The sequence below is a fragment of the Tympanuchus pallidicinctus genome, unplaced genomic scaffold (assembly GCF_026119805.1).
Source record: "Tympanuchus pallidicinctus isolate F22 unplaced genomic scaffold, pur_lepc_1.0 scaffold33, whole genome shotgun sequence".
Taxonomy (NCBI): domain Eukaryota; kingdom Metazoa; phylum Chordata; class Aves; order Galliformes; family Phasianidae; genus Tympanuchus; species Tympanuchus pallidicinctus.
In genome coordinates, this window is record NW_026294751.1 from 478,123 (window position 1) to 739,779 (window position 261,657).

The following is a 261,657-nucleotide window of genomic DNA, read 5'->3' on the forward strand; positions in this document are numbered from 1 at the left end:
TCTTCATCACCAGAGCTCCCACCACGGCCCCATGCTCTGCTCTGCAGTGTTCTGCCCTCACCCCACACTACTCTGCTCCCACCTGCATTTCTATGAGTCGCCATCCCACTCCGTGCCCCCCTGAGGACCACCCAAAGCTCCCCATCTCCAGGTCTCCTTGCAGCCCTCTCCCACTGGCGCTGGGCTGTGTGAGCTCGCTGATCCCGGACAGCACAGAAACATCTCCAGCCCTGAGTGGGGCACAGGACCCGTCCCCATCCCAGTGCCCACCCCACAGCACAGCGCAGCCATGGAGCAGCACTGAGCGCCAGATGCTGCTCGCTGCTGGCCAGGACGTGAGTCCATCATTACTGCCCTGGTACTGCTGCAAGGAAGGTTGGATTCAGAGCTTACAGGAGAGCCTTTTCCCTCTGCTGACTGCACTGACACACACTTTATTTTGCAGGTATTAAAAGACCGAAAGCACAGCCCCTGCCCGTGGCCCCACGTACACTCTGGCTGTGGGGAGGGGGCTGGTGTGGCAGTGTCTGCATGCTGGGGGGTGCTGGGGTGGCCGCGAGCAACCGTGGTTCATCCCTTTGGCCGCGTCCCTGTGCCCATCAGAGGAGCAGCAGTGGCTCTGCCATGCTGCCCCGCACTCCTGGTGCTCTCCCCATGGGGACATGGAGGTGGGGATGGCAGGGACGAGTGGTGGTGGCAGGAGGGGGCTGTGGGGACCGTGGGGGGGCTCAGAGCTGCCCGGCACCGCTGGGGTCACACTGCAGCAGGCGCACGATGGACGGATCGCTCTTGGCACCTTTGATGAACTCCTCCAGGGACAGTTTGCCTGCAGGGAGACACGGCTCAGTGCAGCAGCCACCACCCCACCCAGGCACACGGGGGCACCTGGGGACACCCCCCACCCACCGGCTGCCCCCCATGTGTGATCAGCACCCCGAGCCCCTCACTGCCAGAGCTCCCCCCTACCGTGCAGCATTTAATCAGTGAGCACACAGCTCCCTCTAAGACCCCCGGATTTAACCATGAGACCTTTCCCTTAATCCTCTCCTTCCCCTCTCATTTACCATCGTTATTAGTATCCATCTGTCGGAAGATTTTTTCCGTTCTTTTCTCCGGAGTCGATTCATCTTCAGGCATATTCATGACGGAGGAGACCATTTTGTAGATGGCCTGAGAAAGGGATGCGGGGATGGGGACAACGCCGATGGGGACAGTGCCCACTGCCACCGACCCGAGGATGGGGACAGAGGGCTCCCCACACCAGGGCCGGGTCCCAGATCGTGCAGGGATTCAGCTCCCAGCAGAGCCGGGGCAGACGGTGGGCAGCAGCCGTCTCGCAGGAGATGGATGGGAGCTGCTCCCGCAGCGCCCAGTGAGGTGCCACCAAATCAGCCTCAGCGCTTCCCCTCGGACCCTGCAGCCACCGGGCTGCGTCTGGGCAAGGGGCGTGCGTGGGGGTGGCCACCCGGCCCCCAGGACCACCGCGGGCACCGCGTACCTGCACGATCTCCAGCATCTCCTCCCGGCTGATGTAGCCGTTGCCATCCAGGTCGTACATGCTGAAGGCCCACATGAGCTTCTGCTCCAGCTTCCCGCGGGAGGTGACGCTCAGCGCAATGATGAACTCTCGGAAGTCGATGGTGCCGTCGCCGTTGGTGTCGAAGGTGCGGAAGACGTGCTCAGCAAACTTGGAGGCGTCGCCGTAGGGGAAGAAGTTGGCGTAGATCTTCTTGAACTCCTCCACGTTGAGGATGCCCGAGGGACAGTCCTTCAGGAAGCCCTTGTACCAGCCCTGCAGCTCCAGGTCGGAGAACTCGGTGTTTTCCCGCAGGTCCTGGAGCATCTCGGGGCGCAGTTTGCTGTTCTGCTTCCCCATGCTGCTGGGCACGCCGACCCCAAGGGAGGAGCGCCTGGCCCTGCGCGGGTCCCTGAGAGCTACAGGAGGGGAGAGGGATGGGGCAGCGCTCCCCGGCAGCCCCCGGGCACCCGCACGGAGATGTGCACCGATGCTGATCCCTCCATGCCGCCGTCCCCCTCTGAGCTGCTGGTGGCAGCCCCAGGGACAACGCAGCGCGGCGCCAGCCCCCCCCCCTTTGGGTAATACGCCCTGATGGGTCATTTGCATAATATACTGGGTGATATATGGGTGGCATCAGGAAGGCACAGCAATGCGGAGGAGGGGATTCGGCCCCGGCGGAGGGCTCTGGGTGCAGATCTGAATGGATCTGGGTCAGCTCCCTCAGGGGGGGTTATTTTTGGTGCCTCCGACCTCTCCGTTTGTGCTTGGTGCCTCTGGACGGCTCCAGAGCTCCGGGGAGAGCCGGGAGACACAGTGTCCCCTTTCAGCCACGGCCCCCTCCCTGCACCTGGGTGCCCAGTGGGGACGCCAGTGAGGGGTGGGAGGGGTGGGGGTGTCTGCGGTGCCCAGAGTACCACTGCCCCAACCCCCCAGACCCCAACCCCCCTTCCTTTGAGATAAAGGTGCACAGGATTCCCCATGACAAAGAACCCCATAGGGACTCCCTCCAGAGACTGTGGGACCCACAACCGCTCTCCATCTCCCTCACTGTGGAGCGTTGCAGCTCAGCGTCAGGGCTTTGTGCAGTCTCTGAAAATGGGCACAGCTGGGGGGGGGGGAGGAAGGACGGAGGGGACCCCCAGGGAAGATGCATCTGGGGCAGGAGGGATCCACAGGGAAACCCCCCCAGGGAGGGGGCTGCAGGGACCCCCCGTCCAAGGGCTGGTGCCCCCGCGGTGGGAGGCATCGGGGGACCTCCGCAGGAAGGTGCTGCGGGGTACGGGCGGACCGGGAAGCCCCCGGGGCGGGGGCTCTGCAGCCACCGGCAAAGAGGGACGCACCCGCAAGGCTGAGCCTGATGCTGTCCCCGTTCCCCCCATCTCCCCCCGGTTCCCCCCGGTCCCGCCGCCCCCTACCTGCCCGGGAAGAGCCTCCAACGCCGCCGCTGTGCGCCAACGGGGAGCGCCCTCCGGCTGTGCCCGCCGCAGCGCGGGGCTACGGGGCGGCACCGGCACCGGGGGGGCACGGGGGGGCACGGCGGGCACCGGCTGCAGTCAGCCCCCGCCCGCCCCGGGCTGCCCCACCCGCCGCGAAGCCCCGCACCCCCCCCTCGGGCACTGCCGAACCCACAGCTTCGGGCTGCTCTTGCGAGGGCTGCCACAGCGCTGGACCGGTACTGGGAGCGCTGGGACTCCTGCGAGCCCATCGGTGGCTCAGGTGCCTGCAGCCCCAGGCGGGCGCTTTCATGTGGCCCTGGAGAGGTTTTCAAGGGCACTTTTGTAAAAATCACTCGGCTGTCGCACAGGGTGCGATTCTGCTCCGTGGTGGATGGGATGGGGCTGCAGCAAGAGCACAAACAGCCTCTGTGCACGGCCCTCTCCTTGGGGCACCGCTCTCTCCACCACCCCTCCCAGCTCATCCGCCAACCCCCCCATCCCCTCAGAAGGAGCCGCAGCCCCAGAACCCCACAGCGATGGAGGAATTGGAGGCCATGGGCAGCTCCTATTGTGCATCGCCAGCTCCTGGGCACGGGCTTCTCCATCACCGCCCTGCTGGCCCAAGTGGTGCCCAGCCAGGTGCTTTGGAGTAGAAAGGGGACATTTGGGGTGGGATCCGGGAGGTGGGCACATCTCAGGGGTCACCGCTCAGGCGATGGAGCAAAGCAGCTGCCCCTGCACCAGGAAAAGGCGCCCGCAGAGCCAACTGCTGCCCAGACGGAGCGACATCCCCACGGGTTTTCCTGCCTTTCTGCACCTCTCCATCAATTGGCAAAGCCTGGGATTGTTCCGAAACACCGCGGGGAGCAGATGGTAAGGGCAGATGGGAGGAAGAGGCACTCTTCTCCGAATTCCACAAATAAATATGCATAAAGTGATTAAATCCACAGCCCTGGCTCCGTTTTGGGAGTTTGAGAAGGGTCCAGGCAGGGAGCTGGGGCTCCATTTCCCTGGATCTGTGAGGGACAGCCCAACCCGTGGCTGGGGACACCTCTACCACCACATGGGGACCTTGCAGGAAGAAGCAATTGCTGATGTTAAAAGCAAGATTGGTTTCTTAGTGCTCTTCTCTCCTTTTAAACAGCCGTGAGCACTGAGCTCAAGGGTGCTGTGGGATGGGTCTGGGCTGGTAACACAGAAATGGTGATGAAAGCAGGAGGACATTCAGGAAAGGTGAAAGGAAAGGGCTAAAGGATTGCAAATGGGGCTTTGGTGTGAGCAGCAAGGTGAGGAAGAGGAGGAAATAGTGCTGTGGGGCACAAAGGCTCCCTGTGTGCTGGGTGCTGCTGGCAGCTCCCTGCAGGTGGGGGTGCCTTTTCCCCTCCAATAATCTTCATATCTATTTTAATCCCCCTCTGTATGAGTGACAGAGGGCACAACTGACGCAGGATGATTTGAAAGCATCCCATTTAACTCAAACCAGGCCCTAAAACCACCTAATCCCCCACACTGAAATGGATCACAGGAGGGAGAGGATAATGCGGGGCGCGGGCAGGACCACGCTGTACCATCAAACCCCCTGCAGTGTACCAGGTCCCTGGCTGGGGGTCAATGGCCCATCCCCTGCCCTCTGTACCCCATTCCTCCATCCCCAGCACTCCCTGCTTTTGCCCTGCAGCTCTCAGGCACTGTGGGATGCCGCAGGGAAGAGGAGCAGAGACGACCACGGGCTGTGCTGCGATGCCGGCCCCTCGCTGGGCAGAGACGTTATGGGATCCCCTTCATCTGCTCCTCCTTCCCTGCCTTGTCCCATTCCCCACGGCCCCTTGCCCTTGGCTCTGCTGACCCCACAGCTCGTCTGTATCCCCTCGCCCCGCTCAGCCCTGGAGGACGCGGTGAAGGTGAGCAGAGCGCAGGGCCGGGGCTGCAGGGATAGCTGAGGATTAAATGCAAATGCCCAGATAATGAGGATCTTTGGTAAAAAGCCCATTTGTATAATTTAAATCTCTAATAGGCTTCCTGGAATACAAAGCCCTTTGTGATGCCCGATCTCATCTGGATCAGGAGCCGCTCGCTCACTAAATCTTGACTTAGAGCCATGGGGATGCAGGGATGTTTCATAACCGAGTGGCTTCATCCCATGTCCCCACGTCCCCACCCCCATGTCCTGGTACTGTCCCAGGGCACTCACCTTGCTGAGGTGAGTGGGGCTCCCAGGGCCGTGTGCCAGTTCCCAAGGGGCACACGTGTGATGGCAGTGGGACACGTGCTCAGGTGTGCTGGGACACAGGGCAGGGCCGTGTTTTGGGGCACCTGGGCACAAGCAGTCCCCCAGATCCCAGTGACAGCAGGGCAGGAATGCATGAGCTCCGGGTTCTTGGCGCTTGGTTTTCCAAGCAGGGGCTGCAGGAGCAGCGGGGGCTCCCGGCTCCACTCTGCCCCCGTTTCTCCACGCCTCGGGGCTCAGTGTTGCAGGCGGTTGGGCTGCACTCAGCGCCAGCTCTGGGGCTGCAGCACACGCCATGGCAGGGCCAGAGGGCTGGGAGGTGCCACTGCCATCCCAGCAGTGTGCAGGGACAGGGGAGGAGGGCGGCGGGGTGAGGGAGACACCGAGAGGGCGGTGGGCTTGGATTCGTCCTTCAATCCCACAGCCCCTAAAGGCCAGAGGTGTTCAACATCGCCACCAGTGCCACCAGTACCACCAGTATCACCAGCGCCACCAGCGCCGCCTCCACGCGTCCCTCGGGCTCCCTCTGGCGGCGCCTCGCCCCGCTATGGGCGCCTCGGGAGCTCCGGGTCCTGCGTGGCACCGCCGCAGGGGTTCGGGTGCGGATTTCACGCCCCGCAGCTCCCCTCCAGCTCCAGCCGGCGCCCCCCTCGCTGCCCCGCTCCCCCCCCCGTGAGTAGCAACCGGCGGTCACGTGTGGGCGCGGGGCGGGCCCGGTACGGGTGCCGGCAGGTGGCAGCAGCGGCCCGTGGCGGTGCGCGGCGTGGCCCGGGGGCGCCGCTCCGTCCCTCCGCGATGCGCAGAGCTCTTTACCGGGCAGCATCTCCAGGAGCCGAAGGCTGTCCCGTGCTCGGTATCCCCCGGGACGCGGCACTCCCAGGTGCGCTCACGCCAGACCTGCAGCATCCTGACTGCAGCGCCCCTGCAGCTCCTGCGGTCCCGAGCTGGAGCAGAACAGGGATGGCCGTGGCCTCCCTGGTGTCCGTCTGGGGATGGAGATGGAAGACGAGTGCGTCGTGTGCTTAAATGCTTAATTAGAGCTGCGACTTAATTGCTGCACTGAAGACATGATGAGCGTTGCGTGATTTGAATATTGCAGTGCTGGGACTGGGGGGGCTGAGGAGGCTCCGTGGAAACAGAGCTACAGGCAGCAGAGCCGGAGCACCCCAAAAGCCTCCCCAGGGGTGGGGGAGGAAAGGGGACAAAGGGATGGAAGCAGCGCAGTGGAACCCACCAGTGGAGGCAGATGTTGGAAAGAACAAACGTTGTTCTTGTATTTGGAAAGGGAGGGAAGGAAAAAGCAGGGAAAAACAGGGAAAAAACAGGCAACCATGCAGTCTTTATCTTCTGGAAAAATACCAGAACACATCACAGCCTTCCTGCAGGAGCCTCCTGGTGCTGGGTGAGGGGGAACAGCTGGGGCTCATTGCTGGTGTGGGACGGCTCCAGCCCCGGTGGCTCCTTCCTTTGGGGATTGCAGGGAGTCCCTCAGCTGTATTACAGGCAGAGAGTTTGAGTTCAATTGAATGGGTGAAGCAGGGCTGGGAGCAGTGTGTGCCCCTGTGTGCCCCCGGTTGGACTGAGGAGAAGCGCTCCCACCTCCCCCAGCTGTGCCTCACTGCTCCCTGCTGCAGCGGCTCTGTCTGGATCAGCCTCTGCTGGGAGATGTGGGCAACAATCCCTGCACCACGCAGCTGTTGGGGATTTGGGAGTCCCTGCAGAGAAATGAAGGCAGATAAATGCCGGTGCTGGGAGCTGCGATCACCACTTCGTGTCTCAGCAGGCAGCCGGACTCAGCTGCACGTGGTGCTGCTTCTGCTCAGCCTCGTGCCTGGCAATGGAGCAATGGAGGCGTTGCTGTGGGGAGCAGGCAGTTGTGGTGGGGAAGATGGGCCCAGTCCCACGCCGGGAGATGAGGAGGGGAAAGCAGAGCAAACCATGTGCAGAGCAGGGACACAGTGCTGCTCGATTTCAGTCTGTCAGGACTGTGCTTGGTGTAACCACGAGCGCCATGCAGATGCTCCTGGGAGCCCACCGGCCACGCTGCACTCACAGCAGTGCAGGAGAGATATCAGAGATAGCAGAGCAGATCCTGGGGGATGCTGCCCGACACACGGCGGGGTCAGACACATTTACGGCTGCATCTGAGAGCACACAGGGCTCAGTGAGGCCCAATCGCTGCCGTGCAGCACGGTGGCTGAGCCGATTCCTCCAGCAGATCACCATAAGCCAGAGCGCTGACAGTTTAATTAACCTAAAGGCACAGCTAATTCAAACAGCTCATCTAGCGCTCATTACCTCTGAATTCAGAGCCCGGTGACACGCAGGGGCTGCGCGAAGCCCTGATGGTGAGATGTCACCGCTGCCATGCACCCGCGGGGGGTCTCACGGGGACGGGCCCCGTCTGCTCCTTCCAGCGGTGGGGAGCGGCCCGGGGGCGGTTCGGGCCGAGGGCTCCCGGATCCGCCGGGGGGAAACTGAGGCAGACGGCGCGGCCGGGCGGGGCGGGGGCCGAGCCGCCCCCGGGCCGGGGGAGGGACCGGAGCGGGGCTGCCCAGCGCTGCAGCGGGCGGAGCCGGGGCTCGGCGGGGCCGCCTCCCGGCCGAGCCGAGCCGAACCGAGCCGCGCTGCCGAGGGCCGCCGAGCCCCGCCGCCGCCCCCGGCCGAACCGGGCGGCCCCGCCGGCACCGGGCCCCGGAGCTCTCCGCGGTGCTGAACGGCGCCGCCGCGCCCGCGGGACGCCGGCCCGGAGCGGCTCGGCCCGGCGCGGCGCGGCGGCCGCGGGGGATGGAGCCCTTCCTGGGCTGCACCGGCGCCGCGCTCCTGCTTTGCTTCAGCTACGCCGGTCTGCGGCCGGTGGAGGCAGGTAACGGCCGCCGGGACCCGGGGAGCGGCGGGGGAAGCGCGGTCGTGGGGGGAGTCGGGCGCCGGGACACCGCCGGTTACCGGGTGCGGAGCGGCCCTGCGGCTGCGGCTCACGGAGCGGAGCGGAGCGGCGGGCGGAGCGGCGGCGCGGTGCCCACGCGTGTCGGCAGCGGAGAGCTCCTGTGAGCTGTCCTGTGGGGCACGGAGCGTCCCGGCCTCGTGACGGTTCCAGGCGATCGGCTCCTCCAAGGGGAGGATGGAGCTCCCCGGGGGTTTGTCCTGTTTTTGACACAAGCAAGAGACACTCGGGTCCTGCTCCAGCCAAGCTGTACCTTCGCCTCAGTGCCCAGCAGGTGCCACGTCTCAGCAGCGCTGCTGGGAGCTGCCCGTGAGCCCTCGGCCCCGGCCCCGGCCCTGCCGGCTCTGTCTGCTCGGCACGGAGGCTGCGGAGTCTGATGGAGCAGCTGCTTTGATTTGCAGAACGCCCGGATAGCTCGCATTCCCGGAGGCTGTGGGTAACTGTCAGCACGCACGGCTCCAGGGAGTGGAAATTCCTGTGCTCTGTGGCCCTGTTAGCTGTGGGGTTACAGCCACCCACAGCCCACCCACACTGGAGCTCCAGGATCCCCTCGGGACGCTGCTGGGTTTGACACACACATCCTTGGCCAGACGTCAGTGTGCTGAAGGGACAGACGGGGAGATGAACAAAACATTCCTAAAAGGAGAGAATGATGGAGAAAAGAACGCATCTGCAATTGGCCTTCCTGATTTCCTGCAAACTGGGACACTTCCCCTGCTCTTCCTTATCCTTGAATCACCTCAGCCAGTGATGGAGAGTAAACACAGCGCTGTGTCTCTGCCCATCACAGCCTCTGCCTGCGTCTCCCCAGCAGTGGCTGTGGCCATTGGGTCCCTGTGAGGTTTTGGGCAGCGCAGCCCTGCTGGCAGCTGTGCTGTGCAGCGGGGATGTGACCCCAAAGGTTCCGGGTGTGTGAAGCTGCGTGACCTTGGGCTGCTCCTCCCAGCTCTGTATGGGCCAGGAGTTGAGGGTACAGGTAGGGACAAAAGGGACGTGGGCATGGCGTGGTCATCCCAAGGTCACACGGAGGTGGAGGCAGTGTGAGCACGTGGCCATGAGGCCGTTGAGCAGAGAAGCATCAGGGAGACTCACAGAGGGGCACCCAGCCCCAGCGGGGTTCAGCTCTCCCCCCCTTGCACCCAGAGCTCCCACAGGCAGCTGTCAAAGAATGCACCGTTAAGGCCAAAAGCTGCCATCCCTGCAATGACCCATAGGAAATGGTGTAAATTCCCCTTCTGGCACTGTGGGGCTGGCAAAAGGCAGAGCTGTGGAGTGGAGGGAAAGAAACCAGAAAGAAACCAGAGCAGGAGAGGCTTCAGCCCCAGCGCAGCTCCAGCCCAGAGCCCACGGTGCGGCCAGACCACGTGCAGGACCCACACAGCAGCTCTGCACAGCAGCAGTTCCAGCACTTCTTTGCAGCCCCTTCCCAGCTCCTGAGGGCCACAGAGATTCCTGGCCAGCTGACGAGTGGCGTAAGCACCGTATTGATTTCTGCTTTCAGTGTAGGAGAGATTTAATTGCGGTGTGGAGGTTTCTGACCCAAGTGTCAGATTCCCAGCAGAGATGGTGCTGTGCTGTCTTGTTCTGAGTGCTGTCTCCTGCTGGGAACGTGCAGAGGGAGGACAGAGAGGGCTGCTGCAGGGCACTTTGCTCGCACACACACCGTGCACAGCACCACGGCAGGACTCAGACCGTCATGGGGCTGTGCCTGTGTGCTGGTGCTGTGTGTGGCCTCATTTGGCATTGATTGTTTAATAAACCCCTCCTGTCTTATAAAGCACCCAGAAGCCAAATTAAGATCTGACTCAAGCATAATTCAGTTAAAAGCATAAATGCATGGAGCAGCGAAACACGCAGATCTTTATGCATGCAGTAAAAACCCAGGTGTTGGGCATGGGAGCAGCCAGAGCTCTGGGTACAAAGCCTGGGGTGCTCAGCCACCCCCCGGCCAGCACTGCTCTGATGTCACCAACGCTGCTGGGATGTTTGGTTCCCAGATAAAACACCACAATGACCCAGCACTGAGTAGGGATACAGACAGAGGTTGGGCAGCACCAACATTCACCGGGGCAGCGATGGCCACAAGGCAGATGTGCCCCATTCCTCCCACCCAGAACAACACCCGAGGCCGAGCACAGCGAGCATCACCACCAGGCACAGAGCTGGGGCTGCCTGCTAACGTGCTGCCTGCAGGAGTGGGCGAGCAGCAGGAAATAATTCCCTTTGTCCCAAAGGGAGGCACCAGGGGCTGCTCTTTGTGTTCTCCAAGGCTGCAGTGCTCCCACACAGCCCCACTCAATGGGCACAGAGCTGCGCCGTGCCCCACTCCCTCCCGCTGCCCCCCAGGCTCTCCTCATTAAAGCACTCAGGGAAGCTGAACGGCGCGCCAGCCTGCCTACATACCCCATAAAGCTGACAAGCCATTACATCCAGTGAAGGGAGCCATGCTGGGAGAGCAGAGAGCGGCTCCAAACGCAGTAAAAGCAGGGCTTTGTGCTCACACCCGATGGGCAGGCAGCGGTGCTTTGCAGAGCATCACACCAGAGCGTAGCGATGCTTCTTCCCCTCGCAGGTTGCCCCCCTCCATCCCTCTGTCTGCAGGAGAGGCCGCACTGCAGGAGCACAGAGCTGCCAGGGTTGGATGCTCCGATGCGACCCCCTGTGCACAACAGGAGCTGCGTGGGGAAGGGGGGCTCAGTGAACCAACACACATCGTGTCATTGCCTTAGCCCTGCCCACCTTGGAAGCTTTTGACTCCAGGCACTTCCAAGCTCACAAGCAGCAGATGTGGCAGCGGCGGGATGGGGACAGACGTGTCCCACGCAGCTCTGCAGCAGTCACCATGAGGGCAGGTGTTCCTGCACAGCTGGCTGGTTTGCTGTTCCTCGTGTTGCACCAACAGCAAAAAGCGAGGGAGGAATCAACCCAAAGCTCTGAAGTAGTTGCGTTAGATTTTTTCCCCCTCTCTCCCAAATGAAAGTCCATTAACAATCAGCAGAGCGTTTAATGAGAGGCCAGAAGGAATTCCCAGCACTAAGAAAGGATTAAGGGTAATCTTTGCCTCTCACAACTCCTCACTGCACAGAGATGGTCCCAACCCACACCTGCTGAAAGGGCCTCACAGAGGTTCCTTGAGGATGGGAAACAAGGCAGAGGCAAAGCACGATTGGTTGTGGAGCAGCCATTCCTCACCAAAACCCACCTCGTTTTCATTCAGTCACGGCCCCATCACAACAGGGGGATGCTGACATGAAACTGAGAGCATTGCCTCAGCCAAGCACGCAGCTCCAGCTCCAAATGGGCCACGCTCTGACTTTTGGCAATACATGATTTGCTCCAGAAGGCGCTGCAGGCCCCGAGCCGTGGTGGAGCCGCACTGCTAACCAGAAATCTTGCACCATGAGTTCTGTATGGAGCAGGCAGGGAAGGGGCACTCAGTAAACACACAGGAGGAAGGTTTGATGCACAGCGTGCTCCATGCTGCCAGGAATCACCTGTAGGGCTGCCCAGCCCACTGCCCCCACACAGCAGCAGCTCCCAGGAGTCACAGCCAGGCACAAAGGAACCTTGGGATCCAGCAGCCCACGGCCCTGCGGGAGGCGCTGAGCCCCTGATCCAGCGAGGAAGCAGAAACCACAGCGCTCAGCTCCGTGGGCGCAGCTGGAGCCTCACCAGCAGAGCATCTCAGAGCACTGAGCAGATCTGGGGAAGCCGTGATCCCATCACAAACCTCCTGGGAGCGGGAGAAGAGCGTCCTCACGGATTGGGATTTTGGTCGCCAATGCTTCATTCAGCCCTGGGAGCGGGGAACTCATCTTCCTGGCTTTGTACTTCTGACAAACGCTGTGCTGCATTCTCATATCACTGCCGTACTGATTTGGCACCTCTGATTTATGTGTAGCCGCTGCTGCTCTGTAGTAGTGAAGGAGAGACGCTCAGATCTGGATATTGCTGTTATCTCCCAGCTGTAGCTGCTGCCCGCGCTCCGTTCTGCTCCGCAGGCTCCAGGCATCGGCTGCAGCTCTGCCAACTGCTTCCCACCTCCCCAAGGCTCCTCTTTCACCTTGCTTCGCATTCCCACCTCCCCCACGCTCTGTGTCAGCAGGACAGAAACTTTGGCGTTCTTTGTGCTGTGCCCCCCTCCCCCCCAAGGTCACACATCTCAGTGGGGACGCAGCGCTGCACCGCGTTCCCTTTTCCCCATGAGAAGCTTCTTCTGCTCCCTGCTCCCCACAAGGTTAATTCCTCTCTCTCCAAAGCCTTCCTCAATCCACACTGGGCGACTCCTCCTAAAAATACCTCGGCAAGGCGACCCTGCTGGGATTTAGCAGCACAGCTGCGCTGGGAGCGGGGCGAGGTGCCCGGCTGCAGCCCCACTGCTTTGTCTGTCACCTTCCAGCCCCACCGCGCCCCCCGTGTGTTCCAGCACATTCATCAGCCATGACTCACAGCCCTTCCCTGTGCATTCCGTCTGCTGACTGCTAAAATTAGATGGTCCTCTGGTCAGCACGTGGGGATGGGGATGGCGAGGAGCCGCCTTGGGAGGGGAGCAGCGTCGGGCTGAGCCTTGGGGTCCCATTGCACAGCGGATGAGAGAGCAGTGCTGACCTTCACTGAGGTGTCCTGCGCTCCCTTATTCTCTCCCTTCCCAAGGAAATGCTCACCAGGAGCGAGGCCAGCTGCCAGTTGGCACTGAGGCTCCGGCCGGAGCATTTTCAGCCACATTCAGGCATCCGGGGCTGACTATAAACCCAACAGGTGTCACTGGAGATGTGCACACGTCTCCTTCTGATGGGGTTGACCTCAAGCTCAGAAGGGCAGCAACCTGCAATGGTTAAAAAGAGAAGTGTTACTCTTTGATGCAAGGAAATGTGGCCCATTCTCACCATACCGACCTCCTGGCGCTGTGAGCAATCCGGGCAGCATTTACCACCTTTGGTTCATGGCTTGGCCCTTCCACATCACAGCAGTCCATCAAGGGCTGCTGCAGTGTGTGCTGTTCTGGCAGCAGTGAGTGGATAGAGGGGAAGGTGGGGAAAATCCTCTGACCATCTGAGAGAGCCCATCAGCTGTGTGCAAAATACAAAAACGTGTACAAAAAAATTCTGACAAGCTCACGAGGACAAGCAAAAAGAACGTCCCTGTTTACTACCTCTGAATTTCCACCCTCCAGAGCTCTCCATTCTGCTTTCATGCCTCCCAGACAGATTCTGCATTTCCTCCCAGCTGTCGCTGTCAGACTGTAATGGGACACAGCAGAGAAAACACGGCACGTGGCTGAGAGACAGGAGATGTGTGAGCTCATCAGTGCTCAGACATCCTCAGATTGTTTTGGGGGGTGTGTGCAGATATTCCGTGTGCCCAACGCCACTCACCCTCAGCAGAGAGCTCCAGAGCCTTGCTGGTAATTGAGATGTAGATCTGCCATTTCCAGGTCTCACGCTCAGAGCTGCTGGCAGGAAGGCCATGTGCAGCTCAGTTTCTCATGCCTCAGACCACGGCCAGACCTCACGTTTCCTTCTGCTCCCCCGGTCCCTCCCCGCTCCTTGCCCTCACTCCATCTCCTGCTGCAGCTCTGTGTCCCTCCTTGCAGACAGCCCGTCGGCTCCGGTCAATGTCACAGTCAAACACCTGAAAGCCAACTCAGCCGTAGTGACTTGGGACGTTCTGGAGGATGAAGTTGTCATCGGATTTGCCATTTCCCAGCAGGTACGATGCCTATTGTTCCCCAGTTTTTTCCCACATTCATTTTCCCCCAGGGCCCCTCAGTTTCCAAACTCTCTCATCGCAGTGTGAGCCATTCCTTCTCGTCCTGTCCCATGGTCTCGGGGGGGAACTCGCTTCCCATCCTCCTTGCAGCAGCGCTCGCTGTGCTGCTCGCTGCAGAGGTCTCCGTGCCCATGGTGGACAGGGCAGGAAGCAGTGGTTTCAGACACCAGCAGTGCACACACGAGGTCCCTCCGCCACTCTGTGCTCTCCTCTCTCGGCTTCCAGAAGAAGGACGTGCGGATGCTGCGCTTCATCCAGGAGGTGAACACCACCACCCGCTCCTGTGCCCTCTGGGACCTAGAGGAGGACACTGAGTACATTGTGCATGTCCAGGCCATCAGCATCCAAGGCCAGAGCCCTGCCAGTGAGCCAGTCCTCTTCAAGACCCCCAGGGAAGCTGAGAAACTGGCTTCTAAAAATAAAGGCAAGTGTGGGTGAGTTCCATGTGGCCCCCAGTCAGCGCAGGGCTCTGAGGGAGGAAGGATGGACGCTGTGCACTGAGAACAGCTGGGTTAGTTGCACACAGGGTTGAGGCCCTCTGACAGCCCTGCACAGACACGTGGGAAGCTCTGAGCATTCCCAGCAGGCAATGAGACGCTGAGGTTGTGCTGCTGTCAGGGCTGAGCCCAGCATAAACAAACTCCTGCGTGAGCATCCTGATGCACTTTACACCCCAGCACTGAAAGCGACCGCACGCATCTAAGCTGAAGATGAGGTTCCTTCGCGTCAGCAAAATAGCACCAAGAGGTCAGCAGCCACTACTGCCAAAGGCTGGCTGTCCACTCCTCTATTTCAGATTTAATGGGCAAAGCAAGGAGGTTTCCAGCCTGGGAACAGAGTGCCCTGCATTCTTACAAGTCGGGAATGCCGATTTTCTTATATTTCAAAAGTTGATGCCAAATCACAGAAATGCTGAGGTTGGATGGGACCAACTGAGATCACCTGGTCCAACCTCTGCTGAAAGAGGCTGAACCAGAGCTGGAGGTCCAGGACCACATCCAGTTGGGTTTTGAGTACCTCCATGGATGAGATCGGGCGATTTCTGCCCAGCAGCTCCTTCCCTCATTTCCCTTAAGCCAAACCAGATGGGGAAAGTTTGCTCACAGGAAGAATCTCTGCTGCAGACAGGGCTGGGGAGCACAGGGATTGGGACCGCAGGGGTTACTGCTGACCCAGCGCTCAGCCTGCTGCAGGGCTGTTGGCCGCGGTTCCTGGGATGCTGCGAGTTCTTGACTCTTTCTGCCGAAATGGTTTGGTGTCTGTAAACACAGAATTACCATTCATCTGAAAGCACTAAGAGGAGCACTGCTCCCCTCCCTGGAGGCCTAAGCTGTAATCCTCTTAGTGCTTTGAAGGCGAGGAGGTGCATTACGCCCTGCAAAAAGTCTCAGCGCATCCCCAAGCCCCACAGCTCCGCTGAGAAAAACCGCGCCTGGCTCCTTGTGCCGAGCTGGGACAGAACTGCTGAAGCATGCGAGGCGTTGTGACAGGCACAGCCGGCTCCAGCAGAGAGCAGAGCGAGCCGCCGCAGAGCCAGGCAGCGCGGTCAGCCCGTCCCCATTCACTTCTCCTCCCTCTCCCCATCTCCTGCCAGCAGGGCTGAGCGCGGGGCAGCGGCGGCGCTCCTGGGGCGCTGAGCCAGGGCCACGGCTGAGCCCAAGTCTGGCGCTTCATCATCTCTTTTTCCCTCCGTGCAGATGAGGTGACAATGAAGGAGATGGCGAAGAAAAACCAACAGCTGCGCGCAGGCGAAATACTCATCATTGTGGTGGTGTTGTTTATGTGGGCAGGTCAGTTCCTTCTCTCTGTCCAAGCTCGTCGTTCCCTGCCCTGTGTGTGCGCCCCCCCTGCACACCAGGAGCTGAAATCAGGTGAATCGGTGCTCTGGGCTGGCACAGCACCACGCAGATGATAGACTTGATGAACCAGTCGTCTAATTCAGCACAGCCAATCCTGCAAGCTCCATTTTTCCAGGAAGCACTGATGCTAACGCCATCAGCCCTCACCAGGACGCCTGGAGCCCTTCAGACAGCGCAGGCCACAGTTATCTGCCTTATTATGACCTCAACTCTCATGCAAAACAGAAATTCCCTGACGAGTTCTGCCAAAGTTCAGACACCCCAGAGCCAGGAGTCCCCCCTCGATGCCAACTATTATATTTACACTAAAACTGACTGCAAAAGCAATTGAAACAAAAGAAGCACGTAAAGAACAAATGGCTCCCAACATCCAAACACTGATAAGCCCAGACCCTCTCCAAATTCTGTACTAAACATACAGAGCAGCATTTAACATGAAATAGGAGAACGTTAGCAGAAGCACATAAACCAAAAGGAAGGAAAAGTCTGTGCAAGGTTGGGATGGAGGGGAAGGAGGGTGAGCTGAAAAGTAGCACTGAAAGCAGTGCCCAGAAGGTGGTTTGGAGCAGAGCACCAAACAGATGCACTCCTCCAATACGAGGATCTCTCACTATGGCTTTTTGTAGCAAGTACAGAGATACGGCATTTCCACAGAAAACAGTTCTCCAACGAGGGTTTGGGATCACATTTCAATAGATACCAATACATTCCAGACTGTGCTCAGGACAGACCTCAATCCTATGCTTTAAGGCAGCAGGAAGGGAGAGGAAAAACGCCCCGACCCCATTGGCGCTGTGCATCACCAGCCCTTTCCATTTGGAAATCACACGCATGAGTTGATGGGGAAGAAACAGTTTGCATTTGCATGTTTGTTTTCTATTTCGAGCCGCAGCCTCCCCAGGCCGCCACTCAGCTGCTGCTGCCTCCCAGTGCCAAACATTCTCGAGGCAGAGCAGCTCCACGCTCACAGAGCGCCTGGGGGCGGCCCAGGCAACCCAAGGGAACCACCAGGCTGGGAAATGAGCACAGGGGCAAATCTGTGACCCATAAGAGACAACTGGAAAAGTCCTGAGCTGATCATGCGTGGCTGTTCACATCTGCAGGGACTGGAAGGCAATTATTGCTAGAGATGATCACCGAATTAGGCCTAAATTGAGGTTACAAAAATCCTCCAGCCCAGAGTCTTTTTGGCATTTAAGTCACCTTTTATCTCTGCACATCCCAATTTAAGAGCCCGGCCAGTAAAAACGATCACGACTAATTACACAAAGTGACAGAAGAACCGATTCATCTCCATTGTAGCACAGCCTGACACTCAGACCAGCACCTCAGTGAAGGACCCACTACCACCGCCATTCCCTTCAGACAGGAATTACACTTTTGAAGCAAAGTCAGGGGGAAAACAGGGATTTTGCAGCCTTTCCCACCTCGTCACGGCTGCCCCTGCTTTCCTCTTCCTGTGCTCATTGTGCGTGTGGGAGGAAATTTCCACTGGCAGTTTCTGCTGCCATCTCTGTCACATAGCTGCAGATGCTGCCCTGCTGCGCTGCAGCCCCAGGCTGACACTGCACTCAGGCAGGCTGGGTGCCTGCCCTGCATCTGCCAGCTCCACATCCCCCCAGAGGAAAGGGCCACAAGGAACATTCCCACCAACCAGAAATTCCAGGAGCTCCTGTGCTTGCAAAGCAAAGATCCCACCCAACCACACAGGCAGCGCTATCGCCACGCTAACATAGGTTTAAAGCACTCGTCCCACTTGCCTTAAGCTTCTCTCCTTGTAACCACCTTAGCAAGGAACTTGTGTAGGAAGCAGCCGGAGGGCTGAGGAGCTCTGTTAGAAAGGAGCAAGCATGGATGATGCTGTGATCTCCACCAGGAGGCACAGAGCTCTGCAGGCTCAGCTCCTGGGTGCTCATTAATGCTTTCTCCCCACCAGGGGTGATCGCCCTGTTCTGCAGGCAGTACGACATCATCAAAGACAACGAGCCCAACAACAGCAAGGAGAAAGCCAAGAGCGCCTCGGAAAACAGCACCCCTGAGCACCAGGGCGGGGGGCTGCTCCGCAGCAAGGTGAGTGCTGGGGGGGCAGCAGGCAGGAGCTCCCAGCAGCTCCCCACCACCAGCCGGGATGCAGGAAGGCAAGGCCCCTTCGCTTCCATGCATGCCAACGCTGCAGCACCATGAGCAGCCTGAGCATCCCCCACACTGCAGGCACCAGCACCCACTGCACTGCATTTCCTTATTACTGGAGATGGCTCATTAATGCACACACACCTACAAGCAGACACCACAAATCAAGCCAACACCTTCACAACCAACAGGGGATGGGAGCGAGCGCTTTTACACAGTAAGAACTCACACACACTGCTAGGACCCAACGTGGGTATTTTTTTCCTCCCCAGCTATTTCCATACACCTTCTCTTCCTTTGTCTCCTCTCTCCCAGTTCCCAAAAAACAAACCCTCAGTGAACATCATTGAGGCATAACAGCTGCTGCTGATGGACTCCACTTCTCACGCTCACATTCTGCCTCTGAGCCTCAAGGACCGGGAGGTGAAATAGCATCAGAGCGATTGGGAAGGGGACCCAGCAACTGTCACCTGATGGCAAACAGCTCCTTCCTTATCTCTGCAAACACCTGACCGGAAGGAAGAACCCTGCAAAAACAAAACAACCCAAACCCAACCAACCAAGATGGAAAAGCAGCAGTGAGAGCCGCTGCCTGCAGTCCTGCGTGGGACTCATGGATCACTGCAGGGCAGCGGCCTCCCATGCTCTCCACCCTCACGCTCCGTCTCCTGGAACAATTTTCTCATCTTTGGAAACGTGCAATGTTTTGTTGTAGCGCTGTCTCACCGTCACCCCATCTCGGCTGTATGGCTGTGAGCTCCAGCACTGCTCACCAGCACTGCCCCCGAGCCGGCAGGCAGGAAGGACAGCAGCTCACTGCAGACAGGCGTGCGTTGCTTTGTGCTCTCAGCTTGCTTTGTTCCGTTGCACGCCTCGTGCAATGTCTCACAGGCGGGGTTTGTAAGAAACAAAGGAAAGAGATGCACCCCAGGCTGCAGTCCCACTGCGGGGCTCCCTTGGCCGCCCCCCAGCCGGGTTCCAGCACCGCCGCCTCCCATCACACGGTGCTGCTCTTCATCTCAGACATTTGGGGCGCAGACCAAGATGACGGGGCACCAGGAGTTCTTGTTCAGCTTCCAGGATAAATCCAACCATCTTCTTCGTGGTATTGTCAGCACCTGCAGTGTGCGAGCACTCCATAAGATGTAGCCAGTCAGCAAAAAAAAAAAAAAAAAGAAAAAAGAAAGAAAAAAACTGATGATACCGGTCGCTATGCAAGGTCTCGGCGGCAACCGCCATTTGTTGCAGAAGGCTTTTGCCTAAGGGACCTTTTTCTGAGGGCTTCAGTTCTTAACGGCTTCTCGCGGGGCGCACAGGAGCGCCGGGCTGCGCTGCGCCGCCCTCCGTGCGCGGGGCCGCGGAAGGAGCCGTTCTGCTCCCCGCTGGGACGCCTGGGCGCGCACCGCGTGGAACGGATGAACTCCGGTAGCGTGCCATGGGGTATCCGCATTTACTGCTCCACAAAACCACTCCACATGCACAAGGGGATGAGGCAAGATCCTATTTGCTCCATCAGACAGGTTGGCCTGAGGAGGACGTGAATCTCTTCACACCGCGCCTGAGTTTGAGTCCCCGCACGGAACCCGGCCGGCGCCGCTCCGCCTCCGCAGCACCGACCGCAGGGGGGGACGGCAGGAATCCGCCCGGCTCTGTGGACCAGAAGGGCTTCCCTGAGCCAGCTGCAGGCCAACCCGTGGTCTCTTCCACGGATCCTTTGCCAGAACGCACTCCTCCATCACCCAGAGGGAGAGGTCAACACCTCTGACACAGACAGAGCAATAAACATTTTGTAACGTACAATAAAAGATGAAAGGTGTGTCTTGTTCGAAGTCGTAACCCCTGCATTTGTCCACTTCAAGCAGAACTCAGGGCAGAACACGGGGACTTCACACGTCGCAGGAACCGCGGGTTTCCTGGGTGTGGGACGCCAGGATGGCTCTGAGCTCTGCGGGATGAGGGCAGAAAAAAACATAAGGGCTGGAGGCATAAATAGCACTGCAGCCATAGCTGGTGAGATCCTTCAGACGTGCCTGTTATCCCCCAAGAAAGAAACACCGCTTGGAATCCATAACCCTATAAAGGGAGATTCAGGACAGATGGTGCAGCATGTGCAAAACGATAAGGGAGATGCTCCTCGTAATCCTGGAGCAGACAGCCAAGCAGGCGGCCCACAAAGGGCTGCAAGTGAGGAAATCAGCCTGCTAATTTGGCGGCTTTGGGGGAGGCAGATCATGCGCTGTTTACAAAGGTGGCTGTCCCCGGTAATTCAGCCCCAATCCCTTTCTCTGCTGCTGCTCCCACTTCCAGGTTTAAGCCACGTCTTTCCTAACAGAGATGCGCTCGCTCCTCGTTGGGTGGAAATGGGGAATTAAAATTTAAAGCATAACCGCTCGCTCAGAATTCAGAATTGGCTGCATGGTGAGGCAGGAGGCAAAAGGGTTATGGCTACGTTTCATAACTGCAGGCTTTAAAGGTAAAGTAATAACGCCATTAATGAGAAGAGACAGAAGGGGCTGGCAGCAGCTTGGCTCATCAGAGAGGGACTGCACCATTACCTCCTAATGATTCTCTTAAAGATTTGCAACAGCTCTGAATGAAAGCGATGTAGGAAGCCCACATTTTAGGAACCATCTTAGGAAATGGGGTTTCCCACATTAAGCAAAAGGAAATCCTGTTTTCTGAGATTCACGAACATCAAAGCCTTCACTGCTGTTTCCCACCGTAACTCATCGGTTTCAGACACCACGAGGGCCCTGGGCTGCGCGACTTCAATCCTAAGTTGGTGTCAGGAAAACTCACCTCGTTCTCATCAGCAGTGCCCAAAAATAATCCTGTGTGACACAGGGGTGTTTTACAGCCAAAAAAGGGAGGGGATGAAAGAGGAAAGAAATGACAGAAGCTCTCACCCTAAAGGTGACCCACACTTCCCTACACGTGTTCCCCTGACTGCAGGTTGAGGCTGGGTTGGAAGCAGGGCTGGAGAAGGGAGGCTTCACTGAATGCCAGCGGGGAGTGGGAGGGCAGGGGGGGATCCCAGGGAGCCCTGCAGGGAGGCGTTTCTCATTGAAGCAGCCCTGCTGCAGGCTGCTCATCCCAGGAACCAAGTGAGCAGAGCCCACGGGCACAGTGAAGAGCAAGAGCTGAAAACAGAATGCTTTGCCAGCGCACGCAGTGCCTGCTTGAAGCTGAGCACCATTTGCATCCAAGCACTGCAATACGGTGCCCACAAGCACAGCTCAGCCCTGCGTTCCTCCCCCGTGAGTTTGGTAGCAGTGAGTCTTGCTGTGGAGCAAACGCTGCTCAGAGCGCAACGCCGGCTCCGCTCCCATCCAACGGCAGCATCAGCATCTTCTTCACCGGCCCTTCACTGCGCCACAGAAGGAAGCTCCCATGGCACAGTGGTTGTGTGACCTCAGCTGGCAGCGGCTTTCTGGAGGAGATGTAAGCAGAGAGGAACAGGTTGCTAATGCCCCTTTTTGCCAAAGACATTCAAGGTTACATCACAACACCACACTGCACACATCGTGCCGATACAAACAGCAACTCACGGGGCAGTCAGGCAGCACCTCCAGCAAGGATGGAGATCATGTTGCACCAAATGTAATTTCCCCAGATTTGCAGAAAAATCTCCTAACTGCACAGAACAAAGCTCAGCACAACCTGACCAAACCCAGTTCTTTAAGCAGCAGAGTGATCAGCTTGCTTGTTACACCACAATATCTTCTGCTTCCTCCACAAATCTGCACAGATTCAGCCCTCTGATGACCCTACAGATTAAGGCAGTGCTGTTCCCACTTAGCACTCTCAGCCCACACGTCTCAGGGAAAGCGAGCTTCCAGCTCATGCATCAGCACCAATTTTGTGTAACTCCTTTCCAAACGAAGAGCCTTTATTATTAGCAGCAGAGTCAGGAAAGATGCAGCATGGATCTGAGATCCCAGATGGAGCCAGCAAAGCTGGCAGCCAGGAAAGCTGTCTTTTTTCTTCCAACCTGCACACAGTGGGCATGGAGTCACCAGGTGGCCATAGCAGCACAGCCCCACGGTGCCACTGGGCACTTCCCAGCACACTGCTGTCCTTTGTAACTGAGAAATCCACATTCAGTGCCACCAACTGCCGAACGCGACTTATCTGCACCAGCCAGGCCTCTTCTGCAGAGGACTTCTCCAGCTGCTGTTGGAGTGCAATACGTTAGCGAATGATATTAAGTTTTTAATTGTCAGACATTTATCACAGTGCTTACACCCAGCTTGCACAAACCTGCCTCCTCCAGGCTCACACTGCTGGGTTCCACTCCTGCAAAGACCATAAGCAGAGTTCTCAGTTGTACCCCGGCTGCAAACGCTCAGCGCGCCCCCCGTGAGCACTTCACGTGCAATACTGCTCCCTTTACAGCATCTGCAGTTTATACGAATCACAGCTGCAGCATCGAAGAATGAAATCTTCCACAACAAAGCCTCTCACAAACCTGAACCCTCTACAGAGCACAGAGCTGCTTCGAGGCAGCGCTCCTTCGCACGAAATCCACAGCCACAAAGGACAAAAAGCAATCAGGAGGACAGCTGCTGGCTGAGCCACGGCACAGGGATGCAGAGCTCGGGCAGAGCACACAGACACATCGTCCCACTGTCCAGACGTGGCACTGAGCAATGCCATTAACTCAGCATGGCTGAACTGGAGGCAGAATGCCTGCTTTAACAGAAGGCTTACATCAACATCATTGACTGCTGTGCACTGCTTCTTCACAGCCTCAAAGAGATACCTAAAAATCAAACCAGCAGGCGCAGAGCCCATGGATGCCCATCAGCAGGACCCCCAACACATCACCTCCAGCCCCAGCACATCAGCCCTCCGTTGTGTCACTCAGACCACCATCCATTGCTCCATGGCTGCAGCACAGCCCCCCAGCCCAGCACTACGTGACACCAGCAGCTGTGGCTGGGATGAGCCCTGCAGGCACTGCTGCACCCTGCTCCTTCCTTCTCATCCAGGCACAGCAGTGCATTTCTGCAGCAGTTGCTCAGCATGAACAGCAGGGGAGCAGCCAGCTCCCAAAGCAGCACAGCAAGTGGTTCATGCCAACAACTGGGGTGAGAGACCTGCCTACATCGCAGGGTGTCACAGCTGAGAAGAGCCACGTCGTGCCTGGATCACACTGCTCCCCGCAGGCCCTGCTGGGATGGGGTCACAGAGCACCAAACATCAACAGCGACTTCGAGGCTTCAGCCAAAACCATTCCAGGAGTGAAGTTTTTCTTTTTCATGCCAGATATTTAGAATTGACAATTCTTTCAAAATGAACTGAAAGCACCTCAACTGATGAAGTGCTTCTGGACAGCAGCTGTAAGAGCTACAAAGCACCTCCTCCCATAGGCACCAACCCCCACCTCGGGGCGAGGTTGGATGGGGGCTGCCCCTCCGCTCAGGGGTCCAGCACTCCGAGCCGCCAACCTGATCCATCAGAACGTGCAGCTCATTGAGAGCATCTGCAGTTCATCAAAGCATTAATGAGAGCCCAGACATCCCACAGCAGCCTGATTCCTAATGCTGTTTCTGGTCTTCAAGGCTCCCCTCCAGCCAGGCAGACTGAGTGCAATACAGAGAATTCCTGGAGAGAGGGAAGGAGTCTGTTCCGGAGAATGCACAAATCTTTCAGTTGCATCACAAAGCAGGAAAGCACCACAGCTCCAGCCTCGCTGCAGGGCGCGCTGTCCTGCTCGCTCAGAACAGGACCCACAGCTCAGGGAGAGGCAAATCCCCGGGGTGCTGCCCTTGCTGAAGCCGTTCAAGGTGCTCTCCATGCAGAGCACAGAGCGCCCTCGTCCCACTGAGACTCAAAGGTCTCTCCACGCTGCACTGCAGTCATGTGATGGATGAGAGTCACAGGGCCACATAACACACCTCCCTTCCCAGGGAACAGAGTGTTCTGAGAGCAAATCCAGGGCTCCTTCATAAGCTGCACTATCGGCTTTCATTTGCCCAAGGGAACAAAAACTTGTAGAGAAAGTTTCCGACGTGTTCTTGAAAATCCACCTTTTCTGGATGCATTGTTTAGGAAGAAATGAGGCTACGGAGACAGCTGTCAGAAGGCAAATGCAGTGTCACACAGCGCCTGCTCCTTGCAGGTCCTTAACCTTCCTGCACAGAGGTGCCCTTTGCTTTCTGTTCTGAGTCACAGCCAGAAGGGCACAGACTTGGAGGGGCTGAGTGCTGCCATCAGGTGCAGCCGCTGCGCGCCCGTACCACTGCGCGCCCGTACCATGTGGGTCGGAGCTGCAGGGCAGCAGGGGAAGAACAAATCTCGCTTTGTTTCCTACCAAGAGCAGGGACAATGAAAGACTGCACGTAAGGCTTGTCAGATCAATGCTGCCCAAGACCTCCCAGGAGCAGACAACTCCTGGAACAGTCTGCTCATCAAGCTTCCATGCCCTGACCTTATGTCCATCGTTATCCTTACACAACAGATCACCGAGGTCAGAACGCAGCCAGTGGTTCCACTCCTGAAAAAGCAACACAGGCTGGATCCTCCCTGCCAGTTCTTTGTGATCATCTCACTTCCACCTCAGGTCCTCCTTCCTCCTCTGTCCCCCTCCCGTCACTTTAAACTTAAAGTATTTTGTTTTCTAAAGGTATTCGACCTCTGTGGCTACAATAGGACAGATGGTCACAGACATCTGCGACTCTTCATGAAGTATTTCTTCCTCTTCTCTCTTTGACTCAGTCAGGTCAGGTCTATCCCAGATTGCAAGAAGTCTGATAAAATTGGGAAGCGTTACAAATCTCCATCAGACCTGGAGGTCAGACAGAGCCAGCACAGCCCGCAGGCACCACGCGTGGCTCTGAAGGCAGAGGCGCAGAGCAGCAGGTGGTGCAGCTCCATCCATAAGCACAACTGCAGTGGGAATGGCTGTGAAAGCAATTCTCCCAAAGCACCGATGTTTGGGTGCAAAAAGGGAGTAGTCTACATTCAGAGAGGGATGCTGTCAGTTTGTCCTTCCCCTGCCCTTCCAAAAATAGGCCCATCCAGCCCATGGGCTGTTGAGGACACGAGCAGCAGTGCTCACGTTCAGTGCCAGGTGCCACAGTTACAAAAGCAGCCTCAGTGCCCCTGACTGCAGACTGATACAGAACAAGCAGAATTGCTGAGGAGGATCTCATCAAGAAGGATATGATTCTATTTACTGTTGAATGAAGGGCCATAATGAAGTGCGAACGCTAACAAACGGTCAGCTGGCAGGCGTCTTTGGTGGTCAATTATCAGTTTCAGCCACCCATTTCCAAGCAGATGCTCAAATCGCATCTCATTTCTACAGCTGCTACAATGCAGCCTCAGCAGCATTCAGATTCCTTTGGGGAGCCACAAATAAATTTACCCATTCCATTTAATACCCTCTAGAAACCAGAACAGGAGGGAGAGCAACCAGAACAGGGGTCAGCACAGCTCACTGGGATCGTTCTGCATCTGCCCTGCAAACGATACAGGCAAAAGAGCGCAGGCCCAGATGCACAGGAGCACAATGAGCCAAGGTCAGCACACCCAGGTTTCTCTGAGACAACTGGGCAGCCCACACTGCGCCAGGCTGAATTCCGGGCCTGCAGCCACTCGGAACACAAGAGCTTTGCACAGATAGGAAACCAAGCCGTGTGATCACACACCGCGTTCTTCCCCAGCAAAACAGTTCTCCGTTTCACTCACCAGCTTTGTTCACTCAGAGCTTCCGCCTGATTTTCTGTGACTCAGAACATACGTCTGGCATTTTTAATTTAAAAGGAAAACAGGCCATTTCAGCTCCCCTCACAATCCCCTCTGCATTACTGATGCTGTGTCCACACGCTGGAAAGCAGCCCATGAGCAGCTGAAATGAACACAGTGGGCGCCATCTCTGTAAGCTACCAGAACACTCCTTGCCCTCCTGTCACTGCTCTCCAGCAGATATGCATCCCTGCTCTTCCCAAGCACCTTCATTTTAGCCTCTGCTGCTGACAGCTCTGAGAGTGGCAAAGCGTAGAGGGTGTTAGCAGTAGATCACTGTCCCAACACTTCAGTTCTGTAGGATCTGCAGATCCTCCCTTCTGGGCGTGCACCCATTGGGGATGCTTCTTTAGCTCCCTTCTGTGGCAAATCTGCCACTTCTGTCTTTAGAATAACAGATAGCAGCCGTTCTGGGGGCATGCCTGGCAAACCAGGATGCAGAAGAAGGCTGCAAAGTGCCAGACATTAATTTTTCATTGTATTGTTTCAGAGTCACAAAAATAAGAACAGTTCTTGAAATAGAGCTGCAAAGATAACACACAGAGGAAAGTAGAGGAGAGAACGTCAACCAAGGGAACCAGCAAGTCACAGCCGCCGTTAACACGGCAGAAACAGGCAGAGTGCAGAGGAGCAGATGTTATCGTGATGCCCAACGCCACAGAAGGAGCGGCAGCGCTCGGAGCACGGCTGCAGTGAGCGCAGGGAGCGGAGAACCGCCGGAACGCGGCGCTGCTCGGCTGCTGCCATCTGCCGGGAGCCGCACCGCAGCTCCAGTTCGGCCCTGCCCAGGACTCCCAGCCTCCTTACCCCTCATTTGGACCAGCCCTCGTGTTTTCTACCTCTCACAGTGTCTTACGGGGTAAAATCTCAAGCACTTTACTGCTTTGGAAAGCTCTCAGTTTCTGGATCCCAAAGACAGCATGAGTGTGCAGCTCCTGTGCTACCAGCAATTCAGTACAGCTTTATTAACTGACTCTTAGACCAGAAGCTGCCCTGGGGAACCCAATAGACTTCTGGTGCAGTGTAACTGGGAAGGCACTGTTACTAGCTGAGACACAGGGAGACAAGCTGAGACTCACACTGACACAGAACACCCAGCAATTTTGCAGGCTTTGGCATCTCTGACACCAGCCTGCCTCTAAATTCACAAGCTCAGATCCTGAAAGGTACTGCTGGCTGAACAGCCACAGCTGCTCCATAAGTCTAAGAACTTGGCTTAATATCCACCTTTAGTACCTGTTCAAATGAATATAAGCCGTTCTCACACAAGAAGAATTAACTAATAAACACTTACCTGTTTCCTAAGTCAACGATTCACTGCTCTAGCCATTGGGTCCCCATTACCTCTGCTCTTGAGCATTTTGGCTCTTAACAGCACACACCAACAACCAGTCCTCATCCTACAAACATTCTCTCACACACCCTGTGGCTTCACCAGCAAGACCAATGAAAGCCCCAATCATTACAACCTGTACCACCCCCTGCAAACCTGCTGTAAATCAGCCATACTCACACCTGAAGCCAATATTCATTAATTACAACCCTCACCAGCTGACATTTAAAGTGCCCAGCACTCCTTCAGCAATCCAGTCTCATGGACCCTAACTGCTCCTCATCCCTCACCTCTGCTCTCAGTAACCAACAGCCTTCTCCAGCCTAGGAAAAACCCAAACAGCGGAAGAACTGTTCTGCATGAGTCACTCAGCACTCACACAAAACGAGTCCTGTCAGGAGAGATCAGAAGATGAAAAGCTTCCTGTAAAATTCAATAGCTTAAGAACATCCACAAACAAAACCTGTTGTCCTTCCTGAGAAAGTGAATGGGAACGCAAAGCTCGGGCGCTGGGAGCCCCGTGTGGGTGGGAATCTCACAGCAGGAGAAGCTGGGCTCGGGGAAGGCATTTCCTGTCCTCTGCGACCATCAGATTGAAGGAGACACCTGTTGTCTTTCCTTTGCTTTTATTTATTATTGCTTTCTGAAGAGGAAATCACCTACTCCAGAAATAAGAAACATCGGTTTTGCCGCTCCGCCTCATCAGCCCGTCCAAACAAGAGGAATCGCTGCATCCAGAGCGACCGCACGTGAATGAAACCAGCCGAGGCCGGGCAGCCCCGAGCAGCGCAACGCGCGCAGCAGCACAGCGCGCCCTCAGGCGGCACGGCAGAACCGGAGCGAGAGCAGAGGCGGCGACGGCGGAGCTCCCGACCAGAAAGGACTTAAAGAACCAACGTCTGGTTGTCAGGACGGGAGGCGCTTCCTTCACTGCCGTACCCCAACCCCGCAGGGCCGCGTCCGCACCAGGGAAACGTTCCGTAACGGATTAACGGCTCCAGCCGCCCCGCGCCTCCACCCGCCGCCATCTTAGCGGCACGTGCAGCCGGACCCGCCCCGCCCCCTCCCGATTGGCGGAGCGCGGCCCTGCCCTCCCCGGATTGGCGGAGCGCGGCCCGCGGGCAGCTCGGCTCTCCGAGGGCGGAAGTGACGTCAGAGAGACGCCGGCAGCGCCGAGCGGGGCTGATGCAACCCGCGCGCGGTGGGCGAGGTGCGGCGGGCGGCCCGGGCTGTGCGCAGCGCTGACGCGTCCTTTCCTTCCGCCATGGAGACCGCGTCCGGCCCGCAGGAGAAGTATCAGCTCATCACCCGCAACCTGCAGGTACCGGGGGCGGGCCGGGCCCGGGCCCCGTGCTGAGGGGATGGGCCGGGCCCCGGGCACGGCGATAGGAGCGCCGCGCTCAGCCCGCGGGCCGGGCCTCGGCGCCGGGCCTCGTTTCGGGGCTCGATGCCCGCCCCAGCCCGGCCGCTCTCGGCTTTCTCTCGCAGGAGGTGCTGGGCGAGGATAAGCTGATGGGCATCCTGAAGGAGCGGGAGGTGAAGATCTACTGGGGCACCGCCACCACGGGCAAGCCGCACGTTGCCTACTTCGTGCCCATGTCCAAGATCGCAGACTTCCTGAAGGCTGGCTGTGAGGTGCGAGGCCGGCCGGCAGGGTTCCCCCTGCGCTGTGCATCTTCTGACAGGCGGTGCTGACTCTGTCCCCTCTTTACCAGGTGACAATCCTCTTTGCTGACCTCCACGCTTACCTAGACAACATGAAGGCCCCCTGGGAGCTGCTGGAGTTGCGCACTCGCTATTATGAGAATGTGATCAAAGCCATGCTGGAGAGCATTGGGGTGCCCCTGGAAAAGCTGAAGTTTGTCCGAGGCACGGACTACCAGCTCAGCAAGTGAGTTCTGAGCTGCTGGTCCTCTGTGCACGGGAGAAGCTGGTTTGGGGCTCTGCTGTCATTCCCAAGCCTGCTGCCAGGCACTGTTATTCAGGGAATAAAGTGAAGGTGTCTCCAGGCTGCTCTCAGTGGCCAGCACCAATATTTATGCGATGCAGCTTTTGCAGCTGTGCCTCTGCCTGGTGCTGACTGTGCTATTCCTTCCCATAGGGAGTACACGTTGGATGTGTACCGTCTGTCATCTGTGGTGACACAGCACGATGCGAAGAAGGCAGGAGCAGAGGTGGTGAAGCAGGTGGAGCACCCTTTGCTGAGTGGCTTGCTCTACCCTGGCCTGCAGGTGGGTGTTGAGGCTGCCTGGCAGAATGCATATGCTGAGGAGGTGCTGGGCAAAGCCAGGACTGCCAAGGCTGTTTGTGTCTTTCCTCAGGCCCTGGATGAGGAATACCTCAAGGTCGATGCTCAGTTTGGTGGAGTTGATCAAAGGAAGATATTCACCTTTGCAGAGAAGGTTAGGAATGGGGGTGTTTGGGTCCCTTGTGATTCTGGCGTGGGACTCAGAGTCTCTCTAATCCACTGGGAGAAACATGACTGTGATTTCAGTTAGAGTCACAGTGCTCTTAGCAGCTCCTGCTGCTGCTCTTGTGGCCCACAGGGCTCTGGTGTAGCAGGCAGGGCTGCCACATGTTCCGGGCTGTCAGGACTGTGTGAACCCATGATGGCTTTCTGGGTCTCATTGCCGTGCTCAAGGTTATGCGGAGCCAGGAGCAAACACGGAGCATGGGTTAAAGCTGACTTGTAGAGTAGCATTGACCATGACTTACTTCCTTGCATTTTCCCAGTACCTCCCTTCCCTGGGCTATGCCAAGCGCATCCATTTGATGAATCCAATGGTTCCCGGTCTGACAGGCAGCAAAATGAGCTCATCAGAAGAGGTTGGTTCTTGAGTGGTGGCTGGGGCTTTGCAGGGGCACGGGCTCATGGCTGGGGATGGAGAGGCTGCACCCTGAGAGATGGAAATTTCTCACTTCATGCTGAGGTCTAAGAAAAAGGTGCAGCAACACCTGTGTGAGTTATTTCTTTTGGGCCAGAAAAGGGCTATGGAAATTTCTTCCTCCAGGACTCAAAAATTGACCTTCTGGACCGCAAAGAAGATGTGAAGAAGAAGCTGAAGAAGGCTTTCTGTGAGCCAGGGAATGTGGAGAACAATGGTGTCCTCTCCTTCATTAAGCACGTCCTCTTTCCCCTCAAGTCAGGTGAAGGGCTCCCCGTGACCGGGTGTTGGGGTCACTTTTTCCTGTGGGCAAAAGGAGGGGGCAGGAATATACAATCCCTAACACTGACTGCACCCTGCACACCCTCTGTCCAGCCCTGCTGCAGCTCCCTTCGCTCTTGGCCAGAGTGGGGTGGTTTATCTGGCTGAGCAGGGGGAGCCTCCCCTGGGCTTAATTTGAGCCTTAATTGTGTCTCACAGAGTTTGTGATTCTGCGAGAAGAAAAATGGGGAGGAAACAAAACGTACACAGCCTATGAAGCTCTGGAGAAGGACTTTGCTGAGCAGGTGAGTACAGCGAGGGACTGAACGCCTCCCTTGTCCCTGAGGCTCCCACGAGCACTGTGGGCTCAGAGCAGCACTGGCAGTTGGAAATCCACACTGGGGGAGAGACGCAGGGCCCTGTCTGCTTGTCACGATACAGGTTGTGCATCCTGGAGACCTGAAGAACTCTGTGGAAGTGGCCCTGAATAAACTGCTTGACCCCATCAGAGAGAAATTCAACAGCCCGGAGCTGAAGAAGTTGACCAGCGCAGCATATCCCAACCCATCCAAAGCAAGTAAGGAGCTGCTGGGAAAAATGGGGCTCTGGCCGTGCAGGGCTGGGTAGGAGGGAGTCTCTCCAGGGCCATTCTTGGAGAGCATCTGCAGGGTGAGGAGAGGCCAGGGCCCCAGTGAGAGGGCAGAAGGCGTCTCTGAGAGGCCAGCGAAGCGGAGGAGGGGCTGCTGTGGTGTGTGCAGACAAACAGGAATTCAGGAGCCTCCAAGTCCAGCAAGTGGGGATCATTGTGTGCTCCCCAGGGCTTGGCCAGCTCCCAGCATTCAAGGTGAATGGTGCAACTGTTTCCTTTGCACTGTAGAGCCTGCAGAGAAAGGCACCAAGAACTCAGAGCCGGAGACTGTTGTCCCATCTCGGCTGGACATCCGTGTTGGCAAAGTGATCAGTGTGGAAAAGGTAAGGGCACGATGGGAAGAGGGGAGTAGCGAGAAGGGCACTCAGTGTATGGGGAAAGGTGAGGGGGAGGAGTCTGCCCTTTTGGTTGTCTTTTTTTTGTCACCCCAGTCCCCTTCTCTGCTCCTTACCTTGCTTTTACTTGTCAGCACCCAGATGCTGACAGCCTGTATGTGGAGAAGATCGATGTGGGGGAGCCTGAGCCCCGCACTGTGGTCAGCGGCCTGGTGCAGTTTGTCCCTAGGGAGCAGCTGCAGGACAGGCTCGTGGTGCTGCTCTGTAACCTCAAGCCCCAGAAGATGAGAGGCGTGGAGTCGCAGGGCATGGTGCTGTGTGCCTCCAGGTGAGAGGGGAATCAGGGCAGGCCCCTCCAGGGGTGCAGTCTGGATCCTCAGAGCCCGGCGATGCCAAGGTGGGCGCTGCCTGGGGGTGACTCTGCGTCCTCTGTACTCCTCTGCAGTGTGGGAGAGCCACGGCAGGTGGAGCCCCTGGACCCACCTGCTGGGTGCTGCGCTGGGGAGCGTGTGTACGTGGAGGGTTACGAGGACGGGGAACCTGACGACGAGCTCAAGCCAAAGAAGAAGGTGTTTGAGAAGCTACAGGTGAGGGCACAGAGCAGTCGAGCTGAGGGCTTCGGCTTCAGGCACTGAGCAGGGCAGTGCTGACGGCCGTGTGGATGCCACTGTCCCATCACTGGGTGACTGGAGGTTGTGTGCTTGCCGCCGTGTCATGGTCGGTGAACCTTCAGGCAGCACCCAATTCGGCCCCAGCCTGCGTGCATCCCAGGCCTGACCCAATTCCCCTGCTCTGCTCCCCAGGCTGATTTCCGCATCTCTGAGGACTGCATCGCTCAATGGAAGGAGAGAAACTTCCTGACCAAGCTGGGGAGCATCTCGTGTAAAAGCCTGAAGGGGGGGAGCATCAGCTAACAAGCACCAGAGCCACGGCTCACGCCTCCTGCCTGGCCCCTCCACCCCTCCATCCAGGCTCTCCTTCCCAGTCTCTGGCATCTCCTTCCCCGGCACCTTGAACAGGGGGCTTTGCCCTTTGGGACCTGGCAGCTCTGGACCTGAATTTGCAGTCTCCCATGCACTGTAACGGTGAGAGGCTGCTGGAGAGCTGGCCCAAACATCTTTGCCTTGGGTCTACTCAGCCTGCATCAGTACCTCTGCTGTGGGCCAGAGCTGGGGCCTGGCAATGGCACCACATCTAAGGGACTTGTGTTTCTTGTGCCTGTGTCCTCTGGCTCATCACTGAGGTCACTGGCTTGCTCTCCATTGTGCCATGGACTGGAAACCTGCTTGCTGGCTGCATCTCTGGGACAGCACGTGCAGGCACTGCCGTAAGGGTTGAAAGGGAAAGCTGCTTGATCAAACCTGTGTTGCTGCTACCAGGGTGGGGGACAGCTGCCTGGCAGCTGGGTCGCTCCTGTCCCCTGCTCTGCTCTGCTCCGTGCCCTCCTGGAGCAGGGGCTGCTGCTTGTGGGCCAGGAGCCCAGGGCACAGCCCTGCCCCACCAGGTCCGACCTGAGCCCGGGGCAGGCTGGGGTTGGGAGCCTTTAAACACTGACTCGGAAACCATCTGTCTGTCATAAACCCAATAAAACGTCAAGCTGACAGCACCTGGGTGTGTCCGTCCGTCCAGGGGGCGATGGCTCTGCCTGCTCCTCTGTTTTAGTGCTGCCAAGAGAAGCCAGAGATGGAGCCCAAGCTCTGTCCCTCTGTGGGGACCCACAGAGCTGCCCCAGAGCTGCACAGCACTGAGATGCAGTGATGCTGTGGTTGGCAGCAGCCGGGATCTAAAACCAGGAAGCACAGGAGGCAATGAGCTTCAGTCAGCATCTTTACCAGCCAGGTACAGAGCTCTGAGGGGCTACTTGGCGGCAGAGGGTTGTTTGGTTTTGGTTCTTTTGTTGTTTTTTTTTTTCCTTACAATCAAAGAAATCAAAATGTGACCAAAGTTTACAGAAACAGAAATCAAGGCTCCACCCCACAGCCCAGGGCGGCAGCTCACAGGGCTCCTGCCGAGCCGCGCGGCTCCCAGCCGGCCGGGCCCAGCAGCGCCGTGAGCCGCAGCCGGGGAGCGGCGCCGGCCCAGAGACCCCTCGTGCTTTTCTCCAGGGCTGCAGCGCCGCTCCGCTCCATCCGGGGCTCCGTCTCACGCTGCTGCTGCTGCCGCCCAAGTCCTCCCAGGGGCGGCCGAAGCCTTCCAGTTCTTTGTCCAAAGTGCTTTGATTCTGTACAGGCCCGGCTGGCCGGGAGCAGGTTGGATCCAGCGCTGTCCTCGCAGCCCCTCGCCCTCCTCTCTGCGCAGCTGCTCTGCTCACACGCGCAAACCACGCGGCAGCGCAGCAGGGAGGAGCGCTGGCTCTGGGCGTGGGCCTCGAGTCCAGTAAAAAAAATAATGCAAAATAAAGCTGTAGTACTTAGGAAAGTGAAACCAACACCATTTTTGCATAAATATCATCAAGGCCATGGAGGCTAAGGCTGTTTGCTTCCTGTGTTAAGTTAGTTGCCAGTTCCACACTCATCCGTTGACCTGCCCAGGTCCCTGAGAGATTTGGATTCCTGTCCGCGGGGGCACCAGTCCTGCAGCTCCGTCCTTCAGGCCGTCTCTCCCTGTCCGTCTGCAAGGCAAGAGGGAAGAGCCCATCAAGGACCCGCTCCTGCAGCTCAGCCTCCCACAGGCCTATCCCCTGCTGCGCCGCCCTGCTGTCCCACAGCAGCCCCAATGCAGCCTGTGCTGCGCTGGGTCCCCTGGCCACGAGCATCCACACTCAGCTCCATTGGCTTTGGCCAACGGCTCGGCCACCACCCCCAGCGCTGCCGTCGCTCTTGGCTAAGGAGCCCCCAGCACACACACAGGGCTCGGCCAGCACCCCCAGCCCTCCTGCTCCACATACCTTGTGCTGGCGGCTCTGCAACCGCGGCGCTTCTGCCCTCAGCCATTCCCACCGGCTCACTGCTGGTTCTGCTCTCCTCCTCCACTGCCACTGCCTTGACTTTCTCATCTGGCGCAGGGGAGCCCAGCGCCTCCGGTGCCTTTGGGCTCAGTGGTGATGGAGACGGCCCGAGGCCGAGCGAAGGCTTCTTGGCAACAGGAGGGGGCACTTTGCCAGGCTTTCGGTGCACCGGTGCCTTGCCTGGGCCCTGCTGGGCAGCAGCTGGGGCTGCCGAGCGCTGCCCGGAGAAATTCATCAGCTCGGTGACCAAATTCCTCTTCAGGTCGGCCTGTGCCTCAGGGGATGAGGGTGTCTCGATCACCAGCTTCTTGGTGCTTTTGGCAAAGATGAAGCTGGCGGTGGAGGTGGGGGATTTGTGCCTGGGGGACAGCTGCCCATCGCCGGCAGGCGCCTCCAGGCCAGGAGGAGTCGCTTTGCCGCCCAGGGGTTTTGCGGCCAGCCCAGAAGCCTCACCGGAGGACGCAGCGGAGGCCTTGAGGTGCACAGCAGCATGGAGCGGGTTTGAAGGCACCGCATCTTTGGCAGGATTGGGCTGCCGCGTGGACAGGGCCCGGCGGATGGGCTTCTGCGGCACCGCGCGCTCCTCGGCCACGGCGGGCGGCTCCACGCTGACGGAGCGCAGCCGCACCATCTGCAGCAGCGACGGCGTGACGATGGGCAGGCTGGCGTCCTCCTTGGGCACCGGGCCGCTCTTGCTGCGCGATGCTGGCTCCTTCTTGCTGTCTGCCCGGGAGCCGTTCGCCGCCTTCTTAAGGCAGATCTGGGGCGGTAAAGCAGGAGCTGATGGTGGCGGCAGAGGTGGCGGTGGGGGCACGGTGGCCGCGGGTGGTGGCGCGGTGGCTCCGGGAAGTGGCGTGGTGGGGGATGGCGGTGAGCCCTGCTGCTGGACGCTCGAGGAGACGGTGGTTGAGGAGGAGGAAGATGCGGCTGTGCTCGGCGCGTGGTTCTGCCCTGCTGCTGGGGTCAGCACGGCATCAGGCGGGGGCAGGCTGGAGAAACAGGCTTCGTCTGGAGGAGGAAAGTCTGCCATGGACAGGTCGTGCTCCTCAGGGGCCGGGGGGGGCGGTGGGGGCCAGGTAGCCTCCGCGGGGGCCTCACAGGCACTGTCGGGGCTCACCTCTGCCTTCTTGGCCGGTGGAGGAGGCGGGTGGTAGGCAGGTGGTGGTGATGGCGGTGGTGATTTGGTGCCGGGTTTGGTGGAGGGCTCCTGCCCTGCGGCACTGGGCACCGACGGGTCCAGTGAAGGGGTGAGAGGGCCGGCGGGGGCAGTAGGTGTCTGGGGCTTGGTGGGCGGAGGGGAGAAGGGAGCGGGCACCTTGGGATGCGGCGGGATGACAAACCTATCCGAACGGCTTTGAGCGCAGTGCGGTGTCTCAGAGGGCACTGGGTCTGAGGCAGAGGAGGAGATAGAGGTGAGGGAGGAGGAGACGGACAGCGCGGGGGACTGTAAGGAGCAGACCCGGTCGGGCTTCTGGGGCTGGACCCTGCCTGGGGATGCGGCCGGGGGTCCCAGCCCCTTGGTAGGCAGTGTGGGCGTCCCGCTCTGGCTGGAATATCCGCTGGAGGGTGACATGGTGCGGTCAGAGCCATCTGGGCAGCTCCACTTGGGCTGAGCTGAGGGTTCCCTCAGCACCACCGTTATTCCCCGCTCACCAGGGCTGCCCCGTGAGGTCTTGGGGGAGTTGGTCCCAGCCAAGCTCTCAGAGCGGATGCTGCTGGTCTCACTCAGTGATGAGGAGAAGACCTCATCCTCAACCGTCGGGCTGAAGGGCTCAGGGTGCGGGGACCAGGGCGCATCGCTCGCCTGCTGCGGCCGCCGGTTGGGCTTGGGGGGCAGCCCCAGCACCTTGTGCTCCCCCTCCGCCTTTTGGTACAGCGAGAATGTCCTGCGAGGGGGTGCCGGGGGCTTCTTCATCTTCCTGAGGGAGACGCTGCGTGCCGAGGAGCGCTCGCTCGCCAGGCTGCCCGTGTCCGAGCCCTCAGCCTGGCTGCTGGTGCTGAAGGCGGGGGATGTGCGGCCGCTGCTGCCCACACTGCGGGGCCCCACGGCCAGCAGCCCGTGAGCTGTGTGCACTGCAGCCACGGCAGGCTTGGAGCAGGCGCTGGCAAAGCTGGCAGAGCTGTACACGCTGATCTGATCGTTGTCGGAGCGTCGCGCGGTGTCGGCTTCGCTGCACAGCCCAGCCTCGGCCTGCCGGCGGTCAGAGCCGCCCTGCGAGGAGATGGTGGAGCTGTTGGAGACAATGGTCTCTGTGGACTGCGAGTGGCTCCAGTTGTCGCTGGAGGAGGAGGGCTCACGGCTGCGGGTGCTGTGCTCTGAGAAGCGGGCGAGAGAGCGCACCGAGGCCGGGCTGGACGACACCAGGCTGCAGCGGCTCAGCGTCCGCACGCTGCTCCTCGTCAGGGCCACCACGTCCACCATAGGCGGCAGGATGGCGTTGGGGATGATCTTGGACATGTAGGTGCCCTGGGGTGAGATGGACATGACGGGGCTCAGCAGATCCGGGGGGTTGGCGCTGGTGGTCATGCCTGGCACGGCCAGAGACTTCGGCCTCACCATGGGCGACAGCTTGGCCGACGTTTTCCTCCCCAGCAACGTGTCGTCGTAGTAAACCCGGTCAATGTGCTTCTGCAGAGCCGTGTCTGTTTCCTCCAAGGCTCCCAGGCGCACACGGGCACCCCCTGGGACGTCCAGTGGTGGCAGGTTCCCATCGATGGTGGGAATACGGATGGCCTCACCGGAGACCTGGCCGCCGTTCAGCAGGGGCTGCGGTGCCCGGCTGCCCACGTGCCCATCTGTGGGACGTTCCCTGATCTCTCGGCTGTTCCTGAGACCTGGGAGCAGGGAGAAGTGAGCCAGCTGTGATCTCAAGGCAGATGCACCTAGCTGAGGTAAACAGAGCCCCAGGGTTGGGACCGAACCCTACAACAACTCTTTGCTCATGCACTTACCCAGCTCCTTCTGGACGTGCTGGGGGATGCCCAGCACTGTTGTCCTCCGCTCCTTCCTCTTCCTGCCAGCCTTCTCTGAAGATTTGGAGAAGGAATCGTGTGGTCGGAATGTGGAACCTGTGAAAGGTGTGAGTGAGTCCAGCCGGTGTGACATGAGCCCTGGGCCATGCATCCCCGATGTCCGCAGCCCAGTGCCAGCTGCTGCTCACACATCTGGCACAGCCCAGGGAGCATCCGCAGCCAAGAAGGGAGGAGACACTGCGCGCCCATCTGTCCCCTCACGCAGCTCCATCCCAGAACCCATAGCAGCCTCTGACTCAGCCAGAGCTGCTCTTTCCTCCAAAGGCCCCCAGATCCCTGCACTGGTTTGTGGCCATGCGAGCTCTGAGCCTCAAAGCCCCAGAGATATTCCTGCCACGCTCCCCAACCCCTGGCACCCACTTGGCCCCTGGCCCCACAGCCCGGCACCTTTCCGCTGGATCATCTCGGAGCGGATGGAGAGGGCGTCCTCAGAGGCGCTGTCAGTGATGCAGGAGGCTGCCCGGCTCCGTAAGGACACACTGTCATCCTCCGACAACGCACAGGACTGTGGAGACACACAGTGGGCTCCGATGGACCCCAGGCTGCAGGGAAGGCGCAGCCCCGTCCCCTCCAGGCCCCTTCTCTGCCGCGAACTGACTCCACAGCCCAGACAAAAGCTACGCTGAGGGCCAAAGGCTGAGTCAGCCACACCGGCAGCCAGAGTCCTCCCACCAGGAGCGGGGCCGGGAGCAGCCCCAGGGACCCCACACAGTCCTGCAGACCCCAGAGAACAGGCGAGCCAGGTCCAGCAGGGCGGAGGGGTCAGCACCGCCTTGTCCCCACACCAGAGGGAAGCATCCACCTCATCAACACTAAGCCAAAAACACCCCAGGGCTGGGGCAGGCTATGGGATGGCAGTTCAAGGGGAAATATGGCATACACTGGGTTCACAGCCTCAAAATGGGCATGGCCTTCTGCGCCCACCTCACCGTTTCAAAGCATCTCCCAGAGATCAGGACAAGACACAACCCTGTGAATCTCCTCCCCAAGCCCTCACCGCCTGCTTCTAAGGGGTTAAGGTGGCCAAGAGCCAAAGGGAGGCAGCAGTTTAAGCAAATACGCGTGGGTGAGGCGCAGGGAGCGGGGTCAGAGCCCAGGGAAGCAGCAAACTCCAGCTCAGCCAAGAGAGTGGGAGTTTCTCATCCATCAGCAGCCAGGGAGGGGCCCCACCATGGGGCTGGATGTGGCCGGCAGTCCTTGTCATACCGTCCCATCTCCTTACCTCACTCAGCACTGCCAGGGGACACCGGTGGGGCAGACAGGGGGGTCAGAAGGACATAGGCATGGCAGGGGGCCATAGGCAGAGCCACATGAGGCAAGGCATGATGCATTGGTGCTGAGGACAGGGACAGAGCCTCATCATGGGACAAATGGGACGACACTGAGAGGGAGCAGCCCACTCCTGCCCCACAACCCCCCTGTCCTGGTCCTGCAGCCCCAGCCTCAACCACATCCCTGCCTCCTCTGTGCTACAGCAGTGCCCTCTGCCCTGTGCAGGGTGTAGGGGGGCTGCCTCACGCACCTTACCCCCCACAGAGCCCCAGGCATGGCCAGATGGAGCTCCCATGCTCACCTGGAGGCTGTTGGTGTCCCCTTGGTCCCAGGCACTTTTGGTCTGCTTCTGCTTCTCTGCAGAGGAAGGAAGAAGGTCAGTCCGCAGCTGCCGAGCCCAGCAGCACAGCCAGTGCCCCCCAGGGCAGTGGGGCTGTAGCAACCGGTGCCACCCCCAGTGCTGGACTCTGGTCACTCTCCGCAGCACCGCCCACACAGGCAGGACAGCCAGCTGCCCGGGGCACTGGGGACACCACCCTGCAGCCCTGGGGGCCCTCGGGGCTGGCGGTGCCCACCTTGGTGCTGCAGGGATTTGAGCCCCTCGCGGGCCTGGTTGTGCAGCTCCTCCAGGTGCGGGGGCCGCGTGCTGGGGAAGAAGACATTGTCGGGGCACTCATCGCCTGCTTTGTACTGCACGCTCAGCCGCCTGTCGTTCTCGGTCTTGGCAGCACCTGCAAAAGCAGAGCGGTGACCCCCCAGCCCCCTGCACGTGAGCAGCCCCCAGCCCTGCAGCCAGGCGGGATGCAGTCTGCCCGTGAGCTCAGAGCACGGGACCAGCCTCGTCCCTCCAGCTCTGCCTGATCGATCAGATGGAGTCAGGCTGTCTGCGCCGTGCGAGATGCAATGTTTTCCCCCCAGCAGCCAGCATTGAGCTGGGGCACAGAGCTGCCCTCCGCCCAGCACCTTCACTGGAGGGCCAACAAAGCAGCGTGCTGTGGGGCTGCGGGCTGCTCGAAGGGGTGAATACGGACAGAAGGACAGAAAGACTTTCCTTCTACAGGACTGAATCATCTCAAGGCCTTGCAAAGAACCCCGGGGAGCAGGGACTCACCCCCAAGCTTGTGCAGAATACGTAAACCATGACACAGTGCCCGGGGGGCCCTAAGGCTGCTGTCCCCCCTTTGCAGCCGCACCAGGTGGCAGAGCTGCAGGTGCCGCGCCAGCACCGGGCCCCGCACACCCATCTCACAGCCCCATCCTTCCCGGCACCCAGTGGTGCCCATGGCTGGCACCCACCCCCAGCTTTGGTCCCCAGCGCACAGGGGACATGGGCACAGCTCCATCTACCCTCAGCGGCCTGCAGAGCCTCCAGCTCTTCCTGCCTGGAAAAAAACAACTTCAGGCAGGGAGGGGAAGGGAAAGGAGACAACAGGAGGCGGCGGGGCTGGAGGGAAACACTGCTGGGATGCAGGCACGCACCGCTCGGCATCCACCACCGACCGGGACCGCCGCTGCCTCGTCACACGCAGGCCTTGTCCCCAGCACGGCTCACAGCCGGCCCCAGCCCCGCTCGGCAGCTCCGGCACACAAAGAGCCGCCCTGAACAATGGAGCCGCGCCGCCCGGCCGAGCCAGCTGCCTCCATCGGCACCCTCAGCACCCAAAGGCTCGGCCGGGCGCAGAGCACATCGGTGGGTCTTCAGGGACCCCCCATGCCGGTGCGGGGACACGAGGCAACCACAGCCCCACCGCACCGCCCTTCCCTTGAGAAATGCCCTCCCCGCCGCCGGCAGCCCCTCGCCCGATCCCCACCCGCGTGGGCTCGGCTGCGTTCTGCCGTGTGGGAGCACCGAGCCGTGCCCCGCAATCCCCACGGTGGAACGGGGCCGGCGACCTTCGCTGCCCTCCTGGGGGCGGCAGCTGCTGCAGGGACCCCCGAGGCACGCGGGGGTCGGGGCGCTCCGGGGTTGTGCAAGGACAAGCGAAGCGCTTCTCCCTCCCTCCTCCTCCGCATCTCCACTCACCCTTCTTCTTGAAGAAAGCCAGAAGCGAGGAGAGGTTCCTGCCCATGAAAACCACCATGGTGGCCAGGAGGAGGGTCTGCTCCCCGCGAGAAGGGGCTCCGCCGCCCCCAGCCGAGGCTTCGCCGCCGCCTATCGCGCCGGGGGGCGGATGCCGAGACCGCAGCTCTTTCTCCCCACGCTCGTCCGTGCCGCAGGACCGGCTGCACGAAGCCCGGCGGGAGGATGCTCGCCCGGCGGAGCGGCTGCGCGGGGAGAGGCCGGAGCCGGGGGGGGGATGCGCGGCGGCAGGAGGGGACAGCCCGGCTGCTCCCAGCGCGCTCCCGGTGCTGGGAGGAGGAGAGCAGGGCCCCTCCTCTGGCCTCACGCTCCCCCCCGGCCCTCCCCTCCTTCCTGCACGAAGCGTGCGGGGACGCACCCTGCCTGGCATGGGGCTGAGTGCAGAGAATTCCCCCCAAATTCTTGTGCTCGGGGAGGAATCCCCCTGCATCATCCACATCAATCAGGACTGGTCCCCACTGGACACAGCAGCCCTGCAAACTGGCGTGCTGGCCTTCACAGCACTGTGATCAATTGGGAGGAGCTGGGAGGCATTTCCCCCCCAGGCATCAACCTTTGGGACCTGCTGCAGCAGGGCAGGTAGGGCCGGTGCTCCCATGTCCCCACCGTGTCCCCCAGCACGGCAGTGTCACGGTCAGCCTGTGGCACTGGGGGATAACCGGGCTTCGGACCAGTCTAACCAGTAGCTCCAGCCGCTGGGGCAGGCGGGGGGGAGAGGAGAGGAATGGAGGTTGGCAGCCGCAGTGCCCACGCACGAGGGGAAAGAACTGCAGGCAGAGGGGAGGCAGGGAGCACCCACACCTCTCTGTGCACCCACTGTCGGGCTGCCCCACTGCACAGGGATTCCTCTGCACTGCCAGATGGGTGCAGCGTGCGGCCCTGCTGCAGGGAGCAGCCGGCGGCTGCCCCAGACCCCTCCTTCACCCCCCCACGTTGAAGGAAGGCCGTCCAGCCAGGCGTGAAGGGGAGCAGCACCCGGGGCACCGCGTGGGGTGGGAGGTGAGTGCTGAGCTTTGCACCAGCACAGTGCTGACCCTACCAAACAAGCACTGATGTCACTCGGGGCCCCACCAGCACCACGCATCCATCCTGCACGCTGCACCTGCAGTGGGGCAGGTGGGGCAAAGCCTTCTTCCTGTGCAGGAGCAGCTCATGTGCAACCAGCTTACTGCAGCCAAACATGGGGCTGGCTGCGGGCAGAGCAGCTACCCAAGGCACAGAGGGACTGCGCTACGGGCACGGCCCTGGCCTGGTGGTGCAGCCTCCTCTGCATCTCCTCCAGCAAACGTGCAGAGCTCCCTGCAGCTCCTGCACACCTACCCCTGCAGTCAGCAGTGCACAGCACCTTCCCCACAGCAGGACAGGATCAGCCCCACTGCCCACGCGCTCACCCAGAAGGTGCCGGCAGCCACAGGCAGCCACTCCCAGCTCTTTTCACAGCACAAATGGAAAAGGGCCAAAATGAAAGGGCTGAGGGTGCACAAAGCAGGCGGCACGTGCTGCACCAAGCGCTGCCCTCTGCTCTGCGGGCAGCGCATCGCTGTGCTGCAGGAAAGGTTCAGTATCCATGGCAGCAAAGGATGGAGCAGGATGGAGCTGCAGCCCAGCACACGGGGATCCCACAGCAGAGGCTGCAGCTGCGGCCCACACCGGCAGCAACACGCCTGCCCAGGCATCCCATCCCATCCCTCACTCACTCCTTGTGAAGCGCCCTGGATCGACCCGTCCCCTCCAGGCTCTCCTGCTCCAGCCTGGCACACACGTGCCTCATGCGCACGTGGCAGCCGCATCCTGCAGCAGGAGGACCGGTTCCTGCCCAGGACAGGTAGGACGGCCCCAAGGATGATTTCTCTGTTCAGAACCTGGTGTCCAACGGGCAAAGCGCTGCTGTTGTTATGGAGGGAGAGACCAGAGCTGAGACCCCAAAGGAGCACAGCTGGGTCCACGCAGCTGAGGATGCCGCAAGGAGGTGGTGCAGGCCCCACTGCAGGGGCTCCGTCTATGGGTGAGCCAGGGGAGAAACCCTCACTGCCTGGCTAAGGGGTGAGCGCTGGCTCCGTGCTCCACGCTGCGCCTGCACCTCCTGTGAGCAGCGGGCTGGGCCATTATCCCCAGGTGTGTGCATCCATCGCTGCCTGCACAGCACTGCCCCGACTTGCCTTTGGGTCCTGCGGCGGGGAACAGGAGCGCCCGCCCGGCACCACTGACTCATCGGGGAAAAATGGGGAGGAGGAGCAGGGGAGCTGGCATGGGGGCTGCGAGGTCCCAGAGGAGCAACGGGAGGAGATGCTGCCTTCCCTTCTGGGTGGCACTGGGGACCTTCTGCACCACGGAGCATCAAACGGTGCTCACAGGCACCAAATGGTGATGCCCAGGCGTGCAAATGTGGCCGCTGCTTGGGGACAGCACAGTCCCTGTGTGCCAAGAGGGCTGCAGGAGCTCCCCACCCTTGTTGCTGCCCCGACTCTCTGCATGGGGTCTGCACACTGGGACTGAGCCGTCTTAAGGCAGGACAAGAGCACAATAATATTGACGGTGGCTTTGGCCACAAGGCCCCGGGCTGCCCCGCAGTGCTATCTGCAGGGTTACAGCCAGCCCTGCTCCTTGCTCCAGGGCTGATCTTCCAGCCAGGAAAACATCTCCGCAAAGTAAATAAACACGACCTGAACAGCACTGCTGGTTCTGTTCTCAAAGGCAATCCCATGTAGAGACAGAAATAAAATTAATTTTAAACAGGAAAACAAACAAGAGTCTTCTTCTTCCTTTCAATTACAGTGCAGAAAACTACCGCGAGTGCCCTGGGAAAGTGAACGGCCACAGAGAATCAGGTGGGGATGGGATGGGAAACCCCACCTGGGGGAGGGCTGTGGTCCACAGCTGCTGTCAGGCAGAAGCACAGCAATGAAATGGGGACAAGCTGAGCCACAAAAGCACAGAGTCTGAGCTCCGGTCACACAACACACTGGGAAGCCGCGGTCCCTCCTGGGCTGCTCCGTCCCTCAGCCCCATACAGCTGGCAGGCAGTGCAGTGCAGCTCCCAGCCCATTGCACGGGGCCTCCTGCTGCGTCCCCACCTGCGCTCGGCCCCTCCTGAGAAGCCACCAAACAGGTTTGAAGGCAAACACTGTCTGAGCTGGGAGCCGGATCCAGGCGGGAATGGCCTACACAGAGCACGGGCAGACAGCAGGCGAGGGAGGGCTGGGGGTGAGCCCTACGCATGGCAGCCCCCGGCTGCGGGCACACCACTGTCACCTCCTCCCTCCTGCTGAGCCACGCCGAGCTGTGCCAAAGTCCAGAGCTCTGTTAGCGCTGCTCTGCCTCTGCTGAGCTCCTGTCCTCCTCCCCCCATGCACCCTTCCCAGCGCTGCACGCGCTGCTCGCCGCCCGCTCCATCCCCACCGCGTGCCATCGTGCCCGGCGCTCACAGGGACCGAAGGAGCTCTGCAAATGTCAGACATGCCTGTCACAGCAGGTCCTGTGCTGCGCATGGGAGCAGATCCAGGAAAGGATTAGAGACAAGACCCTGCAGGTTTCTTTACACACAGCAGCACTGAGGGCTCCCAGCGGCAGGACCTGCAGCTCCATTGGCCCAGCTGGTGCTCAGCACCTCGCTTCTGCTGGGCGCAGCCTGGCCGGGTGCCACGTTCCTGCACCCTGACTCAGCAGGGCCTGGCGGGGCTGTCCTGATAAGGAGCAGATAAGAGGCTTCGGTCTCCATGGTACTCAAGGACTGCCAGGGCCCTTCCCCACGCAGCTCCTGCAGAAGGGGAAGAGCAGAGGGGATGCACCCAGGGGAACATCCATCCCCTGCTCTGGCACGGGGAGAGAGACGTGGGATAAGCAGGGCTGGGCCGCTCAGGCTGAGGATGCGGCGCCCCTCAGGGAGGGAGAAGGGAGGGAGAAGGTCGTGGGCAGCTCAGCCTCCTGCCAGCCCCTTCTGGCACGGCTCCGGCTCTTTGAGATCAAAAGGCTTTGGGCAGCCACATGGCTGGGCACTGCCTGCCTGCTCCTGAACGCCCTGCAGCCGGGGCGCCGGGTCTGGAGCGGCTGGAAGAGAATGAACCTTGTGGGAGGGGAGAAACACAACACACCCCAGGACAGGGAGGTCACACAGCAGCGGCCAGCAGGTCCAGGGAGGAGTGCCTGCAAACACTCTCAGAAAGCACACGGCAGGCCAAGCAAAACTCCCGCAGAGCCGAGCAGCAGCAGGAAGTGCGCCCAGCCCCAGCCACACCAAACCCACCCCAGGAGAACCAGAGGGTGGCGATGGGGCCGAGCAGCCAGAGATGGGAACCACGGGATGCTGCTGGTCTCGCCACCAGTGATACGCAGTGATCCTCAGACCTGAAATCCAGGATCTCCGGGGCCTGGTCAGGGCAGGAGGAGTGGGCATCGCCATGGCAGGGAGCGGGGCCGGCACCCTGCCCCCAGCCCGTGATCCCAGCTGCGCCCTCCGAAACGCTGAAGCGACACAATGCAAATTCTTTGGCTTTGTGGCCGCCGCGCCGTTGCCATGGAGCGGTGGCAGAGAACAAACAGAACTTGCCCCATGTTTTCTCAGTGCCTTCCACCCCGTGCCCTTCAGCCCTCCTCACCCATCCCAGCATCTGCCTGGCGGCGCTGCACCCACTGTGCACATTTTGGGCCCATCTGCCCATGCCACCATGGTGCAGCCAACCTGAAGTCCCCAGCCTGCAACCCCAGGCCTGTGGGAACACGGGGTGCAAGTTGGGGAGCAAGGCACGGCGCTGGCAAAGCAGCCAGGCTGGCAGGAAGCTTCGTTCTGGGACAGAAATGCCCCAGCCTGGGGGATTGGATCAGCGAGACCAGGAGCTGCTCAAAGCCCCTCACGGGGCAGCACAAGACTGGCACGGAGCAGGGGACCTGTCCCCACTGGGACCAGCCCCAATGGTTTGATGGAGAGGAGACTGCAGGGTGAGGGGCCAGGAGGAGCCTGCAGGGCAGGAGGTGCTCGCTTCACTTCCCCACCAAATCTTAGGGAAAGGGATTTCCCAGCTGACTCTTTGGGACTTGTTTGCTTTGCTTAATACCCATTCGATTTCAACAGGTAATTGATGGTGTGGATAAATGGAGGCTTTGTTACAGATGTTACACACCTTTTACTCCTCAGTTATGAGGCTGAGAACGCACCGTGAGCATTCCCAGCGCCGCCCACTTTGCAAACCCCGACCTGTCCCTGTGCTCCAGGGACAAATGGGACCCGCAGAGTCACCGCAGGGCTGAGCCTTCTGGCTGCCCGCCGCGCTCTGCAGGTCAGCTCTGAGCCACACCTCGCAGTTTCACACGGCTTTCTTGCACCTTGAGCCCAGCCAGGGCGCCGAATCCAGGCTGTGACATGTTTGCCTTGCGACAAGAGGGTCACTGGGATGCCGGCAGAGTTGGCAGCAGAGCCCAAGTGCTGGCTCTGAGCAGGGCAGGATGTGGGGACAGGCACCAAAAAACACCAGAGCTGGCACACACCACAGGAAGGGGTCTCAGCACGCAGGGAGCGCAGACAAGCCACCAAACGGCCCTTAATGCCACCTCAGTCCCATCAACCACACCTGTCCAAGCCAGGAGCACAGTCAGATCCCCTCCGCACCACACACAGGGGACAGGGAAGCAGCTTAACATCAGCAGGACGGGTCAGCAGCCTCACCGCTCGCACCAAGCAGGGGGCTGGCCGGGACCCCGAGGGCCTGATAACCCCATACATGCATCCGATTCACACGGGACCCTCCCTCGGATCCCAGAGCTGAGCTCCCTCTGCTTCTCCAGTCTTCTGAACTGCACCCCCAGAGCATAAAGCTGCGATGGACCGACTGCCCGCAGCTACACAGCAAGAGCCATCTCGGTCCCCATCATCGCTCCCACTCTGCTCCCCCGGCTCCGCCACCGCCCCGTACAGCCCCCAGGGCCACGGATCCAACCGCCGACGCGTCCCCCCCCCGCTCCTACCTGCCCTCGGCTTCCCAGCCCGACCCCACGGCCAGGGGGAGCCCGCGGGGCTCCTCTTGCGGTACGCGTTGCCCATGGCTCCGATCTCAGCCTCCACCGCCTCCGGGCGGAGGATGCCGCGGCCCTACATGGCGGTGCTGAGGGGGCTGCCGGGGGGGCCCGCAGCGCAGGGCTCCCGGCCGCCCGCTCCCATCGCTGCGGGAGCCCGGCTCGCAGCCGGCTCTGCCGGAGCCAATGGCACAGGAGGAGAGGAGGGGCCTCCCGGGAGCGCCCAGCGGCCCTCCCAGCCCCGGATCGAGGTGGGTGCCGTGGGTGGGAGCGCAGGCACGGGTTTACGGCCCCGCTCTGCCCTCTGCCATTCATTCTATAGGCACGGCGGCCACGGCCGTCCCGGCTCACGAACCGGCAACGCCGAGGAGAGCCCGCACCAATTTCTGCGCGTCCTGAGCACAGCTCCGGCTCTGGGGGAGATAAGCCCGGGGTGGGGGGGTTCTGTGGGGGGGGTCCCGGGACCCGCAGCCCCAAGGGCGCGCCGCATCCCGCCCTCTCCCAGGGGCAGCAAGGCGACGGAGTTCCAAGCGTCTGCCGCCCGAAGCTGCGGCCGGAGCCCAGCCGGTGCACGAGGACATCGCCGCAGCCCCGCTCCCTCCCCGGCTGATCCCAACCCGCGGCCTCGCCACGGCTCTCCGGCCGCGCACTTCCGCGGGCAGCTGGCGGACGGGGCTGCGTGCGGGCGGCTCGAAGGGCGACTCTGCACAGACAGGCCCGAGCCGGGCGGCTGCGAAACGCGTGGGCACGGCGAGCAGCCTGCCGTGTGAAGTGCGGCTCTGCTTCTGGCTTTAATGAGAAAATGAAGCGCTCCGAGGGCAGGGAGGGGTCAGCTGGTCCGAGGGTGGGCAATTCCCACCGGCGGCGTTTATGTTCCTTTGGTGATTCAGCGAGGGCGCGGATAAATAGGAAGGATGGCTTCGTGGTGAAGGCGCAGCGCTACAACTATGGAGGCGATGTAAAAACAATTACCAGCCGGACGCCCCGTGCCGACCTCCCGAGGGGATCCACAATGAGTTCACCTCTGGACTTCAGCCTCCTTCTCTGCAGTGGAATTAACGCTGCTCGGGTTCCCACCAGCGCGTGGTGGGGCAGAGCCTGACCCCGTGGTGCTGCATCAGCGCGGCCCATCGCTGCAGCGCCCTGCTGAGGGCAGCCCTGGGACTAAACCGGGACGTGGGCACACGAGCCAGAGCCAGAGCTTCCTGCTCAGCAGCGCGGGGTGACTCCACTGCACCCCCACAACCTGGCGCTGCTGCTTCAAGGCAGGCACGCAGACCCCTGCACTGCACGCTTCCCCCCTCCGCCGTGACACAGCTTCACCAAACACTTTTTGAAGGAAAGCATTTTCACTTCTCTCCCTGCAAAAAAGAGGGGGCTGGAGCCTGCAGCACTGCCCCAGATACAGGCAGACACTTCCCTGTTGCTAGCACCCAACTCCTACTGAGCAGCCACAGTGCTCTGGGGGCTCCAGCAGGGAGCAGAGCCAAGGTCAGAGCCAGCCCTGCCAACAAGAGGGGGATGGAGGAGCAGGGAGATGGACAACGAGGTTCAGATCTCATCATTGCTGCACATCCAATCCTGGTGCGGTCCCACACTTGTTCCGCCAGGCAGACAGCCCACGTCCCGTGGGGCAGAGACTCCCCCGTGCCCCACAGGGAAGGATCAGTCCCCGCTCTGACTCCATCCCCGAGCAAACAGAGCGGGAGCCGCGCTGCCTGAATGAGAAAGGAATTCAGCCCTTGTTCCCTTAATGGGGAAGCAAAGCTCAGAGAGGCAAAGGTGACACAAAACCCCCGCTCGAGATCCCCAATCATTAACAGCAATACATAACCAGGAGGGTTTCGCGTTAGTTCCTGCTGCAGCCGGAGCCCAGGCTGTCAGCACCGCGCAGCTCCTCGCCCCGGGGCAGCGCAGCTCTCAGCGCAGGGCTCTGCTCCTCTGCTCCTTTGGCAGGTGAAGGATTTTTCGCTTCATCCCTGCTCAGCTCCTCGCCCTCCGCTGGCCTGCGTTCCCCCTGGCGCCGGAGACGAAGTCAATGATGATATTGTCTTATGAAATAAAACCTTCCTTCTAAAAGGAAACACGACCCCGGCGAAATAGTTTTATCGGCTCTTACGGAACGCTATTTGTGAGAGCAATTCCTGCAGTTGTCTCCAGGTGGAATAGCTGCGGTTGAGGACACACCTCTCTTTGTTCGGTGGCTCCGGGCCCGGCCGGCGGATTCCTGTTGTTCACATTTTCTGAAGTGTCACTCTCTGCCTTCTGCAGATTTAACGAATTCGTGACCGCGCGGATGGAGCGGGCAGCACCGCACTGCCACCTCCCCACGACTTCCTGCACTTCAGCACAGCTCAGCAGCTCGGGACCAGAACACGTTGGCACCAAATGGCGACGGCGCCGCCGCGCGACAGCGGAGATGGGGGCCGTGGGGGGCAGAGGCACCGAGCTGCTATCAGAGCAGCACACGCAGCCCCGCAGCGCTCAGCCCCGCTGTGCAGCCGCTGCGTGCGTTTAAAGCTGTGATCTTAACCCCAGCACTCAGGAAGTCTGCTGCTGCTGCATGAAGCTGGCATCAAAGGCAAGAAGCCAACGCTCACTTAGTGCTCTTAGAACATCGATTCCTTCACTTTGCTGGGGAATCGCGAGCAATGCTGTGAGGCCCATATAAAGCCAAAATCCGGGCTAACACCCCCAGCACACGGCCATGCGGGGGCCTGCTCACACCCCCCTGCTGCAGCACACAGCGCTGCTGAGAGTTAAGAGGCTGTCAGCCCCCCGTGGGTCTGCAAGCACTGCTCTCACAGGAAGAGAGAAAGCTTTCAGCTCCCTTATTCCCAACCAAAACATCTCCTGCAGACAGCGGGAAAAGCAGCTCCACGGCACTGCAGGGCAGGCTGCAGGAGCACAGGGCCCTTTGCTTCAACCCAGCATCCCGAGGGCTGACAACACCCTCAGCTCCAGAGGCACCACAATATTGGGGAAATGCACACCCTGGGCATCGAGCGGCGCTCCTCCTCTGCAGGAGGGCAGAACGACCCGTGCGAGGGCTGCAGCTCACATGCACTCCTTCAGCTCACACATTTCTCTTTCTTTTTCCATCTTCCAGCCGCCAACGCGTGTTGGAGCAGTGGAAGTGCCTGTGGCTGTCACCCAAGTGCTCACGGATGCTGCAGCCGCTCCTCCAGGCTGTGCTGGGACGGCAGCATCCAGTAGGAGGGGGTTCCGTCCTCCACAAGCGCTGCCCCTGCCTGGTGCCGTTCCTCCGCTGAGATCCACCCGTCGAGATCCATCCCAGCTCTTCCCAGCCCAGCTGAGCAGACAGAGCTGGGATTTCCCATCAGATGGACCGCAGGGCCGATCCAAAATGGAATCGCTTTCATCCTGCAGTTCCCATGGTCTCAGTGCTGAGCAATCCGGACCAGGCTGATACTGAGGCTGGGAGCAGGAACAGCCCTGACCCACAGCTGCACCTCACACCCAGCACCCACAGCCACGCAAACGGAGGGCAACAGAGCCACGGCCGCTGCAGAGCTCAGCACCACAAAGACACAGAGAGAGAAGAGCGCAGCGCCAGCAGCCAGAGCCCACAGTGACCTGCTTAAGTGCTCCTCTTCCCCATCCCACAGTTCCCAGCTCGACGTCTGGAAACACCGCCAGGTTGGGCAGAGCTCACGGCTTCACACGGCACCCGGCGCTGCCGAGCTCCGCAACCACACAGCGCAGCTCTGCGGGGCGTCACCGCACAACACGGACCAGCGTCGTCTCCCCGGCTGCTCGGGGAGCAACGCGGCGCTGCTACGCCGGGAAGGACGGCACGCAGCACCCGCCTGAGGTCAGCAGGCAGCGAGGCCGCAGCGCAGCCCCGGGTTGCGCACAGCCGGGCTGGAGGCGGTTAAGCCGGGTGGGGCCGCTGAGCGCCGGAGCCGGCAGGGTGATTCAGACCAGCACGCGCTGCCCCACATCGCACCTCCGAGCGGCTCTGCGGGAAGCGCAGCGGGGAACCCGCAGCCCATAGGGGCACAGAAACCCGCAGCGCTGCCACCCACATGGGGACACTGCACGGCCCCTCATCCTGGGTGCCGGGATGCTGAGCGTCCGGCCGGGAAGCGGGCTGGAGCCGTGACTGCTGATCAGCGGGCGAACGGTAAAACTTCGGGAAAAACTATTAGTTATAAAAAATAAAAATAAGGAAAGGGTTGACAGAGCTGGAGCGGGCGCTCCTGCAGGGAGGAATATCACATGCTTTAGCACGGCTTGCTTTTTCTGCTCAGGTTTCAGGCAGCAGCGCGCGCTCCGTGTGCTGCGCCCAGGCAGCATCTCAGGGACCCCCCGCACAGCTCGGCCCCTCGGCCCCCCCCCCCGCCTTCTCACGGCCCCTCCTTCCTTATCGCACATCTCAGTGGGCTTCTCGAAGCCGCGGTTCTGGGAACGAACCCCCCGGGGCAAACGGAGGAGGAAAATTCCAGGTGAAGGCAGCCGGGTGGCACCGCCGCGCCCTGCGGGAAGGACGGCCGTGTGACAGCCGGGATCCCTCACGGCGGGGACGGAGCCGTGCCGCCCCTCCTGTGACCGCCGCCACCGGGAGCAGCCGCGCGAGCAGAGCGTGGCACAACTCCGCACCTCCACACCTCGCACCCTGCGGGCGGCTCCGGACGGGGCGCGGATGGGACACGAGGACAGCCCAGCACGGGGCCACGGCGAGGACAGGAAGGGCCACACCTGGAGCACGGCAAACACGGGCCCAGGAGGAGGAGGAGGCTGGCGCGCCTCCAGATTTCCCTCAGCCCCAACGACCTTCTGAGTCAGCGCAGAGCCGGAGCCGAACCGGCAGCAGCCCTCGGGGCAGCGGGGAGAGCAGCGCCGGGTCCGTCCTGCCGCGACCACCGCCATCGCAGCCCCCGTTCAGCACCGAGCCCGCTTCGGCCTCTCCACCGTCGCCGACCCTCCTCCGCCGTCTCCTCGGTCCCCACGTCCCCTCCTCACACAGCCCCGCTCCGCCGCGGCCTCACATCGAGTCTTCCTCGCCCACCCCTCCGCTTCTCCTCGGCCACCTCCACGGCCGCGACCCGCAGCTCTCGTCAGCCGCCGCCACCACCGGCACAAACGGCACGACGGGCCCAGCTGTCACCCCGCCCCCCGGTCCCCGCTCCGTGCCCCCCGACCGCCGCTCCCCGCCCCGCCCCCCCTCACCCGCTCCGCGCAGATCGGGGCTCGCGGCCGCCGGGCTCCCCGCCCTCCTCTTCCTCCTCCGGCCCCGCAGCCAGCTGAAGGCCCTCCGCAGTCCGCCCGCTTTGCCGCTGCCCTTCTTCTTCCGGGGGGACACCTCGGGGGGGCCGCGCTCGGCCTCGCCGCCGTCCGCAGGTGCACGCGGGGCGGACATGACCGCGGCGGGCAGAGCCCCGCGCCGCCCGCTGCCCATAGGGCCGGGCCCGCCCCGGCTGCGGCTCCGGCTGAGGCTGCGGCTCGGCCCCGGCTCCGGGCTCCCGCCGAGCGTACGGCGCCGACGGAAAGTTTCTCCGGAGCCGGAGCCGGGGCGGAGCCTGCGGCCTCGCCGGGCTGCGGGAGGACCCGGCCCCGGCCCTCCGCTCCGCCCCTCCGCTCCGCCCGTGCGCAGGTGGGGATCGCGGCCCCGGAGCCACCTGCAGGAGGGGCTCTCCGGGTGACCTGGGCGGGCCGGCTCGGGGTCCGCCGGTCCTCCGGGCCGCGGAGGTTAGCCGGGAGAACCCGGGATGGCGCGGGCTGAAAGGGCTGCTGCGCGGAGCCGGGGGCGCGGCGGGCCTTCCGGGGAGCAGCGGCGGGTCTGGGTCTCACAGCGCGTCCGAACGCCTCCCCGAGAGCCACCGCCGGCAGACGTGAAGCTCTTGCTTTAACGGATGGATAAACTGAGAGCGACGGGGGGTCTCCTTAGGGCCATCGGTGCGTTTAAGGGTCTCCCCGGGACCATCAGGGGACCTAAGGGTCTCCCCAGCGCCCTCGGTGGATCTAATGAACAATCTCTCCGCTTGCACACGAGCACAGCCGGCAGCTCCCGCTGCTGGAGGGCGGTGGGGTGCCCCAGAGCCCCGGCTCGGTGCTGCCATCCCTGCAGGAAAGCAGGAGGTTTCTGCACGCTCATGGCACCGCTGGGCTGACGTCCCCGTGAGGATGCTCTGCTTAATGGGAAAAGCTGCAACATTGCTTTTAAAACACATCCTCTTCCCGGAGGCTCACACACCGCCTGGCTGCGTGCCCGGGGGAGTTTGCCAATGTCTGGAAATGACTGGAAGAATTTACAAAACAACGACCTGTCCCTCCTGCAGGCTTCCCAGCACGCTGCTGTCCCATGCGGGCGGTGGGACCCAGGGGTGGGTGCTGTGCAGTCCGACAGATCCCAACGTGCTCAGCGTTAACACGACGTGGCGCTGAGCCCTGCTGGCTCCTGCAGGAGCACAGGGGCTGGCGGAGCTCTCCTGTCCCTGCTTCTCATTTCCCCCCGCCACCGCTCTGACCCTTGACCCAACCCTGGTGAATGCATGAGTGTTTGGGCAGCCATTTCCCGGCACCAGCACCCAGTACTGGGACAATTCCTTCCAGCTGAGCTGCCTTTGGGTTTTTGGTGTCCCCCAACGCTCCTCTGGGGCAAAGCTAATCCCCAATCAGGGCGTTTGTGTTGACTTTCTGCAACCAGCTCCAAGTTCTGAGTCATGAGCCTCCCAAAAAGATCCTGTTTCTCACATCTCTCCTCTCCTTGGATGTCGGCAGAACCAGTTTTAAAAATATTTTTGCACACAGTTATGGAGCACTGTCCAAATAAGACAGTGAGGATCAGTCACGTTTCAGGGAGAGCTCTGAGCAGAGGGGAGCAGAGCTGGGGATGGGGCAGGTCATCTGCAGCCCCCCAGTGCCTGGTCCTGGGGAGGGGGAACGCAGGCAGGAGCACCCAGCTGGGCTGTGTATCCTCTGCTCATGTGGCAAGGACAGACAGAAGGACATCGGGCAGCTTGTTGGGCTGGAGCTCAGCTCCTGGGCAGTGAGACGGGATGGAACGGCCTGTCCCCACCAGCCACAGCGCTGTGTGCTGCAGCCCCTGGGCAGCCACCAGAGCTCGTGAGGTCAGTTCTCAGCTGTTTTGCTGCCCACATGGAGGTGGTGGGGCAGATCCGTGCCCAGAGCCAGGCACCTGCTGGCTCCACAGGTGCAGCCTCGTGACTCACTGATCCTGCAGTGCCTGTGGGCGGTGGGGAAAAGGTCCTGGCACGGCCACCGGCCTCACTGCGCCCCTGCAGTGCCGCCCCCCACCCCAATGCACTCCTGAGCCCCCACCACGGGGTTGGGAGCTGGTGCTGCTCCTTCTGGTGCTCAACCCAGGGCATGGGAAAGCCCAGCATTGGCCTTGTCTGCAGCGGTGCCCTTGTCACTGGGCCACAGAGGTGTGTGCACACACACATACATGTGCACACACACATACATGTACACACACACATACATGTGCACACACACATACATGTGCACACACACATACATGTGCACACACACATACATGTGCACACACCACAGTGGGCATTGCTGGGGCAGAGGGGACAATCCTATCCCAGCAGTGGTGCTGCCGGGCCGAGCAGCCTTGATGTGGATGTTTGAAGCCGGTATCCAGGTTGTGCCAAGAGATAACGCAGCAGCAGTGAGGTTCAGAGCTGGCAGTGTTGGGGCTGCAGCTTTGTGCCCTCACGAGGGACAGACCCACATCCCCAGCTGGGCAGGCATCCATTCTGCAGCAGCTGTGCTGGCACAGGCGCTTTCCAGGTGCCTCACCGTGGGCAGATCGGTCCTGGCACCAGATAAGCGGGAGCTGCTGGCGCCTGCAGCCCAGGGCAGGGTCTGACCCCGCTGCCATGGAGCTGCCAAGGTCCTTGCAGAGCAGCGAGGACGGCGCCTTCAGGCTGCAGCTTTCATCTCTGCCCCAGCCCCAGCTGGGTCTGTGCCCACGCTGCCCCCCTTCTCCTCCTCCTCCTCTGTCCCGCCAGTGACCTTGTGCAGACCCTGAGCATCCTTATCTGGGATTTCTGAGGTCTGAGGCAGCTGCAGCATTTCAGCAGTGGAACAGGGTCAGCCTCAGCGCCGCAATATGGCCACAGACCTCATCCCATGCTGGCTACCACTGCAGCGTCCCTCTGGTGGCAGCACCTCAGCTCTCAGCTGGGGAAACTGAGGCAGGAGCAGAGCAGAGGCCTCTGGCCGGCACCAGGACACCGCAGGGGGCACCATGTCTCACCGTGTTCCAGCAGCTGGAACGTTTCCCTGCAGATACTCTCCTGCCTTCCCTTCTCCCTGTTTGCTGGAGCAAAGTCCAGCGCAGCTCGTGCATGGATGGAGCCCTGCCTGCTCCGACACCCGAGCCGCCCGTTGCCTGGTTATGTCCACAAAACAGCCGGGCTGATCCTCTTACCGGCAACAGCTGAGCGCAGCCCCGCACCTCCTGGGCACCCCAGCAGGGTTTGCTGCACGCCTGACCCGCAGGTCCCCCCGCTTGGCAGATGCAGATGGAGATGTATATTTATCTGCACAGCTTGTGCGAATGGACGGCATTCCTCTCCCGGTGAGTCAAAAGCCTGAGTGCAAAGAGAGGCACTTTGTGGGGGGGGGAAAAAAAAAAGGTGCATTGAGCTGAAAAAAGCAACAGGGTCAAAAAAAAAGAGCAAACACCCAAATCTTCCCTTTCCTTTTAAAGCTCTGCTGCCCCGCATCGCGTGCTGGTGGGCCAGGACGCGGACACGAGCAGTTATTTTAAACCAAGCAGTGAGCAAGGTGACGGCGGCGGTGACGTGGGGACGGGGTGGCATTTGGGGATGTTGCAAGCAGTGGTGCGCGTTGCTGGGCGGTTTCAGGGCACGTAAGCTGGCGACTTCCTGAGCTGCGAGCGCTGACTTCCTGAGCGGGCACGGCCAGGGCGGAGGTAGGAGGAATTTTGCTTTAATAGAGAAATAAACTTTGCTTTAATCAATCGCTTCTGCCTTTCTCCTCCTCCAGTCCCGAGCTGGGGGATGCCAGGGCCACAACCCAGCAGCCACACTGCGCCCCTGGGCTGCTGCTGCATGGGTAGAATGTAGAGCAGGTGTAAATAGATGCTGGTAGTATTGCCCCAAAGGGGGGGTTAGGATGCTGTGGGCTGAGGGACCAGGGGTCGGCGGGCAGAGATGGAACCTCCAACCCCAGGCAGCATCACTGCTGGGTGCTGAGATGCCATCCCACCCTCAAAGGGGTGCAGACATACGGCAGCAAAGTGGGGGCTGCGCTCTGCAGGGACCGACGTGTTGGCAGCAGCCTCTGGCACACACGGAGCCCTCAGGGCGTCGGTATCCATGTCCTCCGTGTGCAGGATAAGGCCACACCAAATCACGGCCATGCGCTGTGTCCTCACCGTGCCCCTTCCATGCTCCTTCCTCGCCCCTTCCAGCCACACCCCAGCCCAGGGACTCCGGCGTCCCCATCACAGCACGTGCCCTGCCCAGCACCCGACAGGATCGGGCTGGAGGCTGCACGAAGGGGCACCATCAGCAAATCAATCCTGCATGGAAAGACCCCCGGTTGGGTGGGGGCGCTGGGGATTCTGCGGAGCTGCAGTCAGCCCCAATGTTTCACTGCCAGGGATGCAGGCATGGCCCTCCCCGCCCTCCTCCTCCTTCTCCTCCTCCTCTTCCTCCTCCTCCTCCCGGGGAGGAGGGCGGCAGTACCCGCAGCTGGCGCTGCAGCGGGTGAAGCGGCTGCCGGGGGAGTCTGATTTCCAACGCCGTGTATTAATAACCCCCACCCGCCCCATGCTAAGCCCATGTGCAGCGCAGTGCAGGGGGCACCGGGCTCCGGGAGAGCAAGGTACGAGCCGGCCCTTGGGGAGATGTGGGGGGAGAGGAGCCGGGGGGCACGGGCTCTCAGGGGGTCGTGGGTGAGGTTCAGCCCCCAGGGAGCGTCGCGGGCGCACGGATGGGGGCCGGGGGGGTGGGGGGGAGCACAACCCGTGGGCGCAGAGCGGTCGCTAAGTTTGATAAATCACTGCTGGAGGCAATGGGGGGAAGGGGGGGCACGGCAAACCCCGCACAGCCCTCTCCCCACCTTTCCCCGCACTCCTCAGCTCCGGCGGTTGAGTCCGAGGCTGCGATGTGTCAGCGCTGCAGAAAACTGCCTTATTAGGAGAGAAAGGACCGGTGAAAATCAGCGCTTTCCGTAAAGCCGCTGGGGCGAGCCGGGGGCCGCTGTGTGCCAGCCTGCACTCATTCCTTCGGGGATGACGAGACATGAGCTCAGCCCGCGGGGCCGGGAGGTGAGAGCATCCCCCCGCCCCCCACCGCAGGAAAAGCCCTCAGCAGCCCCAGGGCCGCGCGCTGCTCACTGCCCTCAAATAGCGCCTGGGGAACGTGAGACGGGAGCGCTTTGTGGCGGCAGCGCTCGGTGCCCACCCAGCAGTAACGCCCGGCTCGGATGACACGGCAAAGTGAGCGGCGCGGCGCTCTGCGGTGCTGCGCTCCGTCCCCAGGCAGCGCTGAGGCCGCTGCGCCCGGCAGCGCATTCCCATGCCGTGAGGTTATGGCACGCAGCCGGGCAGCGGGCGCGTTGTGCTGGGGATCTCACCGGGCGTGCGGGGCGAGCTGCAGTGACCCGTGCGGCAGTACAGGGAGATGGGGAACTGCCGCCGGGTTTCAGCACTTGCTCTCTTTCTGTCACTGTCACTTCAGAATGGCTTTGCTCCTTCATTCTGGCCCGTGCTGATGCCAAAAGCTTGGGTCCAAGTTGTCCTCGGGGCAGGCAGGGAGGGATGGGTCCTGTCCCACCGCCCGCTGATGTGTCCCTTCTCCTTCGCAGGGACCTGATGGCAGAGCCGGAACCGCCTCCAGAACCGCTGCCAGATGAAGCAGGAGAAGCCCCAGCCCCACACCGCAGGGCTCCGTGCACCCCAACAGACCCAGCGCCGGGCCTGGGGGCTGCTCCTGCTCTGGGGGCCTACGGGGAGCTGCAGGAAGGTGCTGGAGACACGGCCTTGAACCTCACCATGCTGGGGGCACTGCTGGGCGAGGAGATGGCTGGGACAGGGGCACCGCTGGGGGTGGATGGAGCAGAAATCCCACTGGATGCAGAAACAGATGAACAGATCCTTCTGGACGTGGATGCTGGTGGGACAGGGATCCCACTGGATATGGATGGGGCAGGAATCCCATTGGATGCAGAAGATGAAGCAGGGATCCCTCAGAATGTGGATGCCGGCGGAACAGGGGCGCTTCTGGATGCCGACGGAGCAGGACTCCCCCTGGATGTGGAAGCAGAAGGACTGGGGATCCTGCTGGATATGGATGCCGCCGTGGCAGGACTCCTGCTGGACATGGATGGGGCAGGAATCCCACTGCACGTGGATGGGGCTGAGATCCCGTCGGCCATGGACACCGACGGGGCAGGAATCCCGCCAGGCACAGCGGAGATCGGGGTCCCGCAGGACACAGACGCGGAGGGGGCGGGCACCCCACAGGCTGCAGAGGGCACAGAGCGGCCGTGCCTCAGCCTGGAGGAGCTGGGCGAGTATTTCCAGGAGTGCATCGAGGCGGTGGAGCAGCTGGAGAAGGAGCGCGACGCTCTGATCGAGGAGCTGACGCAGCTGCGCGAGCCGGCGCTGCAGGACATCCGCCATGCCCACCAGGAGATCCAGGCCGCCTGCCGGCTGCTGGCCAAGGTGGAGCTGGAGCGGGACAACCTGAGGGACGAGATCCGTCAGATCAAGCAGAAGCTCTTCAAGGTGACCAAGGAGTGCGTGGCCTGCCAGTACCAGCTGGAGAGCCGCCGCCACGACCTCTCGCAGCACGCGGCGTATCGGGACGAGCTGGAGAACCAGGCCGGGCGGCTGTCGGGAGAGCTGAGCCGCCTGCGGGAGAGCTGCGAGAAGGAGAAGGAGGCCCTGCGGCAGCGCCTGGAGGCCCCGCCGTGCCGCCAGGACCCGCAGTACCTGCAGGAGAGCCGGCGGCTGTCGGCCGAGTTCGAGAGCTTGGTGACGCGGAGCCGCCGCGGCCTGGAGGAGCACTATGAACCGCAGCTGCTGCGGCTGCTGGAGAGGCGCGAGGCGGGGACGCGGGCGCTGCAGGAGCTGCAGGGAGAGGTGCAGGGCATGAAGGAAGCCCTGCGGCCCCTGCAGGGGGAGGTGAGCCGGCTGCGGCTGCAGAACCGGAGTCTGGAGGAGCAGATCGTGCTCGTCAAGCAGAAGCGCGATGAGGAGGTCGGGCAGTACAGGGTACGTGCGTGGGGCAGGGGTGGGTTACCTACCTGCAGGTGCTGCCAGCACAGGCGGTGGGTCTGGTCTGCAGGGCTCAGGGGGAGCAGGGAGACTGGGGAGGTGACAAAGCTCTGCGGGTTCCGTCGAAGGCACTTTTCTCCCTGAGGATTCACTCCTGCCTGTGGAGGAGCCCCAGAGGCTGAAGCTCAGTGACTCAGCAGCGCTGTGCCCTGCTGGGATGCTGTGTGCAGCCCACTGTGCAGAACGAGCTTTGGGAAGGGCTCCACACCTCAGCAGGTGCTGCCTCCAGCCAGCAGCACGCAGAGGCACCGAGGAACCCCAGGGACAGAGAGGAGGCGCAGTGCTGCATCGGCCCCACAGCTCCACATCAGATGAAGCAGAGCTTAGGTGCTGGAAACAGAGCGGTGAGGCCAAGCCAGGCCTCCCAAAACATCTCGTGTAGGGAGAAAGTACAATTCAATATCCACAAGAGCCCTTTTGGCAGGGCAGCCCCGCCATCCATCTCCAGCATTCCCAGCCATCGTCACCACTGCCCACAGCCAACACCATCCCTGCAGGCACCGCTGTGCTGCAGCACTGCGATTGGGATCCTCTCTGGCTGCCATGGTGCTGCTCAGGGGGCTCAGGGCCCCACCTCACTCTGACCCATGGAGCCCCCACTGTGCCTCCCTGCTGCTTTTTCCCCACTCCCTTGTTTATCTACTTCAGCATTTTAGATTATACAGCGCTGACAGCCTTTCAAACGCACACCCAGCAGTGTGAGGGACAAACCCTGCCAGTGGGGAAGGCAAAGCACAGCTGCACGCCAGCCCTGGCTGCCGCCTTGGTAGGGCAGAGGTTTTTCTGCAGGGGTTTCTCCACTGCCACGGAGCAAAGCTTCCCACATAACCGGGTTCTGTCTTCACCCCAGGAGCAGGTGGAGGAGCTGGAGGACAGGCTGAAGGAGCTGAAGAACAGCGTCCAGCTCCAGCAGCGCAAGAACCAGGAGCTGGAGGAGCTGCGGAGCAGCCTGCACCACGAGCTGTCCATCTACAAGTCAGTGTCTGCTCCACGCACGCCTCCCGTCCAGGCTGCAGTGGAAGTGCTGTGGAAACTGCAGAGCCTTTGCCATGCAGCTGTGTCATGGAAAGTTCTGCACAGAGTAGAAACAGGGGCTGCCTTCCAAGGGACAGGCACGGCAACTTGACAAAATATACACTAATTCCTTAGGAACAGTGGGAGGGAGTTGGGTTCTCAGTTTGAGCAGCTCTGCTGCAGATGGTCTTTATCAGAGGGAACAACTTTCTTGCTTCTGAATCTGCTGCTGCTTTCACTCAGGGCTTCTCTACCACATTTTAAAGCTCCACAACACATCTGCAACACCTTCCCCCTGTAACTGCACTGAGGGAGGGCATTCCCCACCCCGGCAGATGCAGCTCTTCTCTCCACGAGCACCGCAGCCCAGGGAAGAGCCAACCTTCCCACGTTGGTGCCGTGTTTCACTGTTGCAAAGTTTATTAATGAGAGTAACTGCAGCATCTCTGCTGCGCGGGGTCCCCGTGAAGCACGGGGTGCAGAGGCTGACATGGAGCCCCAGCCGCGGCTGCAGCCTCTTAACACTGAGCTCCAAAGAGCCGCTGCTGGAAGCAACAGCGCTTCAGACCTCTTATGTGTCAGCTCTCCTCCTCGAGTTTCACTTTTGAACTGGGAGTTGGAGTGCAGCAGCCTCAGAGCTGCCTCCTCCTGTGTCTTGCAGCAGAAATCACAGCTGCCTCCTCCCATGGCTCGCAGCAGCAATCACGTTCCCTGCTGTCAGAGCTGCTGCCCGTGCCGAGGCCTGGCCGCAGTCCGTGTGCTCGGTGCCAGGCACTGAGCCACTTTTGCACTGCCTGATTGCTTTTCCTTCACACTGGGAAAAGGAGGATTTTTTTCATTAGGTTGTGTTCCATAAGTTCCATATTTAGTATCCTAAATTCTCTTTCTACCCACACAGGGGCTGCTTAGAAATCTACGGCCACCTTTGTAAATCTGAAGAAAAACCAGACCAGGAATGTTAGAGGTGAGATCTCCTCCTCGCCAGGGGCGGTGCTGGAACCTGCAGGTCGGCTCCTCGCTGCTCCTCTCGCTGCCCAAAGTCAGCAGCACCACTCTGCTCTGGATCTTCTACTGAACTGCTTTTCCACACGAGAGCAGAGAAAGCGGTACTTGCACTGAACGACGGACACGGCTGAAGAATCACACGTGTATGTTTTGCTGTGTTTGGAAAATGTACCTCGTCCTGTTCCATAGATAGAGCATATAGACCTGCACAGAAAGGAGCTGAACGCTGAGCTTTACGTACAGGTTTCCTTGTGTGCCCAGTGGTGGCTGCTGTACCGCGATCCGCTCTGCCGACGGCCACAGAAACTGAAGTCTGTGGATAAAAGGTTTCCACTTTATAGTCTCACACTGAAAATAAAGGTCAGTTTAAGGGTCTTCTTATTTCTCAAAGCTGTGTGTCAAAGAAAAATAAGCTTGTGTGTCAAACTGAGGGGCCTGAAAGGCACCCAAATATTCACGCTTTACAATATAGGGAGAAAAACCCCCAAATCACCGCCCACGTTGTTCTGTGCAAGGGCTGAAGGCAGACCCGAAATGGAGGCAGCGGCGCCCTGCGGGAGGAAGGCAGGCTCCACTGCAACCCTGACTGCTCTGAGCTACTCAGCACTCACTTCACAGAGCAAGCAGCAGAAACAAGAGGAGGCAGCCCTGAAGTACATTGCAGCACCCACACGGCACCCAGGGGCTCCTCCTCCTCCTCCCTTTCTCTCTTTCTCCAGGGACACGGTTTACCCTCATGAACAGTCAATGCAGGAGGAAAACATCCGCACAAAATCACGGCCATGCAGCACATATGTAGAAAAAATTTATTCCGCCTGAAGCACTTACACACAGGTAGTGATGAGGAACACGAGGAGCTGGTGGGAGATGGGCAGCAGGTAGCGGTCAAGGACTGACTCCCACAAAGGCAGTTTGCCCACGTCTCATTTGCTTTATTTGCACCAGCCACCACTGCTGTGCCACCTGTGGTGCATCGCTGGTTGAAACAGAACCTTCACAACTTTGTGGCCCCGAAGTTTGAAAAGCCATTTCACAGAAAGGAAAGAAATTTATGTGAAAACACAGCTCAAGAAACACACAACAGAACAAGACGCACGGAAGGTGAGTGCTGCTCTGCAGGAACAGCTCACGTATCCAAATCACTGCCACCCAGGGGATGGAAGGAAAGGGGAAGGACAGAAAGAACTGAAAAACCCAGAATTACCAGCAACGACAAAAGAAAGCATGGGAAGAAATACAATTTCAGAACCTGCAAGTCTCTCTACGTATCTGAGAGGCAGACAAAGCCACGCAGGTACAGATTAACTACAAGAATCCCAACGCTTCTGAGCTGTACTGAAGGGAGCAGACGCTCCCCGCTCATTCTGAACTACCAGTGGATTAACACTTGCACCACCTCTGCTGGCTCCAGTTCCCTCTGGCAGCTCTGATTTCATTTCTGTTTAAATTAGGCAAAAGCCCGCAGCTGCAGCAAGCTAAAGACAGAAAACAGCAACAGAAGGTTTGCTGTGCACAGGAAGGCAGCTACAACGGCTCCGTGCACAAGAGGCTGCTGTGGGAAACCTGAGGAGCTGCAGCACAGCACCAGCTGGGTTGGACTAAAAGCCCTTCCTTAGGGGAGTTCTGCCCGGGGTAAAAAGCACCGCTGATGGTTTCTACAGAAAGACGGCTGAACACAAAGTCTACGTGTGTCTCAAAACCAGTGTTAAGTCAATGTCAGGGCTGAGAGGGAAGAGAAGGAAAAGGACTAGAAACAGGAAGGACCACCATCTAAGATCCTTGACCTTCTGGATCCACGCTTCCTTCTGGGTCTTCATCATTATATATGTTCTCTGCCTGCAAGTCAAAGCAAAGGAGCTGTAGAAGCATTTCCCATCGCATTTAACAGGTGCCACAGCACTTCTACAAGTCCTGGCAGATTTCCACCTGCAGATGTGTGGCACCAATCCCCCGAGGCTTTTCATTACAGAGCTGCGACACAGACTGCCTTGCTTTCAACAGTGCTGCACATTTCAGAAGGCCTCTGTTACTGCAGCTTATGGGCATCTGACTTCCTAAAGCAGAGACCAGAGCCTGTGACAGTGAAGAGCACCGTGCACACGTTTCACAGCCCCTTCATTTGCAGCACCGCTTCCTTAAGAACCACACAGACACGTTGCCAAGACAAAGCCTCTGTGACCAGTCTATAAATAAACCAGAATTAGAAGCACGGCCTTTTCAAAGCTTATTTGAGCCGTAAGAGATGATTCTGCAGAACTTTCAGCAGCTGGGAATTAAAGCAGCACTTCTCCCCTATTCAGCACCACGCTGCCCCTCTGCAGCCACGGGGGACGTCTGTATCACACAGAGAACTCTCCCAGTATGACAGTGACCAACAGAAACCTCAACTTCATGCTTGCATTTGTTGTGGCTGCTGGTGGTGGTGGTTGGCTGGAGTTTTGCTGTTTGTTTTTGAGCTGATTTTTGTTTGGTTGGGTGGCTTTTTGTCAATTTTTTGAACTTAGTTTTCATTCAAACACAGATGGGAAAATGTCACTTCTCCATACACCAGTACTTAACTTCCCTTTTTACTACTAAATTACAGTATATAAATATATGTGAGAAATACAAAACAGCTTCTCAGGATTTGTAAGCCCTTGTTTCTACCGAATCTCAAACCTTTTTCACTGCCCATTTGAGATTTAGGCAGTGCTACAAAGCAAATCCTTCTGGGGCCTGTAAACAGAACCCGGAATGCTGACCTTCAGGCAGTTCAGCACTGGCTCTTATCTGCCACCTCCTGCACTCTCCCAAACAACTTACCATCTGCCACACTTGCATGATGTTGTCTTCTGATACAGAACAGATCACCCAGGGCTCGTTGGGATTCCAGGAGAAGTCGGAGATCTTTGCAGTGTGACCACCATGAATGAACTAGGAGTGAAGGGGAAAAAAAGGGTGGGGGGGAAACATCTCCAAACATTTCCAATCTCTGCTGCAGGGACCCAGCGATCGGTGAGGCTCAGAATCCTTACCAGCAGTTCTGGGGGACCATCCTCAGCATCCTCGGGGGATTGCTCTTCTCCGATTTTACTTCAAAAAGAAAATGGGGTTTTGTTGTTGCTGCTTGTGATGCAGCTCATCAGAATTCCATCAGCACAACCCGCCTCGTTCGGGATTTACCTCAAGTCCCAGACGTTCAGCCGGCGGTCGGTGCCACTGGAGGCCAATATGGTTTCATTGTGGGGCGACCACTGAACCTACAGACAAGAATGAATTCAGAAATGAAGTCAGTTGGAAGAACCTGAGACACGGCAGGCTTCTGCTGCACCTTACAGCACGAGAGCCTTAGGAAAACTCAAATCATTATTACCTCCCCATAATGACATCCTAAGGTAGCAAGCAGTTCTGCTGAGCCTGTGTGCTAACAAAGAATCTGAGCACCAAACAGGCCTCACGTGCAACTTCTTCTCTAGCAGAGAGCACGTGTTGCAAGTGTAAACAACCCTGCAGACCATCAGCTGCTCTCCCAGGAGAACTGCACCAATGTAAACTCTGGGTGCCTGAGATGGGAGCTGTGGTTACACACGAAAAGAAATCGCTGTAATTGAAGCCTAACTGCCCCAAAGCTCTCATTTACCACGGCTGCAGGAGATAAACCTCTCCAAAACACTCCACTTAATAGGATCACAGGATTAGAAAATAAGACAATTCTTCACACTGGCCTGACGTTTCACGGTTCTGAGCATAACTGTATTTAGAGGTAACTGGTCTTTAAAAGCAATCCTTAGACAAAAAAAACCCTTCCACATACTTTTGTTCTGACTACTGCATGAGCTGGGGATGGAAATATTGTATCTGCGAAGCACATGCCACCAGTGATGTTAACTTTCTATATTTACACCAGCAAAATTAGCAATTCTTTTTTGCCACAGGATGGTCCAGCAATCTCCTTTCATGGCTGCCACCTCAAGTCTTGCCTCAGGACCAAGCTGAGAAGATGAAAATGCTGCAGCCATTTCACTGCGCCTTGCTGCTTCAAATCTGCTGCCATGAATAATTTACACGCTCTGTGTACTGCTAGTATTTCACTCCCAGCATTGTGGGTCAAGCTCTCAGCCATTTCCTCGTTACTTTCTGCCCCCAGCTTTCTGGACACTCTTATCTGCCCTGGAATTCCCCCCCACACAGAAAGCTCCACAACAACAAACCAGGAAATTATAAGCAGGTGAGAGGGAGGAATGAGGTTTTGAAGCACAAGTCCACTTCATGAAAACACACTGAAACAGCCTGCCTTCCATTCTGCCTGCTAGCTAAGCACAACTAAGCTCAGGTGCAGGGAAGACACAGAGGTTTTGTTATACCTGAAATATTTCATCTTTATGCGATTCAAAGGAGTGCAACTTCAGCTTCAGGTTCCTCAAGTCCCACAGCGCAACAGTCTGTCAAGGAAAGGAAACATTTTGTCCTGAGGTAACAACACCACACATCCACTCCCACACGTCAGAAACCAAACCAACCCCTTGCGGAGGCAATGGAAGCACAGACCTTATCAGCTGATCCCGTAGCCAGGATGAACTCGCTGTAGGGATTGAAAGAGAGGCAGTTGACTTCAGCTGTGTGAGCATCCACGGAATGGCTGGGTTTGGAGGTGTTGTTCGACCGCGTGTCCCAGCTGGAAGGAGAAGGAATGGAATACAGACCTCAAAGGCTCACAGCCCTCACGGGAGAGCAGGGAGCAGCTGGGAAGGCAAAATGGACCGAGATGTTCAGCCTCTACAGAAAGCAGCCCGCTTACATCATGAGCTTCTGATCATCAGCAACGGATCCAAAAAGAGATTCGTGGAGCAGGTGCCAGGAGACATCTTCCACTACAGCCGTGTGCCCCGTGAAGATGGTCTTTGCATCCACCACTTTACCTTCTTTTGGAACAGCACTTATATCCCACAAGCAAATGGTCTTAAAAAAAAGAGGGAAAAATAAATAAAATAAAGATTTTATCTTTAGACAAAAATTCTCTGCGCTCCGTCACCTCCATCCCCTCCAACAGAAGAACAGTTCTGACCTTTGTCAAGGGATACAAAGTGCAGGTTGCACCCCAGCTGTACTTAAAAGCACTCACATGATCATCAGAAGCACTGAGCAAATGCCCGCTCAGGTTTGGGTTCCACGACAGCCCATAGCCTTCCTTCTGGTGCCCACGCAGACGCAGATCCGGGTTGCACTCTCCAGATGGGTCTGTAAAAAAGCAGCATAAGAGCTCCAGTGCCTGGAATCACGTCAGCACATCATGGATCAAAGTTACACCATACGCAACCCACAGAAGTTTTCAACCTCTTTTGACCCCATCAACCTTCCCTTCAGAAAAGGCTGCTTGCACACTTTTGTAGCCCTGAAGCACAAAGGTGACAAAGCTGCAGGCACCTGGCTTAGAAGGATGTTTGGTGTAATCGAAGACGAGGACGTCACTGGATGGAGTCTTTGTGGCAATGATGCAGGGGTTCTGTGGCATGTAACGTGCTCTGTTCACTTCTCCCTCATGATTTATCTTGATTTCAATCTCAATTTTTCCGCTAACAGACCCAAAGCCTCCAAACTCTGGGGAAAAAAAAATATTTAATGACTGTAAACAATTAACCATGTTCATATCAGGACACGAAGACTCAGAGTCAGTTGTTGGTAACATCAGGCATTTATTTGGGGGAGGAACAGTCACAAGAGCATGCAGACTGGATTCTTTTAGTTAGTAGTGGCACGTTGGTTTAAATCTATGTACCTTCAACATGAAATAGTAGAAAAAGTATTTATCAAACAATGTCACATTTACAAATAACTCCAAGAAGCCCAAAATCAAAATATGAACTGCGTAATCCAGGCTTCTGACAAGAAGAAAAGCTAAGATTAGATTGTTAAGAACTTTTACCACGTAGAAAGATTGATTCAACCATCACAAAATGGAGGAAAAACAGTTAAAGCCCCACCTGATTGACATCTTTGTTCCCTTACCTCCTTTCTCACTGTCGTAGTGTGAGGCATCAAACTGTGCATCATCATTAGGCAGCTGCACACTTGCTATCACGAGATGGTTTTGTTCATCTGAAGTGTGAGTCCCCAGGACCAACCGGTGAATGCTGAAATCTTTGCCCTCAGGCCTGCAAGAGGAGAAATTTAGGTGAGAAACACAGGAGTTCACACAAACATAGAGCTGAACACGGCATCCTTTGATGACAGCTCCCAACAGCAGTAACATCCTTAGCAGTTAGCACTGCTCTCCTGCTCTGACACGGGATTTTCTTCCTCCAGAGTAATCACTCCTCCCAACTCAAGATCTTAAATTAAACTTCCTGCAGCACAACAGCACCTACCTCCAAATAACTCCACCAGTTCCCTTGCCTTCCTTTAAGAGACTTTAACAGCCTCCCCAATACGTGGTTTGAGATGCATGAACGTTCTTTGGAAGCAGAATGTTGTTGTGGAAGCTTAGGATGAGAGTGCTTAAACTGAAATTATATTTAGTTCCCCTTCAGTGGGGAGGGGGGCTTTGCATTTCAAATTGGAGAATGAAGCTGGAAGAAGAAAAGCATCAAAATCAAAGCAACAGCAACGAGAAGATTCAGCATGCACCCTCACCTCGTCACATCAGGAAGCCACTGAGCAGTCAGGCTGGGCCACTCCAGAGCGTGGGTCATTACCAAGTCGTACAAGAAGGGTGTGTTCTTTTTCCATATTTTGTACTCCTCGTTGATCACACGTTCTTCGACCGCGTCATCGAAGGCTGCTGAAGTTATTCAAAAGAAATGCGGGATGTCAGCCTTCACCACACGCTCACAAGGCGCACGGTGCTGAGCGGGCACTCAACGACGGGAGCCGCTTATCCTCAAACGGCACGGCGGCGACACGCACCGCACGCGCTGCCCCTCGCTTCTCAATTAGCGGCAACCGCACTCGGCGTCAGCGGAGCAGCCCGGGGGCGGCCGTGACCCGTAAACCCACGGCCGGGGCCGACTCCCCCCGTTGTCCCCCACCTCCGCCCCCCGCAGCTCACAGCGCTTCGCCCTTGGCCCGGCCCCGCGGCCCCCACGGGACGCCCGGCGACCCCCGCCCCCCGCACAGCGCCCCCTGCCGGAGCTCCCCCGCCAGCACTCCTCACGGCGCCGGCCGATGGAGGCGGGGGAGGGGGGGCGGGGAGTGAGGCCTAACGCCTCGCGGAGCGCTGAGAGAAGAAGGCCGCGCCGCCGAGGCCGCGCCGCGAGGCCTACCTTCCTTGTCCGCCATGGCGGGGAGGGGGAACGGGGCGGTGGAATGGGGCTGGGCTGCGCGAGGCGGGCGGCCGCTGCTCCGCTCCTCTTCGGCCACGGCTCTATTGTTTCCTGCCCCCGCTGCGTGCGGCTCCGGCGCCGCGCACCCCTTCGCGCGCCAACGCTGGCCAATCGCCGCCCGCCGCCGGGACGCTTCCGCCAATCGGAGAGCGGCGAGGGGCGGGGACAAGGGGCAGGAGAGCGCGCTCGGCGGTCACGTGTGAGGGAGATCGGGAAGGAGGGAGGCGGGGAGGCGCGGCCGAAGCTCCCCTGGGAGCCGCCATTTTCCGGAGGGAAGGGGCGGGCGGCGCGCGCCCCTCGCGTGGTCCTTAAAGGGACAGCGCCCCGGTGAGTGGGGGCCGCGGCGGGGGGGGGAGAAGAAGGCCCGGGGTCTGGCACTGCGAGCGGGCCGCGCTGGGTTGCGGTGGGGGCTGCCGGCCCGGAACTCCCCCCGAGCATCGTCCTGCTGCTTCCCGGTTATTGGTTGCTGACGGGCCGCTGCGCCCTCCCTCGAGCCCTGGTTTGTAGCTCGTTTCGCGTTCAGTCGCGTGTTCCTTCGGCCTTATTCCCTCCGAGAAGCGCTTCCCCACCGTGCAGCCTGCAGATCCCAGTTTTTATTTGGAAATAGAACCTGGAAATCCCGTGTAGAATTGTTGCGTGGCGGGCAGCGGGAGCCTCTCTTGCTGGAAAAAATCATGGCGAATTCGCGTGGGATCTTCGGAAATAATTGGCCTGAAGTTATTCAGAGACTCCAGCCTGTGTCTGTTATTTACAAATGAAAGTCGGCGTGGAACTGAGCAGCCGCGGAGGTCTGGTGGGAGAATCGAGCTTCTAAAAGGTGGCTTGAAACAGCATCTTCTCCACCGTTCAGAGTAAAAAAATAAAGAATTCTGTAGGCAAATGAGTGCAGGCCAGCCTCTGTGCCGTTCCGTAGCGATAGGATCGCAGCTTGAAGTGCAGCCCCCATCCCAAGAGGAACCACGGGCTCCTCTTTTCTCTGCTGGGCTCCGGGCTGCCCCTGGGGATCGCAGTGCTGTGATGCACTCAGGAGCCGAAGTGACCCGGCTAACACTGTAGAGCTGTGAGAATCATGTTCTCGTTATTACAGCATTTTATTGCTGTTCGAATAGAAGAACGGGATGCGCGGTGCTGAGCGTCGCTGCTGTGGGCCGGCAGGGTGAATGGTGCAGAACTGAACTCGGCGTTTCTAATCTTGTTTTAACGGACCAGCTTGCGTGCAGCCGCTCCCCACCGGCTGCTGCTGAGCTCCCCGGCTGGAAGCAGCTCCCCGTTCAGCCCAGCAGCGCTGCGGGAGGCGCGAGGCGGCGGCCATGTTCGTGTGAGCAGGAAGTGAGCAGAGCCATGGCAGGCGGCGAGCGGGACTACGGCCTGACGGAGGAGCAGAAGGCTGTCAAGGCCAAGTACCCACCGGTCACCAAGAAGTACGAATGTGAGTGATGCAGCAGCACTGTGTGTGTGTGTGTGTGTGTGTGTGTGTGTGTGCGCGCTCCAGGGCAGGAGGGGAGCAAGGAAATGGGATGAGCTTTTTAGGTGCTTGTGGGGTTTTGCACTGGGCCAGTGCTGTGCATTTAGGCTGTGGGATGCATCTGGGGCTGAGTAATAGAGAGGACATCACTGCAATTGCTGCCATTGCGGACAGTTGCAGTAAAGCTTCCTTTCCCCCCTCAGAGTCTCCTAAGAAGTGGCTGTCAGCATAAGGGCTGGCCTGGGTCACGGCAGCCCGTGTGTCTGCTTGGAGGGACGGTGCAGGAACACCGTGACACATCACAACGGTTAACTTTGTTTCCATAATTGGAAAAGGTTTTCTTTTATATTCACTGGAATTTGTTTGCTTTAGTGACAGTTGTTGAGGAGCAGTGAATGTGTGTGAGCGCCCTGAGCAGCCTCAGAATGAGCCTCAGTTGCAATGGTTGCAGGGGGTTTTATGTTGATGTCCCAACATGGCTGTTTGCACCAATCTGGCCTTATTTTGCATTCCTGTGGTTCCTTTAACGGAATGTAAGTGACGTTTGTGTAAAACCTGATATGTGCTTGGGATGTTAAGCCTGCCTCATCAGTGCAGATTACTTTATATTTTGTATTACGTACGTTTTAAAGTTCCCCTTGTGGCACTGTGGGTTGGGCAGGCAGCTGTAAAGGTTTGCAGATCTTCAGTCCTGCAGACGTCAGCAAAAACTATTCGTGGTGAAAGGCTTTTATTGCAGTTAACTTGTAGCAGCCTGTTGCACTGCAGTGAGCACACAGTGCTGCACATGGAGAGTGCTGACAGAATCTGTGGTAAACGCACTTCTGATGAGCAGAAATAATCCCAAATTTCACCTGTGCTGTTTCTCTATACTGGAAAATAGACACTCAGTTTTATGTCTCAAGATGAACACAGAAAGTTACTGTTGTAACATCAGTGTCCAGAATTTTTTAATCTTTTAAAGTTACATTTGTTGATGTCATGCCTTTTTTTTTTTCATTCCTCAGATTTGGATCACACAGCAGATGTGCAGTAAGTGTGGGCAGCCGTCCCTTGTTTCCACTCCTGGGGGTGCACAGTTTATTTCTAATGCAGTATTCCTGTGTGCTGCTGTTTAAGCCTCTGTTGTTTGGGAGCATCTTTTGAAATCTTTTAAACTCCTGCCCTTACATCACCTTTCGTCTCGGCAGTTCATGGATATCCATTTACTGCATTACAAAGGACTTTCCTGTCATCTGGTAAAATAGAATTTTCCTTTTTCTCCTAAGAAATTCTTCTCATATACCATAAGAAGAAAAACCTGTAATCTCCCCATAACAAAAGTTCAGACAAGCCTTTCTAGTAGTGACCTCCTTTGCATTTGTTCTCGCCTTCATGTTTCTCACCTGCATAGCACAGTGGGATTTTGTGGTTACAGTGCAGTGAATTACCCTGTGTCCCTGTAGGCTGCACGCATGGGGAGACACTTTGGAAGAAGCATTTGAGCAGTGCGTCATGGCCATGTTTGGCTACATGACTGATACAGAGACTGTGGAACCTCTGGATACTGTTGAAGTAGAAGCAGAAGGTAAAAACCGCACTGGCTTACATTGGAACTGTAGGAGCCCTGCTGGTGGAGTGCACCGAAATCCTCTGCGTCTTTAGATGTAGTTTTGTTGTAGCTAAGGATAATTCAGTTAATTCATCTGAATCTTGTAGTAATGCAGGAGCTGTACGGCTGCTGTGCTCATAAGTGTGTTGAACATTTGGGTCTTGTTGCTGGGACAATCAGCTGACTGCCTTCTCTGCTTCAACCATGCAGGACATGATATGTTGTCCCTTCTCTTCCACTTCTTGGATGAGTGGCTGTATAAATTCAGTGCTAATGAGTTCTTTATACCCAGGGTAAGTGCCGTGTTTTGTTCTATTTCCATTTTGTAGGGCAAAGCTGTTCTCTGATAAGCCACTTTTGAATGCAGTGTCCTTTTAGGCAGAAAGAGGGACTCAGCAGATCACTTTGAAGCAGGAGAATAAGACACAAAAGCACAAAGAGCTGAGAAGCAAACACTTAGCTTTGTTTCATAGATGCCAGTCATTAGGCGTAGTCATTAGCAGTGCTGTATGTATTTGAGAATACTCCAGTTTTCTGGGTTTAGATTTCATTTAAGCTGGAATATTCTTGTTAATGAGATTGAGTGCCTGAGGGTAGAGGTTGGTGACACACTTTTCCACTTGTTTTCTCTGCAGGAGGTGAAAGTGCTTTACATTGACCGAATGCAATTCAAAATAAGATCAATTGGGTGAGTTCATATGATCAGTTGAGTAATTAATGTCTTCCACTGATGACAAATACTGCCCTCCAGTTCACCACTGTGAACTATCGCGATGTGCTGGAGGTCACAGATAATTTCTAAAAAGGAGCTCTTATCCTTCCTTTGAGGTTTTAATTTAAGTCTAACTGTCCAATGCTCATCAGTGAAACTAACTGTAGTGTTTGATTAAATGCTAACAGTGCAACCTGCTCTTTTCTTTTTGCCTTTAAAGGTGGGGAGAAGAGTTCTCTTTACCAAAACACCCCCAGGTACGCAGCAGTTCATCTATATATTGCTTATGTTTTCGGGTAGGACAGGAAGAATGGATTCTTCTAAATCAAACCTCTTAAGTACTCAAGAGATCCAAGTATAAACATATCTGAATGGTATCACAGGCTCTACTAACTTAAGATCTCACTTCCTGCAGTTTTTTGTGAATGCATTTCTGAACTGTTGAGCTGATGCTTTCTCCACGATGGCAAACTCAGCAGTTGGCTTCCTTTTCTGTGATGCATGATAAGAAAGAGCCAGTCCATAGCCAGAATCGTTACGTGGGTTTGGTTCTCATACTGCTTCCACAGCTTCTCGCTTAGTCCCTTTCTGCTTTCCCCCTCCACTCCCAGAAGAATTACATGCAAGTCTTTACGTCTTAGCATGCCGCTGAGGTATGTCAAATTCAAATATCAAATGTTGATGGTATGTCACAGGTAAGAGGAAGAATTTGTAGTATTCAGGAAGCAATAAAGTAAAGGGAGAGGGGAGCGGAGGGGAATTCTGTAATTCCTATTTAGCTTGGCCAAACAGAACATTTGGAACAAGCATGCTTAAAACTTCTGGGGGAGAAAAATTGCCTAACGTTTGTAGAAAGTGGTAAATATTATGTATCAGTGTGAAGTGCTGCAAGGTGTCATGTGAAACATTGATGCCTTTGTGTCTTTTCACTCTAGGGCACAGAGGTCAAAGCCATAACTTACTCAGCAATGCAGATCTGTGAAGAAGAAAAGCCAGAAGTCTTTGTCATCATTGATATTTAAAGCAAGTTTAACGAAGTGGGTGCTTGTCAGTGGCTGGCAAAACCCCTTCAGAACTGTAACCTCTGGGAAGCAACCAAGGAATTAGCTAGTTCAAATGAGAAGCAGGAGAGAGTTGTGGGGAATGTCATCCTGTGCTGTGGTGGGAAGATGGTGAGCCGGACCAGTGCCAGCCTGCCAGGACAGAAGTAATTGGGTCTGGGGGGATTTGAGATGAGGGCTGTAGGGGATGGAATTCCCTCAGGAACGCGGGTGGTTGGCTTCTAAGGCAGTGTATGAAGTAAATAAAGAAATCAGTGGAGCTGCTACAGCACTGCCTTTTTGTTGGGCGGCAGGAAAGTGTTGATCTATGTGATTGCATGGGAAAATTTAACTGTAACAGTTGTGAGCTGATGTCCCTCTTCATGTAATCTAAACTACATGCGGAGAGTCAACCTTCATGTAGGACAGCTTCTGTTCGAAGGCCCCCCGAGGAAAAACACAAATTATTTAAAAAAACAAAACAAAACATTCTTCTGAGAACTTTGTCAGACCACCAGGTGGTGCTGGTTTACCACAAATACATTTCCATGCACCCTGAACGCAGGTGACCGCGCATAGAATCCTTGCAGCTCCTTACAGCTGGGAAAAGTGGAGACCGCTTTTGTTGGCACTGAAAAAAGGGGTTGGCCGATTCTCTGCAGGTCTGCTCCCATCTAAGCCTTGCGAGAGCAGGATCTCTTCTTTTAGAAGGCAGTTTGCATCAGCTTCCTTTTGTTTTCAGAAAGGACAACTGCACACAACTGAGAGCCCGGCTGCCAGCCCTCAGCCGTTGGGTGTGAGGGTGCCCTGCCTGTGGTAAACCTAGGGGTGCTTCACCTCTGTTTTGTTGTAAAGTCGTTTTAAATCAGATTTTAAAGGGGAAAAAATACAATCTGTTGACTGGAAGAACTTGTGTGAGTAATTTTTGCTGGCGGTGTTTGAGTTTGATCAGTTGCAATCATGCTTTGTTCTCCACTACGGTGAGAAAACCCTCCTTTAAATAAGGTTGGAGATGCATTCGTTTGCCAAATGTACAGAAGTGAGGATTTTCACTCAGGACGAACGCCGGGGCTCCGCGGGGCCGGCCTGCAACACGGAGCGATGCCCGCGCTGTGAGGAAGGCGCGAGGCCCGGCCCTGCGCCGCCCCGCCCCATGGCGAAGCCCCGAGAGCGCAGCGGTGGGCGGGAAAGGTGGGCGGGAAAGCCCTCAGCGGCCGCTCCGCCACCTCATTGGCTAGCTGAGTCAGGTGAACGGGAACAGCCAATCAGGCGTCGAGTGTGTGGCTGCCTTCCACGAAGCCTGAGGTGGGGGCGGCTGTTCCTTCTGTCAGCCCTTTAAAACGAGAGCGGAGCGGGGAGGATTCCGATTTTCTCACTCCTTTCTTACAAAACTTCGTAAGTGTATATATGTGTTAATTACACTGCCAACAAATATGTTTTACACTTCTTAGATGCTTGCTTTTGTAGGACTTTCCAAAAGCAAATTATCCATAGCTGTGTGCTCATTTGTTTTTAATTGTATACTGTAGCACCTTCCTTGTAGAAAGGTTTATATTTTCATTATGAACAGCTCTGAGTAAAGCCTGGTCAAAAAGCAAAGCAATTCTTCTAAGCAGTTTGCAGGCAGTAGGTGACTGCTGGGTGATGTTCAGGAGCTGCTGGGTGTTCACAAGCACAAACCAACGTGTTTGGAGTCCACATTTTGCTTCCTGCAGCACAATTTTAGCAGCATTTAATATTAATGAAACTAACAAACTAGAATTAGCCGGTGTAACACGGGCAATTTAATCTTGAATATACAGTAACGAATATACAAATTATCTACCTAAGATTTGGTTTCACCTTTTCATCCGCCTCGCCTGCAGCGCCATCGGCACCACGGCGCACAACCAGATCATACGGCTCCTCCTCCACTGCGTCACCATCCGACCTCTGATCCTCCTCCAAAGCCCACCTGGAATGTTTGCTCCCCCCGGCGCTGGCAGGGCCGCGTTCTGCGCCCGCTCCTTCAGGGCTGCCCTCGGCGCTGGTCCCTGTCACACATTTGTGGCACAGCCTGTAGCGCCGCGTTCCCTGCTGCACAACGCAGCCCGTCTGCTCGCTCACCTGGCGCTTGCACTTCCTGCAGATGAGTTTGCCGGCTTGATGTATCTAAAGAGGTTTAGAATTTGAAAGTGTCAGTGTTCATCCGGTAATGCTACCACCACAAATAAACACCGAGCCGTTCTAAAAAGTAAAAAGTTTGCCAATTGCAATCACTGTGGCAGCGCTGTTTCTAGCGATGGCTGAGCAGCAGCACCGACGGAACCCCGCGCTCCTTCCCCAGGCCCCCGAGCTGCCGTACCGTTTGGAAGTGGTTCCGCAGGTGCTCCAGCCGGGTGAACCTCTTCCCGCACGCCTCACATGGGTACGGCCGCTCGCCGGTGTGGCACCGCAGGTGGCGCTTCAGGTCGGCGCGGCGCTTCACCGTGTGCGTGCAGAAGGGGCATTTGAACCGCAGGCGAGGCAGGGCATCTGTTGTGGGGGAACACAGCTCTGCATCAATGGCTTTCTGCAATCGTTCTGCTATTTCTAAGCTTAAATGAGCAGCACTCCATTTTTCCTGCGGTTTGTCATTGAACAGAAATAAACCCAAACCTATAATCCCCCCACAAAAGCTACTGATGATTCACTGGGGATTTGGCGGTGTATTGTCTTACTTTTTAGACAGACGTATGACCATAAGTACGTAGTAAGTATATTACACCCTGTCATCTGACTCTTTCAGCAAGTAGTACTTCATAAATATTTACCACCTCTGCGATATATACTGCGTAACACCGTAACCTTGTGCCATGATAATAAGCCATAGGCATGCTAAGTTAGTTTCCAATATGATGTGCATAAGAATACATTTGTAAACCATCAGTTGATGAACTGCTGTCAGTTCATCAGGAGCTGGGACATTTTATGTAGCGTGACCAAACTATCTCCAAGTTTTGGCTTGGACCTCATGGGAAATGCAGTATTGTTCCAATGACATGAGAGCAGAGAAACCACAAGAGTGATTCAGTCCCTCAGCTCCGAGTCAACTGCAGCTCTCCAAGCTTTGTTCAGCTCCATGTGAGGCCAAATAATCAGGCAGGTCTTATTTTAACCTCACACAACACCTGGATCAGTCTCTGATTCTATTTCTCACCCCTTGTTTTGGCCTTAGAGCCTTACATTCTGTTAGGCACTGCAGCAGAGCAGATCAAGAAAGCAAGCAACAGGACATCAGTTAGAGCTTATGAAATTCTCTCGTCTCACTTCCTCTAAATAACGACAAACTTTGCAAAATCAAGTGTACTGTTTACCTTCATTCCAACTACTCATAACACCTAAAACTGTGGGCACTGAGCTGTACAGTTCTTCTGCTTTTAATTCCATGAACTCAGAAGTTTGTGACAGCTCTTCCAGCTGAGCAACAGCCCACCTCTTGGGGGTCACTTCTGATTCCTGATCATATCCATCATCGGCGCGATCAACGTCATTCTCGGCATCAAATTCAGCCTCCTCTTTAGCTCGGGAGTCGTGGCTGCAATCTGATGTGTTACAGCCCTCAGCCCGCTCAGCTTTACTCGCTCTGCCCTGCACAAATTCTCGTGTCTGTGACAGCCCCAAGTGCTTCCGCCGCTTCCTGGCCGAGCCCTGCTTTCTGCCCCTCTTTGAGAGCTGCGTTTCCGCCCGCTGAAGGATCACCTGTGAGGACAGATAAGTGCTGTAACTGCTCCAGGAATTCTCATTCACCACGTCTGCCTTTTCATCTGGAATGGAATAGGAGCGCCTCGGGTTGCTCTTTGCTTTCCTCCTTGAGCGATAAAGCGATGCGTGAGCAGGTTCACCGTTTGTGCTTTTGGCTGAGAGGCCCAGGTAGTGATCCTTCTCCTTCTCATTAATATCCAGAGACGACTTAATGAACGTCTTACAGACATTAAGGATGTCTGTCATCTGCAGGTAGCTGGCTGCCGACATGACCTCTATCACGTTTTGACCCGTTAGGGGCAATACTCCTGAGTACACAAAGTCCAGGATAACCATAAACGTCTCTGGAGAGAAGACCTCGAAGGTGGCTACAGTGGGCTGGCTGGTGTCCTTGGAGCTCTGCGAAAGGAGCATCTTGAAGTAGCCGCTGCTGGCAAACAGCACATTTCGGTGTGCTTTGAACACCTTCCCCTCCACCAGGATGCTGCAGTCGCAGAACAAGTCCTGCTTCCGTTGTTCATTCAGCTGCTCCAGGAGCTGAAACTGGTGGGAAGAAATCTCCATTCCAATAAGGGAGCACCAGAAGGTTCCTCTAAAGCACAAAACAAACGTAAGCATGACGACGTAAAACTAAATTGATGGGGCTGAGTCCTATTTTAAGAGATAAGCCCTGTATTTTAAAATATTAAAGCTCTGCATATCATCAATACCTAACATAGCTTCAACTCCGCACACACCTCTGCACCATTCAGTAACAGACCGAGGAAATCAATTGCGAAAAAGGTGAGAAGATCGCTAAGAACAGCGCACGTCCCCTAACGCTGCGTCCACGGAAGCTCGAGCGGCTCAAAGGCCGAGAAACGGAGCCGGGGCAGCCGGCAGCGCGGGTAGGGAGCGACGGGGAGCCTCCGGCCGGGCGCCGCAGAACCTGAGCCGGGCGAACCCGAACCGCGCGCGAAGGCGGCGGAGCGGCGGCGGGGACCGCGTCCCTCCCGGCCCTGGCCGCCCCGGCATTGGCCGCCGCCGCCGCCACTCAACGCGCCCCGCCCGCATCGGCCGCCGGCAGCCCGGGACGCCCGGCGGCGCTGGGCCCGCCCGCCAAAGCGCGGAGCCGCCGCCCGGCACGGCGCGCCGCCGCCCCGGGCATCGCGAAGCAGCGCCCGCCGCCGCCGCCGCCGCCGCCGCCGCCCTCGGTTCGGCTGGGCTCGGCTCGGCTCGGCTGCGCGCGGCTCCGCGCTCGGCTCCGTGCGGGGCGCGCCGCCCGCTCCGCCCGCCGTTCCGGAGCCCCGGCTCCGCTCGTCCCCGCCCCGCTCCCGCCGCCCGCCGCCGGGCTCTCGGCGTGGCCCGAGCCGCCCCCGGCCCCGCCGCCCGCGCCCGCCCCGCACGGCGGAGTCCCGCTCGCCCCCCGGCCCCGCTCGCCGCGCACCCGCCGCCCGCTCCCGCGCAGCCCTTTGTTGCCGCGCCCGGCTTCTCGCGGCCGCGCCCGGGGCCGCAAATGGCGCCCGCGCGGCGCCGCCGGGGCTCCGCGGCCCGCCCGGCTCCCGGCTCCCGGCTCGACCGCCCCGCGGGCCGCGGATCCGAGCGGCGTCCCGCCCGCGGCCCCGCGCCGGGCTCCCGCCGCCCCGCCGCCCGCTCCGAGCCGCCGCGCGGCCGCCGCTCACCGCCGGGGTTCCGCGGGCGGCCGCCGCTCGCTCGGCCGCGACGGAGGGGCGGGCGGAGGATGCGGGGTCCCCGGCTCCCGTCGGGGCACGCTCGGCGCCCCGCTCCCGCAGCCCCGAGCCCTGGAAGCCCGAGCGCAGAGAAACAAAAGGTATTTGCTGACGTGGGCGTTGGACAGAGACGCCCGAGGGCTGGGGACACAATTAAAGGGGCAACGCACCGATTGCAGGCGCAGCCCAGCAGCTTCCTCCGCCTCACCGCCCTGCAGCCTTCGCTGCCTTCCTCGCGCACCCACGTGCCGCTACCTGAGCGCACGTACCGCTGTTGTTAGAGGCTGGATAGCATTCGCGTGTGGAAGGAAGGCGCCACCTGAATGGGAAATATTTGTAGTTCTGTAGAGTAGCATTTATTGCTTTACTCGATAAGAGCATTTTTATAACAGGAAAGTCTTGTGTTCAAACAATGGGGGACACCCAAAAGCAAAGGACTGCAGATGGGTGTGTGCTATTGAAACTGAAAGGATCCTGGGATCCCATTGATTCAGCTGTAGCCACACGGCTGGTCAGGCATTGTTTGAGGTTCCATGAGGTCAAAGTTAACAATAAATAGAGCTGAAGCATGGAAGTCTGACAGTGACCAGGTGCTTCGGGGGAGAAATGTTGTCATGTATTCTGTAACGGTTTTACACCTACTGTCTGGTTGTGACTCGACAAAGCTCTAAAAGCAATATTCGGATCAGCTCCTGAGAAGTGAGTTAAATTCCTGGTAACAGCCTGTTACGGTCTTTGCTTTCCCTTTTTGGAAAAACAATGCTATTTCTGCTAATGAATGGCATGTGATCCTAACAGGGGCGTGGAGGAGACAACCACAAGATGCAATGCGAGGAGATTAAAAGAAAATAAAACAGCATGATTTTAATTTAGAGGAAAACAAACAAAAGATATGATTGGATATGTAAAATGAAGAACATGGAAAATATAAGGCACTTGTCCTGTAACACAAAAATAAGGAAACAACAACCGAAATTAAAGCAGTAGATGTAGAATGGTCATCTTTTCAAATACAAAACATACCTGGGAGTTGCAGTGTGGAGATACAACTCCAAGCTTAATGAGATGCTTTAAAAACAGCTACAGACATTTCGGCGTGGTGCTGAGCACAACAGAGATGCACAAAGCAGAACAGCCCTGCTTCACCAGGGCAGTCCGTTGCAGGCTGTACACAGATCTCTCATTTGCCTGTAGCAGTGTCTGTATAGGGGCAGATGGCTCCATTTGCCCACGGCAGCCACTCCACGTCTCGTTTTTCCTAAAGAATGAGTCCTCGCCATCCTCAGACTCACAGTACCTAATTACATTGAATACTGATCCAGAAATGCCTTTGCTTCTAAAAACTCCCTGAAGGATACAGAAGTGTCGTTTTGCTGTTGGCGGTTAAGATTTCAGGCCTGGATTGGCACTTTTCCCCTTCCCTTCGTGCATCCCAGACACAAACAGGGATTTTCCAGCCCTGCTGCCCCAGGCTGTGGCGACAGGAGGCGTTTCTGTAAGCGAAAGGCAGCTCTCAGTTGTCAGAGCTCATCCCAGCGCCTCAGCCCAGCTCTGCAGCCTGCCCACATCCCTCCCAGGGCCTTCCTAAGCTCAGGCAGGTCGGTGCCTCCTCCCAGGTTGGGATCAGCACAGACGGAGGCTGCGCTCCATCCCCTGGTCCAGATCATCAGGAAAGACACAGAACAGGGCTGCGCTCAATGCCGACGCCGGGGAGCCCTGCTGGTGCCGCTGGGTGCAGCTCCATCCCCACTGCTCCAGGCTGACCAGCAGCTTTTTACCCCGTGAGGAGTGCAGCTGGCCCAGCCTCGGCCTGCAGCTTCCCCGCAGCGCTGACAGACAGACAGAGGCTTTGCTGAAGCCCAGCGAGGTTTCATGCACGGATGTTTGCATTAAAACACTTTACAGATGGCTATAAAAACAGCGCAGTCTGAGCTCCCAATTTTCAGAGTGAATAAATTTTACATGAAAATGCTTTTCCAGTTAAATATTTTTATATGCTTTTTCTTCACTCCTTGCCTAGCTTTTCTAGTCATAATATATGAAGACTTAATGAAATTTCATGGAAAATTATCTTTATTTCTGAATGCTGAAGAGTAATTTACATCGGTGTGCAACTTTTTTGAGTATTCAGACCTTACCTCTTCGAAAGAGGTTCTGAGAAGAGACTCACTGTCTGCTGTAAAACTTATCCTTGCAGTACTTCAGCTTCCGTGTTCAGCCGCTGCTCCACCCAAGGTGGATTATTTCTAATGAGCAAAGTATGGGAATGTTGATAGCGAAACTCAGGACGGACTCAATGACATGTCCATGAACACATGCAAATCTGGACCTGTCCAAGAGAAACCAAGAGGTCTTTGTAGATGACAGGCTGGTGGAGGGCTGCTGGGCAAGACAGGATTCCCACGCAAGACGAGCTCCATGCGCCGATGTTTGTCTCACAACTACCTAACATTTGGTTTTACTTCCTTCTCCTCTGCTTCATCCTCACTGTCATCAACTTGCTGGATGACCAGATCGGACGAGCCATCCTCCACGATCTCCACATCAGATTTGTTGTCTTCCCCATAGTGCCACCTGGAATCCTTGTCCCCATCTGGAGGAAATTCAAGGGGTGCTTCAGCCTCCAAGTCAATGCGAATGCTGTCGATGCCGGCCTCAGCCAGGCACTCATTGCAGAGCCTGTAGCGCCTCGTGCCCTCCTGCACCACCTGCCCCGTCAGCTCAGTCACGTGGCGTTTACACTTCCTGCAGATGAGCTTGCAAGCCTGGTGAATCTGGGGAAATTGAGATGAATACATTTATATGGCATCAGAGAGAAAGCGTTTCAAGACGACAGAAAGTGAAGCTAGAGTGACACCAGTGGTAGCATGAACTGACTCTGAGGGGCAGTCAAAACTGATCATGAAACCTCCACAGCAGCTCTACGTGCGCCCTTCATCCCTATTACAGAACTCACACGGTGCAGCGCCTGCGTGAGCCAACAAAGAAATTCATCCCCTTTCATAGGAATTATGCTCCAAATGCCCTTAAGCCAAACCAAATTAATTATCTGCTACCTCTTCTGTACGGGAGCCAATATATCGACCAGCCAGGCTGGTGCCCAGTTTAAGCACACAGAGCCAGACCTACAGCCCGACGCCGCGCGCAGCCGGCAGTACGCACAGTGCGGAAGTGGCTGCTGAGGTGATCCAGCCTGCTGAACCTCTTCCCGCACGCCTCACACGGGTACGGCCGCTCGCCGGTGTGGCACCGCAGGTGACGCTTCAGGTCGGCCTTTCTTTTCACCATGTGAGTGCAGAACGGGCACTTGAACCTCATCCTGGGCAGATCATCTGTGGGGAGATAATTTGGTCGTAGATAGGAGTCATAGCACGTCCACGCCTTGCAGTCACTGTAGTTACAGAAAGCAACAGAAACAGGATAGAAAATCGCTTCTATTCAACAAACATGCTGCAGGTCTTTTCAGATACAGCCCTTGTGTAAATTACACAGGAGTGCAACGAGGGAAAAGGAGCGGACGGCTTATTAAAGTGAGCTAAAAAAACCAAAAATGTCATGACCGTACAGCTGTAAATGCACCGAAAAGTATGTACTCTGAACAGCTAAACATCCATTCGCCACTGTCCAAGAGAAGATCTCAGCTTTCCAAGCTACATTTGTGGAAAACACAGAGCATCCCTGGTTAATGCCCGCCCTCCAGCAGTGCATCTGCTCACTGACACAGCAGGCAGCACGAAGACCCACTCCTACCTTCAGCCCAGCCGCCCATCACACCTACAATGGAGGGCATGCTGGGGTACTGCTCGTCTGCTTTGGGAGACCTGGATTTGCTGGAAGGTCGGGGCGAGTCGCGCTCCTGCTGCGGCACGGCCAAACTCCTGGGGAGCACCTCAGAGCCCTGGCCGTACGGATACCCCACGTGAGGAGATTCCACTTCTGGCTCCATCTGGACCTGGTCCTCAGATTGAGAAATGTGGCCCGCAGGCTCAGCAGCCCGGTCCTCCAGTTTGCTCGCTTTATAGTGAGGAATGTCAGAAGGCTGCTGCAGTCCCAGGTGCCGGGATTTCTTTGTGGAATCCTGCCTTTGCTCGTGTTTGGACGGCTGCTGCTGCGCGTTCCTTTGAGCTGGATAGTAGTTGAAATTGCTCCAGGCGTTTCCCCTCACACACGTCCCTTGGTCTGGATTTGAGTGCGAATGCGGGGGGCTTTCTGCCCTCCAGCCCGCGCCATACGGGCACGGCTGCTCCCCGCCGTTGGAATTCGCCTCCTTGTCCGAAAGGCTGAAGTAGCGATCCTTCTCCTTCTCACTGATGTCCAGCGACGACTTAATGAACGTTTTGCACACACTGATGACATCGGTCATCTGCAGGTAGCTGGCGGCCGACATCACTTCGATGACGTTCTGACCGGTGAGAGACAGTTTGCCCGAATAGACAAAATCCAGAATAACGGTAAAAGTGTCAGGAGAAAATGCCTGGAAAGTGGCTGTGGTGGGCTGAGTCATTTCCTTGGAGCTCTGCGAAAGGAGCATCTTGAAGTAGCCGCTGCTGGCAAACAGCACATTTCGGTGTGCTTTGAACACCTTCCCCTCCACCAGGATGCTGCAGTCGCAGAACAAGTCCTGTCTGCGCTGCTCATTGAGCTGCTGCAGGAGGTGAAACTGGTGGGACGAAATCTCCATTCCAGAACAGCTGCGGTGTCCCTCTAGGAAACAAACAAACAAATTAGAAACTGGGCTTCTGCGTGAAGCAACTCGCCAAGGACGGCAGACCCGATCTTACAGATATTTTGAAAACTAATCTTATTCAAACACACAAATATATTTCAATTACAATATCCAAATATCCACGCCCAGGCATTTCTGTTCGACAAGGATGGAATGAGTCCAACTGAGGCCGTCCCGTTATTTGGCAGCGACGTCAGGGCTCCAACTGGGAGGAATCGCATCCCGAGGATGCAGGAGGTGAGAAACGGGCCGGCAGGCGCGCGACCCTCAGCCGTTCACCGTCAGGGCGAGGAGCCCTCGAGCGGCTGCGGCCGGAGCCTCCGCCCGTGCGGGGCTGCCGTTCCCGCACCGCTCGAGGGACCAGAAACGGGAACTCGGCGACCGCGGGGCTCCGGCCGCGTCTCTCCCGGCCCGGGCCGCCCCGGCATTGGCCGCCGCCGCCGCCACTCAACGCGCCCCGCCCGCATCGGCCGCCGGCAGCCCGGGACGCCCGGCGGCGCTGGGCCCGCCCGCCAAAGCGCGGAGCCGCCGCCCGGCACGGCGCGCCGCCGCCCCGGGCATCGCGGAGCAGCGCCCGCCGCCGCCGCCGCCACCCTCGGTTCGGCTGGGCTCGGCTCGGCTCGGCTGCGCGCGGCTCCGCGCTCGGCTCCGTGCGGGGCGCGCCGCCCGCTCCGCCCGCCGTTCCGGAGCCCCGGCTCCGCTCGTCCCCGCCCCGCTCCCGCCGCCCGCCGCCGGGCTCTCGGCGTGGCCCGAGCCGCCCCCGGCCCCGCCGCCCGCGCCCGCCCCGCACGGCGGAGTCCCGCTCGCCCCCCGGCCCCGCTCGCCGCGCACCCGCCGCCCGCTCCCGCGCAGCCCTTTGTTGCCGCGCCCGGCTTCTCGCGGCCGCGCCCGGGGCCGCAAATGGCGCCCGCGCGGCGCCGCCGGGGCTCCGCGGCCCGCCCGGCTCCCGGCTCCCGGCTCGACCGCCCCGCGGGCCGCGGATCCGAGCGGCGTCCCGCCCGCGGCCCCGCGCCGGGCTCCCGCCGCCCCGCCGCCCGCTCCGAGCCGCCGCGCGGCCGCCGCTCACCGCCGGGGTTCCGCGGGCGGCCGCCGCTCGCTCGGCCGCGACGGAGGGGCGGGCGGAGGATGCGGGGTCCCCGGCTCCCGTCGGGGCACGCTCTGCGCCCCGCTCCCGCAGCCCCGAGCCCTGGAAGCCCGAGCGCAGAGAAACAAAAGGTATTTGCTGACGTGGGCGTTGGACAGAGACGCCCGAGGGCTGGGGACACAATTAAAGGGGCAACGCACCGATTGCAGGCGCAGCCCAGCAGCTTCCTCCGCCTCACCGCCCTGCAGCCTTCGCTGCCTTCCTCGCGCACCCACGTGCCGCCCGGGAGGAGACGCGATGCCCCGGTTGTTTCCTTCGCGCACCTTTATGTATAACACGGGCCTGGATGACCCAAATCCTTTCTTAACACGTTTGCAGCTTCCCCAAGATGAGATGAAATTTTTCTTCACATCTCAGTTGTCTTTGGAATAAAAGCGTGAGGTCTAAAATCCTGCTTCCTCGACCTCTTTGCTTCTCTCACTCAAAGTCTGATGTCCTTCACCGTCCTCTTCTCCCCTCCAGCACCTTTCCACTCTTGACACCCCACTTATTTGTTAAAAACGCTTGTTTTCCCCGTGGGAGCCATTCTGCCTTAGCTGTATCCTCTGTGTCCTTTTAGCCTTCCTTGCATAAACCTCAGACATTCCATCTTGAAACAATTTACGTTCCTTTCTCCACCACTGCAAAAACAGAAGATATCTAACGACTTTTTTCTCTGATACAAACACTCCCCCAGTCTCTCCCATCTTCATATTCAATTTACATCCATTTTTGTTGAATCATTTTTTTCACCAGTTTCATTCCCCTTTTTATCAACTTGTACAGTTTTCTAACTTCTGTCTCCTTTGGGATGTTGCTGTGCATGCAACACTTAAAATCCTTCCTGACACCTATTGTGTAATTCTCCTTTTGTGCCTGACCAGCTCCAATGAATCATTCTCGAACACGAGAAAGTGCCTCAAATTTACACAGTGTTTTACATGGATTTCTTCACCATTCAAGTATCAACCAGAAGCATCTGAATCTGATCCATCCGTGCCTGACCAGCTCCTTCCAGCCTTCCAGCACTGCTGCTTCGTGCCTTTCTCTGACCAGCATCACCTGTGGGTGCCACGCAATTCATTTGGACTTGCATCCAAGTCAGAGCAGTGCGTTGGCTCAGCCCTGACAGCCAGCACAGCAGTCAGTGACAGCCCTCCTCATCCTCACCATTCCCCATCCAACGCTTGTGTGCAGCTCTTACCATCAATTAGCAGTGAGTGTTGAAGCCTTTAGACAACCCTCGCATGATAAAATCCAACACAGCTCTGTATGAATGCCAATGGAGTGTGGGACAGCCAAAGCAGGAGAAAAACGAAGCAGGTGAGATACTGGAAACCTATAAAATATATAAAATGTATAGAAATCTGTAAAATCACATCAGGATCAATAGGAAGTGCTGCAAGCTGCTGGTTCTGGAGGAAGCTGCCGGCAAATGAAGCGATAGCAGTCAGCAGCATCAGAGCAGGCAGGTGTGGCTCTTCAGCTAACATAGGCAGACACTGGAATTCCTTCCACAGGCTGTTGTGACAGCAAAACGTGGGCATTACAGGGTGCACGAGGCAACGGGGAGGCTGGAGACGCGTGCCCTGCACCTTTGGAAGCCCCCAGGTCTGTTAGAGGAGCATTCAGGTTCAAGCACTGCTAAATGCTTCTCGTGTTCTTCCACAGGGCAGGCAGTTCTGGTTGCTGCTCTGAACAGAGGAACTCGTGTGGCTGCCTTGTGTGGCAGCTCAGCCCCTGCCATCCACGAGTTCACAAAGCCACTGGACGTGGCCACCAGGCCCCTCTATGCCTGCCAGCTCAACTCATCAGCACCGCTCTTCTATAGAACATCCTACGTGATTCCCCAACTCTTCCATATCCCAAAGAGTTCTTGTACTGAAAAACTCCTCCTGAACAGAGCAGTTTGTGGGTGTTTGTTCTGCTTGGCCCAGCTGGTTTTGCACAAACCAGGTCCTTTCCCCGGGGTCCCAGAGGGCGCTGAGCTCAGCAGTTTTACCAGCACAGGCGGGAGCTCAAGGGCTCTTCATCTGCTGGAAAGAGGTAATGGAATTTTAAAGTAGGCAAAAAATGCAGTGATATCTCAACTAAATGAGTCAGAAATTTTACACCTGTGTTCACAACGCTCACCATGCTTCAGGAAACCCGCGCAGGAATTCACCAGCAGCTGGGAGCGGCCACGGAGCAGAGCGTGGCTCCTCATCCATCGGGCCTCGTTTCACCCCGTGCTGCACAGTAACACCGCAAACGTGGATTCCAGCAGCTGTTTCATCTACTGCTCTGCATTTCTACACTGCAGTTACTGTTGGTAGCCAAGAAAGGTCCACTGAAGCTGGGGGAGTTTGTCCAATGGAGGTGGCTTAGCAGCTGGGTGGAGGCGCTTCCAACAGCACCCAAGGGTGCCCCAGCTGCAAGGCTGAGCCTGCTTTGTAGAGAATGACTTAAAAATGACTTTCAAGAGTCATTGCTGGTGCTGATACAAACGCTATCAACAGTTTCTGTACTGTTTTAATCAGGTTTCGATACCCAAGTATCAAAGTGTAATCAAGTAGCACAGTGAAGAGGTTTAAGTTTTCCTGGGAACTCGAGTCCTAATCCTGCACCACCAATGGAAACCTGCTGTGCTGTATTTTTCACTTCCAACTCAGCTTCCCATATTTGGAACCGTGAGCAGATTCCTGTGCTGCCCGCCTGCAATTCTTACCTGCCTGCTCCTGAGTCCAGCTCTTCTCTGAAGCAACGCTGCCAAATCTACTCTCAAATACATTTACAGTTTAAAGAATCTCACAGCTTTGCTACCAAGTCTGGTCATTAATTACTGCTCTCCCTTTCAGTGGAAAACCAGAAAAAATTGAGTCCTCTTACTGTGAGATCAATATTTAACTTTATGTTCAACCATAAAAGAACCGCACTGCATACAGCATCCACTGTCATACATTCAACATTCAGCAAAGAAAATTCGGTAATCCACCGCTGTAGGGAAAAAATGAGAGAGAGAAAGGGGGTAAAGCTTTGATCCCCCCTCCCGAAGGGTGAAATCCTGCGCGTGGGGCTGCACCCCGCTGCCCTCAGCGCTGCTTTACGAAGCACCGCAGGCATCGCAGCTCCAACCCCGTCCTGAAGGCTCCACCGCCGCCTCTGCTCTGCCCTTCTCAGGCGCGGCGGCTCCAAACCAACCCGAGCTCCAGCAGCCCGTCCCGCTCCGTTGGGCGGCCCAGGGGCGGAGCTGGGCGCTGCTGGGTTGGACCAAAACATCTCGAATGCCAATAAAACGTTTTCATGATTAAAAACATAATAAGCGGCATTCCAGTGGGTTTGGAAACGCGAATAATTTTCAGGCTTGTCTGAAAGAAAAAATGTAAAGAACCCACTGACATAAACGTGATTGTATTTCACTGTAAAAAAAGAAGTAGGAAAGGAGGAAGGGGGTTACGTTTTTTCCACCAACTCACAGTATTTGAAACCAACAGATAAACGCAGATTCTAAGCACAGACTCTAAAAGCAGGCTTTAAAAAAGGCTGATGTATCCAACGCCATCACACAGCAGACCCGGGATTTGGTCCCCATTCTGCATTTCAGGAACATTTGTCAAAGCGGCTGCTTTCCTGCTGGGGGAGTTTTGTTGGCCAGTGTGAAACAAAAGAAAAGCTTGGAAAAAGATTTTAAAAATCCAAGGTGGTTAAAAAGCACGTGAGAAAACAAAGTCAGCATCAGCGGTGCGAAAGCCGTCCTGCAGCATCCCGTGCTGTGAGCTGACAGCAGCCCTTGAACCCTCACTGAGGATCTCATCTCTCCCAGCATGGTGTGGCAGCAGGAATGGATGAGCCCAGTCCCAACCCCTGGGGATGGCGCTGTGAACCTCCATCCCGACGCGCTCCGAGTCCCAGAGTCAACTTTCCAATGCTTCAACAGTGATAATAATTTAAAAAGCCAAAGCCACCCTCCGAGAGTTTTATTTTTTATCAGAAAGCTCCAGAATGCTCCCAGATCCACAAATCCAGTAAAGTCACTTCTACAGGTAGGGTTAGATTTATGAGAATTCATCACTCAAAGGAGGCAAAAGGACTCCAGTTATGAAACTGCCTTACAAAACATCAGGAAATTAAATGACCACATCAGGAAGATTTACAAGGCTTGCACCAAGAGGTGAAATGCACCGTGCATACAGTGCAGCTGGTATTCCATCAGTGAAATACAGTGCAATTGCGTGCTAAAGCTTGCTCCTAAACAAAGTCAGTTCCATGGAGCTGAGACTGAAATCTCGGTCTGCGCGGCCTTTAAAAACTTTGAGAAGGAGATTTTATTAAAATGAGTTTCATAAAAACACCTTTGATTTTTTCATTAAGCACCACGTGAACGTTTGGTAACGGCTACGACGTTTCTCAAAGCTCGTGGAGGCTGCGGTACAGGGGGAGACCAGGAAAACATCAAAGCGGGTGGGAAGCACAGCAAACACAGACACGAACATTCGGTCACAAGAACGTGGACAACCGCATCCTCCTCTACCAAATACAAAAGCAGGACTCAGCTGAAAACAAAGCAGCACAACGACAGATCAACAGGAAACATCGATTCTGGTGGTCGCTTTCAGTCCGGAGCGCAAACAGCGCGGCCCCACGCAGTCGCACCAAGCACAGCACGGCCCGTCCTCTATGCACAAGACGCACAAAACAACCCCTAACACCAAAGGGAGCAGGCAAGTAAAATTGCCAAAGGTCTCTGCAGTTGTTCCTGCAGCTTTATTACAGGCTTTCTCAAGAGCTTTGCTTTCCCTGCTCCGAACGCCTTCCAGCTCAGCACAGCTCCGTGGCACAGGAGCAGCTCCTGGCAGCTCCTCAGCCGCAGCCACGCTCAGCTGATCTCAGTCACCTCCACCAATGCTGCCATCGACTCGGCGTCTCAGTGCCACAACGACCAGCCCTGCTGCCCTGGGATGCCCGGTCACCACACATCGTTTGGGTCCCTATTTACATTCTCGTCTCACTCCCATTAGTGAGCTACTCCAACAAATGCAGACAGTGTCACTTCTTTGGGTGTTCTTACAGCAGTCCTTCCAGTATCGGATAATGGGATACCAAAAAAATACCCTCTGAGGTTGTGGTACTCAGCAAGAACAGGACGGCAGCTCGAATGTTGGTGCTGCAGGTGGCATTTCCAAACCACTGGCTCCACTTGCACTGCATCGTTCTGATTTCCAAAAGTGCTTCAGACCCAAAACTGCAGCCAAATCATCAGAGGATGATTTTTACTTGGAAGGTAAAACTCTCACCTCATTTGAAAGCCAAACTTTATCGATCCCAGCAGTGAAACAGGAGGTCCATTGCAGAGCTTAACAACCCCAGTACTTGTATGAATTTATACAGCAATACAAGCTGTGCAAAACGTCACCAAAGGCTGAAAGAAAGCAGGGGAAAAGAAAAAGATTTGTGTACAAAGGGGTCAGTAAAAAAATTGGAGATTTGCCAGCCAGCTGCTTCTAGAAAGGTCCGCTGTGCTGTTTGATACAGAGCTCACTGACAGTCACTGTACTGTTCCTCAGTGCATCGGCTGTGGATCCAATTCCTCTTCTGGAATTGGAATTCCCCAGTATCCTGATGCACAGATTTTCACTTCTATGGTGAAAAGCTGAAGAGATTTGGGCAGTTTGCTTCATAAGCTGAGAGACCAAGACAACAGACACCATTACGTGTGCTTAAGCCAGAACTACTGGTGTCTAAGGGACATCAAGGACACACCTGAAGAGCTGCAGTCTGAGCTGTGCATCCACTGACGAAGATGCAGCAAAAACAATTCGGAAAGAGAACCTTGTTCTCTAGATACTTGTACTTCAGGATATGTGAAATGTATTTATTCTGACTTTCTCTGCTTTCATCAGCAGCATATTTCTGTTATCCTGACACATCTGCCTGGCTTCCAGAGCACAGTAAGTCTATGAAAAGACGCAAGGTTTACAGTTTAGATAACACTGCCCTGATGCAGAAAGATCAAAACTTAGTTTAGAAAAGTCCAAAGTAAGGATGAAAACCACATTTCTTCTCATTGAATCTTCAGAGAGACAACTGTGCCCCTTCCAGACCAGAGATTAAGGAACACGACATCATTACTTGAAGAACCCTGCTATCAAAACAACAGGAGTCCTGCCTACAAAGCACCTCCTGTTCCTTGAAACCAGGAGGCAGAGACACAGCTGGAGATTGCTCAGAAAAACCCTCTGTGAACCCCAGGCAGATCCATCACAGAATTCTGGTGCACAGCACTGAAAACTTGAAAGTATTAAGAATTGGGATTCGTCCCATTCTTCTATTAAAACACTGAATAACAATTAATAAAACCCAACTCAGTCTCACTAACTGGATAAATACAAAGTTTTCTGTCGCAGACCAACCACTGTTGGAGAGAGACCTTCAGTCCTCCCCACCTCCTCCCACTGCTACGTAAGTGTTTCTCGGTCTGCTAAGCTCCTGTGGATTTCCTGCTTGTCCTCAGCATCATCATCATCAGCAGGATCGTTCTCCTCCCCAGACTCCACGTATATGGGCCAGTCATTGTCCGGATCACCCTTCTCCTGGCCCTCTGACGATGGTTCCATCAGACTGAGGTTAATGGGCATCGAGTCCTCATGCGTGGTGGTCACACAAGTGCAGCTGTCACACAAGCCAAAGCGCCGTAATCCTTGAGACAGGCTGCTCGTGAACGTTCTCCTGCAACCCTTACAGATAATCGGCTTATTGGATCGGTGCACCTGAAGTTAAAAGCACAGCGTTACGGTACCAGAAGCAATTTGTAGCTTCGGCTGTTCCTAGGGTTACAACAAACACCCACGTTAGGCTACGGGCAGCAACTCGACCACATCTCCAGCAACAGAAACCTGGGGCTACGCATTGAGAACAAATCAAATATCGGTTGCTTACGCTGCTCATTCGCGAGGCTTTACCTCACGCTGCCACAGCCTCAGTGCGAGACGCTGTGAAAGCCTCGGAACAACGCGTCAGCCTGCCTTAAGGGCTGCCCCGGCCCCACACTCACACTCAGTGCGTGGCTCCGCAGGTGCTCCTGCCGCGTGAAGCGCTTCCCGCAGGTCTCACAGGGGTACGGCCGCTCACCGGTGTGCGAGCGGATGTGGCGCTTCAGGATCCCCTTCTGCTTGGCCGTGTAGGGACAGAACGGGCACTTGTGGAGCTTGATCGGCACCACTAACACGTCACCTTTAGGGGAGAAACAAGGCGTTACGCTCGGCAGCGCGCCGCGTCGGCTTCTCGTCCTCGCCGTGACTCAGTCAGCATAATTCATTTTCCGCTCCTTTTGTATCTGACTTACCTGGAATCTCTGTGCTGCACAACTGCAAAAACCTCTGACGACGGTCGAGTGCCTCGAAAGTCAGTTTGCCCCGTCTGTGAGCGAGCTGCCTCACAACACCACGCGCACTTCATGGTTAAGAAGCCTTTTAGTTTGGTGCCCAGAAGTTGCTTTCAGTGCACTGCGGTCACTGCCACAAAAACTCTCTCTCCATTCTTTTTTTAAAGGTTAGCATTACCACAAAATAGTATCAGCTGCTAGAATCTCTACTACAAATGACCCTGCTCCCCATACACCTTTACTATGCACGTGAATTTAGATGTGGGGAACTCATCTGAAATATGAAGGCATCTACTGGCATGCACTTTATTCTGCCAGAAATAGAATCCATACACGTCCTGGTTGGATTTTACTTTTCCTAGAGTTGGACCACATTTATGTAGTTAGATGCAAAAACAGAGAACTAAATTTGAAGATCTCCTTTTGCACACGCACGAGCATTCCCATTTTTTTCAGTATCAGCCTGGACACGGGCTGCCATCCTAGCATGAAGGTTCAGGTGTTGTACTGAACGATTCGTTTTCTCCAATGTTTCAGCTTCAGAGAAGTATTTGCATTTCCGGCTCTTTTGCAGCCACAAACCAGCAGCAGCACTGCAGAACAGCGCTTCACTGAGGTTTGCCAAACAACAAAAAAAGTGCCTGGTACCAACAGGTCACCATCAAGTGAGATGCATCTCACCCAGCTCCACACCTCCCTGCTGGGCGCTCAGAGCTCCACGCACAAACACAAAAGCAGGCTGCAGACTGGCCCTGCTGTCTGCCCTCCACCAGCTGCGAAAGGCTCAGGATGACCGCAGCAGAAGCAGACTGGGAAGAGGCAGCTCGAATCCACGAGCGCAGGTTCTTCCAGCAGGAGCGTGCTTTGTCCTGCCTGGTGTTTTGGGAGAATGCTGAAGACAGCAGGAGCATTAAAGGCTGAGAAGTAACCTTCCCACTCCCTGCTTATGACCACATTTTTTGGTGCTCCTATTTAAAGCACATCTAGCATTAACATTTCTAATGCGTTCACAGCTGATGTCCTGTACCAAATTTTTGAATATTCCTTTTTCAAAGCAATATTAACAATCCAAAGATTGAAGGAATGGCAAACAAGTAAGCAAACTGTGTTAGAAGCTCTCACCTGGCTACATGTCACAAACCACAAGGTGATGCTGTGACTGCACGCTGTTCTGTAACTTACTCTTTTGTTGACACTAAGACTGGATGTGTGACTTTACCAGGGTTATTGCCTACAAGCACTGGGGGAACATATTGTTTTTATTGGTTTTAAGATCAGACTTGCGTACTTGAACTAGAAATAACAAGAATGTGAGAGCTTGCTATCCAGAACAGAACATTCCATGAAAGATCTCTGTGCTGCCTGCGCTGCCACTCCATCTGCCATATCCTGAGCAGTTCTGTCACTCGCAGCGTGCTGTCAGCTGCCTCCCTTCTTCGTAAGACAGTTTGGACGAGGTCAGTTGTTTGCTAACATTACAAGCAGGTAAAATGCCCAAATCCTTTGAGTCCATTTCAGCAGAAACGCTTAAGCACCTTCTTCTCTGGGTCCCTGACGCTGCTGCCAGGAGACACTGCTGCCAGCGCGGGACGTCCCATGGGCACAGGCCTGTGAAAGCAGCAGCACCTCAGGTGACCAGCAGATGAAAAACGATTCTGCCTCTGGAAGTAAAAGTTAAGTCTTTATGCAACAGCACAGGTTAAAGCTTTCCATGTTCCTAAAAGACATTAATGGTAACATACTACTGAACAGCATCGATTTCTGTCTTTTTGAAGGTGAAAGTAACAGCAAATGGACTCCCGCTCTGCAGCTGATTAACTGGAAGGAGCTCCATGGAACAAGCTAACTTTGGTGTAGCAGAGGGTACAGAACACTCCTCCTGGAGAAGCCCAACTTATCTTCCCATTTCTGCTGCTAAAAAAAATAACCTTCTCACAATTCCAGTGTTTCAAATTTGCTTGCCATTCAACAAGGTCCCAGATGAGAACGTTTAGAGGGTCACCAACACCAAGCTCCAGAACTTGTTTCAAAGAGACTGTGGAACCTATTACAAATACTTACCTTCCAAATGCTGCACTGAATAAATGCGTACAGCTTTCATTTGAAGTCCAGAACAACAGTTTATTTCACTATGGCATAATATTCAGCAACGTATTCCTGAACAAGAAAGAGTAACAGAGGTCACACGACTACGCGGTTTCCTCACCAATCACCACAACTGACCCTCGAGTCCTCTCACCTGCGTCCTCACCATACCAGTCGCTGTGAATGTCCATCATGGAGCTCACGGCCACCCCCGCATCCTCTGGCCTACCCTCAAAGCCCCGAACAAAGTGATGAACAACGTCATCCTTCCTCTGAGCCGAGCTGTTGCGCAGCAAGGCCTCTAGGAACTGCTTCATGTGGTAGTTATTGCAGGCCAGGTCCATCGCCTGCCCTCCGTGCAGCCCCTCGTCCACCTGCTCCAGAGACAGCGCAGGCTGGTACTGCTGCAGCCGCCCACCCACGTCCACCTCTACCTCGTCCGCATCGAACTCGACCTTGGGCTCCACCCCCTTGGGCAGGGAAGAGTTGGCGTCGTCCGGGGAGTCGCTGCCCCCGGGGTCCCTCACCACCAGCTCCAGGGGATGGCAGCTGCTGCACTCTCCGCACGGAGGGTCGTTCTGGCAGCCCGCCATCCTCTCCTTTTCCCGCGGGACTGAGGTGCCGCTCTGCCCCTTGGTGCTGTGCGAGGGGCCCTCTCTCGCTGAGCCTCCGCTCCCACTGTCAGCCTGGTAGAAAGCGGCTTCCCTCTCTATTTTCCTGCAAATATCCAGCGAGGACCTAATGTAGGCCTTGCAGAAGTTGACCACGTCCGTCATTTGCAGGTAGCTCGCTGCAGACATGACCTCGATGACGTTCTCCCCGCAGAGATCCAACTTCCCCGAGTAAAGGAAATCCAGGATGATGGAGAAGGCCTCCGAGGTGACGATGTCCAGGGAGGCCGTGCTGTGCCGCCCGCTGTCCTGTATGTAATGAATCAGCAGAGCCCTGAAGTAGCCGCTGTTGGCAAACAGAATGTTTTTGTGCGCTTTGAAGATCCTCCCCTCCACGATGATGCTGCAGTCACAGAAGAAATCCCTCTTGCGCTGCTCGTTGAGCTCCCCCAGGAGCTTCGTGTAGTACGACTGCATCTCCATGGCCGCGGCTGCTGCGGGCGGAGGGAGAAGGAACCGTCAGAGGGAACCGCAGAGCAGAACCCTCCCAGCGCCGACCCGACCCGACCCGACCCGACCCGACCCGACCCGACCCGACCCGACCCGACCCGCTCACCTCCCCGCTCACCTCCCCGCTCACCTCCCCGCTCACCTCCCCGCTCACCTCCCCGCCCCGCCGGGCCCTCCCGGAAGCAGGAAGTGGCGCTGCCGGAAGTCACCCCTCCGCGGAAGGCGGGACTGAGAGGTGAGGGGTCGGTAAATATTGGTGACGTCACGCCGCCAAGATGGCGGAAGGGTGAGCGCGGCGTTACGGCGGAGCGGCCGGGCGGGGTCGGGCCTCGGGGGCGGCGGGATGGACGGCGCCGGTGGGCCGGGAGCGGGGGGGCTTGGGGTCGGGCCGGCTGACGTGCGTGTGCTCTGACAGGGAGGACGCGGGCTGGTGGCGGAGCTGGCTGCAGCAGAGTTACCAGGCCGTTAAGGAGAAGGTAAAGCGGCCCCGAGGCCTCGGGGAACGGCTGGGAGCGGGGGGTGGCGGCGGGGGAGGTGAAGGCGGCGGCGGCGGCGGCGGAGGCGGGGGAGCCGGGATCGGCAGCTCCTGGAGCCGGGCGGGTCGGGTCGCAGCATCGCGTCCTGATGAGTGACGGTGCTGCTGATGTTAATTATACAGGACTCGTTGTGTGGCTTTTCCACACCCTTTTTTCTTTTCCTGTTTTTTGTTTTTCAGCTTTTAACTCAAAAAATACTCTGATGTGTTTTGTGTATGGCTGTTTCCCATTGTTATTCTGATTACTGCAGTTTTTCCCCTTGCACGGGTCGGAGTAAAGGCACCTTGCAATTCGTTTCTGTGTGTTTGAGGTGTTCCCAGAGCTACCAGGGTTTTGTGAGAGACCAGAAGATTAGGCAGTCTGTTTGTTGTCTCCCTGCAGTCCACAGAAGCTTTAGAATTCATGAAACGGGACCTGGCTGAGTTCACTCAAGTTGTGCAGCATGATACAGCCTGCACGATCGCTGCTACGGCCAGCGTGGTCAAGGACAAACTGGCAGTGAGTATCAGAGCTGAGTTCTTGCTGTGGAAAGCAGAATGGGGTGAATAAGACATACCTGCAGCTGGCGCATCCCTCCTGCCCCTGAGGACACAATCCTCCCCTTGTAGATTTTGTGCTGAGTGGGATTTTCTCACTGTAATGATGAAGAAGCTTTGGGGATCAGTGAGGGAAGCTTAGTAGTGCTTTCTTGCTGTCCATGTGCTTTGCAGGCAGGTTACTGGCAGCGTCACCATGGTGTGACATCAGACCTTTGCACGGCTGTTTCTTTGCCAGTCTCTGAGCCTGGCTCCCTTTCCTCTCAAAGCCCAGACTCTGTTTCCAAGCAACCCACTGTGAAGGACAGCCTGCCCCACCACCACGTGGGGACAGTGACTGCCAGCACACCCTTTGCCCAGCCCTGGCCACAAGTCATCTCAGTTTTTGGAGGGAGAGAAATCCTGCTTCAGGCACCATTCCTAACACTGTGTCACTGTTTTTCTTCAAGAGGACGGAAGCTTCTGGTGCAACTGAAAAGGTGAGGAAGGGGATCTCTGACTTCCTGGGTGTCATCTCAGACACTTTTGCTCCTTCACCAGACAAGACCATCGACTGCGATGTCATAACGCTGATGGCAACACCCACGGGTACCACAGAGCCCTATGACAGTGCGAAGGTGAGTGCCCCAGCTCTCGGCTTCCCCTCAGCGCTGATCCTGGGCTGTCCTTGCCTGTCCTGCACTCCCCTCCACTGATGCTCCTCCATATATGTGCTCTCCTCCAGGCTCGCCTCTACAGCCTCCAGTCAGACCCAGCCACCTACTGCAACGAACCTGACGGTACGGAGCCCTGGCAGCTCTGCTGAAAAAAGCTGCCCTGATGTGGGGTCTGCGGGCCGTCCTGAACTGTGCAGAACCTTTCGGCAGGGGGTCTGTGGACTGAGTGTAGGCAAGGGCACTGTGGTGGGAAGCAGGCCCATCTGGTGCCTTGAGGACTGGCTTAGATTGAGTTTTCTGGGTTGGTTTAAACAGCTTCTGCAGCTGCTGCTGTCCTACAGGTGGGCGCAGAGATCAGAGTCTCGGTCTCCCCTGAGGCTGGGATCTGTCACACAGCTGTGAGCAGCAGCGCTGCTTCTTTCCTCTGGGAACAGGCAGCGTATGGCAGATGGGGGGGAGTGCGTGCAGCCCTCCAGGCCTTGACTGCTTTTGGCTAGAAAATGCTATTCCTCCCTTCCCTGGTTTCTCTGCTTCGACTGCACGCTGCTTGTGAATCCCCTCCCGCTTGTGTGGGGTTTGATGCCACAGGAAGGTGTGCTCATCTCAGGGCTGCATGTCTTGCATTCCTGCCTTTCCTTGCCCGACCATTGCTCACCTCATCTCATCGGGAGCATCTTTCCAAAGAAACTTCCTGAAACTTTGTGTCTTGTTTATGCCAAAGATTGTTATCTCTCTTCTTGTGCTGTGCAGGCCCTGCTGAGCTTCTTGAAGCCTGGCTCTCCCAGTTTAGCCTGGAAGAGAAGAAAGGGGAGATCGCAGAACTGCTGGCAACCAGCCCTTCCATCCGGGCCCTCTACACTAAAATGGTAACGGCCTTTCTTACTGTAGCAGGAAGGTTCTGATCTGGGTTATGATTCCCACCTGAGCCCTGAGGAGTTGGTGGCAGAAAGGATTGTAGTTGCACGTCGTATTTCTGCCCCCGCTTGTTTTTCATGGTCCCGGATCAGCTTACAGTGGTTCTTGAAAGGCTCGTGACCTTCCCCTTCCTGTGCTGTTTCCAGGTCCCTGCGGCTGTGTCCCACTTGGAGTTCTGGCAGCGCTACTTCTACAAAGTGCATCGCCTGGAGCAGGTGGGTGGGCAGGTGGGGGTGGCACTGCAGCAGGGCGCTGCTGGGGCAGGCTGAAGAGTGGAAGGTTCATTCCTGCAAGAGCAGGGCTTGGCTGCCTTCTGTGTCCCTGACGTTGCTGATGTTCCTGGGGGAAGAAAGGTCCAGGACGTGAGCAGCTGCTGATGCTGAGTTCCCTGCAGGATGAAGTCCGGAGGGAGGCCCTGAAGCAGCGCGCGGAGCAGAGCATTCACCAAGAGGAGCCAGGCTGGGAAGAGGATGAAGGTGGGTTAGATGGTGGAGGGGGTTCTGTGGGCAGCCTTGTGCAGCCGTCAGCGGTCTGTGTTAGAGAAGGTGGCAGCTCCTCCTTGCTCCCACCAGTTCAGCTCCTGGCCCAGCTTTATCCAGAACTGCTGTGCTGTCAGTTGCTGCTGCACTCGCTGAAACATCTCTTGCTTCTCTTCTGCCTTCTTACAGAGGAGTTCTTGGGGATGTCACCCCTGCCTTGTGCGAACGTGAAATTTCCACAAGCAGCAGAGAAAGCATCTGCTCCTGCAGCCCTGGAGGGGAGCCACCCCTCTGTTCACAAGGAACCCTCGGAGGAAAGCTGGGCCATCCTCCCTCCTGAGCTGGCCCCAGCAGAGGGGAGCCCCTCCGAGAGCAGCGAGAGCGTTTCCCTCGTGACTCAGATTGCAAACCCTGCCTCTGTGCCTGCCGTGCAGCTACAGACTGGAGTGCAGCCATCTGGGGACAGAGTGCTCTCCCAGAGGCTGCTGGAGGCCACCTCAGAGGAGCAGAACCCGCTGCCAAAGCCCCCCGAACCGGGGCGTCCCTCTGCGCAGCAGCCAGCAGCGCGCTCAGAGCAGCCGGCTGTGAGTGGGGCCAAAGAGGTGGAGAGCAAAGCCCAAGGCAGGACAGAGACTCTGAAAGAGGAAGGACCAGCAGATCTGCGGATCTTTGAGCTGAACTCTGACAGTGGGAAGTCCACCCCTTCCAACAACGGCAAGAAAGGTGGGTGTGGACCAGCCTGGCAACCTGCTGTGTGGCAGCTTTTGAGGAAGGGGCTCAGAATGGAAAGCAGGGTGCAGAATCTTGGGCTTGGAGCTCTGATGCTGGCCGTGCAGATAATGGGGTCAGTTGGGCCTTTTGACAAAACATTAAGACCAGGTAACATCCTAATTGACCCACGGAGAGATTTTCTGCTGTGCAGATCTCTGTCCCAGCCCGCTGTTCCCTGAATTGCTGTCTGGAACATATGAGAAGCCAAGCCCTGGTTCTTTGCTTTGGTGATAATGGAGGGAAGAGAAAAGAAATCAAAAGTGTCTGCTGAGCAGAGCAGCTTTTGCTTTGGCCAGAGTGCCTGGAGAGCAGCTGCAGCCCGGGTGGCTCAGCTGTGGTGTTTGTGGTTCCAGGTTCCAGCACTGATATCAGCGAGGACTGGGAGAAGGACTTTGATTTGGATATGACTGAAGAGGAGGTGCAGCTGGCGTTGTCCAAGGTGGAGGTGTCTGGGGAGGTGAGTTGGGGCTGCCAGTCACTCAGATGGAGGAGAGCTCTGCTCCCAGAGGGCGCCAGCATTTCAGCTCTGCAGGGTCGTGGGGATGAGGATTATCTGGAGCAGAGGGTGGCGTCCAGATGTGCTCAGCGAGGGAGGAGTGTTCCCCAGGGAGAGCTCAGCAAACAGATCCCTGCTGTCCGGACGTGGAGCTGGGGGTTGTGCAGGCTCAGGTGCCCTGGGAAGGAGGATTTCTCAGCAGATGGCCGCTGAGTTGCAGAAACAATTGAGGGATGTTATTCTTGTTTGCAGCTGGAAGATGAAGAGTGGGAAGACTGGGAATAAAGCAACGGCTTCCAGCTTATCACAGGCTCATTTCCACCATCGAATGTGAATTAAATCACGGACCGGCTATTCCTTTGTGTGTAACTGTGCTGGGGATTGCAGCTCCTGGCTGAAGGAGTTTTACTCCTGCTAAATCCTGTGGGCAACTCAAACGACCCCTTCAGACCCAGAGGAGGGGGGAAGAAGTGGGAATTTGCTCGTACACTTTAAGCTGCGGGGGAGCTCATCTTCTGAGGAGGTCCGAGAGAGTGGCGAGGCCAAAACTGACAGCCCCAAAAGCATCAGGTGGAGGCAGATGCAATGCAGTGAGGGGCTGAGTGGGCACTTGGGCAGCTGGCAGGATTGCTTGGTGCTGTCAGACTGCCTGTTGGGTGATGGTGTGTGTGTGTGTTTAATCTGTGTGCAGCAGCTCAGAGGTTCCCAGGTGCTGCTCCTGCTCGCTCTCTGAGCTGCTGGCTCATCGCCCCCGTTGTGGGGAGCGGCTGGGGCTGGAGGTACTGCAGCAGAAGTGTCTGCTGTCAACTCACTGCTGCAAAGGAAAGCAGTTGGCTTTTGGCTTTGGCCTGAAGCTGGGCCGCGCTGGAAGGAGCTAAACTCCCTGCCAAACCCTTAGCTTCTGCCTGGCTTTTTGTCTTGGAAGCTTCTTCTAATGGAAACTCCTGTCTCCTGCAGCAAGAGCAATGGCTCCTCTAAGAGCCAAGGCTTGATGTTGTGCTCTTTGCAGCTAAAACAGCTGCACTGCCTTTCTCTACTGCGTTTTGTGTACTTCTATTAAACTCTCCAAGCAGAGTGCTTGTGGCTTGCTCTTTCCTGAGCCCTTCCTGGGTGGGCGGTGCTTTGGGTCAGCCTGGAGCAGCACCCTGCTGCACCGGTGCCCTTAGCAGAGCTGCAGCCACCCCTTTGTCTGCCCCACAGGCCGCCCTCTGCTCATTTGGTTTCCTTCACTTGAGCCCCTGCGACTGCTTGCAATGCTTCCTTCAGCCCCAGCGCCCCTTTCCAGGGCAGTTCCCTCTTAAGGTCAGGAGATGCTCCTCACTGGAAGTCAGGAACAGGAGGTTCCCTAAGGGGGCGGAGCTGTGCTTGGCCTTTTGGGAGGTGGTTTCATACCTGCTACCTTTGTTCTTCTGCCCCTTCCTTGGCTGCTTCATTTGAGCTGTGGTTTCCTCATTTCTAGTTGCATTAGTGTAGGTGCTCTTGGAAAACTTGATATTGTTCTCCCCACGTTTGGGGACATTCAAACGCGGCCGCCGATGCGTGGGTTGGCGGCAGCACCGACTTGAGGCCCTTACATGAGAGCTGCTTGTGCTGCAGAACCCACGAGGAGCAGGGACTGAATGCAGCTCAGCTCCCACAGCGTCCAGCAGAGCCTCTACAACCTGCACAGCCTCACCTGTGGGCTGCGTTTGGCTCCAGCAGAAAAACCTGTTGTGAGCAAATGCCGGGCAGCCGTGGGGCAGCTCCTGCTGTGGGGCTGCTGCCGGGGCGGGCGCTCAGGGCTGCGCTCCCTGGGTCTGTGAGTCAGGCTGGATGCAGAGCTCTGGGGCTGCGCTGCCCTTGCGTGTCTCTTTCCTTTAGTCAAATTAACCATTTGGTTGTCTGTGCAATATTCTCTGTTTGGAACTATTCCACATCTCCCTGAGCCTTTTCTAGCTGGGGTGAAAAACCAGGAACAATTCTAACAGCTGGTAGTTTTGTAACAATGACTTTCTCCAAACCTTTTACAGACTTGCAGTTAACAGCAATTAAAAGAATTCAGCAGTCGCCACCTGTGTCCTCGTTTCTTTTGCCTGTTGTGGGCTGGGGACAGCTGCCTCCAGAGGATCAACCGCTTTAAATTTCTATTTGCTTTCCTCCCCCTCACCTCAAGGGAAGTTTACTTAGTGGGGAGGGGGACGGGGACATGGGGGTGGATCCTCTTGGTCTGCTCTGTTCCCTGCTGCTGAAGGCCGGGGGCTGTGAGGGAGCGGGTAAAAATGGCCGGGTGTGAAACACACCTCGTCTCCGGCAGCGATCGTGAGGCTGAATTAGTGGGAAACACTGACATGCGAGTTTATTGGCATCCTGGAAGCAATTCCTCCCTGTAGGAGGGAGCGGGGCGAGCGCTTCTCAGGGTCTGGCCAGCCAGGGGTGCCTGCTGAGCCGCTCCACCGAGGGCCGCAGGACCATGTCTGGTTCCAGGAGCCTTTTCAGGAGGTCCTGGCACAACCTGGAGACCCGCAGGTGCCTGGGCAGGGAGACGCCTTTCTGCTGCTGGCACAACATCTGCGGGATGTTGGTGTCGTCGAAGGGCAGCTGGGCGCACAGCAGGACGTAGAGGATGACGCCCAAGCCCCAGACGTCGACCTTGCGGCTGTCGTGAGGCACTCCGTGCAGCACTTCGGGCGCCGCGTAGGCCATGCTGCCGCAGAAGGTGCGGCTCAGCTCCCGGCTGCCTGCAGGGAGCCGCTTGGCGAAGCTGAAGTCCGTCAGCTTCACGGTCTGGCCCTGCAGCAGCGCGTTCTCGCACTTGAGGTCACGGTGAGCCACCCCGCAGCTGTGGCAGTACTGGATGGCCTCCACCAGCTGGCGGAAGATCGCCCTGGCGCGGTGCTCGGGCAGGGGACCCTTGTGAGCCACGTAGTCAAACATGTCCCCGTCCTCGGCCAGCTCCATCACCAGGTAGATCTTCCCCTCTGCAGACTCCAGCACCTCGTACATGCGGATGATGTTCTTGTGGTCCAAGCGCTCGACGATCTGCAGCTCCCGGGGCAGGAATTTCTGAATGAACTCTGCCAAGAGGAGGAAAATTCACTGTCAGTTCCTGAGTCGCTGAACTCCGGCACCTGGCCTGGCTGCAGCCACAGGGTGGGAAGGAGGGGAGGTTGTGCCGTGGGTGCCTGGCTCCTCGCAGGACCCTTATCTGCGGGGGATCTGAGCTCTGCTGCTTCTGGCCGCCTCTGCAGTTGGAGGAGCCGGTCAAACCAACCCCCCCTGGGCTGTGGCCCCCCGGCTGCTCTGCGCTGCCCTCAACACCTGCCTTCCCTGTCTGCTCTTAGGTGGAAAGTTTGGGAAACTCACTTTCCGGCAGGAATGAAAAGCTTTCAAGGAGGGATGGTGCCTCAGCCTGGAAGCTCTTTGAGGCTACTTCTTACCTTCTGGACTTGCGCTCTTATCAATTATTTTAATTGCTACTTTCTTCTGGTGCTTATGGGAAAAGGCCTCCTTCACTTTGGAGTAAGCTCCCTCCCCAATGGTTTTGCCAAGCTGGTAGCCATTGGTAAGCAAAAACTCCTCCATGTTCTCTCACACACTGGGGCTGTTCAATCTCAGGTCTACCCCAGCAACTCGACAACAGCATCACAGTGGCCAGGGGACCCCCGTGCCCTCTGCTGGCATGCGTAGGGCCACCAGGCCCTGCTCATGCCCTGGTGGGAAGGGGCATCGAGGCACCTCCTGTGGCCTGGGCGTGCTATTGTGATGCAGCTGATGCTGCGTGAATCCCAGATGACGGATGTGATCCAGGTGGGCGACCGCTCTGCCAGGCAGGGGGGGATCAGGCTGCGCTGAGCTCAGTGGGCACCGTGAGTAGGGAGCTCATGGCATGGAGGAGCGCGGGGCGGGGGGCTGCCAGGGGCCCCACGTGTTCCTCTCCCACTTTCCTCGGGGCGGATCGGGGTGAGGCAGAAAGGCTTTCAGAGCCGGTGGTCAGAGAACGCTTTGCTGCAGCAGGGAGGGGAGCCCAGGGCCGTGCCACGAGCTCTGTGCCGGGCTGCGCTCCTTCCCTTCCACTGCAGCCTCACATCTGAGCTGAGTTCGGCAGCTCCAGCGCCTGCAGCCCAACCGGGCCGGGCTCCTTCGCCTCGTGAGGGCGAGGAACGGCCGCAGCGAGGAACGCAGCCAGGCCCCGCGCCGCGGCTCACCTCGCTGACAGCCGCTTCTCCGCACGCACAGGCAGCCGGGCCCGGACATGAGCTCCCAGGAAGCGCCGCGGGCCCGGAGGTTCCCCATCGAGGCAGGCGATTGTCGCAGAGCGGCCACAGCGTTGGAGACACAGCAGCGGGTGGGCACCGCATGGACCGCGGGCAGGTGAGGGTCCGGCGGGGCTCCCCTGGTGCTACGCGCTGTGCTCTGCCGTCCCTGCGCTCACCCCGCTCTCCCTGCAGACAGCTGCGACGATGCCCCGCGAACCACTGCCTGACGCTGCCCCACGTCCCCGTTGATGTCTTCATTGCCATGGGAGGGAACTGCCGGCCACGCAGCACCTGATGCCGCCGCGCCACGCAGCCCGGGAGCAGCGAGGGACGCGGATCCTTTATGCACTTTGTAAAGAAAGGACATCCTACAGCGTTTCCGCGCCTGCTGTCCTCTCTGGGTCACCGAGCCGCGCGTGGCGGTGCGGCTGTTCGCCCCCAACGGCTGCCCTGGGGTCCCGGGGCCGCCCGCTCCCGGCTCAGCGAGGCCGGGAGGGCGGCCTGGGAACGGGTAACGGGGAAGGGTTAGCTCAGGGGATGGGGCTGTGCGCTCCGGTTGGGGCTGACGAGAGCGGGGGTCGGGAGGGGACGGCGCTCGGGGGACGCGGACGGCGAGAAGGTCCGCACGCGGGCGGCGAGGTTCGGCCCCGCCCCCTCGCATCGCCCCGCCCCCCCGCCAGAAAGGGGCGTGGCCTCCGCGTTTGGCGCCGCGCGGTTCCTCTCGGCCGCCGTCGGCCGCCCGCTCCCCGCCCTCCCGCTCCCGCCGCCATATTGTGGCCGCCGCCGCTCGGAGCCGCCGCCGGAGGAGCGTCCGCCCGGGGACCCGCGATGGGTGAGGGCGGCGGGGCCGGGCCGCGCGCTCGGAGCCGCGGTGCCGTCCAGCTGGGGCCGAGCCGCCCGCACGCGGGCGGTGCCGGCCGCTCCCGTCTCGGGGCCGCGCACTGAGTCATCCCGGGGCGGCGGGCCGGGGGGCGGCAGCCGCGAGCGCGACCGTCGGAGGCGGCAGCCGCCGGAGCTCCGCGGAGCCGCGTGCCGCTCTCGGGCCTCTCTCGGCGCTCGGGGCGGCGGCGGTGCGGGCCGTGCTTCCGCGCGGAGCCGTTGGGCGCGGCCGCCGCTGTCGGTTTGCGGCTCCGGAGCCGTTCGCGTTCCGCGCGCTCGGAGGTCGGGGCGGTGCCGGGCTCTGTGCCGCCGCTCCCGTCACTCGGCCGGCCGTTGGCGGCTCGGCGTTGTTCGGGATCTCTCGGCTGGGCGCGGCTGTGAGCGCTGCGGCGGCTCTGAAGGCTTCGTCCCGTCCCGCCGGCCTTCCTGGCGGCGATCGCCCAACGCCGTTCTCTTTATCGGTGTAACGTCGCTCGCTTTTAAGACGAACGAAGTTCGGGTTTTCGCTGTTCCCGGCGAACGGCCCGAGCTGCGGGGCTGCGCTGCCGGCCCTGCTGTGCTCTGGGCGCTCCGGCTCCTCCCGTTGCCGTGCGCTCGCACGCCCGCGTGTGTTCGCTCTGCTGTGCTGAACGGACCCGCGCAGCCGATGGATCCCGGATCCCGTTGGTTATTTGGCTGCTTTGCTTTGTTTGCTCGAGTTGAGGCGAGCAAACACGAACTTTGTGAAGGGGAGCTGCGCTGTTAATGGTGGTCGGTGTCAGAGCTGAAGTGCCCCTTTCTTCAGCACTGTGCTTCTCGTCTGTGCTGCTTGTGAGGTCTGGAGAAATGCACCGATGGAGCTCAGTGCTGGGTGCAGCTGCTGCAGAGCTCTGCTGGGCCGGCTGAGCTTCTGGGATGCTGCTGCGTTTGGCCACTGTGAGTGGCTTTAGGACTCTGTAACGCTGCAGCCTCGGGTTTGAGGTGACTCAAAGTTAATCTTCATTGCAAGGAGTGTCACAGGGGCTCTCTGCCCCCTGACAGGAGGCTGTTATCCCTCACGCATCATCAGTGTGCTCCTAAGGGAGCTGTAGGCCCTGGGATGTGCAGAGAGGGCCTAAAGCTGCCAATCCCTGGCTCCAGGACTGCAGGGACAAGAGGAGGAGATGGAGCTGAAACATAAGCGGTTCTCATACAGCCAGGCTCGGAGCCGAAGGGCTGCCACTGTTGGACTCAGCCTGGTGAAAGTCAGAGGTGCTGCAGCCCCAGTCCTTCCCCAGAGGATTCCCGCTCCCTCCCCCCGCAGCCGCTGGGCTCTGTGCATTCCAGTCGTGCTGGAATCGCTGCTCCCGGTGGCCAAAGCAGTGGGATGAGCCGGGCGGCCCAGAACCGTGCACATAAGTGTTTGGTTGGCACAGGCTGTGCTGCACACGGAGTGCCTGGCCTCGGCTGCACGCTGCGTTTGGGAGCGCTCTGAAAGGGTGCTGCTGAGTGTAAGAAACACGGGAGGACGCGCGGTGGGGCAGAACTCGGGGCAGGCTGCTCCGGGGGGCTGTTCTGCAGCTCTGACACAACTGGGGGAACGGCCTCACACTGCTGCTTTTTGATGGCACTGCTTACAGAACTTCTTGTCTTCCTGCAAGCAGAACTTCTCAGCTTCCTTTTCTGTCGTCTCCTAAGCAGTTCCGTGGGTCTCCCCCAGTGTCCTTTGCACTGCGAAACTATCAAAATTGCGGGGAGACAAAACAACGAGCTCCCAGGAACACGTTTGTGTTCTTGGCTGATGTCTGGCGGCGGTTGGGAGCTGACCTTGTGCAGTGGGTGCAGGCAGTTCAGCTATCTGTATTTGCTGCTGCTAACTTCATTTAACCTGTATTCAAGGAGCACAGATTATTTAGGCTTCGCTTTCTCCATTACCAGTTGAAATCATTAAAATGCTGTGGACGCAGCTTGGAATGGAATCCCCTGGTCAGGTACCGGGTCTGTAGCTGCAGTTCTGCAGAACCTTTATGCTGTGGTGTAAAACAACTGCTTCAACATCGCTTTAAGAACCAACTAAAGAAAAACGTGATGTAAAGTGCATTAAATCTGAGGTTCAGAACAACTTTTGTCTGTTGCTTCTCAAACTTCAGCAACTGCAGCAGGTGAGCACATGAACCAGAAGCTGTCATGGGTGCCTGCAGAAGATTGCCCTCGTTAAGGGTGTTTTGGCTTTAAAAAAAAAAAAAAAAAAAGCCATGTCAAATCTCAGTGTAACTGTTTCTGTTCTGCCCCTTCAGTCTGACTCAGCAGCACCAGTCCTGATTTAGGCATGCGAGTTCCTGCAGTGACTCAGCTGGGAGCTTTAATCAGCAGCTGAAAAACTCTTTGAAGCGAATGCTTTCTGTAGTGCAGGGCGGTGGGAGGAAGGTCATCTGCAAAGAAGTGAGGTTGGGTTTCTGATTCAGTAATGCTAAGAAGCTGTTACAATGTTGGTGGGGCAGTAGAGACCCTGGATTTGCTTTGTGGCTGAATGCTGTGGTTGGTGTTTGGCTTCCACGCGGGTGCTTGCAGTCTGAGTGCTCTGCTGATCCCTGGTCCAACTCCCACCCTGCTTTTCCTTCTCCCATAGGTGATAAACACGTTCTCATCGTGCAGTATGTGGTAAGGAGGAATGGCTGTGAGGGAATTCTCAGCTCACAGGACGCTTGAAATCATTCCCAGTATGAATTATCTTGATTAAAGCCCGGCTTTGATTTAAGCGTGCTGGTTTTGATCAATGATTTGTTCCCAGAACTTGTCCAGCAGTGCTGTTGGTCAGGCAGGCTTGAGCTCAGCTTGTTGCCTGCACAATTCTGGGGCTGGAAATCCTGCTTCCGTGAAGGGACGATGCTGGGAGGCTCGGCTGGGTGAGTTCTGAGCAGTGAGCAGCTGCAGGCTCTGCCACAGGGGTTTGTCTGCAGCGCAGCCTGCGTGCTGCAGCCCAGCTGGAGGGGCTCCGCAGGTCGCTCTGGTGGGGCTGCAGCCCCGGTGCTGCGGGAGGAGCAGCTTTGTGCTGAGCTGCTGCCGAGTGCTGCAGGTACAGCAGAGCCAGGACCTCTCCTGGAATGGCATCAGAACAGTTCTGTAACTCAGGGCGTGGGCTGATACTATCTGGATTTAAGGCAGGGCTTTGTTGGCTCTTAGAGAAAAACCTTCCCTAGGAGAGGTGCGGTGTAATCATACTGGTTTGATTGGCTGCCTAAATGCGGCTAACAGAAACATACTTTAAGGAGCCACCACAGTCACCTTAACCAGGAGCTTTTCTGTAAAAGGAGAAATTTCTCAGAGCAGCATTTTGTATATGAAGTCACACAGTGGAAATGTGTGGCTTGAGAATTGTCGGTGTCACACGGAAATGAGCGGGTGATTGCTTTTCCTAATCAGAAAATCCCAATTATTCTGCCGCTGTGATTCGGTGGCATCACTGTGTGGGTATTCACACTGGGAGGGCTTGAGTCAATAGCTAACGCTGCAGAAGCCTGACTGCAGGTGTAGAGGATGCACAAATACTACAAGTAAAGAATTGGATCGTGCTTGGTGCGCTGCTGCGTGTTTTGTTTCGTGTGTTTGCACTTTGCTTCGCAGTCTGGTGCCTACAGCATCTGCTGAGCTCACAGCAAAGTCACAATCTTGCATCTGGGACCTTCATCAGTTGCCATAGAAATGGAATGTATTGTAACAAACTGTTGTTTTGACACTGTCAGAGTAGTGAGATAGATGGTGGGCTGGAAAAAGTCAATGGGAAGAACCTGAAGAGAGAAATGTGTGCAAGATAAGGAGAACCAAGAGCCCACGAGGTGCTGCGTGCTGGTGTGCGGCGGCCGTACAGCTGGCGTGCAAAGATCCTCCTCGGGCTGGCTGGGGCCTTTGGCTTCCGTGCAGTTTCAGGTGGCTTTGAACGCTGCTGAAACCCAAAGCCTGGAAGTCGGCCGTGCAGCTCTGAGCCCACAGCCTCAGCTGAGCTGCCGTGTGGCACCAGGTTTGCGTGGCCTGTCTGCATCACCTGCGCCGTGCGAAGCCTCTGAATCGCTTTTTGCTCCTCCTGTTCTTAAAAACTACCTTTTCCTTGTAGACCTTGCCTTCCAAAGGGAATTAGGAAGTTTGTCTTTATTAGGGTTAAGTTGCAGCCTTTTCCAAATCAAGCTATTGGCTGTTGTGTGCATTTGCTGCGCAGACCAGAGGATCTTGATTTGCGGCGGTTTTTTCTTTATCCGCTGTTTCTCACAGGAGTGTCCTTGGTATTTTAGCTAGGGAAGGGGATGCTCTCTTAAAAAACAAGTCCTGTGAAAAGAGAAGGGTTTTTTCCTTGATGTTCAGTGTCTCCAATTGTTGAAAACCTCCTGAAAGCGTTTCCTCTTATGCTAATGTAGGAATTCTTCCAGTTGCCTCTTCTCTCAGCAGCAGTGAAGGCTGGATGTTTGCACCTGGAATTGCCTTTCTCCAGTGCTGTGGGTGCTCCCGTAGGGCAGTGAGGCCCACAGCATCCCAAGCTGATGGTGGGAGGGTTCCAGCCTGGCTGGAGGCAGCTGATAAGGCAGACTTGGACTTTCTGTAAGCAGTGGCTCTGGTGCTTAAAATTCGAAGGAGATGTTAATGACGTAGGGCCACAGACTTTCACAGGTATTTCTTGCAGCAGCTGAGGACAAGTGGAAGAAAATAAAGATACTGATGTCCAGCTGACGGTCAGAGAGGAGTAATTTGGTCTCGTTAATTGGCAGTTTGCTGTGGGTTATCATTGCTTCCTTCCTGTCCTGTGGAGGGTGTGGAACTGAAGTCAAACAGCCTTCCTCATGAATGGGAGAGGGGGGGTGTTTGGGAAGCTCTGTGCTCAAAACAGGGGAGTGCAGCCGGACGGGGCTGAGGAGTTGATGTCTGTGTGCTGCTGGTTGGTCTCTGCCTGCTGGTGCTGCTCGGTGCTGGTTGGTGTCGCTGCCCTGGGCAGGAGGCAGGTGTGCCAGGAGTGAAGCTGCAGTTCTGCTGAGGCAGATATGGAGCAGCAGAAGTAGGTCAGGTGCTGAACGCTCGCAGTCATCTGGCAGGACAAACAGCCTATGATACGTACTGCTAATCTTTCTGCAGTGTTTTTAACTGGAACTGTAAGATAAAGGCCTCTATTTACTGCACGCTGTTGGATTTCTGCCATGTGTGTGTTTTTGTGTTTTGGTGCTCTCACAGCCTGCTCCAAGGCACTGCAGTTAGTTCAGCTACGGAGTGACAATCTGGCTGTCTGAGTGTGGGGAAGCGTCCAGGTGTGGTTGTGCCATGAGGATACGAGGGAAATGGGTTCTGCTGGAAACTGGAGCTCGGCTGTTGCCTCCTGAGGATGGCAAAGCTGTTTGAGGAGAAGCTTTTCGTGTTGGCCGTGTGCATCAGTGCTGTGAAGTTGGACCCAGGTTCCTTTCAGAGCGGTGAATCTGCTCTGCTTCCTGTGAACTCGATATTTTTGTCTTAACTGCACATCATTGGAGCTGATGTCAGGATGCCTTGTTGTAAGGCAGAGCTTCTTCCTTCAGCACTACGTGTTCTGGAGGCACTGCTTCACCTGCCTGCTCTGCTTGAAGGGACGCGCGGGTGGAGGAGTGCAGAGTGACCAGGAGCCTGAGGCCTCTTCTTCCGTTCACAGACAGCATGGCGAGTCCTGCGAAGGACAACTATCGAATGAAGTGCTACAAGAACAAAGCCCTCAATCCTGAGGAAATGCGTCGGAGGAGAGAAGAGGAGGGAATTCAGCTGCGCAAACAGAAACGAGAGCAGCAGGTGAGGCTCACCTCGACTGGTTGGTGTGCAGCCTTAATGCAGCCAAGGCTGTGCTGCTGCCTAACCGGGGCACTCAAGGATCTGTGCATTAAGGTTTGTTGGCAGCCCTGGTTATTTCTGTCCTGAGATCTCTTTTCCTCTGTACACGATCACATCAAGAGCCCTCCAGGCGCTTCGGGGCCCTAAAGGTTTTTGTTCACAGGTCCTTGGTTTTAAGGTTTGGTTTTGTTAATTAGTAAATGGGGGTCTTGCTCCAAGAAGCGAGACAAGTGGAAGTGTGCACTGCATGTATTTCTTGACTCTGAGCTGTTGGGTTTTTTTCTGCTTGGAAGTCTGAAAGTGAGAGGTGATTCCCAGGTGATGCGTGTGGCTCAGACTGGTTGCATCACCTACAAGCTGCCCTCTCCCTGCTTTTCCCAACTTGTTAGGCCAAATTCTGCACTTGCATATGCCCGTGTTTCACTGACTTGGGCGTTTGCGTATCTGAGGGCGAGGCTTAGCAGGCTTTATTATCAGGGTTTGTGTGCCAAGCTGCTCTTCACTGTGCAGAGCTGTTACTGATGACTGCTTTTTTTCAACTTGGATTGCACTTAGTCACAGCTGACAGTATCTCGTTTGAGGAGCAGGGACATCTAGTTATGAAGACTGTTAAACAAACACTGCTTTCTAATAACTGCTGTGCTCCGTTCTCTGCCAGCTCTTCAAAAGAAGAAACGTGGAATTAATCAGTGAAGATGCATCCATGTTTGACAGCCTCCTCATGGACTCCTATGTCAGTTCCACGACGTGTGGGGTAAGGCGCCTTTCCCTGCAGTCACACCTTCGGGCCTCGTGCTTTGGAGCTGACAAATCTCCACCTGTTTGTTTCCCTGCTGTTGCAAACATTACTACAACCGACTGGAGAAGCGTGCCAGGAACCAGACAGTGTGCCTTAATCTCTAATAGCACATCCCTGGGTTACTAGCTGAGAACAAAATTGTGGTAGGCTGTCTTGACTGTGATACCTGAAATAAGCTTAACGTGACATGGAACTGCTGTTCTGTTTCCTTTCCATCCTTAAGGAGGGAGTGATCACAAGAGAGATGGTAGAGATGCTTTTCTCAGATGACCCTGATCTTCAGCTAGCAACCACACAGAAATTCAGGAAGTTACTTTCTAAAGGTAAAGACAACATCCCCACCACGGGGGCTGACAGCCTTTTATGTGTTTGTGTGCTTGCAGTGTTGTACAGAAGCATTGTGCTTATTAAAAAACAAGCATTATGTTTGAGGCAGGCTGTAATATTAAGTTTGGATGAATTTTACTGAAAGCTCCTCTGCGAGCTGATCTGCTGCACTCGGTGCAGCCTGGGGTCACTCAGCTCAACAGCTGCACATGTTGTCATTCACCTCTATGAGACCTGTATACTGTTTTGATCTTGCGTTGCTGTTTCAGAGCCAAATCCTCCAATAGATGAAGTGATAAACACTCAAGGAGTGGTGGACAGATTTGTGGAGTTCCTGAAGAGAAGCGAGAATTGCACACTACAGGTAAAGGAGGCTGCTGAACCCTGCCTGCAAAGCAGTGCGAACCTGGGGCTGCTGTGGGAGGCAGGTGATGTCTGGAACCCAGAGTGTGCAGATGTGATGCACGGTAAAGCTGCTGATAATGCTTGAAAGGGGAAGGAAAAAAAAGGCAGTTATAATTTAGCCTCCATTGAGCTCTTGGAAGAATCCTGGCAAAAATAAGCAGAAGCTACGTTCCAGTTGCAGCCGAGGGAAATGTGGCTTTTCTGCGTCTGATGTTTCTTACGTGGGCAGGCATGGAGTAAACGTGCAGGAATCAGTTGCTTCAGCAAAGCCCTCGGGTGTGGGGGCAGAGAGTGTTGGAAATGGCTTCAGTGGTGCTGACCTGTGTGGGGCAGAGGGACGGGCGAGGGGCTCCTGAGCGTCCTTCCAGTTTTGGTAATAACTACAGTTATCTTGGAGGGGCCAGAGGTGCTTCCATGGCTGCAATTGGATCTCAGAGTCGATAGCTGCCTTTGTTTTTTCTATCTGCTGTGTGGCCCAGGGCCGTGCAGTGTGAGGAAATTCCCTGCAGGAAGTGAATGAAAGCCTGCGCTCTAATTAAGACACGAGTGCAGAAGTCGATCCTTGGTGCTCAGCTGGTCTTGAACTCAAGGCATCTTCCTGCTAGTAGCAGGATGAGGGTGCGCTGAAACTGGTTGCACTGAACAGATGAAACTTGTTATCCTGTGTATTTCTGGGCTGTACATCTTCACTCTTCATGCTGGAAAATGGTCATGTGAGCAAAATAATGTGGTGTGAGTGGCATTTAACAAGCAGTAGCTTTGCTGTCATCCTTTGAGAAATTGTGGTCTCTGAGAAGGCGTCTAGCAGAGATGGTTGTTTTCTAATTGCTCAAGAAAATCTTTGAGTACTGAGGTGTTTTATTTGGGGAATGCTTTCTTTTTCAATAGAAGAGTTTGTGCTGAGACTTCCTGGCAGATCCTGCTACGTCTGGGTTACTTTATTCACGTCCCCTCATTTCTGCTTTTTTCAGTTTGAGGCAGCGTGGGCACTGACGAATATTGCATCAGGAACTTCCCAGCAGACAAAAATAGTAATTGAGGCCGGGGCAGTTCCTATCTTTATAGAGCTGTTAAACTCTGACTTTGAGGATGTTCAGGAACAGGTAAGGCTCACTTCTCACTTTGGGGTTGGGGGAAGAACCACACGTGACTGAGGCTCAGTGTTCAAAATGAGTGGCTGGTCTGGCAGCTGGCTGCAGCCCGCGAACTGGAGAGCCTTTTTCTTGGACTTCCAGGAAAGTGCTTTCTTAGCAACCACCTTTTTCTTCCTCTGTTCAGGAACTGTGTGAATGCTAAAACTGTTGCTATTTCCTTTCAGGCTGTCTGGGCATTGGGGAACATTGCTGGAGACAGCTCTGTGTGTAGAGATTATGTCCTTAACTGCGCTATCCTTCCTCCCTTGTTAATGTGAGTAGCCATGAATACTTGCCAGTACAGTTCTCGAAGTCCCATTGTATGCAGCAGAGCAATATTTGAGCTGGGCAAATGGATTCCCTAGAAATGTGATGATGGGAATCGAACTATTGGTACCGGATGATAAACTGGCAGTTCAGACAAGCATATGATTGATAGTGGGACTTGGTAGATAACATGCCTTCTCACAAACCTTTACACTGCTCTGAATCTGAAGTGGGTGCTGCTGCAGTGTGCTTGCCTCTCTGAAGCCACAGGGCTTCCTGTTTCCCTGCGTCCCTCAAACTGCCTGCTCTGTGCTTGTGCTGTGGATTTCACGTGCTGGTCTGAGTGGAATTCTGTAGCACTGAGGAAAGGGAGCAGGTCTGCAGGTGTGGAACACACTCACCACAGGCAGAAGACGCGGCTGCTGCGTGTGCTCTCACTGCTCTGGGAATAATTGCTTATAGCTGCTCATCCTTGGCAAAATGATGCTTTGTCACAAATGCTCTGGTTCGCTCACTTGTGCTTCTGTCAGCCCCTTTTGGGCAGTAGTTGCCTGAGCCTTTCTCAGCCCACGGGCTGCGCTCTCTTCACCACAGAGCAGAGGGACAGCAGTTGGTGTCGGTTGGTCACCGAGAACCACCTGACAGATTGGGGTGCGAGTGTCTGGGCTGAATTTGAGTGTGGAACTGCATTTGATTGTCTTGCATTTCCTTCTGCAACCTATCTACCGCGGTTTGCCTTCCTGTTCTGTGTCACTGAGCTTTAGGAAACGAGCTGTTTATTCTAGCAGTTGTATTTCACCTCTCTTCGTGCTTATTGAGAGCCTCAGGTGACAAACAGTGTGGCAAATGGAACAGTGGATTGACTTCCTTACAATTGTTAGGTTTTTTCTCTCTTGTTTTGTTTCCTTTGTCTATTTCCACTAACTTGTGCTCTGTGCTGAGGATATAATTCATGGTACTTGTCTCTTCAGGCTCCTTACAAAGTCCACCAGGTTGACAATGACACGGAATGCTGTTTGGGCCTTGTCAAACTTGTGCAGAGGAAAGAGTCCACCACCTGAGTTTGATAAGGTGAGAGTAAATGCCTTGCTGGCAGATGGGGAGGGGAGGCACCCAGTCAAGATGTTTGTCTAAGTTATTTTTGGCCGTTGGACTTCTGCAAGGTGTTCTGGGAGGGAGCAGGGTGAGGTTCTTCCTGCTGAGGTTGATCTTGCTGTTCAGCAGATGTTTGAGTGCCTGTTTAATATTCTGCCAGCCTGCATGCATGGCTCTGTTGGCAGCCCTTACCCAGGTGAGGGGCAATCTGATCTTCCAAACAAGCAGCACGTGCTGTGAGCTTCCCTTCTTGTCATGAACCCTGGAAGTTTGCAGCTTTGCTCAAATTGTGACTGGAAATTCAACTGAGATGCCAAGCTGCTGTAAGGCCTCTGTAACTACGTATCAGCTTCCCCCTTTCATGGTGCTTCAGTGGCACCAGCAAAAGATTCTGCTGGCTCTTCAGGTCCATCTTTTTTTTTTTCTTCTTTTTTTTTTTTTTTTGTAGAACTGAAATAATTTAAGATCAGTGTGTGCTTTTGTTCTGTTTCCTTTCTTTCAATTGGAAGTGTGCTCATCAAAGCTGGGAAGCCTACAGGGAAGGGGAAAACATTAAATTGCGTGTAAATGTGAGCGCACTTCTGATGGCTTCTGCTCTGAATGCTGAACTGCTTGGGGGTTGGAGGAGCAGTGCTCTTAGATAAGAAATGTGAGGAGCTTCTGAACTGCAGCACGAGTAGGAGCACTTCATCAGGGGTCTGTGCTCCAAAGGAGCTGCTGAATTTCAGAAGGAAGTGTGATGTGCAGCACTGCTGTCCTGCTGGTCAGCACAGCCTCGTGTGGATGTGGTGGTGTGCAGCAGGACTGACCTTGTGGGCTGCTCTGTTGCAGGTATCTCCCTGCCTGCCAGTGTTGTCCCGACTGTTATTCAACAGTGACTCTGACTTGCTGGCAGACGCGTGCTGGGCTCTTTCCTATTTGTCAGATGGCCCCAATGAGAAAATTCAAGCAGTTATTGACTCGGGGGTGTGTCGGCGACTGGTCGAGCTGTTAATGTAAGTATCTTGTCTTGCTGCCTCAGCCCTGCAGGTGACTGAGCCTGAGTTCATATCACAGTGCACCAGAGTGTTCCCTGCCTTGTGGGTGCAGGGTCCAGGTCCTTAGCTGACAGCTGGAGCCTGAGAGGGTCTGCAGTGGGTGGAGAGCTGCAGTTGTTGCCTTGCAGAAGACGCATCTGTTCCCTAGGAAGAGTGTACCAAGCAGAGGTTCAAGCTGATAGTTGGAGTAGGCTGTAAAGAGAGGACTGAGCACTGCACCAGTTGGCACAGTCTTTGTTCAGGAGTGGAATGTAAACATTGAGATCTGTAATAACCCTGAAGATAAGTTGGGGTGTAAAGGATAACACTGCCTGTATCGTGAGTTCGGTTTGAGCTGGGGGTGGAATCCAAAGTGAATAATGCAGGCGGGGGGCTGGAGAGTGGATCTTGAAAGCAGCCGGGCAGGTGGTGAGACGTTTGTTCTTGCGCCATCCCTCCTGCAGGCACAACGACTACAAAGTGGCCTCCCCAGCACTGCGGGCGGTCGGCAACATCGTGACAGGAGACGACATCCAGACCCAGGTGAGGGCAGGGCGGCCTGCAGAGGCAGCAGAAGGAGCAGCGCTCCTGGGCAGCGCGGCCCTCCTGTATGTGCAGCGAGTTCCTACAGCCAAGGTGCCCAGAACACTCGCTCATCTCGGCGCTTCGCTGTTCCAAAGGCTGTTCCAAAGTTTTGGTGCAAAGAAAAACGTGGTTTTGAGATACAGAGATGGAGTGGCAGACATTTCTTTATTGCACAACGCTGCCTTTCCTTCCCTCTTCTTAAAAGGTTGGGGAGAGAAAGGCAGTGCCCATGCAGCATATCCACTGTGTGAAAGCAAAGCATTTTGCTCTCTACCTGACACAGGTGGCCTAACTCCTGATTTCCTTTTAAAAAGGTGATTCTGAACTGCTCAGCCCTGCCTTGCCTCCTTCATTTATTAAGTAGTCCCAAGGAGTCCATCAGGAAAGAAGCCTGCTGGACCATATCTAACATCACAGCAGGAAACAGAGCACAAATCCAGGTACAGCTTTGAGTCTTCCCTGGGTCCCTTATAATAATCCTAGATTCCACGCTCAGCATTAATAATGAGATCTCTTTGGTTTTTCCCTTATCTGATGCTTTGTGGCAGCTTCTTGTGCATTCTTAATCTGACTTATTGCAGACTGGCTGTTTCTGTCCATCTGCCAAAGGAGCTAAAAAAAAAAAAGCTAATTGTACCTACAGAGGCTGGGCTGGTGTGAGTGTGTGGGTTGGATCTCTGGAAAAGAGATGCAGCCCCAATTTCTCCCTCCTCAGAAGTATCCCTTTGAAAGGCGTTAGCTTGTTGAGTTTTAATTATCCTTTTAATGGCTGATGTACAAAGGCAGATAAACGATGAAAGCATTCCTGCAGTATTGATGCAGCAATAGGGATCATCTGTGAGCTGGTCCCCACTCAATTACCTTGTGTGAATGGGGTTGGCTGGGGGATGGATTGGAGCAACGGCCGAAGGTAGTGGCTCGGGAAGGACTTTCTGAATTGGAAATGGAAGCAGAGCTTTCTTTCAGGTGCTTAACAGCCTTTTTAGAAACCGTGCTGCCCTTCAAACGCTACTGGCTGTTCTCTCTCCTCAGGCAGTCATAGATGCAAACATCTTCCCTGTGCTGATAGAAATCTTGCAGAAAGCAGAATTCCGTACAAGGAAGGAGGCGGCGTGGGCAATCACAAACGCAACGTCAGGAGGAACTCCTGAGCAGATCAGGTACCCCTGCAGCTCTGAGAGCTGCCAGCATTCAGACATTTCCTTCGTAGGAACTGCTGAAGCGGTGAGGAACTGATTTGGGGAACCCCAGGGACCTAACATGCATGCCAGGCCAATTAGATCCTCGCTGCTCGTAATTTCATTATCACCTGGATGTCAGGAGCCACCTTAAAATCAGAAGGAAAAAAATGGGGTGGGAGGGGTATATATTAATAAATAGATGAATAACCTTGTAAGACAGCAAAATATAAAAATTACATCAGAGATTTCTTTCAGCTTGAGCCACTTGTCCTGCTCTTTGTAACTGAGCAGTGGTGGTGCCTGCTATCCTGAAAGGTGAACGTGTGCTCCTGGTCACCTCTTTTAGATACCTGGTCAACCTGGGTTGCATCAAGCCTCTTTGTGACCTCCTTACCGTCATGGACTCCAAGATCGTTCAGGTGGCATTGAATGGCCTGGAGAACATCCTGAGGCTGGGAGAGCAGGAGGCCAACCAGAGCGGGACGGGCATCAACCCGTACTGCAGCATGATAGAGGAGGCTTACGGTAGGTTCGGGTGCCGCTGACTTTGAAAACAGTAGAATATGATGGGAGGTGTCTGCTAGTTCTGTTCGCTTTTCTGATGGTTGGAGTGGCTGGGTGTGCCCAAACCTGCTGCTGTTTGTTCCAGCAGTAGATCACGCTGTCTTTAGAATGTTGTGATGCAGCATAAATAATGTCAGGGAGCAAAGACTGTTGTACTTGTGATCCAGGTTTCCTAGACTTAGAGGCCAGCCTGATAATTGTGGCTCTCGCTGTTGGGAATATTAATCAAAGTAAGCTGAGATGAGTGAGACCCACTTCATGGATCTCTGATTTCTCTAATTGTCCCCAGCTGTGCACTGCAAACGCACGATGGAAATCCAGAGAGACTTAGCTTTTCCCTGGAGAGACCTAATTTGGTGGCTTTGTCCTGTTCCTAATGCTTTGAGGAACAGTTCCTATTTTGGTCTGAAATGCCCTGTATACTGGAGTGGCTTTTTTCCTTTTTTTTTTTCCTTGCCCTCTCACTGGCTGTTTCGCTGTGTGTCCTGGTTCCTCCAGTAAGAATAATTCTTGAAATTCCTGAGTACGTGGTGCTTGGATTCTTTCTGTTCAGCACTGGATTTAATTAGGACTGCTAAAGCTGTTGCTGCCCTTCTGCTGGAGGCTACTGGGACGGGCCCTGCTTCCTGCAGCTGCAGAGCTGCTCACAGCCAGTGGTAGAAATTTCACTGCCCAGTTCAGTGCTCGCAGTGCTTTGCTGGAGACTTCCTGCTTAACTGCATTAGCTAAACCTGCAACTGGAAAGATGAATGGTTGCTGATACAGATAGAATCCACAGGCAGCTGTGGAGAAACGGGCATAGTTAGCTTTGGCTGTCAGTGCTGCTCACAAAAGGCTCGTGTAACACAGACAAGCAATGAACAGGGAAAGGGTGGAGCATGGATTGGGACAGCTTGAATGTTAGGGTCTCCTGTTTCTCATGTTCCACTTTTGTCTTTTCTAAGGCTTGGATAAGATAGAGTTCCTGCAGAGCCACGAGAACCAAGAGATCTACCAGAAAGCCTTCGACCTGATTGAGCACTACTTTGGAGTAGAGGATGACTCCGCTTTAGCTCCCCAGGTAGATGAGAACCAGCAGCAATTCATCTTCCAGCAACCTGAAGCCCCTATGGAAGGCTTCCAGCTATAATGTGCCCCAGGCAAAAAGACCACCACAAATTTGCCAGAAAGCAACTGGGAGAAGCTGATTGTCCCATTCCTTCTCGCACATGGAAGGCTGAACACTCACTCCACCTGTTAGGAAACAATTCTTCCTTCAAACAACTAGACAGAGTGCTTTATCCTCATGAAGAAAATGGGATGTCTTGCACGTTTTTTTCTTTTTGCTGCTGCATACGTGTCTTTAAAGCAGGCATCTGGGTGGAGGAAGGACACTGAGGTAACAGATTGCACCTCTTGGGTTTTTTTTCTTTGTGGTGATTTCTCCCAAATGTCACTTCTTACCTCGGGTACTTAATTGAGATTTCAGCGTTGGGTTGGGTAAGAACAGAAATAGAAAGTGAGTATTCTGACAAGAATAATTCTGGAAACCTGGGTTGATCTATTTAATTTTTTTGCACATGTTACTCTTATTAAAGACTCTAATTTGCCAAGAGCAGAGTTTAGCCCTGGCCTTTCTGCGCTCCTCTTGCAGCGGACAGTCCTGTCAGAGCTGGCCTGAGTTCCCCCAAACATGCTGTAAATGGACAAAGAAGCGAGAGGCTTCTGGGGGAAGGGTCCTTCCCCGTGTCCAGATTTTTTTTTTCCCGAAGAACTGCTGGTAGTGCTTACAAGGATAAAAAGCAACAAACCCCAAAGCTGGTCACTGCGAAGAGGGCGGGATGCTGGGGTGGTCCTGGAACAGGAAGCACAGCTGCCACGGCACAGGCTTTGCATTGCTACTGATGGAAGCTGCAGGACTGCTGAACTGGTGGAACCCATCTTCATCTTTACTTGAATCCTCCCCAGGGCTGCGTTTCGGGTGCTGTGCTGCGTGCAGGGCGAGCTCAGCAGCACGGCGCCTGGGGCTCCAGGTTTACCTCCCGCTCACAGTCGGAACATGTACATTTTCCTTCGAGAAAAGAATCAAATCTCTGTATTTTTTATATTATATATAGGTAGCTATTTGTCTAATTGGGCTCCAGAGAAAACTATATATAAAATTTCTGTAACTTATGTAAATAGAACACTGTGAGGCAGGTGTGCCTGGAAACGACCCCGAGCTCGCTCCCTCGTCGTCCTGCTGCTTCTCCCGTTCACTCACGTACTGTACACGTAGCTCTTCGACCGCTCTGCTGGGCGCCAAGGTTTGCTCCTCACAGCCGCGGGGCTGAGGCCGGGAGGGGTGAGCCGGGCCTGCGTGCCCCTCGCCCCGCGTTGGGTTTGCTGAGTCCGTGACTGTTGAACGAATAAAAACTTCTGTGCAGATGAGCGCGCTGTGCCGGAGCCGTGTGTGGAGAGGGCGGGCAGCGCGGGGCGGGCGCGGAGCCGTGAGGGCGGCGAGTTCCCGCCCGGGCCGCGCGCGGGGCAGGCCGGGAGCTGTAGTGCGACGGGGGGGCGGGAGTGGCTCTCGCGGGGCACGCCGGGAGTTGTAGTCTCGCGGTGCTTGCCGCTTTTCGCCGCCGTCTCCCGGCAGCCCCTGCGGCTCCTCGTCGCCGATTGGTTGGCGGCGCGGGGCGGCGCCTGCGCGATGAGCGCACGCTGCGAGGCCCGGGCCGGAGCCGCTTCCTTCAGCGCGGGGCGGCGGGGCCGGCGGGGGGTGCGGCGATCATCTTCCCTCCCCCCTCCCCGCCGCTACACTGCAGCGCTGCCGGCTGCCCGGCGCTTATTGGCTGAGGAGAGGCGGCCGCCTACGTCAGAGCGCTGCCGCTGACGCCACGGGGGTACGCGCGTGACGTCATCGTGGTGCCGTGGGAGGAAGGGAGGCGTTGCTGACGTCACGGGGGGTCACGTGGGACGTCGGGAACGGCCCGGGGGCTCCGGGCGGTACCGGGGGGAGGGGCGGCGCCGCGGCCGGGGCTCCTCGGGGCTCCTCGGGGGCGGCTCCGCGATGCCATCCCTGGGGCGCGGCGGGTTCGGCTCCCCCGGCTCCGCGCCCCGCCCGGGCCGGCACCGCACGGCTCGCCTTCAGCCGCGGTTTCTCTTCCAGCGGGGCTCGGCGAGGCTGAGCGGGAGACGGCGCGGCGATGAAGAACCAGGGCGGCGAGACCAAGGCGGCCCCGCGGCCCGCGGCCAAAACGAGCGGCGCTCTGGCGGAGGAGGGCGACCTGGCCGAACCCAGCGCAGCGCTGGAAGGTGGGGCGGCGCGCGGGGCTGCCGTGCTGGCGCTGCTTCTGTACAACGGGGGTCCGTTCTGTGCCACTGTTTGACCTGTGCCGGTGATTCCGGGGCAGAAGATCCTGCTCTCCCGCTGTTCCCACGTGCACGCAGTTCCAAATCGTTAGCACTTCTTTCCCACAACGCGGAGTTGATTCTGACCTGGGGTCGATGGGGTTGGCGTTGCTCGGTCCTTCAGGCTCACAGAAAGCTCTCCCGCAGCGACTGGTTCTGTTATTGGTGCTTTGTAACATTCAATTTCTGTAAGACAGAAACGGGTAATCGAGTAGATGGTGGTTAAAGGTAACCTTGCCCCGTGTTCTAGTAAACGTGGAAATGAACAGCAGTTGAGTGAGTTTAATAACTGATTGCTGTAGGCTCTGCTTGGAAGGAATTTTGGATGCAGAGAAGTGCTGAGGGGCTGCTGGGGATGGGATGTGCTTCATCTGAGCCAGTACAGCTGCTCATATATGTGAGGAACGAGGCTAGCTCAGATTATAAAATCTATTGTTGTGCTAAAAGGCATGGCTCCGGGGATATTGGCAGGCTGCTGCTCCGAGGGAAAGCTCACACACAACCTGCTTTCGTTAGAGGGTGGTGGGGAGGGGGCAGTTCTTGCTCTTGACAGATGTCAGGGGCTTGGTCATGCTCTTGTGATCAAAAGAGAGGCTGTTAGGAATGCACCTCCATTGTCAGGGCAGCTGGCTGGAGGCACAGCCTGAACAAAGCAGCTTGTGTGCTGGGAGTGTAGCAGTGAGGTGCTCGGGGAAGCCTTCCCTTTGCTGCGTGTTTGTAGAGAGCAGAGAATAGACGGTGTGGGGAAGCATCACGCTTTTGTGCTCGTATCTCCACAGCTCCCCTCGCACAGGAGGACACAAAGTCCTCCCGGCCTGCCGTGCGCGATGTCTCTGAAGAGCTGAGCAGGCAGCTTGAGGACATCTTGAACACGTACTGCGTGGATGCCAGCCAGGAGGGTCCGGGTGAGGACGGCGGACAGAGTGAGGCTGTGGAGCCAGAGGAGGTGGAGAAGTGTCGCAGTGAGTCCCCGAGGAACGGAGATCAGGAGTCAGGCAGCCCTGAGATGAATGGGGAGAAGGAAGGCACGAAGGGGACTGAAGAGTTTCGACCTGGAGAGGAGTGTGGGGAGCGGGATCAGAAGAAGGCTCAGGAAAAGAAGAAAGCCAAGGGCCTAGGTAAGAGGTTTCCTGCTGTGGCTGTGCTACCAGCCTCAGAGCTTTGGTGCAGACTTTGGTGGATTTTATACTGCACTGGGTCCCATTAGAGAGATGAATGCCTTAAGTATGTTTGAGAATAGCAAGGCATGTTATTCTGATGGCATGCAAGGAAACAGAGTGTTTCAAAGACTCTGATCAGTCCTGAGTGCTGCTGCAGCCTCTGAATTGTGCAGATTTCCCCTCTGTTGGACACAGCTTTGTCTGGTTAGTCCATTGGTGGTTCCCCACTCTGATAACCAGGTCTCTCCTCAGCTGCTTCAATTGTTCACCTGCTGAATGCAGTGAGATCTGGGGGACAAACCCCAGTAGGCATTGGAGATGGGAACTCTGGGCCAAGATGGCCACAGATGTGAGACCTGGTTTGTCTCTCCTGTCCTTACCTTTATAAGCCAGAACTCTGTGTAAGTGCTGTCATCTTTCTGTTTAATTCTGTGTCTTGTGCCAGGCAAAGAAATCACTTTGTTGATGCAGACCCTGAACACCCTGAGCACGCCAGAGGAGAAACTGGCAGCACTGTGCAAGAAATACGCTGAGCTGGTGAGTCCTTGTTTCTTCATTCCAGGCTCTGGGGCAGTGGGAGGACAGTGCTGCAGCGAGCAGTGGGACAACTGGCCACGTGCTCAGGGCTCTGCTCTGTTTAAGCAGTGTATGCATGGAGGTCCTGAAGGAAAGTGCACCTCTCACAAATTCCAGTAGGATGCTAATTCAGGAAGGAGAAAGGCTGTGTGCAAGGAGACCTTGGGTTCTGTATTGATCTTACTGTGCTTCTGTATTATAAAGCTCTCGTCCTTTCCACAGAGTAGTCAGAACACCTATTTGATCTCTGTGTGCCCTTATATGGGCACAGCATTGCCCTGGTCTTTTTTGCTGCATCTCTGCCCTCTGCTCTCCTACCCTAGCTGGAAGAGCACCGTAACTCCCAGAAACAGATGAAGATTTTGCAGAAGAAGCAGACGCAGCTGGTGCAAGAGAAGGACCACCTGCAGAGTGAGCACAGCAAGGCCATCCTGGCCCGCAGCAAGCTGGAGAGCCTGTGCCGTGAGCTCCAGAGGCACAACCGCACCCTCAAGGCAAGGCGTCTCCTGGGACTGCTGCAGTCCCAAACACAGCCTGCTGCAGGGCTGTGAGCCACTGTGACAGACGTACTTGTAGGAGTGGGTGCCCACAGTCTGATGTCCGGAGCAGGGCTTCAGTTCTGCTGTTAATTGGTCATCTTGCAAGGGTTAGGAGGGGGGGGAGCTGACCCACGTGGTCGTCTTCTGAGGGAAGCGATGGTTAGCGGGTTTGCTCAGCTCTTGGAGTGACGAAGCTGCTGAGCAGTGGCCCGCAGTGCCTTCCTGATTGATACCAACAGCAGTGGGAAGTTGGGTGGTTCAGATCATCACGGCCAGGGAGGTTTGTTCACCTGCCTGCCCAGCGCAGAGGCTGATGTGGCCTTGCTGTCTGCCCTTCTAACACAGGAGGAGGGTGTCCAGCGAGCACGAGAGGAAGAGGAGAAGCGGAAGGAGGTGACATCCCACTTCCAGGTGACGCTGAATGACATCCAGCTCCAGATGGAGCAGCACAACGAGAGGAACTCCAAGCTGCGCCAGGAGAACATGGAGCTGGCAGAGCGGCTCAAGAAGCTCATTGAGCAGTATGAGCTGCGGGAGGAGGTGAGTCGGGCCTGGCGTAGCCTGCTGTGGTTCACCCACTGTGCCCTGTGGAGAGCGTTTCCAGGGCAGAAACTGCTGCTGGAAGGGAGATGGAGCCCTTGGGCTTTGAGGTCATTCCTTGGGATCCGTGCCACATGGGTAGCAGGGCCCTGGCCTCGCATGTCAATGACTGGTGGCGTTTCCTTTGGCAGCACATTGATAAGGTGTTCAAACACAAGGACCTGCAGCAGCAGCTCGTGGATGCCAAGCTCCAGCAGGCACAGGAAATGCTGAAGGAAGCAGAGGAGAGACATCAGCGGGAAAAGGACTTTGTAAGTCTTATGATTCTCTACTGGTTATAAGCACTTAGCTGTTTGTATGCAGCAGCGACCGTTCCCCCAGCTGCCTCAGAAGCAAGGCTGGAGCCTGAGCTGTTGGTGCTGTTCCTCCCAGCCCTCTGCTGACTCCAGGCCAAGCACCAGCAGTGTATGGCATATTGAGGGCTTTCTCTGGCAGCAGCGAGGTAACTGCTTTTGCTCTTTCCCAGCTGCTGAAGGAAGCTGTGGAATCACAGAGGATGTGTGAGCTGATGAAGCAGCAGGAGACTCATCTCAAGCAGCAGGTGAGTTACCTGGTCTGTGTGTGTGCTCAGCCTGGTCATTTGTTTTTTCCCTTCCTCCTTCATCAGGGAACAGCCTGAATTTCCTTAATGTGAAAACCACAGAGGCAGGAATGCTCTTGAGTGTGATATTTGTGTGCCTGTGTGAAGCACAGTGTGAGATGAAACCTTCCTCAGCTTCTCCTCCTTGTGAAAGAAAGGAGCCCTGGTTTCACCAGTGTGTTTCCCAGTGCTCGGAGCAGTTGTGTGATCACACTTTGCTGAATCAGACCCAGCAAGTGCTTCCTGCCAAGGCCAGGAGGTGTTTGGAGAACACACTGCTCTCTAAGGGTGTTTCCCTAAGAGAGAAGAAATATTGTTCCACGTTCTGCAGTGCCTAATGCTGGCAGAGCAGCCCCTTGCTGCAAGTCTGTTAGTCATAAAGTCCGGTCACAAGACGACTGGCTTCACTTCTTGGCTGACGTCTCCCCGCTCCTGGGAAAGGCCATCAGGAGGTGCCATGTTGAGGAGCTGTAACTCTGTCTCTCCCCACAGCTGGCTCTCTACACAGAGAAGTTTGAAGAATTCCAGAACACCCTTTCCAAAAGCAGTGAAGTGTTCACAACATTTAAGCAGGAAATGGAGAAGGTAGGGATTGCTGTCGCTGCCTGCAGTGGCTGGCAGGCTGGGTGCTGCCTTTCTCCTCACTTACTCTGTGAGCTGGATGAGCAGCAGCTGTATTGTTCTGTTGAGTTATGCTGGCATTAAAATCAGGTACAAACTGATTGCTGATAGAAGGTGGATGCTGGACTCGTGGGGTGATGGCTGTACCCCTCCTGGATCAGGAAAAGCAGCGCTACCACCGTCTCCTGGTTTATTGTTGGTTTCCCACCAACAGACCAGAAGACATTTCCCAGGACAGCAGGATCTTGCTGTCTGCCCTGGGGAAGTGGGAGTCCATTGGAGTACACGCGAGACGTGCCTGGCTGCATTATTCTGGCTTATCAGTTGCCTTTCTGTCACTGTTCTGCAGATGACAAAGAAAATTAAGAAGCTGGAGAAGGAGACCACAATGTACCGCTCTCGCTGGGAGAGCAGCAACAAGGCTCTCTTGGAAATGGCTGAAGAGGTGAGGAGGCTGGGGCTGCTCTGTGCTCAGGCAACTGAGTGGTCTTTGAGCTTCCCTCTGAAGTTTCATCTCTCTTCCTTTCTGCCTGCGTCCCCGGCGTGGTAGATCTGAACCGCTTCTCTGTTTGCAGAAAACCCTTCGGGATAAAGAGCTGGAGGGGCTTCAGGTGAAAATCCAGCGCTTGGAGAAACTGTGCCGAGCCCTGCAAACAGAGCGCAACGACCTCAACAAGAAGGTGCAGGACCTGTGTGCCCACACGGCGCGGGCAGACGTGGAGCCGACAGAGGCTCTGAAGGAGCCATCGAGGGGGGGCTGCGAGGCGGCAGCTGGAGGAGCCCCGGCAGAGCAGCGGCTGCCTGAGGATCGCCTGCACTCGGGAAAGGCGGCGCACAGCACAGATCCTGCAGAAAGCCTTGGAGAACTGAGCACAGGAGCCTTGGGGCAGAGCGGGACTGAGGAAGGCGCTCAGGGTGCTGACTGAGCCTGCTGTGTGGTAGGCGGGAGGAGGGTGAGGGAGGGTAGCACGAACGTTTGCAGGCTCCATCGGAAGCCCTTCTCCTGGTCCTTGGATGGGGGCACGAGGACGGCCCTCCTTGGGCTGTGAAATTTCCTAGCTTAGGCTTTTGGAGGGTTTTTTAAATGTTCTATATATATATACACATAGATGATGTGTGTGTGTATATATGAGATATCAAATACGTGCAGGGCAACATACACTTTATATATGAATATATATGAAATCTAGAATGACCCACCTCCCTGCGTGTGTGGATAACTAATATATGGAGACTCAGCTGATTGTCCCTGTCACTGAAAAACCTTGTCATTGGCAGGCTGCGACTCCCCTAAAATGTAGTGCAGCACAGGAAAGCAAGGGCACGGATCGGCCCAAGCCCTCCGGCTCACGGCACCGGGACAGCAGGACACGTCGCTTCCTCCACCTTCACGGCAATGCTGTCACACTGGGTGAGAGCAAAAGAACTGAGCGAGGGAGAACGTAAGCATTTCCCAGCGCTGGATTCTCCCTCCCTGATCTGCATCAGGCAGGAGGCGGCTCCTGGACTTGCTGTTGCTTCCTCACGCCCTGGCTGGCAGCTCTTTCTTGAGCAGAACCGTCCAGTTCCCCTCTTGTATGGGTTTTGTGTATTGAACGGGGACAGAAAAGCAGAGAAACTGGGGACACCGGATTTGCCCAGGCACCCTGCAGGGCCTTTGCTCTTCCTAGAACCTGCCAGTGTTTCAATAGCCTTATGATTCACAGTTGCCTCTTTGCTATACGCACATGTGCACAAGTATATTAAACAGTTAATCCAAAGGTCTAACTCCGAAGTGTTTTGCACAAGCACCTGTGATTAGTTGTGCAAGGGGATCGGGACGCCCTTGTGACCGAACTCCTCTGCCCTGCCTCAGGACCGTCCCTTGGTGTTGAGTGGGGTGGTTTCGGAGGTATTCATGGAGCTGGGGCTCCAGGAGGATCAAATCTGTGGCTGCTCCATGACCTGAAGCTGAATCGCTGGGACCAGCTCGAGGCTGGTGCTGTGGGCCGATTCCTTCTGCAGCGTCACACCCTGCAGACAGGCTGTGCTGCCTGGGCCTCTCCTTCCCCTCTGCTTTTTCAGAACAGCATCTCCCAGATGCTGGCAGTCACCAAGTCTGAGCTGCTGCCGCTGTGTCTGGGAGGCCTCTGATGGCACGAGAGGCAATCTGGCGCAGAACTTGGGGGATTTCTCCTTAGTTTCTCAACACTTCCTTTTTGTCACTACTCGTTTGGGAGACATCGACTTGCTTGAAAACCTCTTGCTGCAGCTTCTCTTTACAGCAGACTATTTTCAGCATTGCCTTCCTTTTGCTTGAAGCTGAATTGAGCTGGCTGAGCTGTTCCTCACAGTGAATGCATTCGGCGGAACAGTTTTGGTTTCTTTTCTGGCTGCAGCTGCTTTTGCATCTTCTCTGCAACTGTACAGCGCCCTTGGAAGGACCTGCCGTGGGAGCTGCCTGCAGGAGGCGCTTCTGCCTCCCCCTTTATTCCCTGGGGATTCCGGAGAGTTTGGGTCTAAGGAGGGAGGCTGTTGAGTCTATTGAAGCTCCACGGAGCCACAATCTTGAACATCACTGCGGTTTGCTCCCCAGGGCTTTCTGGGCTGCTTCTGGCCCTGCGCCGCCTGCGTTGCTTCCTCCTGGGTGGGTTGCATCTGACTTGGGCAGGAGCACATGAAGGTGGTGGGAGAAAGGGCTGCAGCCTGGCACTGGATTTTTCTTTCCTGCCCTTTCAGTCAAAGAAAAATCCCTCAGAAAGTCACAAACACCTTCACTTTTTTTTTTTTTTCCTGTTATGGCACAGATAACCTCTGTGGGGAGCTGATGTATGTATCTTCGTATCCAATAGAAACACCCACAAACTCACTGCTGCCGTCTGTGTTATTTCTCATTCATTAAGGATCGTGTTTGGGAGTGAAATCTGGGGCACTGAGTGGAGTGGAGAGGCTGGGGGGAACCTTCATTTGCAAAGGTGATGGCACATCTGTGCCTCCAGACAACTGGGGGAGGAAGTCTGTGCCTGGGACACCCAGCACCGGGCAGTTTGTTGCTCTTCACTCCTTGTGATCTGGGGGTTCCTGCGGTCCCACGTGCCAGAGGATTGAACCCTTGTTCTTGCAAGGGCAAATCTGTGGTCACACAAATCAGGTGATGCTGAGGAGACTCACGGTGGACCCTGGATGGTTTAAGGGGGTGGCAGGCAGTGACATCCCCCCATTTCTACCAGGATGCTCGCAGGGAAGGAGCCCGGGTGCAGATCCCATACCTACCCCAGACCCTCGCTGCGTGCACGGCTGCCGCATCTGCTCCAGCTGTGCAGAATGGAGGGCCGGATCCTGCCCTCCCCATGTGACGCTGGTGCTGCGGTCCGGGCCATCTGCGCGCTGTGGCCACTCCAGCGGGCGGCGTTCGGCGCTGCAAGGCGGCGTCCAGCGGCGTCCCTCCAGCAGGGGCCGGGCTGTGCTGAGGCCGGAGGAAGGTCCCTTTCCCTTTAAATGCAAATCGCAGCCCCAGGGCTCCGGGAACACAGTTGGTCCAGCGGTCCTGGGGACGCAGCCGGGTGGCACCGAAGGCCGGAGGACGTCCTCGCACAGGTCGGTGTTTCCATGCCGCTGTGGTGCGGCGCCGGAGCCCGTAGAACAAATGGGCTTCCGCAGCACCCGCCGCATCACCCCGTCCTGCCACCGTCAAGGGCCCAGGGGGCAGAGGAGCTCGGTGGGGGCCGAAACACGCTGGGGAGGGTTCAGGGATGTCGGGTCCCTCCTGCAGTCTCTGCCCTGGCTCCGGGAATCGGGAGTCCTTCCCTGCTCCATGGGGGCTGAAATCCTCTTTTCTGCAGCTCTGGGAGAAGACGCTGAGGAATAATCCCCGGCTGGGAGTTCCCCGGGTGTTTTTCAGATCCCAGGCTCTGCTCTGTGCCGTGATGTCCCACCGCAGACCGGGATGAGGCAGCCTGAGCCTGGCTGCTGACCCCAGTGTGGGGGCTGAGCTCTGTCCTTGGCTTCCCGGCTGCAGTGAGGACCAGGAGGCCCCGCGTGGGGAAGCGCTGCCGAGAGCTTTGTGTCCATCCCGTCCTGCTCAGGTGCTTCCCGCTTGGCTCTGGGATGGAGGAGCGGAGGAAGAAGCGGAGCCCCAGAGGTCAGCTGGCACCTGCCAGGGCATCACGGCTTCTGCCCACCAGCAGGAGCGCATCCTTCGCCCTGCCGCTGCCCGCCCTGCCCTCACAGCGTGCCAGGCCCCGGCGGTCAGTGCTGGGGTGGGGGGAGAGAGCAGTGCTGGGGGGACGGGCTGGAGGTGTCGCATCGTCCGTGTCTTCTGTGCAGGGCGAGCAAGGAGAGGGTGAGGGCAGGGGCAGCGCGGGGGGCCCCGCTGCAGCACAGCTTCCTCACCGAGGTCTCTGATGTCTGCGAGATGGAGGGCGGGCTGCTCGGCCTGCTCAGCGACTTCCACTCAGGCAAACTGCAGGCCTTTGGTGAGCGGCCGGCAGCCAGGGGACGCGGGGAAGAGGGGGGCATGCTGGTGGGTGGTGACAGCTCTACTTGCGGGTGCAGGGAAGGAATGCTCCTTCGAGCAGCTGGAGCACGTGCGTGAGATGCAGGAGAAGCTGGCGCGGCTGCACTTCGGCCTGGATGTGTGTGTGGAGGAGCTCCCGGAGGAGCAGAAGAAGCTGGTGGCTGACAGGAACCTGGACCAGCTGCTGGCACACGTGAGTGGCGTCTCCTCACCACGTGCCCGGCCCTGCAGCGCTGATAGGCGCCTCAACCTCTGCCTTTGCCTCCTGCAGCTGGAGGAGCTCAGCAGCTCCATGTATCCTGCAGGGCCGTGGGGTGGCGGTGGTGCTGGTGGTGGTGGTGGTGGTGGTGCAGGGCACGTGCCGTCCCGCCGTGCTTTCCCTTGACAGCAACGCAGTCAGAAGCTGCACCTGGCCGAGAGCCCCAGCCCTGAGGAGGCCGCGGCCTGACAACCGCCGGCTGCGGGGAGGCGGCCCCGCGGGATGGGGAGGACGGGACGGCGGAGCCCCCCTGGCCCACCCTGCGGGGCCGACGGCGGTGACGCGCGGGTCACCGAGCTCCCCACACCCCCCTCAGCCGCCATTTTGGTCGGCCGCGCGCAGCGGTGCTGTGACGTCATCGGACGGCGCGGTGACGTCATCGGACGGCGCCCTCGTTGCTCCGGAGGCGATGGCGGCGGCTCCGGGTCCCCGGGAGCAGAGCGCGGAGAGGCGGCGGCTGCTGCGCGCGGTGACCCGGCTGCAGGTGGGGCCGCAGGAGGCCGCGCCGCGCTTCATTAAAGCCGTACCTCGCTCCGTACCCGGCCGTGCCGCTTCTTTTCCGCCGGGCCGCCGTCCGGGCGCTGAGCCGCTCTCCCCGCCGCTCTTCCCGCAGGCCGGGGTCCGGGGCTTCCTGCTGCGGCGGCGGCTGCGGGGCGTGCGGGCGGAGTACGAGGAGGTGGTGAGGGAGATCGAGGGGGAGCTGAGCGAGCTGCGCTGGACGGGCCTCTGTCTGCCCAGACCCGTCTTCGTCTCCGAGGTCCGTGCTGGTGCGGGGCGGGCCGGGGCCGCGGCTCTGTGCGGGCGCTGGGCGCGGCGGGGCCGCGTGTTGGCAGCGGGCTGCCTTGCGGCCTCGTCACCGGAGGAAACGGGGCGGTTGCGCGGCCGAGGCCCGCCGTGGGCTTCCCGCTGACTGAGCGTTGCCTCCCGCGGGTGAAGCTCAGCTCCGCTCGGAGCTCCAACTGCACGAGAAACTGCGCGCTTCGTGTGCCGAGCTCCCGTCGGTCTGCCCCCCTCCCGCGGTGGCTGAGCGCTGCTCGTAGCGCGGCTTCCCGTCCTGAGAGAAAGGCCTGGGGCAAAGTTTGCGGTGGTTCAAATCTCAACGTCAGATGTTGTGGCCGAGCTGCTGGTAATGCAGATCTCTGGGTAGGACAACGGCTGCCCTGCAGCACTGCCCTTTTCAGAGCTTTCTGTGCTTTTTTTGTTTGTTCATTTGTTTGTTTGTTTTTTTTATGTCTGTCTGTCCAGTTTTTCACTTTTGTCTCTTAGAAGCCAGTGAAAGAGAAGTGCTCACCTCTGCGAGAAGCTGTATGGAGTGACAAGGACAGCACAGAGAAAACACAGCAGGAACTGGATGTTCCCAAACCAGAATGGGATTGGGGCTCCAGCAATAGCGTGAAACGTACAGCCCGGCTGCAAAGTGAGAAAGAACTGAGTTCTGTGGGTGAATGCAGGGTAGCAAGCCCTGCAAATCTAGGGGCAGTCACAAGTAAAAGCACTGAAAAAAGTTGCAGTGCCCCATCGGAGAGCAAGGAGTGGCAGAACAGCAGCAGCATTTCATCTGTATGGGACAGCACTGACCTGGAACCAGGCTCCCTCAAAGCCTGCCTGGGTAAGAGACAGCAGTCCCTGCAGTGTGGTGTTCTGCTGCGTGGGTTGAGTAACCAGGTGCAGGTGGTGAAGTAGGACTTTGGAGAATCGAAGCCTTGAGAATGTACTGGAGACGTCAGAATCTCTCACTGCAGGAGAGAGATGCAATTTCAGTATTCTAGCAGTAGCTTCTTCCAATCCTTTGCAGAAATTCCACTTGTGGATGTAAAGGAGCTTCCTCGAACTCGGCCTGGCCTCCAGTCCTTCAGGAATCACTTGATCATGGAGCTGCTGTGGTTGCAACAAGCAATTAACAGCCGTAAAAATGTAAGGGCTTGCTCTGCCTCTTGGTCAGAGGGGCTCCATCTGTGATGGGTGAGAGGCTGGGTGGTGGGGGTCCGGTTTCCTCGGGGTTGGATCAGATGATGGCTGTGCCTTTTTTTTAATCTTTATTTTTAGAGAGAGAGTGAGGGGAAGAAAATGAAAAAGGAAAGCAGAAGTTGTTTAGATTTGGCTGTAAGCTTCTGTCCTGCTACAGAGGGGCTGCTGTTTGATAAGTGCTGTGTGTGTGTAATACAGTAACATGCCTAGGAGCTATCTCACTTAGCAAGCTGCTGTTGGCATTGGTTAGGGTGCAGTTCATGTGAATCTTCTGGCCAAGTGTGATGACTGTGGCTAAACTGCAGGTGCTTTCCTGCTTCTGGGTCTCTGAGATCTAATTGCTAACATTTGATTTTCTTTCTCTTGTAGTACCTGAAGCTGAAACAGAGGCTGGAGTCTCCTGACAGCTAGGAAGGCATTCCTGAGCATATGGGATGTTTTGTGCTGCTGTGGGGGAGCAGAGGAGCTGCAGCACCAAAGTCACAACATGATTTCACAGCAGCACCCTGGGGGAACTCCAACTCTGTGAGCTGATGTTCTCCTAACCAGATTCATGTGGCAAAAGACTTTTGTTTCTTTTAAATGGGAATATTTGGTCAAAGCAGGAATGAAGTGACACTGTGACACTAAGGAGGTTCTGTGTCTTGGAGGAAGTCCTCCCTCCCTGAGAACCTGTCCTAAGGGTAAATTGAGACTGGGAAAGTTGTCACAGAAGTTCCACTTTGACCAGCTCCTTGCTTGTGGTGGAATTAAAATGCCTGAATGCCTTTGAATCTGTGCGATGAACTTCTCCTCCACTCAGCTGTGGGTGACGTGCACCACTGTGTGAGCTGTATTTTTCTGTACTTCACCACTCTGCAATGCCTGGGATCTCCAAGTGCCTGTTTTGACCCAGGGCAACCAGTGCAAGGGGCAGCGTATCTGCCATGGCGTGGATGTTTGTCCACCATGTGCAGAATGGAAACCTGCTGCACGCTTCATGCAGTAGCAAGTGATGGCAAGGGGATGACAGCTTCAGGTATTGCTGCTCTGGGTGACATGCAAGCTGCTGCCAGAGATACTGGCACTGCCCCTCTGAACTGCTTCATTTGAACCTGTTGGCCATGGTAGTGAGCGTGGGGTGAGGTTTAAAGAGCTGTGTGGTTCCTGGTTCTCAGATGGCAGTGTTTGCAGGTTGTTTGATGTGGCTTCAGCCTGGCCCACAGCTCCTGCTGCAGCCGTGGTGACGGACAGTTGCTCAGGGGACTGAGGAGGAGGGGCAGCAAAACACAAAGGCGGCTGGTCAGAAGGGCGCAGGCTGAGTGGGAGAGCTGCTGGAGCTCTGCTCCCTGCTCTGCGTCTGTCTGTCTGCTTCTCTGACCCATGGGGAATGAGCTCCCGGCGCTCAGCTCTGCCTTGTCCGGCCAAGAACGTGGTGGTGTATCGCAACGGCGACCCCTTCTTCCACGGGAGGAAGTTTGTGGTGAACCAGCGGCGGCTTCTGACCTTTGAGGCATTTCTGAGCGAGGTGACCGAGGGCATTCGTGCGCCCTTGGCTGTGAGGAATCTCTACACGCCCCAGCATGGCCGTCGCGTTGCTGAGCTGGCTGACCTGCAGGATGGGTGCCGGTACGTGGCTGCGGGCTGTGAAAAGTTCCAGAGGCTCGAGTGAGTAGATGGTCCTTTTGTCTGTGGGTTTGGTAAGCAGTTCTAGATATTGTGAGGTGTAGATGGAGGGGGGAAGGAAAGGGTAAATAGGTAAAAAGGATGCAAACCCAAAGAAAAATACAGAGAGGTTAGTTTCTTTCCCTGGTGGAATTTTCTGGATGTATTTCAGGTTGCTTGGGAAATGCACGTATTGCTGACAAGGTCACTGACTCTTGAAAGAAAAAATACTGGGGGAGATGTGCAGTCTCCTTTTGGCTGTGTGAGATTGGTGCTGCTTTGCCTCGCATGCACCATTTCGTGGGGTGTGGGAGGTTCTACAGTTGCCAGCCACAGTTTCCGCTCTGATTCTCTGGGTTAGTGGAGGTTTCTTTTGTTTTCTAATTCTGCACGAAGTCGAGCTGTTGAGGTTCATCCTGAAATACAGAGGGCTGAGAGATTCGTGGCATCGCTTCAGTCTTGAGGGAATGTGTGAGATGTGTGTGCTGGGTGAGTTTGGCTCCCTGACTGCATGCTGCATCCTGTTGAGGTGGTCCTGATTGAGCAGCAGTCCTTGGAGCAGCAGTCAGTCCTTGGAGCCTTATCATTGTTTAGCTCAAAGGAATAAAATGTTCTGGATGTCTTGGTCTGTGTTTGAGTGGGATTTCTTAAATAGGCTTTAATTGTGGAAGCTCGTGAAATGAAGAATGTGGAGGATTTCAAACATGACCCAAATAATAAACACGCATACTGGCAACGAATCAACAGAGCAGTCATTTTCTCACTGCTCTTCAGTCATGGCCTGGTTGGTGCACTGCAGTGTCATCTCTTGTTCTCATAGCTATTTAAATCATGGGAGGAAGGAGCTCCGTGGGACAAACAAGAGCAACAGTGTGCAGGTGAGTCTGAGCTGAGTGTGGACAGGCAAGAGCACAGACTGAGCTAGGAGGGATGGCTGAGAGCTGGCACTGGTGTAACACAAGTTGAGATTTGAGGCTGCAACGTGTCCAGCAGAGATCCTGTGAAAATGACACAGGAATCAGTAGGGTGATGTGTGAAACGATGCAGGGGCTGCTTAACAGTGAAGGGAAGAAGGATCTGCTCAGAGGTTCTGGAATGCACCCAAGTATGTGAAGAACCTCTCCAGGGCTTCGTGTTGCTGACAACAAACCCCACCTAGCAGCAGCAAGCTGAAGGCAGGGCGGGCACCTGCTGCCTGGTGAAGAAAATGGAGCAGCTCTGGAAGCTTTGTGCCAGAGCTGTCTGTTTTTTGTGCATGAATTTGTCTCCAGCCCTGCGCCGCAGCCCCCTGGAAGCGCAGCACTGCAGTGCAGCAGCAGAAGCCCACCCACCTTACAGTACAGTAAGTGCCTCAGTGCTTTCTGCTGGGAAGGTATTTGGGAGCATTTTGGAAGCTGAAGTAGGGAATTCCTGTGTGAGATTCTGACAATCGTAGAATCATTAAGGCTGGAAAAGATTACTGTGATCATCCAGTCCAGCTGCCCACCTTCCACCCGTATCTCCCCACTGTTGTGTTCCTCAGCACTACAGCTGCACACCTCAGGAACTTCAGGGACGGAGGCTCAGCCCCCAGGCAGCCCATGTCAGTGCCTGACCACCCTCCTGGAGATGGTCTTCCCAATATCCAACCTGAATGCTGCCCCCACACGAACAGTTCCTCCTTCCACCACAGCTGTCTGCTGCAAACACGGCATGAACACGTGCCTTCTGCCCCTTCTTCCACAATCCACCTCATCAGAGGAAACTGAACAGAAATGCCCGTAGTTCATCACAGATCTCACGGTGCCTGGTGACACCAGGGGCAGGGTTGATGTTTTCACAACTGCTAATGAAAGGTTTCTGCTCGCTGCCTTGCTTTGTGCTCTGGCTTGTTTCTGCTGTAGTGTCTTTCGCAATGGGGATTTGCTGAGCCCCCCTTTCCAGCTGGTGATCTCCAAGAGCACTTCATGGCAGTGGGACGCGCTCCTGGCTGTGCTGACAGAGAAAGCTGATCTGTGCAGTGGAGCTGTTAACAGGTGGGTATGTGGGCAAGGCACTGCTGGGCCTTCTTTCATTGTGCCCAGGAACACAGGCAGCACTCAATAGCTGCAGGACCAGGAGTTTGATGCTTGTAGCACGCTTTGGCAATTCCGATTGCTTTTCGGTTTTCCCACCTTTAAAGCAATAACACCAACGCCTTTGCTCTTGGTCTCATTTACCACTTTGCACTTGTTTGCCTCCACACTGAGGGGCTGTTCTCTATCTTGCGACTTCCCCTCATGTTGCTCCGAATCTCTTGGTCTCTTTCCCGAGGCTCTGCAGCCTGGATGGCACACTGGTGTCTGCTGGGGAGGAACTGGTGAACGGCAGCTACTATGTGGCAGTGGGAAGTGAGGAGTACAAAAAGCTGCCTTACATGGAGCTGCTGGTGCCCCAGGATGCTGTGTGCAGGACGCTGTGGTACGTGGGCTGTGGCTGAGAGGTTTAAGGAATCATCTCAGAGGTGATCTTCAGCTGAAATCATCTTTCCCATAGCCTGCCCATTCAGTGCTGTCTGTATCAAGGGTTGAATTCTGCTTAATGAGATGGAAATTTTTAGGAAGCCAGAATGCTTCAAAGCTTTCTGTGTAAGTGCTTGGGAGGAAAAAGCAGATAAACGCACGAAGGTGGAGGCACTCACTGATCTGGATCAAACAACAGTTTGTAGCAATTGCCAGGGCAAGCCGTTCAGCTTTCTCACTCCGTTTAGAATCGCTGTGCTTCCTCCTGGAGTGTGTAAAGCTGGAAGTAACCGCCAGGGGGAACTTCGGAAACCGAAGGGCGGGGTGTTGCTGCGGGGCTCTGCGTTTTAAAAAGTTGAGGTTGTTTTCTGCGTCATGAACGTTTCCCTTCTGGATTGAGAGTAACGGCTCCCCACTGCAGTAAGCACAAAAGACTTCCTGGAGGGGCTCCTGCTTCTGTCCTTACTCCTTTTCCAGAGAGCTGCAGAGACTGCAGAAGAATTTATACCAAAAGGCAGAAGGACACAGCACAGCATTTATCCCACTTAATGGTTCTGTGAAATGTGGGAGATCCTTCCTGGCTGTGTTCAGATCTCTATGCTAACATTCTGAGCCCCCAGCTGTCACCTGTTAGGCAGGACTTGCCTGTCACCAGGTGAAGCTTTGAAGCTGACTTGTAATAAATGTGTTTTTTCTTCTTGCTGCTGATAGGCACAGACTGCAGGCAGATCACAAACCGCTGTCAAAGGGGAAAAGGATGACAACAGTTCTGAAGATGAAGAGCACTGAATGATGTTTTCCTTGGCAGCAAAACTACTCCGAAGAGTTAAGGACTGTGATGAGAGGGCAGATAGCAAACTGCTCTCTGCACTGTAGGTAACAAAAGAGGCAGTACGAGGTCTGCTTACACCACAGACTTGCAAAGGCTTTTGATGTATTAACAAACTTCCTTCTGTAAAAGATCAGATGGTTCTAGAAGGTCTTTCAATGATTTATTAGCCAATTATTACCCCTCCAGTACTGAACAAGGCAATTTAATCATCCCTGCCTTGAACCACCCACAGAAAAAAATCATCCTTCACTGAAGACGTTGAATAGGATGTCCTTGCAACATGCCTTGTTCCACTCTGGTACTCAGGGAATTCTGCAGGCAGCCATGTGCCAGAACAGCTTTCTTGAGGCCAAACATGTTGCTGCTGAGCCAGAAGCTCCCCTCTTCAGCCATGGCTCACCTTCAAGCAGTTTCCTCTGCTCACTGTGCCTTGGTCACGAACCAGCTACACAGAGGGTGATGCCCAGGAGGGTGAGCAGCATCCCTGCCACAGCCCCTGCAGAAATAAGCATTCTGTGTTGGGAACTCACACAGTTCAACTCCTGCAGTCAGCCCCTGTCACTGCTACATCTGTGATTCTCAGCTGCCAGTAAAGAAGACAGCCTAAATGGGTGCGAGCCAAACTGGTACTTACTGCTAATGCTCTATGCCTGTGTCTTTCAGCTTTCAAGTTTCCTGTTATTTTTCCACTTTCTAGGCAGGATAATGTTAGTGTGTAGAGTAAGGGGCATAAAGAAGGATGGGTGGTGACATTTTGGGGCTTATGGGACATTTCTCTTATGGTTAAATGCATCATTAAGTGAAGGCTCAGGCCTATGAGTTCTGCTAGTTTACAACAGCCAGTTCCAGCCAGTTTAAATTCACTAGCCCTACCCTCTTTCAATCAGTTTCACTTCCTTTTCAGCTTCCTTGCAAGAACTACTGCCTACAGGCAGTGGTTACAGCACTGGTATCAGTGTTCACTGGTTTTTAGGACATCAGAAGGGAGCACACAACACTAAGATAGCAAAAAGATGCAGAAGACAACGCGACAAAGGGTTTCAAGTGCAACTTACTTTTACCACCAATGTCCTCTCCCAGAATCCTTCCAGTCACCAGTGTGACTATCAGAGCCAGGGAGTTACAGAGTGGCACTGCCAGGGACAGCTCTGAAATTGAACAGTTGTCAAACAGTTTGAAATGGATAATCCTCTAAAAATGGTAAGATATGTCCTTCATTCTGACACCTACTTGATGTTTAGCCAGAACACCAAACTAATCAGTAATTCAGCTCCTCCCAAAATCCTGATCAACCCACTCAACACAGCAATGAAAGCTAACCTGCAGATGCCAGGGTGAGGTAGAAGAGCAGAGATCCACACTGGTTCAGCAGAAATGGCACCATGTACTGCAGAAAGAAGACAGGTCTGTTGGTCACTGCATGGAAAACCATTGCACTGCTTCCAGCAAGCAGGCAGCAAAGGAGCCCCGACCCACACTCAGTGCTGTTTGGCAGCAGAAATGCAGCCCACTGGTGATTCTCCTGCTAGTCGTGATCTTTTCACAGCCTTGCAGAAGGCAGACAGGTCTTCATGTAAAATATGACGGTTAATTACCTCCTTTCTTCAAAAGAATCTAAGCAAGTTCTCCATAAGAGCAGTGCTACAGGTGAGCAAATGAAACGTTACAGAGCATAAATAATTTTTCTGATAGATGGAAGGTATGGAGTGCAGAAGGAGGCAGAAAGGAACGGTCCCGTGACACCTCCTTAGCCCAGAAGCCCAGCTGGGGTCGCACCTTGTAGTTGAGGCCCAGGAAGCTGATCTCGGCCAGCAGCTGCTGTAGGCGGCCCTGGCGCCGCACGTCCTCCAGCCCCGCCGCTCCCGTCCTTAGGAACGGCCCCGTGCTGCCCCACAGCGCGGCCACCAGCACCAGCACCGCTGCCTCTCCTGCGGCACAGCTTCAGCTCAGCCCTGGGCCCAGCCCGCCATCAGCCTGCAGCAGGCGTCCCACCCCGAAAGGCCCCACGCCAGGCACGCTGCCGCGGGGCCCTCAGGACGTGGCCAAGTTTTCCCTTCGGGGGAATGTCCCGCAGCAGCCCAAATCCACGGCCGCGTCCCCTTAAAGCAGCCCCTGCTGCTGCTGCGTCCCCCCTCATGGAAGGGCTCTGCCCGCGGCCACCGCCCTTCTCAGGAAAAGCCCTTCCCGGGATCGCCGCGCCCCGGCCCTCAGGAAAGCCGCTCCCGGGGTCTGCGTGGCCGCAAGCCTCAGGAAGGAGCGCCGGGGCTCCAACCCGCGGCCATTCCCCGCCTCAGGGAAGGCCCCTGGACAGCCCAACCCGCGTCCCCCCCGAGCCCTTCCTGCAACCGCAGCGAGGACCAAAGGCCCCGGGCCTCCCCAGCTCAGCCCATCTCCCCTTTCCCCAAACCCGGAAGCTCACCCGCGGTCGCCATAGCGACAGCGACGGACTTCCGCCTTCCCGCGCCCTCTGACCCGGAAGTGGTGCCGCTCGCCTCTCTCTCCTCTCGCACCGCCGCCATGGTGAGACGGGGAGCGGCGCGGGCCGGGCGTCGTGCGGGCGGTGGGGCGATGCGGGGTCGCGACCGGGGCTCCTGGGCTGACGGCGGCTGGCAGCCAGCGACCCAGGAGCTCCTGCCGGGGACGTGAGCGTTAAATGGCGTCTTTCCTCACCCCACGCGCAGAAGCCGATCCTGCTGCAGGGCCACGAGCGTTCCATCACGCAGATCAAATACAACCGCGAGGGAGACCTGCTGTTCACTGTGGCCAAGGATCCCGTGAGTATGGCTGAGCGTGCGGGGGAAACCGGGAAACCGACCCTCCCGTGCATATGGGGGGGAAGAGTGGTGAGAGAAAGGAGCGGTGGTTAATTAATGAGCCTAATTAATTGGTCGGCGCGGCGAAGGGGTGCTTGAGCGCTTGTATCTTCTCTTAGATCGTCAACGTTTGGTATTCAGTAAACGGAGAAAGGCTGGGCACCTACAATGGCCACACAGGAGCCGTGTGGTGCGTGGATGCAGACTGTATCCTTTGAACAGTGAAACCAGTTTGTCCTCCTTGTTCCTAAGGGTGATTCAGCACCGATGGTTTCTTTCAACTGCTATGGTGTGGTGAGCGCAGCAGCACACAGCACGTTTAATTTCCCCTTATGCCATCTCTTGGTGTGTGCGCTCCTTTCGCTTCCTGTTGTTTGGAACGACGTGTGCTGCACATCCCACCTGCTCCCGTTTGTGCTTCATTGCTTTTGTGAAGGTGGCCCTGGGAGCACAAAAAAGGTGTCTGAGAGCAGAAGTTTTCCTTTTCCAAGGTGAGCAGGAGGTGGCAGAGATGAAAACATGCAAAGGTTGTGCCAAGACAAGAGCAGTAGTCTTTTTCTTTGTCTTCCCAAAAAGAAAGTTATGGGTTTTTGTTCAAGGAGCACTTGAACTTGCTGCCTGTATGGGAGTATTGCCACTCCTGTAAGGGAAGTTACCCAAGCCCTATATTTTCTCAGTGTAACACAGCTTTTTAATCTTGTGTAAAACTACTGCCTGGGTACCTAGCTAACTGGGGCTCAAACATGCTGGTATTCCCTAACTGCTGACCAAGGGGACACACGACATGTGCTCACTGGCTCTGCAGATAACAGCTGTCGGCTCTGGGACTGTGAAACAGGTAAGGCTCTTCTCCACGTGGCTGTGTCTGACTCGCAGCTCTGCCCTGTTCTGGAATCTGTGTGCAGCTGTGCCTGTTTGCCCCCTGAAAGAGCTCTGAGTCCTTTCTTGGCTGTTTGGGTATTTGCCTAATTTTCTGTGAACACTTGATCAGTTCACTCACCTTGCTGCCCAAGCACGTGTTCAGTGCCTTCCAGTCACCCAACCTGTTTGTCAGCTCTGTCTGATGCTCCTGTCCTTGCTGTGACTGGGCTTTTATTTGATCACTTTCATTAATTTTGCAATGCAAGGCCAAGTGAAGTGCTGGTTTCTGCTCTGTGTTCAGGAAAGCAGCTTGCCCTGGTGAAGACCAGCTCGGCAGTGCGGACGTGTGGCTTTGACTTTGGAGGAAACATCATCATGTTTTCAACGGACAAGCAGATGGGTTATCAGTGCTTTGTGAGCTTCTTTGACCTGCGTGACCCCAGCCAGATCGGTGAGGAATCTGAGCCCATGGCTGCGACTGGGAATCAGGGGAAGTGTTGGCTGCCAAGAGCTGGTGCCACTCAGTCTGTCTGTCTCCATCCTTCCTTCCTTCAGAGAACAACGAGCCTTACATGAAAATTCCCTGCAGTGACTCTAAAATCACCAGTGCTGTGTGGGGCCCTCTGGGAGAATTCATCATCGCAGGACATGAGAGTGGGGAGCTAAACCAGTTCAGTGCCAAGGTCAGTGTGACAAGGAGGAGCCTCAGGCAGCATCGCTTAGGAGAGGAACAGCCTTCCTGTTGTGATCACGGGGCAGAACGTGGGCTTTTTGGCTCAAACCAGTGGCCTCGTGGAAGGATAGTTAAAATATGTGGCTCTCTTCAGCAAAGCTAAACATGCACATGCCTCCCTTTCTGCTGACAGCAACATCTAAAATGTTTCTAGCAGAGAAGCTCGCTTTGCTTGTCAGCTCACTGAAACTGCCTTGTTTACCCTTCAGTCAGGGGAGCAGCTTTCAAACATCAAGGAGCACACCAAGCAAATCAATGACATTCAGACCTCCAGGGACATGACCATGTTCATCACCGCCTCCAAGGATAACACTGCCAAGGTGAGGCCTCCTGTGGGGCTGCGGTCATTGCTGACATCTGCTTGCAGGAGCCCTGCTCGAAGTCGTGGCTGCCCCAGTGGTTTCTCTTTGGGAATTTGAGCACTAAAGCCAAAGCTTAGTGGCAGGGTTCATTGGGAATGGGGAGGCATCAGCTGTTCAGTTAGCAGCCAGGCACTGGAAACAACGTTGTGCAAACAGAGGCTGCTTATTAGCGCTTCCAGAAGGTGATAGAGGTGAGAATTACCTTGGGGTACATTTTGGGATCCTGCAGAAATGTCTTTGGGATTTGGATGCCTGGGAGCGACTGTCGTGTGAGGACTGGCGGCCAGGGGCTGGGATTTGCATGCGTTACTTGGACTGCTGTTCTCTGCCTTTTGCATTTTAGCTCTTCGACTGCACAACACTGGAACACCTGAAGACATTCCGGACAGAGCGGCCGGTGAACTCTGCTGCACTCTCCCCCATTTTTGATCACGTAAGAATGAGCCACTCATTCTAACAGCTTTGGTGCAGCTCCTGCGTTGCCTTAGGCAGCTGGAAGGCCTGGTGTCACCGGTTCAGCCTGAGCGAAACAATGACTGTGGGACTGGGCTGGGGGGCTTCACTGCTGCCGCGGGCTGTGCTGTGGTGGTGGGAGGCTCCCCCAAGGTTGGGCTCCCTCCTGCCCTGCCTGTTGTTTCGCATGCGCTGTAAGCAGCACTGCGGTGGCTTTTCTTCTTTGCAGGTCGTGCTTGGTGGGGGGCAGGAAGCCATGGATGTGACCACGACCTCCACCAGGATTGGCAAATTTGAGGCAAGGTTGGTGCTCTTCTCTGGCAGGGCTGAGTCAGTACTTGGAGTGCTCTGCTGTGCCCAGGGCATCTCGTTCTCGGCAGTGTTTGGAGAGTTATTAAATTGCAGAGCTTCTCTGGGGAAACTTTGATCCTGTCCCCAAACTGCCTCCCCTCTTCTCCCAGGTTCTTCCACTTGGCTTTTGAAGAAGAGTTTGGCAGAGTGAAAGGTCATTTTGGTCCGATAAACAGTGTTGCTTTTCACCCTGATGGGAAGAGGTGAGGATCTCTGTGCGTCTTCCTTCACACTGAATGGTCTGTGTTTGGGGAGGATATGGCTGGATTCACTCAGAACTGCAGGGGGAATGGAGCCTGCACCCCCCTGAATTCTGCCATTCCGCCCCTTTTGCCCCCCATCACTCTGCCTGTGGGGGTCATTGATGCCTGGCTGTGCATCTTGGCTAATGTTCTTATTAGCTTTTGGATTCCATCTCTTGCTGGTTTAAATCTGCACACGGTGAGTTCCTGACAAGATTGGTGACTTTCCTGTCTTTTCTCCCCTCAGTTACAGCAGTGGTGGTGAAGATGGCTACGTCCGCATCCATTATTTTGATCCCCAGTACTTCGAGTTTGAGTTTGAAGCTTAAAGGAGGATGAATTCTCCTCTTTCCTCTTCCAACCCATTGCACAGTCCATTGGCTCCAGTGCAGAACTGTTGTAAGACCTGAAGTTAATCTGCTCCACAGGAGGCAGCAGGAAGCAGCACCAAACTCAGGGGTCGTGTGAAGGTGGGAATCTGGAAACCCAACCAGCTCAAAATGGCACGAGTGGCCTAAAAGGAGTTGAGTTGGCTGCCTGCCCCTGGGGATGCTAACTTCCTGACCTGCTGGGTTTATTTATATATCAGTGGAGGAAAAAAAAAGAAAAAAACAAGAAATAAATTTTTTCTGAACACAAGGAAAAGAGCCTCTCTTCTTCTGGTCTGGGACAGAATTAACACGACTGTTTTGCTTTGCCTGCTCTGGTGTCAGTGTCTTGCTCTCTGCCTAGCAGCAGACAGCAGTGCTGGTGCTCCCTGTGCCTCTGTCCTCACCCAGGCACACGTTAACTCTTCCCAGGGTTGAGGTGCAGCTATTGTTGAAGTCCAGACCCAGCAGTGCTGGATCTGCAAGCAGCCTGCAAATAGAGTTGCCAGTCATTGTTTCCCGGACGACGTGCGCTCAGTTCAAGTGCTTTGTTTATTTGCTGGACTGACCCTCAGCCAACTTTCCTCATGGAACAGTTATTTCCTGCACTAGGAGGGTTGTGTTGCAAATCCTCATCCTTCCAGACCCCGTCCCTCTGTCTTGCTGGCTGGAGGGGTGGTTTCTGTCCTTCCTTCCTTAAACTGGGTTCAAGGGCAGATCTCCCAGGCTGGCTTCCAGCTCGGAGCGACTGATGTAACACAACTGCAGCCAGCACGCCCGTGGTGGAGAGGCTGGTGTGAGCTCAGCGTGTTCTGCTGCTTAGATTTTGCTGTGCCAACCACAGCTTGGGCACGGGGCAGGGCCAGATACGTGGCAGCAAGAGCTGCTGGGCACATGGGCGTCCTGCTGCCAGGTCCAGGTACGAGAGCTGCTGAAATCCCACTGGGCAACAGAGCAGAAACAGCCCAGCTCTGGCCACAGAACACACATGGAAAGCAGGAGCAAACTGAGAGAGAGACCACTTTACTGCGATGTGCTCGGGCTGCGTGGCTGACAGGAAGCTGCAGTCCGTCCCCCTCTCCCAGCGATGTCCCCACAGCTCTGCTATGCGCAGGCTCCTCTGGGCCCCGCAGGGCGTGCGTCCTGCACAGCGCTTCCTGCAGAGCTGCAGCACGGCCTTGGTGCCTCAGCCCTGCCGATGGGGGATGATCTCCAGGACGCGCTGCCGCTCATCTTTCGTTCTCCAGCCGGGCAGCCGGGTCGGACAGCGAGCGGCTCAGTCTGTTCTCTGCGCTCTCCTTGACAGCCGTGTCGCTGCCCTCCACCAACCGCCATATTTCTGCCCACGCCTCATCCAGGTACTGGGACGAGCGGATCCAGCGAAAGAACAAGCCTAGGGGACAAGGGGCTGCGTCACCTCGGCCGTGTCCTGCTGCAGGAGGGACAAGCGTGCAGAGCTACTGCATGCGACCCAGATGGGTTCCGAAAGCCCAAGGGCTGCACCCGCCATACCCTGCCACAGCTGGATGCTCTGGGGCTCCACTGAGGGCCAGATGACCAGCGGGTTGGGCGAGTAGAGGGGGTTCAGGCACTTCTTCCTCTCCTCAGGCTGGTCCAGCCAGGCCCAGAGGGAGTGCGTGCTCTCCTTCACTTTGCACAGACACCTGCAGGAGCACAGAGATGCGCTTCAGTCCCTGGGACTGACGCGGGATGGTGACCCAGGGGTCTGCGCCTGCAGGCCAGGGTCTGCTCTGGGGCACAATGCTCACGGGGCACTGCTGTCCCCACTCCCTGCCACTTGCCTCTCCTTCTCGTTGTTGCAGAGGAAAGTGCCGTAGTCGGAGGCGTAGGCGTTGTCAAAGAGGGTGAGGAGCAGCCCCTCACTGAACTCCAGCGAGAAGGGGAACTGCCGGCTCAGCTGCCACACGCAGTCGAGGAAGAGGAGGAAGAGTGGTGCCTCCTGCTTCAGCCGCGCGTGTGAGTAGGCAGAGCGGGCGCAGCGCAGGTGGAAGGGATGGCCAGCCTGCAGGACCCCATGGCAGTGGTAACAGGGCTGCAGGGGACCACGGGACCCCCGCCTCAGTTCCTTCTGCTCCTCACCTGGATCCACTCCCTTTCCAGCAGGTCCTGGAAGCCCTTCAGCGTGCGGCAGCCTGGATCCAGGATCACCTGTGCCAGCGCTGTCACCAGCAGCGTGGTGTCTGTGCCCTCTGCTCCGTGCACCAGCACGCAGCTCTCCTCCCTGGGGGCACAGTCAGGGCACTGCCAGCTGCACTCTGCATTGGTCTCAGGGGGAGGGGAGGGATGGGGGGGGCAGCCCCCTACCTGTCCAGGCACTGCGCAGCCAAACAGGCCGTGCTGAGGGCTGCCTTAACGTGGCTCAGCCAGCGGCAGCTCTCCAGCCGGCCCAGCCAGCGGTCCATGCCCAGCGAAGCGTCGTTGCAGGCCTCCACCAGCTTGATGAAACTCTCCTGCAGCGGGCGGCCACTGGGGAGGGAGGAGGAGAAGGGAAGGACAGCCTGGTGAGGGCTGCGTGTCTGCTTCTGGGGCTGGAGCGGAGAACTTCAGCACAGCCCTCACCGCTCCAGCGGCCGATGCAGCCTCTTCCACTGCGGGTACGAGGATTTGGGCTCCGTGCCACCTCCCGTCATCCGCGCCTGTTTGGCCGCCTGGGCTGAGCGCGTGTCGATGATGAAGCCCCGCTCGCCCTCGTCCAGCACCGACCCCAGCAGCATCTCATCCTCGGGGCAGCGCTTGCGGTTGGGGCCGGTCAGCGGCTGCCCGCTGCGGAGCATCACCTGCGGGGAGGGGGCTGCGGGCATCGCCTGCGGGGCATCGAGGTGGGAGGCGCGGGGACGGGGCGGGGACGGGGCGGGGATGCGGACTCACGGTGCCGTTCCTGGTGTGATAGTAGCTGAGGACGGGGAAGCGCCCGCCCTGCCGGAACCGGGCTGCCCTCCGCAGGGTCTCCTCGCTCACGGCCGCCGGCACGATGACAGCCGGAGGGTACGTGGGGCAGACGGCGAAGTCCTGGTTCACGTCACTCAGCCGCCACTGGGTGGTCTGGGGAAGATGCGAAGGTGGGAGGGGGAGCTGCCTCCCCCCGCCCCCCAGCCAGGTGTAAAGGACCAATCCGGTCACCCCCTCCCTCCCCGTACGGGTGAGATGTGACACCACCCCCTGCCCCAAGGCCCACCTGCTTGGCGATTTGCTGGAAGTGCCGCTCCGTGGGGAGCCGCGGCCAGCCCTCCTCCAGCCGCAGGCTCTGAGGCCGGTGGAAGAAGGGATACATCATCATCACCGAGTCCACCGAGGAAAGGGCCTGCAGCAGAGCAGAGTTGGGGGAAGGGCAGGGAACGTCCTCTCTGCAAACCCCATCCTTGCTCCCTCCCACAGGGCTTGGCACCTCGGGTGCCCCGTGCAAACACAGCCCAGCAGCTGAGTGTTTACTCACGTTAATGACAGACCCAGAGCAAACACTGTGGGCAGCCACCTGCTCCTGCCAACCCTTTGCATCCCGGCACGGCTCACCTCGATGGAGCTGGCGATGTTCAGGCACTCCTCCATGCCCGGGATCTCCAGCTGCAGCACCTTCAGGTCCTTGCAGCGCAGCGTGATGGTGCCGGAGGAGCCGGCCAGCCTGGGGAGGGCAGCGGGGTCAGGGCAGGAGGGGCCGTGCACGCAGACAGCATAGAGCTGCCCTCTGTCCGGGGGGGGCTGAGAAGGGCACAGAACTGCGCGGGGCTCCTGGTCTGCCTGAAGCTGTGACTCCCACCAGCTCCCCTCGGAGCAGCCATTCTTGCCCCACAGAGCTGCGTGAGGCCGGGCACTGCAGGGCAAGCCGGAGAAGCTGAGAGCACCTAAAGCCAAACCTGTTGTCCCGCGGGGAGCCGCCGCTGCGGGGTGGCTGATACCAGCCTACATTCTGCACTCTGGGGCACGGAGGAGAAGAGGAGGTCAATGCCCACTGCCACGAGCAGCGGGGAAGAGGAGGGAGGAGGCTCCGCGGTGCCAGGAGGGCAGCGGGGGATCATCCCCACCGAGGGGGCACAGGGCGGTGGGAAAGGACCGACCTCTTCTCCACGGCGTCCACGTTGCGGATGAGCAGCCAGAGCTCCACGGCGCTGGGCTGCCCTTCGCCGCCGGGGCAGGAGGAGAGCAGCAGGTGGTGGCTGGTGATGCACAGAGTGCCCTTCACCGCCGGCTGCCCCGCGCACGACAGCAGCACGCTCTCCACCGTCGCCGTTTTGATCAGCTCAGAGAACTCCATGGCGGTGCTGGAGAGAGAAAGGGGAAATCCTGAGCGGCACAGCCCGGCTGGAACCCCCCACCCCCACCCCCCGTCCCTCCCCGCAGCGCAGCCTCCCCCGTCCCGTTCGCGTCGTCACCTAAAGCCTATGCCGCTTCCTCCCTGCAGAGCTGCGCTGGTTTCCTCCCCGGCACTGCTGTCACCGCAGTGGGGAAACTGAGGCAGAAACCCGCTGGGCTCGGGGGGCTGTGGGTGCCGGGACGCCGAGCCCGGTGCGAGCTGGGGGGGTCGGGGGACACTTAGGGGGCGTTTGGGGCGGCTGCCGCCTCACATCGGCTCTGTTCTGTGGGGCGGGAGGAGGAGGAGGAGGAGGAAGAGGGGAGAAAGAGGAGGAGGAAGAAAGGAGGAGGAGGAGGGGGCGGTGAGCGGCTCGCACGGTGCCCCCCAGACCCCCAACCAACCCCGCCTGTGGAACCGCGGCTCTGGGGGGCGACGGGCGGGGGGCAAACGGGGGGCACGCGGGGTGCGGGGCAGCGCAGGAACGGAGCCGGGGGGGGCGGATTAAGGTGGCAGGGGAGCGAATAAGGGGACACGGGGGGGGGGGGGGTCACAGCGGGGAGCACGCGGGTTTGCAGCCCCGCGCTGGGAGCAAGCGGGGCCGCGCGGGGTCACGGGACGGCAGCGGGGCTCGAGGGGCTCCTGGCCGCGCTCTGCCCGCCGGCCGCCGCACCCCCGGGTTCCACCTTAAGGCCCGCAGCGCACAGCCGTCCCGCAGCTGTCGGCGCCCACCGCCACCGCGCGGCCCCCGCTCTCCGCCCCATCGGCACGCGGAGCTGCTCGCTTCCCTTCCTTCGCCCTTTTTTTAGCAGCCCGGGGCCCGGACGGGAAGTCGGTGTGTCACGCAGCGCCGATAGCGGGAGGGCACTGCGACACCGCGACACCGCGTCCTCACCGCGCTTCCTCCGCGAGGACGCGGAGCCGCCTCCCAACCGGAGACAGCGGTGCTCAAAAAGGAAAGAAAAGGGGGGAAAAGAAGCAACAAAAAACAACTTCTTTGCACTCCTCTGGATAAGCCAAGTTCCTGCCCGTTATAATTATCCCCAACCTTTATTGTTCTGGGGGTAGATAAATAGGCGGCACTCGGCACAGCTGCGGTGGGTGTTCCTCGGCGTGCTGGGATTTGGGCTCCGAGGTCTGGGAGCTGGAATTGGAGATTTGGGATCTCGGGTTTGGGATCTGGGCTGCAGCCATGCCCCTGGGCCAGGTGAATTTCTCTGAGCTGGGTGCAGAGGAGCCAACTGCAGGCGAGGAGAGCCTGGCTGGGGTCAAGGCACTGACAGCCAAACTGAAGCTGCAGACCCGCCGCCCTTCCTACCTGGAGTGGGAGGCACGGGTGCGGGGGCAGCCCTGGGGCAGGCCGACCCCACGGGGGGCAAAGGGAACCTCGGGGCAGCCCAGGGCCGAGCAGGATGGCAGCGTCTGTGGGTTCCCTGGTATGGAGGAGGCTCTGGAGTGGCTCAGGACGGAGCTGGTGAGTAATGCTGAGGGGCACGGAGGGATGGTGCCTGACCCCACAAGGGAGCCGCTGGGGCTGCTCCCGCTGCAGCTCGGAGCTCTGCTCCTGCACCAGCACGGCCACTGGTTGTGGGGTTTTGCCCGGTGCTGCAGCTCTGGCCTCTTGCCCTGCCCAGAGCTGTGGGTTGTGGCTCTCTTTTTGTTACCCCTTCCTGCTGCTCTGTGCAGGCAGTAACAGCGTCATGGGTGCAAACTTACATGAGCAGGTCGCAGTCCCCATGTTGGCCTGTGCTGCACGTGGGCTCCGTGCCGATCCCAGCACCACGTATTCCTGATCCCCTGAGGGTCTGTCACCGAGCCCTGCTGCTCCAGCAGCACTGCTGGCGCTGAGCCTCTGTCGGCTGCTGACAGCTCCATTCTCCCACAGCAGGAGCTGCAGGCTGCAGACCAACGCCTGGCACAGCAGCTGATGCGCCTGCGGGCACAGCTGAACCGGCTGAAGGTGGAGCAGGTCTGTCACCGGCACAAGGAGATGCTGGACGATGCCACCTTCGGCCTCGAGGGCTGCGAGGAGGACTCGGATCTGCTCTGCACCATCCCACCCAAGGCTGCCTTCCTGCTCTCCATGCCGCTCAAGCACATCGGTGTCACCCGCATGAACATCAACTCCCGGCGCTTCTCCCTCTGCTGAGAGCAGCAGGGACCTGCGGGCACCCATGGGTGCACCTGGAGGGTGAGAGGGGCTCATAGGTGCCCCAAAGTGCTGCAGGGACATCGGCTCAGGCCTGAGCTCCCTCGTGTTTGTGCCATGGGAAATGTGCCATCCCCATGGAGCAGCCGTGTGTGGTGGGGGTCAGACATGGGAGGATGAGGGGAGCAGCACTTGGAGGAGGAATAAAAGCAGGCGATGATGAGAAGGAGCACTTCCTGCTGTGCGCAGCCCGGTGCCCGCCTGCGCCTCCAGCGGTGCTCCCAACCCCTTGGGGTGCCAGGAGGGCACCCGCTCCCAACTCTGCCCCTTGGGCTGGTTTTTTCAGTGGTTCCTGCTTTGGGATGGATCCGTACCGGGGTAAAAGGGTCTCTGCTGTGAGGAACCCACTGCCAGCCCCTCCCCACGCACCCGGCCACGGTGGGTGCTGGGGCTGCACTGCTGCAGGAAGTGCTCATCACCAACAGCTGCATGGGTCGTGGGGCCTGGAGGTGCTGGGGGCTGTGCTCAGTGCTCAGCAGCCCCGCACTGCCCCACTCCCACCCCAGTGCAGGAGGGATGGGGGCTCTACCTATGGCTGTCCTTGCTGCAGGGATTTGCTTTTCCATTTTTCCCCTTCCCCTGTTTACGCCAAACCCTTTTCCGAAGGAGCTGCCGCTCTCAGCGTGTGACAGAGCACGTTTTGCAAGTGCTGCCCAGGGGAGATACGGGGTGACCCAGGAAGCTGTGGGATCAAGGGACCATTCTGGGTTCTGGGACACTAGGAGGGAGCAGGGAGAGCTGCACGAGCCCCCGAGCCTGCGGCACATGGCAAGGAATGGCAGTGAGCCCTTGCCCAGGGACACCCGTGGTGCTGGGGAACGCACTGGGCGTGGGGCTCAGGAACGTCCCCATAAGGGTGGGTGCAGCACTGGGTGCCCCCCCGGCACAGCTTGGCGTTCTGCCTGCGCCACTGCAGAGCAGCTGGTGGGAACCTGCGGCTTTGCCTTTGATTGTGAAAGCCGAGACAATAGCGCTGTGGTTGCGCTGCTCAGAGCTGAGTCTCCAAAAGTCTCCAAAAACCCAGGGCTGGTGGCGCAGCACGGCCTGGGCACAACGCGTCCCCTCCAGTCTGTCCCCATGTCAGCTGTCACTGTGGCTCTCGGGGGACTGAGGCTTGGGGGTGTGGTGGTGATGGCCAAAGCGGGGCTGTGGGTGCAGGAGGTGTCACACAGCCCAACAGGGTCTGGTGGGGTACGGCACCACCGGAGCTGCCACTGCGATCCCACAGCACTGAGCTTTGGAAAGGGGGCTGTAAAGGGACCGGGGGGTTTTGCAGCCCTTTGGGTGACAGCGTCGCACCCATCACTGCCCCCACACAGCACGTGGTCCATTGTGTGCCCCCACTCCACCACAGCCGAGGGGCTCGGTGCCCCCAACCCACCCAATCCCAGGGCTGAGGGCACCTGGAGCAGGACCTCGGTGCGCAGCCCAGCTGGGGATGGCAGGAAGCCTCAGGGTTTGTCACCAGTGCTTGCGGTCGTGCGCGAGCTGTGAACCAGCTCCTCTAGAGTTTGCTCAGGAGGCAGGAAACCGGGGCAGGCAGCGAGCAAGAGCGAACAGCGGTGGGGAGTGCGCCCGTGTGCGGGGGGCTCAGCTGCGCTGCCGTGGGTCAGCGTGAGCCCACGGCCATGGGGAGGACGTGAGAAGGGACCATCGCTGCTGCACAGCCATGGGAGTCTGAGAGAGCCAGTCCTCGTTGTGCTGCCCACAGGTAACGGGGTCGGGATGGAGCTCTGCAGCCAGCGCTGCTGGGCAGGTGCACGCTGTGCTCACTGATGGTGCTCTGGGGGTGGGTGGCAGCAGGGGCTCACCGCAGCGGGGCTGGGAGCGATGGTGCTTGGGCAGCTGGGAGGCACAGGTGGCAGCTCCCCGTGCTGGGGGATAGCAGCCACTCTGATGCCAGGGCAGCCGGTCCCTGTTTGTGGGGCAAAGGGGGAGATTTGTGCCAGGCCCTCACCCATGTGTGGATGAGAGCAGCAGTTCAGTGCTGGTCCATCAGCATCCCATCGCGGATGGTTTCAAGCACTGAGATGTGTCTGGCTTCGGTGCTGTTTTGGTGCAAACATCTCCGTGCCGCGATGGCGGCGTGGGGCGGCCCTGCCCTGCTGGCTCTGCACGGCGTCCAGCTGGATCACATGGGGCCAGGAATGGGGTCAGCCCAACCTCAGCCCCGCTCACACACTGACCAAGCGCCATCGGCCGGAGGTGCTCATGTGAAGGGCCTGCAGGAGCGGCAGGAGCAAAGTGTGACAGCTGTGCCGTGCAGCCCCGTGCGGGGGACACCGAGGTGTGTGCGCAGTGCTTGCATGCAGCCTTCGTGCAGAAATTCGTTTGCACAGATGCAGTCACAAAACCTGACTTCAAACACCCCGACGCAGCGCGGCCCTCGCACTGAGCAGGTGGAACGGTTGCTTGGTGGAAATTATGCTGTGGCTTGAGTACATCAGAGAAAAAGACACAATAGCAGCACCTCCCTCCGCACCCCGGCTTCTTGCAGAGAGGAAAAAACACCTCCCAGGTCCCTCTGCTGCGGTGGATGTGCATTTGAAGTGCCACGCGCATGCTGGGAGCATGGAGGCTCTGTGTCCGTTTTGCTCAGCTCCGAGCTTTGTCCCCACGGTGCCATTGCTGTCCCCGCTCCCTGGGGCCGTGGCCGAGCTGCTCCAGGGGCGTTTTCAAAGCAGAGCAGGCAGAAGCGCGGCACCAGGGCCCAAATCATGGCACAGGGGGGCTCAGTGCCCTTCCCTCCCCACAGCCTCTGCTGGCATCGGCCATGGTGCTGGTGGGCACTCTGAGGTGGCACCCTGGGGACAGCAGGAGGGCGGCACTGCCGTTGCGGTGCTGTCCCCACTGTGGGGTGATGAGCGCGGGGTGCTCCCAGTTCCTGTGCACGGGTTTGGGGTGTGCTTGGTGGCTGAAGGATCTGCACCCAGGGGACGCCACATCCCCCCGAGATGAAGATGACAGAGGAGAAAAGAGTGACACCGATATAAGATAATCACTGCCAGCAAGGCAGAAATGGCAGGGCACTTGAGCACAGGCTGGGGACGCGGGCTGGGGCCATGCCTGCGTGGGGACGGATCCTGGTGGTGTGGGCGTGGGGATTCTGCAGAAAAGCATTTTCCAGGGCTGTGGGCCACTGCTTGCGTGTCTCAGCACCAGGGCTCCATCAGCTTTCAAGGGAAGGTTAGAGCCACGCAATGGGAAGAAGGCTCCTTCCACCCACTTGTGGCACCAGGGTCGGTGCTTGAGGTGGGTGTCCTGGCACTCATCACCTTCTGTGCTCTTAATTAACGCAGCCAGGACAAAGGCAGGAGGAAATATGGCTGGTGATGGAGTCAGGGGATGCCCTTCAGAATGTGCAGGAAGGGCTGTGTGACGGCATGAGTAAGAGAGACGGATGCAGGGATGGGATGGAGGGATGGATGGACAGATGGATGGATGTGCTAAATGGGATGAATGAATGGCTGCAGAGATGAGGTGGATAAATGTGGGGATGGGAACAATGGGGCCGGGGAGGGGATGAAGGCTTCTCTCACTGCCCTCCATAGCCACCATGGGCTGCTGCTGCAGCTCAGACTATGATGAGGACTGGATTGAGAACATCGACATCTGCGAGCACTGCAACTACCCCATCGACCCCGACAGCAAGCGCCAGGTGAGGGGCAGCCACAGGACAGCCGGGGTGGTGAGGGATGGCCAAGCCCTTGGTGGCAGGAGGGGATGTGGGGACTGCATTCATGGCCCCCCCTTCCCTCACAACAGCTGATCCGCAACGGCTCTGAGGTGCGGGATCCCCTGGTGTCCTACGAGGCCACGTCTCCGCCGTGCTCCCCACTCCAAGGTACAGCCTGGCCACGGGGGGGCTGCTGGGTGTCCCCCATGGCCACCTCCACCCTGACCCCGCGCTCTCCCCAGACAAGCTCGTGGTGGCCCTGTATGACTACGAACCCACTCACGATGGGGACCTGGGACTTAAGCAGGGCGAGAAGCTGCGCGTCCTGGAAGAGTGAGTGAGCACTGACAATGTCCCCATGTCCCCGTGTCCCTTGGCCAGGGGTCCCGGCTCAGAGGGGCTCAGGGCTCACAGGGCCGTGTCCTTGCAGGAGCGGGGAGTGGTGGAAGGCGCAGTCGCTCACCACAGGCCAGGAGGGTTTGATCCCCCACAACTTCGTGGCCATGGTGAACAGCCTGGAGCCGGAGCCGTGAGTAGAGCCGAGGGGCTGCACAGAGCCGTGCCAGAGCAGCAGGAAGATAGGAGAGCCCCCAGCCCTCACCCTGCCCCTTGTCCTCAGGTGGTTCTTCAAGAACATCAGCCGCAAGGATGCGGAGCGGCAGCTGCTGGCGTCGGGCAACACGCACGGCTCCTTCCTCATCCGGGAGAGCGAGACCTCCAAAGGTATCAGTGCAGCCCTGATGGCTCCTCCTGCCCTGCAGGGTGCACAGAGAGCCGGGACCCAACAACCTGTGCGCTTCCCCCAGGCTCCTACTCGCTGTCAGTGAGGGACTTCGACCAGAACCAGGGCGAGACGGTGAAGCACTACAAGATTCGCAACATGGACAACGGCGGGTACTACATCTCTCCGCGGGTCACCTTCAGCAGCCTGCACGAGCTGGTGGAGTATTACTCAAGTACGCACTGTCAGCAGCCGGTCCTGCCTGCAGGATGGATATGGGGATGGGGTGGGCTGGGAGGAGAAGGGCGCCCCGCTACCTGCGCCCAGGTGCAGCTCATGCCGGGCTCCCCACACACACTGACACCGGCTCTGCCTTCCCCGTGCTGCAGGCAGCTCAGATGGGCTGTGCACCCGCCTCGGGAAGCCTTGCCGGACACAGAAGCCGCAGAAGCCGTGGTGGCAGGATGAGTGGGAGGTGCCACGAGAGTCACTGAAGCTGGTGGAGAAGCTGGGAGCCGGGCAGTTTGGAGAAGTCTGGATGGGTGAGTCGGGGTGAAAGCGGGGTGCTTCCTCCCAGTGAGGGCACTGCTGTGCGCAGCGGCAGCCCGGACCCACAGCATCCTTGGGTCAACAGGAGCAGCCAGGCCAGCACAAGCCCTGTGCAACTTTGGCTTTTTGCAAGGATCTTCCTCATGCAGTTTTAGGTTGGGATGCTCTGGGCAGACAGATGCAGCCCTCTCCCCTGCCTCCTCCACCACCCCACCATGTTACTGCTACCTGCCCCCATACGTGCTCACTGTGGGTCCTTTTCCTACATCACAAGCTGCTCCATCTCCTCGCAGGTTTCTACAATGGCCACACCAAGGTAGCCATCAAGAACCTGAAGCAGGGCAGCATGTCCCCCAGCGCCTTCCTGGCAGAGGCCAACCTGATGAAGAACCTGCAGCACCCGCGGCTGGTGCGGCTCTATGCCGTGGTGACCAAGGAGCCCATCTACATCATCACAGAGTACATGGAGAAGGGTGAGGGCGTCCGGGTAGGATAACTGAATCATTCAGGCTAGAGAATACCTCTAAGACAACCGAGTCCAACCCCAACCCATGCCCACTAAACACATCCCTCACTGCCTCATCTCCGTAGTTCTTGAGCACCTCTGGGGATGGTGACCCCAGCACTTCCATTGGCCTGTGCCAATACTTGGCTGCAATAATGATGCCTGCACCATGACACTGAGACCCTGGGGTCAGCCCTAGTGGGACAGGGGCCTGGCAGGCAGTGTGATCTCCTGCCCCCTTCCACCCCCCAACGTCTGTGAGCCCCCAGTCCCATGCTGGGTCCCACCCTGGGGCTCACTGAGACCTGCTGCCTTCACTGCAGGCAGCCTGGTGGACTTCCTCAAGACCTCAGAGGGCATCAAGCTCAGCATCAACAAACTGCTGGACATGGCTGCACAGGTGAGAGGGGCACAGGGCCACAGCGGGGGGCTGCTGGGGCTTTCCTGCTCCACCTATTAAGTGTGATTATTACGATTATTTTGATGTGCAGATTGCCGAAGGCATGGCCTTCATCGAAGCCAAGAACTACATCCACCGCGACCTGCGGGCTGCCAACATCCTGGTGTCGGAGGCTCTGTGCTGCAAAATCGCCGACTTCGGGCTGGCGCGCCTCATCGAGGACAACGAATACACAGCACGAGAAGGTGCGTCCAGCCTGCCGGCAGCCTGCGCGCCCCGCCCGCCCCAAATCACTGCCCCCAGCCACGAGGGGGCTGCCAGAGCCCACCCGGCCCTGCCGCTGGTGGGGTCACAGCCCTGCCTGGTGGCTGCGGCAGGAACAGGCACGCGGAGCCAAACCCAGCGTGCAGCAAGGACAAAGGCTCGCTGTGCTGGCACATCGGGTTCAACAGAGGGATGACCCGTAACGCTCATTCTTCCCCTCCTGCTGTTTTTCAGGGGCTAAATTCCCCATTAAGTGGACGGCACCGGAGGCTATTAATTATGGCACGTTCACCATCAAGTCTGATGTCTGGTCCTTCGGCATCCTGCTCACCGAAATCGTTACCTACGGCCGGATCCCGTATCCAGGTCAGGATTTCCCAGCAGCTGCACGGCAGCAGGGCTCACACGCACGCAGGCGCACACCCACCCGTGTGTGCATGCACTCCTGCACGCACACAGGCTCCGCCCGGCCCCGCTGCCTGCCAGCCCGCGATGGTCCTGAGCTCTTCGCATTGCACGTGGCCAGCCAAGCCCAAAACCCACAGCGGGTGGGGGGGGTCTCAGAGGCTGAGGCTGGGGGGCGGAGGAAGGTTTCCTACGGGGTTCACAAAGGCAGGGCGCTCCCTCAAGACGGGCCGATGCAAATTCAGTGCCACTCATGCCGTCCCCTCGCAGGGATGACCAACCCCGAGGTGATCCAGAACCTGGAGCGCGGCTACCGCATGCCCCAGCCAGACAACTGCCCGCGGGAGCTGTACGAACTGATGATGCAGTGCTGGAAGGAGCAGCCCGAGGAGCGGCCCACCTTCGAGTACATGAAGAGCGTGCTGGAGGACTTCTTCACCGCCACCGAGGGACAATACCAGCAGCAGCCGTGAGGCCCCACGCCGGGCGCCCACAGACTCCACGAGCATCCCGCGAGCACCGCCCGGCAGCGAAGACGCTGTGCTTCCCGCAGAGCCTTGCCCCTGAACGGTGACATCCTAACTGAAGCTGCGCGCTGCTGTCGCACAGCGCCGTGCCCACGGATGTCAGCTCCTCGCCCTGCCCCACAGCCCCGCACACGGCACGGAGCTCCCGGCCCGGCGCAGCCCCTCACGGCCCGGGGGGGGCCTCAGGCAGAGCTCACGGTGCCCCTCGGATGGCAGCCACGGACCCGAGGCCCGCAGGGTTGGGGTCGCTGCCAACCGTGCCCGGTTCTCCCTGCTGCCGGTCCTCCTCGCAGTGGGGCAGGAAAGGCGTCGGACCCAGCGCGGGCCGCAGCCGCAGCCCCACACGGCCCGGGCTCGAGGGCTCGACGCCCTGCCCGTCCCAGCGCTTCGAAGCCCCGTGCCGCGCCCCCCCCCCCGGCACGTTGGGAATGGTTCGGCCCCACCTGTTCCCCCCCTCCGTCCTCGCAGAATGGTTCCGCCCCGCCCACCTGGCCCCGCGCCCCGCGGTGGTGCGGCCCGCCGCTCCGCCTAGCCTGCTGGCTCCGCCGCGCCGCCGCCTCGACTCCTCATTGGTCGGCGGGCTGGAAGGGGTGGAGAGCCGCGTTTCGATTGGCCTCCGGGCCGCGGGGGGCGGGGTGGTGGGGCCCCGGCCGGTGGGGCGGGTTGCGTTGCGCTGCGCGGCGGTAGGGTCTGCGGCCGTGGGGAGGCAGGAAAATGGCGCTGACGCAGGGGACCAAGCGGAAAGTCTGCTACTACTACGATGGTGCGGAGCGGTGGGGAGCGGGATGGGGGGGCTGCGGGGGGGATGGGAAGGGGCTTGGGGTCATGGTTTGTGTGAGATGGGGGCTGGGCTGGGGGGCATAGGGGCGAAAGGGGTCCGCGCGAGGTGGGTCTGCAGGCTGTGCTGGGCCGCAGGGCGGGGGGAGGGGCGGCGCTGGGGGCTGTGGGGAGCGGAAGGGGAGGGGAAGAGCTTGGAGGGGTTTGGGGGGTTCAGGGCTGCAGCACGGCGTTGGGTGCCGGGGGGAATTGGAGTGAGGGATATGGGGGCAGGGGAGCGGGCTGGGGGGGCTTTGGGGGCTGGGAAGGGAGCAGGGCGGCTCTGAGAGGTTTGGGGGGGAGGGGCTGCGAGGGGAGGAAGGGGCTCTGCTGGAGCTCCCGCTGGGGTCAGCGGCGTCTTCGTGGAGTGCGGGACGGGACGGGGGGCACTGGCGGCACAGCGCTGGTGTGGCCTTGCTGGGGGCTGCCTTTGCTGTTCCCTGCCCTTCAGGACGCTGAGAGCTCTGCTTTCTGGCTTTTTAATCTTCCCTCTGGGGTGGGGGAGGAGCCGGGCGTTACAGCCAGCTGCCTCGGGCGCTTTCCCCACTGGCACTGTGGCAGAAAGCACAGCTCATCCCCCTGGGCGCGTTCACAGCCCCCTCCCCTTTGGAGGGTGGCCTCAGTGATGCTCGGGTTTTTGTTAGGCTCTGGGATTGCTTTGTGCAAAAGGTATTGTGCAGTTCTCTGTTTTGTTGCAGTTTTCAGTCTATGAAGTCAAATAAAAACTTTATTGCTGTTTGTTTTTTTTTTCCCCCTGGTAAGTGGATGTATTCCTTGCTGAAGCAATAAAGTGAGCTCTTCTAAACTGCTTTCTGTATTGGGCAGGTAGTGAGGGCTCTCATTTCTTCTGAGAATACAAGCAGAAGGATTGCGTCCTGTGGTGCTGGCCCTGCGTCTTCAGGCAGGCAGGGTGAGGAAGAGGGGATCAGAGCAGCAGAGCTGCCTGAATTCAGCACACAGTGTGCCTCTGGAACACCCATCATCTCAAAGTGCAGTGGTGTGCTGGAGCCCTGGGCTCAGTCAGGCCCGGTTTAAGCACCAGAGTGCTTGCAGGAAGTGGCAGGGTGCTGTATATGCGCAAGCAACCTGCGTGTGGGAGAACTCTCAATGTCCAAACTTCTCCCTCCTTTGTATCTAACGTGTTCACAAGGATACTTTCCACTCTGTGAACAAGCTAACATCCTTCAAGGCATGAGATGACACAAAATAAATGATCGTCTCGCTGTGAACGCTAAGCAGAATGATATCCTTCCGGTCTTTATTGCATGGTAACAAAATGAAGTTAGTGTCATTCCCCCTTGTCTGTAGCTGCCCTCACCCATTTACTCTGCGGTGAGGTTTTAGTGCCTTGTTTCCACTGCTCTTTTATGAGGGGCTGGCAAACATTCACAGGGGGAAGTGTGCTTTATTTGTCACGGAAGGCATAATGTGCACTTGTGGGTGGGTGGCTTGTTAGGGTCTTTGTCACATAGAGAGTGAAAGCAGAGAAGCCTGGTGCAGTGGTTCATGAAGGGAGGTCCTGGCATAAATTTCAGAAGAAGGAAACTGCAGGAGGTCATTGCCTGAGCTGTGGGAGAGGGTCTGGAGAGGGTGGGGAAAAAGAAATCTTGTGTGGCAGGGGTCGTTCCTGGACATGCTGAGGTGTGCTGGGGCTGTTTGCAAGGGTTTGAACTGCAAGAATGGGAAGTTCTCTTTTGTTGGCTCCAACATGGGGCAGACAGGAAGAGGTCTCTGCTGAATTCTCACTCTTATCATGCAGCCATTGGTGCACCCGAGCTCCGTGCTGTGCGGCAGGGCTTGTGGTGAGGCACGTCTTTACCAAGGTAAAGAAGGGAGGCAATAATTTTTCAAAGCTTTGTGTAGTTTTGTGTTTGTATTTCCTAGACAGGGTTTTGAGCATCCCTAACAGTTTCCCAAAGCTTAACATACCCTGGTTTTGCTGTAGGGTTTTGGTGCAGGCAAAACCCACCACTGTAGCATCACCCAGGCAAAACTCTGGCAGCAGAATGGTTTGGGCGTGAGGTTTGCATCTCTTCAATGGAAGGAGGCTGGTGCCCAGTGCAGGAGGCATTACAGCTGTGTGCTGTGAGGAAGTAGCAGTTTCTCCTGTATGTTAAGATTGGTGATGAAATATTAATGCTCCCAGCTGAGTCACCGGCCAGACCGGGTTGGGTCTCTCGCTTCCTAAACTGGTGGGGAGCTGTAAAACTATGCGAATGACTTTGTTTGATTTCTTAACAAAATGAGGCTTGTGCAGCATTGCTGCTGCGTGTGGCTGTGTGCATTCCCAGCTTTTGGCAGAGCTCCTCATTGCCCCGTCTGGCAGAGGACGGAAATCTGAAAGTTAAATTGTGTGGAAAACACCACGGGAATTTGTGCCCTGGGAGAGGAGGGAAAAACCGGTGGGAGACAGCAGCAGGAATTCAGCTTTCACCAGATGGAAGAATGTGTGCATGGGGAGCTGACCTGGGGGGTGTACCTGCAAGTTGCGACTGCCTGACAATTAACCTGGTGGTGGAGTGAAGGATTTCCAGAGGATTTCAGGCAACGATAAGGGATGAGACGAATGGGAGCTGTGAAGCTGTGCTGTGATTTGCTTATTGACAGAATTAGCAGCTTTGAGTCTCACGTCTGCTGGGTACACAGTAGTAAACTGAGGCAAAGTGGCTACGTGTGCTGGGTGATGAGTCACTGTCTGAGCTGGGATTAAACTCCTGTGCCTCCTGGCTTGCAGGTTTCTGCTCAGAGAGCTCCGAGTTTCTCAGGGAAGCTCTGTGAGTGTGAGGTCCCATCGTGGAGCCAAACCCGGGGGAGGGAGGTTGGAGAGCTGTCGTTTGCTAAGTGAGGACCAGCAGACGTGGTGCCCAACCTCCTGCTGCCAGGAAGCCTGGAGCTGCTCCAGCTTCACAGCGTTGTCGGCTGCTCACGTCCAGCTGGGTTGCCTTCCCCAAATCTGCCGTGGAAATCCTCCGTGTTGGCCATGCCCTGGTGTCCATAAGTCGCTCTTGTCTGGCTCTGGGATGAAGCTTTCTGATGGTGCAGATGCGCGTGCAGACCCTTCCCCCTGTGAACAGATGGGCTGCTGCTGGGCACACAAAATGACAGATGTGGTTTGAGTGGTTGGATTTGAAGCAGTTCATGCTTTTCCCTGCTGTAACAAAATCCTTTCCGTCCCCAGGTGATGTTGGAAACTATTATTATGGCCAGGGACACCCCATGAAGCCCCACAGGATCCGGATGACCCACAACCTACTGCTGAACTACGGCCTTTACAGGAAGATGGAGATATATGTAAGTGTGATGAGGAGAAAGGCCGTGGGGTACTTGTCAATTGCAATTTTGGTGCTTCAAGCTCCTAAGTTCTATGTCAACAAGGCAAAGAGGAAAGTAAGAAGGATTAAGTGGTTGTGTTGACATATTCCTGCTGCATTGTGATTTCTTGCAGTGAGATGAGATGTTCTTTGCTCCAGATAAGCCTTGGAGTCTGAAAAATTGGTTTTCTCTCTGTAGCTTAAATATTTTCTTTGCCTAGATATGTGGTATGTTCCAGTCTGCAGTAATGGCTTTTTTTGCCTTTGCAAATCAGTTTCTCTTGTCTGGTGCTGCTGCTCCATTTATTTGTTGTATTATTTTTGCTGTTTCTGGGAGTAAATGTGAGACTGGAGATGGGATGTGGGGAGGGCAGCGTTCCCAACCAAGCCCTGTGTCCTTGCAGCGCCCTCACAAGGCGAACGCGGAGGAGATGACCAAGTACCACAGCGACGACTACATCAAGTTCCTGAGATCCATCCGCCCAGACAACATGTCTGAGTACAGCAAGCAGATGCAAAGATGTGAGCTGTGCGCGTGGGGCTGCGGTTCCGGTCGGTGCCGTGTTGTGTTCCGGGGGCCCTGGGTGAGCTTTAGGAGCTCAGGATGAAGAGAGCAGGAGGAGCCTCAGGACCTGCATTTCTGCGGATTTTCTGCCCTGTTTACCTGTTAAATCAAGGATTTGAAAACGAGTCCCTCGAGCCGGAGTGGCTCCTGAGCTGAGGAGAGCCTCTGACCCGATGGTCTCTGATCTCGTGCTTTAGTGGAAGTTCTGAATTATCTTCGTGGCTTGGAGATGATTGAACTCCCTTTATGAGCTTTATTTGCTGTAATTGCTTGTTTTATAACTGAAGGTCTCAGGGTGGGACAAGGCTGTGTGTTTTTAAATTTAGTTTTTATTTTTAAAAAGAGGCTCATCAAAATCTTCGGGAACTCTGAAGGATTTTCAGAGCTACAACAGCTTGGAAGGGGGGAGGTTTGAGGTGCATGATGGTTCCTGTGCTTTGTGTTGGAATGTTCTTTTTTTGTGAGATAATCTACTCCTCTAACCTCTGCAGTCCATGGAAATGCTCAGGATCTCTTGGCAGCTTTAATGCTGCAGAAACATTTTTTTTTTGGTCTGTCTTAAACTCTGAGGTGATGTTTTGTGTCAGGTCATAAAGGCAAAAAGAGGGGGAAGGCTCAGGGTTCTTTTAAACATTGTTTTGATCAAGTACACTGCTTTCCTTGAGAGCAGGGAAAAAGACAAAAGCCCACAGGATTCGTTTATGTCAGATGGGATTTCCAGATTGAAAGAAATGCGAGTCTGGAGCCTGAAGTGAGGGCACTTGAAAATCTGGTATTAGCTGAAAGGGACAGATGTTTAGGCACAAGCACGTAATAGGAATGAATACACAAGTAATGTACACTGAAAGACCTCCTACAGTAAATAATTTGGCTTAATATACCGAAGTATATATTTACACAAACTGAACTGTTTACCCCTGGAGCTGATACGGCTCATGAACACCCACTCTGCTCTCTGGTAGTCAACATTTTCTCTACTGTATTTCCACAGAACTGTTTTAAACTGAAGGAGGCAAAGTATGAAAATTAAACACGCAGAGGGCAGATCTTTTATTCAGCAGGGAAAATAAGCCCCTGCCTTTCTTTTCTTGCTAAGAACAAGCTTCTGCCTGGCTAAAAGCTGGCACGAGAGGCTCAGAGCAGAGATGAGCGGTGAAGGAGACAAGGCCAGCACTCCTGGGCACGGCGGCAGGGCTCTGTAGCCTGCTTGGTGCTTCACCTTTCCTTTTGAGAAAGGATGGGGCTGTGATTTCCGCAGGGATGCTTCCCCTTTCCTGCTGGATTCTGTGTCAGATGAAAGCTCCTCACCTACCTGCTGTAAGGAGGAGGGAGCATCCGTGCCTCACATCTTGCACCTGAGCTTTATGCCTGCAGCCAAGGGGTTGAGCCCAGTTATTAACAATGCTCTCTAGCAGTCCTGGCTGCTTTCAGTCTCCTGATGAGAAGAAGCTCAGCTGGCTTATGTTTATGCAGCAGCTCTTCCTGTTTTTGCCAGGATAGCAGAGGGAAGCCCTCAAATACTATCAGCACTGCCCACAAAGTTCTGAGGGGCAGTAAAGGTAATCAACAGTTAGTTTTCTTACGTCATTTTGCTGAGTCCTGCATGAGGGCTTGGAAAGACCGTTCTGTAACTTACAGGGCAGGAAGTTCAGCTTGTTGCCATGGAAAGTGTGCAGAAATCGACGACTTCAGTTCTCCTCACTTAACTTGGAAATCCTAGATCAGTTGCTCAGAGGTTGCAGTTTCCTACGCCCTGCTGCAGCCCTCAGAATCTGGGAACAATTGCTTCCTTCTGGGATCTTGCTGGGCATTTTCAGAACCCCCTGTCCTGCACTGGGTGCCATTATCCCGCTCCTCGTGAAGGCAGCACAAGATCTGCTCGGTTTGTGCCTTTCCCATTAAACACAGGGGAAAAAAAAAATAGAGATGTAACACAAGCCTGCTGTTGGTGTGTTTAATGGCGAGGGGCGCCGCCTCCGTGCCGCACAGCGCGTGCACGGCCCTGCGGAGCAGCGCGGAGCCGAGCGCTGCCGATGTGCCGGACGCGGGGCCGGGCGGCTCCCCGCTCAGCAGCTCCCCCTGCGCGCTCCTTTCCGAGGCGCTGGCTGCTTCCCGCCTCCCTCGGAGCCCGCTAGGTGGCGCGCTGTCCTGCCGCAGCGCCGGGCCCGAGCTGGGAGCGTCCTTCCCACAGCGCCGCCTTCCTGCCGTGCCGGCGCTGCTGGGTGCCGTCGTTGTTCAGGCGATTAAAGCTTCTCTGGTCGTTGTTTTTTGAAGCTTCGCCATTCCTTTGTGGCTTGACCTTACCGATTCTTATGTGTTCTTTTCAAGTTAACGTCGGGGAGGACTGCCCTGTGTTCGATGGGCTGTTTGAGTTCTGTCAGCTCTCTGCTGGAGGCTCAGTTGGTAAGCTCAGCATCGTGCGCTCTTCAAGCGGATGTGTATAAAGTTGTTCTGCCTGAGAAAGTGGTTTGTTGGAGGTGGGGGAGCCCTGTGAGCCTATTCCTGACGTCCTTAGGTTGAGATTTCTCCCCGTGCTGGAATTCCAGCCTTGCGTGTTGTTTGTTAAGCAAATCTTTATTGCTCTGAGCTACTTTGATGACTCTGCATAGGTGATAGATAGACCTAATGATTAAAAAAATGATGTGAGCTGCACAGAAAAAAAGATAAAAAAAAGATAAAAAGTGTTGCTTTGTGTGGGTGCAAACTAAAAAGCCAAAAAAGTTACTTTTTCTTTCTTTTTAACAGAAAGCCAATTGTCTCTGGCCCTGAGGCAAGAGCTGGGACATTTAAAGTACTTTGTTGCAAGAAGTCGTGGTGCTGCAGGGCTGTGTTTGTGTGCATCTACACAGAGCTGTGTGGCTGCTGCTCCCACAGTGACATCTAAAATCTCCATTTCCTGTCACAGCTCAGCAGTACCTACAAGTGCTGACTGCAGCACTCTTATGTTGTTTCTTGACATAGCTGTGCTTTGTGATCCCAAGATTGTACACAACAGAATGTATCCCTTGTTTTGATCCTTGGAGACTTGCAGAATTGCAGAAAGTTTATGAAGGAGGCAGGGGGAGAGGATGCTCTTTGTCTGAATGCATATTCAGTGACGGCCCTAAGTATACATTGGGTAAAAGCTTTCCTTGAAGTTCTGTTGTTTGGCACATTGGGAATTCTGGGCTGCCCTCAGGTGTGGCCTGGGTTAGAAAGCAGTGCATTGTTTGTGCAGATTTCGTGCTCTGAGGCGTGAGTGGGGGAAGCAGTCAGAAGTGTGTGCATGCAAACAGAGGCTGCGTTTCTCTTCCCTTTCCTTTGTTTGTTTGTTGAGACATCCAGTGTTTAAATGCTGGGACTTGGGCTGGTGCCCAAAAGCACAATGATGGGATGACAGGAGACCTGTGCTTCACCCCAGGCTCTGCCATTGGTCCTTTGCCCTCGTGCTGACATTCTGTGATTCTTCTCCCACCAGCCAGCGCTGTGAAGCTGAACAAGCAGCAGACAGATATTGCTGTGAATTGGGCAGGAGGCCTTCACCACGCTAAGAAGTCGGAGGCTTCTGGCTTCTGTTACGTCAACGATATTGTCCTGGCTATCTTGGAGCTCTTGAAGTAGGTGCAGTCCTCTGAGTCTTTGTCACTTCCCAGTCTGTTGTTATTGTTGCTTTTTTTTAGCTGTATTTTCCAGGGAGGTCTTAATCAGCCGTATTTTTGGGTTGCAGTACCTCTGTGCAGAGGGGTTTGTCCAACCATGGCACTGTGCAGGAAGCAGAAGGCTTGGAGCATTTTGTAGTTGCTCTTTGGCCCTTCTCCTCCCTCAAGAGAAGGGTGCACAGCTGTAAGATGTGTTTGCCTGCTGCTTACCACCCTGGTGGCTGTTGGCTCCAGGCAGACCTCAGTGAGAGGCTTGGACATGAAAATATAGACTCCATTGGCTGGATCCGAATAAACTGAGTCAAGCCTGCCTTCAGAGATCAGCTGCAGCAGTAAAAGGCGCTTTGTGGCGCAGGGGTTCTGTTCCACTGCTGAGCAAAGCATGCGTCCATTCTCCACGCTTCTTTTGCACCAGAAAGACACCTACTGTGCAGCCTGGGAATCTGTGCAGGGTTCTTTGCCCACTTCCCATTTGCTCTGGGCACGCTCTGAAGAAATGCAGCATTTTGACTCCTTTCTGATCCTAGGTATCACCAGAGGGTCCTGTATATCGACATCGATATTCACCATGGAGATGGTGTGGAGGAAGCCTTCTACACCACCGACCGAGTGATGACGGTGTCCTTTCACAAGTATGGAGAGTACTTCCCTGGAACAGGGGACCTGCGGGTGAGAGCGAAACCTTAGCAGAAATGTGATCACTTTCTTCTATTTGCTGTCATGCTAATTGAGCTAAATCCACCGCTCTGTAGCTCCTTTTAGAGGGTGAAAGTATATGTGGCAACTGGCTTGGCTCTTAGAGAGGATGCTTTGTTCCTATGAGCTTGGCCTGTGCAGTAATAAAATGGTAATAGATCAGTGGTAATAAAATCAAGGCTTAGATATCAGCCTTCTGATGGCATCTCGGTCACTTCAGCTACTTCCAGTGTACACAGGCTTTCTGGTGAAAATTCATCAGCAGTTTATCTGCTCTGGTATGTGTTGGTGCATCTTGTTGACGTTTCCAACAGTGATGGTAGTGGGTTCTTCTTCCCTGAGCAGAGGCCAAATGCTTCCACTTCTGCCAGATACGTCGCTGTTGGACTCAGCTGGCTCTTGCCTTCTTACACCATGGCAGCATCCAGCCACGAGAGCTTATGCTTACGTTCAGATTACACCAACAGACTGCTGGACTTCCGTTCATAGTTTGCAGTGCAGTTTGTGGTGACCTTGTGCTCTGTCCTGTCTTTCCCTCTAACAGGACATTGGTGCAGGCAAAGGCAAGTACTATGCTGTCAACTATCCCCTCCGGGATGGGATTGATGATGAGTCCTATGAGGCAATATTCAAGCCGGTGAGTGCTGAGTGATTCTTTGTGCATCGTGCTTTGTCGCTGGGTGGCTCGTGGAGCCGTTCTTCAGGGAGACTCAGGCTGCTGTTGTAAGATTCCTCAGTGGCTGTGTTCCTCCCTTACAATTGCAGCCTGTCATCAGTAAGTTTTTCTTGGTGAGAGCCTCAGTGTCACCAGTATGTGAGAGCCAGCAGCTGTGGGAACACTGGGGATGTCTTCGTGTCACTTGCTGGATGTTACTGTGTTGCTGTGACGCTGTCCTGTGGAGAAAGTGTAACAATGGGTTTCTTGTTTAGGTGATATCTAAAGTGATGGAGACATTCCAGCCTAGTGCAGTTGTCCTGCAGTGTGGGTCAGATTCTCTGTCCGGAGACAGGCTGGGTTGTTTTAATCTGACCATCAAAGGTAAGAATACAGTGTTTCCATCAAAGCAGTGGGGCTGGGGCTGTCATGCCGAGTAGCCAGAGCTGTACAGCAGAGTTCCTGTGTTAAATTGGCGTAAATCATCTTAGTGCTTTTCACTGAAAAGTTCTCTTTGTGCCTTGGGGCTCTCACCTTTCTCCCCGCTGCCTTTGCTGCAGGTCATGCCAAGTGCGTGGAGTTTGTCAAAAGTTTTAATTTGCCCATGCTGATGCTGGGGGGAGGCGGCTACACGATCCGCAACGTGGCCAGGTGCTGGACCTACGAGACTGCTGTGGCTTTGGACACTGAGATCCCAAATGGTAACTTTCCCCTGGAGCCTTTGAGGCAAGATAAGGGACAGTGACTGCCTAGCGACAGGGCTGAGGGAGGTGGAGTCAGGAACCATAAGATGTTTCATTAGCTTTTGACTGTTATTGTGGAAGAGCTTTTTGGGCCCATGGTTTGCAGTAGTTGCTCCTGTTTGTGTTGTAGCCCTGTAGTTTTCTCCTCCATCAGGAGATACCCACAGTCCTGCTGTGTGCTGAGACGAGGCGACCTTCTGCTGCAAACCTTTGTGCACACTGATAGCATTTAACTGCCACGTAAGCTCAGACTGCCCTGTTGCTAAGCCGTCCGTTTTGATCTGAGTCTGGCTACGAAATGGTCAGCTCCTGCCCGTAGGAAAATGCAGCTGTGCTCTTATTTAGCTCTGAAATCAGCTGTGTATGAGGCATTTCATTGCTGGTCCAGAGGTGATTTGATTTTTGTTCCATTTCAACTTGTCTGCAGAACTCCCATATAATGACTATTTTGAGTACTTCGGACCAGACTTTAAGCTGCACATCAGTCCCTCAAACATGACGAACCAGAATACCAATGAGTATCTCGAGAAGATCAAGTAAGTCTTTGCCCTTCCCCACAAGGCCGGCGCCCTTTACTGGCTAAACACAAACGATTCCTTTCCTGGCTGGCTCTAGGCAGCGTCTCTTTGAGAACCTGCGCATGCTGCCTCATGCCCCTGGCGTCCAGATGCAGCCAATTCCTGAGGATGCTGTTCAGGAAGACAGTGGAGATGAAGAGGAAGAGGATCCTGAGAAGCGCATTTCAAGTACGTGCTTGCCTCTGGCGTGGCTGCCTTGCACTGCTGGGAAGTGTGCTGTGCAGGGCCTGTGCCAAAGCTGAACGGGGTCGGATTGCTGGAGAGGCATGGAGGCACTGAACTGAAAGGCCTTATGAAAGAGAGAGGGATGTTTGACTGAGATGGACCTCAGTTCAGGGATTCTTCAGTTTGAATCTGAGCGTAGTTCGGATGGGTTTTGTAAGATCAGGCAGTGATGTGAGCTGCAGGACTGGTGGAGTTCTTCTGCCTGGGAAGAACACAGGCATTTGTGTGAGGATTTAAACAGTTCTGTGGCACGGGTGCTGTGATGGATTACCTTCTGGGAGGCTGTCAGGTGTCCCAGAAGTTGCTGCCTCAGTGAAAATGCTGGTCGTAATCCAGATTGGCCGATGGCCCTCAGGTCTGGCAGTCGGATTCTCTCAGTGCGAGGTTGGTTAACCTGCTCCTGCTGTCAGGTCTAAACATCACACTGCCTCTGATCCGCGTCCCACACGTGAGCTTAGAGGAAGCAAAAGCAGTCAGGAGCAGTGAGTCAAAAGGCACGGCAGGTAGATGAGGTGTTTGTTGCGATCTTACTGTGGGTTATGTGGGTTTATTGGCTCCTTCCCATGTGTGTGGATGTGTACAGAGGGTTCATCTCCAAGCATTCGTGTGCACTGTCTTCTGACCTCTTCTCCCCTTCGCTCTCAGTCCGCAATTCTGATAAGAGAATATCCTGTGATGAAGAATTCTCTGACTCTGAAGATGAAGGGGAAGGAGGGCGCAAAAATGTTGCTAACTTTAAGAAGGCCAAGCGTGTGAAAACAGAAGAGGAAAAGGAGGAGGAGGAGAAGAAGGGTGAGCACGAGAGCTGTGGCTGGAAGCCCTCCTGGCTCTGTAGAGCGCTGCCTGATGCATGATTTCCTACTGCTCTTCCATGCCTTCTTTTTTTCTTTTTTTTTTTTCTTAGATGAGAAAGAAGAGGAAAAAGCAAAAGAGGAGAAAGCCGAACCCAAGGGGTGAGCCCACGTCCCTTGGCTTGGCAGTTAACTGCTGAGTTTGTATTTCCCTGTGCATTTCCCCCTGCCCCTGGTGGGGTGCTGCACAGCTTCTGGGGTTGGAGAAGAGCTGGTTTGGATGGCCTGTCATGGGCTCTTAACAGGGGGAGTCAGCGTGGCAGGGGCAGCACTCCTGATACAGCTCTGAGAGCCTCCAAAGAATAGGGCTGAAAATACTACGTATTCTGTAAGGTGTCACTGCTCTTAAAGGCAGGTTGACACCAGAGCACGTGGAGTGTTCCCAGGGTGGAGCATGGCAGTGGCATTTTTATGGCTACAGCTTGTGGTGCAGCCTGAGCTGCTTGTTTCAACTGAATTTTCCACTGCTTCCTCCCACAGGGTGAAGGAAGAGACAAAATCCACCTAAGATGGCTGCAGCTGGACAGTGCCTGTCAGTGCACAGTTATCGTAGGCTAGCTTCTCTGGTTGCCTCCCATTCCACAGGATTTATATTTTATATATGTTTCTGTATATATTTCTATATAAATATATAAATGACTCGAGGACTGTAAATTATTCCTTGCTGCACTCTGCTGGGAGCAGACAGGGAGGACTCTGCAGAGTAGAGAGACCCGCACTGCCCGGGATTGGTGACTGGGAAGCTTCACTCTTTGCCTTCCACTGCCTCCTTAGTGTGTCTTTAAAAAAGAATCCCTTCCTTTCTTTGCTCTCCTCTGAAGTAACCACCCTTGAAAATGAGTAATTTAAGTAGAAGTAGTATCTGCATTTCAGGTTAGGTGGAAGGATGGCCATGAAACTTTTTTTCCCTTCTTTTCCTTTCTCTTTCATTTTATTTTATATTTTTTTGGTGGGAGATATGAATTCCCAAATTAAGCCTGTGAGAGACTGAGTGTTCCTTTGGTCTTCAGTCTGATTCCACCATGGCAAGTAACTGCAAGCTGGTGCCGCTTCTCAGGGTCGAATAGTGCAGTTTTTGAGCAGAGTTGGCCACCTCCCTGCAGCAAACCTGTGGAAGGAGGTGAAGCAGCTTACAAGCAGATCAGAAAATGGCATGAGCGAATCTGCCCAGAGCCCTGCGGGTTTAGAGCTGGGAAATGCAGAGTGCAAACCAGCCGCTGTGGTGGCGGACGCTTTCCAGGACGTGGCAGATCTCGGATCTCCTGCAAGCAGGGGAAGGGACGGCATCTCTGAGCGCTTGTTTCCTGCAGCCGTGCCCCTCGTTGCGGGGGGAGGTGAGTTTCTGCCCCCCGGCTGCCTGCTTCGCTCCGCTTCTGCCCTCAGCTCCACGTGCTGTAATTGCTTCTCAGTACGGATCTGTGAGCGAGCTGAAAGCACAGCAGGACGGGACAGACGGACAGAGCCCAGCTGCTGCCTCTGCTCCTCGTGTGGCACTCACAGGAACTCTGAAGCAGGCGTGTTTTCAAGGAACCTTTCCTCCCTTGCTCTCAAGGCCAGTGAATGCGGAGAACCTTTTTATCAGCAGTCTGAGCTGTTATCTGTACGAGGAAACAGCAGATGGGGCTCTGCACATTTTTATAACTACTCCTCTTCCTACTCCCACACGTTATCTCACACCCAAAGGTCCTTTGTGATCAGAGCTGGCCTTTCTCACACCTTGCTTTGTACGGCTGAGGAGCGTTCCGTGAGGTGCTGCGCTGAGCTCCAGCTTTGCAGAGGTTTTGCAGGCAGTTCTGACTCGCTGCTCTCCTTTCTCAGGGGGATTCCTCTGTCCATCAGAGGCTCTGTGCCTCCCACGGAGCGCTGCAGGTGGTTTCAACTCTAATAATGCTGCTAACTTAACACAGGTTATTTTTAAAATGTTTTATTTTTTTAAGTGCTTCTTTTTCCCCCCTTTTCCACCGTAAGTTTTGTAGTCTCTTGGAACCTGAGTGACATCTCACTCCTGCTCTTCAGTGTTTGTATGTGAAGCGAGAGAGATCAGTGTATCTTTGTGTCTCGGGGAGGGGGGGGGGAAATACATTGTGGTTTTTTAAAGATGCTTTTATTTTAAATTTTGAGAATCTTTGTAATAAAACGTACATTTCTACGGTTGGTCTGAGTTTGCACTGCTTTCTGCACGGGGTAATTCACAGCGTGGGGCAGGAGGAGCCTCCCCTTCCTTCAGGAGGGCCGTGGATGTTGTGGTGAAGCGCTGAAGCGTTGTGCAGAGCGCTGCACGCGGCTCCTTTTGGAGGTGCTGACATTGCCTTTTGATTTCCCTGACTTCCATACCAGCCTTCAGCCCTCCCCACCCCTCTGCACTGAAGTCCTGCACGTTCTCTGCTCGCTCCCAGCGCTCTGGGCCGTTCGTCGCTCGGTTCCCCCCCACGGTGCTTTGTGTGCTGCCAGCGCTGCGCTGCCTGCTGCTCTGAAGGCGACGTTGATCCGGAGGGGGAATCCTAGGTTAAGGAAAAGGAGCTGTGTGTTTTCTTCTTGCATGAGCGTGTTTGGGTTTTGGGTTTTGTAATCTGTTGTTTAGTTAATTAGAAAAAAAACCACTAGAGCAGCGTGATTTTGCGTCGCGTGCTGCAACGCGCGGGAAAGGTTCGCGAGCCCAAGCTGCTGTAAGGAGAGGAGGAAAAGCCTCGAGTGCCGCAGCCCCTCGCTGCCGCAGCGCTGCCCCAGGGGCCGCAGCTCGCGCTCAGCCCCCCTGCGAGCAGCCGCTTCCCCTCGCGCTCGTCGCTCCGCGCTCCACGCCGACGCGCGGCTGCAGCCCTTCTCCCTCCCGGGCTGCCTTAAAATGGCTGCCACGGCTGCACGGCCGCAGCTCCCGCAGCCCCGCGGCTCAGCCGGGCGCACGGAGCGCAGCGGAAACAGCGGCTGACAAAGCGCAGCGCCCGCACGGCACGCGCCCGGCTCTCATCCCTCCCTCCGCCATCGGCGGGGACGAATCCCTCCTGCGCGCAGCGTCTGCTGCCGATAGGAGGACGCGCTGCACGCAGACATTTTGGCTCTTATCTCTACTCGAGGGCTGCGGCTCGGCGCCGCCATCCCTTCCCTGCCTGCGAACCCCGCTCCTCGCTTCCCCCCGGCCCCTCGCCCCCCGTAGGGCAGGATTTGGAGCAGGGCCTTCGGAGCCGCGGGATGCGGAGCACAGGAGCTGCTGCCTTTGGGCAGAGCGCGGCTCCGTGGCGCGGAGCTCGGCAGCACCCGCTGCGCCCCATCGGGCGGAGATGTCGGCACGTCACTCCTGTCACCCTCGGACACGGTTTGGGATCTCACACCCGAAGAGCTCACCGGAATTCACAGCAGGGAATTCCTCCAGCAGCCCGCCTGGGTTGCCCTGGCGAGAAGGGGCCCCTCCGCCCCCAGCAGAGCCCATCCAGCCCCGCGATCGCAGCACGGAGCCACGAGCCCCCAGAGGCAGCGATCGGAGCTGAGGAAATCCTTTGTGACCACAGCTCTGCATCTGCTGTGAGTCAATTAGCGAGAGCAGGGCAATTAATGCAGCAGCTGCTGAGCTCCATAAGCAACTGCTGCCCTCCCCGTGTGGGACAAGAAGGACTCGAGCTCCCCCGTGAAGGGATCACCATTTATTCCTTTCAAATGTTACAATAGAACCCATACAGCCTTTTTTTTTTTTTTTTTTTTTTCTTCCTTCAGAAGTTAGAAAATCGCAAATCGTGTGTTTTGGCCATTAAAAAAATTATTTACAGAGGAAACAGCATCGCTTCACATTATACAGCGGGCAGCGCCCTCCCTCCACCCGGCCCCAGCAGTTCCCCCCTGGAAGCAGAATTAAACACAGCGGACTTACAAAGCGTTACGGATTTTAAGCCAAAAGTAAAGACTTTATAAAAAAACAAAACCAACCCAACCAACAACCAACCTAAGCAGATTAGCTCTTAAACCATTCGGTTTCTATAAAAAGCGAGAAATACTTTAAACGAAGGCAGAACCGGGGATGTAAACGGAGAGAAAGGATCCGAGCAGTCCGCGGTGTGGGGCTCCGGGCTCCTACAGACTGTAAATTCCAGTTCTGGCCACGGGCGGTGGATGCGGGCTGCAGCTGTCGGGGCTCGGCAGCTCCGAGCGGCGCCGGGGGCGGGGAGGAGGGCCTGGCGGGGGGAGCGCTGTCAGTTGAGCGTCGGCTGGGCGGTGCGGGAACGGCAGAGTCCGTGCGCGGGGTCGCAGGGCCGAAGGGACAAGAAGTCTTAGGGGAGCGCGGGGCTCTACTCCTCCTTCTGCTCCGCCGCCGCCGCGGGCTCAGCCGCCGTGGGCTCGGGGGGCTGCTGGGCGGCGGCCGCGTCGCCCCGGTTCTCCGCGGGCGGCTTCTCCTCCTCCGCGCCGTGCCCTCCGTCGGGCCCCTTGGGCTCGGCCCCGCTCTGCCCCTCGCCGCTCCGCTCCTCCTGGGGGGCGGCTCCGCCCGCGGGGTCCTCCTCGGCTTTGGGCTCCGCTTTGCTCTGCTCCTCCGTGGGTGAGGACGCGGCGGAGTCCCCGTCGTCTTTCTTGTTCTTCCGAAAGGAGATCCCGCTCAGCTTGAAGGATTTCTTGAAGGAGAACTTCTTCTTCTTCTTGGGGGTGTCTTTGGGGGCCGCGGCGCCTTCGGGCTTCGCCTCCCCGCCGTCCGCGGGCGGTGCCGGCTCGATGGTGTCCTCACCACCCGCCCCGCCCGTGCCGTCCTCCCGGGGGGGTTCGGCGGAGCCGGCGCCGTTGAGGGGCGTCGGGTCACCCCCCGCTTTGGGCGTCATGTCCCCGTTGAGCCGCACGTGGCCGTTCTCCTGCGGGAGCAGCGCGGCGTTAGGCACGGCCGGGACCCCCCAGCCCGCATCCCTCAGCCGCCGAACCGACGCGCGGGGGGAAATGGGGTCCCACCGGGAGGGGGTCCCCGCGCTGCCACCGGGCGGCGCCCGCGCTCCTTCCCCGCTCGTTCCCACCCCCGGGGCGCGGCCGCGGACGGAGCCCCGCGCGGTACCGGGGCGCGGCTCGGGGGCGGCGGGCGGCGCCGCATCGCTCGGTGCCCCCCGGGCTCACAGCCTCCCCCTCCCCTCCTCTCCATCCTTCCTTTCTTCCTTCTTTCCTCCCTCCCCCCTCCCCACCGCTGCCGCCTTTGTCCGCCCGCCCCCACGGGGCCCCCGCCGCTCCCTACCTGCCCGTTGGCTTTGGAGGGCTCGGTGACGGCTGCGTGCCCCCCTGGCGGGTCGCTGCCCTCCGTCTTGGCCGCCTTCGAGCCCTGGCTGCCCATGGTGCGGCGCGGACCCCCCCACCCCCCGCCGCAGCGGTGCGAGCGGCGCCGAGAGGCAGTGGGCAGAGCCCCCCGCCGCCGCCGTAATAAAGAGCGGGGAGAGGGCGGGACGCTGCGCCGAGACCGCCCCGGGGGCGGGAGACACGGCTGAGCCACCGCCCCGGTGGGGTCGGAGGTGCTTGACGGCCGCCAGCAGCCCCCGACGGGGGGGAGGGGGAGGGGGGGGCGGTGGGGAAGGGGAGCGGGGGTGACTCTTGGAGGGTCCCCTCTTGTCACAGCTCCGTCGCCCCCCAGGACGGCCCCATCACCTTCTTGTCGTGTCCCCACCGTCCCGGGGCGCCGCTTCCCCCCCCCCGGCCCCATCTGCCCCTCCGGAAGTTCCCTCTGGGACGGTACCAGAAGTTACACCCCAGCTCCCTCCATACGACCCGGTAGTTTTATTTTTTGCTTTCTTTCCCTTTTCTCGTTTCCCGGAAAGGGGCAGTTTAGGAGAAGAGTGAGGAAAGTGATGTCCACCAGGTCAGTGCCCTGCAGTGCACCGTGGCCACAATCAAAGCACCAGAGCAGAACTGGGCTGGCACAGATTGGGGCCCTGCAGTGCTTTGGGCAGGGCACCCCGGGGCGCTCAGCTCGCTTGGCGTGCAGGCACTGTGGTTCTGACAGGGGGTCCCCAAAGTGTGATGGTGGGGCCACAGCTGTGTGGTGAACCAAAGCTGCACCAGAGCCCCCAGAGACGGGGAGATCCCCTGGCACCAAGATGCAAGAAACAGACCCAGCACCCAACCCCAGCTCCCAGTCCCAGTCCCGAGACCCCAGCCCCCAACCACAGCACCCAACACCCGGTTCCGGCCCCCAACCCCAGCTGCACCCCGCAGCATCAAGGCCACCATCTCCAGGGGGTGGAAAAGAAAACAATGTGCCGCTGTTGCCTCCACCAACAAGGTCATGTTTTGTCTCCAGCCTCCCTCCTCCCCCCGGCGCACATCATCTCTGTGCAAATTTTCTCTGTTCATTAAAACAGGCAGCATCTTCCTGATTGACTTTTGGGTGCCAGTTGATGAAGCCTTCGGCCAGTCACCGGGCGGCTGCTGCTGCTGGAGCCATCTGGGGGCTGCAGGGAACGCAGGAAGCCTCAAAGGGGCTGCACAGCATTCCAATTCTTGGGTTTTGAGCCCAGGGAGGCTGCTCGCTTTGGGCTGAGCCCGTTGAATCAGAGCCTGAACACATTGAGCCTCGTGGCGTTTGTTCTCCAGCTCCAGCTCAGTGCCCATCAGGGAGCACAGCCCCCAAATGGAGCACCCCGGTCCTGACCTGTCTGCTCCCACCATGGAGGGTTGGAGGAGCTGTGAGGCCGTCCTGGGGGTGACCAGGATGGGGTCCCAGGGTTGGGGCTGCTGACCATCTCTGCTGTGTTTTGGTGGAGGGAAGGAAACGCTTCTCAGCGCCGCTGCCCTGCCATCGGAGCGCGGAGCTGAAGGGGTGGGAGGTGATGCTCAGTGTGACCGCAGGTCGCAGCGCAGCCCCCCTTCAGCACCAGAAGAAAGGCAGAAAATCCCACCTGTGCTTTCCTGGTGGCTTTCATCTCAGCAGCACACGTTGCTCTCAGCCCCATCCCTCCTTGAAATCCTCCTCCTCCTGCAAAGCTGTGGCACAAACTGAGCCCGAGAGCCCCGTGCCACCTCCTGGGCTGCGGGAAGCAGTGAGGATTTGCAGATTATGGGGCAGTTTGCTCCCCAGCAGATGGACAGGCAGCCAAATCTGTCTGCTCCTGCCCAGAGGGCCTCGGGAAGGAGAGATCTTCGCTGATGTTATTTTCCACTTTCCAGACCTACTTAAACCTCTTGCTGGTTATTAATTTAGGTGCTGAGCACTGACAGCCGCAGGAGGGGGCATCCCCACCCCACAGAGTGCCCCCACCCCGCTCACCCCAACACAAACTGTCACGGACCGATGGATCAGGGAGCACTCGCTCACCCTGCGGCCCTTAGTGGGGCCCCTCCAACAGGGGCAGCCAATGGTGCTGGGAATCAAGCAGAGGGATTTCCATATTGATTTGTAAATAGTGAAGGAATTAGCTAATTAGAGCTCTTCTGGGGGGAGAATTCCAGCAGGCAGAGCGCAGAGGGACGGGGATGGCTGCTGTCAGTGCTGTGCATCCCATGGCTGCACTGAGTTCGTGGGGCGGGCTGTGGGCTGCTGCACCGTGTGTCACCTCGTGTCACTGCGTGTCACCACGTCTGTGTGCTCCCCAGCCCACACTGCCCAGCCCACGGGGCTGTATCCAGATACAGGAGAAAAAGCTGCCTGGTGTGGATCAGGGGACTTCAGGGGGAAGGGGTCAGCGTGGACAGGAGGGGGAGGTGGTGATGAGGGCTTTTCTGTCCCTCCTATGAGCAGACATCTGCCACCTCCAAACCTGTGACCCACTGCCGAGCCCCCGCCTGCTGCCTGCAGGGAACAGGGGGCCTGGGCCCCAGCAGGGGTCTGCTCAGGGCCTTCCATTACTCTCGTCCCACCCTGGGTGACCGCATCTCCTTGTTCTGTGCTGTGGGGACGGGTCCCTGCTGCTCTCCCAGAGCCGGTTCCGAATCTGTCCTGCCCTGGGAAATGCTCCAGCCCTGGAGGCTGCAGCGAGGTGCTGACTTCCCATAGAAACACATAAAAGGGCCCGTTCTTGTATTTGCCAGAGGCCCGTCATTTTTGGTTGTGAAGATCCCATGGCAACCAGTGCCTTGTGTAACTGCGTCTTCTATTTCTGGGGCTGCTTTTCACTTTGCTGACATCCTCCTCTCATCCCCCCGTCCTCCCCGTACCCCATTTCCCATTTCCCACTCCCCATTTCCTGGGATCGCAGCTCTGGACGGGCAGCACAGCTGTGCCCATCACAGCGCCCATCCCCACAGCCACCCCTCTCACATCCCAACCATTCGGGGCAGATTAAGGGCTCACCGACCCTGAGCCACGGGTGCCCATTTGGCCATGCGATGGGCACAGGGTGCCACCAGCTTTGTGTGGAGGGGGAAGGCTGAGTCCCGATGGAGGTGGCTGAGAGTAGGGCCTGAGCCGAGAGTGCGCTTTGGAGCTCTGTCCTCCCTGGAAGGGAAGTTTATAATGGAAACAAAAGCATCTCTCTGTCCAAGCGCAGCTTTTCCCATCCCGTTTCCTCCGGAGGTGCCCGCAGCCAGCAGTGCGGTGAGGAAGCTGGAGGTGGTGCTGGGTCCAACCCCGCCACAGGGACCAGAGTGGGGTTGTGGTGCAGCCCCCGGCTGGGCTCGGCTCCCCATCTCTCCCCACCTGTGCCCGAAGGGATCCTGGAGTGGGGTGGTGATGCCCACAATGCCACCATCCCTATGGATCCCTATGGGGTCCTGCATGCAACTGGCGTGGACTGAGCACAGGCACAGCAGCACAGGTCTTGTGCATCCCATACAAACGCAGCCCCCTTTCCCATCCTGCCACCACCAGTGCAGACCCCAGGGCCGACCCTCGGTCCCGGCAGATGGCTGCTGCACCCCGGGGGATGGACGGCGGTGACCGGGCCGGGGACAGGAAAGCAGCGCTGGGATGCTGCAGTCCCTGCCCCCAGCGCTGGCGATGTATGGGCCCCTTTCTCCCGGGCAGTCAATGTGTCTTTTTGTTGCGCTGCTGGGTTTTGATGCCTGCGAGCAGGGACAGACAATACGTCGCATTGTTCCCTTTCAGCAACATCTGACGGCCGGGCAGAGAGAGGCCGGGGAGGCGTGGGGGAAGGGCTGCTGGGCTGCGGGGCTGCGGGGCTGTAAGATGTGGGGCTGCGGGGCTGCTCGCAGCGAGGGACGGGCAGCTGCAGCGCTGTGATGCGGCTGTCGGTGCATTTCTTGGTGCAGCCCCGGGTGCAATTCCCAGCACAGCAGCACTGGGGGGGACGGGAGCTCGATCCTCTGGGCAGCTGCGGGAGGAGCGCGGTGGGAAAACACACGGGCAGCTGGGATCGTCCGCAACTTTCCTTCAGAAATCCCCTCCTTCCCCGATCCCCCGCTGTCCCCGCCTGGATTACTTCATTGCCAGGAGCAGAATTCCCCTCCGCCACAGAGCAGAACCGATAGAGCTCCCGGGGCCGCGGATCGGGCTCTACCCGTGGGCCCGCGGCATCCGGAGACCCCGGTGTGAGGCGGGAGGGGGGGGGGGGGGCAGCGGGGGCTCGGAGCCCATCGGGGCGCTCGGTCTGCCGGCGCCCCCCGCGCCCCCCGCCCACCGCCACGGCTCCGAACAAAGACGCCGGGATGAGGCCGGCGGCCGCGGGCCGGGGTCGGGTGTCGGGTGGGGGCCGCGGCGGTGCCGGGGGCTGCAGGGTCCTCCCCGCCCCCACCCGCGCTGCACCGCAGATGCATTTCGCCCAGACTTGCATGGCCGTAACCATGGCAACCGCTGCTCGGCGGCGGCGGCATCCCAACGGGGATGGGGGCGGAGGGCTGAGCGAGGACGGGGGGGAGGAGAACGGGGACGGGGTTGTGGCGCTGTGACGGCTCTGCTGCTGCGGGGCGGGCGTCCCGCTGGGTTGCATCGCTGGGACAGGAGCAGGGGACACAGAGCCGTCGCGACTGTACAGCGTGGCGCCGGTTCGCCCCGCGATCGGGTTCAGCCCATCCCGGCGGGGCTGCCGGCACCCGTCCCGCTGCAAACCCCGCGTGTCCGTCCCGCGGCACAGCGCGCAGCGGCGGTGCGGTGGGGAGCGGCCCCATTCCCCCCTTTATCGGCCCCGGCTGTTTGCAGTCTCGCCGCCTTCCCATCCCGCCTTTGTCCCCACGTTAACCTTTAACCACGCAGCCCTCCTGCAGCCGCACCCGCAGCCCCGCACACCGCGATCCCGCAGCTCAGTGCTGCACACGGGCAGCGCCATCAGGGCGCGAGGCGCGGTGGGGGTGGGGTGGGTCTGCCTGCATCCCTCCGATTTCAGCTGCAACCAATTCCCGGAGCTGCTGGGGTCGGAGGGGACGCTGAGCTCCGGTGACGCTGCACGGTTTGGCCCCTCGCGCTGCTCCACACCCCGCGCAGCTCCGCCGCTCCCACGGCTTTGGCAGCGGAGCAGCTCAGCTGGAGAAAAGCCTCCAGTGCTGGAGTGACCCACTAACCTCTTCTCCTGAAAAATGCATGAAATGCAGCCCGCTGCCTCCAGGGACACGCGCACACACTCACGTGCACTGGGGCGTCGCAGCATCGCAGCGCTCACTGTGCGCATTGGGGAGGGCTGAGCACCGCCCGGCCCCACTCTGCATTCGAGGTGCCTGTGGGGCGTCTGCTCACCCTCCCTTCGCTGCTGCCGGGCACTCTGAGCAGCCCCGCTCTGCAGAGGGCCCGGCAGGATGGCTGCAGTGCTGGGATGGCTCAGCTGCCATAACCCAAATCCCGCACTGCCATCCCCAGCAGCGGTGCTTGGAGCAGAGCCGTGCCGGATCCCACGGCAGAACAACGAGCCCAGCCACCGCTGCAGCCCTGACCTCATTTCTTCTCCTCTGCATTAATACAGCACGGCCAGATGGCTGCGAGCCCCGGCGTGTGGGAGCTGGGGGCTGTGGGGTGGGGGACGGCTTGGGGTTTGCCTGTGGTCCCACCGCTGCAGGTGCTGTGAGGTCAGCAGATTCCTGCTTCGTTTGGCTGATTTAAATCTGGTGCATTTGCACAGCTGATGTGGTGCATTAAAGGCACACGGGGTTGGGCAGCACCTACACGGCACTGCGCTGCGTCCGGCTCTGCTCCTATTGTAGGTGCAGCCCTGCAGCAGAGCAGCACGGTGGGGACACTGCAGGGCTGGGGCTGCTCCCACCTGTGGTGTCACTGCGTTTTCTTGTAAAATGACACAAATCTGCAGGCACTGCCCCCCCCCAGAGCACCCAGGCAGCAGCAACGGTGCCCCACAGAGCTGAGCCTGCCAGCGTGTGCAGCTCCCCTGTGTTGGAGGGGTTTGGGAAGGGCTGAAAGCTGAGCAGGATGAGGAGCCAAAGCCCCGGCTGTGCCTGATGTGGCTGCGGGGCGAAGGGCAGCAGCACGGGGCGGTGCTCACGGCTCTGTGTTGGGCTGCAGCTGTGGGTGGGGGCCATGGGAACGCAGCCGAGGTGCAGAGTGGTGGTGGGAGGGGGGCTGCAGCCAGATCCTGCGGCGCCGGGAGGGCCAGAAGGATCTCTTTGGGTGCGGGATGGGGAGAGGAAGCAGCAGTGAGGCCAGAACACTTCTGAGTCCTTTTGGAAATCCCTGTGGCTTCCTGTGTGGTGCAGCCCATGGTTGTAGGGCAGTAAAGTGGAGGAAGAGCGTGAATCATCCGCAGGAAACCTCATGGCTGCACTCCAGCGTGGCTGCCCCACACCGTGCCCCTGTCCTGCTCACCCCTCCCACGTCATCCCCCCCCCCCCCTTCCCTGGGCTCACAGCAATGCTGTGAGCTCAGCTTCCTGCAGCTGTGTGTGCACAGGGGCACGGCTGCATCTTGTGCTTGGCTGCATGAGTGCATTTGTGTGCGGGTGCACAGGTGGGTGAGAAAAGGATGTCTGCACTTCCAGCATGGCCTCTCCCCAGCGCTGGGCACACAGAGCCCCGGGGCAGCACTGCAGCCCTTTCCTTAGCCCAATTCCTGGTTTTGTTTTGCAGCAGCCCGGTGCTCCGGTGCCAGCCAGGTGGCAGAGGAATCAGTCTCTCAACTCCTTCAGCTAATTAACATAAATTGACACTGACTAATTAACCATCCCAGCTCATTAGAGCCTGCATTGCTGTGGTGTCGGAGCAGCCGAGCCTTCACTGCCCTGGGGGTGAGTGGAAGCTGCACAGCTGTGCTCTGCCCTGCATTGAGCGCCCCTCCACACCCCCTTGGAGCACCGCAGCTCCATCCTGCAGTCCTCTCTGGGGGGGCAGTAACGAGCCCAAATCCCCTATCTGGAGGCAGCCTGGTGCTGTCAGCTGAGAGTGGGTGCACAGGTGGGGTTGGGCCTTGGATTGGCATAAGGGTGGCCGGGTTACGGGCTGTGGGCTGATGGACCGTTGCACCCCCTCCTGGGAGCTCAGCGCTGCGACCCCTGGGGAGGGCCGAGCCCGTGATGGGAGGCGACACCGCCAGCGTCACCTGCACTGCGACGGGCGGCCCCGGTGAGCAAAGCCTGCGTCAGCACAGTGTGATACAGAGCTGCGCCCTGGGATGGGGCTGCGGGCAGCGCCCCAGCAGAGCCGTGCACTGACAGCCACGCGGCTCTGCAGGGAAGGAAAAGGAAGTTCCGCGCTTCCCTCCTTGCTCGGGGTTTTGGCTGCCCAGGAAGCGGGGCCCCGGCAGGTCCCATCCTGCGCTGCTACGCGGTGCCACGGCCCCCCCAGCCCAGCCCCACACTGCGCTTCCCGGTGGCTGAATCACAGCGCTGGTTTGTGGGAACGGCCCTGCGGGGCAGCGGTGCCACCCCAGCGCTGTGCGGCACGTGGGGCTGTTGGGATCGGGGCTGGGGGGGTGGATGGGGCTGTGCTGCTGCCCCCTGCCCTGCTTACTGCTCCCCTCCCATCAGCATCAGTCCCTGCTCGGTGGATTAACAACTGGGTCAGCAGGAGATCCCCCAAAGTGATTGCAATCAGGAGCTGCCACCATCCGGGCGCACGCCTGGGGGAGCAGCGCTGTGGTCGATGTCTTTATCGCTGATCTGGAAGGAAGCAGCGAATGCTGCTGGTGAAACTTGGGGACCCGGCGCTGCCCAGCTGAGCTGTGAGCTCCTGTGGTGGACGAGCCATGCTCCGGGTGGGGACCGACCACCCATCCGTCCATCCAACCACCTCTCCATCCTTGTCTCCCCTGTTTCCTCTGTCTCTCTGCCCACTCATCCCTCAACCCACCTATCCATCCATGGAGGGACCTGGGGACACCACCGTGGGGCTGCTGGTGGCAGAGGTGCCACACATCCACAGCCAGGGCTCCAGATTGGGGACAGCCAGCAATGGGGAACGTGGCTGCTGGGACCAGAGAAGGGCAAACAAAACGTGCCCAGGAGTGGGGTGGAATCTGGGGGGAGAAGGAGCTGCCACGCACCTGGCTGTGAGCTCAGCAGCAGCGCAGAGGATGGAGCTGTTAAATATTTATAGGTGGTTGGGTAAAATGGCAGTGTAACGGGGCGGGGGGGCATCGCTGCTCTCCCTGCAGCCCATCTGGCCCTGCAGAGCTGCAAATCACCATCTGCTCCCAGGGCAGCCCTGAGCCCTGCCCAGCCCCATCCCACCACTCGTTGCTGGGGTGGTGGCTGTGCTCCCTCGCAGCCTGGCTGTGCCCATCCTGCTGCTGAGCTCCCTGCTCACCCATCACCAGCCCCTGCTTGGGGTGCACAGCATCCATCCCCGCTCTTCCCCACGCTCACCGCTCCACAGCGTGAACTTGTTCAGATCTGAAAATGAGGGCGTATGTGCGTGTGTGTATAATTGCTAACGGGGACCACACGCTAATTCAGGGCTGCCAATTAAGGCAGGTCCCGCTGGCTCAGGACGGCACCTCGTGGGCCGTGTCCTGCCCTGCTTTTGGCCAGGTGAGCCCTGGGCAAGGTCAGCTGTGAGGGCAGCGCTGGATGGCACAGCTCAGCTGCCCGGTGCAGCCCGGCTCAGCGCTGCTGGCACTGGGTGCCCAGGACCCCCGCAGCCCCCACACCTCAGCTCTGCACATCACGGCCCTGCTGCAGCACTGCTGGGCACTGATGTCATCTCTGCGTTAGAGCCACTCCTGTAACTGCTGCCAGAGAGCCAGAAGGGGCCGAATGGGGCCTGGGATGGGACTGGGATGGCAGTGATTCCCCCAGGGTGGGTGGGCTCTGTGGGAACATGGCCGTGCTGAGGGGGGATTCCAGCAGGCAGCCAACACTCCATCACTGCATCGCATGTGTGCCACATCCTGCTCTGTTGGAGGGGCAGCTCCGTGACCCCATAACAGCTGTTGTTGTTGAGGCCAAACCAGCGCTGGAGTCCGGTGGGCCGGCCCAGGACAGCTCTCCGATGCCCGCGGTCTCCCCGGTTCCCAAGCTCATTAGGCACAGGTGCGGGATTAGCCCTAATTGCCCGTGCCTGGACGTCCACAGCCGCTCCCCGAGGGATCCTTGTTACCTGCAGCAAACCTGCGCCGGGCAGCTGGGCCTAATCCCGGGATTAGGGGGCGGCAGATGGAGCCCCGGGTCACCGGGACAGAGGGGACAAAGTCCCCACCCCGGGCTGGTAGCGGGAGGAGCCTCTGCTGCTCTCAGGGGAATTCCCACCCGGGATCTCCCGGGGACATCGTGGGGAAAACCCCACCGCTCGCAGCGCCCCGTGATTCAGAGGAAAGGAGAAGCGCTCCCCACGCTCGGCCCTTCCCCGCTGGGGGGACAGCGCTCGGGGCGCGCCCAACCCCGCCGCTCCCGCACGGATAACGCGGTCGGGACGCAGCGTAACCCCGGGCGGACGTCGCGTTGCCGAATCCGCGCTGCTCGGGAACCCGAATCGCGGTTTTGGAGGATGCTGCTCCGCTCGGGCCGAGCAGAGGGCGGCGGGCGGCCGTTCCCCATCCCCCACCCGTAGGGCGGCTCCGGGGGTCGCGGTCGGCGGGGGGATAAAAGGGGGTCTGGGTGGAGCCGTGCGCCGGGAGGGGGGGAGGTGGACGCGTCCTGCACGGCGAGAGCCCCACGGCTGCGTGCTAACCCCAGGGCAGCGCTCAATGGGAGGAAGGAAATCCTCATCCTCGGGAAAGGCCGAGCGCGGCCGCTTCCGCGCCGTGGGGAGGGGGCTGCGGGCGGTGCGGCGGACACGGAGAGCCGCGCCGGGCCGGGCTCAGCCCCGCACCCTCCTTTCCCCGCTCCCTCCTCCTCCCCACGCCGCCCTTCGCCCCGTAGCGGCCGGCAGCGGCCCGGTGCCGCCCTCCGCCCCGCAGCTCCGCTCTCCTGGCGCCCCCTGGCGGCGGCTGCGGCGCGGTGCGGCGGCTCGGGTTCCGTCTCGGAGCGCCGAGGGCCCCGGAATTTCACCCGGCCGGAGCCGCGGGACGCGGAAACACCGCCGAGAGCCGCGGGCATCACAGGGCCGTCCGCAAAGCGGCGCTTCGGCCCCGCGTCCAACCCAAATCCAGCAGCTCAGAACTGCCTCAATAACGCGGCCAACCGCCGCAGGGTGATAAAGGAATTCCTCCGGGCTGCCTGGAAAACGCAGAGCAACACGCGTCCCATCCTAAAGGCACCGAGCTGGGAGCTGGGAGATGTGCTGCATCTGATCCCCCCCCTCCTCAATCGGGGCAGCTGCAGCTCTGCGAGGAGCAGCTTCTCCACGTCCCAAAACAAAGTGCTGTTAATAAAGGGCTCCTCGCAGCCCAGCAGGAGGAGGTCCTCCCATGGGACCTTATTAAACAAACACGCCGACAGCTGTTGGGAGTAAAAAAATATGTTTTTTCCTTTTAATTACATCAGTTATCAAAGAAAAAAAAAAAAAAAAAGCAGTGGTAACAAAAATACAAAGCTCTGAGGGTTCCTTGTTTTGTTTGTTCTGTAATAAGTTGAGCATCAGTGCAATTGTTTTAATTTAACTTCTGCTCTGAGTCCCTGCTGGCAGAGTACGAGTAGGCTTTGCCCAGCACCAGACGGTCACGCAGCAGCTTGAAGAAGGCGTAGTAATTGCTGAAGAGGATCAGAGCCAACGAGATGGTCTGGTGCCACTTTTCGGAAGAAATCAGCGAGTAAAGCTGGTAGAAGATGACAGCTCCTTCCAGCAGGATCAGGATGTTGAGGATTCTCAGCGGTTTGCTGAAAAAGAACTGCAGGAGAGGTGCAGTGAGGCACGGAGCGCCGGCAGAGCTCCCAGGGCTGCTTTTTGGGCAGCAGCGAGGCAGAGCCCTGAGTGCCGCCCTGCCAGGACTCCCCTGGGCACGCAGCCCCCGCTCAGGCCCAGCTCTGCACAGAGGCCGGGACGCGGCACAGCCTCCCTGCTGGCAGCACCGAAGCACGGTGGGCACCGCGCGTCCCAGCAGCCGGCGCTGGGGCTGAGGACAAAGAGCCGCCGCCATCCCGCCTGGTGCCACAGCTCCCAAAAGGAGACGCGATCTTACGTGAAAGCGGAAGTGCGAGACGTCCGAGGGCACGGCCACGTTGTAGTGCCCCACAGCTTTGTACACATTCTTGCTGTGTTTCACCAGCACTCCCTGCGGCCACATGCACTCCTCTGTCCACCTGCAGAAGACAAGCAGAGGGCTCCAATATCTGCTGACAGAGAAGGACACGGGCTGAGGGGGATCTGCTGCCTTCCCACTTCAGCTAGGGGAACATCTGAGCTTTGTGCTGCAGTGAGATGTGGGCATTTGTGAGGGCAGAGCTCGGCTCGCCACGGCAGGGAACGACTGCAGCCGCCTGTGGGCAGAAGCACAAACACCTTGCCCAAATCACACCTGCTTGCTGCGCTTGGAAGTGGGCAACGCAGCCAGCAGTTGTGCCAGCCAACAGCCCCGCTCTTGTTCTTATTTCTTTTTGAGCAGAAAGAAGATAAAGAGACAAAGCTGGAATGCTGAGCTCCCTACTCAGCCTCCAGATAGGGAATGAAAAAAAGAGAAAGCTCCAGCCCTCGCCCCTGGAGAGCGCCTTACTGGTGCTGCAGCACGTTGGAGCACAGGGCCGGATCCACCTTCTGCCAGCAGCCCAGGTGCGCTGCAGCTTTGTGCAGCAGGTCGCAGTAGCGCGCAGGTAGGAGGTACTGCATGAGAATGACAGATGTGCTGATGGAAACCAGCAGGAAGAGCTCACAGGACCAGCGTTTGTCGTAGTACTGAGTGTTCTGTGGGGGGACGAGAAGGAGGTGTGACTGACTGTGTTTGGACAGGCTCACCCAACGCAGCCATCAAAACACAAAGCGCTCCAGCAGGTAAAGCAAGGGCTTCTCACTCTGCTATGAATGCTGCTTCCAAAACAGGCACCCACACAGCTGTGCAGCTCCAGCACAAACCACGCTACCCATCGCCAAAAATGGGTGACGTGCTCACAGAACAGCCCTCCGACCTTCCCACGTCCTCCCCAACCCGGCATCCCCCCGTCCTCCCCAGCCAGACCCACACTGGGGGGGGGTGACGCCCCGGCTCACCTTCACAAACCAGACGGGCACGAAGGCCACATAGTAGGCACTGAGCATGGAGCTCACCAGCACCTCCTTCATCCGCCAGTTGAAATCCATTTTCAGGTATTCCACCTCGTTTCGGATGAGGTCTGGGGAGAGGCAGCAGGCGTGAGTGGGCATCGCCTCCACGCCGTACATCTGCCGAGTGTGCTGCTTCCAGGTTTCCTTCAGCACGGTCAGGTAATCTCTGCCCCTGAAGTTCACCTCGCCGGTCTCCCTGGGGCCGATGTTGGCCACCTGGGAGAAGAGGTTTGTCTTCCGCAGGTCGCAGTTCAGCTGGAGGAAGGGGATGTACATGCCAAACCTGCGGCAGCACAGGCAGAAGGGCGCTCAGTTCCTGCAAAGCCTGAGTGCTGCAGCCGGCACGACCACACCGCCGCCAGCACGAGGGCTGCAGCCCATCCCATCACACCAGTGCCCACGTGGATCCAGGTAACAGCTCACCAATACAGCTCAACCTCGGTACAACCCAGGGCAGCCTTACCCACAGCAGCACCGAATCTCACATCTTTATGAGAGATTATGTGAGATTATCTTTCCTCTTGCATCTACCAGAGGGAAGGGATCAACTCCACAAACTGATGGGTAAAATTCAACTGGCTTTCTTCTGCTGGTTAACACAAAGCAGGGAAGCTGCTTGATCCTCTCCACCTGGCAGAGGCACCTAAGGACTAAGGCAAACTGAAGGAGTGGGCTCCTGGAACGCCAAGAGGAAACCAGACAACCCTTCTCACGTGACACAAGCAACCTAAGAACTGTAATTAACGCTTGTATTGAACCTGAAATATGGCTGAGTGGGAAAGATAAGCCTGGAACCAAGCAGAAATGTGACAGGAGGGAAAAGGGCTCTGAAAAGTTCTGTTATCCTGTCATCAAGTGCTTCTCTACACCCAAGCTTTGTGTCACCTGAGCAACGCCCAGGCACTGAGGCAACATCAGAATCCACACACAAACATCAGAAGAGATGCTTACGGGTAACACAGGAACAGGAGATTGAGGAAGGAGTAGGTTCTGAAGAGGTGGATGATCGAGCGGCACAAACTCCAGCCTGTGCCAGTGAGAACAGCAAAGCGAGTGACCACCAGGAACACGGAGCGCGGCAGGGAGACTTTGCCACTCTGGGAAGCCTGCAGGGAGAGCAGAAAGAACAGGGCAGAAGGGAGGCATCCAGGGCTCCTCCAGAAGCACGCAGGTGGCAGCACTCTGTGCAGTCAGTTTCGTATGCATGAAGGAAGGGTGAAGGGAAAGGCTTTGTGTGACCCCACCAAAGTGCTCATCTGTGCCACCATCCCGCTCAGCACAGCGCAGCTCTGCAGTCAGCAGAAGCCAAACCACAGCAGCTCCTCCTTGCAGAAAGCTGCAGTCATTAAGAGAACAAGAGCCCAACCCGGTTCTTTGCAAGGACTCGAGCAGAAGCTGGGCTTGCTGAGCAGCCTCATTGAGAGAGCAACTCAGAAATGATCACAGAAGGGCAGTGAGAGCAGTGATGTGAGATGCTCACTCCTGTTCTTCCCATTAGAAAACATGCCCTCGTTTCTGGCTTAGACACTGCCTGACATTCTTTGGGAAAGGGACACAGAGCTTCACGTTCTGCCCACGAGGAAAGAACGGTTCTGAGATGTGCATCAGACTTTACCTCCTTCACAATAGCAACAATCAAGCGGCGCGCCAGGACGATGGTTGTCACTGTCAGCACGTTGAAGTCAATAAGATGGAAATTCTGCAGTGACAAGAAGAAAATGGTTTCACTTTCCACCAGGCAGCAGAAATCCACATCAAGCAGAGAAGCTCCCAAGGTCCTCTTTTCTCTTTGCACTCTCTCTTCCAAGATCAGGAAGAGAACGCCAGCAGCCAGCCAGAGCCCCAGGTTTGCCAGCTGAAAGCCATGAGAGCAGAACCTCGCAGGCTGCGGAGCCACGTGCAGTTTGCACAAAGCAGAGACAGAAACATTCACGCCTCGCAACCCCACAGAGCTGCAAGCAGCAGCAGGCAGCAGCTTACCAAAGACGTGTGTGAGGGCGGGTGGGACGGCGGGTACCACCACACGGTTTTGTAGATGTTGATGTAGTGGACAAACAGAGCAACGAGATGACAGAAGAAGAGCTGGAGCTCAAACAGCACGCTCCTCTCCACGGGCAGCTCTGGGATCTTACAGTGCCGCAGGGGAACGACTGCCTGAGTTGCCAGAGGTGGGCTGGAAAGCCCCGTACCTGAACCGCTCCTACGAGGAAACAGAAGGCAGCAGTGACTGCAGGGCCCCAGCACTGCCCTCCTGCAGAAGCAGCTGGGCCCAACGCTGGCTGAGGAAGCTGTGCTGAGTCAACAGCTGCCACGAACTACAGGGGGCAGCACCCCAAAGGATTTGCAAACCATCGCTGCAGCGCAGGGAGAGCGGGAATCTCCCCAGGGAAAGCAATATTTGGAGCCAGGCCAGCCTACAGCATCGGCTCATTCCACATTAAAGCCTTCGTAGAGAGTGGGGTTGGAAAGCCACGGCTGTGCTGTGCAACGGGCAGTCGGTAGCCATTGAATTCACTGCAAGTGTTCAGACCTTGAGTTGCCATTTACATTTCTGAGAGTGCTTGAACATGAAATACAGAGCAATCAAACGCGAGCCCTTTCTCATTCTTTAACTTCTATTCCACAACTGTGGAGGAAAAACAAGTTTGTCAGAGGTGCGTATTCCTGTGTGAGCATGCACACAGTTCCAGACACCAGCTCCTTCAGTCAAAGGGAAGGGAACTAACATGCACCAGATGCATCTCTCCTGATTTGCAACCTCTACATAACAGCACTCACAGGAATCTGGGTGTGGGTTCAAAGGAACCACAGAGCACAAGGTGCCAATCTCCTACTGAAAACCCCATAAAGAAATCCTGGTCGTGTCAGTGTGACTGCAGAAAGACTTCTGGCACAGGGTTGGCACAGGCCCCGCTGTTTGTTTGAGTCAGAAGGCTGAGAGCATAAAACAAGTGTGTGAGGACAACTTCAGGAACCTCAGCAGTGTCCCCAAAAGTGCTGGATCCCAACTTGACAAGACTGATTCGGCTCCTCAGGACTGAGGAATCTGCCAATAACTCAGAGCAGGTGCTCCTGCTCCAAATCCTCTCTAACTACAGACACGAAGCCTCTTCAACACTGAGCAGTCACACAAAACCAAAGGCTGATTCTGCGAGAGCAGCAGCACTACCTACCACAACAGAACAGCTCTCATAGGTTCTAAGAGCATAAGGCTGCACAGACTAATTAGTTGGGGTGTGGCTTGGGACTTCATTACCTACTTAGCAATAAGGACCTTTGTGCACGCTCACAGTGGTGCAGGCACTCGGTGGATTGCTCCACTTTCGGTGGCCTTGCAGTAACTTGTTTGAATAACTGTATCCATGTGCATTCCTTGGCCTAAGCTCACCAGCAGGGAGTACGTTAAAACGGGTCTAACATTTGCTAAGCAGACAGTTCATAAGGTACCTCCTGCTTACGTATTTCTGCTGGCACAGAGCTTCTCTTTCCACCTCTCTACCTCAGAAGCAGAAAGGCAACAAACCAGTCAGGCTAGAACCTGGAAAAAAACCTGAAACGCAGCCTACACAACATCTGAGGAGCTGATCTCTACCCTAGAAACACCTCACCTGGCACAGGAGACACAACAACCAGAACTCCACAGACAGGCGCTGGATGCACCGTGATCTGTTCTCTTTCCCCAGTTGACCCCTACATGCTTTTGAACACTCCTGGAAGTCCGCCGAGGTCTGACAAAGCACGTGAGCACATCAGAACCCACCTATTCCGAGTGGAACGCACAGCACAGAGGAGTCAACGAATCCCTGAGCTGCAGGGCAGCCAGCTGTGTGTGAGACAGGAGGCACAGGCGACCTCACGGCTGCCTCGGGTCGGGCCGTACCTGGTGCGGGAGCGAACGCCTGTGACAGAGGAACTCGTGGAGTGGCCGGAGCCGCCAGCAGCCCCGGGCTCACAGAGGGGATTTCGGCAGTAGGAGGTGCGGTTGGGGCCCCGCCTTCCCCCTGCCATAACAACAGAGGCTGCGGAGGGCTGTTCTTTGGGGCGGCTTCTTGGTTGCTCACTGCACTGTTACGCCTTCAGTCCTTAAAACTGGAAAGAGAAAGTTTATGAGCGAGGCTCACCCGCAGGGAAGCAGCTCTGCTCAGCCCTTCTCACCGCGGTGCTGAAGCTCAGTGTGAGCAGCAGGGAGCAGCTCCCTGCACCCCAACCCAGGAACGCATCCCAAGGAGCACAGCCCTGCTGCAGTGTTACCCCGCTGCTTCCAGGGCTGTACACAACGCGCCCAAAGGACTCGGTGCACTGGGGGCACCTTCGTGCAGTTCTGTGTTTGCGTGGGACACCCGCAGCTCTTGAGAGCGGTGCCACAAAAGCACGGAAATCGTTTTCTCCTTCTGCAAGGTGGGAAAAGAAGCAGCCGAAGCGCGTTTGGGGCATCGCCGGGGCCGCAGCCGGCGGTGCGGGGCTGCACGAAACGCGCCGTGCGGCTGCAGCTCGGAGGGTGTCAGCGAGGGGCACCGCGCCCACCGCCTCACGCCCACCGCGGCAACGAGGGGCACCAAGGGCGCAGGGCCAGCAGCACCGCGGGCCGCGGAGGCCCCAGGGCCGCGGAGCTCGGGAGCCGCGCCGTGCAGAGCGGAGGCCAGGGGGCCGCGGGCAGCGCGGATCGGCCCGGAGGAGCGCGGATCGGCCCGGGCCCGGCGCGGAGCCGCCCCTCAGCGCGTGTGGGCGGGGCTGACGGCGCCTCTCGGCCCCGCCCGCCTCGGCCCCCTCCTCGCCCGCAGCTCGGCCGCCGCTCCCTCCCGGCCGCCCGTCCCGGTCCCCGCAGCTCCGCTCCGCCCCGCTCCGCCCCGTCCCGCTGCCCGCGCCCGCCCTCACCCATCTCCGGCCGCCGTTCGGCCCGTGCAGGGGCGCAATATGGCGGGCGGGGCCGGACGGACGGCGGCCGTTAGCGGACAATCCTCCTCGGATCCGCGCCCCGCCCCCTCAGGCCCCGCCCCCCGCCCCGCCCCGTCGTTCATTCGGGAGCCGCGCGGGAAGCAGAGCGGAGATGCGGGACCCCGGCACTGAGGAGCCGCGCGTCCGCCGCCCCATCCCTGCGGTGACACCGCGCTGTCAGGGCGCTGAGAAACCCGTACGGAACATCTGCGCTGTCCTGAGCCCCCCGCCACCCCCCCTGCCCCACTCTCCTTAATAACAGCCCCGACAAACGGCACCACTGCACGCGTTTGGAAGCCAAAAGATCCGCGTTCAATCTTTATTAAGAATGACAAATCATTTCCAGCATCAGCTGAACGCCAGCTGTGTCGCACCGTGCCAGCTTCCCGCACAACCAGCTTAACGCCACCATTCACCTCGGCAACATTAACCTCCATCAGCGCTGGATGGAGCCACTGCAGCGCTTTGCACTGAGTTCCCCAACTCGGGGCGGCTCAGGCTGTGGTTCAGATGGAGCAGTGCACAACCCTGCCCAGGCTGCAGGCAAAGCCACTTCCAAAATTAACGGCCTTTCACAGACCAATCTTCTCTTCCTTATTGGTTTTGGAACCTGTGCAGCCACCGAAGCCCAGCAGCATCCCGGCAGCAGCAGCAGAACCACGTCCTCCAGCCCGGCAGCAGCACCGGCGCTCCACAGCAGCAGGGCAGGGTGGAACGCTGCAGGCTTTCGCTCGTGCTGGGTTCCAGAGGCAGCAGTAACAGCTCCATGGGGAAGGCCGTGCTTCGATGCTGCCTCTCTCCAGCTCTGGAGGTGGCTGAAGGAGCTCCGGCGTTCAGCAGAGCCGGCTGCTTCCACCTTGCAGTAAAGCAAAGGGCTCCCGGACTGCATTCCTTCGTCATCTGAAAGCAACGCATCCCATCTCCGTCCCGCATCTCAAAAGGAGCAAAGTGAGCGTGGAAACAAACATTTCTACTGGAACATATGGCTCAGCTGAGCAACGACAGCAAAGGGTTCTGCTCTGTGCTCTCGGGATCTGAGCTTCCTGAGAAGAGGAATAATATCTACATTGGAGATGGCAGTTCCCCACAGGCACCGACCGGCTGCAGAAATTCCTCCCCCTCAAAGCTCACCAACAAAGCTGGTGTCCAACATCTCGCCCGGGAGGCTGCAGGTTTCTCAGTTAAGGCAGGATTTCCCTAAGCTGCGCCACACTCCCCAAAAGCACCATCTGCACTCACAGCCCTCACGGCAGGGCTGTGCTAACGGCACCTCCTGCTCTGCTCAGCTCCCTGCAGGCAGGCACAGCTGCTGCCCCCTGCCCACGTGGGCCCTTCAGGAGCAGCGGTGTGGGGCAGGGAGGAAGAGGTGCACATCTCAATTGCTTTTCTTGGCTCTGTCCGTGACAGATGCTCTCATACAAATTTGAAAACTCATTCTGTACAAGAGGAATCATCTGCTCTAAGAGCCAAGCAAGGAATGCAGCTGTGCTCCTAAACCTCAGCTGGATCCAACTTGCCAAAGATGGAGTTTTACAGAGGGCCACGCTACATAAAAATTACCATCAATAAATTATGAAATAAAGCTCGCAGTCATTTGCTTTATCTAATAATCTAAACAGCAACTTGAAACCAGGGGTAAGGAATACATGCAGTGCAACAGTCTCCTTCCAGGAAGAACTGCTCGGGACATCTCTGCAGTCCCAGCTGGAGCTCAGCTGCTGCTCGATGCTGGGAACCACGACACGTGGTGACTTCCCACTGAAGGAGGACAGAGTCCAGCTGTGTAACGGCTCCAAGCAAGGCAGCCTGAGTACCAAATGCTGGACCAGAGGCTGAAGCAGCAGCAGCCTCCCAGAGCAGGAGCCAGAGAAGATGGACTGCTGAGCAGGGAGAGCTGTGTAGCAGAGGGTGTCCTAAAGCCAAGCCTACAAACAGCACTGCTGGGAAACACTTCCACAGGGAGAGGTGACTGCTGCTGGACACCACGCTGTGGGGGCTTTTATCTTGTGTATGGACTTGGCCACCATCCCACAAACAATCAGATTAGTTCTATGGGCAAGTCCAGAGGTGAAATGTCATCTGCACTCGATTGCTAACAGCCAGCAGAACCAGAGCCATCTCCAGCGGCTGTGAGCAGAAAAGGGAAGGTTACTGGGTGACTCGGCCTCCAGCACTCCGAGGAATCTCCACCCTCACATATTTCTGTGAGCCCTGCATCACCCCGGACCGTGGCTCATTACAGCATCTCAGAGACACATCCGACGCTGACGGCTATTCTGGGATCTCCAATTAGCTTCTGCAGACTCTCGGCTACAATCTGCGTGGAGCGATGCTTTGAGAGGGAGGAAGCTATCTGATGCAGAACATGTTTTTGAAATATTTTTAGCGTATGCAGTTATTTTCAATATATTAAGATTTACATTCCCCCATAACATTCAACATTTTCACATAAACATGCAATAAATGTGATGCACAAGCAAGCTGTACAACTCCAAAGGCGGTGCCACAAGATCCTACTGGTAAAAAACTGCATCATAATAGATGATCTCTATCAAATCTTTTCCATTTGATATAAAAGTTGTGCCTATTAAGAAAGAAATGGCAAAGACTGGAACACCAGCGCATGAACTGATGTTTCAGTTACGTTGTAATGGAGATGCATTACACAAACAGCCCCCCGAATTCCAGATGCGACGTCTTTCCCTAACAGAATTACGGCTCCAATTTTCAAGTTAAAGGCAAAGAATTGAGGGTAATCTCATTGTGCTGCACCATTTCCACATATAACCATCTTCTCGTTCCTAACGCTCTTCGTTGAGTAGCTCTGCATTTCCATATAAAATAAGTCTCATGTCCTTCCACGTCCCGCTCCCGGGGCTTTGCGCAGCAGTCTTTTGAAGCCGTTACACTCCTCCAGCAGCACAAAGGCTTATTTCTTTGTTCTCTGATTTCTGGAGCTCAGGCTTCCAGCGATCTCAAGATACGAGAGAAGCCAATTAGCCGCCCCCAGGGGACGCGCTCAGGGCTGCTGCCTTCGGGGCCGCAGGGGAGACGCGTCCTTGCTGCGCGCCCAGGTCAGCGCCGCGTGACGCCGGAGCTCAGCGTCCCCAGGCACAGCCGGCACGGTCTGCAAGCACGTGCCGCGCCGTGAAGGCGGCTGCAGAGCAAATATTTCACTGCGGCCGCTGCAGCCACCAGAGGGAGCCCCGCCACCGCCGCTGCTGAGCAGCACCAGGGAGCGGGGCTCCTCCAGCCCAGAGCTCCGAGCTGCGCTCGTCCCAACCCAGGAACGCCGGCTGAGCAGCGCGACAGCGCACGGCACCCGGGAGCTCATAAAGCGGGGAGAGAGAGCGACTGTTTATATGGTCTGACAGCAAGACGACAAGAGGGAAAGGCTTTAAGGAGGGGAGATTTCGGTGAGATGTGAGGATGAAATTCTCTCCTCAGAGGGCAGCGAGACCCAGTGGTTCTGCCCAGAGCTGCGGGTGCCGCATCCCTGGAGGAGCCCTGAGCAGCCTGAGCTGGGGGCAGCCAGTCCACAGCAGGGGTTGGGACTGCGTGGCTGTAAGGTCCCTTCCAACCCAACCATCCCGTGCTTCTATGATGCCATTGCATCTCTACAGATTCCTGCTTGGACCGCTCTGATCCTAGAGCACGGGGTAACAACAACTTCAGTGCTACCCTGCAGCTGCAGGCGCTCACATGAAAGCCAGCATCTCAGCCAGGCACCAGCCCCAGGAAACAGATCGTATCCCAATCCCCTCTCCTCAAACCCACTAAGCCTCCTTCTCCACAGGATCTCGCTGGGAGAGCTGTAAGCATGCACCCAGCAAAGCCTCCTCCGCACCACGACCTCTGCAGGAGCCTCACTGCTGGAGCCGGCCTTCGGCAGCACCGATTTATTTGTGGGTATGTGAAGAACGGCTCCAATTTAACAGCTCAGATGGTGCCGCCCTCTCTGCCCACACGAACGTGTTCACAGCTTGCTGCAAGTTGCAAAAATAAGCAGACAGACTCACCCACTGAGCGCTGCCCCTCCTCGCCTCCAGCCCTCGTCCGCCGCTCCGCGCTCCTGCAAATTGAAGGCATCCGTCAGTCTCCTCAACGTGAGCACAAGCCAACAGAACAGAGTCCTGCATGCAATTACACAGGAAGGAAAACATGCAACTTAAGCTGAGCTTGGAGCATTTCACAGCCGGTATCAATAGTGGGGTCTACAAAGGGCCATCGCTTTACGTTTTGAAACAACTGAGCAGAATGTTTTGGCAGTAGCAGCACTATCTACATCGTTGTCACTTTACATCTTTTGATACTTCAGCTTGCCGATTCCCTTTTGCCCACATTCCATTACAGTGCATTTTCAAAGGGCACGGTATTAAAGTTATTGCTAATTATGCATTACCACGTGGTTGGTCGGTTGCTGTTTTTTTTTTTTTAATGTTTATTTTAAACATTTTTTTGTGTGCAAATTTTTTTACATTAAAATTAACACTTGAAGAATGGTCTCAATAAAGTTTATGCAAGTTGCCGTCACGGTTTATGTAAAAGAGAAATGTGCTATTAAAATCAGACATTTAGGTTACCTTTTGGGTTTTGCGATGCATGTTAGCTTTACACATCCTGATTCTCCTGCGATAATTTTCCTTTAAAAGGGGGGCATAGGGTGATCTTTTCATCAAGCAAGACATTATGCCCTGAAAGCTGACTCCAAACCATTGTTGAAAATTCAGTTATTTGCACTTTAATAACAATCTACAAACACAACTGCTTGTTTTAAAGTACTCCCCTCAGTCATGCACTGCTACGAGCAGCCTGCTTCCTGATGCTCTATTTTTCACCCCCGAGCAGTTTTGTTCTCTCCCCCTACGATGCTTTGCGCTGGGAAGCACAGAGTTTGTCAGTCTCTCTGAGCAGGTTTCAACGTTTGTAGGTGTGTGCACAGAAATACACGCAGACCCTCGGGTTGGATACAAGGAGCAACTGCAGCACCCTCCTCAAAGGGGGACGTTTGTAAGGCTGTCCCAGCAAAGGCTGCCTGCGAGTCGGAGGGGCATCGTCCCAGCCAAGTGGGTCAGGGCAGTTACGTGCACAGAAAGCAAGCTCCCTCCTCCTCGGCTTTACAGCAGCCATCTCAGCCTCAGCCTGGAGCCTGCAGCCTGCTTTGCTCTGAGGCCACCTGCAATCTGAATCAGTAATTCAGCAGAGCCCCTTTTCAGCAGACACAAGTCAGCTTGCTGCCACAGTCCGGGATCAAACTGCTTTCAAAGAACTTCCAGGGGGTGAAAAACAAGATTTTCCCTTTTTTTTTTTTTTTTTTTTTCCCCTTTAAATTAAGCTTGTTCGATGAACTTGATCAACTTTTGGTAAGAATTGCAAAAAAACACCACTTTTAGAATGCCTCCATATTTTAAAAAGACAATTAATTTAAGCATTAATTTAAAATTATTTGAAAAAGAAAAAGAACAGCTATTTTACTGCTCAACAAAAAAATGACAATTCATCACATTTACTTTGATTAAAAAAGGACTAAACTTTATTGACAAACTGCGGCAGACATGTTGACAAGTTTTAGCTACCTATTTAGGCAGACTTACACATGTAGCATTTAATCTTCCAGAACAGTGGGAGGACCATGTACAAATCCCATTAGGACTTTAACCTATGTACAGAGTGAAAATTTTCCTCATTTTTTCAGCTGCAGCGTCCCTTTTTATGCAGAGCTAGTGTTGAGATGCACTTGAACAAGTCAATGGGGTTGCTAATACTGATCATTTGGTCAGTTTTAAGCTTGCACTGTATTATGCGCCACCAATGCTAGAAAAATGAGAAGACTGCAATTTTATAGAATTCAGACCTAGTCACTGAATGCTGTTTTCTAATACCAAACGCTGGGCAATTAGAGCCGTGCTTTAATTTGTTTCCCTCTCGTAAGCTCTCCATGCAGGACCGGAGCAGGGAGCCCTGGCAGTGGGACAGCACTTCCCAAGCATCTCTCAACACCGCACGTTTGGGGCTAGATTTCAAAACCCACGTCGTGAAAGTCAATTTTACAAACCTAATTTTTTGTTTGTTTTCTTTTAGATCAATTACCTTTTAAAAAAATGCTATTTAATTTGCTTGAGGATCCTTCATGTTACATTTTAAACTGAAGATTCACCAGCAATCTGCTTTTAAGGACAGTTTGACGTCTGAGGTTACTTCTAAACGGTGGCAACCACTACCGTTACATTATGATTTTAATTCTTAAAAACAGCCCTGAATTTTGAAATGTAGCCTACTTTGGGATTCTGCAACTACAACTTTTATGGGTTTCTTAAAACCGAACTTAAAGGTTAACAAAACCTTAGTTTCATATCTGCTAAGCAAGCATGTCACTTTTGAAACTAACATTTTAAACTTTTTTTCTTTTATGAAAAAGGTACAGTTTTATTTATCTAAACAACAAAGAAAGAAAAGCCATCTACACACTCAAAAAAAAAAAAATTAAAACTGGTGCTCTACGTCTATTTAACTCATTTTAAAATACTACGTACAGAAGCCAGAATGCAGGGTGAGGATGGAGTGGGAGAAAAAGGGCCACGAAGAAAAACAGTTAGACAATTACTTGTCTGGTGTGGGCAAAGCAACAGGAATCCTGGGAGATACAAGAATCAGTAACAACTGTTTGCTCATAACTGCTATTTTTCCCTCATTTTGTTTTTAGTAACGTCCGTATGGGTGCTCCCTGTAGGCGCCCTTCACCGGCCGGGCTGGGGGGGCCTTCAGGGAGGGCCTGGTGCCGTTCCAGTCATCTTGGCCTGCGGAAGAGAGAGCGACAGATCAACGCCGGCAGCGAGCAGCGCGCTCAGGGCCCGGCGCGGCCCCGACAGGCCGCTGTGCTGCAGCCCTCGCCCCCCAGTGCTACAAGAATCTCTGCAGGACGCCGCTGGCCTTGGGAAAAGCTGCAGGCCGGGATTCCCCGCTCAGCCCAGGCTTGGACAAACCCAGTGCCTTTGATGAGCAATTTCAGCAGCGCTGCAGCCAGCTCTCAAGGCGGCCGTGGCAGCCAGCCCCACGCAGGCCCACATCGCAGCCTCAGCCATCAGCGCCGACCTCCAGGCCCAACACGGCTGCAGGTCGCGTTCCTCCTCGCGGAGCACCAGGCCGGGCCGCTCCTGTGCCCCAACACATCCACACCAGGGGCCATTTGCAGCCGTGCAGCATCTGCTGGGCTGCAGACCTGCATTCCAGCACTGCACCAGCACCGCCGGGACAACACACAGGCAGGACAGCCGCAAACTGCTGCCGTGCACAACTGCCTCTGAAGCAGAGTTTGCACCCCACTGTTCCTGAGCTGCCTCACGCCCCAAACAACTGAGCTCAGCTTTCCGTTCGGTGCTTGCAGCACCCATACTGCTGTGCCTGCTGCTCTCTGCAGTCCCCACTTCAGCAAAGCAACCTCCTGGACCCCGAGGCCAGCCGGCCGCCATTCCTGCTGCCATGGAACATGCTCTGATTCTCACAAGTCTCCAGCCTGGCTCGACAATTTATTCTTCTGATTTTGTTTTCATGAAAGCAGAGACCAAAGGAAATTACTGTGGATAAACAGATTAACTGTGGCAACTTCATGCCAAGTGTGCAACGAGCGTTTTGGCCTTCAGACCCAAGACAACACCGCTCTCCTACCAAGCAGGAGGCACAAAAGCCTCTTTGTGCTGCACGACTGACACAGGCAGCAACCCAAGCCATCCCAGAGCCATTCTGCACAGAGGCACGGAGATACCCAGCACTGCTGACAGCAGCTGTCTATTCACACCCACCTCAGACTGGAAAAGCAGCCCTGATAAGCACCTGAATTTGCCCTTCTCACAGCTCACGCCCAGGGCACACCCAGAGGCAGGTCTGGCTTTGCTCACAGCTCCCAACAACAGCAGGGAGGAGGGATTCCCTGCTTCTGAGAACACCAGAAGCCTCTCTGTGCAAAGACTGATGGTCATTACCATTGCTGGCTCAGTTTGCTCACAGCCTCAGGCGACTGATGGAAGCTTTGCTGCAGGCACTGCCTTCCATCCTGCGTATTTCCACACCACTGAGCAGCTCACTGTGAGCCTTTTGCTGCTTACAGAGAAAGGAAAACGAGTCCTTCTTTTCGCCATATGCAGATGCCACTCATAAGCTCGGATATCTGAACTAGCTTAAAAAACAACGCAGCCACCTAATCCTTTATTGCCTGCACCTCAGATAGGCCTATGGCTTTCGACAGTCTGTGATTTACATTGCTGTGCTTAAATTGGCCTCCCACACTCCTCAGTCCAGCCTAAGTTGATGGCCTCAGGTAATGCACATTAGCCAAACTTCAGACTACCTGCAAGTCATAGCGAAGAACATTTTTCCAGCTAGTCAAGGAACAGGCCTTAATATGACATTTAAAACCATTTTTAAAGCCAACGTGTAGTGCAGTCAGCTGGAAGGGTTTGGAGGATAAGGAAGCAGATGGAGCCACGCATTCACGCAGCTCAACAAAATATAATTCATGAAACCAGACTGCAGCAAAAGCAGTGCTGTGGGTGGAAATCCATAGCTCTTAAAATACTCTAAAGCTACCAGGAAATGGAAAGATATTTCCACAGTTAAAAATGGAATTTTTCATCACCTTTGAGACAATCGAGCTACATAAGAATCTAAAAAACCACATAATGCCTTCAGTTGCTCTGATCTGGGTAATGTGTAGAAGTAAAGAAGTTCTGCCATGAAAACTATTTGAGGTCCTCCTCAGTGTCAGAAGTTTCTGCTCAGAGTGTGGAGCAGCACCGGAGAACAGCTGACCGACTACAAGCAATTCCCAACCACACACAGCTGCTATGTGCAGGCAACTCCCAGCTACGTGCAGCCCTTTCCCTTTAGAGAAAAACAGGATTCCCAGACATACCATAAGCTTCATAGGTTTCCTGTGCCTCCCCGTGTCCATAATCATAGTATTCTGTGTCCCTGGAAGAGTAATCATGCTGGTTACACACAGTGCAGAAATGGTATTCCTGAGCTGACACAACCTCACAAACACCTGAGCAACACGGGGCATCTTTGCTCTTCGTGGCTGTGGTGGCGTTCGTTGCTTCGAACTGGGACACTCCCAAAAGTTATTTCCCAGGGACTCCAGGACTGTAGCAGAAGAGGGCACTTTCCCTACAGCTCACACGCAGAAATAAGTGTTTCTGTTCTCTTAAAAGAAAAAAAGATCATGCATAATTTTCCCAGTAACCGGTGGGAGACTTACCCTTGGCCCTGGCTGTAGTAGCCTTCATAGCCCTCGTAGCTCTGGTCTGCATATGCATCATCGTAACCCTGAAACAGATGACACAAATGGCATCAAGGGAAAGATGGAAGGTTAACGACTGACCAAAGGTAGCAGCAGAAGTGAATTCAGGTTACAGTGGTTTTTGGAGCAGCTCATGAGTCCCTGCCTGCCACAGGGAAGGGACTGAGCAGAAAACATGAGTGGGCAACTAAAAACTGCTTGTGTGCAAGGAATGAACCACACTGATCTTTACAATGAGTGGATTAGAAAGTGACTTACATGTCCAAGGCTACAGCTTGTCTACAGTACAAACCCACGCACTGGGAAGTCTGTAACTGTGATACCCAACACACAGATTCACAGACAGACAAAAAAACATCACAAGTTTTACTGGGACGAAGAGCAGGATTTTTCAAGTTGCCTTATCTGTGACGGCTCCCCAAAATGCTGCTGGGCCCATTTCAGCTTTACGCTATTCACCACACCAGCAGCTCCTTTGGAAGCAGGCAGCGCAGGTCGCCCAGCACCGTACCAGCGTTTGCACTACTGCTCACTGCTTGGTGCAGCGCTCGCGGTGCAGCCTTTACATCCACAGCGTCCAATAACTGACACGTGCCCAGCTAGCAGGAATGACACCCGACGGCAGGCGGCTCCTTACGTATTCCTCGTAGGTTTCTGGTGCTGGCGGAGGAGGAAGCGGTATCCGCTGGATGCCGGCCGCGCGCGCTCTGGGGGCAGGAGCTCCCCGCACTGCTGGGGGGGGCGGAACTCCACGGGCTACAGCTGCTCCCCTGGCAATGGCACCCCGCACCGGGGCTCCTCGCACCAGGGCCCCCCGGGGAGGAGGCGGCGGAGGGGGAGGCCCAACACCGCGCCCCCTGCAAGGAGAGGAGAACGGCTGTGAGCTGCAAGCTGACGACACGAGCGCTCGACAAGTAAATTCGGTTACCGTTCGTTAAGCTACGGATTGTTGGTCAGGAATGAATTGTTAAGATTGCATCGCTTCAAAAAAAGCCTCTTATGGGATGGGGGACAGTGCGCATCACGCGCTGCGCAGGATAAATCCAACACGGGACGACAGCCGAGGCGCCTCTCAGCTCCTTCCTACTGCCCTCTGTCACCGACCAGCAGCCACTGCCACCCCTCAGCACTGCAAAACCACCGCTGAGGGGAGCGGGGACATCGCTGGGCTGAACGGTCAGACAGAAGTGAAGGCTGCCCCTGTGAAATATGTGGCGAAGCAACACAGCAACAGTGTTACACCAATTTATCTCATCGCCTTGACAGCAGTGACAGAGTAACACCCCCCTGTGACTTTCAAAGGAAGGTCGGTTTAAACTGAAAATATGTATTCTGCTGGAGGTTGTAGAAGCAAACACAAAACATCTGCGCGTGGTTTTGCAGGCAGATTTTCTTTTTAAAAAACAATTTTCTAGCTATCCTTTCCATTTTTTTAATGGCTATTTTGTGATGCTAATGATTTCAGACAGCAAAGACAATAAAGAAAACATCCATGGAGCAAAACTATAACTACTGCAACTCAAAACATACAGAATATTTGATGTCAGCTTGCTAAAGGAAGCCTGCAAAACAAGGCTAGAAAGCTTTGGCCAAAAGCCAAGGTCACAGTCAACAGCTGATGTACAAGAATAAGCAGCTTAACCTGATCTCGCAGCACCACTCTGAGCAAGATGCAGCATTTCCAGGTCCATGCTTTTGGGAAAGGTACCTTGGAACAGGTGGAGGCGGTGGTGGAGCTGCTCCCCTTCCCCGCACAGGGCCTCCTCGGCCACGAGTTGGCTCTGGTACACCGTTCAGATAGGAGAGCTCCAAGAATTGCTCCTGACAGATATCATCCATCATATCCTAAAGAGGGGAGAGAGTCAGCTCCAAAGAGCAGCTAACTGCAGTCTCTGCTCCAGGGTACCATAAGCCACCGTGCTAGAATAAAAATGACCCAACGGTGCTCAATGAAAGCCTGCTGGTTGGTTTTCCCGGGATCTTCTCAGCAGACAGCAGCACACGAGTGCCAGCTTACTCCAAAGCAGCTGAGAAGAGCACAGCACTCTGTGCGTGTGCTGCAGATGCTCCCTGGGAGGAGGACCTGCTTGCGGGAGCTCTGGAGGCATCCGATACTCAGCACCCTAGGGACACTGGCAAGTTTCATTTGCAAATGTTGGAGAGTTCAGAGGTTAAGTCAGGCAAGATATATCTCCCCTCAAGCACCTTACGCCTCTATTTAAAGGCAGGCAGGTGGCAACGAGCCCACGTAAGGTAACAGCACACTGCTGTGCTCCTGAATGCTGAAGGAACAGGAGAAGAGTAAATACCAGTGTGCAAATGCAGGCTGCCTTCTGCAGTCTCACAAACACAGAACGCCTCTGCTTTGTGCTTTTCTATCTCCCCAGGGGATCCAGCTTCAGCAATGCGCTCTGAGTCCCCTGAGCCCCAGGAGCCGTCAGAGGGCCTTGGCCCCCCCTCCCTGAGCACAGAGGGGATCTTCATGCTGCCATGGCAACTCCACAAAGCAAGGAGTCTCCTACCAGCTGCGTCTTCACAGCGCTGCTGGCTTCCATAGTGACTGCTCTGTCAGTTTTCACAAGTTTAACACGTTGTTTGAAGGCACCGATAGATCAGACACTTTAAATAGCAAGGCTGCACGCTCGCCTTAGCGAGGCAGAGCTCTGCACATCCAAGGGTCTCCTTGAAGATGACCTCTTTCCTTCAAAGGCTCTTCACACAGTCATCTCTCTGTGTCAGACTGACGGAAACCACCCAGCCACCACAAGCTCTGCCACACTTCCCCACTACCTGCAGCTCTTGGATTCCACCCACCCTTTTTGTTTCAGACAGAACATCTGAGCTCTCCATCTCAGCCGAGCTCCAGGCAGCGCGGTGCTGCGCTCAGCTCTCTGCCTGCTTGGGCTCTGAATCACAGGCTGGGCCAGCCAGAATCCGGGAGCACTGCGTGCTTCATCCCCAATTTGTTTTCTTCCCAGTTTGGTGAGCAATGCCTCCATTTCAATAACGTTACGTGAGACTCCTCCAGATTCTGCAATTCCAGGGGCGATGCTCTAGCTTTGTTATGCTACATACTGTAAGACTAACATCCAGTTGAACATGAAGGTCTCAGAAACTTCACCAGCAGAAATTCCCAAAAGGACAAGAAATGTCAGTTGTGTAAATGCCCCAGTAGCAAAAACAGGTCCCTTCACATCTCACCAATCTGAGGTCACAGAAATACTGGTGTAACAGCTGTGTCTCAGAACTGCCTACAACACCAGCACACCACCACCAAGCTCCTGGGCAGCCACCCTCCTCACCCTCATGTCACAGCAAACTCTTCTGTGTACAGAGCTTCTGACCTGACCAATTCTATGGAAATCTCTTCAGACATGCAGACACAGACATTATTCACTTGCTGACACTGACATATGGAGCTGGACAAGCTCTCCACCCCCTGTGTCCACAGCTAACAGTGGAAAGAAATACCTATCCCAAGTTTGTTGTGCACCACTTTGAGATGAACACTGCACATCTACCTCCTTAAACAAGGAAAGAGCATCAGTATACATACTGGGACAAGGAACTTCTTGACTTCTTCCATGGCATGAGCCATCAGAGCGTATGCTTCACAAGGGGGTCCAAACACTTCAATGAAGACATGCAAATCCATATTTAGATGAGCATATTTAGGATCTCCCCCTTTACGCAGCTCTTCCTCCTGAAAAAAAGTGTATCAGAGTCCTAAAACTGAACAAGATGCAGCAAAACTGCTTTTCTTTTCCTGTTTCCCGAGCCTCAGTAGGCTTACAAGGCATTTTAGCTGTGTCTGATCACATCCATCACGTTAACATCCCGTGCACAGCGCACGCAGTTTTACAAGAAGCCCCAAGCACAACCTGCAAGCCCACACCCCCAGCTTTTCACAGCTGCCTTTCCAGCTGGCTGTGATATCAGTGTGAAGGCGGTGATGCCAGAAACTTTTCCCACTAAGCACACGGAAGCGGCGTTCTGCTGTTCTGCACCCCTACTGCCTCAGGTGTTCTCACAGTGGAAGTGAAGCCTGACATCTCAAACACTCGTGCTCTCATTCTGCTCTTGGATACCTGCATTATTCAGCTGGCTTTAAGAAGCTATAAATAAACTGGAGCGTAAAAACTTCTCAGGCTGCTGAAGTAAAAGCGGAATGAAGCTACAGCCCCGCTGATTGATTGTCAGCTCAATTTTAGGAGCAAGCAAATAAGAAAAAATCCATTTTTTTTCTGCCCAGAAAGCCTTCGGGCTCTCTGTGATTCACTAAGGATCACCAGCAGCACGCTGCTCCAGAGCGTTCCGTAAAGCACGAGGATTTACAGACCTCGGAGGGGACTGCTGGAAATGGGAAATGCGGGGGTTTTTCTGAAGGGGAAACGTATGACTTCAGCAAATGACTGCTCACCAAGCAGCAGAATTGGTTCGTACTTTAAAGGCCTTGTACATCACCTTCCACATAAGCTATCTGTACACCTGAGGTGCAGTACATCAGAAGATGACGGGTTTCTGCAAGTATCACTTATGGAGAAAGCATCCATCACAGCGTGCTCTCAATTGAGAATGCTCCCAGCAAGCACAGCACAATTTCAGAAAGGTGACTTCCTACTGCCTTCGCTTCTCAGTGCTGGTTTATACAATGCTTTGGGAACGTCTGCTTTTCACATCAGATTGAAAGGCATTAATGCATGTGCATGGTCCCAAGGGGGGGGACGTTACCTTTGCCTTATCTCGCATTGAACCCTTCCCAAGCACAGAGATCTTAGCACCAGTTTCCTCCTGAAGCCTCTTGATGGTGTTACCTTGAGGTCCCAAAATCTTTCCAACAAAGTTGAACTGAAAATAAAAAAGAAACATTTAGCCCCAAAACTCTGCAACCTTAACGAAAGCTTCTCTTAACGTTAACCTGGATTACAAATCTAGTCACACCAAAAGTAATTAGACCAAAAACACACAGCAAAAATTAAATTCCAAATTAAAAAGCTCCACCAGCAAATCAAGCTAAATGAACTCACGGAAAACGAGCTTAATTCTAACTACTACTCTCTAGCAGATTTACAGGCAGTCTTAAGAGTTAAGTGTGGTCCTAACTGTAAAACACAGAGCTCTGCATATGAGTCTATTCTTGTAGAGAAACATCACAGCTACACAGCACCATTTAGCTTTATCCCTAGACATTCTAGAAATGTAATGCATGTAATATGTTAGAAATGAGATCCTGCAAGCTTGCACAGAGGAATTCCACAGCGATAGCGGCACCCTGGCGTAACTCCTGCTGACACACTGACAGCCACTATCTCCAACATTCTGCCATAACATCCATAGAAAACAAGCAAATCACAGAGATTCAGGAAGCTGTTTTCTGGCCCTCACCTTGGGGTACTGTTTGACAGGGATCAGAACTCGTTCTTTCAGTTTCATATTCTTGTGAGAAAATAAATCCAGGTAGTTCTCTTCCTCATCCTTCTTTGTTGTTTCACCCTTCTGAATTTTTTCAATTTCTAAACAAGATAAAAATAGGGCTGCTTATATTCCTCAAACAAGCATCATTTCAGCGTTGGAAGCGCACAGGACGTACCACCCTCATCCTCTGTCCGCACACCAACATCGATCCGGTTACTTTGCACAAATGGGATCTGCTTTGCAGGACAGCCTGGACGCCAGCCCAGCTCGCCTCTCCTTCCCTTCACACCTGAGGATTCCAGAAGGCCAAATCCAGGACAACGAGGGGGACACGAGAGCAGCAGGGAACGCCCTACAGCCACCTCATCGCTCAGGGGAGGAAACTGGAGCAGCTCTGTGCATCACTTGTGCTGTGCCTCCACGTGAGTGCAGTTCCCACAGCAGAGCCCTGAGCCACACGGGCTGCACCCCTCCACCTCAGCGCAGCAGAGACCAGCAAAGCAGGCAAATCTTCGACTGATTTTTGAAGCTGATGCACTATTCTGAATCTGTCGCTTACGTAGCGGCAGCAGCACAGACCGACACTGTGAATGCCAGTAATGCTGACAACGTTCTTCATAACCAGAACTCTGTCAGAGGCAGCCTGCAGTCAGACTGGCTTCTGGAACTGACAGTTCTCCTGCCAGAGACGCACCTTTATCACCAGCAGTTCAGGGCTTCAAGCTGTGAGCCTCAGGCACACGAGCCCTAGAGATGCCCCAACCTGATTCAGCCAACATAACCACAAATGCTGACTGTCACAGCAAGATTCTGAGTTCCAATTGAACGCTAGGAGCTGTGGGGGCTGGGCTGAGTGATGTGGAGGCAAACTGCAGCCTGGGGGGTCTGAGGAAAGGCCTCATCACCTCTTGGAAGTGGGTCATTAAGGAAGGTCAATTAGGAGGCAGCAACACCTCCTCTGGTCTGGCTGGAAATTAAACCTGCATCGAAACGCAGGAGGGGACACCACAGGACGCCAAGAGCCACCCTCCATGCTCCCAGCCATCCCTGCTGTAACACTCCTGCCCTCGAGGGAGGCAAACCCTCAGTGCTCTGCCAAAGCTACAGCGGAGCTTTTTCTCCTCCAAGCTCTCTGGTCACACCTGAGTTTTATTTAATGGCCAACAGTGAGATCTCAGGTGCCCCCAGATTCACAGTCGGTGCATCAATATTAACCCCAAGTGCTGACGGAACGCCACGCGCTCCTCGGTGCAGCCCTGCCCCCCTGATTACTTTGGATGCTGCGTGAGGACCCCTCCTTAAAGCTGAAGCACGCCATTTCACCAGCAAACCCAGGAGCTGTAAATATCTCTTCTGAGTCCAACGTGCTCCAGATACAACTGCTCACATCTCAGGGGGGCAGAGACACTTTCCCAAGACCACACAGAACTGCATTAGAGCTGCAGGACAGCCTGCTCAGTTCCTGGGACTTGCAGAAGCAGCCGCGCCGCCTCACGTTTCCTGCAGTTTCTGCCCATGTCACCACCTATATGCTTTGCATTCAACGTCCGTGTTTATGAAGACTGGCTGCCATCAGATGCTTGGCACGTTGTCCACCCAGTAACACTCTGACTCCAAACCCAGACAGGCACAGCAAGTTACGGTTGTGCAGCCTGCATGGAGGCACCTGGCACCTTCCAGCAGCCCCAAGGACGGGGGCTATACATACATATACACATTTAATTCAGAGATCTAACCACATAACTTGGCTATTACATTGCATAATTATGAAAAAAGCCCCATTTTTCAAATTTTCACTTGGAACAGCTCTTTGGATCACTTACAAGAGTGTTACCATGACTCCTCAGTTAAAAAAAACAAAGACGGGATACAACTGGCTTTGAGGAAGATGAGCTGATTTTTGCTTTGCAAAGAAATGATCTCCTGAGGACAGCATGCAAATGCAGTTGGAGCTCTGTCAAATCTACAAAACAGACCAAGGAGATGCCTGGGTCAGCTTTACGCACAGCCTGTTAATGTTAGCTGTAAGAACACAGCAGAGAATCGGGACGTGGGACACAAGGAGCGCTCAGTGTTGGTTAAGCACAGCTTCACATCCTACAGCACAGTTGGATTCTCTCTCCAACACTTTGGTTTTCCAAAACCAGTGAGAATATTTGTAAGAGTATTCTGCATATTAACAAAAAGGACTTTCAACACACACACAAGAAGAAAAGCACCCTTAGGCTGCCTTGCCAGAACATCGCCATCGGACATAAGCCTCTGAAAAGCAGAGAAGGGCCTCCACAGCGCACAGTGAACCGAATCTGCCTGATGCAACAGCAGCAACGCCTGGGCGTGAGGCTGGGGGAGCAACAAACAGTTAAAGCTTTGCTGAGAGAGGCCTCAGGTCCAGCATCACTAATTCTGCAAGTGAAACCCAAAACCAGAGAGAAGAAAAAACCCCGACCCAAAAAGCAACCCGCAAAGCTCCTTCGGGTCAATGCAGGTGGCCTCACGGTCTCCATCACAGCACAGAAGGAACCCAAGCCTCAAACAGGCGCGAGGAAGGAGCAGCCCTGCATCTCCTGAGATGTGTCCCACTGCTCTCGTCCTCCTGCCCCGTGAGCTACGAACTCAAAGCAGCGCTGGCTGAGCTGACAGCAGCAGCAGTTTGTTGAACCGCTCAGTGACATGCAGGAGGAGCGCAGCAACGCCTGAGGGATTCAGCACGCCTCACTTCAGCGCTGATTCTTTAAGGCGCAGCAGCAGGTGACCTTCCTGCCACCAGCAACGTCAGCAGGCTGGCAGCACACATGGCAGTGGCTTCCCGGACTTCATGTGGGGCAGCGATTGCTTTGTCTCAGAAGGAATCCTGCAGGGCAGGTGAAGGGGGCTTGGGGACGCTGCTGCATTGCACGCAGGAGGCTCAGCAGCCACAGTGCCACTCCTGATCTCAGCCCAAGCTCTGCCCTAGCAAAACCGCCCTGAAGGTGGTCCTGCGGCCCATCTGTGCTCTGCCCTCCTCACCGTCCCGCATTGCTGGGAGCACGAAGGGCTTCAAGATGCTACAGGTTAAGGTGCAAGCGGAGCGGAGAGGCGGCTCACAGGAAGCTCGGAGATTAAGCTCAGATTAAAGCAAGAACTTGCAGAACACCTCCGCCTCACTGACATGGCATGGGATGCCGCCCGACTCCCCAGCGCACGGAAGCAGGGCTGCGCCTCACAGCGCCTCCAGCCCTGCACCCACAGCAGGCAGAGCAGAAATCGAAGCAAGAAAAGGGGTTTCCTTCTTCCTATGGAAAAGGAAGCTCATGCAGACCCTGAGCCGTGGGAGTGAGGAACCTCATGCCAAGGTGCAAGAATTCCAGTTTGCAACGTCTGTTAGGGTGCCGTGTGACAGAATCCCACAGTCCACCCACTTCGGTGCTGTTGTATCACACAGCGCATTGTTTCAGAATCAGCATTACGTCACTGTACGGCCTTTCATCTCAATCCCAAACAATGCTGATTTTTCTTCAGAAACACTAAACAGCTCCAGAATTACAAAGGTACTTTAAGGCTACTTTTAGACACTATTTTAAACAAGGAGTCTCAGTTACAATGCAAAAAACCTCCCTGTGGTTTCCCTCCAGAAAGAGGCAGGACAAGCAACTTGCACTCCTGAAACGAGGAGGAATGGGGCTGACATTCAATAATCACTCTTTTTGTGAATCTGAAAACCACCGTGCTTCAGGTGTGCTGCATGGATGCACTGCAATCACTGGCCCAAGTTCCCAAGCAAGCTCTACAACAAGCCCTCCAACATGACTTCCCCAGGGGCTCCCGTGGCAATGGAGAAATTCTGAGCACTGCAGATGAGTTGGGGAGCAGTCGGCCAGCTGTGCAAAGCTGTGCTTTGAGGCACTTTATTTCAGGAACTCTTTCATCAGCTTCTTGCTCTGGTTGAATTTGGTTTGCTGCTGAACGCTCCCCCAGAACTCCAATTTTCAAAATACCCAAAGCAAGCAGGAAGCACCTGGCGTTCCTCCAATCCGACACCTCACAAAGCTGCTGTTTACCAGTAGCAGATTTTAAATTAATAGAAAAACTCATAAATCCTTGTTACACCGCTCTGCAAACAAAGCTGTGTGAAGCGGGCTGAGAATGCTGCTCTTTCTTTGGGAATCAGCACACTCCTCCACCCTTGGGTTTCGTGTCGCTGGCAAGCATTACCACAGAGCTGCGAGCATCAGCTGGCTAAATGCTTTTATTAATGAAAAACATTCAATTGATGGCAAATCGGATTATAAAACTGATTTATTTAGATGGAGGTGTCCACAAGTGATGCCAAGTTACCCATGATGATGTACCTCGGCTATTTGCATAACAGGAGACAGCAATTCTTAAGAATTATTTCCCACATTAAAGGAGGAATGAAAAAAGCCCTGAGTGCTGCGACAACTACAGCAATATACAGCAGTATAAAGACCTTAAAAAATCATTTCTGAGCGGAATGACAGACGGCAGAGCATGGAGCTCTGTGCTGCTTCAGTCTGCCGTGTCCCTGTGCCGGCACCACCTGCTCGGCACTGCACGCGGATTAAGCTCAAAGTGGCAGCCAATATTTTAAGCTGTTCCTGTTTTAAGCTGATTCCGGGGTCTGCAGGTGTCACCGAAATCCAGGAATGAGAGTTGCCAACCCCAGGGCAGGTCAGCAAGCCGACATCGCCGTAGTGCAGCGCTGGGTGCAGGGAGGACGGCACCTCTGAGCGCGCATCCAGCAGCTTCAGCACACAGATCTGACATATTTTAGGCATGTAAATATTGATACATAACCACAACGTGACTTATTAAAACCTAACGTTAAGCACGCGCTGTGTTAACGCGGCATTTTTGGAAAGGGGTCTGTGGTGGCCGTGGGGTTCCACTGGGAGATGCCATCCAGGCAAGAGGCTGGGTGTGACAAAGGCCAGGTCCCTTATGCTGTCAAGACTTTTTTTTTCTTTTTACAAAAAACACGGCTGTTGACTGCATTCCCAATTAGTAATCCAACCTGTCATGCTGCCCATACTCTCAACACCAGCAGGGTACCTCCCTGCAGCTCGTGGAATGTTGAAACTCTGCTTTTAGCAGCTGTCCTGCTTATCTGGGAAAAACAACCTTCCCGAGACAGAAGGTCAGTTTGCTGAAGAGTCTGAGTTAAATGCTGAAGGCTCTGATTTTATTGCCAGGTATCGGAGGCAGCTGAGCCCACCCCGCACGGCGCGGAGCAGCAGCTGCACGGGGAGATGGGGAGGAATGAGAGGCGGCAGGCGATTGGACAGCGGCGACGAGGAAGGAGAAGGCTGCTCCGGGCACAGAACAAAGACTGCCATTTCCATTCCCTATTGAGGTTCAGCAGCAGCACGAAACGAGCTCTCTACGGATTACCCGAGTGGAAAATCAGAGCTCGCAGTCCCGACGCACGCACCTCGAGCGGCGGTTGATGGAAATCTCAGCTCGGACCGCCCCCCCTGCGGACCCCCTCATCCCCTGGGCTGACAGCGGCCAGGCTCACCACGTCCCGCTTTAAAACGAACCCTCAGCTCCGAGCTTCACCCGCCCCGTGTCTCACATCGAACACGAGCCCACCGTTCGACAAACAGCCACCCCAGCCCACGGCACCCCGCAACGGGGCTGGGCCGCCCCGCCCCGCCGAGCCCCGCGCGGTACCTGCGCTGAGGAGCTGCATGGCGTGCGTGAAGGACGGGTCCAGGCTGTCCTTCTCAGCCATCAGCTCGGGCAGGTATTTGTTCTCGGGCTCCATCTTGCCGGCACCCCCGGGCAGCAGCGGGGCAGGGGAGGCGGCGGCGGGGCCCTGCGCGCCCGAGGAGCCGGCAGCCGCTCCGCCGGTCAGCAGCGGCTGCGGCTGCTGGGCCCCGGCCCCACGGCCGCCCCCGCCTCGGGGCGACCGCCGCTGATTGGGCCCCCCTTGGCGGGCGCCTCCGGGCCCCCCCGGACCCCGGCCCATGCGGGCGGAGGGGTCGTCGCGGCGCTGCATGCGGGCGGAGGGGCGGGCGCGGTGCGGAACGGGCCCGAACGGCGCTGCCACACCGACCGCCGCAGCGCTGGGGCCGGAAGTGAGGGGCCGGAAGTACCGCCCCATCCCTCACAGCGCTCCCCCCACCCCCACCCCCACCCCCTCCCCAGCGGTTCCCGCGCGACCACCCCACGCGGCTTTGCGCCTGCGCCGGCACGCCGTCTCACTCCTGGCGGCACGCCGCCCCGCCGCCCCGCGGTACGCATGCGCGTAATGCCGTGAGCGGGCGGAGAAAGAAACGTTCTGCTCGAGCGCATGCGTAGCGCTAAGTATGTGATAGGGAGACGAGCACGTGCGTAGGAGGGGCTTATCGCCCCCTTCGCCGTGAGTGCGCACGCGCAGCTCTGTGGCGCCAGACTTGAGAGGTTGTGCGCATGCGCTCAGAGCAGTTCTGGAGAGGAGGTGTGAAGGGCCACTGCGGTCTGATGGGTGCGGTGCCATGCGGTGCCCCGTCCGGGGCTGTGCGTGGCCCTGCGGTGCGGTGCCTGGTCCTGGTGTCTTTGTGCTGTCGGGCTCTGCTCCGAGCGATTGGTGGCTGCCTGGTGTGGGCTGGCCGCTGCCCACTGCTGGAGCAAGAAGAAAAAGGCAGGTGGGCCGAGCTGGGCTGGGCTGGGCCGTGTGGGGGCGGCTGGGTTTGATACCTGGTGATAAAATCAGTGTTTTAGCAATTAATTCAAACTCTTCAACAAACTGACCTTTTGTCCAGGGCAGGTCGTTTTCTCCTGGCTGAGTAGGATGGCCGGAGCCCATCAGCTGAGGCTCAGCACCTCTTGGGCTGGGGGGAGGTGTGCTGTGCTCTGCTGAGGTGTCTGATCTGCTTGGGGTGCCGAGGAACTGGGATGTTCCTTTGTTACAAGCTTGTGGAGCCCACAGAACAACGCAGTGCAGCCCTGGGCTTGGCCAGAGCCTCCAGATGCCACTAAAACAGTGCCCGGGTGTTAAAATGGATGTGGTGCTCTTCCAGACAGCGCTGGCTGGCAGGCAGAGGAGCAATGGGCTTTTCTCTGGCTGAAGATAGGAGCTGGACTGCTTTGGGGCTGGGCGTGCTGCCATCCCTGCTCCCAGCGTTTGCTCCTCTGCCAGGAGCAGAGTGTAGCTGGTGTGGATGTGATCACCGCCCCTCTTACCCCCTGCTACTGAGATAACGGGGTGTTAATCAGTGAGCTCTCTGATAAAAAGCTTTTGTTTAGCTCCAGAAGGGGCCTGGTGGGCTGGAAGGCTCGATGTTGTGCGATGTGCAGATGGACGTGCGGCGGAAGGGCAGCGAGGGGCCCCGCTGGAGCTCCCTGCAGGCAGAGCACAGAGGCGCTCTTGTTCCCGTTCCAGGGCGGTCGCACCCGGCCCAAAGTAACGAGGCGCGTGGCTGCATCCCTGCCCCGGGCCGGGGCCCGTGGCGTGGCTTCTGTTCCTCCTGGCGATAGGAGCGCAGTGAGCGAGGCTTAGGCGCCCATGCCGGGTTGCTGCACGAGGCTGAGACGCTTTCTAGCCATTTTTTAATTGTTAACGCCGTGCTTGTTGCCAGGTGCCGTCGCGGCTCCGAGCCGCGGGAGCCGTGGGAACCGCCGTGCGGACAGAACCACCGGGCGGGGGGGGGTGGGGAGGGCTGTTCCACCGCCCCTGGGCGCGGGGGGGTGCCGGCGTGAAAGGCCGCGCCGCACGTGGTGCGGGAGGACCGGTCCAAGTACAGCGAGGGGAAGCGGGGCGTTCCAAAGGCGGCCCCGCGCGGCTCGGCCGCCCTGGACGGGCCGCAGCGACGCCCCAGGGGGAGAAACGGGCAGTACCAACGCCGGCTACCGAGCGGAGAGGGTGCGCGGCGTTCCGACGGCGGAGGGATGGGAGCGGCGGTTCCCCGAGGCACGGGAAGGGGCTCGGCTCGCGCGGACCCGCGGCATGGAGCTCGGCGGCGCTCCTCTCACGGCCCGGGCGGGCGCGGGACCCCCCCGCGACGGCACCGAGTGAGCGCTACCGGGAGGGGCGGTGGGAGGGGGCGGACCGTACCAACGCCGGGCGCGGGTGTGCGGCGCGCCGTGCCAATCAGCGCCGGGCGGGCCGAACCACGCGGCAGGGCGGGGAGGGAGCGGCCCGTGCGCGGGGAGCCTTGTGGCGGCGCGGGGGCTCTCGGGTGTCTCCGCCGCTCGGGCCGCAGCGAGTCGCGCGCAGCCCAGCCCCGTCCCGGGCCCCGCCGCTCCGCGCCGCCGCCGCCGCCCCTTCCTGCCCCCGTCGCGCCCCCCGGCCCGCGGTGTGGGAGGCGCCGGGCCCGGTCGGAAGAACGGCGCCGCGCTCAATGCCCGGGGTGAGGAGCCGGGGGGGCTGCGGGTGAGGAGGAGGCCGCGTGCGGACCGAGACCCGCCCCGGGGCGGGCCTGGCCGGGGGGGACCGCGGGCCGGGGGGCTCCTCGGGGCGCCCCTGGCCGCTGGGGCCGCTCGGGGGGCGGAGGCGGCCAGGGGCCTCGCGTAGCGCGGCCTTTGTGCGCCGCGGGACCCCGCCCGGCCGGGGCGGTTCGGCGTTCCGAGGGCTGCGGCCGCCGCGGGGCTTCGCTGCCCGGCCTGGGCCTCCGCCGTCCCGTGCGGCTCCTCCCGGCGGTGCTCTGCGGTTCGCGGTGCCGGGAGCTGGGCACGGCTGGGGAGGGCGGCCCTTGGGACGTGGTGCTGTGCGGTGCTGCCTCCCTCCCCGCCCCCCTTCCCGGGGATGTCAGCGGCTGGGGGGGTCCCGCTCCATCTGTGAGTCTGCGTAAGGGTAACGGCCTGGGCTCAGGGTGCTCGGTGTGTGTGGGGCGGCAGTTAGTGGGAAGGGGGTGGGGGTGTTGGTGAATGGGGTCTTGGCTCGTGATAGCAGTGTCCGAGAGAAGGGGTCTGTGGTTATTGTTATGTTTGTGCACGGGTGGGTGAGGATTTGTTTGGGAGGGGGTGGGAAGCCCCCAGACTGTGGCGGAAGGGGCTGTCCTGCGCTTGGCCTGGAGGTGGGCTGTAAAAGATGAGAGTGGAGAGTAGAAAGCTGGGAGCGGTGCTGGGGGTTCCCTTCGGGCCGGGGGTGGAGCTGGGGAGGAAGGGTGTCCGGGATGTGGTGGCTCTCATGGGGCTTGGCGGAGGGCAGGACTTTCTGTGTAATAGAGGGACAGCCCTGTGAGGCCCGGGGAGGGGGGATGGGGCAGGGGCTGCGGGGAGTGCTGAGGGCGACTGTGGGGTGCTCTGAGTCAAGGAACGCTGTCTGCAGGGTCTGCTGCTTGGGGCACGTGTTGGGGGGAGGTAACACCGTCATGGAGGGTGGAGGTGGCTGCTGTGGGGGTGTCACCATGTGGGGCCATGGCAGGGGTGGCCCCTGCTGGGCGGTGGCCGTGGCTCCTTGGCGTGGTTGGCCGTGAGCTGTGTCCTCCCGGGGCGGCTGTGTGCTCATTGCTCACAGCATGAGGAGGCAGAAAGTTGGCTTTTAAAGGCTGCTGTATAAATGGAAACCGGCTTCGAAACTCCCCAGATGAGCCAGTCGGGTTCTGACTCAGAACTGCAGTTAGTATTTAAAGAAGAAAAAATGATAAAACCACCACTGGCAGCAGCCTGAAAACTCTATCTTCTTATGACTCAACATATAGAAATACTTCGCTGAACTCAATTATTGGAAAGAAAGGATCAGCCTTAATCTGAATTAAAGTAGGAGGCGGCGTCTGCGCGTGTGTGGCTGCACGGCTCTGCCGGCGACCCCTTCGTGTTCGGCTCTCAGGACGCAGCCCCTGCCCTCGGGCTCAGTTACCTGCACTGCTGCCCTGGCTGTGGGTGCAGCTGTGACGCCGCACTTTGCCCCTGAGCAGCGGCCTTGGCCCGGAGCCGGCTGGGCCCTGCCTGCCCTTGGCTGCAATGCGCAGCTGAAGGCAGCACCCAAGCTGTGGGTCGGGGCTGAGAGTGGCACGGATTGCGGGTTTTGATAAAGTCTTTGGAGGAGACTCGTCAGCAATGCACCGTGCTGAGCCAGCAGAGGAGCGCAGGGCTCTGGGGCTCGGATGAATGAGGCGGCGTTGGCTCTTAAAGGTGTGGAACGGCTCTGTGTGAGCACTGAGGGGCAGAGCCCTGGGCTGAGGTGTGGGGTGGCTCCCTGTGACGCATGGCGACAGGCTGCATGGCACAGACCTGCTGCTGTGTGCCTGCTGCCCCGGCCCTGGGCCGGTCGTGAGGCTGAATGCAGCCTTCGGTCTCTTGATGCCTTCTCTGTGCTGACACTTGAGGTGCCGAACTGCTGCCTCTATTCAGGTCGCTTTCAGCTGTGCCTTTGTTTTGTTACCCCTCCTTTCTCTTTTCTGTGCTACAGTTACGTTCCTTCTGGTGACTTTGCGCTGGAAGTCGGGCACTGCTTGAAATAATGGACCCTGCGTTTGAACAATTGCAACTTTGTGTGCATGTGGTGAAATTTATCTGCTTAAGTTTCAGTTGTGGGGCCCGATGTGAGTCCTGCAGGAGCGCCGAGGCTCTGTGCTGTCATTCTGCCTGCAGAGGTGTCTGGCAAATTCAAAGCAGCGAGATGAGTAAGGTGCAAGTAATTCAACTCTGTAGCTTCATAGAATAATATCCCTGCTGCTGTGTGGTTTGAAGTTGCTTTCAAGTCCTGCTTGACTTGTTAATGCTTTTTTTTTTTTTTTTTTTTTTGAGATGTTTCATCCCAAAGTGTGAGAATATTTCCTCAGCTGCCAGGGATGCTGACGTTCTGGAGCTGTGTTCAAACCCCAGCAGGTGCTGCACCTGAACTCGCTGTGCTGAGTTTTAGGATCAGTTTAACATCACACAGTGGTGGGCTGTTGTCGAAGTTCCTTCTGATTGTGTGTATTTCAAGTTAAGTGGGATTTTATGGCTGGAAGGGTAAAGCAGTAACTTGAATTCCTTTTTCTTGGGGGAGGGGGCACTTCTGGCTTTCACTTCACTTTCAGGAACACCGAACTTTTCGGATGCGCTATGCAAATAATATTCAAATGTCTTCTGAAGTATTTTTTCTTTTTAAGCTCGATGGTGGGTGGGGAAGGCGCTCAAAAAACCCCGAGTGGCAGAGCTGTGCTGTGAGCTGCAGGGAGGAGCAGCGTGCAGCTCTGTGCAGTGCAGGTGGTGGTGAAGCTCTGCGTGGCGCCCAGCTTTGGGTTCTGGTTTGGAGCTGTGCTTTTGCTGTGCAGCGTTACGTGCTACCTGTGACAGTTCTCGCTGTTTCCTGATGCGTCACTTCTTAACTGAGGTGGGTTTTTTCCTCCTCAGTCTTGCTGGGGCAGATTGATATCTGCTGCTGCTCGCAGTCCCGCGTTCGAGCAAAGGAAATGCATGAGTCACTGCAGCGCGGGGCTGTGCTGCTGCAGGCTGTGCTGTGTCAGAGTGCAGCCCTCAGGCACGTGTCTGCCCCAGCAGCTCAGGCACGGGGACCTCATCCAGGAATGCTGCTTCTGGAGTCTGTGCGCAGCAGAGCCCGTGAGAGGAGAGGTGTCGTGTCGGGGTCACTGAGGGCCCTTCTGCTGAGGGTCTCGCTGAAGTCTTGCCTTTAAAGCACCTCACGCTTTAAAGAAACCCATCTCGAGGATGCTTCCGAGCATCTGTTGGTGGGATGTGGGTTGTTCAGAGGCACGGGATGGGATGGGGAAGTGGAACGTAGCAGGAAAAGTCTCACAGCACTGCAGTGTTGTTCAGAACAGAAATTTTCTGGGAGTTGAGCTTTGTGCCGGCAGTGCTGTGGGTGCTGAGTGCACGCTGCAGGGAAGGCCTTGCAGAGAGGGAAATAAAAGCTGCAGTTACCAACTCATTAACACTGAACTTGAATTCCCACTTATGGGGACAAAGTGAGTTGAGATGGTTTCACAATGCAGACCTTCAGTATCCTCACACAGTAACGGCTCAGCTTTGCACCACATCCTGCACTCCAGCTCATTTTGGAAGGTGATCCCAGTGACCTTTCGGAGGTATCTGCGTTTTGCAATGGGTGGAAGCTGCAGCTGTTGCAAGCTGTTGATCTGTGCAGAGAAGGAAGCGCTTCCAACTGCGTGCTTTGGAGTGAGGAATGCCTGGTGCTGTCCCTTGTCAGCTCTCTCCCTGGACGTGCTGATGTGCAATTCAGAAAGGCAAGCTGCTGGCTGGTTCAGGAGTTGCTCTGCTGCTGCGCAGGGCAGCTGCTGGAGGTGGTTTTGTTGGTGCCTTGGTTTTACTCAGGGCAATCTCAGGTGAAATGTCTTTCATGGCAGGAATCCATGGAAGCGTTCTTTCTCAATTAGTTAACTAGCCTAAATAAACAGGCAGAGGCGATGAACAGGTCTGCCCCTTGCTTACATTTCAATCATATTTGTGCATGTTTGTAGCATCTTGAAAAACATTCCTCTCAAATTGGCCTCCTTGGGCTTCCTCAAACTTTGTCATTGTCTGGAGCTGAGCACGAGGGGTGGGAGCCCAGGGGGCCTCAGTTGTAACTCACATCAGTCCTTGTAGGTGCAGAGACCGCGACGGCGCACTCAGCCTGGCTGTGAGATGGGCATCTTGACGGATTGTTGTTCCCTGCTAATGAAGTTAAATGACACCAGGTGCCAACCGACTCGCAGTGCCCAGTGCCTTTCAGATGCATGAGCTGCTGCTGCCTGGGCTCATCCTGCTGGGTCTCGCTGGGCTGCTGCTCCCCATTCTCAGCACTGGGTGCTCCCCGTCCCAGCGGCCATGTAAGACATGTCATCGTTCTTTGGTTTCCATCTCGCTTTCCGAGTACAAAAAGCTGAAGGTTAATTGGCTGAAAAGCTGTTTCTTGTCTCCTATGTTGTAGATAAACTTTGCTGCTGTTTACTGTCATCAAATTGATGGTGCTCAGGTCTTAGAAGTGCAAATTGCTGACATGAGGAGGGAGAAATCTGACAGCACTACCTGGGGAGTTCAGGAGGCTTAGGCAAGGGGTTTTTCTGGATTTGCTAATTAAAAGCCCGATCTTCCTTGCTGAACTTCAGCAAAATGCAGTTGGAAGTCACAGGAGGAAGGGATGCATGTGTCAGTAATGAAGCTGTTCGAAAAATGGGAGCGGGTGCTGCATAAACTACTTATCCTTCTGGAAATCATTTTTCAGACTTAAATACAGCGCTTCACGTTCTTAATCACTCCCGAGCCATTAGCTAATTAACGCCGTGCCTCGGGAGGCGCGCTGCCATCGCTGCACCGCAGGCTGAGCTGCAGGTCAGGCTGTGCAGCCAGGGCTGCTGAGGTGACAGGAGGAGCCACCTGAATGCCTGGGTAAACAGTGCTTCTAAAACGCCTTTCAGGTAATTGTGTTGAAGTTCTCTCGCTGATTTGCTCAGGGGAGGAGAAGTGTAACTGCAGCGACACGATGACGCGCGGCTCCGGTGATGCTCTTCCAATGCCATGATGGTGCTGCAGAGAAAAACGTCCACGGGGTTTGTTTAAATATGGCACTTGTGCCTCGGACGGCAGTGTTCTGTAATGCTGCGAGCCTCTGTTGCTCCAATCCAATCCTCATCTCTCGTGCCGAGGTCTGCTGGCGGCTGCTTGTGTTTTAAATGACCCTGCTGGGGCCTCGGCGTGGTTTTGGAGCTGTGATGTGATGTGAGGCTTCAGGCCAGGATGTGCCAGGTGATGTCAGGGGTGCTGGGATGGGGCACCCCTTGCAGGACCTGTCAACAAGGCCTCCCTGCGTGGCGCTGTGCGGCGCCTGGCACTGTGGGTGCTTGGCTCAGCACCCTGGCAGACTGCTGTGCTCTGAGAAGTCTGAGATGTGGTGGAACGCATGGTAAAGTTGGGACAGATTGCAGGAACTGGCACTGAAGGACTCAAATGTTGTGAGTTCAGAGGGACTCTGCCAGCCGGGGTGAGCCCTGATCTCTGTGCTGATAAATTATCCCTGGATTCCTCTCTGAAATTTATATTTGAGTCCCTCGGAGGAAGAACTGCTTTGAGATGGGGGGAGGTTATTGAAGACATCTTTGTTCTTGCCTCTGGCAACCTAATTAATGCATTTTTTTGGCATTGAGAGCTGTTCTTTAAGGAAATAATTGCTGTTCTCTGGGTGATTTTTGACTTGGTGTCAGTGAAAGAGGTAATTCTGCCGTCCTTAATTTGTCTGTTTTGAGATGAGGGTCTCATTAAAGGGCTGAGTGCTGCTGAGGTTTGGGGTGGAACTTCCCTGCGTGTCCCTCATTGCAGAATGGCAGGGCGCTGCTCTGACCTCCATCGGGCACAGAGCGGCTCCAGGGCGCAGCTCTGCCTGCCTGCAGCTGTTTGCTGCTGTCCTTTGCACAAGTCTCGGTGATTCTTTGGCTTTACGCTTTCTCTTATTGAGTTTAAGGGTCTGTTTCGGTATTCCAAAATAGCTGATGCCATTTGGTGAAGTTTTTCTGCCCAGCAGAGCTGTTTTCCTTCTCTGAGGACCCACAGGCAGTGCTCTGTGTTCTCTGTGCCCCGGGAGGTGATGGAGCTCTTTGTTCCACGCCTTTGGATGTGACACATTACTGACCTACTTAGGTTTGCTGTCACCAGATCCAGGAGGGCTGCATTGCGAAACAGCAGGAAGTGAGACGTGGAATGTTCTGCCTGCAGTTAAACTTCAACCTGCTGTGATGTCACATCGGAGCCTCCTGAGCTGTGCTGCAGGGAGAGCGCGGTCCCACGTGGCTCAGCTGCGTGCGCGGAAAGCTGCTCTGTGTGCTGGGTCAGCTCTGGGTCTCCAGTATTGAGCTAGCATCAGTTTGCTCTGCTTCCATTCCCCTAAGGGCCGGGGTAGAGCTGTGCCGTTGTGGCTTTTCTTGCTGTTGCTAAACCAGCTGTGCTTTGAATCCTCCGTGTTAAGGTTGGGAGCTGCTGCCTGGATGCCCTGGGCTGTAAACGGGTAGGGCTGCGAATAACTGGAAGTTGTTGCTGTTAAATGAGCCCTGTGTTGCTTTGGAGATGACAGATTCTAGGGGTGTGTGCTGCTGCGGGGCGGCTGCTGGTGAGGCTGGAGGTGCTTCTGTGCCAGCAGCAGCTCACACACATGGCACTCGCACCCTCCTTTCTTTTCTCGTTCCAAAAACGAAGCTGTAGCACAGCGCAGTTCCAACGCGTGCTTTGTTAACAGCGTGCAGCAGAGCTGGGAAGGAGCTGGAACTGTCACCACATCGGTGATTGAAGTCGGGGCTGGGGAGCAGCAGTAACAGCAGCTGCTGGTTCTGCCTCTGTGACTGCAGCTCCTGTGTTGCTGTTTGGCCCTGGGATGTCCTCAGCTTTCTGCTGCACCTGGGGGTTTTTGGTTTGCCCCGTTCCGAGTGCTCTGAAGCAGTGATGTACAAAACGTTCACTCCTGTTTGCTTTCTGCTTGTTATTGCCTTGCTTGCTAAGGGTGGCAGTCACTGGAAACGTGGTTGGTTTTTTTTTCTGGGCAGTTTTAGTCATCCTTGTTTTCATAAATGGTTATAAATGGTACAAGCTTGATTCAAAGGTACAATTTGTTTGTGTAGGATTGGTCTGCTATTTTCTCTTATGAAATGTTTATGAGCATCAGATGCACGGAGGCTTCTTCTGAACAGTTTGTTTTCGGGGCTCTCAGGGCAATGGTTGATCAAAGTCTGAAATTGCATTTGATCAGAATCCTCCACAGGCGGGGAAGGAGCCCTGCTTTGTGCTGCGCTGACAGCGGAGCCGACGTCGGCATCCCCTCATCTGCAGCCGCACCGCTGCGAAGGTCTGGAGCCACAGCAGCGCCTGGTGCTGCCGCCAGGGCAGCTGCCCCCTCTGACCTGCTGTCCTTCTCTCCTCAGGTGTTCTGTTGGAATTTACGCCGCACATTTATGGCGATTCTGAGCGTGAGGGCAGAGTTCTGCCAGGCCCAGCACAGCGCCCTGGCCGACGAGTGAGCGCAGGGCCTTGGTGCCAGACCCGCATTGCCTCGAGGACTCCGGCACAGCGAGCGCACGCAGATATATGGGATATCTCCTGCACCTGGGAAGCGTGTTCCTTTTACTGACTCTAGCAAAACTAAGCGTCAAGAAAACAAAGTGGAGAGAAAACCTGCCCTTACTTTTTTGCCTCACCAGTGCCTAAATGTAGAACAGGCTGCCTAGTCTTGCACGTGGAGTGGAGTCTGAAGGAAACCACCTGCAGCAACCGAGGCCGAAGTTGAATTCACGTGGATTCTGAAGCAAACCTGCTTTTGTAGAAGCGAGATCTTTAAGGAACAAACAAGCTCTGATCAATCCCAGCCATTTTAGTGGTCTTTTAATGTTTTCTGCTGTGAAACGTTTCCGAGGTTATTGATTTTTTTTCTTTTCCTTTTTTTTTTTTTTTTCTTTTTTAAATTTTTTGGCCCCTCACACATTTTGCTGCCATTATGAACCGTCCAGCCCCCGTGGAAATCAGCTACGACGGCATGCGTTTCCTCATCACTCACAACCCCACCAATGCGACCCTCTGCAGGTTCATAGAGGTAAGGCGTCCATCAGCCTCGTCCTTCCTTCCTCCCTGACCCCTCCTGCTTTCTGCACCGCTGAGCAGCGCTGTGCTGCATTCACACCTCTTGTTCACAAAGCTGTGCTATGCATTACATGCTGGCTTTTTCCCTGCGTGTGGCAGGGGGTTGGAGATTCACAGTCTTTGAGGTCCCTTCCAACCGTGGCCATTCTGTGATTTTGTCCTTAATACATCATTGATGTTCTCTTGACAGCGCAAGAATTCACACAAGTGCAGGATTTGGAAAAAATCAGTCATTGAGAGATTGGAGGAGTTTCCATTTTAAGAATGCAGACCTGCATCTTTGCCACTGTTGTTGTCCTGGCTTGGAAAGGACTGCATGTTCTGTGACTCTAAACGTTAGTTTTCATTAAGTAATACATTGCTTCTAATATATTGCTGATCTTTTGGCTTTGAAAGTAGTAGCTGATGGAATTATAACTGGTTTATGATCTTTGTTACCCCTAAAATAGGATTCACGCAGTACTTACGCAGATGTTTTGGCTTGCAGGGTGTTTTCTCCAAACCCTTCTGCTCACAGAGTTGTCAGGTATTTCAGGTCCCAGAACTTATCCCTGAGAAATGCCATCTGCCTGGTCCAGCGACAGGGAGCCATCCTTGATGGATGGTGGATCAGAGCATTATTGACGCAAAAGTCAGAAATAACACAGAATTGAATCCTTGGTTGTCTGGAAAATTAACAGGTGGTATAATGGAAAAACCAGTGGGGCAGCCTGCGCTCTGGTTTGCTCCAAATCTGCCCAGTCTTTGTGCCCTTTGTAGGTCACTTCCATTGCAAAGCACTCCGTTCCGTCAGGTGCTGCTGTCAGGCTGCAGCTCAGCACAGAGCACTCACATTTTAGTGCTTCATCCTGTCTGAATGCCGCGTGGCTTTTGGTCTCACTGTGGATTGCCTTCCTTCGTCAGGAGGCTTCTGCCTGAACAGATATTGCTGCTCATTGGCCCAGGTTACAGGGGCTCGGTGCAAACACGAGAGGAAATTGTGCTTGCTGTGTGAACCTTCAAAGTGAACTGGAGCGGCCTTTGTTTGATCTTCTGATTATTTATCAAGCACGCTGTGCTGCTTACTGCACGGTGGCGTGTTCTGCTCCTCCCTGCCAGTGCTGGCTGAAGCCAACAGTCCCAGGCTTCTATTTAAAGAGAAAAAGAAGCTGTGTGGGGAGGATAAGCAGCTATTTTCATTTTGTTCTCACGTGCGTTCTTTGTTTCCAGCCTGACTTTTCCCTGGAAAGAAAGTTCTGAGAAGTTTCACGCTCATTCCTGTCCCCTGTAACCATTCAGCAGGTCAGGGCTGCTCCTTTCAGGGCTGGCCCTCCCTCCCTCGCTGCGCAGTCACCTTTGATCCATGTGAAAGTGTTTGCTTTTGGAGCTGCTCCGTTTCTCCCCCTCCCGCTGCACTCATTTGTTTTTCCTTCTTCTCAAAGGAGCTGAAGAAGTATGGAGTGACAACCTTGGTGCGAGTCTGTGATGCCACCTATGATAAAGCTCCTATCGAAAAGGAAGGAATCCAAGTTCTAGTGAGTTGCCTTTTAAAACTGTCTGACGTTGGAAAGCACTTGCAGGTGAGGGTGGGGATAGCCTCTGTGCCTTGGGAGGAGCTGGCTGTCTCAGGCTGGCCAAAAGCTGTGTGATCCCTGCATCAGGCAGAGCTGGCTTTGAGATACTTGCTGTGCCTCCCCGAAATGTACTTGCTGATTCATTTCTACAGCTTCACTTGGAATAGAAATGTCTATTCCTGGGTTTGTTGAGATATTTTGGGTTGCATTTTAGTGACTGGGCTGATACTAATCCACTGTGAACTCACAGTTTGTGGTCTGTTCAGCCTTGTGTTTCATGCAGTTCATCTCAGTCCTTTTCCCCTGATGCAGCACTTGGCATTGCAGTTGGCCTTCTCAGGATGAAGATAAAGCTCTGCTCTCACACGTTCAAACTGCTGCCTTATGAGACCACTGAGCATTGAGAGGCTGCTTTTTGTGCAAACACGAGGCTCCCACAGCTCGCAGGAGCAGGTGCTGATGGCAGCACTTCCCTGCTCACCTCCACTGCAGTGCTGCCCTGAGCTGCTGCTCTCACTGTGAGCGTTGCACAGTGGCTGTGCTGTCTGCTCCTGCTTGGTGTTGAGGGCAGGATTTTTGTACAGCCGTGTGCTCACCCTGCACTTACAGGCAGTATTTTTCCAGGCACTTCTTCCGGGTTATGATAGGGCGTTAGATATAATCAGTTTATTTTACTGGAGTAATGCTGTTGTAAGGCCAGAAATTGCACCTAACCTTCTTGCAGGTAGTCCCTATTGGTTATGGGTGCTGGTGTTTTGCTTTTTGGATTTTAATGGCTCGATGGGAGGAAAACCTGCATGGTTTTCCATTAGGAGAAAAACTCGGACCCCGGCACAGCTGCAAAAGCTGGAAGCTCCACATGCAGGTCAGTCAGGTTCCTTGGCTCCAGGTCCCAGTGCACATTTACTCCGGTTCCAGGCAGCCACGTGTGCCTGTGTTGTTGGAAAGATCAGCCGCTCAGGTTCCAGCGGCTGGATGTGGAACAGCGTTTCTGCTCCTCCAGAGCTGCCTTGGACTCAGGCTGTGCTGTGTTCAGCACTCCAGCTGTGATACTCCTGGGGTTGCCAGAAAATGGAAGGATTAAAGGCGTGCTGTGTAAGCCATCAGAGCCCTGCCTTAAGCTGGGGCTTAAGTGTTTGCGTTGCTGTGGGAGAGCAGAGATGTGTGTCCCTCCTGAGGGCTGCTGCCCTGCTGTTCTGCTGCCCTCGGCCCCGCAGCCGGCGTGCAGCCCCCCTTGCCCTCAGCAGCAGGAGCCCGAGTGCTCTGTGCTGTGGAGCTTCTGAAAGGGGCCGGGGATTGCAGTTCCCAAGAAATAAACAAAACAAAACCCAACTTGTTGGCGAGGTTTGAACTGAAAGCCGCTTTCTGAGGAAGCTTTTCAAAAACTGGAAATGGTGTTTCCACCAGTTCTGCTAAGCATAATTCTCCTGAAGAGCCTCTCACTTTGAGTAACACGCGCAGTCATGTGCCCGCGCACGTTTGCCTTCCCACGTTCAGCACAGCTCTTCTGAGTCTTTCTCTGCTGCAGGAGGCAGAACGGGAGGCTGTAAATCCAGCAGACATCTGTTGTGTGCAGCAGAAGGCAGGAGGAGATGGGAGGGTTTGCTGCCAGCGTCATTGCTGGTGCTGATGATCCCGGTCACGATGCTGCGTTGTAACTCACTGTACTGCAGTGGTGTTTTGGGATGTGAGATAAGTTTAGCTGGCTGCTGACATGGCCACCTCCTGCTTTTCCTTCCTGTTAATGCGTGCTTCTCCAAAACGGAGTCCTGTTGCTGTTCAGAAGCAGTGTTGAATTACTGGCTGAAAGCACAACAGGTCGTTACGTAGAGCTGATTGCTCAAAGAAGTCACGCAGATTGAAAACAGAGCCTGGGGGAGATTAGGGTCTGTTTTAAAACTGTTGAGGTCGGAAGCGCAGGGGAGCCCTGGAAAATGAGAGCATTTCAGCAAAGCCTGCTCTTGTGCCATGGTGCAGTGCTGTGTGCTGGCAGGAGGGGAGGAGCAGGGAGATGCTTTGGCAGATGGCATAGTGAGAAACCAGAGAATTAGAGGCTCTGTGCTTGGTGTAGCACTACTGCACACGTGTTTACCAACAGAGATTAAATCCAGGAGGCAGGAGGTGGGGATGGGTTCAGTTCCTGTGGGTTTCTGTGCGGTTCTTACAGTTGTGTTGACATGTAAGGGCTCAGTGTAGAAATGGTACGTCAAGAAAAGCTTGTTGTTTTTTCCTGAAAGTAGCAGCCAGCAAGTTTTGTTCTGTGGATCTGGGGCACGTTTTGTTGTTGTGCTTCTGCCTGTCCTGCTCTGTCTGCTCCTGGAGCAGAACTTGCTCCATAAGTGCCCCCAGGAGGGCTGGGGGGTGGCTTCCTGTCCAGCAGCTGCACGCAGCGTGGCCATGGGTTGCTGGTAAAGGTGAGAAGCTCCCACACTGGTGGCACAGTCTTACCCTGTTCTGGGAGCATTTGGGGAAAGGGATCTTTGTCACTTGAGTCCTGCTGCAGCTCCTCAGGCACCTCTGTTGTGCGTTGGCAGTCCTGTGGGTGCTGCAGGCTGTGCTGCTGAGCAGAGTCCTCCAGACAGAGGGTGAATAAAGCCACCCCCTTCTTGCCTATCTTCCTTCCCAGCTGCTGCAGGGTGGCACAGCCGAGCTGCGTTTGCTGTTTGTGCAAACCCAGTGCATCATCCTGGTTACTAATGATTGTTTTGGTTGCAGAGCCTAGCAATTTGTTTTCTCTGCTGACTGACAGGAATTCAAAGGATTGCTGGCAGAACTCATAATTAGCAGAGAAAAACTTGCAGAACTTTGTTGCTGTTACTCCTGTGGTCCCAGAATTATGCGTGTTTCTCATTCTGGGCAGCGTCCCTCCAGTGCTAATTTGATGTTGGTGCTGTGCTGTAACTGCAAAGGCGATGCTCTGTGAGGAAACGAGGGCTGTCATTAATTCAGACCAGCACAAGACGTGTGTGGACGTGAGGATTAACACGTAAACAAAAGCAAAATAACAGCAGCATCCCGTATTTGGTCTGCAGGAAAGGATTTCAATCCGACCCAGAGCCAGAGACATAAATCCTGTTCTCTGCTGTCAGCTTCGAAAGGAAGCATCCTGCAGTGGGGCAGTGGGTGACACTGGGCCTGAAATAACACCGCTCCCAGGGTGGGATTGAGTGGAACTTCTTGGAAAAGCCTTTGATTGGGACAAGCAAGGTTTACTTTTCTTGTTTCTGTAACCTTTTATTTTGCCACGTTGTCCCAGGTAATTTCATTCTCCTGCTTCCTTTGTGAAGGAGTTTGCAGCACTCTGCAGACTTTGTGTCTTTCAGCATTGATAACAAAGTTATTTCAGTAACCCCAAGCTTCTGTGTTTGTAGCTGTAAGGCAGAGCTGCTCCTCACAGCTTCTTGTTGCCTGCGAGGCGCTCCTGGGCTGTGCTCCTCGGTGCTGCACGGCTGTGTCTGCTCTGCAGGAGGCATTGGTGTGGCTGGAAGTGCATTTCAAGCTGAACAACAATGATTTTTCAACCCTTGTGCACATTCAGTTTGCCCGTGTTCTTGCAGCTTCAGCGAACGTGTCTGGATGTGAAGCTGTCCTTAAGAAACTCCGTGAGAAGCTTGGCTCTAGGCAGCGAGGAGGAGGAGGGCTCCTTTCAAAGCCGTTTCCTTTCCATCTGAAGAGTTCCTCAGATAATACGAAGCTCTGGTTATGAGCCTTTTGTCAGGTTGCCTTGCAGACTGCCCATGGAAGTGCCAAACGACTGGGAAGTCTTCCTTCCCCTGCACAGAGCAGCGCTTTGCAGCCCCGCTGCGGTGGAGGAGGTGGCAGCGCTGGGCTGTGCTGGGGATGTGCAGCACAGCGTCCAGGAGAGCTGTGACCTGCAGGCCGTGGGGAGCTTCTGTGTGCAGTTCTGATGTGCAGCCGTGCTGATGGCGCTGCGTGCGGCCTGGAGGGTTTAAATGTTGGCATCTCCTTTTATGGGCAGAAGTGAAGTTTGAAATGCTGTTTAGCTGCTGTTTTTGCCCTTCTCCAAGCACTTCTTTTTTCCTATTTGTGAGATGTTTGATTTTTTATTTATTTATTTTTTTTAATTTGGAAATACCTGGGCAGCTTTGAGCCTCACTGGTGGAATGCTGTGCAGGCAGGCTGTGTGTGGGGCTGTTGTGGAGGACCTTCTCACACCGTCTGTAGTACAAACAGGGCTATGAAAGGTGGTCACAACCACAGGCAAGTCTACAGAGTCTTCATCTTTCAGATATTTATTGGAAGCGCCTATTGATTTTCACACATTCATAATGCAGTGAGATTTTAAAGGCAGCTATTTCTCTAAGAATTCTATACTATGAGGAAGGGTAGGGTTTTATTGAAATTGTATTGAAAAGTCTAATTAGCGGCGCATTACGATATCGACTGGTGAACTTCTAACTACAAAAAGAGCCCCAGAACGGCCAGCGTGCCGTGGAGTGCCCTGCTTTCCCCATTGGTTACCTTGCTGGTAAGCACGTGTTGAAAACTGTGTGCATCTGCCTGCGGTGCCCCGGGAGCTGACCTGTGCTTCCCTTCCAGGACTGGCCGTTCGATGACGGAGCGCCACCCCCCAGTCAGATCGTTGACGACTGGCTCAACCTGTTGAAAACCAAATTCCGTGAAGAGAGCGGATGTTGTGTTGCTGTTCACTGTGTTGCAGGGTTGGGAAGGTCGGTGTCGCGTAGCAGAGCGTTAAACCTCAGCTGTAGGAGGTTGATACATCTGTGTTTTTAAAGTGACTCCTGAGATTACAGATTGTTCCCCTTGGACAGAGAATCGCTATTTATGCGTGTGCAGGGTGGCGGTTTTCTGCTGAACCCCCTTTCTGTGTGGCTCTAAGCACAATCCGTCCAACTGCTGACACCTGCTTAATGCCTCACTGCTGTCAGGGCGCCTGCTGCACCTGTGTGTGCTTAGCAGAGTGAAATCCATCCAGGAGCAGTCAGTGTGCTCCGTGACTCCAGCTGGTTTGTGAAGCCGGCTCTTTGCACTTCACTGATACCTGAGATGAGGATCCCAAAGTAGGGAACTTGACTTTACTGCTGCTGGGACACCCAGGTACGATTGCAGCACGTGTTAAAGATTCATCTCTGGAGGTCGTCCGTTGAATGCTTTGTGCTCCTGTCCTGTGCACAGCTAAACCTGCGGTGTCATAAGAAGCAAAGTGCATCCCAGAGATACTGCAGGCTCCTTTTAGCAAAGTAGAAAACGAGGTTACAGTGAAATGAGAGCATAAAAATAGAGAATTATTGTTTCATGCCCCAAACACTGAAGAGGCTGCGGATTTCTGTGTGCACACTGCAAGCAGAGCTATCTGCTGCAAAGTTCTGCATGAAATACTCAGCAGGCAAATGTCTTTCTGTAGATAACATTCAAAGAGATGTTTAAGCTGTTTGTTTATGGATAAACTCGATGTATTTGGAGGGATTCAGTGTAGTGTTTCCTTGGGTCTTCCTTACGTACTGATTTCTCCTGCAGGGCTCCTGTCCTGGTTGCACTTGCTCTCCTTGAATGTGGAATGAAGTACGAAGATGCAGTTCAGTTTATAAGGCAGTAAGTTCAACTTCCTTTTCTCCGTTTGTTCTGTTTGGACAGCATGCATCTTCAGCAGAGCTTATTTGATTTCTGACTCGTTTTCTTCTTGCTATGAGCTAACAGTGGCAGACGTGACTTTGACACGGTTGCTGAGGCTTTGGCCCTTTCTGTCTGTTTATAGATGAGGTGTTTTCCCCCCGCTCTCTTTTCTTTCTGATTTATTGTAAATCTTGGCTTACACATCGAGGTGCTGCACCGAGGACCCCAAAGCTTCTGGAGCTGGGGGAGGCCTGCAGGCAGGGCTGTGAGCTCTGTGGTTGGAGCTGGCTGTGAACCGGTTGCTCCTTGCCCAAAAAAACCAGGGTGGTTTGGGCCCCCAGCAGCACCATTTTCCCAGCAAGTGAGCGAGGGCAGCACTGTGCAGGCGTTGTGCACGAGGGCAGCAGCCACTCAGGAGATGTCAGCAGCCCCCTTATCTGGGAAATAGCAGAACTGGTAAAGGATGAGCCTGCGGAGCTCTGCTGGCTGATAGCATCAGATCTTGAAATGAAGCCCAGCGGGTATGATGATGTTGAATGAGCTTTGCCCAGAAAGCAATTTGTCTCCTTATGGATTCCCAGGGTCTTTGGTTATCTTTGTAAACTATATTGCTGTCAACAGATTTTTCTGAACTTTGCCCTTTCTTAAATTCCTTTTTTTCCTCTTCCTAGATACAGTACCTTTCACATTGAGAAGTTCTTTTCTGAGCATCTCTTACGTGTTTCTGTCTGGCTGCCACGGGCTTGCCTGGCTAATCTCAGTAGCACATGCATCTGCAGGGAAGGGGTGACCTTGTGGTGCTCAGTGGCTGCTGCTGGAAATAAACTCTCCCAATGCAAGGAAATCTCCTGAAACTTGCTAATGGGATTTTGATTGTAATATTGGCACGTGGGTAATGAAGTGCATGCGCTGGCCCAGCTCCTTTCCCTGGGTTGCCAGTGGGCTCACAGCTCATCGCAGACACTGTTTTATGGATACAGAAAGGCCTTGAAATACGCGAGCTTGAGTATCGCAGTGACTGAAGCAGTGCTTTTGCCATTGATGTCAGCCTTCGTTCTGTTTGTTTTAGGAAAAGGAGGGGAGCTTTCAATTCCAAACAGCTGCTTTACCTTGAGAAATACCGACCTAAGATGCGATTACGCTTCAAAGATGCCAACAGTCACTGCTGTGTTCAGTAGAAAATCTCAGATGAAGATGGCACTGTTTTCTGGACTCTTGGCACCTGGAAATGTGAATCTGGAATCAAACTGCGTCATCAGATGAGCGGTGGAGTCAGTGCTCCTCAACCTCTGTCCTAATGATGGTGATGATTGGAAAAAATAAAATAAAAAATTAAGAGCAACATTTCAGTGAAGGATTATTTTCTCCTTAAGCTGCAGTTTGAACATCTGCAAGGAGAAAATCAGTTTCCGAACCCTCTGTATTTTTAACTTTTTAAGAAAAGAAATAAAGTAAATTTTATGTCTAAGGAAAACCAGCAGAGCATTGGCTTGTGCAGAAACGACTTTTTTTCTTGGTCTGAGAAAAGTCCCCCTCAATCAGGGCCGCCGCCTCCGTTCCAGTGGGGCTCTCAGTAGCGTGGCCTTTCTTTGGCAGCCAGGCGTGAGGAGAAGCCTTGGCAGCGCTGGGAGCGGCCTGCTGGCCTTCAGCCCCATCTGGGCGCCCTGGGCTTCTGGTGGCCGTGCTGCTGGGGCTGAGCAGCTTCCTGGTGGGCTTCAGCATTGATCCTCAGCCGGGTGTCTGTGGCGAATGTCCTGCAGGCCTTTTCTGATTGGTGGGAGCTAACGGCGTTGGCTGTGTGTCTGTCTGTCCAAATCTTACTTCTCCAAAGCATTTGGCTGGGATGGTGCTTGTCTTTGTGTTGTTAGATAAAAGCAATCTATCCTGGCAGAAGACTGATGGTCAGGAGTGACGTAGGTGAGCGAGGGGCAGCTTGGACAAGGAGTGAAGTTTAACTCACCTGTGTTGAGGAGGAGGAAAAGGCTCCTTGGTGCTGCTTGGGTGCTCGGCCTTGCTGAATAATTCAGGGCTTGGGGGGGGTCTCGTTTGCATTGTGCATGAGGTGTGAATACAGTATGCACACAGAGATGTCCACACAGAAATGCCTGGGGGATTTTCCCAGCCTGGCCCTCATGCACAGTTCAGTTTAACCACTGATTGCCTTGTTTTTCATTAGGCTCTTTTGGAGAGAGGATCTCCAGTTACCACCAACGTGTTTACTGTTGGCAGGCCATAAGTGTGCTGTGTGGGCTGGCACCACGTCAGCCCACGGATGAAGTCTGAATCAAGGCAATCATTTCCCAGACTGAAAAAGCAGTTTCATCCAGGCTGCTTCTACCAAACCCTGTTAACGTGGTGCCCTGCCAGCAGGACGCCTTGCTTTCACCTGACATTGTAGCATTCAGCAATTAAAGGCTGAGGAGCATAATCTCCTGTGAGGTTTTGCCATGGGGCACCAAAGGTTTTTGCCTGTGCCTGTGCTGGGTGCAGACCTGTACCTGTCTTCCACCAATAGCTGCTGGCTGGATGACCTGCCTTCACTGCACCCGTTTGACAGTTCTGTTCTTAATTTGCAGCTGAACTGCACAAATATTTTCAGAAAACAAGTGCTGCACTTCAGAATTCTCTTCCTCAGAGGGATTTATGGATCTAACAGAAAATAATGGTACTTGCCCAGCCAGACCTTTGAGATCTGTAGCTAAAAACTGCACTGCACTGAGCTCAGTCCGTGCCTGACTCAAGCTGTGTTGTTGCACCAAGCTCCTTCTTCCCTTTAAGGTGTGTGATGGTTCAGATTTCTTCAGTAGGTGAGAGATACAGAAGTGTGTGCTGTCAGTGCCTACAGTAGAGGAATAATGAATCTGGTCATTTTTCAGTCTGTGTGGAAGGCAGATCGTGCTGAAGGCAGCTGGCTCTGGCTTTTGCCTTCCCCTCGCAAGCTAGAAGCTGATGCTGTAGCTGTTTCTGCAATGGAAATGGGTGTCTTTAGTATGATGAAACACTGGGCAGGTGTTGGGGGTTTGGTTGGAGGGAAGGCGTTGAGCTGGGCTGGCAACAAAAACCCGGGGCCTTCAGAACAATAAAATTAAATATATTTTACATGCTGTATGTATAACTGTGCATTCTTCCCCTTAGCTTTTACTCTGATCTATAATGTGCTAATTATCACCTACTATGACTGCAGCCTTAATTGAGGGAAGAATACTGGGCTGTCATGCAGTGCAGGCGCAGATGAATGGGGAACGGGCGGCTGGGTGCAGCAGGCACAGCCTTGGTTCAGCACTTGGATGCAGGGCAATAAAGTTCTTGCAGTAAAACGTCTCTTCCCTCTGGCTCTTAATAAATTTATTGCAGGTCATCAACATTAAATGCTCTTCTTTGGTCTCATCCACAAAGGCCTTCGGACCGGTTTGTCCGTGCCCCCGTGTTCCTGATCATCCACACTGCGACGCGGCTGGAGCTTGGTGGTGGCTTTGCAGCTGCTGGGAGCTGCTGTGCTGCCTTGGAGCAGTGCTGAGAAGAGAACTTTTCTTTCTTTGAAATGACTTCTTCAAAAACATCATCATCATCATCATCCTCCTCTTTGGCAGCGTTCCTGAGAACTGTCAAAGGTTTTTGGTGCAAACCTGCTGTTGTGCCCTGGACAAAACCAGGCCCTGTGCTGCCTGCAGGTGTTGGACGGGGTGCGTTGCCTTGGGGTGGCCATCAGTCAGTTTGCAGCGCTGCATCCCGGCCGGTTCCCCCCCCATTGCTCAGTGCCGCTCAGCTGAGATGCATTATTTATTGAAATGGCATTAAGGTGCTATTTTCTGCTGTCGTAGATATCAATCCAATCAACTTTCTTTGCTGCCATCACAGAAATATGTTGCTAGCAGCCTGGAATCGCCTTCCTAGCATTTATCAGATTTTCCCACCAGTGTACTAGAACAAATTTCTGGTCCCTGTTGGCAAGGAGATAATAAAGCACTTTGACCACGAGGCTGGAAGCAGCGGCTGTCGGGTTGTGTCTCTCTTGCAGTGAGGATGGCTTTGTGCAGCATGGTGGTTTTGTTGTTCCTTTGGGGATTTTTAACACCAGGCTCTTGCTTTGTCTTGTCAAGTTCTTACCTCTTCAGTTGCTGTGCAGTAAAGGAACATTTTCTTAACCGAAGGCTCATCACTATAAAAATACCACCATTCCAACTGCACTTATGGTGTTTCTGTATGATGGGAGCTGCTCGTTTCTCTTGGTAATTCTTTTCACTCCTATCTAAGTAACTTCAGTTACTGATGGGTGCTTTTAATGGGGATCGCTCTTGCTCATGCGCCTGCTCATATCAGTGGTCCTTCTGGAGCAGCTAAGAATAAGCAGAAATGGAGTGACTGCATGGATAGGAAACTGTTGGACTCATGGTCTGCTCTTCTATCGTAGTGCAATTCTAACTAACAAGTTACAAAGCATTTCCTGTAGTTCTGGTAGTGCTGCTGGTGGGACCAAGCAAAGGAAGCCGTCTCACAGAGCTCAGCTGGCAGTTGGTGCAGATGCTGATCGCTGCCTGCGTTCTGCTTCCCAGGCCCTGGGCTGCAGAGCACAGAGCAGAGCCTGGCTGGGGGTGGCCCTGTGTGAGCACAGCCTGCAGCGTGGGGCGGCGCTGGGCTGGGAGCGGGGCTCCAGGAGAGGTGGCTGTGGGTGAGACACAGAGCTTGGGAGGCTTTATTTGGGCAGCGGCTGCGGTGATGCTGGCAGGATGGCTGGAATTGGAGGTGGCTGTGACTGTGCCCTTTCTTTCAGGGCTTAACTTTGTAGATGAATGCAAATGAGGGACGCCGAGAGCCAACGGTGGAAGAAAATTCCCGATCCAAACCTGTGGAGGAATAAGAAGAGCTCCAGTGAGAAAAGAAATGGGTAAGCAGTTGCTTCTTCTCTGCCTGGTGAGGGAAACTGAAGGCACCGAGTCGTGCCGTGACTCCTTTAGGGCTGTGCACTGTGTCAGCAGCAGGCACAGAGCAGGTCCAGGCCGTCCTCCTGTGCTTCTTGGTGCTGCTTTGGCCTTCGGGGAGCCTTTGCTGAACGCTGGGGCTGCAGCCCTTCATTGAAGGCTCGTCCCCGTGCTGAGCGCCCTGCAGGGATGTGCGTGTTGGAGGCCGTGGCGCTGGAGCAGCCTGGTGCTGCTGCTGGTGGTTGTGGTGCTGCAGAGTGGGGCACAGCGTGGTGCTCTGCCTGGCAGGATGTGATCTTTGGTAAGGCCAGCTGAGCTGCTGACCTTCCTATGCTGCTGTTTTGTCTCTGATTTGTGTTGTCCTTGCTACCCAAAAGGCTGCTGTCTCGTGGGCTCGCTGGGTGCTGTGGTCTTGCTGGTTATTCCAACTGACCAGACTCAGTGCTTTGGGGTACCTTGAGCTGCAGTAATTCTCCGTGCAGCCTGAGTCTTCTGCCACTTTGTCTGTGATTTATTGCCATTTCAAATTTCAATTTACAGCAGTGAAAGGGGAGAGGACACTTGTGTGAAATATAAACAGCTTTAGGACTGAAATAAGAAAATTCTCCTAGAGAAAAAGACAGCAGAACCCATCAGGCTGGGGCTGAGCGGGGCTGGGGGAGATGTTCATGCAGCACCAGAGGGTTCTTGATCTCAGGGCTGCCTGCGAGCTCAGGTAGGAGAGCAAAGTGCTGGGAGAGCAGCAGCCTCCTGCTTTTCTGAGAATGACGCAGGGATCGATTTGTTCCTGCAGAACGCTTCAATCCTGTCCTTCCAGCGTTTGGCAGGGAGGGGAGCGTCTGTTTTGCTGGAAGATATTTCAGCAGTCCTGACACGTGCTTTTGTGCTGCTCGGGGGCAGCGAGCCAGTCGTGGGCGCAGGGAGCTGGGGGCAGGTCTGTGGGCTCCTGGGGCTGTGGGGGCTGCCTGGGGGGCTGGAGCAGTGTGGGGCGGGCTGCACCTTCTGTGTGACCGGAGGTGGGGTGGCTGTGGGGTCTGTGCAAGCTGTAGGTTTCTTCCCTTCACTCCTTAGGCATTGAGAATGAAGTGACTGGTTGTGACATGTGGTCAGGCGAACAGGGAGAAAAGCCTGGAGGAAGAGCTGCAGAATGCACTTCATTCTAATTGCTGCCTCTCTTCACAGCTGTTAGCGAGGCTGCCCCGTCAGTTTGCAGTGCCTGGGACAGGGACCTGGTGGGCACTTCTGTGTGTGATGCTCATTCACATTGCAGGTATCTCTGCAACCGGGATTCCGAGTCAGGATTCCGAGCGAGGCCTCGTCGTGCAGCCACAGAGTGGGGAAGGGAGGGGGAAAAAAAGATTCCATAAAAAAAAATGTTGTCAAGGAAACTGCTTTCACAGTCCCACTCCGTGCAGCCAATAAGGCACAAAGAAAAGTCTCACCACGCAGAGCTGCGTGCAGCACGGGCTAGGCTCCACAAACGTAATTGAGACAGCAGGAATTCAGTGCTAACTACAAAGCCTTGTTTTGATTACCGTGTGGACTCCATCCCAACCTACTGTAGTCGTTCTTTGTGCCTCCGTTAATGAGCCAGCCTCGCTTTCCTTTCTGTAAAGCTAGCCAGAAATTTTAAGTAGGAGAGGGGTCATGGGGAAGGTGTCAGCAATGACTGCAGGCTTGCTTTTGGTAGCAGTATTCTTCCTGCAAGGATAATTACTTAAAGCGAGACAAATGCTCTGCATTTCAGTTAACTCCTCTCCAGCCTACATTAAATCCATTACGGGATGCCTTACGTCTGACATTTGCGTCTTTGTCCTTAATGATGACAGTAAATCTAAACACCCCAGGAGGGCTGCGCAGCGCTGCCAAGGCTCAGCCTGCTGCTGCTGCACGGCCGCACCGTCGCCCCGCGGCTGAGAGCGGCTCTGCTGGGAGCAGGATGGAGCCGGTGTCTCCCACACGCTCACATGGCGGAGCTCCGAGTGACGCTGATGAGCCGCGGTTGCTGCCTGGTTACTGGGTGGCAGCACTGTCCCAGGTGGATCCGTCGGAGGTAATTCATCACACGGCTTTCGTGTTTGTGTTCTGCTGAGCTGAATCCAAGCCTTCCACTTCTTTCGGGACCTCAGTAAGAAATCAAAGCGAGGTTGCCAAAGGGCGGCAGAATTAAACTGTTGGCCTTTGCTTGGCTTTAAGTGATGCTCACAGCATTGAGTCTTCTGGCGAGAGCCGGGGTGGGAGGCAGCTCTGGGCAGCTGTTCTGCAAACAGCACTTGTGTCTGTCTGCCTTCTGCCCCATGGCTGCGATGGCTGGCAGCCCCAGCGCCTCAGAGCGCAGCCGTGCGTTCAGCTGCTCCGGCCTCAAGTCCCAACCAGCTCTGCACTTCTGGGGCGCTTCCCTTCTGTCCCCCTTCTGAGCTCCTGCCTGAGCTCAGCTGTCTGCAGGGGTTCTGCTGCCCGCCCCCAGGAGTTCCGTTCCTGGGCACTGCGGTGCCAATGGGGCGAAGAGGGGCTTTGCTGTGGGCCCGGCTGCTGGCACTGCTAAACCAAGCGGGTCTCCAAGCCGGGGCTGCAGCACTGAGAGATGAAATGCCACCTTTCCTCCTGCTCTCATGTTTATGTATTTGCTGTATGCGCTGCCATTACTCCACCTGTTTGATGATAATGTGTGTTTGGGATGGAGCAGCTGCTAAAGTGGCACGCGGGGCGGATCGCATCGGCAGGTGACATTTTTCACTGGGTTTATCTTCGCCAACAAGCTGGGCCTGCAATAAAGTGGCTGCTCCTTCATTTACCGCAGGACAAAGCTGCCATTATTCAGGGGCAGAAGAAAGCGAAGCCCCAGGAGATGAGCGGGGTGTGTGTGTGATATCCTGCCGCCTGCGTGCAGGCATTAATGCGAGAGCTCAAGGTCAAAGGCTGCCCAGCTCGGGAGGCAGGAGGGGCCTTCAGAAGGAAGAACGGTTTATTTCTTTGTCTCGTGGAGTCATGCATCAATTATCCGTGGCGTCTGAAAGCCTGGGGAGGGAATAGATTTGCTGCTCTTTCAGGGAGTTCTGTGTGTGCTGCTCGTTTGCTGGGCAGCAGATTCAGACTGCATGGCTCAGCAGTGGGCTGAAAGCAGAGGCACGATGCAGCCCACAGAGGGGAAACCTGGAGGGCAGCAGCTTTGCTTTCGGTCTCGGGTGGTCCTTCTGTCTTTCGTGAGGCAAATGGTGCTGATAATGTGAATTAGGGAAATCTGCTGCACGCCGTTCTAGAGGGACTGCTGAGAAATTGAAGAAGAAATTACCAGTCCTGTGTGACGGAGTTGTGGCAGGCTTTAAATATCAGATCAGCTCTGGTCTCCGAGATCTAAAAGCGATTTCCTTGTGCTTTTATGTTTGAAAAAAAACCAAAACAGAGCCAAACCTGCTCGTCCCTGCTGCAGTGTTGTATCATGACAGGACAGCTTTCAGCCTGCTGCCACCCTGCTCCCAGAGGAGGGAGCTCAGTGCTGTGTGTGAATGCAGCTGCACCCCCTGCGATAAACCTGGGGGAGAGCCCTCGCACCACCCAGCAACCAGCACTGCAAAACCCATCCGCGGCAGGAAGGCACAGCTACAGGAGTTGGAATGGAAACAGCTTTCTGCTGAGCACAGCAAGAGCTGAGCATCGTCTCAGCCTCCATCCCGAGGGGAATCCCGTGCTGTTGTGCTGTACAGGAGTCCAGCTGTGCAGTGCAGGTGGACCTGGGCTGCACTGCAGGTGTCGCAGCCTGGCTGGGGCTCTGGGGCTGCAGGGGGACGGAGGGGCCCTGAGGCAGTCCCCGGCTGGGGATAACTGGGGGCTGTTTCCACCTCCGGATCAATAGCAATCAGCTCTTTGTTTTGAGGAGAAAACGTGTTCTGTTGTCTGAGTCCTCAGCGGTGAGCTGATTAGAGGAAGCAGTTGTGCAGCATGAAAGGATGCCTCTCAGCAGCACAGCACGTGGGTTTGCTTTGCTGCCTGCAGTCCATGCGCACGCTGCTCGCCTCGCTCCACCACGGCATCAGAGCACACTGCTTTCCTCCCTGCCCCGTCCTGCGCAGCACGTGGAGCCCAGCTGTCTGCAGTGCCCTCGCTGTCCTCCGTCCAGTTAGCAAGTTTTGGCAAGGGGGATAAATAGAGACCAGCCTCATATTGAAAGTGCAGTAACACAGAAAGCAGTCGTGCTTGGAATCGGGCACAAGTTTGAGGGCTTCTGCCTGCTGGGCTTAATGCAGCAGGGAGCATCTCCTAATTGATGGCAGGGAACACCGGCAGGGAGCGCCGATAGCAGGTCGATACGTGCTGCAAATGGAGCAGGATTGGACCTGTTGCTCCTGCAGACCTCCCCTGACAAGTGGAAGGAATGTCTGCAGGCTGGGGAAGTGATTTCCCAGCTGGGCAGTGCCCTGCACTGAGCGCTGAGCGCCGTCCCATTACCGCGCTGCCGCTGTCACGCCGTGTCTCCACGCCTCATAAAGCTTCTATCATCAGCTCGAGTCCCTCATGGCTGCTGTGTGGCTGAGGCAGAAAACAGATGAGAGCAGCTGTGGGAGCTGAAGGCTGAGGGAGTTCCTGCTCCGTGGAACCCAGCGCTGCTCTCCAGTGAGAGGAGGGCAATAAAGAACCGCAGTTCAGTGTGAGACAAAGGAGGGATTCTGGTTGGATGCCTTGGCAGAAGTCAGGCAGGAAGTGATTCTTACTGCCTTGACGAGGATGTTCCAAGGATAACAGTGATGCTGAGGGCAGCGACCTGCAGATCTTTGCTGTAACACCAGCAGTACGCACAGCCCCCATCTGGGGATGTCCCCTGTTGGGAGGGCTTTGCTGGGTGCGGGAGGCACAGAGCTGCCCTGGTTCTGCGCTCCTTCTTCCTCCGGGCTCCTGAAACCCATTAAAAGCCCACAGTGCTTCTCACGTCCCGTGGTTGTGCTTCATAGAACGTGCTGAGAGGGTGAGCATCTTCAAGGGTGCTGGGAATGCATTCTGGAGAGCTTTAGGGCAAGGGCGATTGGGCCACAGGGAAAAGGTCCTGGCACCGCAGTGGTGAGCTCTGCCAAGATGGGAATCTCCCGTTTGAGGAGCCATTCCTACCCAGTTCTCCCAGATTCCTGGGGCAGACTCACCAACCTCCCTGCCCCTGCTGTGGGATGGGAGCAGCTCCCCAGGGAGCGCCCTGCAGCTGCAGGAAAGTCGGGCCTTTTATTTTTGTTTTTTAGGAGGCTGCTGATTGCCTTTTAATTAACAGCAGGCAGTGTGTTTGTTCAGCATTTGGGAAGAGTCCAGACGAGCTGCTTTGCCCCAGGGCTCGGATGCCGTGTGTGGGGATCCGGCACGGCGCTGCCTGTGTGCGCATGGCGCCGCTTCCATAGCAGGCTCTGAAGGTTGGCCTCGATAATCTATAAATAAAGAGGGAGCTTCAGCGGGGTCAGAAACAAATCCGTGACACTTTGCATCAGCGGGGAGAAAACAAAATTCCGTCCAAGGTTTTATTCAATAGAGAAACTGATAATAAACCTTCCAGCCTCCAAACCGGCCGTTGCCGTGGCAACCAACGTGCTGGGATGCAGGATGGATGCGGAGCGGCGCCGCTCGGCGGCTTCATGGGGTGACAAAGGGACGTGGAGCTGGGACATGTGGGGGCTTTGCTCTTGGACAGCCCAGGTTCAGCTCAGCCCGGGGAAGGGGAGACGTGGGCAGTGCTGGTGGGGGTCTGAGCTGGATGAGGTGGGCTGTCACTGCGCACGGCCATCCTGACAGAAAAAGGGAGGAAGGGGGTTCAGCAAGCAGCCCACGTTGGTTCCACTGCTTTCTGTTTTTGTTTTCTCTGCCGTTGACGGGTGGGTGCATGTTTATAAATCTGGTTTCTCCTCCGGAGCCGACGGCAGGGAGCAGGAGGCGCTGCCTTTGTGTGTCACCCGCTCAGTGCTTCACACCATGCGCCCTGCAGGACACAGGACAGAAAACTAAAGCTCCGTGTCGAGCAGGTTGGATTCCTGCCTTGCAGGGGACGCTGCAGCTCTCCCTTCTCCTGGGTGTGCTGATGGGTGCGGAGGACTTTCCTGGTCATTATTTCACAGCCTGCGGGGCTCCCTGTGACAGCCGCCACCGCTGTCCTCGTCGGGCTGGGAGGGGAGACCTGCGAGCTCCCGACCGCGGCAGGGAAAGCGCTCTGCAGAGCGGCTGCTTTGTCTCCTGCAGAGGCGGGCGCTGTCATCCAGCCAGAGTCAGGAGGGAGAGCAGATGGTGACCTGCTTTCGCCAGTGAAAGAATGAGGCTGGGAAGACGCTGTGGAAGAGAGGGCGCGGGGAGGAGGCCCGGCGGTGCCGTGGCTGAACGGGGCTTTGTTTCGGCTGGGCCCGGCGCGAGGCTCTGCCCACCCCGGGGAGGCAGACGTCCCACGGCAGGGGGGTGGTGGTGCAGCGCGGGTCTCCGCCGTCCTTCATTTCAACCCACGGTGGATCCCTGTGTGTGCGGTGGGATGGGGAGAACGCTGTGCAGCTCCAGTTGAACTCCTGGAGGCGCGGGCTGCCCCAGGTAGAGGCACTGCTGACCTCAGCCCGTCCTGGCAGGGATTTGCCCAAAGCAGGGGATGAAGATGTTTTCCCCTCGTTTTCCTGCGCGCTGTTAACTATTGCAAGATGATTCACTGTTATGCATACAAACATATGCTTCTTCTTGGAGTGCTGCTAATTTCTTGGCTTCGGCAGCTTCTTCAGGGAGTTTGGCCACGGTTGGTTCGCGTCGAGTGAACAAGTGTTGTTAATGCCTATCGCTTCGTGCAGGGCTGTGCTGAGGGGGAATTGCGGTTGGAGCTCCATCCCTGCTCAGGGTTCACCTGATGAAGGCTGCAGCTCAGCAAGGGTGATTTCTGCTCCTGCAGAAGGTGGCAGAGCGGGTCAGCATGGAACTCCAAATTCACCTGAGATGTGGAGCTGCCCGAGTCGCCGTGGTGAGGGATTTGCTGCCTTTTGAAGCCGTTTGGGGGCTCTGTCCCTTGCAGTGACACAGAGGGGAGCAGGGAGGCACGGCCATCCCTTCCCAAAAGGGATTCTGAAATGATGGAGGAGGGAATGGATGCTGATGGATGAATGTGTCGCCCCACGGTGGCTCATCCAGATGTGTCCCAGGTCCTGTGTGCAGCAGGAGGCTCCCAGGTGCTGCCTGGAGGAGGGCAGGGGCTGCTTCCCTGCACTGCTGCCGTCCGGCGGAGCCCTGGGGAAGGCTGGGCAGGGGGAGGGTCCTGTACAGCAGGAGGGCGCTCTGCACACATCGGGGTTTGGGAGTATTGGCAGGAGGGAGAGGTTCTTTGCAGGCTGGAGAAGCTATTTAAAGAGGGCTGGGGTGAACTGAAGTGTGGCTGCACAGGGAGATGGAATTCACGAGAGGCTGAGGAGCGTTACAGTAATTAGGATGGGATACAGGCAGGAGAGTGAGTCACCCAGAGATTAGCTAAATCTCCACAGGATTATTATTATTATAAGGGAAAATCCTGCAGATGCTGGATTTCAACAGCTTGAGAAGTCACCTTCAAAGGGGGACTTTCCAGGGCACTGACCTTGGAAAAATGGCTCTTGGCTTAATGGGGATTTGGGCTCAATGCTGGGCTGGCCCAGGGTGCCAAGCAGCTGGGAGTCACCCGGAAGCTTTGGGTGCAGGGCTGGGAGGTGACCCTGTCCCTAAAGATTCCCGTCCCATGTTTTCCTCTCCTGAACGTCTGCTGTGACGCAAGGGGAAAACTGCTGGCGATGCTGTGGGTGATGCCCTTCTCCATGGGGTGCTCCTCATCCCTGCTCCTTCTGGCCGGGCCGTTAACTTCCAGCACATGAAACGGCTGTGAGCTGGGCAGCACTACGGGGCGGCAGCTCCAAGGCACGAGATCTGCCCCTGTGTTCTTTCCTTCTGCTGGCAGGCTGTCGGGATCCTTTTGATGAACGGAGCAGGGAGGAAGGAGGCAATTGGATTACGGAGATCCCCGCAGCCTCTACAGAAGGGCTGCACTGTGACGGATTTCGCCCCGCAGGCGGATGTTGGAGGAGGGCTGCCGTTCAGCTCTCTGCTGTTAACCCCTCTCCTTGTCCCCGTAAGGCTGTGGATTAGCCAGGTTTAGCCTGGCGGGGTGGGGAAAACCCCGTGCTGTTCTCCTGCTCGTTTCCAGCCCTGTGCTGGGTGGGCTGAAGGCTCCGCTGAGCAGCAGCCGTCACTTTGGGTTGAGGCTGAGGTCTGCAACCCCGGCCCAGAGGTGCCTTCCTGGCAACGATCCTTTGGTGCTGCGGTGCTGCAGCAAATCGTGGAGCATCCTCAGGCAGCTGTCGACCTCTGCCCGCCGCTCCTGTCCCTCCCAATTAGTAGGGCCTCGTTAGCACTGCTGTGAGTGCATCAGGGCTGCCGTGCTGCAGGTCCATCGCAGCACAGACCGCTGCACTGAGCCCAGGGCTTCTCGGTGCAGCTCTGCAGCAGCACAGGGGTTGGGGAGGGGATTTCTGTGCTGGTTGGGGTCTCAGACGGCCCCACATCACCCTGCCCCACCAGCGGGGAGGCGATCGGTGCTTCCCTCCTGCTCTGCCCCAATTCCCCATGCCCTGGACGAGCAGCAGTCCCATCTGCAGCGCAGGCCCTGGGCTCCTCTGAGCGGATTAGACCTTAATCCTAAAAAGATAAAGCAGTGCTGAGGGACCATGGGGGAGTTCTCCAGCCTGGGGAAAGGGAAGAGCTCCCCCACAACAGCGCCTGGGGCTTGGGCAGCAGGTGATGGTCCCAGCCTGCTTACAGTGAGAGCAGTCATTGCGTGCACCGTGCCGCCACCATGCCGTTAATGAGCTGGCAGTGTGAGCCATGGCTGCAGCTCTCCAGCAGTAACGATTTTCCTCTGCTGCCCACACCGATGTGGAAGGAAGGTTTGGGGAGGTAAAGATTTTAATTGGATGCTCGCGCTCTGAAATGCCTTCAGTAGGAGATCAGAGCGGCGCTGGCCCCGTGCTCCTGCTCAGAGCGTTCTGTGTCAGGGGAGGGGAGCTGAGGTCTGTGGTTCTGTGTTTTGTTGGGGTGGAGGCAGAGGTGCCTTCAAAGGGAGCCCCGTGCAGGGCAGGGCGGAGCGAGGCCGTGTGCTGAGCTGGGGAGGGCAGAGCAGCTCATGGGCGGCAATGGTGCGCAGCATGCTGATGGCTTTTGTGGGAGCTGCGTGCAATTAGCAGGCGAAGTCTCACATCTGATGCTGCTCTCCTTAAGCGTGAAGGCAGTGAGTCCTTGTTTGGGCTCTGATTGCCTTTCCGTGGCACGGAGCTGCTCTGCAGTGCACACAGCAAAGCTGCTGCTCGCTCCAGAGGAGGTTGGTGCGCCTGGAACAAACCCAGAGCTTCAGTGCCATCCCTCACAGAGGGGGCCTGGCTGCGTCCTGCCCCAGGATGGAGCTCTGATGGGGAGCCCTGAGCGGGGCTTTCAGTGGGTATTTCACTTCCCACTGTTTGCTTCTGATCTGAGAAATGCGAAGCGCGTGCCCCAGCCTGCAGGAAGGCCGCTTAATAAATGTCAGAATTAAATAATAGAGATTAATAGCAATAACAACCTTGGTGCTGCGTTGCATGCATCGGCCTTGGGTAAATCTGAAGGGCACCACATAAATAACAGCGATAATCTCGTGTCGTTTTGCTCCTCTGGCTTTAAAAGCTGGAGCTCAGGAGGCGCTCTGGGCAGGTGTGAAGGGTGGGCGCTGAGATGTTGGAGCTGTGAGCAAACCTGGGGCTGCTCCCAATGCCTGGGGAACGGAGGGGCGCAGTGCTGAGATGGCTGTGCTGTGCTCAGTGCGAGCTGCTGCCCAGCTTTACTTTTAGCTGTGGTCAGCTTGGAGCTGCATCCATGTGTTTGGGGTGGGTTGCCCCATTGGTGGCAGCTCGGGAAGGAGGAGGGTTCCCTTTGTGGAGAGCTGGGATCAGAACCCTCGTATCGCTGCTGGTGCAGGCGGGGTGGGAGCAGGGCGGCTGTGCAGCTGTGGGATGCCTGCAGGATCCTGTGCCCCAGGCAAGGGGACAGCGTGGGGGACCCCAAGGGAGAAGTGGCCTCTGTGCTGGGTGCCCCGTGTCAGCAGCCCTGGGAATGGCAGCAGTTTGCTGCCCTCTAGTGAAGCCCAACCGCCTGCCTCCTTCCGGGGGCCCCGTGGCACCGCCGTGTCCTTTTGGGGTCCCTCAGACCTGGGCACGTCCTTCGGGACCTCCCCCCCTTGCAGCCATACGGTGGGTTTTGCTGCTGTCCTCTGCAGGCTCACCACAAACCGACCCAAAGCAGCCGGCATTGCCTGCAGCACGGCGGGACCCTGAGCTGCTTTGGGTGCCCTCCGCCCTGCCCTGTGCCACGGGGCTCAGCCCTCGTTGCCCCCCGCCCTGGGGATGCACTCCTGGTGCCACGCACTGATGAGACGTTTGCTCCGACCTCTGCCCGGGCAGCTGTTGCTGTGTGTAAATAATACAAATCAATTAGCAGGAAAATCAAAGCTAGGCACACTTATAATTAGATAATCCACCAGCCCCTGATATAATTAATTACGTTAATAGGGCTGCCCGCAGTGTGGAAGCGGGCGTCCTGCCCTGCTGTGGGGGATCTGTGTGCATCCCTGGGGGGCTCAGCCCCATCCTGACCGCACCAGGGACGTCCCAGTGCCCTTCTGTGCTGTCCTGGCTGCCCGGGCCGGGTTGGATCCAATGGTCCTGCGTGGCCGTGCTGGGGACGGAGCTCGGATGGCGCCGGGGCTGGGAGCAGAGCCTGGGGCTGCTGCGCTCTTTGGTCTGCACGGCCCCCGGGGTCCCGGCGCCGCTGCCCGGCCACGGCTGCTCTGATCCCAGGTAATTGGATTTACAGGCAGCGCTGTATCCAATTACAGAATCCTAATTAACGGACCAAAGTTACAAGTGCGATGTGCCTTGCTTTCAGCAATTATGATTAATTTTGCCAGAATACACACGCAGACGTTGATTACAGGATCTGCGGGCAGGCGGGAGCTGAATGCTGATAATTGAGCCATCAGCGAGGAGGAGCCGTGTGGCACACGGGGCGATGCCGTGGCCCCGGGCAGAGAGGAACCACGGAGCAGAGGCGGGTTCCCGTGGGGACCGCTGGCTCCTTCCTTTTCCTTCGGGGCTGCACGGGGACGCGGAGCCGCCCCAATTGGGGAGGGGGCCGTGGGGCTGCCATCTGCCGGTGCCCCCAGACCCGGTGCTTTCCTGAGGTGCAGCAGGGCTGGGGCCGCTCCTCGCTTTGCCGGGTGAGCACAGGGATGTCGCGTTCACTGCACGGCACAGCGGAGCCGGGGAACGCAGCGTGTGCCGCCAGGAAACCGTGCTGCACGGAGCCAGGTGAGCCCTGCAGCGCAGGTGGGCTCTGCTGGGCTTCCCTCCTTTGGAATCAAAGCAATCCCTCAGCGGGGCCGGGCTGCGTGCCGCCCTGCAGGATGGGGCTCGCGGTGCCGCCGTGCGCTGCTGCTGCTCTCCGGGTCAGGGCAGGAGAGCAGCGCGGGGCTGAGGCTCATCCGAGTGAGGAATCTGCCGCGGCGATTTTTAAACAAAACGTCGTAAATCGTCTGCAAAAGAAAAAGGCCTTTCGTCTCCAAAGGGCGCATCTCGGCGCCGATAAAGGCTCCAGCCCTGCGTCTTCATTTGCTCCACGTTTCCGAGCGCCTTCACTTCGCCCTCACTTCTTTCAAACTGCAGATCAGTGGGGAGACCCCGGTGTGGGGAACGGCTGCTGGGTGCGTGCCCGGCCCTGCAGCTGCTCGCGGGTGGGAGCTGGGGTTTGGAGACGAGCTGTGCAGCGGGGAGCCGCCCTGTGGGACGCGGCCGCGCCGTGGGCGCACGGCTCAGCACCTCCCGCACGGCCAGGAGGGGTTTCCAGCAGAGCTCCGGGCGATGCCCAACCCCTGCCTCCTGCCTCCCTCCTCTTCCTCACCCCTGAGCCCTCCGCTTCTGTTCCTGCGCTTTGATCTCCTCCGGAAAGCCCCTTCCTCGCACGGAGCCGAGCGGAGCCTTATTAAAATAGATGAAGAGCCGCCTTTGATCCGCCGCGCCGATCCGAAGACCTTTCCCCACTGCGAGGCTTCAAGCGAAGCCGTCCTCCTTTCATCCCCGCAACACGTGGAGCTGCTGCCCCGGCCCGGTGTGCGCGGTGGGACCCGGTGCTGCGCCGTGGGAATTGGGGATGTGGGCTCACAGGGGGGTCGCCGAAACGCTGGGGGTGGCAGAAAGGCAACGGGAAGGTGAAATAGAAACAATGGTGGGGAAAAAAAAAAGACAGGAATCGAGGGTAGCTGCCCCCCTGGGCAAAGAGAGCTTGTTAGACCTTTAGAACGACGTGCCTGAATTTGGTAAAATGTGAATAATTAATCCTCCCCCGTGTGGGTTGGGCTCTGCGTGCACGTGAAGCTGGGTGCGGAGCAACGGGGGAGATGTGCTGTGGGGACGGGCATCGAGGGGGGGAGATGCGGATGGAAGTGCAGGGATAACCCAGAGGCTGCCCCCATCCCACCTCCCCCACCTCCATCCCCACCGGGGCTCCCCGGACAAATATTTGTCCAAATGGTTCAAGTGGAGCAAATCCTCCTAATCGCAGCAGGTCAGCTGGCAGGCGGGCGGCCGTCATCCCGTGGCTGTGGCACAGGGACACGCGGCTGCTGCTGCCCAGCAGGGACTGGGGACCCCCGAGCCCCCTCCCCGCCCGGCGCGATGACCCCCGCCCGTCCCAGCCGTGGTTACGGGCCCTTAACAGGACGTGATTCACACGCGGTGCTTAATTAGCAATTCAGTTAACGGTTTGTAATTCAGGCACGACCCTGATTGCATCCGAATGCTACTTTATTTCTTCTCTGCCGCTTGCATTCTGAGCACTAATTATGCCTCTTTGGATGCTAATTGCTTCCCAGCCCTCTGCCGCTGTCTTTCCCGAGCAACATTTATTTTTCATGCGTCCATGTGTTTAAACTAATAAAAGCCGGAGGGGAGGAGGAGGGAGCAGCAGCGGTGCGAAGCTTCGTGGAGATCAAACATCCCGGGAAGGTGAGCGGGGACGCGTTGCCATTGCCGCCGCATCGGCTCCTGCAGCCCCGCTCCCTGCCCGCGTCCTCCTGGGGACAGGGATGCTCTGCACGCCGGGATGCTTCGCTCTGAGAGATGCTTTCTCTCTCCCGGGCTGCGTTCTGGGCCCAGCGGCCTGGATGGAGCACCGCTGATGGATGGTGTGAAATGGCTGGGCTGGCCGTGGGCACAGGGCTCCATTTCCCCCCTCTCCCCTCGCTGGGTCCGGCAGCCAGAGGTGCCCACCGTGGGGTGTCGGAAGAGCCGAAGCTTTGGTGCTGTCCCTCTGTGTGGGGACACGGATGGGGACGGGCAGATGGCTGGGTTGTTGTGTGGCAGCAGACCGGGGATGAGATGACAGCGCCGAGCCAAGGCAGCAGCTGGGACTGCTAACAGTCAGCTGCTGTGCTCGGATGGGGACAGGGAGAGAGCAGAGGGGTCAGCGTGGGGACATCGCTGCCTGTGGCCCCACAGGGCCGCGCTCCTGGGACGCACAGGGCTGTGGCGAGGTGCTGATGAGGCACCTGGGGGGGTGCTGAGCATCCTGAACTCATCGCACCTGGGCGGCTGCAGAACCAGCTGAGGGCAGAGCAAAGCTGCGTGGGGAGGGGGGCTGAGCCCCTCACTCAGCTGCCAACGTGGGGAGGGAGGGAGCCGAGCCGCCCGGTGCCGCGGAGCAGCAGAAGCAGCGCTGGAGGGGTGAGTTCAGAGCGTTCCGTGCCTCGGTTTCCCCCCTGGTGTTGCAGCCCTCGGGGTGGCACTGGATCAGGGGATGCCGTGGGGCTGTAGGGGGTGATGGGCGCATCCTGCGGTACAGCTGAGCGCCTGCCGGTCCTCCCCGATGGCTTTGGTGGCCTCAGAGCTCGGGGAGCAGTGGGGGCAGCGATGGTGGGAGCGGTTCGCACGTGGCACACGCCTGAGCCAAGCTCCCCTCCCTCCAGTGCTGGTTGTGCAGGCAATTAAGCTGCAATTACTCCGCAATCGGCGCTACCGACACCGCGAGGAGGAGCGGAGGCGCTGACCCGTCGCGGCCCCGCACGGAGGGCTGCGCCTGGGGCTCAGAGCGCGATGCTGCGTTGCGCTGAGCGGAGCTGAGGGCAGAGCCGGGCGGTAGGGAGCCCAGAGGCGGCTTTTATTGCCCTCAGTAATGACTGTATCGCTAACAGGTCTTTAATTATCGCAGCCGTTCTCGTTAATGGCCCTGCGAGCCATGGTTACGGCGCTGTGCGAGAAGCAGGCGGCGTGCCGGGGCCCCGCTGCTGGCTCTGTCCCTTTCCGTGCCTCAGTTTCCCCACGCTTGGGGTCCAGCTGCCGCTCGAGGGGTCACAGCCGTGTGCCGGCCGCGCCGCAGCCCCCCGGAGGGGCCATCGGAGCTGGAGGAGCCGCTCGTCGTGGGCTGAAGCCATCGGCCCGTGGTGTGCAGTGCGTGATGGGGGCCGGGGGAGGCCGCAGAGCACTGCAATGCCCGGCGTGTCCGTGCTGGGGGTGCGGTGTGAGCGTGGGAGGTGACGTGGGGACGGCAGCAGCGGGGCTGCAGTGGAGCTGAGCCGTGACCTGGGAACGGGGGAAAAGGTCGGGGCTCAACGCTGGGTTCGGGCCGCACCAGAACGCGGCGCTGGGGAGCGGGGGGGAGGGAAGCTGCAGGTCCAGCACGGCGCTGGGTGCGGCTGCGGAAGGGCGATGGCAGCCCTGGCTTCCAGTTGTGCCGCAGTGCCCCGCTGCTCTCGGTGTCCCACGGGGGTGGAACGGCGCTCAGCCGGGCGCCGATGCGGCCCTCCTCGTTTATTCAACACGTTCGGCAATCGCCGAGGGAGCAGCAGCGGTATTTGTACTGGGCTCCTGCTGGACGCCCTGCCGCCCCGGCAGCCGCTCGCCAATTAAATATTCGTCAGTAACGAGGAAAACAAACGCGCGGATCCCGAGCGCTCCGCATTAAAAGTTAATGCTACCGCCAGCACCTGCAGCAGGGAGGGAAGTGAGGAGCGCGTGGAGGAAGGCAGCAAAGGAGGGGGGAGCAATTAACAACCGGAAAGCGAGGAAGGGAGGCAATGAGGAGCGGGGGGGCGCCGTCCCGGCCTTCCCCTCCGTGCCGCTTTGGGGCCCTGCGGTCCGCGCCGAGTCCCCGTTTCCCAGGGTTTTCTTCTGATTCCGATGAATGATGATTTGCGATCCGGCCGCGCGGTGGTTAAGAAGGGAAAGCGGAGCTCTGCGATACGCAGAGAATCGGAACCGCACGGAAAGGAAAAGGCTTTGAGGGTTACAATGGAGTATTATTAGAGCCGCGCGGGGCGGGCGGGGAAGCGCAATGAAAGCGGAGCGGAGCTGTGAGCCGAGCGGCCTCGCAGCCCCCACTGCTCCGCACGGAGGTATTTTTGGAAGGCGAAGAAGATTCCGTTTGTTGGGCCGTTTTTATCCGGCGGATTGACTCAATCCCCTGAATTTGGGTGAGAATGAAAGGCTCTGCGGGGGCTGAGACCACCCCGCTCCGCAGCCTTCGCCCCGCTCCCAGCAGGGCCCAGCACGGGGGGAGCGCTGTTAATTGCCCTTAACGAGCCGAGCAGCGCCGGCAGCCGCCGCATTCTGCACCGCCGTCCTGTTTTGCTGCGGAGCTCCGGAGCGCCGCCGTCTCGTTCGCGGCGAATTGATTTCTGCAGCGCGTTGGGGAGGAGGGGGGCAATGAAACCAACCCCCCCCCGCAGCTCCCGGCCCTCCGTGCGCTCATTTCTCCCCGTTTTCCAGGATTTTGGCGTCCTGGACGCTGCCGTCTCCATCCCCGTTGGTGCGGCGTTCCCCGGTCTGGGGCCGCCGAGCAGGGATTCTGCTGGAGGGAGAGACGAATTGGAATTATTCTTAATAAAACGGGGATCGTTTTTAATCACGTTGAAGTTATTTTTCTCCAGCCGCTTTGCTTGGCGCAGATTTCCCTGAAAAATGGGGAACTTTCATCTCTCGCCGCTCGGAAATCAATTCCTCACTGACAGCCGCGGCGCTTAATGGAGATAAGCACCGTTAGTTCTGCCCGGACAGCGCGGCCCATCCTGCAGGGCCGGGGCTCCAGGCTGCAGTTATGGCACAGCACCCGTGGGCTCCGCGTGGGTCCCTTTGCGTTTCAGTGGCGGTGGAGCAGTGAGGGCTGAGTCCTGTCGGTGTGAGGCTGTAGGGGTGGAGGTCGTGGAGTTTGTGCAGCCTGCTCGCATCCCCCTGACACGGCCGATGGGGTTTGTGAGCGGGGATGCTGAGGGTGGGAGCTGTTGCTGCTCGGTTCAATCCCATCGCTGCATGGTTGGGATCTGCCCTCCGAAAACCTTTGTGTCCCTGTCCCTTCTGCTGGGGGGTGGCTGTGATGCCCCACAAGTGCTCACATCGCTTGCAGTGCTGATCATCACCTCCAGCTGAACCCATTGGCACCTCTGCCCCCCTGGGCTCTGGATGGGGGTGGGGGCTCAGCATCGCTCCATCCACCTGCCGCCGGGGCTGCAAAAGGTTCTTTTAATCAGAGGCAATTTGATGCCTCGTTAATATCAGGGCTGATTATAAGGAGCGGAAGTTCAGCCTCCCCCCCCCTGATGTGCAGCTCACAGCCCCACGGGGCTGCGGGTGTGGGGAGTGCAGCTGTGGGGCGGGGGAACATCGCAGCCCCATCCGTGGGTGTGATGGGTGGCAGTGGGATTTTTGGGCTCCTCGCCTCCTGTGTGTGTGGGGATTATTTTCTCTCTGCACTAACGCTGCTCTGTGTGCGATTTGCTTTTGGAGCCTCTCTGTATCCATGATATCTATGTCATGCAAGCAGCCAACGCCTCCAAATCCCCATCCTTGTGTGCTCAGTGGGAGCTGATGGGGACCAAAGGGTCACAGCGGGGCTGGGAGGGACCCACAGGGTGTCCCGGCTCCACCTGGGTCTCCCCGCTCCCTCAGGGGCTGTGGAGAGAACCCCATTCCTCCCTCTTCTTCCTTTCCCCTCCTGTGTGGGTTCAGACATAAATTAGAGCCTCTGTGAAGAAAACAACATCTGCTTCCCGTCCTCAGCCGCGCAGCTCCTAAAGGAGGAGGGGAGGCGCCCATCCACCCCACAGCCCCCACCCGGCTCAGCACCTCCCAGCCCCCAGGGCTGCCCGTGGGATGGGGCTGGAGCTGCAGGTGGGCACGGGGGGCGATTCCTGTTATCCACGGAGGGGTGCAGAGGCCGCAAGGAGTGGCACTGAGCAACGCTGCAGGGCTGCTCAGCCCCACTTGGTGCTGACTCTGCCCGTTCCCCACTTGGGATCTCGGGTTCATCGCTGAGCTTCGCCCATTCAGCAGATCCAGCCGGGATTCCTGGCGATGCGCTGAGCTCCCGGTGCCCCTCGGTGCCACCAGCGCTGCCCTGGGAGCAGCTCGTCCCCCGGGGCCGCAGCTCTGTGGGCACAGAGGAGCTGTGTGGCCCCGGGAAGCTGCCAATCCCCCGAGGGCGCTGCTGATGAGCGCGCAATAAATTACAGCTAATTGGATCCAAGCATCTCGGCGGCTTTGTTCCCTCGCTGCCATTCGCTGAGTGGGAGCGCGAGCGCAGCTGCAGCCCCGGCTGATGGCTGTGGGGTGAGCGGTGGGACGGGGTGACAGCGGGGACGAGGGGACACGAGGGATGGGGGGACACGGGGGGGGGGCAGATCTGCGGCCATGTGACCCCGTGCCCGCTCAGCGCAGTGCCAAAAGGCCTCGTTAGTCCCCTGAGCTTTAACGAGGTGCGCATTTAATTAAATTCCTCTTAATTCCCCCTCCCCCCTCCCTGCCCCATCCTCTGTGCCCTTTCGGAAGAGGCAGGCTGTGATTCAGGGCTGTTTGTAACTGCCAGCTCCGAATTGTAAAGTCTGAAAAGCGCAAAGTTCCCCGTCTAATATTAACCATAATGAGATAAATGTAATTGAACAATTTTACCACGCCGTCCTCATTTCCCTTTTTAATTAGGTCCTTCTTCCGTCGCAAAGCCAAACTGTACGACTGTGAGTTGGAGCGCTGGGTGTCCGTGCTGCAGGGAGCCGTGCTGCAGGGCTGCCCCTGCCCTGAGCCATCCCCAAATGGGGAATTAATTGCACCGAGCGCCATAAATAGAGCAATAAAACGGGGAGGGGGGTGAAAGGGAGGTCGTGAGGCAGGGAGTGCTGGGATGGGGGGTGCGGTGAGGGGGGGCTGAGCCCCCTCCTGCAGCCACAGCATCCCGTGTGCGGCAGTGGGGCAGCGCTCTGCTTCCATGCACGCAAACCCAAGCGCTCGCCTGATCTTTCCATCTCAGGGTGAATGAGATCGGATGCAAAGGGCGAGAGGCAGCGGCTGCGACCCAGGGGGGTTGGGACGATGGGCGCATGGGGTCTGGGGAGCAGCGGCCTCACTGAGCGCCCATGGGGCTGCAGTGGGGGCTGTGGGGCCGGGGCAGAACTCAGCCCTGCGCCGCCCACCCGTGATGCTCCGCGGTTGCATCGCTCCCACCGGGCCGAGCGGAGGGCAGGGATGGTGCAGGGGAAGCTCTTAGTGCATTAGCAGCCCTTCCCGGTGTGCAGCCTGCCTGGCGATTAATCATTCATACGGCTCAGACCCCTGGCACCGCTCGCAATAATTCCACCTCTTGTGCTCCCCTTCCTCGCCGCAGCGCCTGCCCAGCAGAGAGCAAAGTTTGGACAAGTTGATCAATGAGGGCAGCGGTGCTGGCGGGGCAGCGGCTGCTCAGAGAAGGAAGGAATTAGAGCAGAAAAAGGGGCCTGGAGGATGCAGCTCTCCCTAATGGAGCTGGTTGCACTGTGCTGGTGGGAGAAGGGGATAAAAGCTGGAGCGCGGCGCAGCATCGCATCGGCGCCCGTGTGCGGAGATGGCGCCCCGTCCCCAAGGCCCCAGCACAGCCAGGGCAAGGGAAGCAGCACCACAAGCACCATCAGGGCTCCCATTTTCTCCCCCAGCCCCCAGTGTGGGCAGCACGGCTCTGTGCGCTGCCCGGGACGGGGCGGACGTGGATGGCATCCAGTTGTCAGCCCCAGACCCAAACATCGTTAGGCAACAGCCGTGGGGACTGAAAAACCTCGGTCCTTAAAAATGCAAATGATGTGTGGTGCCGAACGCCCTCATTTGTCTGTAATTGCAAAATTCTTCGCCTCAATCAGCCAAAGATAAACTGTGTTATTTAGCGGCAATTTGGAAGCAGACGCGTTGGAAACAATGGGACAAATTCGGCTCTCGGCACTGCGGGGTTTGCAGCCCCGGGATGCCTCTCCCCCACCTGGGCAGTTCATGAGCTGCTGCCCCTCAGCCCTAACGAGGGGAGGGGGCTGCGATGGCAGCCCCGCGCCCTGGGGCCGCGCACTGCAGAGCACGGAGGTGATTCTGTTACAGCAATTTCATTTCCCTCTACTCAGACCCACAGGAATGCAAACAGGATCCCCTTCGGACGCATCCCATCCCGCCATCCATCACCGCATCCAGACTTTATTATGCTCCGCTCTATATGTTATAAATTACGTTTTAATGATAAATTACGCACTCCTAATGCAAACTGCGGTCTCCCGTCGTCGTTAAAAACAATAATAGATTTGTAGGAAGCGAAAAGAGGGAAATGCATATTTATGAGGTTGGGCAGTTTGGGGAAAAAAGGCAATTGTGATCTGAAATATTGGGATTTATGAGTGGCTTCCCGGTGTAAAAGGGCTGTGCGTCTCCTCGCCTCCGAACATCAGCTCCAATGAGGGCTGGGTGCTGCCGGGAGCCTTTGGGACGGGGCTCTCCCTGCACCCACAGCACTCTGATGTGCAGAGATGGGAAAAGCACAGAGCAAATGGGGTGAGCAATTGGGGGGGCAGCAGGGAGCCCCCGAGATGTTCATCTAACCCCGCAGTGCTGCTGTAATTAGGCGTCTCACAGCAGTGTCAGGTGGCCCTAACGATGGCAGCTAATTACGGGCAGGGTGAGTGCTGCTGGTGCCCTGCAGGCTGCGGGCTCACAGGGGCAGCTGCAGTGGGACCACTGCAATGGGGCCACTGCATCTGCTCCCCACCCAGCAGTGCTGGTGGAGGAGGGGCAGGAGAAAGTGCGTTTTTGGCACGGTGCAGCATGCAGCCATCCTGCTGCAGCCTCTGTGCTGCTCCCTTCCTGCAGCGAGCACCGACTGCTCTCTGCAGAGTGCATCCCCCCCCCATCCTGCATCCCTCATCCTGCATCCCCATCCTGCATCTCTCATCCTACATCCCCATCCTACATCCCCATCCTGCATCCCCATCCTGCATCCCCATCCTGCATCCCCCATCCTGCATCCCCCATCCTGCATCCCCCATCCTGCATGTTCCTCATCCCCAATCCTGCATCCCACATCCCTCATCCTGCTTCCCTCATCCCGCATCCTCTGTCCCTCATCCTGTATCCCACACCCTCCATCTCTCACCCCACATCCCACACGTGCAGGGTGTGCTGTCCGTATCAGCGTGTGTCAGGACGGGGCTGGGATGGGGCTGCCCCACACAAACCAGCACCACGTGAGCCTGGGGCTCTCAGGGACAGCATGGAGCAGGGTGGGTTCGTGGGCATGCAGTGTGGGGATGTGGCCCCGCATGCCATCAGCTGCGAGCTCCGTGCTTTTGTCTGCGAACCCATTACTGGAGCAGCTTTTGACTGCGGCACAGATCGCATCTCTGGCCTTCAGCAAATGGCTTTTTCAAGGTGAACAGCAGCTTTCTGCCAGAGCTGGGGCATAGGGGAGCTTTTAAAAGAGCATCCTTTATTCGGCAGCAGCGTCCGGAGGCCCTAAATGGGATCAGGGCTCCATGCCATGACCCCCCCCCCCCAGAAACTCCCAGGGAGGGGGAGCTGAGGGCAGGAGCACGTGGAGTGGAGAGAGGCAGGCGGGCAGACACGAGGCCGGGCCATGCAGTGCCACACTGGGCCATGCAGTGCCACACTGGGCCATGCAGTGCCATGCAGTGCCATACTGGGCCATACTGTGCCACACCATTCTGTCCTGTGCCGCTCTGTGCTGTGCCGTGCTGTTCTCTGTTCCACACCGTACTGTGCCGTGCCGTACCGTCCTACATTGCCTTGCCCCTTGTTGCTGGCACAGGGTGGGCCTTGCAGGAGCACAGCGGGCTCACATGTGAGCACCTGAATAATTGATGCTGGAGCGCTGTTCAGCTCACGCACGAGCGCCCAATGCATTTCTGCGTGGGCACCTCGGGGCGAGCAAACGATTGCGCACTGGGTTTGTGTAGTGGAGCCCCTCAGCCCCCCCAGCAGCCATGGGGCTGCCCCAGGAGTGCGGGATGGGGCAGCTGCTGCTTTGGGAGCTTTGGGAGCGCAGCACTCTGCCCACGGATGTGGTGGCTGAGGGCGGCCATCCCGAGCAGGGCTGGAGAAGGGAGTGAGCACAGAGCTGCTGTGATGGAGGTTCAGGACACGGGGATGGGGTTGGGATTGAATGGGATTGAACGGAATGGGGTGGGACGGGATGGGGCAGGGAAGGGCTGAGCCCCGCGGGGCGAGGCGAGCAGGACCTGGAGATGCTCCCCCATCTCTCCCCGCCGGGCAAAGCGGCAGCACCTGGCCGGCTATATTTAGGAGGAATGTAGGGCAGCACGGAGCATCCGAGGCGATCGCCTTCCCCCTCTCATCCTGCACGGAGCAGAGCACGTGGGGCCGGGCGAGCGCTGCCCTCGGGCTCTGGCTGCAGGGGGGGCCGCGGGGGTAGCCGTGCGCTCAGCTCCGTTCAGCCGCGTTTGGGAGAGGGAAATTTCCTCCAAAGGCATTTTGTGGGGCTGGGGCTGCTGTGCGGGGGGGGCACGTGGCGCTCGTGGCCGATGAGCCCCAGTTCTGGTGATGCTGTGGCCGCGCTGGGGGCGGCAGGGGTGCTCCCCACCCCGACGCGCAGTGAGAGCTCTTTGTCTGGCTGCCGTGCCGCCGGCTGTCAGCGCGGTCACACTGATCTCCTCTCAATAGAAGCCTTTGTTCCGCAGCACAGGAGATGTTTAATTCTTCTTATCGCCATTAGCATAAAAGTACAAAGAGAGGTGAAGAGAGAAAAATCGGCCCGTCCCAATTCCCCTGCAGCGCAGCGAGCAGTGGGGGCCGTGCTGCTGGATGGGGTTTGGTGCTGGCAGGATTTCGGGTGCTGGGAGGGAGGAAGCCCACAGCAGAGAGTGGGGTGCACTGAGGAATAGAACCCCCCCACCACGAGGCCTTGGAAGCCCCCCGGCTGCCTCTCCGTCCCCGGGAAGTCGCTCCATCCCCACTGCTGTTCTGCTCCCCAGCAGCACCGCGTTCAGCCCATGTGGGATCGGCCCAAGCTGCCCTTGCAGCCCCCAGATCTCCCGGTGCCCCTCACCCCCATTGCTTTGCACGTGCACTGGTGGGGCAGAATCCCCCCACAGTCTCTGCACAGCAGTGGCGTGCAGCTCCGTGCTGCCCAACTGTCACAGCTCCCTGCAGCACCAACTTGGCAGCGGCCCCCTGCCTCGTCGTGCTCCCCTGCTCCCAGCATGGCTTTCTTCCTCCTGCTTTTAGTCCTCGCTGGCACAGCCCAGCCTGGCAGCTTTGCTGCTCCCTCCTCCTGCTGCCATCCCTGCTGCTTTGCTGCAGGATCACCTCGATCTGCTGTCCCCACAGTGCTGCTGGGGTCCTCTTCTTTATCACCATCGTCTCGGGGGATTTGTTGCCCCTCTGTGGGAGCCATGCATTGGGGCCTTTCTCCTTTTAGGGCCTCAGGAGCTCAGCGGCCCCGTGGCAGCTGGGGACAGCAGTTCTGGAGCAGGGCCATGCAGCTGTGTCAGAGCACCAGGAGCTGCCGCTGCCCCACACGTTGCAGGCCGTGCTGCAGGGCTGCGATTGCTCCCAGTGCTTGCTGAACCTCCCAGGAAGGAGCAGCGGTGCTGGTGCAGGCAGGACTCCAGCAGCAGAGCTGCAGAGGGCTGCAGTGTGCTCATGCTGCGTGGTTGAAGCAGACAGGGGTGGGGGCAGCGGTGATGTTGGACGGGATGCCATCAGGGCCGCGCGCTCACGGGTGACGGGGTGGATGGGGCTGGTGGGTGCTGGAGGCAGCTTCCCATCCCCAGCTCCACCACCTCGGCCTGGGAATGCAGATGCTGCCGATTGGGGCATTACATTTAAGGAGCTGATTAAGTGCAATGAAAACCGTGGCAGGCGGTTGTCAGCGAGGAGAATGCAGCAAGGCTGAGGATTAGAGGCTGAGTGACACGCAGGGATTGCGGGCAGACAGGCCATCAATCACTGCGTGGCTGGAGGGGGGCTGGGGGCTGTGAGGCACTGAGAGCTGCGGGTGTCGGTGCAGCTGGGGGCTGCTGTGCCTGTGGCCTCATTGCTCTGCTTCGCCCAGGATGCTGGGGGTCGGCGGGGGGAAGCACCTGGGGTGGGCGATCCTTTCCTTTGGTGCAAATAAATGCGAAACGAACGTCTGCTCTTCGGGGAGCATCCCGCCTTCCCTCCCTTCCCCTTGGTTAATTAATTTAATGGTTTTATGATTGCGAAGAGATCAGTTAGGAGATGTATCGTCTATATATAGAGGAGTAGAAGGGACTATAGATAGTGCATGGAGGAAAAGAGAGCGGCCCCCGCACCCCCAGCGCTGGGAACGTGGGGAGCATTGCACGGCCTGGGTGCTGCGCTCAGCTCCGGGGCACTGTGCCATCCTGCAGCACGTGGCCATGGGCGTCACACGGGGGGAGCACAGCACACTGAGATCCCCGCTCAGCCCGCGTGTCACCATCGCGCTCCAGTCTCCGGAGGCAGCGAGCTGCAGATTGACTTTGACAAACACGGCCCAGGAGCTGCGTCTCAGTGGATGCAAATTATTCAGCAGCTCCAGGGAAACGCTGCCGACACCGCGCCGGGGGGAGCTGTGCTGCGGCACCCGGCCACGTCCCCCCCTGGGGTCAGCAGCCCTGCTGCCACCACCGCCCCTGCAGGCAGCTGGGGGAGGGCTGCAGCTGGGCAGCTCCAGATGTGCATGGGGCACCTGGCTGTGTGAGCACCCAGTGCTGTGTGAGCACCCAGTGCTGTGTGTGAGCACCCAGTGCTGTGTGTGTGAGCACCCAGTGCTGTGTGTGAGCACCCAGTGCTGTGTGTGAGCACCCAGTGCTGTGTGTTTGAGCACCCAGTGCTGTGTGTGAGCACCCAGTGCTGTGTGTGTGCACCCAGTGCTGTGTGTTTGAGCACCCAGTGCTGTGTGTGCACCCAGTGCTGTGTGTGAGCACCCAGTGCTGTGTGAGCACCCAGTGCTGTGTGTGTGAGCACCCAGTGCTGTGTGTGAGCACCCAGTGCTGTGTGAGCACCCAGTGCTGTGTGTGAGCACCCAGTGCTGTGTGTGAGCACCCAGTGCTGTGTGTGAGCACCCAGTGCTGTGTGTGTGCACCCAGTGCTGTGTGTGCACCCAGTGCTGTGTGTGAACACCCAGTGCTGTGTGTGTGCACCCAGTGCTGTGTGTGAGCACCCAGTGCTGTGTGTGTGAGCACCCAGTGCTGTGTGTGAGCACCCAGTGCTGTGTGTGTGCACCCAGTGCTGTGTGTGTGCACCCAGTGCTGTGTGTGAGCACCCAGTGCTGTGTGTGAGCACCCAGTGCTGTGTGTGAGCACCCAGTGCTGTGTGTGTGCACCCAGTGCTGTGTGAGCATCCAGTGCTGTGTGTGAGCACCCAGTGCTGTGTGTGTGAGCACCCAGTGCTGTGTGTGTGCACCCAGTGCTGTGTGTGTGAGCACCCAGTGCTGTGTGTGAGCACCCAGTGCTGTGTGTGCACCCAGTGCTGTGTGTGAGCACCCAGTGCTGTGTGTGTGCACCCAGTGCTGTGTGTGTGTGCACCCAGTGCTGTGTGTGAGCACCCAGTGCTGTGTGTGAGCACCCCCTATGCACAGTGCAGTCGGTGTCCCACCCGTCACACGATGGCATCTCACCCCCAGGCTTTGCTGGAGAAGGAGATGAAGCTGTAAGCGTGGCTCTGGGCTCTGCCAGGAGCTGATAATGAAGGAGATGAAGATCTGGAAATGTCTCCGGGGCTGTTCTACAGATCTGATTTGCCAGGCACTGGGCAGGTAGATCGTGCAGAAAAGCCTTTGGCAGCTGAGATTCAATTTGCACTCAGAGATGAGCAGCAGTGGCTGCAGGCAGGGCTGTGCTCCATGCATGGTGGTGATGTCTGTGGGTCTGACAGGTGCCACTGCCCATGGGGGCTTTGGGCCCACCCCCAGCCCATCGTGGTCCGGCCCCTGGAAGGTGAGTTCTACCCCGTTCCCAAGCTCCACAAAGCCCAAATCTTCTCCATCAGGTGAATGCTTAAGGGGAGATGGGACACAAGTGGCAATGGGAGAGGACGCCTGGAGCCAATCCCTTCTGGAGGTGGCATTTCAACAGATGGAGGAGCGGAGCTGGCGGTGCCGCCGTGGCTGTCTGAGGAGGATGTGATAGAAATGCGAATATGGAGAGGATGCTGCAGCTCCCACAGCCACACAGAGCTGCTGCCCCCCGAGATCTGGGTGACAGCAGCCCCCAGCAGCTCCCAACACTCCTCAGTGCCCGGCGTTGGGGAGGCTGCATTGGCTCCTCTGCCTGGAATGTGCGCGCACCGTGCTGAGCCCTTGGAGCACAGAGCTGTATTTTTATTCCTGGAGTTTTGGCATTAATATTTATCTATCAGCAGCTTGTAATTAGGCCTTTCAATGATGCTCCTGTAGCTGGTTGAAGGAGATAAATGCAGATGATCTGTGAGTGGGGCAGCGGGTTTGCCTGGTATGTGCTTCACGTCCAGATCGATAGCGCAGCTGCATTAACATCTTCCACGATGTTTTTCATGGTGCTGCCTCTCCAGGGATTGCACTCTGTGTATTCTCACATTTCTGGGGCATGGTGTCCTTCTGTGGTTGGAATTGTATGGCTGGGGAGATCCCGAGCCACAGGGAGTGTGGAGCTGCCACAGCACGTCCTATGGATGTGGTCCCCAACAAGCTGTGCTTTGTCCTCATGAGCTGTGCCTTATCCTCAACAAACTGCCTTCTCCCTGTGCCTCGTTCCCAACGGGCTGTGCCTTGTTCCCACCAGATCAATGGCAATGGCAGCTGGAGGATATTTCCATCCCCATCATCTCCATCCCCATCCTTATTCACCTCTCCACCTCCACCTCCACCTCCACCTCCACCTCCATCTCCATCTCCATCTCCATCCCCATCCCCATCTCCATCTCCATCTCCATCTCCATCTCCACCTCCATCTCCACCTCCATCTCCATCCCATCCCCACTTATCCCCATCTCTCCATCTCTGAGGTACTGCACTCCTGGTGGTCACCATTCCTGATGCACATCACAGCAGAGCACAGCAGCTGCAGGGAACTCCCCCCCTCCTCCTGCAGCGATGCCAGAGCGGCGCGTGGCTCTGCAGTGACTTCCCAGCCTCGTGCAGCTGCTGCTGTGCCAGAGGCCTTCTGGGTTCCTCTCGGCCCCGCGGTCTCTCTCCTCTCTGCTTCCCATCTGCCGTATTATTTCAGCATTTAATTATTTACCGTGGGCTGTGTGGGCGGCTGTGCAGAGGCAGTTATTGCTTAATTGAGCTACTTGACTTCAGCACTGCCAAAATAATAACACATACAAAACTGCACCCCTGGCCTGGGGGGCATCACCCACCCCGTGCTCAGCTCCCTCCTGCGGGGCTCCCCCAGCAGCCCAGGTTGGGAATGGAGAGGTGTGCAGCGTTTCCCTGCTCCTCAGTGGGTGCTCATCCCCAGGCTCTGCCCGTCCCTTCTGCCACCCATTCTCCATGGCATCCCATCTGCTGACAGTTTTTGGCGTCCCCAGCACCGCGGCGCGGGACCCCTGCCCCTCTGTTGACGGGGAGGAGGCTCCATCCATCCCAATTTGCTGAGCTCCACGGATGAGTGCTCGGGGTAATTGATATTATGATGGGATCCAGCAGGACGCAGATTGTCGCAGAGCAAACATCTGCCTGCTCCTCTTCAGGGAGCCCCGCAGCACAGCCGCTGGAGGGGCTGGGATGTGGCAGGAGAAAGCAGGGGAGGCCCTGAATCTGGGCCTGGTGCTGGGTGCACGTTGCTGTGTGTGTGGCCGTGTGGGTTTGCACATGCATTTGCATCCAGATGGGTGTGCATGCAGCTGGGGCGACGCTTGCACCTCCGTGGTGCAGAGTGAATGATCCACGGTGCACGGTTGGGCTCATTGGAGGCTGCGTGGAAAGGCGGGTTAATGTGGCAGAATGAGTTTGCACGTGGGCTGGGATGGGGCCGTGGGACGGGCTGGGGGCTGCGTGCAGGCAGGGGGGTGTGCACAGGGCTGGGGATGCGGGACAGGGGCTGTTGAACCTCATTTCTTGCACGCGCTCCCCAAGCTGTCACTTTGGAAGAAGCGATTTGGCCGCCTCTACAGGCTGCTGCGCTGTGTGTGCCAGGAGGGAATGGCTTCTGGTGGGGAAAGGATGGTGGCCACAAACGTGCTCCATGGTGCTCCTCTCCATGGCGAAGTGCTGAGTGGGGGCCTTTGTCTGCACAGTGCATCCACCCCCCCGATCCACACTGCAGCTTTGCCCAGGGCTGGGGGGGGGACAGAGAGGACAGCAGAGGGAGCGGGGAGCTGTGCTGCAGCTGGGGACGGCTGGGGGCTGTCACCAAGGTCACCGAGCTCAGCACGTGGCTGCGGAGCCC

The 261,657-nt window shown here is 56.7% G+C and overlaps 28 protein-coding genes and 1 long non-coding RNA gene across 58 annotated transcripts; 16 read left to right on the forward strand and 13 right to left on the reverse strand.

Moving 5' to 3' along the window:
- Positions 1-705: 705 nt before the first annotated feature.
- On the reverse strand, positions 706-3,008 carry HPCA (hippocalcin). Its single transcript, XM_052698940.1, has 4 exons — positions 2,935-3,008; positions 1,499-1,935; positions 1,065-1,170; positions 706-826 (listed from the first exon to the last, which is right to left on the reverse strand). Exons 2-4 carry the CDS (start codon positions 1,874-1,876, stop codon positions 729-731), a joined length of 582 nt encoding a protein of 193 aa, XP_052554900.1. The 5' UTR covers positions 1,877-1,935; positions 2,935-3,008; the 3' UTR covers positions 706-728.
- A 4,928-nt stretch (positions 3,009-7,936) lies between these two features.
- FNDC5 (fibronectin type III domain containing 5) lies at positions 7,937-19,097 on the forward strand. 3 transcript variants are annotated; one of them, XM_052698938.1, is made up of 6 exons: positions 7,937-8,048; positions 13,720-13,835; positions 14,013-14,319; positions 15,593-15,685; positions 17,691-17,824; positions 18,200-19,097. In XM_052698938.1, exons 1-6 carry the CDS (start codon positions 7,970-7,972, stop codon positions 18,239-18,241), a joined length of 771 nt encoding a protein of 256 aa, XP_052554898.1. In that variant the 5' UTR covers positions 7,937-7,969; the 3' UTR covers positions 18,242-19,097. The 3 variants fall into 3 exon arrangements, with proteins under 3 accessions (XP_052554898.1, XP_052554897.1, XP_052554896.1); XM_052698937.1 differs by having other exon boundaries at positions 14,121-14,319; XM_052698936.1 differs by lacking the exon at positions 7,937-8,048 and having other exon boundaries at positions 13,483-13,835; positions 14,121-14,319.
- LOC128088421 (uncharacterized) lies at positions 12,723-13,622 on the reverse strand. The gene is made up of 3 exons (XR_008210239.1): positions 13,502-13,622; positions 13,279-13,403; positions 12,723-13,195 (listed from the first exon to the last, which is right to left on the reverse strand). It is a non-coding gene; the product is annotated as an uncharacterized LOC128088421 (long non-coding RNA).
- Positions 19,098-28,126: 9,029 nt separating the features above from the next.
- YARS1 (tyrosyl-tRNA synthetase 1) lies at positions 28,127-32,705 on the forward strand. Its single transcript, XM_052698902.1, has 13 exons — positions 28,127-28,290; positions 28,458-28,604; positions 28,685-28,860; positions 29,071-29,200; positions 29,291-29,371; positions 29,703-29,795; positions 29,981-30,116; positions 30,335-30,420; positions 30,557-30,692; positions 30,993-31,087; positions 31,234-31,427; positions 31,545-31,686; positions 31,903-32,705. Exons 1-13 carry the CDS (start codon positions 28,234-28,236, stop codon positions 32,011-32,013), a joined length of 1,584 nt encoding a protein of 527 aa, XP_052554862.1. The 5' UTR covers positions 28,127-28,233; the 3' UTR covers positions 32,014-32,705.
- A 208-nt stretch (positions 32,706-32,913) lies between these two features.
- On the reverse strand, positions 32,914-46,580 carry KIAA1522 (KIAA1522 ortholog). 3 transcript variants are annotated; one of them, XM_052698878.1, is made up of 7 exons: positions 46,390-46,580; positions 38,927-39,082; positions 38,653-38,708; positions 37,467-37,584; positions 36,999-37,115; positions 33,987-36,881; positions 32,914-33,710 (listed from the first exon to the last, which is right to left on the reverse strand). In XM_052698878.1, exons 1-7 carry the CDS (start codon positions 46,463-46,465, stop codon positions 33,688-33,690), a joined length of 3,441 nt encoding a protein of 1,146 aa, XP_052554838.1. In that variant the 5' UTR covers positions 46,466-46,580; the 3' UTR covers positions 32,914-33,687. The 3 variants fall into 3 exon arrangements, with proteins under 3 accessions (XP_052554838.1, XP_052554836.1, XP_052554837.1); XM_052698876.1 differs by lacking the exon at positions 46,390-46,580 and adding an exon at positions 40,375-46,340; XM_052698877.1 differs by lacking the exon at positions 46,390-46,580 and adding an exon at positions 39,648-40,130.
- On the forward strand, positions 46,503-52,103 carry LOC128088299 (basic proline-rich protein-like). Its single transcript, XM_052698678.1, has 3 exons — positions 46,503-46,701; positions 47,328-47,395; positions 50,712-52,103. The coding sequence occupies exons 1-3, from the start codon at positions 46,503-46,505 to the stop codon at positions 52,101-52,103; spliced, it is 1,659 nt and encodes a 552-aa protein (XP_052554638.1).
- A 3,146-nt stretch (positions 52,104-55,249) lies between these two features.
- On the forward strand, positions 55,250-63,377 carry SYNC (syncoilin, intermediate filament protein). 5 transcript variants are annotated; one of them, XM_052698895.1, is made up of 5 exons: positions 55,263-55,369; positions 56,543-56,731; positions 57,271-58,681; positions 59,595-59,719; positions 60,657-63,377. In XM_052698895.1, the coding sequence occupies exons 2-5, from the start codon at positions 56,706-56,708 to the stop codon at positions 60,718-60,720; spliced, it is 1,626 nt and encodes a 541-aa protein (XP_052554855.1). In that variant the 5' UTR covers positions 55,263-55,369; positions 56,543-56,705; the 3' UTR covers positions 60,721-63,377. The 5 variants fall into 5 exon arrangements, with proteins under 5 accessions (XP_052554856.1, XP_052554855.1, XP_052554854.1 ...); XM_052698894.1 differs by lacking the exon at positions 55,263-55,369 and adding an exon at positions 56,099-56,286; XM_052698896.1 differs by lacking the exon at positions 56,543-56,731 and having other exon boundaries at positions 55,250-55,369.
- RBBP4 (RB binding protein 4, chromatin remodeling factor) lies at positions 61,556-68,141 on the reverse strand. Of its 2 annotated transcripts, none has more exons than XM_052698927.1 (12): positions 68,002-68,141; positions 67,373-67,517; positions 66,749-66,894; positions 66,167-66,340; positions 65,865-65,980; positions 65,541-65,701; positions 65,291-65,417; positions 65,107-65,184; positions 63,926-64,002; positions 63,778-63,835; positions 63,566-63,676; positions 61,556-62,599 (listed from the first exon to the last, which is right to left on the reverse strand). In XM_052698927.1, the coding sequence occupies exons 1-12, from the start codon at positions 68,015-68,017 to the stop codon at positions 62,534-62,536; spliced, it is 1,275 nt and encodes a 424-aa protein (XP_052554887.1). In that variant the 5' UTR covers positions 68,018-68,141; the 3' UTR covers positions 61,556-62,533. The 2 variants fall into 2 exon arrangements, with proteins under 2 accessions (XP_052554887.1, XP_052554886.1); XM_052698926.1 differs by having other exon boundaries at positions 67,373-67,520.
- Positions 68,142-68,264: 123 nt separating this feature from the next.
- On the forward strand, positions 68,265-73,158 carry ZBTB8OS (zinc finger and BTB domain containing 8 opposite strand). Of its 2 annotated transcripts, none has more exons than XM_052698944.1 (8): positions 68,265-68,388; positions 69,271-69,490; positions 70,534-70,558; positions 70,972-71,093; positions 71,328-71,410; positions 71,753-71,805; positions 72,050-72,086; positions 72,765-73,158. In XM_052698944.1, the coding sequence occupies exons 2-8, from the start codon at positions 69,403-69,405 to the stop codon at positions 72,849-72,851; spliced, it is 495 nt and encodes a 164-aa protein (XP_052554904.1). In that variant the 5' UTR covers positions 68,265-68,388; positions 69,271-69,402; the 3' UTR covers positions 72,852-73,158. The 2 variants fall into 2 exon arrangements, with proteins under 2 accessions (XP_052554904.1, XP_052554905.1); XM_052698945.1 differs by lacking the exon at positions 68,265-68,388 and adding an exon at positions 68,396-68,560.
- A 990-nt stretch (positions 73,159-74,148) lies between these two features.
- Positions 74,149-84,211, reverse strand: LOC128088398 (zinc finger and BTB domain-containing protein 8A-like). 5 transcript variants are annotated; one of them, XM_052698906.1, is made up of 4 exons: positions 84,094-84,211; positions 76,205-77,184; positions 75,214-75,383; positions 74,149-75,020 (listed from the first exon to the last, which is right to left on the reverse strand). In XM_052698906.1, the coding sequence occupies exons 2-4, from the start codon at positions 77,154-77,156 to the stop codon at positions 74,691-74,693; spliced, it is 1,452 nt and encodes a 483-aa protein (XP_052554866.1). In that variant the 5' UTR covers positions 77,157-77,184; positions 84,094-84,211; the 3' UTR covers positions 74,149-74,690. The 5 variants fall into 5 exon arrangements, with proteins under 5 accessions (XP_052554866.1, XP_052554867.1, XP_052554869.1 ...); XM_052698907.1 differs by lacking the exon at positions 84,094-84,211 and adding an exon at positions 78,254-78,392; XM_052698909.1 differs by lacking the exon at positions 84,094-84,211 and adding an exon at positions 78,019-78,036.
- Positions 80,352-85,040, reverse strand: ZBTB8A (zinc finger and BTB domain containing 8A). 3 transcript variants are annotated; one of them, XM_052698921.1, is made up of 4 exons: positions 84,312-85,040; positions 82,052-83,005; positions 81,464-81,633; positions 80,352-81,075 (listed from the first exon to the last, which is right to left on the reverse strand). In XM_052698921.1, exons 2-4 carry the CDS (start codon positions 82,980-82,982, stop codon positions 80,743-80,745), a joined length of 1,434 nt encoding a protein of 477 aa, XP_052554881.1. In that variant the 5' UTR covers positions 82,983-83,005; positions 84,312-85,040; the 3' UTR covers positions 80,352-80,742. The 3 variants fall into 3 exon arrangements, with proteins under 3 accessions (XP_052554881.1, XP_052554879.1, XP_052554882.1); XM_052698919.1 differs by lacking the exon at positions 84,312-85,040 and adding an exon at positions 84,094-84,137 and having other exon boundaries at positions 82,052-83,003; XM_052698922.1 differs by lacking the exon at positions 84,312-85,040 and adding an exon at positions 83,134-83,385.
- A 3,052-nt stretch (positions 85,041-88,092) lies between these two features.
- ZBTB8B (zinc finger and BTB domain containing 8B) lies at positions 88,093-94,915 on the reverse strand. 2 transcript variants are annotated; one of them, XM_052698923.1, is made up of 4 exons: positions 94,871-94,915; positions 93,750-94,700; positions 91,181-91,359; positions 88,093-90,896 (listed from the first exon to the last, which is right to left on the reverse strand). In XM_052698923.1, exons 2-4 carry the CDS (start codon positions 94,687-94,689, stop codon positions 90,585-90,587), a joined length of 1,431 nt encoding a protein of 476 aa, XP_052554883.1. In that variant the 5' UTR covers positions 94,690-94,700; positions 94,871-94,915; the 3' UTR covers positions 88,093-90,584. The 2 variants fall into 2 exon arrangements, with proteins under 2 accessions (XP_052554883.1, XP_052554884.1); XM_052698924.1 differs by having other exon boundaries at positions 94,859-94,904.
- An 18-nt stretch (positions 94,916-94,933) lies between these two features.
- BSDC1 (BSD domain containing 1) lies at positions 94,934-101,151 on the forward strand. Its single transcript, XM_052698925.1, has 11 exons — positions 94,934-95,002; positions 95,132-95,192; positions 95,634-95,750; positions 96,238-96,405; positions 96,513-96,567; positions 97,195-97,310; positions 97,506-97,574; positions 97,754-97,835; positions 98,028-98,561; positions 98,963-99,066; positions 99,358-101,151. Exons 1-11 carry the CDS (start codon positions 94,992-94,994, stop codon positions 99,388-99,390), a joined length of 1,350 nt encoding a protein of 449 aa, XP_052554885.1. The 5' UTR covers positions 94,934-94,991; the 3' UTR covers positions 99,391-101,151.
- On the reverse strand, positions 101,126-103,282 carry TSSK3 (testis specific serine kinase 3). Its single transcript, XM_052698930.1, has 2 exons — positions 102,522-103,282; positions 101,126-102,158 (listed from the first exon to the last, which is right to left on the reverse strand). Exons 1-2 carry the CDS (start codon positions 102,664-102,666, stop codon positions 101,497-101,499), a joined length of 807 nt encoding a protein of 268 aa, XP_052554890.1. The 5' UTR covers positions 102,667-103,282; the 3' UTR covers positions 101,126-101,496.
- On the forward strand, positions 102,874-103,635 carry FAM229A (family with sequence similarity 229 member A). Its single transcript, XM_052698679.1, has 3 exons — positions 102,874-102,911; positions 103,321-103,455; positions 103,533-103,635. Exons 1-3 carry the CDS (start codon positions 102,874-102,876, stop codon positions 103,633-103,635), a joined length of 276 nt encoding a protein of 91 aa, XP_052554639.1.
- Positions 103,636-104,042: 407 nt separating this feature from the next.
- Positions 104,043-118,978, forward strand: KPNA6 (karyopherin subunit alpha 6). Its single transcript, XM_052698900.1, has 14 exons — positions 104,043-104,172; positions 109,840-109,973; positions 110,671-110,766; positions 111,035-111,134; positions 111,408-111,502; positions 112,515-112,646; positions 112,862-112,950; positions 113,915-114,014; positions 114,870-115,033; positions 115,519-115,597; positions 115,954-116,079; positions 116,672-116,799; positions 117,167-117,345; positions 118,329-118,978. The coding sequence occupies exons 1-14, from the start codon at positions 104,169-104,171 to the stop codon at positions 118,511-118,513; spliced, it is 1,611 nt and encodes a 536-aa protein (XP_052554860.1). The 5' UTR covers positions 104,043-104,168; the 3' UTR covers positions 118,514-118,978.
- A 1,070-nt stretch (positions 118,979-120,048) lies between these two features.
- On the forward strand, positions 120,049-127,677 carry TXLNA (taxilin alpha). Of its 2 annotated transcripts, XM_052698899.1 has the most exons (12): positions 120,049-120,245; positions 120,512-120,657; positions 121,533-121,871; positions 122,359-122,450; positions 122,813-122,983; positions 123,374-123,568; positions 123,760-123,879; positions 124,095-124,169; positions 124,701-124,793; positions 125,179-125,274; positions 125,405-125,767; positions 126,108-127,677. In XM_052698899.1, the coding sequence occupies exons 2-11, from the start codon at positions 120,549-120,551 to the stop codon at positions 125,753-125,755; spliced, it is 1,641 nt and encodes a 546-aa protein (XP_052554859.1). In that variant the 5' UTR covers positions 120,049-120,245; positions 120,512-120,548; the 3' UTR covers positions 125,756-125,767; positions 126,108-127,677. The 2 variants fall into 2 exon arrangements, with proteins under 2 accessions (XP_052554859.1, XP_052554858.1); XM_052698898.1 differs by having other exon boundaries at positions 125,405-127,677.
- Positions 127,678-128,290: 613 nt separating this feature from the next.
- On the forward strand, positions 128,291-132,318 carry LOC128088392 (uncharacterized). 4 transcript variants are annotated; one of them, XM_052698888.1, is made up of 10 exons: positions 128,291-128,405; positions 128,894-129,055; positions 129,135-129,283; positions 129,363-129,517; positions 129,630-130,067; positions 130,197-130,340; positions 130,520-130,726; positions 130,850-131,192; positions 131,379-131,497; positions 131,921-132,318. In XM_052698888.1, the coding sequence occupies exons 2-10, from the start codon at positions 128,916-128,918 to the stop codon at positions 131,960-131,962; spliced, it is 1,737 nt and encodes a 578-aa protein (XP_052554848.1). In that variant the 5' UTR covers positions 128,291-128,405; positions 128,894-128,915; the 3' UTR covers positions 131,963-132,318. The 4 variants fall into 4 exon arrangements, with proteins under 4 accessions (XP_052554848.1, XP_052554849.1, XP_052554850.1 ...); XM_052698889.1 differs by having other exon boundaries at positions 128,388-129,055; positions 130,853-131,192; XM_052698890.1 differs by lacking the exon at positions 130,520-130,726 and having other exon boundaries at positions 128,391-129,055.
- Positions 132,319-132,435: 117 nt separating this feature from the next.
- Positions 132,436-136,653, forward strand: DCDC2B (doublecortin domain containing 2B). Of its 3 annotated transcripts, none has more exons than XM_052698931.1 (6): positions 132,436-133,198; positions 134,016-134,073; positions 134,467-134,537; positions 135,079-135,210; positions 135,488-135,634; positions 136,387-136,653. In XM_052698931.1, the coding sequence occupies exons 1-6, from the start codon at positions 132,921-132,923 to the stop codon at positions 136,466-136,468; spliced, it is 768 nt and encodes a 255-aa protein (XP_052554891.1). In that variant the 5' UTR covers positions 132,436-132,920; the 3' UTR covers positions 136,469-136,653. The 3 variants fall into 3 exon arrangements, with proteins under 3 accessions (XP_052554891.1, XP_052554892.1, XP_052554893.1); XM_052698932.1 differs by having other exon boundaries at positions 135,497-135,634; XM_052698933.1 differs by lacking the exon at positions 136,387-136,653 and having other exon boundaries at positions 134,718-135,603.
- On the reverse strand, positions 136,646-139,189 carry TMEM234 (transmembrane protein 234). Its single transcript, XM_052698946.1, has 5 exons — positions 138,927-139,189; positions 138,284-138,435; positions 137,828-137,894; positions 137,563-137,655; positions 136,646-137,003 (listed from the first exon to the last, which is right to left on the reverse strand). Exons 1-5 carry the CDS (start codon positions 139,024-139,026, stop codon positions 136,942-136,944), a joined length of 474 nt encoding a protein of 157 aa, XP_052554906.1. The 5' UTR covers positions 139,027-139,189; the 3' UTR covers positions 136,646-136,941.
- Positions 138,917-142,967, forward strand: EIF3I (eukaryotic translation initiation factor 3 subunit I). The gene is made up of 11 exons (XM_052698928.1): positions 138,917-139,027; positions 139,189-139,281; positions 139,440-139,527; positions 140,093-140,158; positions 140,483-140,632; positions 140,737-140,864; positions 141,124-141,234; positions 141,620-141,709; positions 141,959-142,032; positions 142,191-142,283; positions 142,570-142,967. Exons 1-11 carry the CDS (start codon positions 139,025-139,027, stop codon positions 142,649-142,651), a joined length of 978 nt encoding a protein of 325 aa, XP_052554888.1. The 5' UTR covers positions 138,917-139,024; the 3' UTR covers positions 142,652-142,967.
- Positions 142,859-147,397, reverse strand: LOC128088401 (myotubularin-related protein 9-like). Of its 2 annotated transcripts, XM_052698917.1 has the most exons (11): positions 147,079-147,392; positions 146,764-146,967; positions 146,222-146,330; positions 145,887-146,012; positions 145,580-145,753; positions 145,271-145,488; positions 145,016-145,177; positions 144,791-144,932; positions 144,493-144,713; positions 144,203-144,354; positions 142,859-144,083 (listed from the first exon to the last, which is right to left on the reverse strand). In XM_052698917.1, exons 2-11 carry the CDS (start codon positions 146,958-146,960, stop codon positions 143,920-143,922), a joined length of 1,665 nt encoding a protein of 554 aa, XP_052554877.1. In that variant the 5' UTR covers positions 146,961-146,967; positions 147,079-147,392; the 3' UTR covers positions 142,859-143,919. The 2 variants fall into 2 exon arrangements, with proteins under 2 accessions (XP_052554877.1, XP_052554876.1); XM_052698916.1 differs by lacking the exon at positions 142,859-144,083 and adding an exon at positions 146,563-146,622 and having other exon boundaries at positions 144,271-144,713; positions 147,079-147,397.
- A 163-nt stretch (positions 147,398-147,560) lies between these two features.
- Positions 147,561-149,371, forward strand: FAM167B (family with sequence similarity 167 member B). The gene is made up of 2 exons (XM_052698941.1): positions 147,561-148,470; positions 148,882-149,371. Exons 1-2 carry the CDS (start codon positions 148,189-148,191, stop codon positions 149,143-149,145), a joined length of 546 nt encoding a protein of 181 aa, XP_052554901.1. The 5' UTR covers positions 147,561-148,188; the 3' UTR covers positions 149,146-149,371.
- Positions 149,372-151,012: 1,641 nt separating this feature from the next.
- Positions 151,013-156,747, forward strand: LCK (LCK proto-oncogene, Src family tyrosine kinase). Of its 2 annotated transcripts, none has more exons than XM_052698904.1 (12): positions 151,013-152,863; positions 152,971-153,049; positions 153,124-153,214; positions 153,312-153,410; positions 153,501-153,604; positions 153,688-153,837; positions 153,992-154,144; positions 154,445-154,624; positions 154,984-155,056; positions 155,148-155,301; positions 155,555-155,686; positions 155,996-156,119. In XM_052698904.1, exons 1-12 carry the CDS (start codon positions 152,762-152,764, stop codon positions 155,999-156,001), a joined length of 1,323 nt encoding a protein of 440 aa, XP_052554864.1. In that variant the 5' UTR covers positions 151,013-152,761; the 3' UTR covers positions 156,002-156,119. The 2 variants fall into 2 exon arrangements, with proteins under 2 accessions (XP_052554864.1, XP_052554863.1); XM_052698903.1 differs by having other exon boundaries at positions 151,024-152,863; positions 154,980-155,056; positions 155,996-156,747.
- Positions 156,748-156,873: 126 nt separating this feature from the next.
- Positions 156,874-170,484, forward strand: HDAC1 (histone deacetylase 1). The gene is made up of 14 exons (XM_052698918.1): positions 156,874-157,015; positions 160,247-160,359; positions 160,784-160,901; positions 163,273-163,347; positions 164,402-164,540; positions 165,110-165,251; positions 165,823-165,915; positions 166,209-166,317; positions 166,494-166,634; positions 167,104-167,212; positions 167,292-167,422; positions 168,125-168,271; positions 168,384-168,432; positions 168,811-170,484. Exons 1-14 carry the CDS (start codon positions 156,967-156,969, stop codon positions 168,836-168,838), a joined length of 1,443 nt encoding a protein of 480 aa, XP_052554878.1. The 5' UTR covers positions 156,874-156,966; the 3' UTR covers positions 168,839-170,484.
- Positions 170,485-171,950: 1,466 nt separating this feature from the next.
- On the reverse strand, positions 171,951-173,685 carry MARCKSL1 (MARCKS like 1). Its single transcript, XM_052698939.1, has 2 exons — positions 173,522-173,685; positions 171,951-173,153 (listed from the first exon to the last, which is right to left on the reverse strand). Exons 1-2 carry the CDS (start codon positions 173,615-173,617, stop codon positions 172,605-172,607), a joined length of 645 nt encoding a protein of 214 aa, XP_052554899.1. The 5' UTR covers positions 173,618-173,685; the 3' UTR covers positions 171,951-172,604.
- Positions 173,686-183,986: 10,301 nt separating this feature from the next.
- TMEM39B (transmembrane protein 39B) lies at positions 183,987-190,702 on the reverse strand. Of its 2 annotated transcripts, none has more exons than XM_052698915.1 (9): positions 190,615-190,702; positions 189,620-189,828; positions 187,720-187,939; positions 187,355-187,438; positions 186,691-186,845; positions 185,686-186,022; positions 185,195-185,382; positions 184,664-184,784; positions 183,987-184,372 (listed from the first exon to the last, which is right to left on the reverse strand). In XM_052698915.1, exons 2-9 carry the CDS (start codon positions 189,745-189,747, stop codon positions 184,136-184,138), a joined length of 1,470 nt encoding a protein of 489 aa, XP_052554875.1. In that variant the 5' UTR covers positions 189,748-189,828; positions 190,615-190,702; the 3' UTR covers positions 183,987-184,135. The 2 variants fall into 2 exon arrangements, with proteins under 2 accessions (XP_052554875.1, XP_052554874.1); XM_052698914.1 differs by lacking the exon at positions 190,615-190,702 and adding an exon at positions 189,991-190,252.
- A 277-nt stretch (positions 190,703-190,979) lies between these two features.
- Positions 190,980-211,505, reverse strand: KHDRBS1 (KH RNA binding domain containing, signal transduction associated 1). 3 transcript variants are annotated; one of them, XR_008210237.1, is made up of 11 exons: positions 211,058-211,505; positions 205,355-205,482; positions 204,701-204,817; positions 203,526-203,672; positions 201,612-201,814; positions 200,607-200,826; positions 199,928-199,995; positions 199,583-199,641; positions 197,279-197,471; positions 194,694-194,746; positions 190,980-191,717 (listed from the first exon to the last, which is right to left on the reverse strand). XR_008210237.1 is itself a non-coding variant. In XM_052698910.1 (9 exons), exons 1-9 carry the CDS (start codon positions 211,488-211,490, stop codon positions 197,374-197,376), a joined length of 1,473 nt encoding a protein of 490 aa, XP_052554870.1. In that variant the 5' UTR covers positions 211,491-211,505; the 3' UTR covers positions 196,180-197,373. The 3 variants fall into 3 exon arrangements, 2 of the variants coding, with proteins under 2 accessions (XP_052554870.1, XP_052554873.1); XM_052698910.1 differs by lacking the exons at positions 190,980-191,717; positions 194,694-194,746 and having other exon boundaries at positions 196,180-197,471; XM_052698913.1 differs by lacking the exons at positions 190,980-191,717; positions 194,694-194,746 and having other exon boundaries at positions 196,180-197,471; positions 201,678-201,814; positions 211,058-211,430.
- A 2,075-nt stretch (positions 211,506-213,580) lies between these two features.
- Positions 213,581-230,497, forward strand: PTP4A2 (protein tyrosine phosphatase 4A2). 2 transcript variants are annotated; one of them, XM_052698942.1, is made up of 6 exons: positions 213,582-213,717; positions 221,161-221,825; positions 223,294-223,386; positions 227,986-228,116; positions 228,925-228,999; positions 230,090-230,497. In XM_052698942.1, the coding sequence occupies exons 2-6, from the start codon at positions 221,730-221,732 to the stop codon at positions 230,196-230,198; spliced, it is 504 nt and encodes a 167-aa protein (XP_052554902.1). In that variant the 5' UTR covers positions 213,582-213,717; positions 221,161-221,729; the 3' UTR covers positions 230,199-230,497. The 2 variants fall into 2 exon arrangements, with proteins under 2 accessions (XP_052554903.1, XP_052554902.1); XM_052698943.1 differs by lacking the exon at positions 223,294-223,386 and having other exon boundaries at positions 213,581-213,717.
- Positions 230,498-261,657: the final 31,160 nt, after the last annotated feature.

Bases quoted from the DNA above. Each gene is read 5' to 3' on its own strand.
- HPCA (XM_052698940.1), bottom strand. From the start codon at position 1,876: ATGGGGAAGCAGAACAGCAAACTGCGCCCCGAGATGCTCCAGGACCTG. The intron at 1,171-1,498 runs GTACGCGGTGCC...TCCCTTTCTCAG, and splicing joins AGATGCTGGAGATCGTGCAG to GCCATCTACAAAATGGTCTC. The intron at 827-1,064 runs GTAAATGAGAGG...GTCTCCCTGCAG, and splicing joins GATGGATACTAATAACGATG to GCAAACTGTCCCTGGAGGAG.
- FNDC5 (XM_052698938.1), top strand. From the start codon at position 7,970: ATGGAGCCCTTCCTGGGCTGCACCGGCGCCGCGCTCCTGCTTTGCTTC. The intron at 13,836-14,012 runs GTACGATGCCTA...TGCTCGCTGCAG, and splicing joins GATTTGCCATTTCCCAGCAG to AGGTCTCCGTGCCCATGGTG. The intron at 15,686-17,690 runs GTCAGTTCCTTC...TCTCCCCACCAG, and splicing joins GGTGTTGTTTATGTGGGCAG to GGGTGATCGCCCTGTTCTGC.
- YARS1 (XM_052698902.1), top strand. From the start codon at position 28,234: ATGGAGACCGCGTCCGGCCCGCAGGAGAAGTATCAGCTCATCACCCGC. The intron at 30,117-30,334 runs GTGAAGGGCTCC...TGTGTCTCACAG, and splicing joins CCTCTTTCCCCTCAAGTCAG to AGTTTGTGATTCTGCGAGAA. The intron at 31,428-31,544 runs GTGAGAGGGGAA...ACTCCTCTGCAG, and splicing joins ATGGTGCTGTGTGCCTCCAG to TGTGGGAGAGCCACGGCAGG.
- KIAA1522 (XM_052698876.1), bottom strand. From the start codon at position 40,870: ATGTGGATGATGCAGGGGGATTCCTCCCCGAGCACAAGAATTTGGGGG. The intron at 39,083-40,374 runs GTGAGTGGAGAT...CTGCTTTTGCAG, and splicing joins GGCTTTCTTCAAGAAGAAGG to GTGCTGCCAAGACCGAGAAC. The intron at 37,585-38,652 runs GTGAGCATGGGA...GTGTCTCCACAG, and splicing joins GGGACACCAACAGCCTCCAG to TCCTGTGCGTTGTCGGAGGA.
- LOC128088299 (XM_052698678.1), top strand. From the start codon at position 46,503: ATGCCGCGGCCCTACATGGCGGTGCTGAGGGGGCTGCCGGGGGGGCCC. The intron at 46,702-47,327 runs GTGGGAGCGCAG...TTGGTGATTCAG, and splicing joins GATCGAGGTGGGTGCCGTGG to CGAGGGCGCGGATAAATAGG. The intron at 47,396-50,711 runs GTAAAAACAATT...TTTTCTGCTCAG, and splicing joins GCTACAACTATGGAGGCGAT to GTTTCAGGCAGCAGCGCGCG.
- SYNC (XM_052698893.1), top strand. From the start codon at position 56,243: ATGTGCAGCGCAGTGCAGGGGGCACCGGGCTCCGGGAGAGCAAG. The intron at 58,682-59,594 runs GTACGTGCGTGG...TCTTCACCCCAG, and splicing joins AGGAGGTCGGGCAGTACAGG to GAGCAGGTGGAGGAGCTGGA. The intron at 59,720-60,656 runs GTCAGTGTCTGC...CTACCCACACAG, and splicing joins CACGAGCTGTCCATCTACAA to GGGCTGCTTAGAAATCTACG.
- RBBP4 (XM_052698926.1), bottom strand. The intron at 65,185-65,290 runs GTCTGTGCTTCC...TTTCCTTGACAG, and splicing joins CTACGGGATCAGCTGATAAG to ACTGTTGCGCTGTGGGACTT. The intron at 63,836-63,925 runs GTAAATCCCGAA...TTCTTTTTGAAG, and splicing joins CTGAACGTCTGGGACTTGAG to TAAAATCGGAGAAGAGCAAT.
- ZBTB8OS (XM_052698944.1), top strand. From the start codon at position 69,403: ATGGCAGGCGGCGAGCGGGACTACGGCCTGACGGAGGAGCAGAAGGCT. The intron at 69,491-70,533 runs GTGAGTGATGCA...TTCATTCCTCAG, and splicing joins GGTCACCAAGAAGTACGAAT to ATTTGGATCACACAGCAGAT. The intron at 71,806-72,049 runs GTGAGTTCATAT...TTGCCTTTAAAG, and splicing joins TTCAAAATAAGATCAATTGG to GTGGGGAGAAGAGTTCTCTT.
- LOC128088398 (XM_052698905.1), bottom strand. From the start codon at position 77,210: ATGCTTACGTTTGTTTTGTGCTTTAGAGGAACCTTCTGGTGCTCCCTT. The intron at 75,384-76,204 runs GTAAACAGTACA...CCCCCACAACAG, and splicing joins TATGAGTAGTTGGAATGAAG to ATGCCCTGCCTCGCCTGCGG. The intron at 75,021-75,213 runs GTACGGCAGCTC...AAACCTCTTTAG, and splicing joins TGCGGAACCACTTCCAAACG to ATACATCAAGCCGGCAAACT.
- ZBTB8A (XM_052698921.1), bottom strand. From the start codon at position 82,982: ATGGAGATTTCGTCCCACCAGTTTCACCTCCTGCAGCAGCTCAATGAG. The intron at 81,634-82,051 runs GTAGGAGTGGGT...ATCTCCCCACAG, and splicing joins GATGGGCGGCTGGGCTGAAG to ATGATCTGCCCAGGATGAGG. The intron at 81,076-81,463 runs GTGCGTACTGCC...CAATTTCCCCAG, and splicing joins TCAGCAGCCACTTCCGCACT to ATTCACCAGGCTTGCAAGCT.
- ZBTB8B (XM_052698923.1), bottom strand. From the start codon at position 94,689: ATGGAGATGCAGTCGTACTACACGAAGCTCCTGGGGGAGCTCAACGAG. The intron at 91,360-93,749 runs GTGAGAGGACTC...TCTCCCCTAAAG, and splicing joins CTGGTATGGTGAGGACGCAG to GTGACGTGTTAGTGGTGCCG. The intron at 90,897-91,180 runs GTGAGTGTGGGG...TTTTAACTTCAG, and splicing joins TGCGGAGCCACGCACTGAGT to GTGCACCGATCCAATAAGCC.
- BSDC1 (XM_052698925.1), top strand. The intron at 96,406-96,512 runs GTGAGTGCCCCA...GCTCTCCTCCAG, and splicing joins AGCCCTATGACAGTGCGAAG to GCTCGCCTCTACAGCCTCCA. The intron at 97,575-97,753 runs GTGGGTGGGCAG...AGTTCCCTGCAG, and splicing joins AAGTGCATCGCCTGGAGCAG to GATGAAGTCCGGAGGGAGGC.
- TSSK3 (XM_052698930.1), bottom strand. From the start codon at position 102,666: ATGGAGGAGTTTTTGCTTACCAATGGCTACCAGCTTGGCAAAACCATT. The intron at 102,159-102,521 runs GTAAGAAGTAGC...TCCTCTTGGCAG, and splicing joins TAAGAGCGCAAGTCCAGAAG to AGTTCATTCAGAAATTCCTG.
- FAM229A (XM_052698679.1), top strand. From the start codon at position 102,874: ATGACGGATGTGATCCAGGTGGGCGACCGCTCTGCCAG. The intron at 102,912-103,320 runs GCAGGGGGGGAT...CCGCACGCACAG, and splicing joins GTGGGCGACCGCTCTGCCAG to GCAGCCGGGCCCGGACATGA. The intron at 103,456-103,532 runs GTGAGGGTCCGG...CTCTCCCTGCAG, and splicing joins ACCGCATGGACCGCGGGCAG to ACAGCTGCGACGATGCCCCG.
- KPNA6 (XM_052698900.1), top strand. The intron at 109,974-110,670 runs GTGAGGCTCACC...GTTCTCTGCCAG, and splicing joins AACAGAAACGAGAGCAGCAG to CTCTTCAAAAGAAGAAACGT. The intron at 115,598-115,953 runs GTGAGGGCAGGG...CCTTTTAAAAAG, and splicing joins GAGACGACATCCAGACCCAG to GTGATTCTGAACTGCTCAGC.
- TXLNA (XM_052698898.1), top strand. From the start codon at position 120,549: ATGAAGAACCAGGGCGGCGAGACCAAGGCGGCCCCGCGGCCCGCGGCC. The intron at 121,872-122,358 runs GTAAGAGGTTTC...GTCTTGTGCCAG, and splicing joins GAAGAAAGCCAAGGGCCTAG to GCAAAGAAATCACTTTGTTG. The intron at 122,984-123,373 runs GCAAGGCGTCTC...CTTCTAACACAG, and splicing joins GGCACAACCGCACCCTCAAG to GAGGAGGGTGTCCAGCGAGC.
- LOC128088392 (XM_052698888.1), top strand. From the start codon at position 128,916: ATGGAGGAGCGGAGGAAGAAGCGGAGCCCCAGAGGTCAGCTGGCACCT. The intron at 129,518-129,629 runs GTGAGTGGCGTC...TGTATCCTGCAG, and splicing joins TGGACCAGCTGCTGGCACAC to GGCCGTGGGGTGGCGGTGGT. The intron at 130,068-130,196 runs GTGGGGCCGCAG...CTCTTCCCGCAG, and splicing joins GCGCGGTGACCCGGCTGCAG to GCCGGGGTCCGGGGCTTCCT.
- DCDC2B (XM_052698931.1), top strand. From the start codon at position 132,921: ATGAGCTCCCGGCGCTCAGCTCTGCCTTGTCCGGCCAAGAACGTGGTG. The intron at 133,199-134,015 runs GTGAGTAGATGG...TTGTTCTCATAG, and splicing joins GAAAAGTTCCAGAGGCTCGA to CTATTTAAATCATGGGAGGA. The intron at 135,211-135,487 runs GTGGGTATGTGG...CTCTTTCCCGAG, and splicing joins TGCAGTGGAGCTGTTAACAG to GCTCTGCAGCCTGGATGGCA.
- EIF3I (XM_052698928.1), top strand. The intron at 139,282-139,439 runs GTGAGTATGGCT...ATCTTCTCTTAG, and splicing joins TCACTGTGGCCAAGGATCCC to ATCGTCAACGTTTGGTATTC. The intron at 142,033-142,190 runs GTTGGTGCTCTT...CTCTTCTCCCAG, and splicing joins ATTGGCAAATTTGAGGCAAG to GTTCTTCCACTTGGCTTTTG.
- TMEM234 (XM_052698946.1), bottom strand. From the start codon at position 139,026: ATGGCGGCGGTGCGAGAGGAGAGAGAGGCGAGCGGCACCACTTCCGGG. The intron at 137,895-138,283 runs GTGCGACCCCAG...TTCTTTCTGCAG, and splicing joins TCCTGGGCCTCAACTACAAG to TACATGGTGCCATTTCTGCT. The intron at 137,656-137,827 runs GTTAGCTTTCAT...GTTCAATTTCAG, and splicing joins CCTCACCCTGGCATCTGCAG to AGCTGTCCCTGGCAGTGCCA.
- LOC128088401 (XM_052698917.1), bottom strand. From the start codon at position 146,960: ATGGAGTTCTCTGAGCTGATCAAAACGGCGACGGTGGAGAGCGTGCTG. The intron at 146,013-146,221 runs GTGAGCCGTGCC...GCTCTGCTGCAG, and splicing joins ACATCGCCAGCTCCATCGAG to GCCCTTTCCTCGGTGGACTC. The intron at 145,754-145,886 runs GTGGGCCTTGGG...CATCTTCCCCAG, and splicing joins TCCAGCAAATCGCCAAGCAG to ACCACCCAGTGGCGGCTGAG.
- FAM167B (XM_052698941.1), top strand. From the start codon at position 148,189: ATGCCCCTGGGCCAGGTGAATTTCTCTGAGCTGGGTGCAGAGGAGCCA. The intron at 148,471-148,881 runs GTGAGTAATGCT...ATTCTCCCACAG, and splicing joins AGTGGCTCAGGACGGAGCTG to CAGGAGCTGCAGGCTGCAGA.
- LCK (XM_052698903.1), top strand. From the start codon at position 152,762: ATGGGCTGCTGCTGCAGCTCAGACTATGATGAGGACTGGATTGAGAAC. The intron at 153,605-153,687 runs GTATCAGTGCAG...CGCTTCCCCCAG, and splicing joins GGAGAGCGAGACCTCCAAAG to GCTCCTACTCGCTGTCAGTG. The intron at 154,625-154,979 runs GTGAGGGCGTCC...CCTTCACTGCAG, and splicing joins CACAGAGTACATGGAGAAGG to GCAGCCTGGTGGACTTCCTC.
- HDAC1 (XM_052698918.1), top strand. From the start codon at position 156,967: ATGGCGCTGACGCAGGGGACCAAGCGGAAAGTCTGCTACTACTACGAT. The intron at 160,360-160,783 runs GTAAGTGTGATG...GTGTCCTTGCAG, and splicing joins ACAGGAAGATGGAGATATAT to CGCCCTCACAAGGCGAACGC. The intron at 167,423-168,124 runs GTACGTGCTTGC...CTTCGCTCTCAG, and splicing joins TCCTGAGAAGCGCATTTCAA to TCCGCAATTCTGATAAGAGA.
- MARCKSL1 (XM_052698939.1), bottom strand. From the start codon at position 173,617: ATGGGCAGCCAGGGCTCGAAGGCGGCCAAGACGGAGGGCAGCGACCCG. The intron at 173,154-173,521 runs GTAGGGAGCGGC...CTGCTCCCGCAG, and splicing joins CCTCCAAAGCCAACGGGCAG to GAGAACGGCCACGTGCGGCT.
- TMEM39B (XM_052698915.1), bottom strand. From the start codon at position 189,747: ATGGCAGGGGGAAGGCGGGGCCCCAACCGCACCTCCTACTGCCGAAAT. The intron at 187,940-189,619 runs GTACGGCCCGAC...GTTTCCTCGTAG, and splicing joins GGCGTTCGCTCCCGCACCAG to GAGCGGTTCAGGTACGGGGC. The intron at 184,785-185,194 runs GTAAGGCGCTCT...TGTCTTCTGCAG, and splicing joins TCCAACGTGCTGCAGCACCA to GTGGACAGAGGAGTGCATGT.
- KHDRBS1 (XM_052698910.1), bottom strand. From the start codon at position 211,490: ATGGGGCGGTACTTCCGGCCCCTCACTTCCGGCCCCAGCGCTGCGGCG. The intron at 199,996-200,606 runs GTAAGGAGCCGC...CATCTGTTTCAG, and splicing joins CAGAAACCTACGAGGAATAC to GGTTACGATGATGCATATGC. The intron at 199,642-199,927 runs GTAAGTCTCCCA...TTACTCTTCCAG, and splicing joins TACTACAGCCAGGGCCAAGG to GGACACAGAATACTATGATT.
- PTP4A2 (XM_052698942.1), top strand. From the start codon at position 221,730: ATGAACCGTCCAGCCCCCGTGGAAATCAGCTACGACGGCATGCGTTTC. The intron at 221,826-223,293 runs GTAAGGCGTCCA...TTCTTCTCAAAG, and splicing joins CCCTCTGCAGGTTCATAGAG to GAGCTGAAGAAGTATGGAGT. The intron at 229,000-230,089 runs GTAAGTTCAACT...TGTTTGTTTTAG, and splicing joins GCAGTTCAGTTTATAAGGCA to GAAAAGGAGGGGAGCTTTCA.